This window comes from Onychomys torridus, chromosome 2 (assembly GCF_903995425.1).
Source record: "Onychomys torridus chromosome 2, mOncTor1.1, whole genome shotgun sequence".
In the NCBI taxonomy this organism is placed as follows: domain Eukaryota; kingdom Metazoa; phylum Chordata; class Mammalia; order Rodentia; family Cricetidae; genus Onychomys; species Onychomys torridus.
Genome location: NC_050444.1, coordinates 75,242,236 through 75,530,593, shown reverse-complemented (window position 1 = coordinate 75,530,593; position 288,358 = coordinate 75,242,236). Strand labels below are relative to the sequence as shown.

The following is a 288,358-nucleotide window of genomic DNA, read 5'->3' as shown; positions in this document are numbered from 1 at the left end:
ACTGCAGCAAGGTGTCAGGTTGCTGGAGGGAAGGGGACACTGCTGGTCCAGCCCGGGGAGTAGCTGCCGGGTCAACTAGGATACATAATCTGTGTAGACCTTGCTGCGGCAAGGGCGAGGCTGAGCATGAAGAAAGTTCTAGCATTGTTGATTTTGAGAAGAATCAACTGCCAACTCAGCAGGGTCACTGTGAGCATGCTTGCTTACTTGGGAACGTCAATGGCTGTGAGCTGGGATTCTCTTAGGAAAACATGTCTGTGTTCCATAGTTAATTATTTAGTTATTTAGAGATGTTCCGTAGTTAATTATTTATTTATTTAGAGGTGCCAGGGTCGCATGATGCCGGTTTTGCTGACCTGGAATTAACGATATAGACCAGGCTGGCCTTGACTAATAAGCAGTAATCCTCCTGCCTCTGCTCCTTGAATGCTGGAATTACGAACTTCGGTCATCACACCTGGCTAGTGACCAGTTTTGTTTGTCAACTTACATGATAGCATGTTCAGAGAAGGAGATATTGGTCTGAAAGATTAGAGACTTGGTTCAATATCTGCTACTGATCCGAGACAAAGAGCTTGACTTCTGTGGTTCCCGATTTTTCTCCCCACTTCAAAACAACTAGATGATCGCTCGTATTGCTGCTAGCTCCCAGATTTTGCACCCTATGGATGCTCAAGAAAGTGAAGACACTTCCATCAAGTTCTCACCTTATGTAGGACGATGTGGGGTGCTATGTTCCCTTAGGGACGGCTGGTAGTCTCTGATAATCGTGTCTTTATTTGGTAAGATAAAAGGGGAAAAGAAAATAATAATAAAAGTACCCAGCCCCCCTCCCTCACTACTCAACTAGTGGCCTTTTCAAGACAGGGTCTCCTGAAGCTCAAGCTAGCCTTGAACTCACTGTGTAGTTCAAGATAACTCCAATTTTTGATCCTCCAGCCTCCACCTCCCAAGTGCTGGGATTACAGATGTGTGTCATCACCCGGTGTTATGTGGTGGAAACCAGTGTCTTGTGTACAAGCACTTTGTTAACTGAGCTACATTCCAGGTCCCAGCATGTGCCTTTTCACTGAGCCCCAGTGTCTGGTACATTAGCCACCTTCCTTAATCCTACTGGTCCTGTTGAGGGATTCTGTTTTTTGTTTGTTTGTTTGTTTTTTAATGCAACTTTCAGCTGGTGCTTTCAGTCCCGAAGGGCTTCACTGAAGCCTACCCAGCATGGAACACTTCAAAAACATGGAGGGCATTGAACGTTCACAACCCGCTCGTGGGGCACAGCATCTGTCTTTGCACTCTGCTCTGCGATTCTGCAGTGAGGAGCAGTAGACAGATCGGGGACTTCGGGGCAGGCAGTGCTGTGGGACCCTGGGCAAGGGGCCCATCTCCAGTGCTTCCGGCTTCCTATTTGTAAAGAGAAAGTGGCAGCGCAACTGGAGATTGGAGAACATCTAACAGTACAGAAGCACATGGTCAGCAGTGTGGGTCCCTCCCTTTCCCCAGCTCCTCTACTCCAGCTGATGTCAATCATAGGAACCTCTTCCTTCTGCTGTGCTTGGTGGTGAGATGACCTAACTCTGCCTAAGGAGACATGAGAGGGAGTCTGGAGGTTTTGAAAAATGTTTCCTCCTTCTTAGTAAAAGACTATATATATATGGAGAGAGAGAGAGAGAGCCCAGTTGCTCCTCTGGATACTGCATTTTCTGGGATAGCCTCTGTAGTTCTTTTTGCTACTGGCCTGGGAAATAAAAGAACCAGAGCTCTCCCAGCCCTCTTCTTCTGGGTCTTACCTATGGACTTCTTGTCATGTAGGTGGGTGGCCACATACAATCTAACATTATTTACACTGATTTTCTTCAGAGTTTTCTGATGCCTGCAGCTGATCCTCTTAGGCTTCTCAGTACAGACATTTGTTCTTTATCACCCATCTTTCCTGTTCTCATGGTCCATCCCAACTTCTTTCAGGACTTAGAGCCTCAGACTCAGCCATCCCACTCGTAAAACACTCGTGCTAATCCTTAAGCAGCTGACATTTGGCCATTTCTACCTCCACAAGAAACCATTGTTCCTTCACCCCCAGTTCCCAAGGGTGCAGAGTATTACAGGAGGAGTATAAAATGATACCCAGTGGCCACATTCTAAGTCCCTCTTTCCTCCCCTTACTGGGGTCTTAGCAGCTGCTGCAGTCAGTCTGGATGACACAGTGGTTCCTCCCCAGGCAGTTGTTTGTACTCTTGCTGCCAGGGTGGATGCCCTCTAACTCTCTCCCACCTGGTGCAATCTTTCCAAGCCAATTCCAAGCATCGTCCCCTATGGCGAGGGGTAAATGCCACCTCCTTTGAGTTTCTGCAGTGTCTCTTTTCAAGCCTGACCTCCTGATAGACGAGGTTCTTTTATGTGTTTTGGTAGAGCCTGATTTACATAGATATGCTTTTGTAGATACAAGAGCCACATAAACATATACTAGGAAAGAAACAAAGGAGAGAGGCAGGATGTGAGACTGAAATTAGTCAGACTTCAGTTTGAAGATGGGCTCCATTCAGTAGCTCAGGGAAACAGGAAAAAGCATTCAACTTTGTGCACATTTTTTTTTTTTTTATGAAGATGGAACTAGTCATTGCTACTTAAGATAGTCTGGAGGATTAGACATATGATTATGTAAAGTCATATAGCCTAATGGGCACATAATAAGTCTAAATTTTACTTTCTTTACATCATATATCTTCTGCTGTCCAAATCTACCACACTGTGTGTGTGTGTGTGTGTGTGTGTGTGTGTGTGTGTGTGTGTGTGTGTGTCTTAGTTATGGTTTCTACTGCTGTGAAGAGACACCATGACCGGTAACTCTTATAAAGGAAAACATTTAATTGTGATGGCTCACTTACAGTTCACAGGTTTAGTCCATCATTGTCATGGTAGGAAGCAAGGGAGACATGGTGCTAGAGATGGAGCTGAGAGTTCTTACATCTGACTCCAGGTAACAGGAAGTGGTCTTTCTCACTGGATGTGGCTTGAGTATATATGAGACCTTAAAGTCCACCTCCATGGTGACATAATTCTGTTGTTGGTTGTTTTTGCTCTTTTTGGGGGTACCACTAACTAACTACCCAGCTCCCAAATAAAACACACACAGAGGCTTATTCCTAATTATAAATGTCCAGCCTTAGCTTGGCTTGTTGCTAGCCAGCTTTTCTTAACTTATCCTGTCTCCCTTTTTCCTCTGGGCTTTTACCTTCCTCTATTCCTGTATACCTTTTCTTTACTTCTTAATCTGTGTCTGGCTGTGTAGCTGGGTGGCTGGCCCCTAGTGCCCTCCTCTCCTTGTCCTCTTGCTCTTTCTTCTTTTCCTCCCAGATTTCTCCTTCTATTTATTTTCTCTGCCTGCCAGCCCCACCTATCCTTTCTCCTGCCTAGCTATTGGCTGTTCAGCTCCTTATTAGACCATCAGGTGTTTTAGACAGGCAAAGTAACACAGCTTCACAGAGATAAACAAATGCAACATAAAAGAATGCAACACATCTTTACATCATTAAACAAATGTTCCACAGTATAAACAATGTAACACATCTTAAAATAATACTATACAACATACTTCCTCCAACAGGACCATGCCTCCTAATAGTGCCACTCCCTTTGGGGGCCATTTTCTTTTAAACCACCATGGGGGATATGATGTATATATTTATAAGTGTGTGCTCACATATGTGAGGACATAGGTGCACTTGTTGAGCATGTCAAGTATCTTTCCTTTGCTCCCCACCTTTTCTTTTTGATACAAGGTCTTTCACTGAACTTGATGCTTGTGGACTGAGCTAAGCTGGCTGGCCAGTGAGCTTGAGGGATCTGCATGTCCTCACCTCCAGTACTGGGCTTACAGTCAGGTGCTATTACACTCTGATTTTTATGTAGGTTCTGTGGATCTGAAGTCAGATCCTCATGCTTGCACAGCAGGCAGTTTATTGATGGAGCCATTGATCCAGCTCTCCACAAATCTTTTCTCCATGATGTTGTGTAGCTGTTCCCTCCTGTTTGGAACATTCTCTACTCAAGGGAGGACAGAAGCTGGCCAAACATAGACTCAGGAAGCACATGAGCTTACAACATTCTCACAGAGCCCTTCTGAGGTTATAGAAGCAGCCAAAGCTTGCGGGGGTGGGGGTTGGGGTTGGGGTGGAGGAGTTGGGGGGGGGGGGAGTGGACTCTATGGTGCAGCTGCCACAAGCTGTAGAAGGGACTCCAATAATGCAGCTTTTGTGAGTCATAAGCCATGCTGGGGTGGCCTTTTAATAATGCAGCTGCCCTACCTAAATCATTCATAGTTCATCCTTCATCCATGCTCCTGTAAGTCACTACAATAGACCCCTTGCTCCTTCAGGCTGGTCTGGGATGCAATTGTTTCTTTGGCCCATCATTGCCCTCTCTAGCTGGGGTGAATAGGCACTTCTGTTGCATCTTCTCAGTAAAAAAAAATAAATAAATAACATAATACACAGGTATTAGGGAGTCTGTAATATTAGATGACTAAATTCCTTGTGGCAACATTCAAGTGAAAGTCAAGGTCTACCTCCTCTGCCCATCAGATTGAAATATAGATGCAACCTGAGCATTTGGTGCACATTTTTGCTGCACAGCTCTGCACACCAGGAAATGATGAATATACAGCCTGATGAAGGAATGGGCCTTTTCTCTCAAAATCATGGAGTCCTTCACAAATAGCACATGCTTCTATGTGGCAGATTGCTTTACTTGGGTACTTATGTGCTCCTCCCCACAGACAAAACTCCTTCTTGCTCTATCTCTTAAGTGGCCCTCAAACTTCCTTAAGCATAATGACAGATAGGCAAGTCCTAAGCCTCATCCTTAGGGATTCTGCTTGGCTGGCGGTGCTGGGTAGTTTTTGTCAACTTGATACCAACTGGAGTCATCTGGGAAGAGGGAACTTCAACGGAGGAATTGTTTCTATCAGATCGACCCATAGACAAGTCTGTGTGGCATTGTCTTGATTAATTATTGATATGGGAGGGCCCAGCCCACTCTGGATGCTACCACACCTGGCAGGTGATCCTGGATTGTCTAAGAAGGTAAACTGAGTAAGCCATGGAGAGCAAGCCAGTAAGCAATGCTTCTCCATGGTCTGTCCCTGCCTTTAGTCCCTGCCCAGAACTCTCTCAACAATGAACTTGTAATGTGGAAGTGTATGCTAAAATAATCCCTTTCTTCCCTGAGTTGCTTTTGGTCAGTGTTTTTAATCACATCAACAAAGAAGCTAACTAGAACCCTGGATACGGCATAGGGCTCTGCACGTCTGATAAGAATCCGCTGGGGTTGTGTCACTGAGAACTGGGTTATACATGGTGGCTAGGAAAGCAGGCTGTTGCAAGGTAAGCATGCTGTGATGGAGAAGGCAGACACGGTTAAAGCCAAGGGCACACTGTGTAGCCATTACCTATGAGTCAAGGCTACCTCCTCGCAGAAGGAAGGCTCTTAAGACTTGAGATGCTGACAGACGTCACCAAGTCCAGGAAGCTCAGAGAGTTACAGGGATCACAAGGCCCCTCGCCAAGGTTATAAACGCAGCAGACAGTCCTGGAAAGGGGGGCTCTGTGGTGGAAGTGACTTCAAACTGTGCAGCCAGCTCCAGGGACTCAGTTTCCATGAGGCATCACTCCTGTGGGCCTGTTGTTTTCAGTGACGCAGCTGCCTTTGAGTCACCCATGTGCTTGTGACTTCTAACCAATGTTCCTGTAAGTAAGCCCCATAAACTCACTAATTCACATCTAGACTTGAGTGGAATCATTTCTTCTGTTACCAGTGCCCCAGCTGTGGTGAACAAAAACTAATACATGGCTACAACACATTGGCTCTCAATAGATGTCTAAAACTGTGACAGGGATAGGGATCCTATGCCAAGGGGCATATTGACAGGGCATGGATAATTCTGAGAGGAAACAGGCTGAACTGTAATGAGGAAGAACTTTGACACTGGTCTACAAGATGGATACACATACTCTCTAGATCTCTTCTGGAGACCTGGATGACTGGTCACTGTCTAAAAGTGAACCAGGAACCAGGGAATGGAGTTCAGTTGATAGAGCGCTTGCCTAGCATGTATAAGCCACCCTCAGCACCACATATCCTGGGTGTGGTGGTGCATTCCTGTCATCTTAGCGCTTGAGATGTGGAGGCCAGGGAATATGAAGTTCAAGGGTGTCCTTGGTTACATAGGGAAGTCAAGCTAGTATGGGCCCCATAATAAAGAAATATATAAGGAAATAAGGATGGGCAGGTGCATTTGGTAAAGAAGATGGTGATACAAAGGCATAGACCCATCAGGAACCCCAGCTATGGAAACAACAGAGTTTCCTTGTCAAAGGATTTTGTCATCGGCTGCTCATTGTTCTATGGGTTTGTTGTCATTGTCACTCTGCTTCTTGGTTCGTCCTCAGTTTTTCAAGACAGTGTCTCACTGTGTAGCCCCCACTGACATTGCTGGCCTCGAACACGAGGTAGTCTTCTTGTTTCTTCTATCCCCCAGGAGTTCTCTATTCGTTTATATAATTTCTGATGAAAATGGAAATAACCCAGAACTACTTCTCCAGATATTCGGAGAAAATAGCCCCGGGTAAGACAGGTTACTTGAGGGGAGCAGGGATTGCATAATGAGCATCAGTCATTTTATTAAAACGTTATTGGGCCAGGCACTTCATGCAAAGGATCTCTAATTTCCCAAGCCTACCCACGAGGGAGGTGTTGACTGTTTTCAGAGGAGAAGCCTAAGCTTCAGAAAGGATGAGAAGTTTGCTTAGGATCACACAGCAAAGATGAAACAATTGTAGGTTAGATCTTATCAGCAGCTCTCTCAGCATCTGCTTGTGCATACATGTGGAGGCTTTCTCTATCAGTGTCAGGAAAAGACCTTCCAGGACCCACCAATCCAGCCTTGCCAGACATCTAGCAGAGAAAGAGGTTTCTGAAACAGGAGGAAACCCAGGAAGATTGCTCAGTTCCGGGGCATGCTGCCTCCCAGCTGGGGATGAGAGTTAATCTTGAAAATCAATTCAGTGCTTGCTCTTGCCACAGACACTCCCCAGGGCAGGCCATGGTTCTTCTCTTGCTGCTAAATGGCACAATAAGTGGGGAATTGAGCAAGACAAGGCATGGTGTGTGGAGGTCGGGGGGCCGTCATGTGCTGAGCCTGGAGCCGCCAATAGAGCACTCGCTGAGGGGCTCGTCTGTGGCACATGCAGCCTCAGGGGCAGACAGGGCACGGATGGACAAGAGTAATTGTGGCCCTTCAGCCTGAGAGCAAGCACAATCAGTTCCCTCCGGCAGCCTAGCTCTCTCCCTGACAGCTTAGGCATCTGCTGCTTAGCTTGGTGGTAGCATTGTCCTCTGTGGTCCTGTCTTCTGAGATCTCTTCCAGAGAAGACAAGGCCTACATTGAGTGATGAGTCAGTGGGGAGCCCAGGCCTCTAATGTGTAGCTCTGAGTCTCCAGACACCTCAGATTCATGTTTCTTAAAGCTGCAATTTGACCATACTACTACTCTAAGACTAGTGGACTATGTTAGATGGTGCTAGAATCTTCTCCCAGATTCTGGAAAACAGGCAGGCAGTGCTGCTTCCTGAGAAAACCAGCTCTTCTTCAGAAAAGGGTTAAGCAGAAACCAGTGACATTCACCAGTGTGACAAGTTACCTGCCAACTTCCAGGAAGATGACCTTCACCTTCTAACAGGTCGCTGGTAAGGCTAGAACTTGGGAAGACAGGCAGAGAAGGGTTGACCTCTGCTGCTTCATGAAAGAGGTAAGCAGTGGACAGAGATCTCAACAGGGAGTGGAATATTAGTTGGCGAATTGAAAGAGGATTGTTATCCGTTAATACACGACAGTGCATCTCTGAGCCTAGTTACCTTACAGTTGTTGGCTACCATCTGCCTAATTACCTTCGTGGGAGTAATTATGGTAACAGGGCTGTGGCTCTCTGAGGTCCGTCAGATGTCATAAAGATAATGGACGAGCAGGCATACTGGACACAACAGCTTGGGGTAGGGCATCAATATTTTTCAAATCCCTGCCACTGCAAACGTTTTCTCATCTCCAGATGGAAGGCTGGGACTGGCTCTCCTTCTGCCTGCCGCCTCTTCAACTTTATCACCTGACAGATGACACAGAGGAGCTGGGTAGTAGGGCTTACTGTGGCCATTTTACAGACAAGTAAGCTGAGGCAGCGGGGAGTGGTCTGCTCTTCCTGCTGGGCCCACATAGCCTTAGGGCTATAGTTCATTGTCTGGGGCCCTCTCATGCTCCATTTGGCCTTCTTTGTGCATGACCTCAAGCTCTCAGAACACGTGCTGTAGAGAATCCTGTGTACATGTCAAGTCACAGTCATGACGCATCTGCACACATCACCATCTTCTCAGCAGTTCCTCTAAAGCAGAGAACAGTTTTCTTCCCAGCTAAGCCCCAGGAAAAGGGCTATGTGAGCACTACTCCTGAGGAGCACAGTTGGAGCTGCCTGAGTGTCTTCTCACTTGGGTTGGGTGGCAGGTGTGGCCCTTAGGACCTTGGTGTCATAAGTCCTCAAGTTAATGGGAACAGGGTTGCTTTCTCAAATCCCATTTTATCTGGGGGACCTGACCCATCATGGAAGGAAGCTACCCAGACCTCCCCTTTTAAGAATCATGAATACAAGCCAGGTGTGGTGGCACATGCCTATAATCCCAGCATTTACGAGCAGAGGCAGGAAGATCTCTGAGTGCAAGTCCAGCCTGGTCTACAGAGCAAGTTCCAAGACAGCCAGGGCTACACAGAGAAACTTTGTCTTGAAAAACAAACAAACAACAAACAAACAGAATCGTGACTGCTAGAGAGGCCTGGGCACTGAGTGCTGCAGAGATAAGAAATAGGGACTTTAGGGATGAACAGAATTTCTGGAGACAAGCTGCGTGTGAGGGAATCCCAGTTCTGCAATTTCTAAAATGTATGGGCTCAGAGAACTCTAAGCTTCAGTTGTCGTATCTGAAAAATGAATGTTCATCATTAACTCAAGCAGTGTGTAATACTCAGGGTATAGAAAACATGGGGGGTAAATGTGGCAGATGAGGTCTTGGGGACTGAGTAACTCAGGGTGGGGGCAATATGCTAGTGAGGCAAGCAGTTAGTGTCTACGAGGGAGAATGTGGTGATTGGAATAGGAATGTCCCCCATAGACTCATGTGTTTGAATACTTGGTCCACAGGGAGTGGCACTATTAGGAGGTGTGGCCATGTTGGAGTAGGTATGGCTTTGTTGGAGAAAGTATGTCACTAGAGAATGGGCTTTGAGGTCTCAGAAGCTTAAGCCAGTTCTCTGCCTGCTGCCTGTGGATCCAGATGTAGAACTCTCAGCTACCTCTCCAGCTCCCCGCCATGATGGTAATGGACTAAACCTCGGAACTGTAAGCTACCCCAATTACATGTTTTCCTTGTAAGAATTGTCATGGTCATGGTGTCTCTTCACAGCAATATAAACCTAACTAAGAGAGAAGATATGAAGAGTGTTAAAAACTATAAAGAAAGGAGGCCGAAGGGGGCTGCCTAAGGGCTGGATTGGGGTGGCCTCTCTGAAAAAGAGGCAGCTGAACAAGATCAGAACGCCAAGCCTGAGGCAGCTGTGTCAGGATCTGTAGCTGAGTTATGAACAAGTGGGGAGAGTGTTCCAGACAATGACCAGTGTGCCTGTGGCACCAAAGAGCAATACTTTCCTGATGCTGGAACTTTCGAAGCCAGAACAAGCATTCAGGGACAGCTCAGGCAAAGCTTCAAGAGCAGGAACAAGTAGGATGATCTCAGGGAATAAGGACGAAGGTAGCCAGCATGCAAAGACAATACAGGAAGTGGGGAAAGTGGAGAATGAGGCCCAGGCCAGGGCTGGTGGGTCTCAAGATCATGGTTTATCACAGAGTGATGGAAAGACTGGAAGGCTGTAGACATAAGAATGACAATCTGACCTAGTTTTTGTTGTTTTCTTTTTGTTATGTTTTTTGAGGGTTGTTTATTTGTTTACTTGTTTTTGTTTTTGAGATAGGGTTGGAGCAAGGGCTGACCTAAAAACTCACCACATAGCTAGCCCCAGGCTGTCCCTAAATTTACAACAACCTTCTTGCTTCAGTTCCTAAGTGATGGGTTTACAGGCGTAAACCACTACCCAGGGCTCTGATTTATACGTTTAAAACATCTTTGGGGCTGAGGAGATGTCTTGGTAAGGCACCTGCTTTACCTGAGTTCAAATCCCAAGACCCCACACAAAAGCCAGGTTGTGACAGTATGTGTCTAATCCCAGAGCAGAGACAGATCTTCTCTAGAAGCTAGTCTGGCTCCTGCAGTGAGAAACAGAGGAGAGATGCTGCCTAAATGAGGTAGAAGGGTGAGGACAGACACCCAAGGTTGTTCTGTGACCTCCAAAGGCATGCCACTGTGTGTTAGTACACACAGACACACACATATACGTGTATAGGCATGGTACACATGTGCAAACAATACACAAACATAAAATTTTAAAATAAATAATAAATAAATAATCTCTCTGTCCATTGGTAGGGAGAAATTTTGAGGGGCTGTTGTATATAGTTTGCATAGGGACTGTCTCTCATGTTCTTTGAACGTTTGGCCTTCGGGTGGTGGCACTGTTTGGGGGAGACTGTGGATCCTCCACAGTGTGGTGAGGCCCAGCAAGAAGTGGGTTGCTGGGTACAGACCTTGAAGCTTATAGCCTAAGCCTGCTTCTAGTCTGCTGAGATATCAGCCAGCTGGCACATGTTCTTGCTGCCACAGCCCTGAGCTACCCACGTCACCAGAAAGTCACTACCACTGTGACTCTCCCACCATGATGGGCCCTCTGCCCTCAGACCCTCAGCCCGAATCAGTCTTTCTTCCTCTGAGTTGCTTTTGTTGGGTATGAGAAAGGCAGCTAATGCAAAGGCCAAGGTTGGAAGGCTTTAGGTCACCAGGAGGCTGCTTGCAATTACCTGGGCAATCAATTACAGTGGTGTAGGGAAGAGGTCAGAGATGGCATGTACTTTGTGGGTGGAGGTAACAGACTGTGGAGAGGGTGTGGAAAAGCAAGAACTCCAAGATGGCTCGTGGCTTTGGAAATGACCTCAGAGTCATCTGATAAGGAGTGACCCAGATAACGGATGAAGAGCACTTATCTCGGTACCAGAAACTTCAGGAAAGATCAGTGCATTCTTGTTGTTTTATTTCTGGAGTTGGCTCTCTGCAAGGCGCTCATTTGAACTTTAGGTGAAAGTTTTCTGGTCCTCAGTTTTCTCATGCATGCAATGTGGCAAGCCAGAGAATCTTTCAAGCATTTGGTAAATATTAGATTAGACACTTACAGTGAGCCAGGCTCTATTCTGAGAACCAGAGACATGGGGTTAAAGAGTGGCTACCCTCAGAGAACTTACAGTAGAGTGAAGGTGCTGGTTGACCAGAAAGTCCTGGGGAGGGTCAGGAGAGAGCCAATGGCAAGAGAACCTTGTGGGAGTGTGTGTCCAGGAAAAGAAGACTTCCTACATGAGAAGTTTTTAAGTGAAAATCACCAGATGAGAGAGAACTTGGAAGATGAAGGATGAGGGTGCCTGTGGCAGAGTGGATGCGGGGTAGGGGTTGGGGGGGCTGGAGTCCATGGAGATAAGAGATCAGACAGAGGGAATGGAATGATAGAGTTGCCTGAGGTATGAAAGAGTGTAAGTTCCCCAGCACCAGCATTCTCAAGGGCAGACCAGTCCAAACACCTTATCTCATGCTTGGGAGACCTTGAAAAGAGAGGGTGCCAGGACCCATCAAATGCAGGTGGGTGTGTTCTGAAGAACTGAGAGCTTTATTTGTATTCTTTAAAAGGTTAGCGGCCAAGAACAAATGTTTTGTGGTCCTTGGAGGGGGATCTGGTCTCTAGCTATGTGCTAACTCGTTTGATAAAATGGCAATGCATATAAGGGTGGTGGTGGAGTATTTTATTTTACTGTTCTGGGGATCAAAGCCAGTGAGCCACATTCTCAGCCTTTGGAGCTTTGTGTTTGTTTTGCCTTTGTATTTTTTTAGATAATGTCTCAATAGCCAGATGAGGCTGGATTTAAACTCCCTATATTGCTAAAGATGGCAGGTGATTTTCCTGCCTCCCCTTCCCAAATGCTTGGATGATAGGCTAAACTGTGACACCTAGTCAGCCTTCCCAATCCCTTGTCTTAACTTTTGAGACTGGCTTCTTGGTATGCAGCCCAGGCAGCCCTTGATTTGAAATCCTCCTGTCTCACCCTTTTGAGTGCTGACACTGCAGGTCCACACCATCATCCTGGGCTCCCCTGGCTCTCCAAGCATCAGACTGTGCACATTGGTGCCAGGAGCAAAGAGAACATGCACTTCAGGACCCTCTCTAGTTTACAAGTCTCTTTCTTCTTGCTCCTGGCAGGCAGTCAGAATCAGATGCCAGTAAAGGTGGTAATGTGCCATTGTGATTCAGTAGCCTGCTCTGAGCTCTCTGCTGGATCACTAAAAAGCAAGGAGACTCCATCACTCTGTCTCCCTAATGGCAAAAGATTCTGAATTATGCTTGAAGATCTTATGCTGGGTCCTTGTGGAGAACAGCACAGGGAAAATCATCTTGACTATTCTACGCATGCTCTTTACCACTGAGCTCTGCCCCTAGCCCCAAGAAATAGTCCTAAAACCATTGCTATGTTTGCTGCGGAATTACTTGAGAAGCTAGTGCAGTGCTCATCCTCAATTTGCTCTAGAATTTGTGCAGGGATGGGTATGTTCTGCCAGTGAGAAGTAAGTAATTCAACACACTTGCCTTATTTCCTTGGCTGCCAGGACATTCAGAGTCAGATGTGAAATCCACTAGCAGCGTACCACATTGCACACACACAGTAGAGCCCTCCGTCTCCCTTAACCTTGTATTTCTGCCCTAATGTGTTTATCAAATGTATATGGAGAACCCATGATGAAGGACCGTAGCCATCCTGCTGTTACTGTGCTGGCGGCAAACACCCAGACACCAAACCACTAGCGCTTCACATATGACTTAGCCAAAGGAAAGCGTGTCATTTTTCAGGTCCTTGCTCTGGAAGGACAGTGGCTATTCCTAACCTGAGTCAGTGTGTCTCACAGAAGCTCCCTCAACAGTGTGGTCATCCTTCGGATGTAAGCCATTCACTCTCCTCTGATTGTCTCCACAGATGACCTAAGAAGTCCTTCTCCAGAGAGGGAAATGGAAGCCTGGAAGGTGTCAGCAAATGGCCAAGTGCTGCAGACCCGGGTAGTGGAGGCCTGTGTGCCTGTCTTTTGGTGACAAGCCCCACATTCTTTCTGGATGTTTCTGTCCCACATAAGTAAGTCTGAGTGGGTGGTGCCAGCCTGTGCTATCACCTTGTAAAAAGTAGTTTCCTCCCTGCCCTTGAGGATTTCACCAGATCCCCTTCTGCTGGACCCCTCTGTTTGTCCTCAGCCAGTCAGTCCTACAAACTGTGTTTGGATGGTCTGTAACTACCATCAAATTTAGGCCCCAGGATTGTACCTGCTGTGATTTTCCTGGCCTTCTTCCTCTCTGTGCCTCCCTTTCACCAACTTCTTATTCTAACCCGATTCTAAGCTTCACACCAAATCCCCCAAGAGGAGCCTGCTTTCGGAAACCCTGGGAACTTTCTCACTGGGGAAGCTGGATGAGTTGCTTGCTGTCCTTTGTGGGGCCCAGGATCATTCTGGAAGCTCTCACCTGCTGGGCTCTCAATTTGAAAAGTCCCCCCCTTTTTCTTAGGATTAGCTTTTGAGATTTTCCTTTGCATTCTCCCATGTTCCAAGAGCAGCTTAAGGAGGCTCATGCTTAGAGACATTTCCATGAAGCATGAAGTGGTATTTTGCCCTTAGAAGAAAATATTTTTGGCATCAATTCAAGGAAGCAGAGACCCACTTTAGTGGGGGGATAAATTCCCAGACGTGCCCCAACCCACTTCTAGAGAGATCCTTCTGCCTGGGTGCACCGCCCTTTCTGTTCCAATTATGCCATCCATGTCTCCATTTTTAAAATTATGCTCCCATTATGGTCTATTTATATAGGATATACTAAAAGAGTCCATAATGCTCGCCCATAAGGCAAGTACCCTCTAGTTTCCGACTGCTCTCCAGTCTCCAAAGCTACCACCTGTTTCTTAGATGTGAGCCAGTTTGCCAGCCACTGTTAATAAATGATGCTTCCTCTGTGCTTTTAGACTCTTAGGCACTTCCTCAGAGGGTGCCGATCTAACTTCAGGAAGGTAACAGTTTCTCATCTGCTCTGACATACCAAGATACCACGAGAGAAGCGATTCTCTCTGTCCCCATCTGTGGGTATGGTTGATCATGTGTGTGCAGGGTATATGGGCACACTGCGGAAGTCAGAGGACAACCTCAGGTGCCATGTACCTTGTTTCGTTTTTGTTTTTCTCTGAGACAGGGTCTCTCACTAGGACCCAGGGCTAGCTACTTAGGCTAGGCTGGCTGGCTAGCAAGCCCCAGTGATCTCTGCCTCCCCAGTCCTGAGGTTACAAGTGCATACTACCAAGTCTGACTTTCTACCTGGATACCTAAGACCAAACTCAGGTCCTTAGGCTCATGGTGAGCTGTTACTGATTGAGCTATCTACACACACACACACACACACACACACACACACACACTCACACACACACACACACTTTCCTTCCTCTCCTCACTCCTAGCAGCCACCCACCTGTCCTCCATTTCTGTGTGTCATTTCAAAACTTACATAAATAGGATCAAACAGCAGGTTACTTTTCAAGTGGGCTTTTTTTTTTTTTTCACTCAGTATAATTCTCTGCAGATTCATCAGGCTGCAGCAAGTACCAGTAGATCCTTTCTTTCATGTCTCAGTCGTATTCCAAAATTTGAATGTGCCACAGCTTTTTAACCACCCACCCATTCAAGGACTTCAAAATTGTTCTAATCTTTGGTTATTGTGACTGTACTGTCTTTGTTAGGATTTCTGTTGCTGTGATAAAACACTATGACCAAAAGCATCTTGGGTAGGGAAAGATTCACGTCAGCGTATTTGTTTCTATAACAGGCCATCATAAAGGGAAGTCAAGGCAGAAACTCAAGGCAGGAACTGATGCAGAGACCACGGAAAAGTTCTGGTTATTGGCTTGCTCAGTTTGCTTTCTCACATAACCGAGTACCAGCCCAGAGGTGGCAGCACCCCTGTGAGCTGGACCCTCCCCACTCCATCATTAATCAAGAAAATGCCCCGCAGGCTTGCCCATAGGCCAATCTGGTGGGGATATTTTCTCAATTGAGGTTTCCTCTTCTCTCAAATGACTCTAGCTTTGTGTCAAGTTGACAAAAAAACAAACAAACAAAAAAAAAAACCAAAAAAAACCCAAAAAACCAAAAACAAAACTAACCAGGACATGTACAGATAGATCTCTGAATCAGTGCAGTTCTTCATTTCTCAGGGCTTTGTGCCTAGGAGTACGGTTTCTGGGTCATATGGTATTTTATGTTTCCATGTTTTCTTAAGTGCCAAAGTCACCGAGAGTGGCTTGCCAGCTTACATTTCCACCAGCAATGTGTACTTCTCGCCTCCTTGCTAGCGTTTGGTCTGCTCTGCTTTTCACCGTCGCTGTCCCGATAGGTGTGTGGTGGTTCCTCAATGCAGCTTTAATTTGTATTTCCCTAACAGCTAATGATGTTGAGCACCCGTCATGTGCACATTTCCCATCTGTGAACCCACTGCGCTGAAATGTCTTTCCGTGTTTCTTGCCAATTTTATAATTGGATCGCTTGTTTTTTTGTCTTCACTGTCGAGTTTTGAATATTCTAGGTAGTCATTCTTTGTCAGGCATGTGATTTCACACAACTTCCTTTCTTTTGCAGGGTCTTAGATTTCTGTCCTTAGGATCTTTTACAGAGGGAGAGTTCTCAGGTCCTTATCTAAAGTTCAGCTCATCCACCATTCCTTCCGTAGAGTGTACTTTGAGTTCCGCACCCCCCAAACATGCTGCGTAAACCTGGATGCCAAAGACTTTCTTCCTCCCTGAAGATTTTGTGATTTTAAAATTTACATTTAAACTTGTGATTGATTTTTTCTAATTGTAGTGTAGTGTATGAATCATAAGTTTTATTTTATTTTTGCTCCATGGCTATCCCACAACCTTAGCGACATTTATTGAAGAACCTAGCTGGACATGGTGGTACACTTAACACTTTAATCCTAGCACTTGGGAGACAGAGGCAGGTGGATCTCCATCTGAGGCCAGCCTATACAGCAAGTTACAGGTAAGTCAGGGCTCCATAGTGAGGCCTGGTCTCAAAAGAAAAAAAAAAAAAAGAAAAAAGAAAAGAAAAGAAAAAGAAAGAAAGTTTGCCTTATTTTTTTATTTATTTATTTACTTACTTACTTATTTATTTATTTATTTATTTTTACCAAAAATCAGTTGAACATACATATTTTTGTATGACTCTACCTATAAGTCATTTGTTCTGGCTCACTTGTCCTGGTGTCTGTCCTTGTACTTACCTCCCACAGTTGTGACTGCCACAGCAGCTAAGTATGATGAGCTATTGATAGATTCCTTCCAATGCCTCTTATTTTAGGGACACTTTGGCTCTTCTGGTTCCTTTGATTTTTTTTTTTTTAATACACACATCAGAGAGTTTTCTATCTCCACAAAAAAGGGTTGTGTTAAGATGGGTACTGGTTTGGTGAGGTAACTTCTTAACTATGCTGAGCCCTCCAAAGCATGAGCCCGGAGTGTCTCCTCATTTATTTCTATCCTTTGTGATATTTGTCATCAATGTGCATCTTCAGTCACAAGTCCTGCACATGTTCTGTTAGTTTTACAACTGAATCTTTGTAGCAACTTTAAAGTTACTTTCAAGATACTGCTTCTTTAAGTCTAATGTCTACGTGTACATAATTAATGTCAGAAATGCAAGTGAAAGGCTCATAGCATGGCTTAGTTGGTAAAGGTGCTTGCCCCCAAGCCTTATCACCTGAGTTCGATCCCCAGGTCCAGTTGGTAGAAGGAGAGAACCAACTCTGGCCTTCACACATGCAAACAAGTTAACATAATAAAAAAAATAAGCAAATAAAGCCATAATCTGAATGCCCCCTCCACTTTTTAAGATAAACAAGGTAGAGTTCATTTCCAATCCTAGCACTCAAGAAGCAGAAGCAGTTGGGCTTCTGAGTTCAAAGCCTGCCTAGTCTACATAACTGAATGCAAGGCCATCCAGGCTAGTGAGATTCTCTCTTAAATAAACACACACACACACACACACACACACACACACACACACACACACACGTGCTTTTTAAAAGAGGGCTGCAGAAATGATTCACTGCTTTTGCAGAGGACCTGGGCTCAGTTCCCAGCAACCACATGGTGGCTCACAATTACCTGTAACTCAAATTCTAAAGGATTTAACACCATCCTCTGGCCCCCTCAGATACCAGACATGCCTGTGATGCACATAAGTGCACACAGGAAAACACTCATAAAATAAAGATAAACAAATCTTCAAAATAAATAAATGCTGGCAATTTTTACCTGAGCTAGCCCTGAGATTCAGAAGGGCAGGTTTATTGAGTTTCTCTACATCTACCAATATGGGCAATATTACTTTTCCTTCCAGTTGCTATAAGTTTTGTTTCTTAACTTGTCCCATCCATCCTTATTGTATTGAGTAGGAAATATCCTATATTGAGTAGGAAATCCATGGTTTGTTTCCAGTCATGGTGTGAAATCGTTTATCCTTCAGCATTCAGCTTAATGTTAACCATTCTTTGTAGACTGCCAATTTGGAGAAATCCCATTCATACCTAGTTTGCTGAGAGGATTTCTTTTGTTGTTGTTGTTGTTGTTGTTTTGTTTGTTTTTATTTGTTTTGGATTTGTTAAAACAACACATACTTAGTTTTTCATTGTGCTGGAGACCAGAAATCTGCTATCAGTCTTTTTAAATTAACTTTCATTATGCATATAAAAAAGTGGGCTTTGTTCTGACATTTTACACATATATGTCATATGCTTCCATTATTCCTTCCCCTCTCCAAAGCAGGCTCCCTTATACTTCCATATCGCTTATGCTTTTAAAAATGTCATGTCCAGATTGTATATATGAATGTCAACAATACGATTGTTATGGAATATGATTTTAACTATGTAAAGATGTGTTCCATTTGTTTATGCTATGGAATATTACTTTAACTATGTGAAGGTGTGTTCCAGTTGTTTGTGCTGCGTTTGTTTAATGATGCAAAGATGGGTTGCATTTGTTTATGCTGCGTTTGTTTAATGATGTAAAGATGGGTTGCATTTGTTTCACCTTTCATACCTAAGGCACCTGATTGGTCTAATAAAAAGCTGAATGGCCAATAGAGAGAGACAGGTGGGGCTGGCAGGCAGGGAGACTACATAAGAGAAATCTACGCACAGGAAGAGAAGAAAGAGGGAGAAGAATGGGAGAAGAGAATGAGGGAGAAGTAGAGGGACATGCCGGGGTTCAGCCAGGCAGCCTCCAGCCAGCTAGATGGAGTAGGACATGCAGAAGGAAAGAGGGGTAAAAAGCCCCAGGCAGAACATAGATGACAGAAATCACATTGAGTTATAAGAACTAGCAAGAAACGAGCATAAAATAAGCCCAAGTATTCATAACGAGTAAGACAGCTCCGTGTCACGATTTGGGAGCTGGTTGGTGGCTCATAAAGAAAAAGCCTGGTACATGTCATGTGTGTCTCTCTGAATCTGGCTGATGTTGCTTACTATGATGCTCTCCTGTTCCAATTATCAATTTCCTGTGAATTATGTAATTGTATTTTTTCAGCTGATTAATATTCATTATGTGTGTCTATCACATTTTACCTTTTTTTTTCCTAGTTAGAAACATTTAATTTAAATGTGGCAAATAAAAACCCACATTTTCAGACCATAAGATGTTAATATATTCAACAAAAACAGTATTTTACTGCTCTGAATTGTACAGAGTAATAATCCAGATCCATTTTGATTAGATTATATTTTACAGATGTAACACATCCCTGATGATAATGTAAACCAAACAACCTCTCCCTTACAGGGTGAACTTGAAAACAACAGTCCATTCTTTGGGTCTTGCACTTCTGTGCGGGCTTCCTCATGGAGAATGGCTTCTTTTAGGCGACAGAGATCTGAATTTTGCTCAGTTACTTCTTGGTGGTGAGATAGACTTGGATCTTGATCTAGACCTCAAGTGGAGACTCTTTTTCTAGATCCTCTGAGAGAAGCTGATCTTAATCTACAAAGAGACACAGACCTTGAGAGTAGAAGAGAGGGTGATGTTGACCCCTTTCCCCCAGCTCGTACCCTGTGAGAGTGTCATGACCTCTGGATGGGGGATGTGATCTATATTATGCCCTGCTTCTCCTTCTAGGGCTATAGCAATAACAGTCATAAGCATAATGTCCCTTTTCACCACACTCATAGCATCCATCATTAAGATCAAAGGGACATCAGGTAGGTGCCTATCAACATGAGATCTCTGAGGCATGCCTGTTGATAGCTCAGTCCTTACAAAGAACCACAAATCACCTTCCCATCCAACCTTTTGCATCTCTAGGATCTTCAGATTCCACAAAGGCAAATCCCAGAGGATTTCTGGCAATCCATACAGTTCTTAAGGGCCTGTGTTAACTGAAAGCCCTTTCTCACTCTCCCTTCCCAGCACCAATTCCCAGGTTGGCGAAATACACCTTGATTTCCCTTCCATAGGGCCTCCAGAGGCGACTAGCCGGCACCCTCAGCTCCAGCTGCAGCGCCCACAGCTCAAGTAGCAGGAAAGCTGGCTCACACCCTCACTCACCAACCTTCCTGGCAGCACCACTCACATTTCACCTTTTTAGTCATGAATCAGTGTTGGATTTTGTAAAGCGCTTTCCTGTTCTACTATGAATTTTCTTTAACCTTTTCAAGTGATCCACTGTATTGAATGAGCAAATACTGAGCCAGCCTTATATTTCCTGGAGTAAATCTACTGCTCTTTGCACATAATTCTTTTCATATATTGAATTCTATATATTTCTATATAACTCTACATATTCACATATGAATTCTATTTGCCAATATTTTGTTGGGGACTTTGTCGTATGTATCCAGAAGGACTGCTGGTCTCTCTTATGTGCTTTTCTGGTTTGGGTAACAGGGCAGGACATTGTGCCCCGACTGGATGGGAATCCCTTCTTTTTTTTGCGGGGGGAGGGGAGAGATCATGTAAGATTGACACTGGTTTTCTTTATACACCTGTTAGAATTTTCCAGCAAGCTATCTGGACCAGAAAATTTCCTTTTGGGGAGAGTTTAAGGCTATGACTTCAATGTCTTTAATAGTTCTAAGATCATCCAAAGCATTTCATGGTGGGCAATCTGGAGAGGTACGTGACTTTCACACTTTGATGTATTTGCAAAGTCAAATCATGTATATGACATTATTTGTAACATGTCTACACTGTCATTTTTGTTATTGTGATGTTTCGTCCTGGTATTGACAATTTGTCTTTTTATTATTAGTGTTGTCAGAGGTTTGTCAATTTTATTATTTTTTTTCGTGGGAGCATCTTTGGTACATTGCTTCTTCATTACTTTTTGTTATAGTTTTTAATTGCTTGGATCCTATTTTCTCAATTTCCTTTCTTCTGCTTTTCAAAAAGATTTATTTTGTTATTTTAATTATGTGTATGGGGGGTGTTATACATATGAGTCCGAGTGCCCATAGTGACTAAAAGCATTGGATCCCTTGGAGCTGGAGTTGCAGGCAGCTGTGAGTTGTACAACATGGTGCCCGGAGAGGCGCTCAGGTCCAGGAAGAGCAGTGTGCCCTCTTCACTGAACCTCTCCCCAGCTACTGTTCTGGTTTAGTGTTGCTCTTTTATTCTCTGGAGGGGGAAGCTTAGAGGAGTGAACCACCTTGCCTTTCGTCCTCTTTCCTGGCCTGAGCAGGTAATGTTGTCAAGTTCCCTCTCACAGTGGCTGTGGCTGTGTCAAATATTTTGAAATACTGTATTTTTATTTTCATCCACTTCTTTGAACTTAAGCGTTTTCTCCTCAGACCTATTCAGCTTGTGAATAACTTATATATACTTGTTTAGTCCTGTGTATTTGGAGATTTTTACCGTTGTCTTTCAGTTATCAATGTGTAGTTTGATTCCATTGTGGTCACAGTTCACATCATTTCAACCTTTCTAAATTTGACTAGGTTATTTTATAGCCCCGGATGTGGCCTATTTTGAAATATATTGCATGGGCCCTTGGCAACATTATACACTGTTTTTTGGTAGATCCTGTTGGTTACTGGTGTGTATGCACCCATGCTAGTGTGTGTTGATTATGAGGTCTTTTTCTTTTATTGGTTGTTATTCTTTAACCTTATGCTTTTTCTGTCTTATTTTCTATTAATTGTTGGAATAAGGTCTTTGAAGTTTCAAACGTAATTGTGACTTGATGTGTCCATTTTAATTCTTTTGTCTGTTTGCTTGTTTGTTTGTTTCTCTGTGTAGCTCTGGCTGTCCTGGAACTCTGTAGCCCAGGCTGGCCTCGAACTCACAGAGATCTGCCTGCCTCTGCCTCTTGAGTACTGGGATTAAAGGTTTGCACCACCACTGCCTGGCTTTAATTCACATATTTTAGAGTTTGTGTTCCCCTTTAGTCTTTATTTTACTTCTTTTTCTTTTGTTCTTATTTATGAATGTAGGGTTGTGGTCTTCTTGGCAAACTGACTGTTTTATCATAACATAGTGCCCCATTCTATCTCTGCAAGTTTCCTTTGTCCCCAAATCAACTTTAATATTAACGCATCAACTCCTGCTTTTTTGGATTAATATGTCTCTCCTTTGTCTTTCAATTTGCCTGTTATAACTGAGGTGAGTTTCTTTGAAGCAGCATGTAATTGGGTCATGTTATGTAATCAGGCCTAGCCATTTCTGCATTGCAATTGCTGAACTTCCATCATTTACAGTCGGTGTAGCTGTTGATAGGCCTGTGCATTTTATTCTCTGGTTTTAGCTCTCTGAATAGAACTGATACACATGTGAGCTCACAGAGCCTGCGACAGCATGAATAAGACCTGTACAGATTCAAACGAGACAAAATCTCCACACTGAGCAAGGGAAGTGGACACACAATCCCACCAGTAACCAATAAGTTATTTTCAATTGGAACCCGATGGGAAAGGAAAAGGCTGTTTTCTCCAACGGAATGTCGTTGGTATATCAACCACCCCCAGAACAGTCCCATGCCCAGGACAAGTTAGCCAACTGGCCAACACAGAGTGGACTTTATGTTTTTTGTGTACTTTTTTTGTTTGTCTTATTGGTTTTATTTTAAAGTTTATTTTGTTTTGTTTTATATTTTGAGAGCAAGACTGTGAGGGAACATAAAGTTGGGAGGTTACAGAAGTGGAAAGAATATGGGAGGAGTTGGGAGAGGGAAAAGGATATAATATGATCAAAATATATTTTGTGAAAAATTTTAGCTAAAAATAATTTTTAAAAGTTTTTTTTGAGGAGGGGGTTCAAGACAGGGTTTCTCTGTAGCTTTGGAGGCTGTCCTGGAACTTGCTTTGTAGACCAGGCTAGCCTCGAATTCACAGAGATCCACCTGCCTCTGCCTCCTGAGTGCTGGAATTACAGGCATGTGCCACCACCACCTGGCTAAAAAGTTTTTTTTCTGTATTCTTGTTGTTTTTCTTTAACTTTCTTGAAACACTCTTTGATCTCAATTTAAAAACTGTAACACTTAGAGTGGAAGTCTCTGTCTTTGCTGGTGTGCAGGCCTGGAAGTGGTTTGGGGGTCTAGAGGTGGTGTGTGGGCCTGGAGGTGGTGTGGGGGCCTGGAGGTGGTGTGGGGGCCTGGAGGTGGTGTGGGGGCCTGGAGGTGCACAGCTTTTCTCAGTGGGGTTGGAGGTGCATAGCCTTTCTCAGTAGGTTTAGAGGTGCATAGCCTTTCTCTGTGGGGTTGGAAGTACATAGCCTTTCTCTATGGGGTTGGAAATGCATAGCCTTTCTGGGGGGTGCCTGGAGCACAGTGATTATTGTCTGCAAGTTCTCATAGGCCTCCCCTTTCCAGGTTCTTCATCTAAGATGCCTGACTTCCATTGCTTCTTCATTGTGTGTCTGGGATACATGAAGCAAAAGAAAACCCCAGGAACATACCACATGTCATTCCTTGAAGTTCAGAAGGTCTTAACTATACTGTTTTCATCTCTTTTGGAATGTTCCTATATTTGTTTTGCATATAAATGTAAAGCTTTTCAGTTGCTACCGGTAGGCAGCATTTGGGACCCTCAGTCAGTCCACTCTACCTTTCTAAATGCACATGTCCCCAGTAAGATTTTGTTTTAAAGTAATGTTAGTTTTTTGTTTGTTTGGTTTTTTGTTTTGTTTTGTTTGGTTTTTTGTTTTTTGTTTTTTTGTTTTTCGAGACAGGGTTTCTCTATGTAGCTTTGCGCCTTTCCTGAAACTTGTTTTGTAGACCAGGCTGTCCTCAAACTCACAGAGATCCACCTGCCTCTGCCTCCCGAGTGCTGGGATTAAAGGCATGCACCACCACTGCCTGGCGTGTTTAGTATTTTTTGTTGTAGTTGTTGGATATCTTGTATTAGAAATCTAGAACTTAATAAGCATATATATATATATATATATATATATATATATATATATATATATATAGGATTGCCCTAGTGGCAAGTCTCCCCTCTTTTTGCCCATCCCTTAATTCCAGGGGCTCCCACAGACCTTTCAAAATGCCCCAGCCTTCTCAGTGCACAAATTGAGACGCATGCCTTTGAATCTCTCTGTACACCCCCACAGGAGAGAGGCAAGCAGGAACAAAGGTGCTCTGGCTGGCCTAGATTCTCCTCTCTCCACTAGATGCCAAGCTCTCCAAAGATGAGGGCTTGTTCTCCCATACCTCAGTGCCTGATTCTGTCCCCAACATCGCAGGAGTCATTGTGTGGGCTGAATGGATACATGAACTTGAAGGCATTTTCAGGCTCTATGAGATTCTGTTTGTGTCTAAAATAAATCCACGTGTGTTGTCTTGGCAAAGGTTAATAAAATCTACATGGTTGAGCCATTCTATTTAATGAACTACTATTGGAACCATTCTACCAAGTGTGTTGATTACTAATTCTCTGGCAACAAGTAAATATTCAGGCAACTCTATGGAGTGTGAGTTTGGGAATTACCCTACTATGGTTTTGATCTTCAAAGGGTCCTCAGTTCGCATTATGGTGATGGATCACCCAGAGAGGTGCTGTTAAGGAGACCATTTAGAGAAAGTGTTAAGAACTTAGCTCACTGAGGTGTGCCTTTGAAGGGAGTTTGGGGCTCCTACGCCCTCTCTTTCTTTTGTTGGTCATCTATCAGGAAAACTGTTTGGCTTTACCACACCCCCTAGCCATCACCATCTGGCATTCTCACCAGAGGCCCCAGAGGAACAGGACCAGTTAATCATGAACTGGAACCTCCAAACCTGTGAGCCAAAATACATCTTCTCTCTTTATACACTGATTACTCCTGGCACTTCACTAGGGATGGAAAGCTGGCTAGCAGATCCTCTCCAACATTTTATCTGTGCTTGCCGAAGACACAGGGAGGCTCTGCTCATTTGCAAGGGGCTCAGACCTGGAGTTGAGTTAGAAATTGGGTACTAGGTGGTTCTTGGCAGTAAGTGTTTTCTTAAAAAACAACAACAACAATGAAAACAAACCTTTCTCAGGTCACAGGTATTAAGATTTTGGCCAAGAAAATGAGACCTTAGGTCTAGCTCCTGGCTAAAGAGAAAATCTCTGATGGAAAATTTTGGATTTAGGGCTTAGTAGTTGAGCACTGGCTGCTCTTCCAGCGGTCATGAGTTCATTCCCAGCACCTACACTCATGACCGTTTATAGCTGTAGTTCCATGGGATCCAAATGCCCTTTTCTGGTGTATAGACAAAACACCCATACACATAAAATGAATGAACCATTAAAATAGATATATCTTTTTTTTAAAAGAAAAATTTGGATTAAAAATATCATGAAAAACTGTATCATTATACAAATTAAGAAAAAAACTTTCTTAAAAAAAATTCTCTCCCTTAGGTTAAAAGAAGCCTGTACTGGCAAGACAGGAACATATATGAGAATTTCCATTTACCTCAGATTTAGTAAGAGCCGGTTAATGGTTTAGTTCTTGACAAATCGTTGTTGTAAGGCTTTACTATTGTATTTAAAATGAGAGTGACAGCACATCAGAAGATAGGTGTGGTGTAGAGAAGGTACACAGAACACACACATGGATGAGTATAACTCAGGTGAGGGTGAGAGAGGGCTAGAGAGTAGGAATGTGTGGAGCTCTTTACATAATGCTCTCGTTTCTTCTTCAAAGTGAGCATGTGTAAAGATCCTGCTTCCAAAGCTGGCTGCATAGATACCTCCCCCTGTCCCTCCATGCCCTACCTGGCACTTCTTAGACTGGGCGTCTGCAGTCCTTCCTCTTGAGTAGGCTGGGCTGGCAAACATAGTAGATGATAGCTTGGTGATTTTCAAGAGTGTGTCACAGAAGGCAATGTGACTTTCTTCAGATGTACGTGCTGAGATCTCAGCCACCATGCTGTGGGACTTTCAGGAAGTCAAATGGAGAATTTCTACATAGGGATCCTAACCAAGGTGACAGCTGGCACCTATCAGACTTACCTGAAAAAAAAAACTTTCAAGTATTCCAGCTCTTGGTGATGGAGTCACCCGTAATTTTGGTCATCTAGTTAAGGGTGTAGACATTATAGGTGCACAATTCAATGTCAGTGTGCTCTTTCCAAATCCACAGACTCCATGAACAGAAACCAAAGGCTTTGGTTTTATGCTATGGGGGGGGTGAATGGTTTCTTAGAAGTAATACTGAAACACCCTCTGATGTAGATTTGATTTTCTCTATATAATCACCAATGAGGACAGGTTTTCCCCCATCATGTCCGGTCACGTGACTGACCAGAAGTGATCAGAACAATAGCATTCATTTTTCTCACATAGCAAGTGGTCTGCAGGTAGGAGGTTCCAGGGTGGACACAGCTGCTCAGCAATGGTACACTTTTCACCTGTCTACTTTAGGTCCTCTTCTCAAGGTGGCTTTACCATTCTGAGTCTCAAGTGTTCTCAGGAAGCATCCAGAAGCCCAAAATGAGACAGAGCGTTATATGTTATTAGTAGTGCTGGTACTTTGAGACAGTGTCCCATGGCCCAGGCTTGCCTTGAACTGCATTAGAAACTGGTCTTGACTCTCTGGTCTCCCACCCCCGCCACCTCCCCAGTACCTGCATTGTAGGTGTCCACTTCCTGGACAGTTTTATAAACCAGACCGGTGCTGCACAGAACCTGTTTGCCAGCACACACCACTTTCTTTGAACAGGGTTGTCCCCACCCTTGGTGTCCAGCTTTCTTTGACATTTAGAGGCATGTCAAGTCCAAGTCTGGGCTGATGGCAGGAAGGGCCTCATGTATGCGCGGGGATTTATACTTGCACACACCTCCCTTGTGATCTTTCGTGGTAAATCCTGTAAGCCTCTCAGATCGTAGAGGCCCCAGAGTGCTCCACTTTACTTTAGCTGCAGAGCTTACTTAACATTTTTAACATCTTCTCTATTTAGTCTCTACCACAGGAGGATGGCTTTGTTGGTAAAGAAAAGAGGGAAAGGAAATGGCTATTGGGTAGACAACCTCCTTTTTCTAATGAAAAAAGGTCCTTGAGACCCACTGGCCCCCACAAAGCTGATTCACTCCTTCTTTGACTCATCGCTAGCACAGGTGTTGAGGCTGATGAAATCGGGAAGTCTTGGCACTGTTACTCCACAGTCTTCATAAGGACAGGGTATGACCAGAGAAATAAACACTCCTCAGCCACAAAAGCCGTGAACTCCTTGAGGACAGCTGCATCTGACAGAGACACATCTGTGTTTGACGGCTGATGTTTGCTAGAAATGTATCAGCCCTGCCTGTTATCACTGGAAAGGACAATAACAGGGTCCCAGTGTTGGCATTCAAACCACAGAAGAGCCTCTGCGCAGTAATTGTTAATAAAGAAGTTGCTGGAGTCAGAACTCCATTTTTCTAGCAAATCCCTGTTATCTTCTCGGCGACACCTGTGCTGACAGAATAGAATCACACTCCCAGGCCTGGCATGTGAGGCCCTTGATGATCTTGTTATAGATTATAGATGGTGCATGGTCAGAAGTCCATAGCTAACCCACAAGCTAAATTCCTACTCCCAATTATGAATTCAACAAGAAAAAGAGAACAAAACAACCCCCCCCCCCCATTCACACACACATTCCCTAAAAAGCCCAATGTAAGGAATATGCAGACAACTCATTCAGCCTTTCATACAGCCCTCAATTAGTACATTTTTTTTCTTGCATTGCTGGGGTTTGAACCCAGGACTTTGTGCATGTAAGGCGAGTGCTCTACCACAGAGCTACTGCCCCCTCCCACCCTAGCCAATTGTTTTTGAAATCTTCTGTAAGCTCCTGGGATTGCAAAGCACTTACAACTTCCCTTGAGCTTTTTCCAGAAACAGGAGTCTGATGATGTGAAATACTTGGCAGGACCGGAAGCTCAGAAAACCAAGGGTTGTCGCCATGGTTAAAACCATGTGCAAAGTCATGGAGAATGGAGCATAACCTCAGCGAGACTGCTTTCCCTTACAGATCTGTACCTGTGGGTCTTCCTGACCCTGCCTGTTCAACACTGAGTATTTGTTCTTCTCACACCTTTACCTCATTTGACACTCATAGTACTTCTGTTCTTTGGAGTCTTGGCCTTGACTTTGGGTTGGATGAATCTGCCTGTGTTTCTCAGCTTTCATTTTTGAGACTCTCATAGCAAAGTCCAGCCCCATTTTAGTGGCCATCTTGGCAGCTAGATCAGCACCTAAATTATTACCATTAACCGGCTGCTGATGGACCATGTGCTAGGAAAGAGGGGATCATGCAGGGGCCATTGGAAAAGCAGGGGTCTTCTGAGGGGCTCAGGCAACTGACTGTTCCTATGACTTATACCTGTGGCATACTTAGAACATGGAAAGTCCTAAGGTAGATTAAGATAGCCCCAATAGTCAGGGACAGAGTTTAGTGGACACAGATTAAGGGGAAGAGTCATTTCATGTGACTAATACAAATTAGCTATTTTAAATCAAGAGATGTAAAGGGACTCAGCATAAAATTATTAAAAATGAATATAGATGAACCGTTTATTAGGATATAGAGTATTAAGATATAGAGTAAATATAGGATAAATATCAATTGAGTTAAAAATTCAAGTTATGGAAAGTGGAGATAATTTGAAGGGATGGAGATGGTTATAAAAATGGCATGCAGTGTATCAAGGACAAAGATGTCTTCGCCAAAGAAGAGGCAGAAAGCGTATGAGAGCAAGAGGATGGGGAAGAGTGCCATGAAATGCTGTCCTCTGGTATGAACTCATGGCAGCTGTGGATGCCTTCACAAGACCTGTACAAGACCAAGCCAACTGAAATCCCGTCCTGGGTAGGGTAGATGATCACCAAGTCCCACCCTTCCTGAGGATCTACTGGAGGTTGATGGTTGCTGGGGGAGGGGAATCATTCTTTTGGGGGTCTGTGGTCACCTGGATTTCCATGCTCCACTGAGTGATCCACACCTGTGCACAAAGGAGCAGCACTAACTGGACTTAGTGGTTCATTGAGAGAGAGAAAAGACATGAGATTAGGGGACACCTGTTGGGGATAGGATGTTAGACTGAGGAATTGGGAGGTAGGTAAGTTACAACTATGAACACAAGAAATTCTTATTTTTACTAGAGTATAGTCAAGCTAGGCCCTGGCCAATAGTCACTGACAAGTATCTGCCAAACGTCTACATTTAAATCAAATAACCTCCATCTTAAGTACTATGGGTCATAGAGCATTTGTACTATTTACTCAACTGCACTGTCATAACACCAAAAAAGCCACAGACAACCCATAAGTGAACAAGCACAGTTTGGCTCTGGTAAAACTTTACTATTTATGGACATTGAAATCTGAATTTTATATAATTCACATGTGTCATAATTCTTCTGAGGGTTTTTGGTATTTTTTGTTGTTATTTTGATTTGTTTTTTCAAGATAGGGTAGAGCCCTGGCTATCCTGAAACTCACTCTGTAGACTAGACTGGTCACCAACTCAGAGATCTGCTTGCCTCTGCCCCTGAGTCCTGGGATTAAAGGTGTGTGCTACCATCCAGCTTCTTCTGAGGTTTTTAATCCTTTAAAAATGTATAAGTAGGGACTGGAGAGATGGCTCAGTGTTAAGAGCATTGACAGCTCTACCAGAGGACCCAGGTTCAATTCCTTGTACTCCATGGCAACTCAACTGTCTGTAATTCCACTTCCAGGATACCCGGTACCTTCACACAGACATAAATGCAAGCAAAACACCAATGCACAGAAAAATAAATAAACATTTTTAAAGATGTGGACGTGGGGGCTAGAGAGATGGCTTGGCTGTTTAGAGCACTTGATGTTCTTCCTGAGGACCCAGGTTTGATTCCTAGCACCCACATGGCGGCTCACAAACTGAATATAATGCCAAGTCTTGGGGATCTGATGCACTCTTCTTGCCTCTGCAGGTGCCAAACATGCATGTACAATATACACTACATACAGACAAAACACTCCACACATAAAAATAAACACATTTTAAAAACATACAAGTGACTGGGTGTGTTTGTCACACACCTTTAATCCCAGCACATGAGAGGCAGAGATAGGTGCATCTCTGAGTCTGTGGAAAGCCTGATACATAGCAAGTTTGGGCTAGTCAAGGCTACTTAGTTAGCAAGAGCCTGTCCCCCAAAATTGAAAAAAAATACAAAACAGAAGTAAAAGCAGAATCTGGAGAGATGGTTTTGAGTTAAGAGCACATACTGCTCTTTTAGACATCCTGAATTTGTTTCCCAGCACCCAGGTTGGATGGCTCACAACTGCCTTTAACTCCAGCTCCAGAGGATCTAGCGCCCTCTTCTGGTCTCCATGGGTCCCTACACTCACTCATGCATACACTCACTTTATATATATATAAATATACTATATATATATATATATATATATATATATATATAAATATACTATATATATATATATATACTTAATTTAAAATGAAATGAAATAAAATAAAAATGCAAAAGCCTTTCTGACTCCCAGACCATGGGGCTGGATTTGGTCAGCCCTTGGTCATCGGCATTAAAGAAGAGAAAGAGGAAATTCAGTTAAGTGGGCCCTTTGGAAGAACTGTTGACAGTGGTAAAATTTCTCTCAGTCCCCTCTCACTGAAATTAGAATAGAGCTCCAAAGCTAGGCTTCATCTCTGTCCTTTGCTTTCTAGTTTCTTCCAGAATCAGTTTCTTCTGGATCATGTAGGTTTGTGCAATATGAGTAAGCCAAAGTGACCAATAAGAAGGGTGGGTAAAATGGTCATTTGTTCACTCATATGAGTGAGAACAACTTCCTGTCTCCAAAGATCCTACAAGTTTATTGTATGAACATCCCTGGGAAGTGAACATAACATGCTTGCTATTAAAATATAAGGAGGCATGACTCAGAAGAAGCATGTGTATAAGGAGTGTGTGTGTGTATGTGTGTGTGTGTGTGTGTATGTGTTTCACTCTAAGTGTTCTTTTACATTATAAATTCAATTCTTTGAATAACAAGGACTAAATGTCACAGTGTTCCTAAGTATAACTGAGTGTCACTAAGTGTCCCCAAATTGTATGCCTTGAGGTGAAAACATAGACTAGATAGTGAGTCAGTTCCTGGGCTTTCTCATTTGGGTCTATGTGGCCAAAAGAAGCAACTGCAGTTGGGAGGAGGGGAAGGTGCCTGTGTCTAGCACAGCAGCCTCAAGAGAGAGGCAGGAGTTGAAAGTCTTCATAGCCAAAGCAGGAGTCTGCAAGCCTGCTTGAGCTGTAGCCAGAAGCCTTCGTTGCTCAAAGCTGGTAGTTTTTAATAACCATGCCTAGCAAGAGTGTGCTGGATGTCTTTTGGTAGTTTCTTTTTGCCCGTGTCTGGGGGTTTACCACCACAACAGAAGGCCTCTGAACAAGGAACTGGCCAGTGCCATAGCCTTGCTGAACAATGCGCTGTTATTCTTGAGACATAGTCTTGATAAGTCATCCAGGTTAGCCTAGAACTCCCATCCCTCCTTACTAACTCCAAAATACTGGGATAATTACTATATGATCTTGAGTCAGTGCCCCCATCTCTGGATTTCAATTCACTTTTAAGGAAAAGGAGAGCATGGGGCAGTCTCAGGTGCAATGGTAAATACACATCATCAGCAGATACAATGTGGTGTTGGGATTGGCGCCTGACAAGTCATGAAGACTGGTTATTCAATGTCCAGTAATTTGAGAGCCAGCTTGAAACTTTTTGGTTGCTTTAAATCAGCCCTGGTGAAAGTGCTTAACAAATTTGAATGCCGTGGATCACGTTCCCACTTCCCTCCAGTGCGACCAATCCTGAGAACTAGTAATTACACCATTGGCATGGCAGTACTTTGTGTTTGACACAAAGTGTGGGTCTACACTCCTGACAGGCACTGCTAATCATTCCCAGGAGTCTTGTCCAGTACAGCCGAATACAAGTTAACATCTTTCTTCTCTCCTTCCCTTTGTTCCTTCATCCTTCATTCCTTCTCTCCCGTCTTTCCATCTTTACATGCAGCAAATAGTCCTTGGTGCTCGCCTGGGCCAAGCAGCAGGGATTGTGGAAGAAACAAAATACACACTATACTGGCTAACTTTATGTGAAGTTGACAGAAGCTAGGGTCATTAGGAGGGAACTGAAAAAATAAATGTCCCTATAAGATTTGGCTGTAGGCAAGCCTGTAGGATGGTTTCTTAATTAGTGATTGATAGGGGAGGGCCCAGCCCATTGTGGGTATGGCCAACCCTGGGCTGGTGGTCCTGGGTTCTATAAGAAAGTGGGCTGAGCAAGCCATAGGAGCAAGCCAGTAAGCAGCACTCCTCCACTTCCTCTCCATCCGCTGCTGCCTCCAGGTTTCTGCCCTGTTTGAGTTCCTATCCTGACTTTCCTCAGAAATGAACAGTGACGTGAAAGCATAAGTCAAAGTATGGTCCTGTGTTTAGTCACAGCAATAGCAACCCACACTAAGTTATATACACTCCCTATTCTCATGGAATTGTGTTTTCACTGAAGAAACACATACTATTCCTCGGGGAAAGTTTACTCACATCTCGGCCTGGAGGTAGCATTCCTGTGGTGTGCAGCACAGCAGATACGATGCTCACTACGGTTTTGCGTCTCTAGCACCAGTTTACTCTGTGTGTGAAGCAAACTCCAGGTGCCTGTGGCAGCAACTCTGCTCTCCTCATCTTCCTCTTTGGTCAGCTCCTTACTATCAAAGTGGTACAAACCCCTCTCCCCACTAATCTATTCCCCTAACTGTGTGCTCATTTGCCCAACACCGTAGACTCCCTAATATGAGTATCTTTTTGGGGGGAATCTGTACCAAATTCTTAGGCACTAGTCTTCCATGAAATTCTTTCACACAACATAAAGGTCATGGCCATTACAGACTATGCTGCAAATCTTTACATATGTTCTTCTACAGCCCCGAATGTCTCGTGATCGAGCTGGGGGAAAACACTGAGAATCCTTCCCTAGCCGATTTCTGTTGCTCCTTTGCCGTGTCTCACTGACACGGAGAGAAAAGAAAAACAAATGGGTGTCAGTGGAGACAGGAAGAGGGAGGGTGGAGGAGTAGAGGGAGAAGAAAGACTCGGAAGAAGAAGGGCACGAGATGCGGAGAACTAGGAGTGGAAGAAAGCTAACTTCTGGGCATGCTCGAAGACCATGCTGGTACAGCACCACAGTGGAAATGTCTAGTTAGGAATTGGATGAGTGATCTTAAGGTTGAAAGACAAAGTTTGTGTTGGGAATCCAAAATGTGGAAAGAGAGGGCTGCAGAGATGGCTCACTAGGCAGGCGTGCTTGTTGTCAGACCTAATGGCCTGAGTCCGATCCTACATTGGTCAAGGAGTGAACCAACTCCGTAAATTGTCCTCCGACCTCCACGCACACCCGTACACAAACCCGTACAAACTCATGCCCGCACTCACACACACGAACAATTAGGTTAAGTATTTATTTGTTAAAGTGAAATTTGGAATAAGTGTTGAGGCTCAGTAAGTAGAGTACTTTGTCAAGAACATACAAAGCCTTGGGTCCAATCCTAAGCACTACATAAACTAGGTGCAGCGGCAAATGCTTGAAATCTCAGCACCTAGAAGCAGAGGCAGGAGGATTGTAAGTTCAAGGTTCTTCAGCTACATAATGAGTTCTAAGCCAGCTCAGGCTAATTAGACCCAGTCTTAAAACAACAGAAGATGTGCTCTCAGAGACACATTCTAGTATTAAATATCTCCATCTACAATAGACTTGAGGGCTGGAGAGATGGCTCAGCTGTTAAAGGCTAGGCTCACAACCAAAAATACAATAGACTTGAGAGCTCAAGGTAAGAAACATCTCAGTGTGCTGAGCAGTGTCTGCCATAGGAAAGGGCTGCAAACAGGATTTGTAGCATTCCACTCATTTAAATGTACTTTCAAATGGGGCTAGTAATGCTTCCCATGAGGGTTTGTCACAAACATCCCCAAGGGACTCCAGTCCAGTCACTTTTGCTTAGGCAATACTTGCATCAGTCAAATGAGGGAATTGAGTCGCATTCTGGGACAAGCAATGTAAAAGTCTTCTTAATTGCACCAGATCAGCTTATGACACCAGTCTATTATGAAGACTCTATCACCAGGACCAGTCAATGTTTTGAGTTCTGTTTTGCAAAAGAAAGGGTGGAATGGAGGTGTTTTGTAGCAGTTGTGGAACTGTGTGAGTGTGTTTAATGTCCGTGAGCCTGAACCTGGAAGTGGCCAAGCTGCTACGTTTTATATTAAATATATTTTACTACAATTGCACATAGTGATTTTTTCATGATAAGTTAGTTTCCTAAGGAACTATGAGTTCTTTTTCAAGGGCTTTGAAGTTCCTGTGGTCTCTCTGTTAGAGCGTGGAGAGGAGCTGTCTGCTGAGGCGCTCATCCGCTGGACAAGAGGGCTGCAGAGCTGTTGTGGCCTGGGAAGATGTACTGAAACACCCTGCTTTAGCACTGGGAAATGTGACCTTATTTAAAAGCAGTGTGTTTGCAGTCATGACCAGATAAAATGAGGCCATACTGGATGAGGGTAGCCTTACAATGTAAGTGGTGTCCCTACAGAAGAGATGCAGAGACAAGTGGAAATGACACCAGGTTTTCCTTTCCTTTCCAGTTGCTGTGATAAAATACCTGGCAAAAGGAATCTTAGGGGGAAAGGGGTTTATTTCAGTTCATAGTTCTGGATTACAGACCATCATAGTGTAGAAATCACAGCATCAAGGGTTTGAGAGAGCTGGTCACCTTATATGAATAATTAGAAACAAAGGACAATGAATGAATGCATGATTGTACTCACTTGTCTTATCTACCCTTATACAGTTTAAGATGTCCTATCTAGGGAATGTTGCCACCCAGGGCGGGTGGGTTTCCCCACCTCAGTTAATGTGATCAAGTTAATCCCCTAATCAAGATTATCCCTCAGTGAGACTCTTCTCAGGTAATTCTAGATTGTGTCAACTTGACAATTAAGACTAACCTTCACATACACAAGTCAACAAACTTGAGAGGCTTCAGGAAACCACCAGAAACAACAAAAAGGTAAGGCATGTGGCCAAGGATAACTATGAGGGCAGCCCAATACAAAATCATAGGCTCACTTAAAACAATATGAGATTTAGTTTTGTAACTCAAGATTCTTAAGCATAAACTTTGTAGACAACAATGATAGCATCATGCCATAATGCAAAAATTTCGGACTGCCTGCTTTTGAGGGAGCATATTACCATCTGAACTGAGCTCCTGAAATGTGAGAGGATAAATTTCTGTTGTTTCAGATCACCTAGTTTGTGGTAGTCTGTCATACTAGCCCAAGAAGTTAACATTGGTGCCTGTGAGGAGGGAGATTTCCTTCTGTTGCTTCCTAGGATGTAGCTAGAGTTTTCCTGCCTGGCCCAGTCAGGACAAATCTCTCTTACCCGCCAGTCCCACAGTCGCTCAGACCCAACCAAGAAAGCACATAGAAACTTACATTGTTTATAAACTGTATGGCCGTGGCAGGCTGCTTGTTATCTACCTTTTCTATCTTAAATTAACCCATTTCTGTTAGTCTATACTTTGCCACATGGCGTGTGGCTTACCAGTGTCTTTACATGTTGCTTCTCACGGCGGCGGCTGGCGGTTTCTCTTCCCAGCCTTCTACATCCCAGAATTCTCTTCTCTCTTGTCCCGCCTATACTTCCTGCCTGACCACTGGCCAATCAGAACTTTATTTACACAGAGCGATATCCACAGCACTAGGATGCAAATGTATTTGTTTAGCTAAGGGGATAGGCATTCCTACTTCACAGAGTTCCCATGAAGATGTATGTACGCATGTGTATGCATTTGTGTGCACACAGAGGGATATTGCCTTTGTGGCCCACAGTTATCCTAGGTTGAGTGACAGGAGGTAGAATTAAAGACTACCTATATGTCAACAAGCAATGGAGCACCTGTCTCAGCTTCAAGTGGACATCCTACATTGGAGTGGTTTGACTGTTCCTTTAATAGAAAGGAACCATTTGCAACAGCGGGCTTGAACGTAGACAGATGAGACTTGGTTCCATGTTTTAGGGAGCTTATAGTTTTGGAAAGGTAATGAGATACCAATAATTAAATCAATTAACAGACAGAACAAGTCTGTGTCATCAAAGAGGTAGAAAATACCCCAAGAGTATGTGTGATTATAACTCTCCGACAGGCTCTCCAGGAAAGAAGAGCTCTTCAGTGAATCTCTAAGAACACAGAGGGGCAGAAACGGTCATTCGGTCATGAGGGGGAGTGAATCAAGTGCATGTGGCGATGTGTATCAAGGCTCAGAAGAGTCAATGAACTCATTCTGAGGGCAGGAGGCATTGAGGGCCTGCTAAAGCCTCAGGTTTATGACCGGACTCAGGAAGAAGGCAGCCATCTGCAAGCTAAGGACAGAGGCCTGAGAAGCAACATCACTGGCAAAGACTGCAATCTTGGGCTTCCAGCCTAGAACCAGAAGGACATAGTTTCTGTTGTGTAATTCCTCTCCTCTGTGGCATTTTGTTTTGGTAACTCTAGCACATTAATATGCTTGAGATATGATTGTAATATAATTAACATGATATGATTCAAGGGGAAAAATCTCAGGTTTTAGGTAGGCCTTAAAGGTATTGAAGCAGGAAGAGCATCAGAGCTGGGCATTGGGTAAAGATCACAGTGGCTAGGCTTAGTATGAATTGTGGGTGCTGAGAGCAAAAGGCAGGGTACTAGGAAAGCAGCTCTCTTTTCTAGGGTAGCAGCTCTTTATGTGCTGTTTTGTTCTCGGGAGATTTACCTTTTCACATGGAATTTAGAGTGCACACAAAAGCTCCTAGAGCAATCATAGCCCTTAGAAATGGAATTGTTGTTGGCTGTGGCAGTGCCTCCTATAATCCCAGTGCTTTGGAGATAGAAGCAGAACGCTTGGGGTATGTGCTCACCCTCAGCCCCACAGCAAGTTTGAGGTCAGCCTGGGCTCCTTCAACCCCATCTCCATAACAACAACAAAAATGGAAAACAAAAAGGAAACCCTTGCTAGCTCCTTTCTTTTGCTTTTATTTTCTTCAGGAGTTATCAGGAACTGGCAGGGGAGTGGCTTGTCGTTGTTAACAAAATGTCACATTGGTTCCAAGGCATTTTGTCATCAGTTCTTGATTTCTAGCTACTGTACAGAACTGCCATAAGTTAATTAAGATACACTGGGTACACACCACTTACAAAATCCACTGAAGACCTCAGTCTCAAGGTTCCAAAGAACTTAAGCTCCTCAGTAACAATAAATTTCTGTTTTGCCCTAGACTCCATTGACCAAAAATGACTTGTAAAATTTCCATCAGTCAAAATGAAAAGAAAAGTAACCCAATTGATTGCCATGGGGAAATATATATAATCTAATGACTATTGCCTGTGACAATAAATCTGAGTGTTAATTTAAAAATTGTTTTCTATGCATATTATAGAAACTTCAGCAAAGAAGCAGTGTTCTGACTTAATATTTAAATTAGGTCAAAGATGTTATGAACGATCACAAATGACCACACAAGGAAGACTCTGTGTGTGCGCTTTTCTGGCCTTGGACTGCTTGTGGCTGGTCTGGATAAAGCCTTTTATCACTCACCTGGGAACATGACGTGCAGAGGGGTGAATGTCTCACCTGCAGTCAATGTTGAATGCTAACACCACACATCCATTGGGAACCCGAGTAGCCAGTGCTTTCCCACAGTTCGGTTTGTTTGTGTTTTCTACGTGTACTCTATAACAGATCTTAGTCCTGAGGTACACAGGAAGGAATGGGGGTTCAGTTTAAGTGGGTTCACCTGAAACTACTGTGCCACTCACAACATTTCAAGCCCATAGACCGGAATCACTGTGATGGCTGGCTTAGTTATATGAAAATTTAACCAGCGTATCAGTCCTTCCTTGCCCTCTTCCCTGAGTACCTCTCAGCTCCAGAGAATAAACTGATTACGACAGCATTTGTGAACAATGTGGTCTTCACAGAACACAGCGTAAGAAACACAGAGCAAAAGGATCACCCCGTTGTTCATTCTCAGCTTGAGTGGCAAGTTCTGACTTCGTTCTGAGCCTCTGTCCCATTACCCAACCACAAGGCATCCTTTTGTATCCTCTGCACCAATAGGAAGGTCACTCTTCCCCCTTTCTCACAGTTCAGTCTTTTCTAGCTGCTACTTCCAGAATACCTGCTTCAGCTTAGTAAGCAAGAAGCTGGACCGGCACCTTAGAAAGTCCACGAGGATCTCCTTTTGCACTTGAACATGTCTTTTGAACTCATTCACAGCGTTTCTCTATAAATTATAGAAATGTTCGATGGCAAATAATTCCCATTCCCTGATCATTGTAGGGGTGATTTACGAGCAAAACAGATGCTGCCCAAGATACACTGTAGACAAAAGCGTGTGAATGTGCTCAAGCGGGAAGGAGAGTCAGCAAAGTCTTTGGCTGGGCTTCTGTGTGCGCCTCCATGTCACGGTTGGCTGTTTAATTAAGACCATCTGGCTCATTCAGCAGTAGCTAACACAAGAAAATGCTTTTAAAAGACTGGGTTTCTGATATTAAATATGACTTTTGAAACCCAAATAGTTTCTTATTATTAAGCCTCAGATCAAAGGACAGTGTAATTAGTATTTGGAACAGAACTGTAAATAGAAAAGCATTCATCATTGAGTATGTTATCCCTCCTTTAGATCAGCTTACACATCATGGATATGTACATGATGATGGAAAAATAGAATGTATTTGTGTAGGGAGGGCAGAAATAATGGCACAACATTTTCTGGGGCTTTGCTTGATGTGAATGTAATATACAGTATACATTTATGTGTATGAGTGGACTTTTTCATAACAGTATGTTAAATTTTTCTATCTTTCTTACTATTAATTATTTTGAATACTGTGGCTTCAATCATTTTTCCTAAAAATGTTCTCACCAATAGACATTCAGGGAAAAAAAAAAAAAGGCCTCATGGATCTCTTGGTAAATTAATACCACTATATGACAACTTAAATCCTCTAATAATTCTTTGGATAATTCCTAAATTACTCGAGGAACTGTATCCTTGGCAATAAATCTTAAGAACAAAATGAACATGGTTTTGTGGGAAGGCCTAGCTGAAGAAAATAGGCATCTAAAATGAGGCAGAAAAATGTCAAGAGCTTTTAGACAACCATTAGCTGTCCTCATGGAGAAATAGATTAAAACGTCTAAAAGAAATAGAAATGTTAAATGCTCTAATTTTGCATCAAGGATGTAATTTCTTTTTTTGTTGTTGTTGTTTTGTTTTATTTTACATTCAACCAGTTGGAACCTGCAAAATAATACAGCACAGATTTCTTTTTATTGGTCCTATAATACTTCCCCGGGAACAATTATGTGTATGATTCAGGGGACTGTCACAGCCAAACTGATGTCTTCCCTTGGGATCAGGAGGAACAATTGCCCTTCCCCATGGGGTAGCTCTAAAAGCTGAGACTAAAAGCATAGCCCATTGATGGATAGCAGGAGCTCTATGGAGTGTGCCTCCCTTTGTGACTGGGCCAGAGAAACTGCAGATATGGGCCAAAATACTTCCTTGCAAATGGCCAGCACATACATGGGGCCTGCTGCAAAGCTCTCTAACCAAAGACGAGACATGATGTCACAGCTTTTTAGCCATTTGTGTAAAATTGCCCAAGGGTTTTATTTTTAATGTGTTAATGGTCCCCTGTTTGTTTCAGTTCGACACGTTTTCATGTCATTAAATGAACAAAGCAAACCAAGAAACACAGGTGTAACTTCAGACCAATAATGTGTGGAAAAGAAGTCTTTCACTGATTGAACTGTTCCCTAAATATGTACTTGCCCTCTCCTCTGAATTATTCTTTCACCTCCTGATTTTCTCATGCTCATAGGCCTGAAAAGTTGTGGGAAATTAATTTATTTTGTAAGCAACAAGGGTCAAGTTTGAGTCCCTGGGGGAAGTACCTGAAATGTCCTCGTGGGCTACTAAGTCTGTGATTGACATGTTCTCTGTAAAATGGGATGAGCTCTTTGGGCACTTATGATGACTGAATGACAGAAGATGACATTCAGTCCTGGGAATGACATAAAGGTTAGGAATCTGAGGATCAGGAACCAGCAGCCTGGGATCAACCGCACACTTGGGTACCATCTGCCACAAAGTCCTGCATACCTTATTTTTTGTACAAAGTAAAGGGGTGGGAGAGACAGGCTGGACGTGAACTTTTCTTTGTAGCCAAGGATAATGTTGAGCTCCCAATGTTTCTGCCTCTACTTTCTGAGTGCTGGGAATATGGATGTTTGCTACTATGTCTGGTTTATGCAGTACTAGGAAGCTTAGGGCTTTATGTACTCCAGGCAAGTGCTCTAGCCATGAGGCCACACTTCTAGCCCTCTGTGCCTCACTCCTCTCATATTCAGACTAAGTGAAACCAGCATGTAGTTTAGGCTCATTGTTGGGAGGCTCAAATGACTTCATACGTGTAAGGTGCTTGGATATTGCCTGTGCAGAGCCAACCATTGTCCAATACTTGTCAGTGTTAAACAGAACTCCTGAGTCTCTCCCTATTATGTCAGTAGAGTATCTCTCCTTCTACCCCTCTACAGGGAATGTGTCCAGTACAATAATAATTTTCTTTCCCAGGCAGAGAGGTCATGCTATGTTCCGTCATAAGTTGATGTGTTTGGGGAGAGGGCTAGCTGGAAGGTTCACCCAGGTAATGGCTAGCTAGATTTCTGTCTCACAAGGTCTCAAAGCACAAGGTTGATGTGGCTGACACTCACCCAGGGGAAGGCAGCGTTGCAAAGCTAAGTGAAACCTCTCTCAAAATGGGCCACCGGTTTGTCCTGGCCAGCCTGTCCCGGCCAGCCTGTAGGTCTGCTATCATGGCCTTCTCCAGGAGAGCTTGCAGTTATAAGGCTCACCCATGCTGTGATCCCAGGTTGTGACCTAAGGGACACCTTGAGGGGAAGTGGTGCTGTGCCGAGTGTGGGGGCCACACAGTGAACACCATTCACAGGAAAGACACTTGGACCCTTGTATAGGAAGGAAGCAAGTGGCCCTGGAAGTCACAGTGATGAAATGAAATAGTTGATTATCATGCAATCCGACTAGAGGAACTGCCCCAGGAGAACAGCCTACCACAGATGCATCTGCCCAGCAGAAGCTGAGGGCGATCCTGCAAAAGGATCGAACACACAGGACAGCCGTCTCATCCAGGGAACCTAAGGGCCCGTGCAGAAGCTCCACTTGTGGTGTTTTGTGGGACTTTGACATTCCCATTTGTTTATGGCCTTCTCAGTGAGCTCCTTTCAGAATTCGATGTCAACTGGGGGAGTGCCACTGGGAAATCGACATGCTAAAAACACTCTTCTCCTGTCATCTGGGTGATGCTGAGTGGAACGCTGGGTACAGTGATTAGTTACGACCTGTGTAGTCAGTAGACGCTCGCCCTGCTTCAGCAAGTAGTTCCTGTGCTCTTGCAAGTAACCCTCAGAACACAGAACAACAAAGATGTGGAAGGGGAATGGAGCCTGTGGGGGGAAAGAAGGGGTTCAGAAGGAGTGGAGATGATGAGAGGGAGTAATGAGAGAAAAATTACCAAAACACAGTGTGCGTACGCGTGCGTGCGTGCGTGCGTGCGTGCGTGTGCGTGCGTGCGTGCGTGCGTGTGTGTGTGCGTGTGCGTGTGTGTGTGTGTGTGTGTGTGTGTGTGCGCGTGCGTGCGTGCGTGCGTGTGTGTGTGTGTGTGCGCGTGCGTGCGTGCGTGTGTGTGTGTGTGTGTGTGTGTGTGTGTGTGTGTGTGTGTGTGTGTGTGTGTGTGTGTAAATACAGTTGAAAATGCATTGACTCCATCCACTCTCCCAAACAACACCATAGCATAACAATACAGAACACTGTAGAGGAAGGGTTGTTTGGGTTCACTGCCTGATCATGTGTCTGACGGAAGTGAGGTTCAACTACCCGGCTCAGCATAAAGAGAGGATTGTGTCATATAACCTTATCTCAGGAAACCATCAAAATCCAAAGTGTGGCTTCTACTGACAATATCATTTTTGCACAACTGCAAAATTGCAAGACTTGGGCTGGTGTAGTTGGAATTTTCCTGCCTGGCCCAGTCAGGACAAATCTCTCTTACCCGCCAGTCCCACAGTTGCTCAGACCCAACCAAGAAAGCATACAGAAACTTACATTGTTTACAAACTGTATGGCCGTGGCAGGCTGCTTGTTATTTACTTTTTCTATCTTAAATTAACCCATTTCTGCTTATCTATACTTTGCCACATGGCTTGTGGCTTACCAGTGTCTTTACTTGTTGCTTCTCATGGCGGTGGCTGGCAGTGTCTCCCTCCAGTCTTCTACTTCCCAGAATTCTCTTTTCTCTTGTCCCGCCTATACTTCCTGCCTGGCCACTGGCCAATCAGAACTTTATTTACACAGAGAAACAGCTCAGTGACTAAGAACACTCGCTGCTTTTCCAGAGGACCTGGGTCCAGTTCCCAGCACCCACATGGGGACACAAGGCCATCTGTAACTCTAGTTCCAAGGCATCTGATGCCCCCTTCTGACTTCCACAAGCACTAGGCACTCATGTGGTGCATATACACGCATGCAGGCAAACACCCATTCACATAAACTAAAACTAAATATGTCTGTTTCTTTTCAATTGCAAAATTGCAAGTGAAGCCAAGACTGTAGAATGAAAGAGACAGGGACTTACTGTGATCTTGGCCAGGCTTAACTCTCCCAGCTCACAGGCCTGCTTTACTAGATCTCCAAAGCTGAGGCAGTGGTAACAGAGAGCCTGGGGTAACTGGTAGTCCTTGCAGCCACCTCTTAAACTGTACCTCATCTTAACGAGAGGACCTCAAAATAGGTCACTACGTGCTTAATCCAGAAATTCTCCTTTACAGATGTGATGTAATATATCTGCCTACCCCAGAACCCTTTATTTCTGAACACTAAACATGACAGTTAGCCATTATGTTCTCTTAGCAGTTGAAAAGAAGGCTTCTTTCTCCAGTAGAGAATAACCAGTTCTCTGCAGGTCAGTAGAGTGGCAGGCATGGATGATAATGTGCTGTATTTACAGCATTATGTACAGTCCACTCTATTTATATTCTCAACCACAATTCTCCACTCAGGAAACCCATCACAAATTCGAGGGTCTGGTCTAGAAGACCCTTACAGACCTACTTACCTGTTGGAATATCTCATCTGACACAGTTGGCTGATGACAGGAATGGGGTCGATTATTCTGGGACAACTGTAGATAGTTCTGTTATGAGAGTAAAGAGCCAAAGCCCTTGCTCTGAGAGTCTGGACACACTTGGCTTTGGTCACGAGTCTCAGTGCACCAATTAAAGAGATGATCAAGGGTTGCCAGCTGCAGCTCAATAATAGAGCATTTGGGTGACATGCATGAGGTCTCCGGTTCAATACCTAGTACCACAAACCAAAGAAAAGAAAACAAAGAGATGGTTATTGGGAAAAGAAGATTTAAGTGGCATGGCCACCTTGAGAAGAGATTCAGTGACTCCAAGTCCTTCTCTCCAGCACTGACCTGAACTTAAAGCTTTGATAAAAGAATTGGGCTGGGTAAAGAGGCATGCATAATTAAACAGTCTTATCAAGGTGTGGTCGGGTTCATCATTATCTCAGATCTGGTTCTGCAAGGGTGGACCAAAGAGTTCTTAATTGCTAGAGGGGACAATACAGTTCCCATCAAATTAACTGGGCTCTGACGTTCAGCCTCATCATTGTAGGTAATTTCCCTCATTTACTTGTTTGTGTGTGTGTGTGGGGGGGGGTATCATTGTGGCTTGTGGATGGTTTGAGCAGTCATATAATTAGTCTTCCTGTTCCTGGAACTCAAGGTGATTGGCTGAAGATTTCAGACTACGACTGGACACTGAGCTTTTGAGGAAGGCAGAACTCTCATAGTGAGCACTAGACGTTTAAGGGACTAATTCGGTCTCCTTGTTGCAGGTGGAAATGGACTGGATCTTCCCCCATCTCTAGAAACCATTTCCTCCTTTAGAAATTGTTTAAGAATGTAGAGCCAGCATGAGAGTGGTGAATTATGACATCCACCATCTGAGCCATCAGTCAGGTTCACAGTTGTTTTCTCTCAAAGCAGAGGAAAGTTCAGTGGGCAGAAAGGTGGGCGTGGCCACACAGAGGTTGGAGCAAGTCATTCCTGAGAGGTCCCCATTGAGTCAAAACAAGCCTTGAAAGCAGGTCCCCATTTAACTCATGCAGACATTTGGAAAACCTTGTCCTTGTTTCTATGCTTCAGCTACTCATATGCCTCCATTCATTCCAGAAAGCCTCCTTCTGACTCAGTTGTCTATTTGATTCCCAGACATTACCATCTTAGTCTGGGCTGACCTCTTAGGGAGGAGTATCCTGCTTTCATTGTTCAGGGTGATTCCATCAGCCTTTGCTCTCTTTGTTTTGCTATCTGTAGAGTGCTGGAACGCTGACCTGCTTGAGCTTCCTTCCTCTTTCGGCCAGGCTTGGATTAGCTCCAGAGTGATGTGAGACCTGCTTTGGAAGAAAGTATGGGAGATAGGCTGATGTGGAAGTAAAGGTCAGGTAGATAACACTGCCACCTGGAGACCCAGGTAGAACAGGATCTGCAGATCCACAGCAGGTGTTCTTCAGGGGATCTGCACCACTGTTTCCAAGTGACCCTTGCATTGTCTTCCGATGTGATAAGGAAATCTGTCTCCTAGGAGTGTCCTGCTAAATCCAAGGGCCCTGATTGCTGCAGAAAGACAAAAGACATTATAGAGTCTTTAGCTATGTCTCTCTCCAGTAATTCTGTGCTTGGGAAAGATAGGTTTGGAATGGGTTTGGGGGTGGTAACTGTCTGGATGTTGTTTTGCTGGCTCAGATGACTCAACTGTCCATTGTGGGTGACAGCTAATTGTGCCTCTATAGGACATGAATAAGATCCTGTTGCTTCTGTTTCACCCTTTGGTGGCTCACCAGGAATCACCAAGCCAGATCTGGAACTTAACTCATCATTTTTGCTGTCCCTTCCCAGTGGGCCACCACTATTCATTTTTTGTGGCAAAGGCTTGCAAACTCCAGGCCACTACCCATATTTGGCCCTCCAAAAGCCACAGCTAAGATGAATGGCTCTGATGTCTGTAGGTAGTTTCATGCTAAGTGATTAAACAAGGTACCAACATGGCTGTCTTAGATTTCACCTCTTGACTTGAAAGCCTAAAATATTTTCTATCTGGTCCTTTCCAAAGAAAGTTTCCTCTCCCCTTTATGATACCACGACATCCTTTGTATCTTAATTTTATCACCCACAGTGGCTTTGCACAAACTATCTCCCCTCCTTAAAGCTGTCTCATGCTCCCCCAGTGTCTCATGTATTCCAGGTTGGTGTTGAACTCCTTGTGTAGCCAAGGAAGATCTTGAATTCTTGGGCCTCCTTAGTACTGAGATTCCAAGTCTGTGCCATTATGCCCAGTTTATTTTTATGTGTATGTGGTTCTGGGGATGGAATCCAGGGCTCTGTGTATGGTAGACAAGCATTCTACCAAATAAGCTACAGCCCCAGGTCTGGATTGCCTCTGTTCTGAAGTCCCCCAGCTTCACTGTGCCAGATGCCTGGGATACAAATGGAGTGAGTCACTCTTTCCCTAAGACTACACAGTTCAGCAGGAAAGACACAAATACAGCTCTGAGTGGAGAAGCATGGTTAGGGATCATTTGGGTTAAACACAGGGTGCCCTGGGGTCATTGCTATCAGAATGAAGTATCAGCAAGGGCTTTCTGGAAACAATGGTGTTGAGCTGAATTTTGAAGAGTAGGAGTTTGCAAGGCCAGAGGGGGACTCCATTAAAGGTATTGCATGAAAAGAGAAATATGTGAAGCTAGGGCTGTCAAGAACTTTGTATCAAGAGAAAGCCATGGAAGGCCTCAGAACGACCTTTTAACAGAGATAGCCCAAGGCTCATTTGATCTACTGAAGGGTGGTATGAATACAATGTAAAGAATGAGGTAAGACTTGGGACTGTGAGACTATATAAGAGGCCTTTACTCACCCAGTTAAAAATCTTGACATGTAAGTGCTAAGATTTGAGAGCATTTAGTGAATCCTTAGTGTGATACAGATAAGGGACAGTTAAGTCTTGTTTTAATAGTTGCCAAGCTCTAGGCATTGATAAATTGATGATGGAGCCACTGGCTATGCAGGGGATGCCTCAGAAAACCAGGTGGTGTTGTATGGGAAGACTGTTTTGGGACCTGCCTGTCATTCCAATGAGAACGTCTTTAGAGTCACTGCTGAGATAAGGCTATGTCCTGCCCTAAATTACTCCATCTTATGCCCAGGTGCAATTGTTTAGAGTGTGCCTTGCCTTGAGGGACCAACAGGTAGAGAATTCCAGACTGTCCCAGGGGCTCCAGGGTGGCTCAATTCCCATTGTGGTTGACTCTGCCTCCTCGAATTGCTTCCCACTCATCGACCCACTTATTCATCTGCAACTGCCACCCCTCAGTCCATCTTCTATTCACGTGGACCTGGCCTTGTCCATCTCCTCTCCAACCTTCTCTGCACCTCACTTCTGCAGCTCAACTCAGACACTGCAGCTCGGCTCTGAGGTGGCAGCTGTGTGTCCAGTAGCCCTCCTGCCTCGTTTGTGACTTCACTCTCACAGACGCTGCATCCTCGTCAGCTTCATCTCAGGCCCCCTTGCAACCAACCACTCTGTAACTTCCCTTTATATAAATATAGAGATCGAGATATGGAAATAGATAGAGATATAGATACAGATATAGCAGGCCAATGAGAGAGGAAGATTTATAATGTGATGGCAATGTATGACCTGAGAGTTAATGTTAGTAATTAAGATAAGACTAAAAGAACCTGTGTTTCCCTTGACCAGCACTATCAAGGGAAGGAAAGGCTCTGCTGCACACATTTCTGCCAGTGAAACCATTGTACCTTGTGAGTTAATTGTCACTCAGTGAAGTCTGACACTGTGGAGAACTAGAATGTGTTTGCCTCTGCTATGTTTCTGACATAGCACAGTGACAGTCACTTTCTGCAAGAGGCCCTCAGCCCGAGCTGAGATCCTTCTCAGCTGGCTCAATGATTTGTCTGATCGGAACACTGGCCAAGTAGCATTTAAATAATCTCTTATTTTCTGTTTCTCCTTCAGTTAGATGAGGTGAACCCATTCAAAGTTGATGTAGTGTCTACCAAACAGACACACTACCAGAGTCCAGCAGTGTCCAGTACTAATGCAGGCATGGCTGAGCTGATCTGAAATGGGGGTGTGCTGAGGTTGGCTGAGCAACAGCCGCGTTCCCCCAAAAAGAGCTATGTTAGAATCCTGCTGCTAACTAGTTGAGTAAGCTTTGTCCATTCACTTCTTAGGAAGAAAATCTACCTTTCTTCTGTATTTTCCGGATCACTCTAGGAAGAAATGGAGACAGCTGATATGAATAAGGGGACAAACTGGTTCACTGGAAGTCAGAAGGCCTGGATCCTTCCAGGCTGTGTCACTGATGCCGAAACTTTGGAAGGACTATTCCTATCATTGTGATGTTGACATCTCTTCTTGTAAAGGGGAGGGTTTGAATTAGATCATGGTCTTCCTTGTCTAGCATTCTGTTATGATTTATGAGACCAGACAATAGATGTGGCATGTCGTGCAAATGATAGATTCAGAAACAAATGTTATGGGGATTCATGTTTCAGCATCCAAAAGAAGCTTCAGCTGTAAATGATATATGCATAAACTATACCCTGGTTGGAGTGTGACATGTCTCCTGGCTCCCCTTCAGAACTGAGGTACTTCTCCCCTCCCAAGCTGGGGGGAGTACTGTCTGCTTACTACTTACTACAGAAATATACTGGGCTGAAGAGAATGGCTCTCTCCAGTAGCCTGTCCCTGGGGACAGCCCTTGTCCAGTCACTAGATGCTGTGAGAATATGAGAGCCAAGACCCCTCATTTCCTTTCTGAAAATCTGTAAAGAACTGCCATAGCCCAGAGCTCCCCTGGAATCCACTGGAACTGCACTGACTTCTACCTCCCCTTCACCTCTACTTAGCCCCGCCCTCTTCATTTCTCACTTTAAAAAAAAAAAAAAATTAAAGTGCATAGGTGTTTTGTCTACATGTATATCTGCATACCATGTGTATAATGCCCACAGAGACCAGAAGAGGGAGTTAAATCTCCTGGAAAAAGTTACAGATGGCTGTGAGCTGGGAGTCAGTCCTGGGTCCTCTGGAAGAGCATGCAGTGACCTCAACCACTAAGCCACCTCTCCAGCCTCTCTTTCCACTACTTTACGTGTTTCCAAGCCTGCCTCCACCCAAATTAGAGTGTTCCCAGGGAATTGGACCTCTGTCCACTGCCTTTTTGGATAAGGAACTCTGTCAGTAGGGCAAGGTAGAAGTCAGTCAAGCCTTCCATGGCTCCTTAATAATGACTGAAATGCAGGTTAAGATCATCTATGCTGGAGTGCTAAAGATGGCATCTTCATGTCTTCTCTCAGACACAAAATCTGTCTGTCTACATACACACACACACCACACATATGAAAGTAGAAGGGGATTTTCTAGGGAAAAGGTGCCAGTGAGGTATGGTGACAGAGATAACAGAGGATAACAAGGATGGGAAAAGTGAGAACAAGATAAACTAATACATCTGTATGAAAATATCATAATGAAGCCCATTACTTCATATACTAACTAAAAAGATTAATAAGAGATACTGTAGACCAAACCACAAAGACTGATTGATGCTAAAAAACATAACAAAGATGGCTTTATCTATGCATCCCATTGCACTTCAAAATGGCAAACATGATTTCTTCTATTTTACTATCCTGAGCCACAGGAGGTAGGAAACTGGGACTGAGTTGGCCAGCCCCTTCCACATGACACTAGAAAAACTCTCTCAGGAGTCCTGGGGAGATAACTCAGTGGGTAAGAGCACTTATTCACAAACCTGTGGACTTGAATTCAAATTCCCAGCCTCCATGTAAAAAGCTAGCATGGATGCATTCACACCAGTACCCCCAGTGCTGCTGGGGCAGACAGAAGATCACTGGGGCTTACTGGCTGCCAGCCTACCTCTGGGTTCTGCAGGTGACCCTGTCTCAAAGGATTAAGGCAGAGAAGATAGATCAGGGCACCTGACATCCTCCTCTGGACTCTGTGAGCACACCCACACTTACATATGCACATACCCCCTCCAAATGACACCATGAAAAGCCTCTCCAAATGGCTCTATTCAACCCCTCCAAATGATACTATAAAACAACAACAAAAACCCGAGAAAACTCCATCTCAATAAATCATAACTCTACATTCTGCTCCCAGAAACCAGGGACCTCAGCCTCATTGCCCACAACTGGTTGCCCAGGCTTCACCGTTTGAAGACACCATTGTCAGCCACAGGTTTTATATCTAACATCTATGCAGGATGAAGAAGTTGTTACAGCCCTGTTCCAGGATGAAGAAGTTACAGCCCTGTTCCAGGATGAAGAAGTTACAGCCCTGTTCTGTCGCCCAAGTTCAGTGCACCACAAAGAGGCAGGGAGAGATAGCGGAAAGGAGAGAGACAAATGATTAGTTATCATCCTGTGAATAGCTAGATAAATATTGACTAAGAGTGCCCAGGAAAAGAAGCATTCGGAGCTGCCTGCAAAAATTAGCTTCCCTCCTCCTTCCCTCCCCCTCTGGTTCAGCAGCTTTGCAGTGAGAATGTGGCTTCTTTATCTCTCTCAGTGGGAGCTGCCATTTTAATGAGTCAGCGCAGCACTACTTCAGCGGGCGGTCCTGCCTCAGGTGGCAGATCAGGCCTGGGAGAATTGAGGTCTCATTTAAACTAAGTCAGAAATTTCCCAACTTGTTTTAAAATGAAATAGATTTGTAAAAATAACAATAATAATTATTTGACAGTCCCATTATGGCTCCCAGATCGAAATTTAACCTTTAAAGTAGAATCCATCCTTTTATTTTCCCAGGGAAGTGCGCTTTCTTGGCGCCTGGGTCAGGCATTTCCCACCTGAGCTAAAAAGTTTCCTAGGTCAAATAAGTCTCCTGAAGTAAACAGTCCCAGAGGAGCTCAGTTCTTCATGAGGTGAGCCTGGTTGCAATGTTTCTTATTGTTCACAATTAGCTATTTTCAGTTTTACATGTAATTTTCTTCATACTTTTAGCCTTTAAAGATGTGTATAGACCTAAAATTGTGTGTGTATATATAACATCAAAGTAGAGGTGTCTATGGGACAAAGGGGACTCAGGCAAGGGCGAGAGGGAACATACGCATGCATGGAAACAAATGGAAAAATAAAATTTAAGAATGTATATCGAACTCAACCTCTCATCTTGGGGAAATGGTTATTTCTCCAGGCAACATGCCATTTTTCAAATAGCCTTAATAGGATTTTACTCCCATTTTTAAATAGTGGTATGTAGCTTACAGGCAACAGAATGCACCAATCATCACCCAGTTTACCAGCTTTCACAGTCCAAGGTACCTGGTTCTCTATCTGTCACATGCAGATCCGCTGTGGCCCAGGTGCAAGATGACAAGCCTCTGCTGCGGTGTTGGGGTTAAGTGAGAGGCTGCTTATGCTCAAAGGTCTTCTGATTTGCCCCCTCCACCAGCATCCTGACCAAAGACCCTGGGGCCTCTGGTCCCACTGCATCTTCCAACTCTAGTGTTTGGTACCCAGTTCCCTCCGTGTGGTGAAACTGTACGATCCTAGCTGGCATCGAGGCCAGGGTGAAGAAGTGTTAGGTCCTGAGGGTGGAGCCCTTAGGAATGGGATTTGTACCCTTAGAGGAAGAGGCCAGAGAGCTGTGCTCTACAACTCAAAAGACAGTTCCCACAGACTCGCCAACACTGGCATTCTGGTCTTGGATTTCTCAGCCACAGTGCCTGTAAGACATGAGTTTCGGTGGCTTGTTCTGTTGTCTGAAACTTAGGCTGCACTGCTCCAGTACCCTGTGGGGCTGTGATGTGCTCAGTCTCTTACACATTCTACCGCAGGACCACATGGTGGGGCTGGGACCCTCCTACCCCATCCAGCCATCTGCTCAGAGTCCCCTCCAACTGGGTCTCCCTCCCTCCCCTACTCTTTTTCAAACTGGAACATATCTCTAACCAACCTTATGGCTCTTCCCTTCCATCTTGGAGGCATTTGTGTGTGTGTGTGTGTGTGTGTGTGTGTGTGTGTGTGTGTGTATGTGCCTTGTTCACAGACTTTGCCTCCCACGTGTCTGTCAACTTCCTCAAATTCTTGGTATCTGCAAGGATGAGCTCACCAAGCCATTCCCTTATTTATTCTTAAGCTTGTCCCACCAGCTGGTCTCTTTGATTGCCATGTCTACCCAGGACCCTAAGCATGTGGCATTTTCGGGTTGGCCTCTCAGCCCTCAGGCCTGTTCCTATGTGCCAACTTGTGAGGTTCCTTCAAGTGGCCTCTCTGGAGGTCAGCTGACATTTGGCCATCCTCACCTTGCCTTCCATGATTGTCCACGAACGTGAAAGAGATGTCAAGTGCTGTTGCCACCTTTCTGATTCGCCACCATGTGCTGTGATAGCTAGATTCTCACTCAGTGTGTCTTGACGGTGACCTTCACAGCCACGTTGTGGTGACCAGACTAAATATTCATCAAGCCCACTGGTACCTGTTCTGTCTTCCCCAGTAGTGTGGTATTTCCTACAGTAAGTGCAATCATATGAGTGGGCGTACTCGTGTTCTTCTATTGCCGTGATAAGACAGTATGACCATGACAACTTATAAAAGAATGTGTTCAATTGGGCTTTGGGTTCCAGAGGGCTAGAGTCCAGGATGGCAGAGAAAGGGCATGGCTGCAGAAACAGCTGGGAGCTTATATCTTGATCCAGATATTGGAAGGAGAGAGAGCTAATTCAAAATGGTGCGAGTCTTCTGAAACCTTAAAACCTGCTGCCAATGACATCTAAAACAGCTGCCAACTGGGGACCATTTTCATTCAAACCACCAGAGTGGGGGTGAAGCTTGTCCTACCTCCAACCCCTCCTGCTCTGCTCCTCTTGCTTCAGATGGAGATGGCACAGCCTGCCACCTGTAATCATTGGCTGGAACAGGAGTCCCTGTCTCCCTCTCCCCTTATCTACTCCCAATTTGTGAAGAACACCCACACTGGGTATGAATGAAAAAATGACCTTTTAAAGTGCTCAGTCTGAAATCTCTGAGCTTCTTTAAAAAATACGTCTTAAAATGGTTGGTTGTTTTTTTTTTCACTCTGGAGAAGTTCATACAAGTATCAAAAAAATATGATCTTATCTATCCATTTTCCATTTCCCTCCTCCAGCTCTCCCTGTATCTGCCCATTAGGTTCCACTCCCAGTTTCATGTCTTTTTTCTTTAAATAACCCAATAAGTTTAATTGGTGCTGCTCACAAGTTCATGGGTGTGAGACCACCTACGGGAACATGGGAAGCCCACCAGCGGGAGCACCCTCAAAAAACAAGGATTCCCCTCCCCGGCAATAACAATAGGGGTGGGTCCTAGAGAGCCCCCCATCTATGCCGGAATTTTGACTGGTTTGACTTTGTATGGGTAACCACAGGTGCTGTGAGCCCAAGAGTGTGACAGCCGTGTCACATCCAGAGGACAGCGTTTTGCAACACTCCCTCCCATCCTCTGGCTCTCCCATTCTGTCTGCCCTCTCTTCTGTAGTCTTCCCTGAGCCTTGGCAGGGAGGAGAAGATGCCTACTTAGGAATAATCACTGCGGCTCTTGTTTTCAACATTTTGACCAGCTCTGCATCTCTTCGTACTGCTGCCCACTGTGAAAAGAAGTTTCTCAGAGCCTCTCTGTCACAGCAGTTATTTTCACCCCAACAAAATTGAAATGCATGAGGAGAGAGAATCTTACAGTGGATTTGTCCTGGTTAGGGTTTTTATCACTGTGAAAAGACATGATGGCCCTGGCAACTCTTATAAAGAAAAAACACTTAACTGGGGTGGCTTACATGATCAGTTTAGTCCATTATCGTTATAGTACAACATGGTGGTGTATAGGCAGACGTGGTCCTGGAGAAGGAGCTGAGGGTCCTACATCTTGACCTGCAGGCAACAGGAAGTGGTCTAGAACACTGAGTATAACTTGAGCATAGGAGATCTCAAAATCTACCCCCACAGTGACACACTCCCTCCAACAAGGCCACACTTCATAATAGTACCACTCCCTATGAGCATATTCTAACTACCTCAAATCATAACCAGAATCCCCAGGGACCAAAAAGGGAGTGTACACATAGTGAAGTGGGGCATAATCTTTAGAAAGGGACAAAGATTAAAGAACTACTGTTTTGTGTATGAATTAATTTTCTTTGTTTCTTTCTTTTCTTTTCTTTTTCTTTTTCTTTCTTTCTTCCTTTCTTTCTTTCTTTCTTTCTTTTTTTTTTTTTTTGAGGGAAGGTATTGTCATATACCCTGGTTGGCCATGAACTTGTGGCAACCCTCTTGCCTCAGCCCCCTGTGTGCTGAGATTACAGGCATTTACCCCATGCTCAGCTCTGTGTGAATAATATTTGATGGTTCTGCTCATGGACCTGGGAACTTGCCTTTTTGTATGCCAGGTAGAAAGGAAGCAGTGATTCAGAGGAAAGGAGAACCAAACAGGGTCCAGAAAATCCAGCCCACCCCTACCCTATCAGGAGACAGTGCACATGCCATGGAATCCTTCTGTACACTGTGAGTATGTATTACTCTCATTGGTTAATAAAAAGCTGACAGGCTGGTAGCCAGGCAGGAAGTACAGGTTGGGACAGCCAGACACAGAGGACTCTGGGAAGAAGGTCAGTGTCAGAAGAGTTGCAGGAGATGCAGAGGGCACAAGACATGCTGGAGGACAGGTAAAGCCAGAAGCCTGCGGCAGGACATAGATGAATAGAAATGGGCTAATTTCAGTTGTAAGAGTTAGTTAGTAATACCTCTGAGCTATCAACCAAGCATTTGTAATTAATATAAGCTTCAGTGTGTAATGCACGGATCCTAATTGGTCTTAATAAAAACCCAGAGCCAGATATCAGGGTGAAAGTTGAAAGATCAGAGAAGCAGAGCAAGCTGCCTCTTAACTTGCCAACTCCTTAGCCTGAAGAGCCTAATGAGCTCCTGTCTCCTCCTGCCTTATATTCCTCTCCCTGCCCAGGCATATCACTTCCTGCCTCAACCTTCCTAGTGCTGGGACTAAAGGTACGGTCCCAAGTACTGGAGTTAAAGGTGTGTGCCACCACTAGTGTATTATTTGGGAGCTCCTGGTAGGACAGAAACTTCTGCTTACAAAGTTGTTTTTATGAGTGTATTCGCAGGGAACCACTAGCATCAGCAAGCAGCAGGCTGGGAATTTGAAGGTAGAGACCTTTCCCCCTCTATAACGGCTAGCAATCTACATCAGGTTGGGAGGTGGGACATAGGATGAGTTCAAGAGAACACCAGAAGTGAGGCTCCAGAGTCCTGGCCTTCTGTTTGAGGAGAGAGGCTCAGCACATGACTCAGATGGGCAGGAGAGCATCAGATGGTGGGGTGTGGGATGTGGGGATGGGAAGTAGGAGTAGGCACTGGAGGGTACCTACTGAAAGGGGTCCCATAGGCCTGAGGGTCTGACATGCCTACTGTCAAATGGGGATGTCTGTATGCTGGTTGTGATCGATTATCCTAGCTGTGACACTGATGTGGCAGATTCCTGAAGAAGCCAGTCCTTTCCCTGCCACCCATCTGCATTCCTCCCAGAATTCCAGCAGTCTGCTACCTCTGAGTAGAAACAGCATGTCCCCAGACCCTGCAGAGTCACTGAGAAGGAGCAATTGCACATCACCACAGAGAGATCAACACACTCACTCTGTGGATTTTATTGTATTAAATCTCTAGCTCACAACCCTGCTCTTTTCAGACCAAACTCTGGCTAACAGTACTATGAGCATTTGGAAGGAACTATAAGTGGGCCTTCATCCATTTAAAAAGCACCATCTTAGTGTGCACAGGAGGAACATGGTGATTTGGTACTCACCTGGGAGGCCAGTGACAGATGGCCATCAGGCAGAGATTTCCAGGTCCTCCCTTTTCCCACAGTGAACAAAGTTCCAGAATCTTCTATCTTCCCATGAATGTTGTCATGTCACACCTTTCTACTCCTACCATGATCCCACCAGTATACCAGGCAGCTGGATGTATTTACTGCTCCAAACCTCACAGCTTGTCTTAGGCTTTCAAAGCTTTGAGTACACTGCTCGTTCAGGCAGAAGTTCCTCCTCCTCCCCACCACCCTCTCCACCTGGACTCCCCTGATGATCTTTAAGAAGAAGTGCAAATCTCATGCCTTCTATCAAACCTGTGATGTCTACAGGCTGGATTCATTGCTCTTTCTTCTTATCCTTCACAGCCTCAAACAGAAGAGTGACTCTTCCTACCAGGCTCTAACTACATGAGGTTCAGCTGTTACTTAATCCACATAAAACCTCTATGAAGTTAGTGATCTCATTATGACTAATTTTACTGCTAATGAAGAATTAGAGCTTGAAGAGGCTAACTCTCCCAGTGTTTTATTGGTAATTAAGAGACAAAGCCATATTCCAAACTCAGATCATATACCAAAGCCTGTAATTTTTTAAAAAAAAATCATTTATTGAACTGGATGTGGTGGCACATGCCTTTAATCCCAGTACTCAGAGGCAAAGGCAGGCAGATCTCTATGAGTTCAAGGCTAGCTTGGTCTATACAGTGAGTTCTTCCAGGATGACCAGAGCTATATAGTGAGACCCTGTCTCAAAGAAGAATCAAATTAAATAAACAAATAGTTACTTATTTGTGTCTTTACGAGGCTTGAGTTTCTTAAAGAAATTATGGCCTTCCATGTCTTTCTCCGAGTTCCTAGCACTGTATCTGCTATGTGATAGGCACTCGTTAAATGTTTGTAGAATGAATAGTTCAGGGGGAAAAAATGAGTATACCATGTTGAAGCTTCCAAGATTTTTCTGTTGTTATTTTTTAAGTTGGAAAGTTGTTAGAGTTCTCTTCTGGTAATGATGTTGGGAAGATGGGTCCCTATAAGAGAAAGAATTATTTTTCCCAACAGGAAAATCCAGAAGTTATTGAAATTAGAGTATACACCTGAACTCATGGCAGCCTGAAGAGCTCGTCTTCAAATGGGCTTATTCCCAGAGAAGTCAGAATATACACATAATCTCTGAATTCTATTTGTCTATTCAGCAAAAATCAATGGAGCATACCCAGTACCTCAGGCTCTACTCTGGAGACACAGGAGCCAACATAGTCATGGGCCACAAAGTGATACTGTCTATCCATGGCGTACCACTTCTGCTGGTGGAAATACTCATTTTTTTTCCCTCAGGAAAAAAATACTCTTCATACTTACACTGTGTGTTAGATGGGAAGGATTTCCACTTCTTGACTTTAAATTTGGGCACATGGCCAGATGGGACCACCCACTGTATTGTACCTCTTCTGTCCATGGTAACTGCTGGAGGGTTGATCATATGGCTGAAGGTGGACAGATGAATGTTAGTCATAGGAATTTTCCTGGAAATAGTGTGTGTGGTGGTGGTGGAGGGGGTGGGGGGATTGAAGCTTTATTGCTGAGGGAGCTTCCCATTAGAGAATGAAACCAACACAGAGGAAGGAAGAGCCAAACTTTGGAGAGAGGAAGAGGATGTGGATGGCAAATTTTAGGTCTAGAAACAGCCACAAGTGAAGACAGCAGAAAGCCTGGATTTCCCATTTAGGCAAACCAATGCATTCCCTTCTCTCTGCAGCGTTTTCAAAGTAGACTTCTTTCATTTTCAATTAAGTCCTAAATAATAATGACTTTATCTTATTGGAATAGGGTTTTGTCCATAACATCTGCAAATGTAGAGCTGGGTGAAACACAGAGGCTACACAGAACAAAGACTTCCACTTCTTCCCAGCCTGGCTGGGAAGTCAGAAAACTCTCATGTCTATGAAGACAGATGTTGTATACAGTATGTTCAGTTCAAGCCATGTCCTGAAGAAGGAAGACAGTAATGTTAGAGAAGACTGTTCATTTCTTGTGGCCATTGGTGATGTGCTGTGGGACTAAAGTGAGCTGCATGGGAATAAAAGAAATTTTCCCAGAAAAGCCCATCCTGTATTAGCCAACAGACCAGGTCACCAAGAAGAGCCACATGACCTGGAAAAGCCCAATTCTCCACACCAAGTTACACTTACCATAAATGATGTTTAAAGAAAGCTAGAAACACAAGAGAAAAGCTTGGAACCTAGAAGCAGATTCCCCATCACCTTCCAAACCCTCTCTCTTCTATAGCATCAAAAGCTATTCTCATGGTGCAAGGGGAAATAGGAGGTTTTTATCTTACCTCTTCGTCCTACTATATGGTGAACATGCAAAACATAATACAGAAGACCTGTTGCCAAGGGAAAGAAGACTTGAGACAACCATGCAGATCCAAGGTCCTGCTGTTCTGACTTTGGGTTTGATTCAACATCTATCAACCAAGATCTCATTAATATTCAAGAAAACCATGATTGTGTCTTGGTTAGTTTTTACTCTAAACTTGACACATTCTAGAACCACCTGGAAAGAAGGGACCCCGATTGAATTGTATTGATCAAGTTAGCCTGTGGTCAAGTGTAGGAGAAATTGTCTTGATTACTGACTGACTGGGGGATGGGCACTAGCCCATTGTGGGCAGCACCATCCCTAGGAAGGTGTGCCTGAGCTAGATAAGAAGATAACCAAGAGCCAGTAAGAAATGTTGCTCCATGGTTTCTGCCCCAGGTTCCCTGCCCTGATTTTTCTCAGTGATAGACTATGATCTGGAAGTGAAAACTGAAATAAACTGTTTTGTCCCCAAATTGTTTTGGCCAAAATGTTTTATCATAGCAACAAAAAGCAAACTAGAACAATCTATTGTGGTTAGCCACTGGGACAGTCCTAGGCTGGTGAACTCAAAGGGAAACTGAGAAACTCTGAGAAGAGAAAGTTTCTCCTTGTGTCTCTTAGTCTTGACCACAGCATCCAGAAATGAGAGTTCCTGCTGAAGAGCAGACCCAGAGGAAGCCAGGCTGGCCACAGAGGACCTCAGAGCTGAGGTGTTCTTGTTGTCCCCATCATCTGTGCTGTGTCCTGGTGGTGTGTGCTCTACACTAGTCATTGAAATGCTTGTCTCCATCATCTGTTCTGTGTTCCTGGTGATGTGTGTTCTACACTAGTCATTGAAATGCTTGTCTCCATCATCTGTGCTGTGTCCTGGTGATGTGTGCTCTACACTAGTCATTGAAATGCTTGTCTCCATCATCTGTGCTGTGTTCCTGGTGGTGTGTGCTCTACACTAGTCATTGAAATGCTTGTCTCCATCATCTGTGCTGTGTTCCTGGTGGTGTGTGCTCTACACTAGTCATTGAAATGATTGTCTCCATCATCTGTGCTGTGTTCCTGGTGATGTGTGCTCTACACTAGTCATTGAAATGCTTGTCTCCATCATCTGTGCTGTGTTCCTGGTGATGTGTGCTCTACACTAGTCATTGAAATGCTTGTCTCCATCATCTGTGCTGTGTTCCTGGTGGTGTGTGCTCTACACTAGTCATTGAAATGCTTGTCTCCATCATCTGTTCTGTGTTCCTGGTGATGTGTGCTCTACACTAGTCATTGAAATGCTTTGCTTTCCTGTCTTCCTTTTCCAAGAGGGAACTTTTATTGCATTTATTTATTTTTGTTCTCTACAGTTGTGTAGATAAGTGTAAGGGAAGAAGTGAGAGAAGGTTATTTAACCATGAATTTCTAGATGCAAGAACTGGAACTATCTATATCAAACCTGAAATTTAATAACAGAAAACCTGTCCTTGGAGACAACAGGAGTAGAAGAAACTGAGGTGACACAGGAATTAAGAGCTGTGGCTCTGAAAGTCACATTGCAGATTTTACTGCCTACTTAGCAGTTGAGTGAGTTTGGGCAGTTTATACCTCTTCTCTGTTCCTCAGTTTCTATATACATACATACACACATATATGTATATATTAGGAGTGGGGATAAAAATAGCAATACCTAACTCATCATATAGGATTATGCAATCTTATAGAATTGCATAAATTGATACAAGTAAAACAATTATCGTGACTAGCATAAATTAAGTGTCTAACAAAGGTCATTCATCATTTCATGATTCTCCCCTCTGGAATACATATGTATGTGTGCTTAGTGTTAGATGTATTTACTACATTTGGTGGGAGTCTTGGGGGAAATTCTATGTATTTATGCTGGACCATGTAAAAGATTGAACTGTGTTCTTCTTCTGGTAACAGAATACTTCTTTTCTTTACAGAATCCTCACTTCTCTTCTTTTTGAGGACCGAACCCAAGGCCTTGTGCTTGCTAGGCAAGCACTCTACCACTGAGCTAAATCCCCAACCCCACCAAATCATCATTTCTCATGTATATGGCTAGAATATGGATGATGCTACAAATCACCTTTGGGGTCCTTCAGCATGGGGTTGGTGACATATTGCACGGACTTGTAATATTAAGTGTGATAGTGTAATAAGGTACTAACAATGCTGAACACATAATAATGGATCAAAGTCTCAGGACTCCCCATTGTTGCTGCTTCTGTAACTGAACCTGGAATTCCACAATGGTAAGAGAACCAAGAGTCAGGGATGTATTGTCCCACATCGTATACTCCTTGACCCCTGCCTGACCTTTTATTTCCCAGGACAGCGTGCTCCGGTAAATGTTCTAAAGTAGACTTTAAATTCTGATGTGGGGAGCGGGTAAAGACTGAGAGTTAAGTGGGTCGCTCTGAAGCTAATGTAGTCTAATTGCCCACATTCCAGTCTTTTCATTATTTCTGCCATGTTCTCCATCTTTCCTCTGGGCCTTTGTTCAGTCTGTGCCTCCGCCCACAAGCTCATCCCTACTCTCCTTCCCCTATTCAGAGCTTAATTAATTTGAAGCTGCAAAACCAGCTCTTCCTTCTCTCCTCTTCGACCTTCTTCACCCCACTTTATCATTTCAAATGTACAAATTGTTCTTCCCTCAAATCTCTATAATCAGAATTAGCCAACTATAACCCATTTGGGAAAATCCCGCCTTTCCAACGTGCTTTTGTAAACAAATAAAGTTTTATTGGAATGCAGCCATGCCTGCATTGAGAGTGGCTGTGTTCAGGCATTAGGAGTAGACTTGAATAATCACAGCAGAGATTTCATGATCTGCATTGCCTAAATGTTTACTGCCTGGTCCTGCACGGAGGATGTTTGCCAGCTCCTGTAGTATGAATCTTAAATGTTCTTATTAATAAAACCAAACCTGAGGCCAGTTATTGGGGTGAATGGTGGAAGATCAGAGAAGCAGAACATGCCACAGCTACCTTGCCTCTCCAGTTCCTCAGCTGATGCTGTTTCCTCAGACTGGAAGCCTCTGAGCCCTTATCAAAATGAATCTCAGCTGAACTGCTTCTTGAAAGCCTGAATGCTTAACCAACCTAGTTCGTGGTTTTCAAGCCTTATATACCTTCTGCTTTCTGCCCTCACTTCCTGGGATTAAAGGCTCACTTTCTGGAATTAAAGGCGTGAGTTACCATGCCTAGCTGTTTCCAGTGTGGCCTTGAACTCACAGAGATCCAGACGGATTTCTGCCTCTGGAATGCTAGGATTAAAGGCGTGAGTGCCACCATTTTCTAGCCTCTGTATCTAGTGGCTGTTCTGTTCTCCAACCCCAGATAAGTTTATTAGGGTGCACAATATTTTGGGGAACACAATACTACCACAAGCTCCTACTGAAGAATGTTGGCACTGCTTAGAATGTTGCTCAAAATACAGAGCCTTAGGTCACCTCAGGCCCTGGAATCAGGCTCGGTGGTTTAACAGTCTCAGGTGGCTTTCTGTGCTTCTCTGATTTTTTGCTTGGGTCAAGCAAGGAACCCTGAGTCAGTGCCCAGTGTGGGGTGTGAGTGAGGAACTTCTGTGACAGGAGCTGACTGAAAATGAAGAGGAAAGCCATTGCCTCCAGAGTGTGGTCCTCAGACCCTACTGCATCCACACCTCAAAGGCCCACCATATTGTTACCTTTGCAAAGCTGTTACCAAATACCTAACCCAAACTCCTTAGGGAAAGAATCATTGATCTTGGGCCACAGCTTCATAGGGTCCAGTCCGTAGTTACTTAATCCCATATTCTGGAACAGGACTCCATGGAAGCAGGAGCCTGTGGCAGAGGGCAACTGTCCATATTACAAAACCAGGAAGCAGGAGCAAGCTCAGAAGTAGAAGAAAATACATCCTTTAGGACCTGCTTCCTCTAGGGAGGCCCCATTTCCAAGTTATCACAATGGCTAGGGACCAAGTGTCCAAACTAGGAGTCTGTGGGGCACATTTCAGATTCAAACCATCAAAACCAGCTTCTAGAAACATCGGTACATGCTCAGCCATTGGCGCTTTAATGAGCTCTTCAGGTAACTCACACACAGGGGGCAATATGGGCGTCCCACACTCAAAGGCTCCTTACTTTGTTTTAGGATAAGGGCCTCATTATCAGCACAGAGACATTTTTAACCCTCCATTTCTAGCCAGGATCTGTTTTCGACCCTCTAAATTCAATGAGTGCTCACTGAGCACTGAGCTGGGTCTACTGCTACAGCTAACTCCCTTTATATTTACACAAATAAGACAAGGTCTCTGCTTCTGAAATGACCACCAGCTAATAGAGTAGCATCGATGAATTCCATGCAGGCTAATATCTGCAGTGATGGTTGTAGCCTGGAGCCCAAAGGAAGGTGGTAGATTCATTGAGGGGACTAGGAAGAGTGCCAGAAGGAAGAACTAGTTGAGCTAAGTCTTTGCTTTTGTGTGTATGTGTCTTTTTGTGTGTGCACAAATGTGAGCAGGTGTGTGTATGTACATGCTTGCAGAGACCAGAGGCTGGTGCCAGGTGTTTTCTTCAATCACTCTTTACATTGTTTTAACTTTTGCACATTTAAAGATTTGTTTTGTGTTATGTAAATGAGTGTTTTGCCTACATGTGTGTCTGTTTACCACATGAATGCCTAGTGCTTGCCAAGGTCAGAGGACAGCATTAGAGGACTGGTTCCTCTGGAACTGGAGTTATGGACAGTTGTGAGCACCATGTGGGTGCTGGGATTCATTCTCGGGACAAAACAAGTGCTCTTAACCACTGAGCCATCTCTCCAGCTCCCACACTGTTTGTTTGAGACAGACTCTCTCATTGGCTTGGAACTCACAGATTTGGCTAGACTGGTTGGTCATCTAGACCAGGGGTCCTCTTTTCGGTGCCTCCCTAGCACTGGGCTACACTCATGACACTACACCCAGCTGCTACATGGGTGCTGGTGACTGAACTTGGGTCCTTATGCTTATACAAGCAAACTCTTTACCAAGAGCCATCTCCCTGGTATTTTTTTTTTTTTTTTTTTAATAGATAAAACCTTCAGTTGTATCCCTAGATGTCCTGGAACTCACTATGTAGACCAGGCTGTATTTGAGGTTATTGCAATGTTCCTGACTCCCAAGGGCTGGGATTACAGGTGTGTGCCACCCCTACCCAGTGAGCTGAGTCTTGAAGATAAAGAAAACGTTCTGAGGAGGGGGGCATTTCAGGCAGAGAAATTAGCATGCACAAAGGTACTGGGTCAAAGGGCAGACCCAAATGAAACTGCTTCATTGGGAAATTCCAAGGTGCTTCATGGAGATGAAATACCAGAAATGAAGTGACAAGTGTGGAATCTAAAACTGGGCAGGTAGCCCCAGGAGATGCCTAGCTCATGGGAAAGGCCTCAAAATGTGTACCTGGTGTTTAGTGCACAGTATCTAGACTTGTCTTCAAAACTCGTGGCCAGATGCAAACACCACTCTGGCCAAAGGAAGAGAAGAACTACTTGGCAGAAATTCACGGAAGCATGGAGCTTCCAAGGTCTGTGAAGGGAAGACAGACTCCATCCATAGAAACTCCACACCCACAGTACACGGACAACTCGATGTCCCCCATCCCCCTCAAAGTAAGCAGCACTACCGGTCCCACCGTGTCGAGAGGCTTCTGCCTCAGTGCTCCGCACAGCCAGAAGACGCTGGCAGAGCTGCGCTGTCTTGCAGCCGGGAGCCGGCACACAGCTGCTGAGTTTCTTCCCCCCTCACGTTAAGCTGGAACATTCTGCACTTTTTTTCTCCAACTCTTTCAAAGCAAGTCATTTTCCTCCTTTGGAAGGACGCCCATTGTTCCTGTGACATTAAAGATAGGTCTTCAGTATTTTCTTTTAAGGCAGCAATTGGTGGAGTTAAGCTGTATTATGGGGACTAGTCAGGAGGATACAACATGATACAAAGAAATGATGTGAAACAAAAATTACTCTCTTCAGCCTTCCCAACCTCTCCCCGCATGCAGATTTCAAGCCAGTGTTCTGCCGAGGTGGGACTGGGCTTGGGGAGGAATTGGAAGGGAGGGGTGGGATGTGTGGGCCTCTTCGAAGCACCCTTCCAGCTGGGGAAGCTGTGTGGTTCTGGAATTGGTGATGGACAGTGTGAGAAGGGAGGGAAGCCTGGGTGGCAGGAGACTAGAGAGGGATGACTTTCTTGCTTTGTTTTTCTTAGGAATTTCTTAGGAAGAGTTACTTCACCCTGGGAATTGTGGGATGATGCCTGGCTAAAGAACTCAAGGCCTCTCCTTTCCCACAAAGATCCACAAATTCATTTCCTAGTGACTTTTCCTGACAATGACATGGTTCAATGTTACTACTGAAATGGGGCCCTATCTAAATTCTGAGCAGAGGCTCTAGACATTGTTTATGAAAGACATCATTTCTTTTCTCATTCATTAGTTCAAGTTGGCTATGGCCTCTGGTCCCCACTCTCTCTAAGTGAGTGAGCTTGGGAAAATCATTTAAATTACTTCATGCCTCCATTTCCTCTTCTGCAAAATGGGAATACGTGTTGGATGCAGGAATGTGTGACCTTTTGATGTTTGAAATGATGTTGTCATCTACATTGTCCATGTTTGAGAGTCACACAAATGAGTTATAAAATAAATTACAAAATATCTCGTAATGGCTCAATGGGTAAAGAGCTTGCCTCATGAGTTTAATCCCTGGGACCTGTATGAACGTAGAAGGAGGGAACTGACTCCACAAAGTTGTTTTTTGGTCTCTACATGGAAATTGTGGCATGTGCATGCCCCCTCACATCATGCACACATGTTTTCAATATCTTGGCACAGGCTCGTTCCTCTGGCAAAAAGTCCCCTGGCTGACTTGGGGCCTCAACACCATCTTCTTGCAGGGCTCATCCACCTGCATCATCACCATCATACACACACAATGATAGTAAATAAAATGTTTAAATCTCACAATTACTAAATATTCATGTGTGTTTGTGTGTGTGTGTGTTGGTACATACACATTACTGCGTTATCAGCAGAGGTCAAAAGAGGGAGTCTTATTCCCTAGAACTGGAGTTACAGGGTCCTACAGAAAACCACCAAGCAATCTTAACCGTTGTGCCATCTCCCCAGCCCTGAATCTCATAATATTTTAAATAAATTTACAGATTTGTTTTGGGCTACATTCATAGCTCACAGGTATCATATCACCGCTTTGTACACGTTAAAGTAGAGTTTCCTTATACAGCTGTTGTGTGTGTCAAATACTACAATGCCTATAATCACTGTGGTTCCCGGCAGCTTATACTCTCTAAACGTTTGGTGTATGCTGCTGCTTTCACTGTTGGTAGTCTATGGACATTCACTAAACACCGCTGCTACTTTCCTGGCCTATGAAGAGAGGACGAGGAACGGAACAGGAAGCTCCCAGCGATCTGTGGAGGAGCAGAGCGGGCTGTGACAGATTGCTGTTGGGGATGAAAGCTAGGAAGGGGTGAGCATTGGCTACCAAGCAGATGAAGGAGGAACAGCCAGGCAAAGCCAGTGAGCAGAGACGAAGTGGCTCCTCTTCTGACTTGGCGGATGAGCCCTGCAAGAAGATGGTGTTGAGGCCCCAAGTCAGCCGGGGAACTTTTTGCCAGAGGAATGAGCCTGTGCCAGGATATTGAAAACATGAGGCCAGGGGCAGTGGGTATGGGGAGGGCTCTTCAGTGGGAAGACATAGAGGGTGGGGCTGGAAAGTTCAGGCTAGCCCTTGGGGTGTGTAGCAGAGGTAGATGAATGGCTGAGCAAACGTTAAATCACTTCTGTAGAGTTAGCTTCCAAAAGGAAGTGTTGATTTGATGGTTTGCTTGTTTTGAAATGATGTTATGTAGTCCAGGCTGGCCTCTAATCCACTATTGTAACCACTGCTGAGCTGGAAGTTCTGATGCTCTTCTCTCCCCCTCTTGAGGGCTGCAATGATTGGCATGCACTCCTCCCAACATGCCAAGTTTGTTTATGTTGGGCTGAGGGCTGAACCCAGGGTTTTGTGCAAGCTGGGTAAGTATGCTACAAACTCAGTTGCATATCCAGCCCTTGTTTTTGGTTGTTTGAAACCTCGTCTTGGGCTGTGTTTCAGTCTTCCAGGCTGGCTTTGAATTTGGAGTGATCCTCCTGCCTCAGCTTCTTGGGTATCCAGTGCACAGGGTGACACTGTAGACTCTTTGTCCCTTCTAAGTCCTTTAACTATGGCCTTTGTGGGTCTAAGTCGGCTAACTCCTCTGTCCCCCTCGTTTTCATGAGACCTTGATCTGTACCTGCAGAACTTTGCAGATGAAGGCCCTCAGCCCTGTTTGACAAATGAACGACTAACAGATTTATTCATCTCTCTGTGGCTTTCTTCACTCATTACCCAGAAGGAGTTGTGAGTTGCTTTCTCATCTCCCAGGTATCATTTCTGCCTTGGGAGACCAGCTTCGGTTTCTGCAGTTTACAATGATAGAAGACACGAAGGAGGGAGGAAGAAGAAAAGGAGGAAGCTGTCTTCTCCTCCCCATGCTCACCTGGTCAGATTCTTGGCTGCCCAGAGCACAGGCTGGATTCTACTCTGCCCAGCCAAGATGACCTTCTCAGGCATGGGTTCCACCAAACAGGAGGAAAGCTGGGTCCATGCCTAGGCCTCAAGGTCTCTTCCTTTGGTTTCATTCAGTTCTTTTGACCTCTTGGCTTTTAATATGCAGATTCAAAAGAAGAGCCTCAGTAACAAAAGTCTCCAGGACTGTGTAGATTATTCTGGAATTAGGCCACTGCTGTCAATTTTATTTGGTGATTCCAGGTGGGTCTCCAAACTATACCTGTAATTTGGTGCACTCCGTGTATCTCAGGCTGTCAGAGAAATCCTGTAATTATTTTTCTAGGTGACAAAAAATTTTAAGGAATAGCTAAATAAATGGAGCTAAATTTAGAGCTCTGCCTCTGTACAATGGAATGTGGCAAAAGGCAGGGAGGAGATCTGTGGCTGGAAGAGAGAGAGTCTCACTTCTATCCAAAAGGTGGCAGCAGAAATTACCTCAATTAACTGAACAAGAAGCCAGGCCTCCTCTGCCAGCTCGCCAGGAGCCCTGGCACACACCTTTTCTCTTTTCTGCCAGAATTCCAGGCCACTCTCCCCAAGCTGTCCCCAACTCCATCTGCTGCTCCCGTCTGAGACTGATCCCCAGGCCCTCATCACCTCTTGCCTCCTCCTCCAGCTCAACATTCCAGAAGGAGCAGGGTCAGGAGTTCACACAGCAAAGAAAGCTCAGCCCAGAGCCACCTACCAGGGAGCTCAGAGAGAAGAGGCCAGGGCCTGGGTCAGGCCCTCACCGACTCCACGGACAATGGGGAAGGCTTTCTGCAAACTCACCAGTTGGATCTCTGGTGAAACATAAGACCCAATGCTTATCAAGTTCTTCATCCAAGTGTTTTTACATTTCACTTCATTTATTATTATAAAAGGCCTCACTACGTACCCCAAGCTATCCTGAACTCACCAAGTAGTCCAGGGTGGCCCCATATTTACAATCCTCCTGCCTCAGCCTTCTATGTGCTGAGACTATGGGTACATGCCACCACACTTGGCTCTTTTTCCTAGCCTTTTAAAAAATGTATTTAGTTAGTTTTGATTTTCCTTGGCTTTTTGTTTAATTTTTTTTTCTGTTTGTTTGCTTTGAGACAGTGTCTCACTGTGTAGCCCTGTCTAACATGGTCTCTCTGTGTAGTCCTGTCTGATCAAGCCCCTGGCAATCTTCCTGAGTGCTGGGATCATGTACATGCACCGCAGTGCCCAGCTTCATCCTAGCTTTTGAATGCTGAGAGTGCTCTGTGCTGGGTGTCTGTAAGTGACATGGGTAACTTAGTGCTCATTGGGGGCTATAACTTGCTAGGGTTTTGTTTTACAGCCGTGAGCAGAAGACAATCCCTGGCTGAATTCTGCTAGCCTCCTCATGGAGGTTAACATGATAAACGGCAGACAAATACGCCTGGTTAGCCAGGGAGACATGGAGGAAGATCGGGCACGGTAAAGTACCGGAGTGACAGGAGAGGCTGTCCCCGCTTCCAGGAGGGCAGCCAGGGCCAGTCTGGCTGAGGAGCACATAGGAGTGAGCACCTGAAGGAGCCAAGCCGACAGCCCTGGCCTGCGGAGGAGGATTGGACTGAGGCAGGGAGTAAGTGAAAACCTCTGCAATGGGAAGTGCTAAGTGGGCTCTCATAGACACAGGGTGAACTTGTGCGAGTGTCACAAGAAGGGAGACATGTTTTAAAAAACAATTACTGTTTTAATTTCACTGTGGTTGTTTAGACTGTGGATAAGCAGGCTCTATGTGTTTATAGTATAGTCATGAGCTAGGCATAGGTTGTATGTTTTTAAGTGCTTAGGGGAAAAAAATCAAAAGAAGTCTATTTTGTGGCATGTGAAAAACTAAATGAAATTCAAATTTCCGAAGTGCTAAATAAAGTTTTATTGGAACAAAGCCATGTTCATTCATTTATATCGTTTCTGTGGCTCCTTTTGTGCTATCATGGAGGAGCTGAATAGTCAGGATAGAGACCATATGGCTATGAGGACTAAACTATTTACATTTTGGCATTTGACAGAAAATACTTATTAATTCCTGGTTTGCGCACTATAAGGAGGGTGGCTACGCATTAGTTTTGAGGTCAGGAACCCCTTTGGGTGAGTGCGATGTCCCTCATTTCTAAGGGAGAGGCAGAAATACCAACCCCCTTTAGAGATTTAGGAAATTTAATGAAATAAAGACTTGGAGACACATAGTGAGTGTTTGGTATTTGCAGCTCCCATGACGATTATTCCTAGGAAAGTATGAAGGTATGTGGAAGAATGCAACAGACTGGGGGATGCTTGTGTCCCCTGGGAATTCACATGCTGCGGTGGTATTTGAGCCTTTAGGACCCAATTAGATGTAGATAAGAGCATGAGGTTGGAGGTCTTAGAGCATGTGACCTTAAAAAAGACACTGAAGTGAGCTCCCCTCCCCCAATCAAATGAGGATGGAAAGAGCTGACAGCCAGGCAGTCATCTTCAAACTAGGAAGTTAGTCCTCACCAGAACCCCACGGGCATCTTCATCTTGGACATTCATCTTCCGGTACTGTGAGAATTGGGTGTCTGCTGTTTAAACCCCTACCTAATCTATGCCAATTTGTTGCTGTGCTCTGAGCTGACTAATACAAGAAAAGAACAAGTGTCTTTTCCCGGGAAGTCAGAGAAGTGGTCAATTTTAGAGGAGAAATCAACATTTCCCAGGTGAAAAGAGAGGAAAAGACAAAACACAATGCTCCCGCCAAGCACGGGTGGTGTGAGCGGGCACGTGGTGATTCAGAATGGAAGGGGCTTCTTGTCAGAGGAGCGATGGAGGCTAGCGAGGAAGGAAGCGTTTGGTACCACGGAGACTGGAAATGCATGTAGTGAAAGGCCAGGTACCCCATTCTCAAAGTGACCTCATGCGTCGAGTCTTGCCCATTTGATCTTTGAAGTGTTCCATTTTCTATCCCCAAAAGCCATTTCAGAACAGAGGGTGAAAAGCCAGCAAATGAGGACACCTACTATTGTTTCATGATCACAGGCTAGCTAGCTAGTTCCCAAACCCCTTCTCCACGGCCGGTAACCTGCTGATCATGGAGACAGTGGAGAGAGGAAAGATGTGGCTGGTGATATCAGGCTGTGAATAGTGCTATGCAAAAGAAGGAAATGTCTTTTCAAAGAAGAACACAAGGCCCAAGAAGACAGTACACTCTGATCTAATAAAGGCTTAGTGGCTTTATGCTGCAGACGTTGGAAAGGTTTTGAAGGGTTCTAAATATGACAGCAATGTTCTCAGACTTGCTTTTTTTATTATTTATTTATTATGTATACAGTGTTCTGTCTGCCTATATACCTGCAGGTCAGAAGAGGGCACCAGATCTCATTACAGATGGTTGTGAGCCACCATGTGGTTGCTGGGAATTGAACTCAGGACCTCTGGAAGAACAGCCAGTGCTCTTAACCTCTGAGCCGTCTCTGCAGCCCCCAGACTTGCTTTTAAAAGGATACCCCTGACTCCTGCGGTTTGGAGGGAGCTGGACTAGAAGAGGCCGCCACGGTGGTTCATGGAGGATGCAGTAGTAGCTTAGACCAAAGAGGTGAGTGTGGAAATGAAGAATTGGACTGAGTGAGAAACAGAGTGGAAAGATGAAGGTATGGGAGTCAGGAGCCAGATCCAGGTATAGAGTCTGAAGATGGTAGAGGTGACAGGCGGGTTAATCTGTGATGTTGTGTGGATCGTAAGGCTGTTTACTGCCATGGGCAAGAAGAGAGGGCACAGGTCAGGGAGAGGACCAGTGGGTACACAGAACAGGATGAGGGATGCTGAGCTAGGGATAGTTTTGAAGGATCCAACTAACTAGCCTAAACTTCCAACTGGAGCTAGGGGTCAAGGAGGCGTTAGTAAGTGAGCGGCAACATCAAGACAGATCATTTTGCCCACATGCTGGCCATGTTCATGGGATGACAGTATGTGTCCTAATCAGGGTTTCTACTGCTGTGATAGAACACCATGACCAAAAAGCAAGTTGGGGAGGAAAGGGTTTATTGGACTTATACTTCTGCATTGTAACCTGTCACTGAAGGAAGTCAGGACAGGAACTCAAATAGTGCAGGAATCAGAGGCAGGAGCTGATGGAGGCCATGGAGAGTGCTGCTTACTGGCTTGCTCCTCATGGCTTGCTCAGACTGTCTTCTCATAGAACCAGGACCACTAGCCCAGGGAAGGCACCATCCACATTAATTAAGGAAATACCTTATAGCCAGGTCTTTTGCTGGGGAGTGTTTTGAGACAGAGTTTTTCTGTGTAACAGCCTTAGCTGTGCTGGAACTCACTTTGTAGTCCAGGCTGGCTCAAACTCATAGAGATCTGCCTGCCTCTGCTTCCTGAGTGCTGGTATTAAAGGCATGTACCACAACACCCAGCTTTATGATCTTATGGAAGTATTTTCTCAGTTCAGGTTTCCTCCTTTCAAATAAATCTAGTCTGTGTGTCAAGTTGACATAAGACTAGCCAGCACAGTGTGCATAATATTCTCCCTTTAAAGCACACAGACACACACAGAGACACACACACACACACACACAGACACACACACACACACACACACACACACACACACACACACACACACACAAGCACACGAGTGCTTCAACCCCCTATGACTGGCATGTGTCCTCCCCTGATTGTGCAGTTTTATAGGAAGTTGCCAACACAACGAACCATCTGAAGCCTCTAATGAAGCAATCATAGAGTGTGGAAGAAACGATCAATCAACTGTAAACTCTTCAGTGAGACTGCGCAGAGATAGAGGTCGGATAACAACCGGCTTTCTGCAGTTAAGTCAACGTAACTTGATTCCTTATTGGAAGCTGTGCACCCTTCCACCAGCACTCACAAAGAAAAAAATGCCTCTTGCAGACTACCACTGCTCACTTCACCAATCAGCTCTGGTCTCAGAAGCATCATTCTTCAATCATGGGGGAAATGTCCACGTTGGGGAAGTTATTCATGAAGACCTTTTGACCGTGGTGGGGTCTGCCCAGGTAATAGAATTCAGTACTCCTTCCATTTGGTTCTTGAGACTGAACAGCTCTGCTCAAGAGATGTTCACTCTCTGTCAGTGATGAGTGCATGAAGATGTCCGTTGCGCTGTGGCAGCCCTATGCATGCTGTGCCTGTAACTCTCACAACAAGCTAGCCCAAGTGGGCATTGTTTAGGCTGGAGATATAATAAGGAAAGGGAGACACAATCTAAGTCATCTGGTGGGTATCAGAACGCTGATGTGGCACCGCTGCTTCAAGCCAGGTCTGGCTGACATCACAGTGTATCCAGTGTGCCACCGTAGTCTGAACTCCTTGAGTTCCTCTAGATACCTTGATCTTTATCTATTCTTTCTTTATAGTCTCTTCATCTTTGGGCTATCAGAAGATCCTCACTGACGCCACCATTCGCTGTCCCGGGCTCACACTCTGTAGTAACATTTTTTTTCTTTTCTTTTTTTAAAAATTTTATTTAAATGACATTTTTTTGGTTTTTCGAGACAGGGTTTCTCTGCATAGCTTTTCGCCTTTCCTGGATCTCACTCTGTAGCCCAGGCTGGCCTCAAACTCACAAAAATCCTCCTGCCTCTGCCTCTCGAGTGCTGGGATTAAAGGCTGGTTTAAATAACTTTTTTTTTCATTTATTTTACATATGGACTGCAGTTTCCCCTCCTTCCTCTCCTTCCCCCACCCCACTTCCCATCTACCCTCTCCCCACCCACTCCTCCTCCATCTCTGGAGTAACTTATATGAGTGAGACCTTGAAGAGAGTGACTACTGTTTTCTGTACTCTGTGGCACTTCTTCCTGTTTCTCTAGCCTATGCCAGTGTGACGCCCTGACAGCCACCTCTCTTCCCTCGAAGCATTTTCACTTCTTTAAAAGCTCCTGAGGGCTCCAGTTTCCTGGCCATACTCAGAGCGGGGTTGTTTTGAAAGCACTTGGATCGGGTCGCCAGACACCAGCAAGGTGCTACACAGAGAAGTCACTAGCAGATACCTAATGTTATTTTATTGTTATTAATGAAGGTAGAAACTGCTCCTCACTGATCCGATTCCCTTCAGTGCAGTGTGAGGCATGAGGGTCTTACAGCCATTAGCACCCCAATGTTCATGCCTATGTACAATGCTTCCCTGTTCTCCATCTGAAACCTTGTGTACAGGTTCCTCATAGAGCCTTCACTTGTCTTGTTGGGAAAAGTGCTTTCCCAATTACTTAAAAACAGGAACTCTCACATTTAAGAAAAAATAATCAGATATATTACTTAGCCTCCTCTTTAAGACACAGTCACAGGAAGTCGCAAGTACAGGGGCAATTTATTTGTAAAGAGTACAGTGATTTTTATTCACTGACAAACTAAAGTCCTTCTCCGGGTTTCTTTCTCAAGCACACTCCATTTTATTAAAAAGTGAAGGCTGACTAGCCCTTAAGACTCTGACCCATCTTTATATTGACTCATCTGGAAATAACAAAGTTCCTGAGTCTCCTTGTCTGATGCAACCATACAAAGCCAATCACAGAGATTCTTCTTCTTAAGGGATTTCTTGGTAGGATATTTCACATGCCCTTTAGAGAACTGTTTCTCAGAAATGACTGATTGCATTCTTCAAGTGTTCAATATGAACAGCATTCCTGCCTTCCAGGAACGTAGCTTTCTCCAGGAAAAATGACAAACTTTCCCAAATCAAAACCCCCGCTCCTGTCAGGTGAGTAGAGTCCAAATTAAGCCTCTAGGTTGATCTCTTAGGCTGACTTTCTGCATCAGCACCTTGACCCAGTGCCTGTGGGAAGAGCTAAGGATAAGGTAAGAAGAAAAATGTTTTGTGCCCATTTCCTACTCTCCATGCTGGTGCCTTCTCTAGTCCGAACTTACAAAGGTCTCATGCATGCTGCCGTCTCTGTGAGTTCTGGGCATGCACATCAACCCCATTGTGTCTGGAGAACACTGTTTCCCTAGAGTTGTCCACCACATCCTTCCAGCTCTTACACTCCTTCTGTCCCCTCTTCCGCATAGATCACAGTTCTGGGAGGAGTTGGGGAAGGGACAGATTTTTTACCAAAATACATTGTATGATTTTTTTGTTGTTGTTGTTTGCTTGTTTTGAGACAGTGTTTCTCTGTGTAGCTGTACTGGGATTAAAGGTGTGTATCACCACTGCCTGGCATATAATTTTTTTTAAAGAAAATTTATATTCCAGAAATGGGCACAAAAGTAGGCTGGGTCCCAGGTGTGAAGAGCTTTGGAATATCTGCTTTGATAAAAGGAAGAAGTTGGTAGTGCTTTGAAATACAAGAAGCTGCTGCTGGGTGGTGGTGCACGCCTTTAGTCCCAGTCAGCACTCGGGAGGCAGAGCCAGGAGGATCTTTGTGAGTTCAAGGCCAGCCTGGGCTACAGAGCAAGATCCAGGAGAGGTGCAAAGCTACACAGAGAAACCCTGTCTCAAAAAACCAATATATACATATACATACACACACACACACACACACACACACACACACACACACACACATATATATATATATCTATATATATGAAGTTGGATATCCTTTGTTTGCTCGTTCATTTCTGACAGCATTTCTGGTAGCCCAGCCTGGTCTCAAACAAAGCTGGTCTTGAACTCTTGACCTTCCTGTTTCCATCTCCCAGGTTCTAGGGTTCCAGGCTTATGCCATCACACCTAGCTGTAAGTGACTAATCCTTAGAGCAGAGGTTCTCAAACCTGTACATGTGTGTGAATGGCACAAGCTATGTGATAAAAAGATGCAACCGTGTCAAAGGGATAAACAGCCACAAAGAATGCCTTGTTCTTTGGTGGGATGGTGAAGAACACCAGTTCACATCCTGCTTTATCTGAACCACCGTGTTTGGCTTCCATGTCACCCAGGATTCTTTGAATAGTGTATGTTTGAAATCAAAATCAAATGAGCCTAGACCAATAGGGATATGAAAGAAATCTGATTGACTTCCATCATCTAGCTATATGCCTGATAGGGGATTATACCTAGACTATAGAAAGAACTCCAAAAATTAAACGCCAAAATCCCCTCATCCAAACCAACAAATGGGCAAATGCATTGAGCAGATAGTTCTCAAAAGAAGACACACAGATAACCACAACATATGTGAAGACATGCTCTACATTATTAGTACAGTGAGGTTCCACCTCACCCCAGCCAGAAGAGCTATCATCTGGAAAATGAGTGACAGCAAGTATTGGTGAGGATGTGGGGAGAGCAACCGTTACCCACAGAGACAACTGCACTCCCATGCTTATTGTTGCACTCTTCACATCAGCTAAGAATGCAACCAGTGGCTAGAGAGATGGCTCAGTGGTCAAGAGCTCTGGCTGCTCTTCAAGAGAATCTGGGTTCGATTCCCAGCACCCTCTTGGCAGCTCACAACCATCTGTAACTCCAATTCCAGGGGATCTGATACTTTTTTCTAGCCTCCTTAGGCATTGCACATATGTTATGTACAGACATATACATGCAGGCAAAAGACACATGTACATAAAATAAAAATAATAAATCTTCAGGGGGAAAAGAAATAGAAACAACCTAGATAACCACAAATAGATGAATGGATAAAAAAATGGATGAATGGATAAAAAAGTCATAGCATAGCACAAAACCATAAAGTTTTATTCATCCATAGAAAAGAATGAACTTACATTTGCAGGAGAATGAATGGACTGCAGATCACCATGTTAAGCAAAATAAGCCGGATTCAGACCAATATCACATCTGATATCATATGTGGACTCTAGATGTGTGTGTGTGTGTGTGTGTGTGTGTGTGTGTGTGTGTGTAACAGAACAGCAGAAGTGAGACTGTGAGGGAGAAGGAATGGAGAGGGTGGACAAGAAAGATTAATTGGAAGAGAGAAACTTACATGTGCAGAATCTAGCTTATAAAACACCCGTGTGTGTGTGTGTGTGTGTGTGTGTGTGTGTGTGTCTGTGTGTGTGTGTATGTGTGTGTGTGTGTTTAAAATATGAAAGCAGAGGAGAGACAATCTGGGTGGCCAAAAGGGGACCTGTGAACAGTGGGTAGAGAAGAGGAGCAGGATAGAATACTGGGTCTAGTGACTATGAGCAATGTATAATAATACCTATGCACAAAACTGTCAGACTGAAACCTATTATTTTGTGCTAAAATTAATTTTTAAAAAGAAAATATTTTAGAAGATTTTATAATTCCCAAAGCACTAAAAGTTCTAGAAATCATGTAGCTTATAATTCCATATGGGAATTCTCTCTCTCTCCTCTCCCTTCCTCCTCCCATTAGCGTGAATATATACACACAGTATGCTTGTGCATTTCTATATGTACACACATTTCTTGTGTACTGAGTTTGCTGTCCCCTCCTACTTCCATTATTCACCCCTCTGGGACACAGGAAATGTCTGCCTCTCAAATCCTTTATGACGGGCCTCTAGAGTCAAGATTGGGTCCATTTCATGGCTTCAGTGGGGACACCAATACCCTTTCTCTTAGCACCCTCACACAGGCTTTCATGGAAGGTCCCCCTTTGATCATTTTTTGGCCATGTCCTGTCTTTTGCATCTGTCACTGAGGACAGTAAGATGGTGTGAGTCAGCTGGTTGCTGTGGATATTGCTCTGTATAAATAAAGTGCTGTTTGGCCAGTGGCCAGGCAGGAAGTATAGGCGGAACAAGAGAGAAGAGAATTCTGGGAAGTGGAAGGCATGGGGTGGAGAGATGCTGCCAGACACCACCATGACAAGAAAGAGATACATGACAAGAAGTAGCCGGTTTGAGCTACTATGGAGGGTTCCTGGCGTGTGTGTCTGACCTGCAGTGTGGCGGGAATGGGGAGTCTACAAGCAGCACTTTACTCTGCTGCATGGTAGATTTAGCCTTTGCTAGTTTAAAAAAAAAAAAGTTTCTGGGCTATGCGCTGCCTTGATAGAACTGCTTCTGATAGTTGATGGTACACATGGCTCCAGACCCAGAGCTGGTGGTAAACTGTACCACTGCCATGTTGGGAAGCTGAGGTGGGTGGAGCCAGCAGCCACAGTGGTGTTTCAGTCTTACAAAGATGGATATCACACAGAGAATCTGGTTTGTGTTGTCTTTGGGATTTTTAACTGCAGAAAAAGATTTGATCATAAAAGCTGTTGAGGTAAACAAATATGTAAATTTTAAAGGTACCTTGATTTCAAAATTTGGATATAAGGATATGTTGCCTTGGAAAAGAGTCTCTGCTTTTGTTTCCACAGAAAGCCAGAGGCTGTGGATTTGTTCCAGATTAAGATACATCAAGTTTGATCAGCCAAGACCACCTGAAAGGTCTCCGGTGACACCATGGCCCAGATGATCTAACATCCAAAATGGTTTCAAAGAAACTGGCTCAGAGGTTTACCATCACGGACTACTCCATAATCCTAAAGTTTTCTCTGTGCCCCCATAAGATACAGTGCCCTCCTCCAGCAGGAAGTAGTAAGAGAAACTATGCCCAATTTCCCAAAATTATCAAGCTGGCTTTGGAGATGGAATTGGCTCACTCCTTCTCTAAACACAGACATATTGATAAAAGAAAAGGTTAAGAGATTTTTGTGTCCCAAATCAGAAGAGCCCTCTGGTGTGGGACAGAAAAAAAACCAATATTTTTATTTAAAACAGGTTGATTATAAATGCGATCTCTTTCTAAAGAAGAAAAAGGGATATGATATAGATACAATAGGATGGAAGGGTAGATTAATGAACTTACTTTTAAAGAGCAACAACTTGTTTAAAATGTCTTACATTGGTATAGATTTTAGTCTATTGATACAAACTTGAAGTTAATTTTGTTATACTGTATATATATTTCTACTCTTGTTTGAGGTATTATATTTATGCAACTCATTTAAATTGTAATGGATAATTAAGAAACACAGATCAATTAGCCTTCTATGATAGTCAAATTTATAGTCATGTTAAGTTTTCTAGGTATACATAGATATATTTCAGATAGACAGGTAATCTTCAAACACTTCAAAGGTCTACAGAATATAGCATTTAAAATATTTTTAAAATTTAGACTTTCTGGACAGTGAGACATGTCTGCTCCTAACAGCACCAATTTACTTCAGAGAGAAGGATGGGCATTGAAGACACTTCATATCTTATCTTCACCTTGGCAAAAATAGCCATTTGGACAAGAAACTGTTCTTGCCTGGACTGCTTGATCGACTGGACATGCAGAACCCATAGAAAGGTGACCACTAAACTTTGCTTGACAAAACGGTCCTTCAAGTTCCTGCTTCACAGAGGAAACTGCCAGACATTCTACAGGACACTGAGAGAAGTGACTGAGAGACTCTAGCCCTGTGGGCTGAAGACAAATGCCCCAACTTTACAAAGGAACATTAAGTGACTGTCCAGGCTGCCAGCTGTCTCTGTCTACTCTTGCAAGACTCCTGAAAAATATTTACATCCTTCTCCTGGTTCTCAGGTAATATTATATCCTTCTGAGGTCTTTGATGTGGTTGAAGACTAGATAGTTATAATTTCCTCAGTTATGATAAAAGATAAGTTAAATATAAAACCTTAGACTCACAAATATAAGATAGAAAGGATATCTTCTTTAATATTGTAACTGTAATTCTTGCTTGATAATTGTTTTGTTATATATAATTTTTCTATGTAAAAGTTAAAACCTTCTTTAAAAAAAAAAAAAAGAAAAGAGGAAGTGCTGTGGATATCACTCTGTATAAATAAAATGCTGTTTGGCCAGTGGCCAGGCAGGAAGTATAGGCGGGACAAGAGAGAAGAGAATTCTGGGAGGTGGAAGGCTGGGGGAGGAGAGACGCTGCCAGATGCTGCCATGACAAATTGTAAGGTAATGGTAAGCCACAAGCCACGTGGCAAAGTATAGATTAATAGAAATGGGCTAAATATAAGAGTAAGAGCTAGACAATGGTAGGCCTAAGCTAATGGCCAAGCATTTTAAATAATATAAATGTCTGTGTTTATTTTATAAGTGGGTTGTTGGACTAATAGGGCTTGGTGGGGGCTGGAGAGAAGCTCTCCATCTACAGCTGTTAAGTCCTGACCATGAGACTTCCTTGGAGAACACTATGATGGAGCTGGGGATCCACCCCGACAATAGGGCAAAGCACAGATTTAGTCACCCTTTAATATCCCTGAGGGTTTTTATTTCTCCCTCTCCTGCAGGCCCAGAAACTTTTAAACCTTTTTGCTGTTTGCCACACTTTATTGTATTTTGTTTCACAGGCCTCAATTATTGTTACTTCTCCACCCAAGACAGAGAATTTCCAGATTTCAGAAATAATGTCACATCTCCCTTTGGGTCCCTTGTGCCTGGCATAAAGACCTAGTCATTGTGGATGGAATAAACAAATGAAAGGGAATATATGAAGGAACCCAGAATGGAGTATTCATTTCTTCAAACATCAAATAGTAGAGTGCACTCACTTAAAACCTTCCAGGATAAGCTCCAAGATGTTTAATTCTCATCCTTTCCAGAATTCTCTCTAATGAATGTAACCAACCACATGAGAATGAGAGATGTGCCACAGCACCAGCCACTTAATTTCAAACTAGAAGCCCTAGGCAGGTTCTCTGGAATGCAATTAGTCAGGTGACGTGTAGACAAGTTAATTCTAACAGCTCATCTTGATGCCTGCACTGTCCCTAGATTCAGACAAAGGTGTTCTTCCCTTTAATCCTCTGTGGCAGGACAGATGGTACTTACAACCCAACTCAGCATCTGGGAGATGTTTTCCATGCCAAAAATTAAGATGCATGTCCTCCTCTGTGCCCCTCACTTGCATCTGTAGGACTTAGGCAGTCTTACCAGGAGCTTGTTCATCAGATGGTCCTCTTGTCCATCAAGGCTGTTATTGCAGATGTAGAAAACATGCAAAAGCAGGAAGTAGAGTTGCAACTGAGCTGGAAACTTCCTGGTATGATGATGGGATTCCCTCCTGCCTATGAAGGTTTGGGGTTCTTATTTTGAGACACAGCTATGTATACTAGGCTGTCCTCAACTTGAAATGTAGCTGAGGTTGGCCTTGAACTCATGATTCCACTTCTATTGACTCTTCAATGCTGAGATTATAGGCATGCAGCACCATGCCTATTCTTTTTATTTTTCTATCTAGTTGGCAATGACTGTGAACCTACTATGTGCCAATAGATGCTGGAGGAAAAATAGATGATCAGCCTCTGCCCTTGAGAAACTCAGTCTGAAAGTAAGCAAGCAATTCAAATTCACTATGGAAGCACCCTAAGGAGGGGGGGTACTCTGAGACTCTAATGAGTGCAGAGAGGAGATGGCTCACTCACTAGGTTAGAGGGAGGTCAAAGTGAAACCTTAGTTTTAGAGAGGCCATGGTGTGACCTTCTAGATTAGTATAAAATAGTAACTTTTTTTAAATAATGCATGATTTTAATACTTCCGTGTATTTGTTTCATTTTATTCCTTCTAACTTTGGTGTAGAAATTGTTCTTCCATTTAAAGCTCAAGAAGTTATAAGGCTCAGATAGGCCGAAAGATTTGCTCAAGCATGACAGGGGAGAGCAGGGCTCATAACTATGATGTCAGATCTCAGGGCTTATTTTGAATGGATTGTGTTTGGGTGGGGCTTTTAGCTACAAGCAGAAGTTAATAACAACAACAAAATGGAACAAAAAGCCTTGGAACACTAGGTTTAGGGCGACTATAGCCAAAAACTCAACTGCTATTGTGGGTCCAGCCATTATCCCAGAAGGGTAAAATGTAGCCCTCCATTGACACTGATCATAAGCCTTGTGCTGCTGGTTGGAATACAGTCCCGAATACTTCTGGAAACCCAGCAGAAGTCTGCAGATGCAGCTTAGTTGGTAAGTGCTTGCCTACTGTGTACAATACCCTGGGCTGCTTGATCCACAGCACCACATCAAACTTAGTGTAGGGGCAGAAGGACTAGAAGTTGAAGGTCAACACTCAACTAAGTAATGGGTTCAAGGCAAGTTTGAGCTACATAAGACTCTCTTTCTCCAGATCAACAGGAAATTATTTTAGAAGAAAAAACAAGTCAAATGGAGTTTCCCAGATCATCAGAAGGAAGATTCTTAGATTCTCACTCATTCTTGCCTCTTGTCTTAACATCTGTTAGAATCTAGAGTTTGTGCAATTATGAACCAAGTCTCCATCCCATCCTTAAATGCTGGAAGAGCAAGTGCCTAGCATCCTCACTTGTGTTTCTGGTCCTTGGGTCCAACTTCACAAGTGCGGTGTCTCAGGAGTAAGAAGATGGAGAAGCCAGAGAACATTTACCTCCTCTTTTATTATGACTCAGGAGAGATGATTTCCCTAACAATGCCGCTATTCACTCTCCCTGGCTCAGTTTCTCTTTGTTGGCACTCTTCTGAGCCCAGCACAAACACTCAAAACCACTTACTTCCTACCTCTGCATTGTGCAGCCTGATTTCAGCTTTATTCTTACCACCAGTTGAGAAACAGCTTACTTAATTATTGACCAAACTCACTCATTGAGGTTTGTGGTTCAACCTTCTGCCTCAGATAACAGGCCAGCCCAGCTCTAGGTATTGGTCACACTGATCCAGAGATTCTCACTCCTGACCACTACTTGGGAAAGGAGAGAGAGCTCTTATCCATCTGTGTGGTGAAAAATGGCTTCCTCTGCTGATGTGGGGTAGATGCTGGCTATACTCTGAAAAGGGGCTGTGTAAAAGGCAACTTCCTGTATTAGGCCTGTAGTTCTTTTTGGTCAGTGATTTTCATGGTGAGGTCCCCAACCAGTACCTGAGGGCTCCACCCTGAAGATACTGAATTAGATATCCTGGGAGGAGAGCACACCCAACTGTTTTAACAAGTCTTCTGTGGGATTTTGAGGCTGGTAAAAAGCTTACAAGTAAGGTCGGCCAGACTACTTTTAGGGAATATTATTTTAAGGTGTATTAGTTATGTTGCATTTGTTTAACTCTGTGAAGCTGTGTTACTTTGCTTGTCTAAAACACCTGATGGTCTAAAAAGAGCTGAACAGCTAATAGCAAGGCAGGAGACAAGATAAGTGGGGCTGGCAGGCAGAGAAAATTAATAGAAGGAGAAACCTGGGAGGAGAAAAAAGAAAGAGCAAGAGATAAAGGAGAGGGGAAAGAAGGGGCCAGCCACCCAGCTACATAACCAGCAACATGGAACAAGAAAGTAAGGGATACAAAAATAGAGAAAGGTAAAAGCCCAGAGGCAAATGACAGACAGGTTAATTTAAAGTTAAGTAAAGTTGGCAAGAAACAAGCCAAGTAAAGGCTGGGCATTTATAATTAAGAAATAAGCCCCTGTGTGTGATTTTTTTTGGATGCTGGGTAGGGGGCCCCCCAAAGAAACAAAGAGTAAGGAAACAACCAACAACAGCTATGTTCGGTGTCACACCCCATAAGCCATACTCCTTAAGAATCAGCTACCCCATTTTACTGTCGATCTTCTCTGTCAATATTGCTAGAACATCTGAGTTCACTGCCCACTCAGATGGAATACAAGGGGCAGAAGATAACTGAACAGATGTTTCGGGACATTATTCTTTTTTGACAATAATTGTGTTTATATAACGGGATATGGCTAACAGTTTGGGTGGACAGTCTACAAAGTTATGGCCGGCTTTGCTTTCTCGTATTTGCTGACACTTTCTCTGTGGCCTATGTATCAACACCCCCTGAAGTAGTCACCTGTTCAAGACTCAGGCACAGAAGGCAAGAAATCAGGGGACAGAAAAATGAAGAAACATGCTAAAAATAATTGATTGGCGCTTTCACAATTCAGCACTTGCTTTTGTTTCCTGTAAGATGAGCTGGATTGCTTTCATAACCAAAACATGAGCTTGAACCATGGATGTACTTATAATGCAGCTGTGTAGAGATCTAGCTGTCTTTGTTCCATTTTTATCTTGTCATATTTTAACTTATAACTGTTTTATACCATCTCTTCATAATCTTGTTATGGAGAACAGGAGTATAAAGTATACAATGCTTCTTTCTGGTATACATGATGAATAAATACCTCATAATTGCTAGTCTTTTTTTTTCTTTCTAATATAGTTTTACAATAGGTTCTCACAGTGTATTCTAGGTTGTCTCCAAGCTCAAAATTCTCCTTCTTCAGCCTCCCAAACTGCTGGGACAGGCATAAGTTACCACACCTGGCCTGATAGCCCAATTTGTAACGATCAAATTTTCACAATCCATTATGAGTCATTGAACTGTTTTAATTGTGGGTTTTGGTGGTGGTGGTGGTTTTTTGTTTGTCTGTCTATTTGTTTGTTTTTTTGAGATAAGGTCTATCTACATAGCCCTGGCTGTCCTGGAACTTGTTGTGTTTCACCTGCCTTCGACTCTGGAGTACTGGTATTAAAGGCATGTCCCACCATACCTAGCCCAAATGGTTTTAATTAAAACTCATGATTTAAAAAAAAAAAAAGCTTAGGAGCTAGAAAAAGAGTTATTTCTGACATAGAACTAAGTTTTTCATCCCATGGATTCAACCATCTTCTAATGTTCTTCACTGATCATGGATAGGAGCTGGGGGAACTTTATTTAAAACAATGGCCTACCTAAGTCATTTTTAACCAACTCTTTTTAAAAAACGTGTCCCAAAGAAAGCTATGCTGGTTGGACACACCAACAACCTCTATACCAATTCACATCCATTATCACACTCTACCCATACTGCAGCCTTGAAAGGAAAGTCATTGCCACAATAAAACAGACTCTGGAGAGTTAATTTATCTGCCCAGGCCCACATAACTAGGAGCTCCTGACTAAGCTCCAGCAGGGCAATGGCACAAGTGGGCAGAATCTAAGAAGTAATCTCCTATGACCCATCCATAATCATTATTTCTCAAAGATTATTATTTCTCATAGAATATCTGCTTCAGCTAATCATATCTCTTTGATAAGGATGTGTCTTTTTGACTTGGTGAAATTCTTAAGGATTATTCTTTCTTGATTAGTCTTTTTATTAATAAATATAACTTCCTATAAACCTTCTATTATCCTTGATGGCTTTTTAATGAATATGACCCAAAATGGGTGTGCAAGCTTGTAGCCCATCCTAGGTGCAGAAGGTAAAAAGTTTGTATCAAGAAGCTGCCAGACCGCCCTTGTCAAGTTCAAACACAAATGAAGCCATTGACCTTCACCAGTTTTTATGAAACAAGTGGCTATTTTTCAGCTGTTGCTAAGCCTTCTCTTTACATTTGTCATATTGTTGCTGATCCCACATACATTTTTGTTCCTATTAAATCACTCCCTATTTTTTTTTCTACCTTCCTAACTTAGCTTGATAGCATGGCTATTTTGTTCATGGCTATTTTGTCCCTCAATCCCTAAGACCCACATACATGTAGACTCTACTCTTGCCCCGGGTAAATCCATCATTCTCTTTCCTTCTCTTCTACTGCTGAATCACATTACCCCAAATCAAAGTGCACAGCAGTGCTATGGACTAACTTTATCTCAAATCCATGCCTTCACCAGTGCAGGAAGATGTTCACACCATACTGATTCTTTCCATTGCTCCTCTCTGTGCTCCAAAACTTCACACACACACACACACACACACACACACACACACACACCACCACCACCACCACCACCACCACCACCACCACCACCACCACCACTCTCAGATCCTATTTATCACACGTAGCTTGTGTTTCCATATCACATTGAAAAGAATGACCTCTAGTCATTTCCCCAGCCCTGCCACTGTTGTCCTGAGTGCTTGTCTTTCTTCCTTCCACAGAGCAAGAAGGGTCTTTTCTTTATGCCATGGATAGTCTTTCTAGATCAGCTTAAGACTTTCCTTAAGTATGTTCAAGGTTTTGTCTCCTCCTCAAGGTTTTGTGTCCTCCTCAAGGTTTTGTCTTCTTAATTCTTGCTCAAACTCCTTCCTGTTTTATCATCAGCCTCTGTGTCCTTATGATTTCCTTTGTTGTGCTGGTGTCTTGAGACTCCCGAGCAAGACCACCACAATGTTGGTACAAGCCTTTGTGTCTTATGATTGGGTGAGGGTGTGTAACCTTTGAATTTACTGTTTGGGGTTTACAGTATCATTTTTGGGCAGGCTTAGACAAGTCCCAGGCTTTGTCCTTGAGCTGCCATGGAGGCTGGCTAGCCTAGCACGTACTGACTGTGGGGGCTGACTCAGTGGCCCAGGCTCTGTGCTTGAGCTGCCATGGAGGCTGGCTGGCCTCACTTGTTTACATTGACCCATGTATGTAGCTCTAAGTTAGTGAGAGATTCCAGACAGTGAACTAGCTGAACCTTGAGTGGTCAGAGTACATGCAAAAACAGATCTACTGCAAGGACTACCAGGTCATAGCCCTCCTAGAAACTGCTTGCTCAAGTCTCAGGAAACTGAAATTGAGGCCTGATTTCTGAGAGAAGACTGAGCATCCTGTTATGATGTCTGCTTGGTCCTTTCACCTTAACCCCAAAGAAGAAATCAAGTTCCTCATGTATAAACCTTTCTTGTTGGGTAGGGACCACAGTGGTTGAGTACCTGCCTAGCATGCACAGGGCCCTGGGTTCGCTCCCCAGCAACACAAAAATAACAAGAAAAACAAAGTCCCTTCCTCTTCCATTGTCTGCTACACCTCTAAGGATTCATTGGAGGCCACAGATTCCACTTCTTCTTTTCACTTCAACACAGCTTTCTGGTTCTTTCTTCTATCACTCCTCTGTAACCATTGACTTTCTACAGGCAAAGCCATTGGCTTATCCAGAACCTTTCTAATTTACTTCTTTGCCACATCGGATCTTTTGGAATCTCTTCTTTTCAACTCTCTCCTTTGATAGTCCTCATGCTGGTCATTCTCTGTCTCACTCAATTCTTATATCTGCCTTTCAAAGCTGGTATCTTCCATGACACCCTTTTCTATGTGCTGTTCGTAAACTCACTTTTTCTGACAGAACTTCACCACACCCAGATGTTGATATGGAGGGGAGGCTTTGCTACCAGAGAGTACAACAGAAGGTCCACTCAACAGAGAAGCCCTGAGATAGTCTTCATTAGCTTAAAAAGAGCTGCTACTTTCTCATGTCTATTTCTCAACTCTATATTCAAAAATATGATTTTCTGTCAACACAAAAAAGCAAATTTATCTCTTTTAATGTGAACTTGCATGAACTGAGTTAAAATGATTTTTAAATAATAAATCAATTTATTGCTTGTAATATGTAGATACTAAAAAGTTATATGTTTTAACCTGGTTAAATCATTGAGAGTGGATGTCTGGGTCATTGATTAAGTTTGTGTTTAGCTTTATAAAAAAACTGTTAAATGTTTTCCAAGTGTTGGATTTACATTTTTACCATCAGGATATGAGAATTCTGGTTCCATATCTTTCTTATTTAGGGTCACTAATGCTATGATGGAACACCATGACCAAAAGCAAGATGGGAAGGAAAGGGTTTATTTTGCTTACACTTCCACAGCAATGTTCATCATCATAGGAAGTCAGGACAGAAACTCAAGCATGGCAGGAACCTGGAGGCAGGAACCTGGAAGCAGGAGCTGATGGTGCAGCCATAGAGGAATGCCGCTTACTAGCTTGTTCCCCATGGCTTGCCCAGCTTGCTTTCTTATAGAACTCAGAATCACCATTTCAGGGATAGCATCACACACAATGGGCTGGCCTCCCTATCGATCACTAATTAAGAAAATACCCTACAGGCAGATCTTAGGCAGCATTTTCTCAGTTGAAGTTTGAAACCTTTCAGATAACTAGCTTGTATCCAGTTGGCATAAAACTAACCAGGACAATTGACCCCTTATCAACTTGACACACAAACACATCACTATTAAGCCATAGCTTTCCTTTTTTTGTTTTTTGTTTTTGTTATTCAAGACAGGGTTTCCCTGTGTAGCTTTGCACCTTTCCTGGAACTCACTTTGAAGACCAGGCTGGCCTTGAACTCACAGAGATCTGCCTGCCTCTGCCTCCCGAGTGCTGGGATTAAAGGTGTGAGCCATCACCGCCCAGCAAGCCATAGCTTTTCTTTATTGTTCATCTCCAAGAACACATTCACATCAATATCACAATATAAAACATTCTATAAACTTAAAAGTACCAAAGTCTTTACAAATTCAAACGCTAAAATCCAGTCTCTATTAAAGTCTAAAATCTCTTTTAAAAATTCAGTCTCTTAATCTCCCTCCTATAACCAGGCAAGACTTCCAGTGGACGGACTGGGACACCAACCCAGCCACATAACCTTCAACCTACAGTTTGTCCTGTCTGCAAGATTTGTTGGGGTAAAGGTTGTGCAGAGATTTCTAGAGTGGCCAACCAATGAATGGTCCAGTTTGAGATCCATACCATGAGAGGAAGCTCATTCCTGACACTGCCTGGAGAACCAGGACCCAGAGCTGAGATAGCCCAGAGACCTAGGATAGAACAATGAAATGACTCCTAATGATATTCTGCTATACCCATAGATTAGTGCCTAGCCCACTGGTCATCAGAGAGGCTTCACCCAGCAGCTGATGGAAACAGATGCAGAGAGCCATAGCCAAACATAAGGCAGAGATCAGGAAATCCTGCAAAAGAGGAGGAGGAAGGATTGTAGGATCCAGAGAGGTCAAGGATATCATAAGAAAACTCATAGTATCAACTAACCTGGGCTCACAGAGACTGAACTGACAACCGGGGAGCCTGCTTGGGACTGACCTAAGCCCTCTGCATGTATGTTACAGTTGTGTAGATTGATCTTCTTGTGGGACTCCTAACAGTGGTAGCAGGGGCTGTCTCTGACTCATGCCTGTTTTTGTGACCCTTTCCTCCTACTGGGTTGCCTTATCCAGCCTTAATAGGAGAGGAGGTGACTAGTTTCACTGTAACTTGATAGAACATGGCTGGTTGATAACCATGGGAGGCCTGCATTTTTCTGAGGAGAAATAGAGGAGGAGAGGATGGAGGGAGGAGAGGTGGGGGGGTGGAGCTGGGAGGAGAAGAGGAAGGGGAAACTTTGGTCTGGATGTAAAAATAAACAAACAAATAAAAATTCAGTCTCTTAACTGTGGGCTCTGAAAAAAATAAACAAATAGGTAAAATACACCCTTACTTCAAGAGGGAAGAACCAGAGCACAGTCACAATCAAATCAAAGCAAAATCAAACTCCAAAAATGTAAATAACTCAATATCAGAGGTCTGGGAATCACTCAACATCTTCTAGGCTCCTCCCATTGCCTTGGATCAACTCTTCAGCTCCATCCTCTGCAATACACACAGCATGTCTTCTAGGATCCAGCTGGCTCCATTCCATTGCTGCTTCTGTTCTGTTCTCAGTGGTCGACTCCTGGTACTGGCATCTCCAAAATGCTGGGGTCTTCTGTTGCAACTGGGCTCCACTTTCACCAATAACCTCTGCTAGGCTCTCTTCATGGTGCCAATCTTCACCTTCTCTGTATGAGTTCTCCAATCCTGGGCCTTCAATTGCCATTGAGGCTGTACCTTTGCCAATGGCCTTTCCTGGCTTTTTACAGTGCCAAGCCTCAGCTATTGGTGAAATTATTAAGGGCACTCCACATAATTAAAAGGGAGGTTTATTTTGTGGGGTAGCTTACAAATGAAGGGATAGGTTGCAGCGTCTGGGAAAGGTATGGCACAGTCCAGCCGTGTTCTCTGGAGAACTCTGCTCAGTCTACCTCCAGTGTCCAGGGTCCTGGAACCAAGAGAAGCCTCTCCTCTTGATCCTGGGTCTTCAGCGTCCTCCCTCAGCCCCGCCTTGTGGGTGTGACCATTACCAAAGCCTCAATGGGGGTTGGAACTTCCAGGCCAAGGCTGGAATGGCTACCCACTACACTCAGCTGTTCTCCATGACCTCATACCTTTAAAACCAGTACCACCTGGGTGATGCATTGCCAAGTCCATCTGCCAGTGTAAGGTACAACCTTGGCCACCTGGGAAACACAACTTCTGTTTGCTGACTCTCAGGAAACACTTCCAGAAGATTTCACCTCAATGATGCTGGTCTCTTCTTAATCACTGCTAATTTCTTAGATACAACTGACCAGCGTCAAGTATTCCAACAAAGCAAATGTTTGACTTTAGCAGTTCTGGTATCTTGTTAATCACAGTTGATTCTTCAGGACCAACTAACCAGAACTATCAATTATTCACACAAAAATCCCAATAGAGTCTTTGCTTCCTTCTGAAACTTCACAAGCCAGGACTCCATTGTCTGCATTGCTCTCAACATTCTTACCTTCCAATCTCCTACAGAAGAGCTTACTGAGCTCTCAATACTCAATGAATCTTCTAGCCCGAAGTTTCAAAGTCCTTCCACAATCCTTTCCAGAACATGGTCAGGTCTGTCACAGCAATACCTTATTCCTGGTACCAACTTGTCTTAGTTAGGGTTATTATTGCTGTGATGAAACACCATGACCAAAAGCAACATGGGCTTTCTTATGTCAAGTTGACATGAAACTTGTTGGGTCTTATCAGTTGTGTGAATTTTAATTATTTTAGCGAATGTGGAATAGTATGTTATTAGGAATTTAATTTAAATTTCTGTGATGATTAGAATTATTGAATATACCATTTTTGTATTTGTTAGTTATGTGTGTCTGTCTTCTTACTAGCCCTAAACTTAAAATAACTGGGGAAAAAAATCCATTGGCCAAGGATTGGTGTGTCCATTCTATGAACAACAGTCAGCAATGGGAAACAACGATGACCAGGTTATAGAGCAGCCAATAACTTCCACAGACACAGGGTGAGCGAATGAAGCCAGACGTAAATGAACGTAGACCATGTATATTCATTTATATGGAGTTCAAGGATAGTTAAAAGTAACTCATGGAGTAAGAAATCCAGCAAACGTTGCTCTGAGGGTGATTGAATTGTTAAGGAAGGAGCACAAAAGCACCTTCTCTGGGCCTAGTGTGACAGTTCAGTTGGTAAAGCAGTTGCCTTGCAAGTGTGAGAACTTGAGTTTGATCCTCCAGAACCTGTGTTTAAAACAACCAAAAGGCTGGGGGTTGCATTGCAAAATTGTAATTCCAGTTGTAGAGCAATAGAGACAGGCAGAGTCCTAAGGTTCGCTGGCTACCCAGCTTAGCCTGCTTAGTGAGTTCCAGGCTAAGATGAGACATTATCTAAAAAAAAAAAAAAAAAAAGCAAGGAAAAACAATTTAAAAAAAAAAGCCCAAAGTGTTTCTCATTTGAGCAACAATAGCTGAGGTTTGTCCTCTGGCTTTAACACACACCGATACCTCTATAAACCTACTTGTACATGAACACACACACACACATACATTCATACATACACACACACACACACACACACACACACACACAAATCTTCTGGTTTAGGAAGATCTTTGATACTTTTATTATAGCTGTGGGTTGCAAAGGCACACTCCTTTTATCAGAATCCATGTAAATATAAGATCTAAGAATTTTTTATCAGTTGTACCTTTTAACATACAACAACAATAAAATTATTTTAGAGTTTTTCTTTTTTCTTCTGACTAGTACCTCTGCCTCTGCAGTCAGCATTACATGGCAAGGCAGGAACTGGGGGCTCATGGAAAGGTTGGAAGCGTGTTAAGTGAGCCTGCAATTAGCACAGAGGGCGTAAGGTGACATGCATGTTTAATGGAGTATACTGAGCTATCTGTGGTGAATTCATCTCTTAATTGGGAGGGCCTGCCCTGAAGGCTTGAAGTCTGTAAGCTACAGCCTCTTTTTGTCATCTAAAGCATCATAGACCATTTTTTAAAAAATCTACTAGCTTAGAAGGGAAAATGTTGCTTTGTTTCTCACAAGTCTACAAAATTGGTGGTCTTGGCTGAACAATTCCATCACTGGTCTTGCTAATGGCAACCCTGGAGGCTCTGTAGAGTTAGCTTGTCAGTGAGGGCTGAGGGCCATGTGAATGCTGGGATGGCCAGGTCCCTTCCTTTCCCTACCAGGGCTTCTCTTTGCACACCCCTTTCCACAAAGACTCTCCAGAAGTGCGCCCAGATTCCTAACATGGAGGCCCAGGGTTCCTCAGAGCACAGAATTAGAAGCCACTAAGTCTAAGTTTTATGCCTAGAATGACTTGCTGTCACTTCTTATACAGTCTCATACTGAAAGAATAGCTCAGCACCAGTCTAGACTAAAGGGAAATGTCCTGGGTTCATTTCTGTTGCTGTGATAAAATACCCTGACAGAAAACAATGGGGTTATTTCAGCTTTCATTTTAGGGTTACAGTTCACCATTAGGGGAAGTGGAAGCAGAAAATTCAAACAACTGGTCACATCACATCCACAGTCAGTAGCAGAGAGAAATGAAAGCATACACGCTGCTTGCTCGCTGGTGGGTGCTCAGTTCAGCCCCTCTACCTTTGTATAGCCAGGATTGCAGGCCTAGGGAATGGTACTGCCCATAATGGGCTGGTCTTCCCACACCAGTTAACTTAATTAAGATAATCCCCCCACAAAGATGCCACAAGCCAACCTAACACAGACAATCTCTCCCTGCATTTCTCTTCCCAGGTGACTGGAGGTTGTGTCTTGTTGGCAATTAAAGCTAACCATCGCAGGAAGGGACTAACAAAGTTTGGTTAATTAAAAGCCAGCACTACAACAGAGTAATAGGTATTTTGTACACATTGATGTTTACAACAGGGAAGAAGTTTCTTTCCATCTGTTTCTCAGCTTCTTTTCTTGATATTGCTGGATATTTTATTTCTATCTCCACTATCTAGCTCAATAATGTATTCACTGATATATAACAAAACCCTATCTCCTCCCCACCCCCACCCCAGTACTTGTGATTTAACTGAAACCATCACATATGCTAAGCAAGTGGTCAACTCCTGAATTATATCCCATTCCTCTTTCCAACTTTTTGTATACATTTTCAGTGTGTGTGTGTGTGTGTGTGTGTGTGTGTGTGTGTGTGTGTGTGTGTAGAGGCGGGGTTGGGGGCTCACTAAGTTTCTGGTGTCTACCTTACACTATAGCCTAGGCAGACCTTGACCTCGAAATCCTCCTGCCTCAGCTTTTAGACTGGTGAGATTTACAGGCTGATTTACTTTTCAGAGTGTTAATCTCTCTCTCATTCAGATGAATTTGCATATCTCTCCCAGGAGAATATTCATTTCCAAGTTCTTGATATAACATCTTTTAGCTTTCAGGTGCTGGCAATTAAGAGTTTAGAGTTTCCCCCTTGCTATATGTTTGCCTTTCATGTACGGGTTTCAAAACCAGGACAAATGTAAATTCCAGTTGTTCTCATTGGTGCTTTGACAATTACAGATATCTGCAAGAAAGCTATGGTAAGGCTGACTTATAGAGCTGGGAGTGGAGTTCAGAGGTAGAACATTTGCCTGGTACCAGCAGAGCCCAGTGCAACTCAGGGCCATATAAATACAGTGCGGTAGCAAGGGCTTCCAATCCCTGCACTAGTAGGGTGGAGTCAGAAGGGTAAGAAGTTCAAGATCACTCTTTGCTGTAGCAAGTTTGAGGCCAGCTGGGGCTACATAAGATCTTGTTTTTAAAGAAAAAAAGACTTTGAGATAATACAGGCGTTTTTTTCGGTCCTCTCACACCGACCTCCACCTTCATGCACCATAAGAACCCTCCACTTATCTCAGGCAGCCCTCGGTGTTCCAAGCTCATTGTCTCATGAAGGAAGGCCACAGACAAACACAGGAGAACAAAGGCATTCATTCTCAACCTTGAGTCTCAAAGGCACCTTTTCAAAGACCAGCGAAGGAATACAGGTTGGTATAAAAGTTTCTTTGGAAAGTTTTGCTTTTTTGTTTGTGTCCAAAGATTAGGAGACAGTGAGTGATGCTGTAGGAAAGCCAATGTTTACTCTGGTTTCAAGGACTGGGCTGAGGGAGGGACGAAGGGAAAGCAACAGTTGAAGTATTTCTGAGTAGGGGCCCAGATTTTCACGTTCATTTTCTGAACACAGTTCAGATTTTCATGTGTTGCAGGCTGGGGTCTCTACGAGTCCATTCTGAAATGATGTTGGGGTGAAAATGCTGACTAGCAGTTAATGCTCCAGAAAGGAAGCAGAAGTAAGCGGACCTGGGCAGGGGGAGAGGCCAAACTGTGATTGGAGCCTGACTAAGTGTTGGGAGAAGGGACACCAGAGTAAGCATGACTCACCAGAATTGTTCTGTCGTGGACAGAATGACTGCAGCCCCATAACCCCACTTCACTCATCCTTGGACATAAGATGCCCTATGGAGGACATCAATAGGTTTTCCATAACACAATAATAGGTTCTTCTGCCAACACAGTAAGCCAGAACAAGTCAAACTGAAAAAGTAAAAGAACAGGCTTATTTGAGCAAAGCAACTCCTGGGTGAGTCCTCCAGCCCCAGAGATTGGGGCCAGAGAAGTCACATGGATGAACGAAAGTAGAGAGCCTGTATACCCCATAGACAAGGGGTGATGGTGTTTGTGCCCGAGTATGGTCAAAAGCTGATCGCCTTAAGCAGGGTCTCCAGCTATTGGCAACTTCAGGGGAGAAGCTGCTGCAGCTCCCAAGAATACGGAACTGGGCTTTTTAGCACCTTTGCTCTGTTGGAGATTCTCTGAGAGGGTGGGGTTTGGAGAGAGAGGAGGGGGGCTTTCCGGGTCAAGCAGGAGTGAGCTGGAGGTTCCAGAGGAACAGGCATGGCCTTGGGAACTGTCATTTTCTGCATCTGGAAAGACTGACAGCTGGGGACCATCCGCTGTTTGTCCTCTTCTCTGCAGCTGGACAACATCTGCGTGCATAAGAACGACGCTGGACAGCATGCCTCCAGCTCTGCCTTCCTTCTCCCCCCTCACTGTGCCAGGCGAGGTAGCACTCCTCAGTCTGGACGACAACAGAACAGTTAACTAGATATAGGAAGCCTGAAGCAAGGGCCCGTGCTGAATTTCTTAAGGGTAGTGAGGGGGAGGCACCCAGTGCTGAAGTAGAGAGGAAGAGGGGCAAGGTACATAAAAGGCGTGAACTAGGAGACCACCATAAGAGAGTCTGGAAGTTTCCTGTGATGCCAAGAGGGACCAGGAATAGCCAGAGAACAGAACAAGGGCTATGTCTTAGGGTCTTATTGCCATGAAGAGACAACATGGCCATGGCAACTCTTATGAAGGACAATGTTTAATTGGGTGGCTCTCTTACAGTTTCAGAGGTTCAGTCCATTATCATCATGGTGGGACATGGCAGCGTGCAGGCAGACATGGTGCTGGAGAAGTAGCTGACAGTCCTATCTATATCTTGCAAGTAACAGGAAGTTGACTGAGACACTGGGCAATATTCTGAGTATAGGAAAACTCAAATCCCACCCCTACAGTGACACACTTCCTCTACCAAGGTCGTACCCACTCCAACAAAGCCACACCTCCACAGGCTATTTGGAGTAACTGGTCCTTGGTTTTGATGGTAGGGCAGAGGCCATGTTAGCTTATAAAAGTGGGACTAATGGAAGACTCCTGGAGCCAAGTTCTTAGATTCTAGCTAGAAGAGATGATGGTGTAAAAACACGTCTCATCTACTTTTTCTGTTCAAGGCTAAGTTCATCAGATTATGCTGAGGCTCACTGTCTCTATCAATCTAAAACAACTTTTCCTGAGCAAAGGAAAGGGGCTAGAAAACCCAAACTGACTGAGTTTAAACTTAAAATGACAGAGAAAACTCCAAGTAACTGATTTATCAAGAATTTCATAGATTTGGGCAAGTGAGATTGGCTCAGCAGGGAAACATGCTAGCTGAGCCAACCTAATGGGCTGGGTTTGGTCTCTAGATCCCACAATGAAAGGAAAAATCAACCCCTAAACGACGTCAAACTTTTACATGTGTACTGCAACACACACACACACACACACACACACACACACACACACACACACACCATTAAAAGTAAAAAAGAATGCTTAAATCATGAATATTTGAATTTTCAATCATTAAGATCTGCATGAATACTAAGTTAAGTTATGAGAAAAGTATTTTGAAAGTGATGTTTTTATTCATTTGCACCATAGATTGAAAATTCATGCTAGAATATGAACATGAAATGATCAAAGGCATAATTGTGACTTCAGTTGGTAAGAGAAAAAACTGTGAACCAACCAAAGTACTGAAGCTTGTTCTATGCCATGCATGCAGCTTTGGAGAATGCTCTCTTAAACGTCCCACTCCAGACAGGACTGGTGCAGCAAATGGACACAGGTACCTGCATGCCCAGAAACTCAGGGTTGTTTATTTACCCTCTTTTTACAATTGTATTTTCATGTGTCGGGCCTAAAAACACTAACAAGCTACTACCCTGGCTGCAAAGAGTAGAGAAAGTGAAAAGCCAGGGACAGAAGTGGTCTTAAAAAATCTTGGACAAGAAATACTGGCCTCTTGCACTTCAGGAGACGACAGTGGAGATGGACACTGTCCATGTGAACCTTACAACCTGTACACATTCACAGTTGTCCAGATCCACCTGGAATGATATAGGGAAGGCTAGCAAAGACTTGGTGCTGGATAAAATGTGCATGAGAGATAAGGGTATGGCCTCTATTTTGGGTTTTAAGCAGCAGGATGGATGATGGTGGCATTTATTCATATGGGAAAGCTTGCTGAGGACTAGCAGACGGTTTTGTGAGGAGAGAAAGCAAGTAGTGTGTGTGTGTGTGTGTGTGTGTGTGTGTGTGTGTGTGTGTGTACATATTGAATTTTTGTTAGTATTATATATCTACGTGCTCTGGCTTTGTCTCTTTGACATCCAGGTTGGAGTCTGCTGGTGAGGACATGGAAGGAGATATTCATTTGAGAATCATGAGCATGAACTTAGCATTCAGAGCCAAGGACTAGGTAAGATCAGTTGTGGAGTTACTGTATGTAGCTGTAAGAGAGTCCAGTGGAGGACGGATTAGGTCTCCAAGGTTATTGCAGGTGGTTGTTCCTTTCTTTACTGCCTATATTTTCCAAGGTGTTCACAGTGTATGTGAGTATATTACTTTTATAATCAGAAAACAAATAAAACCTTATTAAATCTGCTGGTACTCAGAAACGCATCTCGGCAACTTCCCTGCTCCTTTTCTCAGGAAAAAAAAAGCCATTTCACCTAGAATGAGCCTTACAAATATTAATGCCCTTCTTTAATTGAGCATCTTTGAGGCCCTACTTCCATGCAAATCAGCAAAGCCATCTCTTCTGCAGCGCAAATGAGCCACTCACGGCCTAACTCGAGTCTTGCTGCTGATTGAACCTGTGCCTAATTAGGTGCTGCTGCTTGAGCTCTGGAGTGTGTAATAATGCTGTTTATTTGTCAGGATTGACAGGGATGACTAAGTTCTTCCTCCCCTCCCCCCTCAAGTGAAGAAGGAGAGGAAATGACTCTGCCTGCCATGCCACTAGCCCGGGGTGGCATGACACAATTGTCCCTATGTAGTAAAAAATATGACAGGAGCCCACACATCTCAGGGATATTTTCTCAGAAATCCTAGAGAAAGAGTTCCCACAACTTACCTGGGATGACTTTCAGGCAGTGCTAAAGAGATTCCTGGCCTGGACATGTCTTCATTCAACTAAAATTCACTCGGTCTCTTTGATGTTCCTGAGCCTACACTGGGCAGAGACACGGGTTAATACGACCTTGTATGTATTCTCAAGGAATGCACATTCTAGCAAATCATTTTGGATTCAGTTTGTTAAAGAGTGGGATAAGAAAAGTGGAAGGGGTATGATACAAACACAGAACCACAGAGGGGAGTGTGGTTCAAGATCAAGGCTCCCTGGAAAAGACAACAATGGCTATGGAACTGCTAGGCACAGATCTTCATGTGGATAAACTTATTTCTTCCAGCAGCCCATGGAGTAGATAGTATTATGCTTGGTTTATGGGAGGAAAACCCAGGTTCAGAACTGTTACATGTGAGATATTTAAAAGCAAAGAAGGGCTCAGGCTGTAGTCCAGCTGGTAGAACGCTTTCTTAGCAAGTATTCCCAGCACCTCATAAACTATGAATGGTGTTAAACATCCATAATCTCAGCTCTTCGGAAATGGAGACAGGAGGATCAGAGGTTCAAGGCCACCCTTAACTACACAGGGAGTTTGAAGCCAGCCTGAGTCAGAGACCTTGTCTCAAAAAGAAAAAGAATAAAAATAAAAGCAAAAGGGAATTAGCTAGGATTGGGGTGGAGGAAGTGTTCCAAGCAGTTAGAACAAGATGTGGAAGGCAGAGAAAATGGATAGAGGTGAAGAGTAGCTGGGGGAACACAGGCCATGGGTGTCAGCATTGAGTGGCAATTCGATTAAGTGGGAATCTGGGGAGAGGACCTAGGGAGTGATGTTGACAAGGGTCGTGAGATGTTGTGAGTCAGAGAATGGTGCCATTTAGGCTGCTGTGTGTGGTCTGGTTAGACTGGAGGAGACAGAGAAGCAGTGATCAGGGCAGCTTTGATACATGGAGTGAGTGTGGACACAGGCTGAAGGATGTGAGGAGGATCTTGTGAACAGGTGGACCTATTAGAGGTGAGAGGCTAGTGTGAGGGAGGAATCAGTCAAGGCTGAAATCTCTCCTTGGTAACTGGATTAGTGGTGGTGTTTCCCTGGGGCTTCTAGTCCCATGGGAGGAGTCAGCCTGGTACCGGCAGATGGTACATGGGGTTTGTTTTTTTCAGTGTCTTGAGACTAAGTCTCTAGGGAACAAGGGCAAACAATGGCCAAGCAAACCGACAGAAAGAGAAGAATATCCCGAACAGAGGAACCAACCAAGCAGTCAACCAAACAGCGAACACCTCTTATTCTGCCTCTCCCCCACCAACAGTCCGGAGCTTCAGCATGTTTTATTGAAAAGCGTAAGGGAGCAGGGACCTTGAAGATGTTCTTATGAAAACAGGATGGACCCGCCATGTAGTAAATGAATGACATTTTGTGTCTCTCTTTATCTTGGGGAATAAAACCAAGTGGAGAGATGGCTCAGTGGTCAGGAATGCTTGCTGTTCTTGCCAAGGACCAGGGTTTGATTCCTAGCATCTGTATCAAGCAGCTCACAAACACCTATAACTCCAGCCCCAGAGGATCTAACCCCTTTTCTGGCCTCTGCAGCTACCTACCCACTCACACACTTATGTACCTTTGCCCATGTGCACGCACGCGCGCACACACACACACACACACACACACACACACACACACGTAAAATAAATCTATAAAAAATAAACAGAAAACCCTAATGCATGCATTCCAGAGATCTACACATTTATTGCTGATGTAGCCTCATCCACCCCTTCGCTCTACGGAAGGGTTTGTGCTAGTTACAGTTCTCATGGGTGTGGCCAAGTAGCTAGTGAAAGCAACTTAGGAAGAGAAGGATTTGATTGGTTCAGAGTGTGAAGCTGTGACCCATCACAGTGTAGAAGGCACAGCGGCAGTAAGAGGCAGACGGCCACGTCACACCTGGTCCAGAAGCAGAGAAATGGGTTCTGGCGCTCAGGTTGCCCTCTTCTATTTATTCAGTCTGAGATCTCAGCCCATGCAGCGATGCCGCCTACGTTTAGGGTGGATCTTCCTGCCTCCATTCATCTAATCTCAAAACTCTTTGCAGTCATGCAAGGTTTGTCTCCTAGTGAGATTCTAGAACCTTTCAAGTTGACAATTACTACTAACCATTGCAGACCGAAATTCTTCACACCCATGTTCTCCTTTTCTAAGGACCAGGGGAAGATTTCTGAAGCCCATTCTTTGAGGAAGGATAGGTAGTGCTTTACCTATGACTACCCTATTATACAGAACGGAAAAGAATGAGTCACGGCATCGGATGTCTTCCCGGCCACATTTCAAGTCAATAGTGGAGCAGGTATCCAAAGAGACTCAGGAAAACCCCAAGGGCCCCTACTTTCACACCTGGTCTCATCACAACTCCGAGAATCAGGGTAGATACAGGTTAGGGGCCACTGCAAGGGCATGAAACACAAACCCTGGGCCCTTAACATGATAGTCCTTAAAGATGCGTTCTACTGTCCTATCCTTATGTGTTTCAATGACTTTATCAAAATAAAATAAAAACAGGTTAGATCATAAGACAAGTATGTTTGCACGTGACAGTATGACCTTGTTACTAAACCAAGCTAAGGCTAGTGGAGCTGGGGATGGCCACACCAATGAGCTCTCACGGCAGAGTGCTCACCCAGTATGCAGGAAGCACAGCATAAAACCTCCTGTGGTGGGAAACTCCTATGAGGAGAACAGAGCAAGAAGAAGTTCAGGGTCATCCTCAGCTGCATAGCAAGTTCAAGGTCAGCCAGAGCTGCACCAGACTCTGTCTCAACAATCAGCAACAACCAGAACTAAGTCCAAATCTTCTTCCATAAGATGTCGGTGGTAAGGCTCCGGGATCAGCTCAGATATCAGACAGGCCATAACTCTTCATCTTTGCTGATTTAAAAGCCTGAAACTTTTGGAATCACACAGCTGGACAATAGATTAGTAGTTTCCCATGGGCTAGGCTAAAGATGAGACCTCTGCTGTGCGGGTTTTGATAACGGTTGCCTAGTTGCTTAGCAGAAACTTGAAAGCTGCTTCTGCTGAGAACATGGGCTCTTCTTCGGGACCTGTGGGTGAGCGATGGCTGTCTGGAGTGAGAGGAAAGGGCTTGTTGTCTCTGTCTTCACATTCTATCTGTCTCCTTTTGCTGCCTTAATCTTGGCGTCAGAACCCACATGATTCTTCATGAAGGCATACTGATTACTTTTTAAAAAATGTTTTGTCCAGGCTACAGAGATGGCTCTGTGGGTAAAGATGTTTGCTACCATGCCTGATGGCCTGTTTGATACCTGGAACCCACATGGAAGAAAGAGATATGATTCCTACATGTTGTCCTTTGGAGGAAGTGGCTTTATCTATCTATCTATCTATCTATCTATCTATCTATCTATCTATCTATCTATCTATCTATCCATCCATCCATCCATCCATCCATGTATCTATCTATCTATCTATCTATCTATCTATCTATCTATCTATCTATCTATCTATGTATTTAGACAAGGTCTCACTATGCAGACCAGGCTGGCCTGCTTCTGCCTCCTGAATGCTGGATTAAAGGCATGTGCCATCACTGCCTAGCTTTCACATTGTCATCTGACCTCTCTGCTAATACCATAGCACACATGCATACACAAACATACATAAATAAATACAAGACAAATTTTTCCCAAGACTATGTCAGAGGATGAGCTTAGCCTGTGACCTGTAGGTGCTGATACCTTTTCTTACTGACCTTTGTGCTTTTCCAGCAGCTGTATCACCAGAGGCCTCTCAGCTTTATCATAGTGTGCAAAGCAAGTCAGAGGGCAGAGGCAGCCATGTAAGATGTGGAGACATCTGCTTAAGATGTGGAGACATCTGCGTAAGATGTGGAAGCATCTGTGTAGAATACAGAGGCATCTGTGTAAAATACAGAGACACCTGTGTAAGGTGCAGAGACATCTGTGTAAGATGCTGAAACATCTGTGTAAGATGACGGCATCAGGAGCAGGAGGAACTCAACAGTGTGTAGACTGCTCAGTGGATCTATGACTTATTCAAGAAAGAAAACCTTCTTCCTAATCCATGGCCAACAGAAATGTACCAAACTTCAGTCTGCCCTGAAAGTAACAAGTGTGTCCACTCTCTTTGGAGAGTAGCTTATGGTCCTTCTCTAGATTCACTTGGGGTGAAGCCCTCCCCCACAAGCCTATTCCTGTACGTCCTTTACATTTGATTTAGTCTCATTTCTGTTATCTCCATGCCACACAACTCCATGTGAAATATTAAGGTTAGATAGACATTGGAAAAGACATGAGGTTCCTTCACTTTTTTCTTCTACACAGTCACTTCTGGTTCTTAAGAAGAATGAAGTGTTAGGGCTTGGTTTAGTTCATAAGACAAGAGCAGCAGACCTATTAAGCAACATCCTGTACAGCCAGGAAATGTTCTAGAAGAGATCCAGTGTTGCAGACAAAAGCTCTAGAAATGTTTTGCTGGCCAGGACAGGTTTGGCTCTGAGCAATGGGGACTGAGAGAGGGTGAAAATGGGAAATGGCCTTATCCTGCTGAAATGGAGAACAGGTGTGGTGATATAAAAGAAAATGGCCCCTATAGGGAGTGGCACTATAAGGAGGTGTGGCCTTGTTGGAGTAGGTGTGGCCTTGTTGGAGGAACTGTGTCACTAGGGGGCAGGCTTTGAGGTTTACTTTGCCCAAGCTTCACTCAGTGTGACATACAGTTTACCTCTGTTGCCTGAAAGCTGTAGGACACTCAGCTACTTCTCCAACACCATGTCTTCCTGCATACCACCATGTCCCACCATAATAACAATGGACTAAACCTCTAAACTGTAAGTGAGTCACTGTTTTCCTTTATAAGAGTTGCCATGGTCCTGGTGTTTCTTCACAGCAGTAAAAACCCAAACTAAGACAACAAGCTACTGAAGTGGAGGACATCCTAATACATGGGAAGGCATTCTACATCCCTCACTTATCAGGTACTTCCAATATCACAAGAATGCCCAGGCACATCAAGCAGTGCTCTCAGTTTATAATATTCCTTCACCAAATGATGATTAAGCACCTATGTAAGGCTAACTCTAATTGCCTAATTAGCAGCTAGTATTGCCTTTTTAAAAAATTTTATTACTTTATTATTTATTTTGTGTGTACAAGTATGTTTATGTGCATGATTTTGAGTGTGCCACTGACAGAGGACAACCTGGAGCAATTGGTTCTATCTTTCTACCAGGTGAGCCCAAGGGATTAAACTCAGATGATTGGGTTTGGTGACAAGTGCTTTTCCTCTCTGAGCCATCTATCTCACTGGCCAGCTCCTTCTTAATTGAACCTAGCTTTTGCCTCCCTATCCCATTCCTATTCCAGATAGGAATCCCAGACTCACAGGAGACAAGCAGATGATGGTCAGGCGTGCTAGGCACTAGACCTATAGACTGATCTAAATTGACAGAAGCAGGTTTCAGGGAAGGTACAATAGAGTCTTCTTGGCAGATAGGCATTTTCTCTCTTTTAATGTGATCAACAAAGTAACTAGGGATTCTGCCAGGACATCAAGGGAAATCAGCTTTAGGATACAGATGACATTACTAGTGACCAGAGAAAAAGATCAGCAGGATCCAAGCCGTTGATGGCCTCATGAATCATTGACCTTTTTATACAGTGTATATAGACTTCTGTTACTCAAAAAATTACATTTAGATTGTAGCACCAGAAACTGGACAGCAGCCTCCTCCCCTGCTCCCTTGCCAACCATCCCCTGAGGCACCAGTGACCACCAGAGCATATGTCCCCCCAGCACTGGAAGAAGAGGGACCCAGAGATCCATCTGTACAAATTAAAGGAAGAAATGGATAAATGGCCGTGTAAGAACACATTCAACAACATAAAAAGCTATATGGTACCACCAGAACCTAATGATCCTACAACAGCAAGACCTGAACATCTCAATGCAAATGATCCAGAAGAAAATGATCTTAAAAACAACTTAATGAAGATGATAGAGGTCCTAAAAGAGGAAATGAAAAATTCCCTTCAAGAAATGGAGAAAGAGGGAAGGAAGAAATGGAGGAAAAGACAAAGAAAAAATGGAGGAAATCAATAAATCCCTTAAAGGAAGCCAAGAACTCCAAGAAAAAACAATTAAATGGGTGAAGGAAACAATTCAAGACTTGAAAATTGAAACAGAGGCAATAAAGAAAACACAAACTGACGGAATTCAGGAAAAGAAAAATTTGAGTAAATGGGCATGAACTACAGAGGCAAACATAACTAACAGAATACAAGATATGGAAGAAAGAATCTCAGGAAGAAAGAATTGAGGATACGATAGAGGAAATAGATTTATCAGTCAAAGAAAATGTTAAATCCAGCCAATTTTTTTTTTTAAAGCAAAACATCCAAGAAATCTGGGACACCATGAAAAGACCAAACCTAAGAATGATAGGCATAGGAGAAAAATTTCAGCTCAAAGGCACAGAAAATACATTCAACAAGATCATAGAAGAAAACTTTCAAACCTAAAGAAAGGCATACCTATGGAGATACAAGAAGCATACAGAACACCAAATAGACTAGACCACAAAAAAAGTTTCTTTGCCACATAATAGTAAAAACAGTAAGCACACAGACTAAAGAAAGATTATTAAGAACAGCAAAGAAAAGAGCTCAAGTAACATATAAAGGCAGACCTATCAGAATCACACCAACTTCTCAATGGCAACTCTGAAAGCCAGAAGGTTAGACAGACGTTCTACAGTTACTGAGACCATGGATGCCAGCCCAGACTACTACACCCCAGCAAAGCATTCAGTCACCATGGATGGATAAAACAAGATATTCCGTGACAAAACCAGATTTAAACATTACATATCCACAAATCCAGCCCTATAGAAAGTACTGGAAAGAAAACTCCAACTCAAGGGAGTTAGCTGCAACCACCAAAACACAGGCAATAAATAACCTCACACCAGCAAATCCCAAAGGGAAACACACACACACACACACACACACACACACACACACACACACACACCACATGCTACCAACAACAGCAAAACCAAAAATTAACAATCACTGGTCATTAATAGCTCTTAATATCAATGGACTCAATTCACCTATAAAAAAGACACAGACTAGATGGGCAGTGGTGGCACACACCTTCCAGCACTTGGGAGACAGAGACAGGAGGCTCTCTGTGAGTTTGAGGCTGGCCTAGTCTATAGGACAGGCTTTAAAGCTACAGAGAAACCCTGTCTCAAAAAAAAAAAAAAAAAAAAAAAAAAGACACAGACAGACTAACTGTGGTGATATTTCAATTGTGCTGAAATGTGATTTTATTTGTATGCTAATAAATAAAGTTTGCCTGAGATCAGAGGTCAGCAAACCATAAACAGAAGTCAGGCGGTGGTAGCCTATGCCCTTAATCTGATCATATGACAGGCAGAGTCTCTGTGTGACCAGGGACACAGCCAAGCATGGTGACATAAGCCTTTAATCCTAGTACCAACCATAGAGACCTGGAGGTCTGTATAGACAGGCAGTGATGAGGAAGTCATGTGGCTGGGCTTAGAGCCAATGAGAAGACAGAACAGGAAGGCAATAAAAACACAGGTTAGACAGGAAGAAGCTCTCTCCGTGGAAGCTACTGCGTGGTGGTAAGCTAAGGCTAGTTGTGGCTCTTCTCTGATCTCTTTGGCTATTACCTCTGTATTTGGCTCTGTGCTTCTTATTTAATAAGACTGTTTAGAAATTGGTCTACAACTAACAGAACGTGTAGGAAAACAGGATCCATCTTTCTGCTGCATAGAAGAAACACACACAAAGACAAACATTACCTCAGAGTAAAGTGTTGGGAAAAGATTTTTCAATCAAATGGACCTAAGAAACAAACTGGTATAGCTCTCCTAATATCTAACAAAATAGACTTCAAACTAAAATTAATCAAAAGAAATGGAAAAGAACATTTCATATACATCACAGGAAAAATCCATGAAGATGAAGTCTCAACATTCTGAACATCTATGCCCCAAATACAAAGGCACCTACTTTCGTAAAAGAAACATGGCTAAAGCTTAAGTCACATATCAAACTCCATACACTAATAGTGGAAGACTTCAACACCCCTCTCTCAACACTGGACAGGTCTGCCAAATAGAAAAATAAGGGAATTAACAGATGCTATGACTCAAATGGACCTAACAGACATCTATAGAAACACAAAAGAGAGCAGGAGAGATGGCTCAGCCGTTAAAGGCTAGGCTCACAACCAAAAATACAAGAAACACAAAAGAATATACATTCTTCTCAGCACCTCATGGATCTGTCTCCAAAATTGACCACATACTCAGTAACAAAACAAATCTCAACAGATTAAAAAAAAAAAAAAAAAGTAATACCTCCCTGTATCTTATTGGACCACCATGACTTAAAGCTAGATTTCAACAACAACACAAATTGCAGAAAGCCTACAAACTCATGGAAACTCAACAATGCTCAACTTATCACCACTGGGTCAGGGAAGAAATAAAGAAAGAAATAAAGATTTTCCTAGAATTCAATGAAAATGAATGCACAACATACCCAGACTTATAGGACACTATAAAAGCAGTGCTAAGAGGAAAGTTCCTAGCACTAAGTGCCTACATAAAGAAGTTGAAGAAATCTCACACTAGTGACTTAACAGCATATCTGAAAGCTCTAGAAAGAAAGAAACAAACTCTCCTAGGAAGGATAGGTGCCAGGAAATAGTCAAATTGAGGGCTGAAATCAATAAAATAGAAATAAAGAGAACAATACAAAGAATCAATGAAACAAAGAATTGGTTCTTTAAGAATATCAACAAGATAGACAAACCCTTATCCAAACTAACCAAAAAAAACCAAAAAAACAAAAAAAACAAAAAACAGAGAGATAATATCCAAATTGACAAAATCAGAAATTAAAAGGGTGACATAATAACAGACTTCATAAAATCATACTTCAAAAACCTGTACTCCACAAAATTGGAAAATCTAAAAGAAGTGGACAATTTCCTGGATAGGTACCACACACCAAAATTTAATCAAGATCAGACAAACAATTTAAATAGACCTATAACCTCTAAGGAAATAAAAGCAGTCATTAAAAGTCTCCCAACCAAAACCAAAACCAAAACCAAAACCAAAACCAAAACCAAACAAAACAAAAAGCAAAAACCCCAAAATCCCAGGGTCAGATGGTTTCAGCACAGAATTCTACCAGAATTTCAAAGAAGAGCTTATACCAATACTCCTGAAATTGTTCCGAACTATAGAAACAGAAGAAACATTGCCAAATTCTTTTTATGAGGCTACAGTTACCCTGATACCCAAACCACACAAAGATGTAACGGAGAAGGAGAATTACAGACCAATCTTCCTCATGAACATTGATGCAAAAACTGCTAGCAAACCGAATCCAAGTACACATTAAAAAAAAAAAATCATCCACCATGATCAAGTAGGCTTCATCCAAGAGATGCAGGGATGGTTCAACATATGAAAATCAGTCAATGTAATCCACCATATTAACAAACTGACAGAAAAAAAAACCCACATGATCATCTCATTCGATGCTGAAAAAGCCTTTGACAAAATTTAGCACTCATTCATGATAAAGGTCTTGGAGAGGTCAGGGATACAAGGAACATATATAAACATAATAAAGGCAATATACAGTAAGCCAACAGACAACATCAAACTAAATGGCAAGAAACTCAAAGCAATACCACTAAAATCTGGAACAAGACAAGGATGTCTACTCTCTCCATCTCCATATCTATTCAATATAGTACTCAAAGGTCTAGCCAGAGCAATAAGTCAACAAAAGGAGATCAAAGGGATACAAATTGGAAAGGAAAAAGTCAAACTTTTGCTATTTACAGATGACATGATAGTATACATAAGTGACCCAAAAATTCTGCCAGGGAATTTCTACAGTTGATAAATACCGTCATTAACTCAATCTTGATAAATACAAGATTACTCAAAAATATTCAGTAGTCCTCCTATATACAAATGATAAATGGGCTGAGAAAGCAATTAGAGAAACATCACACTTTACAATACCCACAAATAACATAAAATATCTTGGGGTAACTCTAACCAAACAAGTAAAGGACCTGTATGACAAGAACTTTAAGTCTTTGAAGAAAGAAATTGAAGAAGATTATCAGAAAATATGGAAAGATCTCCCATGCTCTTGGATAGGTAGGATCAACATGATAAAAATGGCAATCTTACCAAAAGTGATCTACAGATGCAGTGCAATCCCCATCAGTATCCCAATGCAATTCTACACAGACCTTGAAATACTCAACTTTATATGGAAAAACAAAAAACCCAGGACATCCAAAACAATCCTAGACAATAAAGGAACTTCTGGAGGCATCACCATCCCTGACTTCAAGCTCTACTATAGAGCTATAGTAATAAAAACATCTAGGTATTGCTGTAAAATCCAACATGTAGACCAATGGAATGGAATTGAAGACCCTGACATTAATCCACACACTTACAACACCTGATTTTTCACAAAGAAGCCAAAATTATATAATGGAAAAATGAAAGCATTTTCAACAAACGGTGCTGGCATAACTGGATGGCAACATGTAGAAGATTGCAAATACATCCATATCTGTCATCATGCACAAAACTCAAATCCAAATGGATCAAAGACCTGTACATAAATCCAGTTACACTGAACCTCATGGAAAAGAAAGTGGGAAGTAGCCTTGAATGCACTGGCACAGGAGACCACTTTCTAAATGTAACATTGGTAGCACAGACGCTGAGAGCAACAATCAATAAATGGGACCTCATGAAACTGAGAAGATTCTGTAAGGTGAAAGACACTATTAATAAGACAAAGTGACAGCCTACAGAATGGGAAAAGATCTTTACCAACCCCACATCTGACAGAGGGCTGATCTCCAAAATATATAAAGAACTCAAGAAACTAGACATCAAAATACCAAATAATCCAATTAAAAAATGCAGTGCAGATCTAAACAGAGAATTCTCCACAGAAAAATCTCAAATGGCCGAAAGTCATTTAAGGAAGTGTTCAGCATCTGTAGCCATCAGGGAAATGCAAATCAAAATTACTCTGAGATACCATCTACACCTGCCAGAATAGCTAACATCAAAAACACCAATGACAGCTTATATTGGAGAGGATGTAGAGAAGGGGGAACATTCCTTCCCTGCTGGTGGGAATGCAATCTTGTACAGCCACTCTGGAAATCAGTATCACAGTATCTCAAAAACTTGGGAGTCGACCTACCTTAAGAGCCAGCAATACCACTCTTGGGTTTATACCCAAAAATGCTCAAACACACCACAAGGACATATCCTCAACTATGTTCCTACTAGCATTATTTGTAATAGCCAGAACCTGGAAATAACTATATACCCCTCAACTGAAGAATGGATTTTTTAAAATGTGGTACATGTACACAATGAAGTATTACACAGTGGTAAAAAAAAAAAAATGTCATCATGAAACTTGTAGGCAAATGGATGGAACTAGAAAATATCATCCTGAGTGAGGTAATCCAGACCCAGAAAGACAAACACAGTATGTACTCACTCATAAGTGAGTATTAGATGCAAAGCAAAGGATAATCAGGCTATAATCCACAACCCCAGAGAAGCTAGGTAAAGAGAAAGAGCTTAAGAGGGACACACATGGATCACCCTGGGAAGGGTAAAGGGTTAAGATCTCCTGGGTAAACTGGGAGGGGGGAGTAGAGGGAAGAGAATAGGACATGGGAAGATGAGGTTTCAAGATGGCCGAGTTGGAAAAGGGATGGAGAAAGAGAGCAATGAAAGAGATATCTTAACATAAAGTATCATTAAGGGGATGGAGAGAAATCTGCAGCTAGGGAAAGCCCCAGGAACTCACAAGGGTGTCCCCAGCTAAGACTCATAGCATTGGTGGAGAGGGTACTTGGACTAGCCTTCCCCTGCACTCAGAGTAGTGTCTACCCTAATTGTCATTATAGAACCTACATCCAGTGACTGATGGAAGCAGATGCAGAGACCCCCAGCCAAGCACTTGGCCAGGCTCCTGGAGTTCAGTTGAAGAGAGGGAGGAGAGATTATAGGAGCAAGTGGGGTCAGAATCATGGTGGCAAAAACCATAGAGATAGGTGATCCAAGGTATTGGGAGCTCATGGACTCAAGACTCACAGCTGGGGAGCCTGCATGGGGCCACACTAGGCCCTCTGAATGTGGGTGACAGTTGTGTGTCTCGATGTGTTTGTGGGTCCCCTGGCAATGGGACCAGGACTTATCCCAAGTACATGAACTGGCTTTTTAGAACCTATTCCCTATGGTGCAATGACTTACTCAGCCGTGATGCAGGGGGCAAGGGGTTTGGTCCTGCCCCAACTTGGTATGCTAGCCCGTGTTGACTACCCAAGGTAAGCCTTACCCATTATGAGGAAGGGATAGGGATGGCATGGGGGAGAGGTGTAGGGGAGTGGGAGACGGGGAGAGAGGGGGAACAGGGATTGGTATGTAAAATGAAAAAATTAAAATAAAAAGGAGCTACAAAAATTACATGTATGGATTTATTATCATTGGGGGGCACACAGCATGTTGTGTTCATGAAAGTCAAAGGACAACTTGGGGAAGTCTGTTCTCTTTCTGCTATGTGTATCCAGGGACATCAGGCTTCACAAGTCCCCATTCCTTTAAATTATGCATTGACTCATTCTTTAAGCCACACTGAATTGGGATTCTCTATACTGCAGGGAATAGCATCTTTTACACATTGGTGAGTCCCTTTGCCAGTCACAGTGACAGGCTTGGGACATGTCAGTGAGACACAGTTTTTGCTTCTGGTGGGGTAGGGGAGGCACACTGGTTAGCTGAACATATAGTTCCAAGAAATCAGGCCAAGTATTTCAGTAAGCCCTGAAGGTTACAGGAGCACCAGGGAGGGAGGCCTCATCCTATCACAGGGTGGAGGGATACTTCCTGGAGGAGACGGTACATAAGCTTAACCCTGAATGATCAATGGTGATTTGCTGGAGAAGAATTTGCTTGAGCCTGAGAAAGACAGGCTCATATTTAAATTTCAGAATGTTTCCTCTTGTAGACTATGATGTAGAGAATGTCTTACTCTCAAATGCTCATACATATTGGTACCCCGAGGACTTAGGGTCAGATACCTATAATCAATCCCAGCATGTGAGAGGCTCAGCCAGCAGGGATGTATGTTCAAGGTTAGCCTAATCCATAGTGAGTGTCTAGACAATCTGAGATATATAGATAGATAGATTCTGTCTCAAAAACGGTAGCAATGGGGGTGGGCAGAGAGAGACAGATAGAGACAGAGAGACAAAGTTCTCCACGGATAGAGAAACAAGTGCTCCAAGTCATCAAGGAACTAACACAAAGGCAATGGGTGGAAGATCAGTTGAATCAACTGAGCATACTTTGGGAAAGGTGTTATGGCAAAGGCACTGCAGGAATGGCACTATGCTAAATGCCTCACATTTAATTTAAGGTATATAACATGTACACTTGTCCCTCAGTATCTGTTAGGGATTGGTTCTAAGACATCCCATGGATGCTCCAGTGTCCCATACAAACTGACAGTGTTGATTTGCCACCCACACATACATCTCTGTCCAGTTTAAATCCTCTGTCAGTTGCTTGTAATCCCCAATGCTAAGTGACTAGCTTGACTGTGTTATTAAGGACCTAGTGACAAGTACAAAGTGTCTGTGCATGTTCAGCACAGATGCACATTTCTGTTAAGTGAATGTTTTTCCTCGCTGTGGCTGGTTGAATGTATAGCTGCAGAAGAAAGCTGACTGTATATGATTATGCACTGCTATGCCAATAATACAGATGGAGCAATTGGGATAAGAAGATCAAGTTAATTGCCCAAAGGCATAGAGTAAGTGGAATAGTAAGGATTTGAGTATTATCCACAGTTCACAGTCCCGATACAGTTTCAGAATTCAGCCACCTTGAGTTCCTGGTTTCATGCCTTTTCTCCTATCCTGTGATGCCCAAACACCTGGATTATCATCCAAAGGCCCATCAGAGCTGGAGATTGAGAGCATGTACTGCTCTGAAAGAGGACCCAAGTTAATTTCCCAGCCCTGACTTCTGGTGGCTCACAACTGCCTCCAGCTCCAGGGCATCTGTCACCCTCTTCTGGCCTCCCCTGGAATTGCACCCATGTGCGCAAACCTCACACAGACACAAACACGTTAAAAAGAAAAAACCTCTAAAAGGCTCCTCAGAGTAGAACCCCTTCCCTGGGCCAGTGATTGCAGCCCGGAACCCACTCACCACCCTAGGGAAAGTTTTTGTTTTTTTCTGATACTTGCGCCTTGATTGCCTCTATACTAATTATTTTTCTCATTGCTGTGGCAAAAATACCTGGCTGTGTTTTCAACAGTCCAGGAGCTCAGCCCATAGAACAGTGCTGCCCACATTTCAAGGTGAGTTTCCTCACCTCAATTAACCGAATCAGGAAAACCCCTCACAGACACACCCAGAGGCTTGTTCTTTGTGATTCTAGATCAAGTTGACAATCTGTATTAATTATCACAACCCCTGTTCTTTGTCGGTCCCAAGCAGTACTCCCCTTTCTAAAACATTCAGCAGCCTCTAGGCTGATGCTTGACCTGAAAAGGACAGAGAAGAGGCAGGGCCACCAACAGCCCAAGGAATGGTGGCCACGAATGAGCCTGGGCCTGTAACTGTAGTCTGTTCACACAGCCTCCTGGAGCGGGCCCTTTCAGCTCCGGGGAAAGGTCGGAACTCCAATCTGATGTTTTCACACATATTAAATGGATTTCAGAAGTACTGTTGCTGCCTGGCTCCTGCCTTTAAACAATGTGGTTAAGCTGCTGTGGCTGTGAGAGGCTGCATTCCTTCTGCATTGTGATGTGGTTTTTGGAAGTCATGCGTGCAGTCAGCTAAACCAAACTTAGCTGTTTTGTTAATGAGAACAAGCTCAAGAGAGAAATGATGAATAGAGAGTTTGCTTTCCAAGTCTAATTCAAAAAACCAAATAATTAATTAAGTTGGAGGGGAAAGGAAGTGTCCCTTCAGACGCCTGGGATGACTCTGTCCTTTCTTCATTCAGTGGGTGGTGGGGGGGGGGGTGGTGTGTAGAAGGATGGGGTTCAAGGGAAGTTCCCCCATCTCCTCCCACTAACAAAAATACCTTCTAAGTGCTGTTCATGTTCACATTAAGCATGCTGACACAGTCCATTCGTGGGTCTCCACCCCTGTGGCAGCTAATTCTGTCTTCTGCCACTCTTCACTTTCAGTCAGTCATCACTCAAGGCGTTACTCTGTCCAGGCTCTGTCCACCTCTGAGGAGAAAAGGATTGGTCAAGGAGCCTGTAAACAGGAGTTCAGTGTTCTGGTGTTTTCTTAGGGAGAGCCTGGGAATTGCAGACAAAGACATTTTTCATCCACCGAGCTGCATATTTTTACTTAGATATTTAAAAAAGCAGTATCAAGCTCGGAGAGTAAATGTAACATTGATGCCAAATCAGATGAGAACTAACACTTGGTATCAACAGGAATATATTTGAATTTAAAAAGGCTAGCTGCATCTGACAGCAATGTGTCTCTGCTTCTGAAAGTCTGGGTTGAGTTGGGGGGAGGGGAGAGCAGAGCTTTCCGTCGTCAGTCCATCTATCCTTTCCTCCCTGAGACGTTATTGAGTTCTGATACGGGGCCAGGTTCTGTGGATGGCAGCTGAGAGACAGACACAAATGAGACAAGAGATGTGGTGGAACCGTAGTGGGAGAAGTACTTGGGCTGCGTGGAAGCCCTGTGTGAGCTGTGATTCGTCAGCAGCTACCGAACCCTTCACTGAGGACTCTAATCTATGGAAACACACCAATAATAGCAGTCACCTCAGATGGTAAGCTCAGGGTGGGCTGGATAGTGATCTGCCCATCCTAAAGATACATTCATCTGGGATCCACAAGATTCATTTGGAAAGGGAGTGCTTTCGGGGTGTTGTGAGAGATCTTGAAATGACATCATTCCCGATTGGGATGGGTTCTGAATCCAATAACTTATGTTTTCAGAAGAGAAAAAGAAGCTCTGGCAATGTAACACTTGCCTTAGCATGCCCACTGTCCTGGGTTCCCATCCCTAAGATCATAATAGCAGGGAAGAGAGAGAGAGAGAGAGAGAGAGAGAGAGAGAGAGAGAGAGAACATAGAGGGAGTGATGTGAAGAAAGAAGTGGAGGCTAGAGTCATACATCCATCAATTACAAAACACATCTCTGCCACCAGAAGCTAAGAGGGCACTGAGCAGAGTCTCCCCAAAAGTCTACAAGAGAACACCCAGACTTTCAATTTCTGGCCTTCCGAACAATAAGAATATTTATATATGTGTCAACATTGCTATTGTTTTCTTTCACCCACCAAGCTTGTGGTCATCTGTGACAGTGCTGCTGAGCAAAATGTATACAAGGGCTTTGAATGACAGAATTCTTGAAGCGTGGAGATCTGCTCCTGGAACATGATCAGTCTTCGTGGAGTGTTTCTTAAAACGGGAGAGGTGAACGTGAGGGCGAGGCTCTATGCCCTGTGATGTGTAGATAGGGAAGGCTTCCCATCTGAAATGACATTTAGGCTAAGTGGTAAAGAGCAGGTGATTCTAGGTGAAGAAAGGAGTTGGCAGCAAAGCCACACACAGCGTGAGCTGCCTGACATTTTCAGAGAATGATGACTACAATCCTTAGAGGTATCATATGAACTCTGATTGAAGGTGCTCTCTACATACTCTGGGCATATGAAACTATGGAGACCTTTGACATATATATCTAGTTCCTGTCTTTTCTGCACCTGAGGTTAGTAGACAAGGGGTGGGGTGGCAAAGAGGTGCTGGGTGTTTTCCTGCAAGTAGGCCCTGTCATATCCCTCGGTGAGCTCTGGCCTTTGGTCAGAGTGACCACTAGGGTTGAAGTCTCTGTTCCAAAGGGCTGCAAGAAACCACCAACTCAGCCTCAATCAACACAGAGAATAGGGTCTTCAATTTTAACTAAGCTTTGGCATCTTTTTACTCATAGGGCTCAGTTAACGAAATGGAAGTGAACTTGCCTTGACTTCAGCTAGATATCACTTTGCAGCAGTTAGAACTGCTTCTGTCTAGAAATACCAAACCATACTAAATGTCAATACTTAAATACACATCCTTTGACTCCCCATCACCACCCCCAGGACACCCACAATACATTTGTGGACCAGCCTCCTTCCATTTACTGACCCACTGAGCACCATAGAGTGGAAACAAATCACTCATGCTCATGTGGTCTCATGACTGCTGCTGCCATCTTTTCCAGGAGAAATTCCAGAAAGAAGGAAAAAGTAAACAAGTAAAAAGGAGTAGGTGTAAATAAAATAATCTGGAGAAAGAGGTGGAACCATTAGCCAGAGAGGAAAATATTCTTAGAAAATTTCATGAGTCCCTTCTCTTACATTTTACTGGTCAGAATTGTGATTGCTGTGGGTTGTCCTTCTGTACACTAAATGTATGTTGCTCTCATTGGTTGATAATAAAAGCTGCTTTGGCTTATAAGGTAGAATAAGGCTGGGTGGAAAAGCCAAATGAAGATACAGGGAGGAGGGCAGAGTCAGGACAGACGCCCCAAGACATCCAAGAAACAGGATGCTGGAGGACCACTAAGCCACAGACCATGTGCCAATAAATAGATTGATAGGAATGGATTAATTTAAATGTAAGAGCTAGTTAATAATAAGGCTGAGCCATTGGCCAAACATTTATAATTAATATAAGCCTCTGTGTAGTAATTTGGGAAGTGGCTGCTGGGTGTTGGGAGTTGCTGGTGGGAGAGAAACCTCTGCTTACATGTGATGCCTGTTACATATACCTGCAAAAGAAGCTGAGGAAGCCAGGAGTGGTGGTGCACACCTTTAATTCCAGCACTTCAGATGCAGAGACAGTGAGAGCTTCGTGAATTCAAGGTCAACCTGGTCTACAAAGCAAGTTTCAGGAAAGCTAGGACTGCTGTACAGAGAAACCCTGCCTCAAAACCCCAACTCAAACAGAGAAAATAATAATAAAAATAAAAAATGTAGCAAGGTACATGGGTTTAAGTAACCTGCCCAAGAGATAACATAATAAATGGATTAACTGGGGCTTGAGTGCGGGTGACCTGAGTTTAAATCCAGTCCTGACCAGTATCCTCTGTTTTGTATATCCATGGCCTCTACTTCAGTACCTTCCCTGACTTCTTCCATGAAGGACTGTAATGTGGAAGTGTAAGTAAAACTAACCCTTTCTTGCCCAAGTTATTTATGGTCATGCTCTTTTGTCGCAGTCACGGAAACTCTAACCAAGACCCTTTCAACTTGGGCAGGTGAGGAAGCTGCTGACAAAATGGTAAGTGCATCATTATGTGAAATGTGAAAACCATTGAGCTTGAATGTGCATGCAATAACTCCTAGGAACTACAGATCGTACTTACCCATTTCTGTCATCCAATATGCTATGCAGTCCAAAAAGTTTCAAATTTTGATGACTGCACAGATACACGAAAATTATTTACACCATGAGGTGAAAAGAATTTTATAAAACTATTCATCTTATTTGTTTATTTATTGATTTATTTGGTTTTTTGAGACTGGGCTTCTCTGTGTAGCCTTAGGTGTCTTGGAACTCATGCTGTAGACCAAGCTAGCCTTGAACTCAGAGATCTGCCTGCCTCTGCCTCCCCAGTGGTGGGATTAAAGGTATGAACTGCTACCACCAGCTATTCATCATATTTGAACCATGGAAGGAGAGACCAACCATGAAAGGGCTAGAAAACATTCCAGGATATGAGTGTAGGAGGGTCTGAAGTGGCTTTAGTATCCCCTCCCAGCTGACATTTCTTTAAGAACTATAAAATTCATTTACTTATCTATTTATTTATTTATTTTGAAACAACATATCATTATATATCCCTGACCAGGCTAGAACTCAACAGATCTACCTGTCTGTGCCCCCTAAGTGCTGGGGATTAAACACCCACATCACCACACCTAGCTAAAAAGAAATTCTTAAGGTTTTACTAATGCTTAAATCCCCATTTTTCTCCCCAGCTCATTCATACAAGGCAGGAAGTTCTTAATTTTGTTGACTTTATTCCAAAGAGTGATGACCTGACAGTGGGCAAAATGAGAAAATGGGGGGTGGGGGCAAGACATATCGTACAGCACCTTTGCTTAAGCACAGGACTGAAGGCTTACTCAATAGATTATGCCATTTGCCTTCCTAAACCCAAGGCACTCCCTTAGGTGGAGAGAAAAAAACATATTCACTCTCAGGATCAGTATGTAAAGGGCTAGCTGCATCAACACAGAGGCCCAAAGCTTCCTAAGATGAAATGCAGGCTCTGGCAGAACCCAGCACCTTTGATGGAAGCTCCCTTTCCAAATCTCACATTTCCACCCACCTCATTTGTAAGCTGTAGAAAGACCTGAGCCATGTCAGTCTGTCTGTTATCCAGCACCAAACTACCTGCTAAGAAATGTTGTATCAGCACTTGACTGATGGGACCAGCATCTTGTGTTTGTGAAGAAGACACGGTGTCCGTGTTTTCTGTTGTTTTGTTTGTCATTGTGGTAGAGGCTCATAGCTCACATTCTTTCTGGATTCAGTGCTTTCCAGCCCCTACGTAGATAGTTGGAGCTGTGACCAGGTCTAGCCCATGAAGTGTGTGTGCTATTACCTGGGCTCAATGCTGCTAAGCTCTCACAGTGACCCTTGTTTTACGTGCTATGATGAAGGTATCATCATATCATCATATGAAAAAGCTAGGGTTACCAGAGTAAAGACCACTCCACAGACCTGAATCAGACCCCTACTAAGCCAGAGGGGTCAGACTGCCTTGTGGTCCCTACCATGGCCAAAGCATCTACAAATTCCATTCCCTCTATGTAAAATAGAGCAGAAGCACAGGTTAGACATAAACTCAGTTAAAGACACTGTTCATAATTACTGATGGAAGTTACCGGAGAACAGCAGCTTTGCGTCGAGGAAGGCAATTGAACAAGAAACTTAATGCAAAGTCCTATAAAAGATATTCTTATTGATTGATCCTTGTTTTGTATTGACTACCAAGCAAACTCAGACCCAGGCACCTGGTGGAGTCCTATAGTTTCACAAAATGTATTTTTGTCAACTCACAGCTACCATCCCTTGGCATCCTTACCTGGTTTCATTTCCATCACACATACAGCCTTGTGACATCTGATCATCTCATTTCCTAACTCTCCTTGGGCAAAGGGCACGCAAAGGATAAAGGAAGGGTGGGGCAAACAGGGTGTTAGTGTGACTCATTCCTCCTTTGGCTTATAACAGGGTAGCTCAGAAAAAACTAAGGGAATGGTGATAATGTGTGCCTGATACATAGTAAGGTAACTTGTGGCACAGGGTTTGAGGAGGTAAGGGTGACAATCAGGATGTTCCAGGGGCTGTGACTATCACAGGCTCAGAGTTCCTGGATGATGTTTCAGGATTGGCATTTGCTCCTGAAGCTTCACTTTGATCCACAATTTTGGGGGGTGGGGGTGCACAGGGGTGGGGGTGGGGTTATTATAGTAATCCTCTGCATCAGTCTCCCAAATGCTGAGATTTCAGGTGTGAGCTACCACAACCAATTGATTCTCATTTTGAGTGGAAAATATTCCCCTCATAAAATTTCCATTGGTGTTGTGCATCCTGATGCTGGGATGCTGATATTTGAAAACCCCAGCTCACAGCTCACCCTGCTCACCTCTGTCTTCCACATCTGTGCAGATTCAATATGTAGACTGAGAAGTGGTTTTGTCATTCACTGCCAGCCTTCCTATCTGTAATCACACCCATAAATGACTTACAACAGATGCAAATAGACACATGTGAAAAAAATTCTTTATTAATTTCTCACATTTCATTACAAAATGTATGTTGCAAACAACTTGAATAACCTACTTGTGGTTTTTATTTTTATTTTTTATTATTATTTTTTTTTGTGTTTAAACCCTTGGCTTCAAGGAGTCAGGATCCCTCTGTCTTTCATCAAGTTTCAGGAAACACTGATTATTGGAGTCAATAGGTTATCATTTTGCTATTTATTTTCTTCTCTCAAGCTCTGAAAAAAAATGTCCTCTGTATAAATTAAACAACAAAAAAATGTTGTAAATTCTATGTCATTACAGTCAACAGAAACAGAATGCATCCAAAATGTGCGGCCACAAAATATCAGGTATATGTTTGAAAAAGAAAAAAAATGACATTCTAGCCTTGTGAAAAGGATAATGGTCCCATATTTTTATTAACAGGTTAGCAAAACAAAATCCAAGGGATGACAATATTTACATGTTATCTGAAAAATAAAGTAGTGATAAAAGCATGTCACAATTATTTCCTCTTTTTGTCTTCTTTTTTTCCCTTTTTCTTTTGTTGTTTTGTTTGTTTGTTTTTTGGTAACCATCACAAACATCCAATCCAGGTATGAACATTTGAAATGAGGCCAATCAAAAACAAATAAGGACACAAAAGAATCTTTGTCTAGATATTTCACACTTTCCCCCTTTTCTGCTTCCATATGATGGCCCCCCATTCCTAAAAACATTAAATTAACATCCTACAAATAAAAATTCTTAATAGCAAAAAAATAAAAAAAAAAAACAAAAACAAAAACAAAACAAAACCAAGAACATGCTTTTCAAGTAAGTACTTCACAAATTCAACATCTTTCCATGGATTTTATTTGAAGCTGTGTGGGACACTGTCATCTCAGTAATCCCTCTTCCCTTCTGGCCCGCCCTCCCAACCCATCAACCCTTCCAAGTTAAAAACCAACAAAACAAAACAAAACAAATCAAAACAAAAAAAGAGACATGATAACCAAAAGACTTACATTTGCCCACACACATTCATCGCACATGTGTACATATGCGCATGTACACACACACACACACACACTTCTAAAACCTAAGCTTCAGGAAATCTCTTCTCTACTTTTTGGAACGAAATCTCTTGTTCACAATCAGAACAAACTACAAATGTAGACTTATGTTTAGTCTAAGCTGCTCTTGCAAAAAGAAAAGAAAAGGAAAAGGAAAGGAAAAGGAAAAGGAAAGGAAAGGAAAGGAAAGGAAAGGAAAGGAAAGGAAAGGAAAGGAAAGGAAAGGAAAGGAAAGGAAAGGAAAGGAAAAGGAAAGAAAGCTAATGTGGGGAAACAGAACAGCTAGATGGAAAGAAAAAACCACTTCTCCAGGCTCCCTGTCGGATATGCTACCTCTTGCCCATGCTCATGAAAGGGATGGCTCCCAAGAGATGAGAAAGCCTCATCACACACAAGGCAAACAACACACAGAGTTCACATCACACATGAAAGCCAGCCCAATCGGACAGAAACTGTTGGTGTGAGACGGATGATGTGTTCGTTTGAGAAGAAACGGAAGGGTGATAGGACCTCTTTGTCTGGCCCACATGCTGCATAGCTGTGCCGGGAGTTTGGTTCTTTAGTTAAATTAAAAACAACAACAAAAAGGGCAGTTAACCTCTTTGTTATTCCATGTCTAAAATTATAAAAATTCCTACACACACACACACACACACACACACACACAAATCCTCTAACTCTCCCTTGACCTCAAATGAAAACAACAAACACACAAAGAAGAACGTATATGGAAAAGGACCAACTGAATTTTGTGCTGTGTTTGGAACACTCCAATTGAGAGAAAATAAACACGTGGCCAACAAAACCCCACAATCACCTTAAAATTAGTTCACATGAACCTACCAAATTCTAAATTATAGCTGAACACTAATAAACAGCTTACCTGGAGTACAGGGTGACAATTCACACACAGTTATCTAGTAATTAAAGTCTGTTTCTTTTTTTTTTGTTTTGTTTTTTACTAAAATAATTAAAAAAATCACAGTATTTTAAGAAATAAAACCCACATGGGGATTTTAAGCACAATTTGTGTTCCTTCTTTAAAACTCTTTTTTTCCTCCATTCACCATCCTGTCCAGCAGCTCTCTCTACATTTAACCACAAGGGCGACAGGTAGTACAGACAAATGCAGAGATATCCCTTGGTTAAGTCTGAGGTACTAGGAAACAGGTGACTGTTTTATGCAAAGCAGTTTTTTTTTTCCTGTTCTGTTATTATTATTATTATTTTTCTCCCAAAGCGGCTGCAGTTAGGTCTTGAAAAAGCTTAAGGTATTAAAACTAGAAAAACGCACTGAAAGTCGTGCGCCCAAAAAGTTGTTCCCCTAGGAGAAGTCTTCTACTGTCCCCGAGCTTCGGTTTCCACACACTGTCCGAGAGGGTCACGGAGAGCGCCATGCCCGTGGAAGGTACTTCCCAAACCGCAGCAGATGACAACTTCCGTGGTGAAGATCCGGAAGGATGTAGCGACGGGAAAGGAGCCACATATCCCAACCATTTAAATAACTTTAATTTACATACTCACTCACACAGGTACCAGTGCTTTGAAAATAGATTGTTCAGTCCTAAAAGCAGCTTTGTTCTGTCTTCTTTTCTCTGTCCCCTCCCTTCTCAGCCCATGCTGGCCCTCCCACATTTTCATCACGGTTCAAGTAAGGTTTCATAAGAATTTCACCAAACTCTTATTCGTTTTTGGCCTCTGCATTCTCCAGGAGAGATTTGTCGGCAGCTACTACACAGATGGCTACTGTTTCACTCTTTAGGGAAAAGTCTATCCCGATTGGCTCATCGTCGTCTTCCTTTGCCTCTATGGAGGGCAGCTGCAAGCTATCCTCTACCATCTCTTTTGTATGGACTTCGTCTCTGCTCACTTGGTTGGTATCATGCAATGCCCTAGAAAAGCAAAACAAACAACAAGAACATTCATAAGCCAGATGTGGTGGCATGTGTCTCTAATTCCAGCACTGAAGTAGGGGAGCCGTGTGCAGCATGGGCTTCTGGAGGCCAGGCGCAAGTTCAAGGATCATTCCCCAGGCATCATCATCTTTTTGTTTTTGTTTAGAGACAGGGCATTCTCACTGGCTAGGCCAAATATAGTAGTCTGGCCAGCTAGTAAGCACAAGGGATCCTTCTGTCTCTGCCTCCCCAGAGTTGGCACTATAAACACACACCACCGTGCCCATTTGCCTAGGTTTTTGGAGACAGGATTCCTCTGTGTAACAGCTCTGGCTATCCTGGAACTCGTTCTGTAGATCAGGCTGGCCTCGACCTCGGAGAGCCTCCTGCCTCTGCCTCCTACTAGCAGTGCTGGGATTAAAGGCGTGCTCCACTATGCCCAGCCATGTCCAGCTTTTAACCTGGATTCTGGGCATAGAGCTGAAATCTTCAAGCATTTTCTGAGCAATTGCTTCAGCTGAGCAATCTCCCTGCCCCTCCATGCCTTTTCTAACTAAATTAATAGAACTCACTAGCCTTACTTCTCTGATCCTAAAAAAGCATTGGAATTCTATGTGTATATAACTAAATTACCAGTCATTTTCTATTTGTCTTGTAGACCTTTCTTCCTAACAATTTGGAGACTTAAAAATATTCAATGTTGGGGTTGGGGATTTAGCTCAGTGGTAGAGCACTTGTCTAGCAAGTACAAAGCCCTGGGTTCGGTCCTCAGCTCTGAAAAAAAAAAATTCAGTGTTGTACTGTGCTTTGATTATGCCATGTTTTGTTTCCAAATTAATATAATATTTTGATATCATCTCCTTCCCTCAGCTATAGTGGGAAAATAGCAAGAACAGCCTCACACTCAAATTCGTTAGCCGAACTCAGAAGCTTAGGTACTGGCCAATAACAATGAAGACAAAAACCTAAAACCTTTACGGGCCACTCACACAAACCGCAACTTCTCTCTGTCTGGCGAACTAAGGGTTCCTTGCAGAGAGAACAATTTTATGTTCGAAGAGGTTCTTGGTCAGAACCTGACAGGAATGTTCTTGTTTGCCTGGGTGGCAGGTGGAATGGAGCTGCATCTTTGAGGTAAGTCAGGGGCATGATCAAGGCCAATCATGGAACGAGCAACATGGAAGCCAGAAACTCAGACCCAGGCTCACATTCTCTCAGAGAATACCATGTAAATGCAAACTGCAGGGACACACTACCCTTGAGTCTGGGGGATTTCCTTCACCTGATTGATGTTGGAGTGGCCATTTTAAAAAGTAAGAGGAGGAGTCTGGCTCCTCTGTCATCACTACCTGTCCTCTGTGCCTGTAAGGTGGTGTGGGGTGGTGGTCTATGTAGTATCAGCCTCCCTCCCACTCTCTCCTTGGGTCAAAGGTCTTCTTAGGGCCCCACTTACATGCCATGTCTCAACACGTGTCTTTCCCACTCAGAGCCCTGTGAGAACGACCGTCCACAGAATTCACATGGAAATCGCTTCTCAGTGTTCACACCAGTCCCTCGGTCAGAAAATCTCATCAGCTCTGCAAACAGGAGAGGGCTAGCGTTACCTGTGTGCTTCCAGAATCACCATTCACTGGGAAATGGCTCCTGACTTACCTGGCAAGCCACACGGCAAGCCATCACCAGACTTCTCACTCTCTCAGGGTTTCCATTAAGCACAGTTCCTGAAAAGCTTTCAGGAACGGTCCTGAGTTCCAGTCACCAAGACTCCGCATTTCTCACTTACGCAATAGCTCCCATCATCAACAACTATCCTGCCAGAAAAGGCTCCTTAGCCTACTCTAAGGTCCCCTAGCCTTTATTTTCTAATTAACCCATCCCTTCTGCATGCTCTGGGGGAGGGCTTGACAGCAACTCGGTGTCTCGGAAACAGGGTTATCTTTTCACTAAGAAGAAAACAGACCATAGAAAGCACCTGACCTGGTGGTACAGTATAGACCACAGAACTTTTTACCATCCCAAGTGAGGCGGATGCTTCACAACATGAGCAACACTTTTGCAGGATGCTTAGGAGCCCTGCAAAGAACCTCCCACGAACAGGGCTCTAGACAACTGTGAGGTGGGGGTGGGAGCCTGTATAAAAGCGTATCTGGGACACTGAGATGGCTCAATGGATTAGTGTTGCTTGCCACCAGGCTTGATGATCTGAGTTTGCTCCCTAGAGCTCACATAATGTGAGAAGGAAACCAGCAACTCCTCCAAGTTGTTCTGTGACCTCCACATGTGCCACACTCTCTCCCACATGCAATAAATAAATACACTAATAATAATAATAATAATAATAATAATAATAATAATAATAATAAAAAGGAAACAAAAAACATGTCCCCAGCCAATGACAGATCCTGGTTAGCTGCCCACTATTTATTCCTTAACCAGTGGTATTCACAAATGCAGGGATACACAGACACTTCTGAATGGGTCTGGTGTACACATCAAATATTGACCTAGCTGTTTTATGTACTCCTGTGATGCTGGCACATGTTAGGGGTCTGATAACTGTGGATTGTTTAGCTAATTGTTTTTAAGCCACACCTCCTGGCAAGCTCAAAGATGAGGGCTTCCCGGCCTTTGTGCTGTCCTGAGTGCTAAGCCCATATGTCTTTCATTAGCCCACGGAGAGCCAAGTCCTCACATTGGTAAACCATTCAGCAAAAAGGGTGGAGATTGGGGAAATTGTATCATCTTCATCTCTGACCACTGTGGATCCCACAGACTAGATATCACAGGAAGACATCTCCTAGTTGAAATGTCCCCTATTTCATGAAATCTTCAGGATGTTAACTGGGGCTCTGTGACACCTTCATCCTCTTCACAAAAAGCTATGTGAACAAGGCCAGTTTTCACAAAAGACGAGACATTTTCTCACAAATTAAGAAGATCACCACACAAGCCATTAAAAATAATTGCACAGACTATCTTCCTTGATTCTTTTCACTGGAAATGAGACAGCACCATCTGCTCTGCACATTAATTCCTTAGCAGGGATTATCTTGGGCAAGAAATCAACAGAATGCCTTCCTGACTCCTCCCAGTTGTATAATGAGAGGGGGCAGGGTGGGCAGTGTTCCGCTTGGGTTCCTTTCAATTTCTTCATGCGTGGCTTCTCTCTGAAATTCCCTCTGAGCTTCCCAGGCTGATCTTGCCGAGTGTCTGTGTGGAGTACACTCCCCAGTTCTCTTGTTTGGAAAGGAACTGGGTAGCAGGAAGGCTGTGGATCCCCCCCCCCCCCCCCCCAGTGGAAGGCATCTATATGAAAGCCCAAATTATTCACAAGGAGAATCTTGCTCCTTTGGCCTCAGGAAACATGAAGCCAGTCATCTATTGTCTCCAAGGGCACATGCTAAGTGTCATCCTCAAAGAAGAGGACACTCTACCTGTCACATCTCAAATCATTCTCCCTCAGCTTGAGAGCTGAGCTAATACCCCCTCCTGCCCTCCGCCAGAAACCAGGATGTCTGGCAAAAACACCCCAGGCTATTGTTGGCTCTGTCTTCTTGGCAAGAATCCACTGAGATGGTGGAAGATTGATTCTAGATTGTTTCAAAGGAGATGGGACAAAGGAAGCCATTCTTGCAAGGATGATGGCAGGGAAGGCACAGTTTCAGCTTGCAATTCCCAAGGCACCCAGGTCAGTCTCCCCTACCAACTTATCTACCTGAGGAGGACTTTTGCTTCATGTGGTTAGGTCTTGTGGATGCAGACACAACAATTTCTAATAAGAAGCAGAAGCCTCCCCAATTCTCTCTAGTTACTAGAGGTCCCATGCTGACAGCCCATAAGTAAAGGGGGGCTGAGCTGGACGAGCATGGAGATGTGCTTGCAGCCCTACACATCTCACTGGCTGTGTTTCCTCATGGCCTAGGCTTGTTTTATCTATTTTGGGGGATATCACTGGGGGAACGGAGGACTCTGGCATGCTGATAGTCTCAGAAATAGCTCGTGCTCAGCCTTAGGCATGAAGTCATAATACCCAATAAGGAATCTTTTATCTCCTAAAGAGGGACAGCAAGGCAGCAAGGCCACAAAGTACCAGGAAGAAGAAGGAGCCTTTGTGCCCTACAGTAAGATGCACCTCTCCCTGAGGACATTCAAACAGTGCAGAGATGGATGTTAAGGATTTGTTGTGAAGAACCTATTTGTGAAAATTGCTTTAAAAAAGAAGAGAAAAAAGCCACACTTTTGGCATCACAAGTGTTTCCTTTAGAAGACATGGCATGACCCACAGGTGAAGCAGTTCTGTTTGTGTAGTCTTTAGGCTGGCCACAGGCAAGCAGCTTTTGACTAGTTAGCACACCTTGGCAGTCAGACTCGGCTATCTTCATTGGTTGGAGATTCAAAGGCCAGAGTAGATCCCTCAGTTATCACGGTAGAAGGGTATGGGTGAGAAACACACCACAGAAGAAAGTGGCCTACAGAAGACACCTGCTCAGGCCAGCCAGATGTTCTGCCATGGGCCCTTAGAGTCCAGCCCCAGGGTTAACTCACCTCCAGATTTCATGACTAGGTTCTCTTTTGGAAATGTGTACAGTGTAAGAGATCTGCCCTGGAGCCAGAAGACTGAGATTCAACACCCACTGGGTTTATAATTTAGCTACCTATTTTACTTTAGATAGGTCATAAGTTTGTCAGACTTAACATTTATAGGTCCAGGGTTGGGGATTTAGCTCAGTGGTAGCAGTTGCAAGGCCCTAAGTTCGATCCTTAGCTCAAAAAAAATATTTATAGGTCCATGACTTGGTGGTCATGTCATTTAATTAATGTTTTTTGTCAGTGCTGGGGTGGTAATCCAAGGCTTCTCACACTATAGCCAAGTACTCTGTCAACAAATTACATCTCTAGTCCTCACTCACCTTTATACTATCAAGGTAAGCACAAAGACCCTGAAAAGCCACAACAGTCTACAGTGAAGAGGACAAAAAGTTCAAAGCCAGGCGGTGGTGGCTCACACCTCTAATCCCAGCACTCAGGAGGCAGAGGCAGGTGGATCTCTGTGAGTTCAAGGCCAGCCTGGTCTACAGAGTGAGTTCCAGGACAACCAGAGCCACACAGAGAAGCCCTGTCTCGAATAACAACAACAACACTACATTCTGTGACTTTAAGATATACTTCAAAACTAAGGTAATCAAAACAGCATGACACCAACCTAAAATCACATGAATGGACCAATGGAACAGAACAGAAGTAAATCACACAGTCACTGTCAATTCATTTTGGAGGAAATTGCCAATATCACATAACAGAGGAAAAGACAGTCCTGTAAATAATTACTGGGACAATTGGGCATCCCAGGCAGAAGAACGGAACTAGATCTGATCTCCCAGCAAGTGAAAAAAAAAACAACTCAGAATAAGTAAGAGATTGAAATGTAAGCCCTAAAGCTGTAAACCCTGCTGGAGGGAAACACAGGGAGATCTTCATGACACTGGTCTGAAGATGATTTTTGTAATGTTTTTTTTTACATCACCTCCAAAGCACAAGCAAAAAAAAAAAAAGAAAGGAAGGAAGGAAGGAAGGAAGGAAGGAAGGAAGGAAGGAAGGAAGAAAGAAAATAATAGACAAATGGGAGCTAAATCAAGCTGAAAAGTTTCTGAACCTCTAAGGAGACATCAGAATGAAAGGCAACCCACAGAAGGGACAGCGACATCTGCAGACTACACGTCTGTCACAGGGTCAACATCCCCGATATATGCAGAATCCAAACAACCCAGTCAATACTTGAGAGAACAGTTGCCCCAATTAAGAAATAGACGAAGGTTCTGTGTAAGCATTTCTCAGAAGATATGCAAAGAGACATCAGCTATATACAGGCACTCCGAGTCACGAACAGGAGGGAAGTGCGGATTCAAACCTTAGGTACTGCTCCATAGCAGTTAGAGTGTCTATTACCAAAAGAGGGAAAGCTAACACGTGTTGGTGAGGCTAAGAAAAGAACAACACTGTAGACTAGTAGTAAAGTAGGAATATAAATTAGGGTAGCCATTATGGGATACTGCAAATTCCTCAGTACTCTTAGTACTGAGTGGACACACAGAGAAAAGGAAGCGAGTGTACCAAAGAGATGTCTGCCCTCCGGCACTACTCACAACAGCAAAGACACAGAGTCCACCTCAGTGGCCATTTGTGTAGGAAGAGATACAGAAAATGTGACGCACACACCCGTTGGTATACCGTTTATACCATTTCACTCAAAGACAGGAAATCCTGGCATTTGAGATGACATGGATGAGGATTACACATTAAAGAAAATAAACCAGGCACAAACGCAAATACTAAATAGTTCCCCTCCATGTGAAACCTCAGTCAAATTCAGTGATGCAGAGAGTGGAATGAATATTTCCAAAGCCCAGGGGTGGGGAGCTGGGGACACATTGGTCAAGATACCAAATTTCAGGTAGACAGGAAGAATGAGTTTAGGATCAATTGTATCAATTGTATAGCATGATGACTATAATTAATAACACTACTGCAGTTTGAAATTGCTAAGTTGATTAAGTTCTTACTTCCCAAGATAAGTATGTGAGGGAAACTATGTTAACTAACTCCATTTAGCCATTCCACAATGTCTACCTGTTTGAAAACACCATACATACATTTTTTTTTTTTTTTACTTATCAACTAAAACCAAAGAAAATAACAAAGTTCAAAATTTGAAGTTTTTAAGTAAAAAAAAAAATCTATATATTGACCACCTTAGGAGACAAACACTATTATCATCACTGTCACATCACTATTATTTGACAGCTGGTGTTCTCACAAAGACATAAAGCAAAGTCCTGTAGACTGGGGGCCAAGATCTGATGGGGGGAAGTGAATCACCCTTCATGCTACATGAGACTAACAAAGCTCAGTATTGGACACTAACAGGATTTCCCTGTTACTGCAATGTGTAGCTACAATGCTTTGTCCTCATATTTATAATATCCATGCATGAATTTTTGCTCCGTCTGTAGTAACTCAAGTGACACAACCCAACCTACGTTCTTTCTTATTAATTTTGAGTACGTGTGTAGGTATGTGCACATGAGTGTAGGTACTCAAAGAGGCCAGGAGTCTGATCCCATGAAGCTGGAGTTACAGGTGGCTGTGAGCTGCTAGAAATGAGTACTAGGAACTTAGGTTCCTTCAAGAGTAGCAGCATTCTTAGCTGCTGAGCCCTCCTCTTCCCAGCCCTCCATCCCCCATCCCAACACACACACACACACACACACACACACACACACACACACACACAGTATTCCATGTTTAACCAGTAGACAAGGACAACTCTCCAGAACTCCTCCTAAACATGTTATCTGTACCTAAACGCATTTGAGTCTTTTATCTTAGAACAGTGGCAGATTGGCAAGAGTTGGGAAAATAAACACCACAAAACCTTTGCTGGTGTTTTCTGCATATACAGGGAAGGGTGAGTGACACTGTCTCTCCCTCTTGAAAGAGTGGAAATAGAGAAAGGTCCTATAGGGGACACTTAGAGAGTTCAAGTCCATTGCAGCCTCTCACTATGACCCTAGCAGCAATCATTCTAAAGGAGTGTGCAATTCCAAGTTCACTCTTGTTCCTCGATAGCCCTGCAGTGTCATTCAGCTTGCTCTTTGACCATCTTCATTTTGAAGGTTCCTCAGAACAGTTTTCCTTGCTAAGAACCATATTTTCTCCCTCTAGCAAACATATATCTATAATTAGGAAGAAAATGTCTGTTTTCCTTGGAGTTTCTATAGCTGGTAATAGTTTGTAAAGACAGGGCCCCTGACGGCGCCTAAGCCAGTCTGTTCTGCTACTTAACCAAGAGGGATCATTCCTTCTGTTCTTCCCACAGCAGCCTCCTGCCCTCCCGTCTGTCTCTTCGTGGATGCTCTGGGTGCCATCTGGGACTCAGAGGGCAGGGTGAGACTAACCTCTGTCTTCAGCCTTGCTGCTCACATCGTCATCCTTGTCCTCGTCATCGCTGCTGGAACTCTCCATCTTCTCCTTCATCTGTTCCAGCTGATCCAAGTTAACCCGTCCAACCAGCTCAAAGTTACGGCTGACCTGAAAAAGGACCAAGCAGATGATGGAATAATGAACCACAGACTGCTCAAGCTCGCTCTGGAGGAGATGGTTCCAGCATAATTTCCCCCTCTGTCTGTGTGTTTGCATCCAAGACCAAGCAAGCTAAGAGCCTGAGAGGTCCTTTTCTTCACCCTGGCTCTCAGCAACAGATGTGTCCTGGACTCCCCACTCCACAGGGAAGAATACTGGAGCTCCTTACCAAACTTGTGAGACACAGGTACAGAAAACAAAGCCCAAAGCACCACAAAACCTACAGCACAGAGTCGACAGACACTGTGTTAACAGATAGGACTATCTTTAACTAGCCAGGCTTCCAATAGTTCCGCATGCAAAGAGGCTCTTACAGGTCTCCTGACCACCTGCAGTGAGAATCAGAATTTTCTTCCATGATCCTGTCAACCCATGGTTCCAGCCAGGGCCACAAGACCTTGGACTCTTAGCTCTAGTTTAACCAGAAGACTATACTATTGCTACTAGTTTAGCTGCGTGTTTGAAACTGACCACAGCCTATTTATGAGACTAGGGTTACCTACAAAAAAAAACCCACAGCTAACTAACCTTAAGAACTCACTAAATGTGTTAGCTATGGGGCTGGCGAGATGGTTCAGTGGGAAACAGCCTTACTGCTCAAATATGAGGACCCGAGCACCCACGTAAAAGCCTGGATGAGGAGGTCCAGGTTCAGGAGACCCATCTCAAAGTGGAGAGCATGTACACACACAGTGGGTGGTTTTTATTTACTTAAAATGTCGTTAGAATAAAGCAGGACCTGAGCTCAAAGTATCACTTAAAGGAAGCAATAATCCAGACTATAAAGTCTAACGAGCTCTGGTTGCCAGGTCAACAGTAGCACAAAATTCGCCTTCTCTGTTCATCTCATCTAACCTTTGGCAGCTGCACACAGGGAGCTGTAAGGGATGACAGGGAAGGCCACTAGAACAAGCCAGAGATTATGGCTCTGTATGAGGTGGGTGCTCCGATCCCCTTGTTGAAGGCCAAGGGAGGGGTGCCAAGACAAACATGACTCTGTTCCTGCCTCCAGAGGCTCACAGTAGAGTTGACGGATGAAGGCAGACGTCATTAATTAGGTAGGCTGATTCCACAGCTGCCATGGTAGACAGTGTGACGAGGGAACAAGAGAGGAAAGAGGGCTTACAAGACAATTCCAAATAGTCTCTGGGGCCAGGCTGGGACAAAGATTTGCTGAGCGCCACCAATTCCATATGCCTGGCAGATGGGATCGTCATCATTTGCTGTGACAAATGTGAGGGAACTCGACTCAGTACCAGGGCCAACTCAGGGCTGTGATAAGATTTAATACTGCCCTGGCAACTTGGTGTGGAAGACAGGTACATCTGAGGGGAGGCAGATAACACTTTCATGATAATACACTGGTCTACCTAGGAAAAACGGAACCTGTGAAATCAGTTGATTCTGCTCTCTCCTTGCCAGGCCTGGGGTTCCTCCTCGAAGCCCCTAGTTCTCACCAAGCTCATGGCAACAGGAGGAGATCTGTCATTAAACCAAATGCTCTTTTGTCCCTCTCCTGTTTTCATGGATTTCTGATGAACTAGGCTTGTGTATTTTCCCTCCCTAGAAAACCATTCACGTTTTGGATTATGCACAGTTTTAAAACAGTATGTGGCATTTCCATGGTAGACGTTCATCCCAGGACAACCCGGGATTTATCTGTCCTGAAGATGGCTATAATCTTCACAAGGCAATTAAGACTTAAAACTATTTTTTTTTTTTTGTGATGTAATGAGAAGATTTCTAAAATTAAAAAATCTTTATAGTGCAGGGTTATTCTAACATTTAAAATCCCCAAACTAACCATCTAAATGCTAATCTGAACACAGAAGGAAGATGCCTTTCTCCTGTCCTGCTTAGCCCACCATCATTTCTGTCTGGATCACTATAAGCCCCATTCCAAAACTGGTTCCGCAGCATCCACTCTCCCTTCTTCCTGTATCTATTCCCTGGTGTGGTCACAGTCATCTTTAAGGAAATGGTAGGAAGCTGGGGAGAGAGTTAAGTTGGTAAAAAGCTTCCTGTACAAGAGTGAGGAGCAAAGTTTGGGTCCCCAGGACCCATACAAAAAGTTGGGAATGGTGGTGCACTCTTCAGTGCTAGCTCTGAGGGCCTGGAGACAGGAAGGTTTGCTAAGACTGACTGGCCAGCCAAGGAAGCTGAAAATGGGTGAGCTCGAGAACTGGTGAGGCTTCCCTGTGGAGAGCGACTGAGTAAGACACTCAGTGGCTACCTCTGGGCTCCATACATGTGCATACCTAAGCCCCATCTACACACACACACACACACACACACACACGTCACAGACACACACATATGTCACAGACACACACACACACACACACACACACACACACACACACACACACACACACACACACACAGAAAATATCAATATTCGCCCTGAGGACAAAGTTCAATTCTTTTTTTCTTTTGCTGTGGTTTATACACCTTCCCCAAGCTGCCCTTGTTTCCCATCACCTTACTTCCTGAGCTTTCCAGCACACCCCTTTCCTAAACCTGTACTCCCGAGCCTATTGTATCCCTCATACACAGTATCTCAGTCCCCCAGCCCAGCCCCATCCCTTCACCAAGGAAGTCTTCTTGCCATTGCTTCTGCATTAACTCTGCTGGTTCTCCCTGTCACAGCACCCATACTGGCTCACCTCCTAGGCAGACACCCTATTCCCTAAACAATCCCCCTGCCACGTCCCCACCCAGCTGCAAACCCTGAGGGTAGATTTTACTGTCCTCTTACGGCTCCATCTCCCTGAGTTAGCAGGGTCTCTCCATCAGACTGGGACCTACTCATCTCACCTGGCTACTGGCTAGCTTCATTTTAACAAGTCTCCAATGTCTTCTGCCCTGCATGACATAGTGTTCTGTGGGTGAATATCATCTGTAATCACCTTATCATATTTCATCAAGGGGAGATGATCTTCCAATTCCCCTGTTTATTTCTCTGGGGTTATGTTATTCCCGGCTCTCTCTCTATTGTAGCAATAAACCTTATTGTATATGAGCCTTTCTTTCATGTGAAGTTTTCATTTCAGAACTGAAATTTCCAGATGTGAAGTTAAAGGGTCCAAGTCAGAGGGGGTTGATGAAGGTTCCAGTGTGTTTCTCAGTTAGCTTCTGAGAGGATCAAAGGTCCCCCCTGGACCTGGTGATTGGTGGGTAGCTCACTAATGTCTCAATGCCGAGGGTGAATTGAGGGCAATTCTCCTCCCCATGCCCCAGGTCCACAAGCAACCTATGACCATCCATCCATTTCCGTAAAAGGCGAGAGCTAGGGGACAAAGGGCAGGCCTAGGAGCTTTGCATTTAGAACTCAGGCCCTTCCCGGCTCTTTGCAGGTAAAAGTCACATGTGTTCCTTAAACATGGGTTGTTCAGATTATAAAACACAGGTCCTGTGAAAGCCACAGGTGAGTGTCCCTAAACCAAAGTCCCAGACGAAAGTCACCAACCTAGTGCCTTAGTGCCTAGAGAATGCCACTGTGCACAGGAAATACGAGACCTGAGGTCCATGAACTGATTGGCAAACGTTGACTCTTGAGCTCTGCAAAGATGACCCCATGAAACCCCTTCCCCAGCCAATGGCAACTTTCACAGCCTTTATCTTTCCCTTTTTTGTTGTTCATTTGTTTTGTTTTTTGAGACAGGGTTTCTATATATAACAGCACTGACTGTCCCAGAATTCACTCTGTAGACCAGGCTGGCCTCGAACTCACAGAGATCTATCTACCTGCCTCTACCTCCTGAGTGCTGGAATTAAAGTTGTGCACCATCACACCCAGCTATAGTCTTTCTTATGTTTTAAACCATTCAGGAGTTAGGGAAGAGGAGGAGAAAGAGATTTAGATCTCTTCTTCGCATGTATTCCCCCCTACCAGACTGATTTAATTATGCAACTTATTAAAATTACCGAGTTGAACACGCATTTTCATACTGAGCCCAGATGGGAGCCTAGCCTTACAGAAAAGACTGATGCAGACATGCTTACTACTGGAGACGGAATGGAACTTGCCGCCCTCATCTTCAGGGGACATCACAGACATCAAGGAGGAAGACTGTCTTATAAAGTAAGTCCAGCTTACATTTCCAGAGCTTCAGGGGCAGAGCTCAGCCTCCTGTCTGCTGCATGTGTTTATCCTCACCCAAGACACCCAACCAGGATGCTTGTATCACCTACAGTTTACTATCATCATCAGAACAGCCAGAGGGAACTTCCCATTTTAGAAAAAGTAACAGTAGAGGACAAGGAACCATGGCCTGTCGCTTAAGTCAATAATGCCTGGTGGTTGCTAGCCAACACTGTGGTGCTGAGAATGACATACACATGGGCTGAGAAATTTGTTATGCAAAGGGCTGCATAAGTGACTCTTGTAAGCTTTCCAGACCACAGAGCCTCTGCTACAGTGACTAAAGTGCTCAAAAGCCACTAGGGACACGAGGTGCAGATGCCTGCAGCTGTATGCAAATAAACACCTAACAACAGAAAACAAAATAGGAAATCTTTACTGTTTCGTTGGTCAGAAAATATGCTTTTGAGTTTTTCAACTATTTAAAAATTTCTAACACTTTCTTGGGTGATGGGCCATGCAAACTCAAGTGGTGTGCTGGAGTTAGCCCATAGGCCACCCTTTGCTAATCCCTGACTTAGGCACAGTTGCAAGCAGATCTTTGAAAATCAGATGGGGATACAGGAAGGGTAAAAAGCAAAATATTATCTGTATGATTGCCCACAGGATGATAGTCAGGGATGTAGATTAAAAATGCTGTTGAAGAATCTGAAGGAATGGTTCGGCGGTTAAGAGCACTGGCTGCTTTTCCATAGACCCAGGTTCAATTCCCGGCACCCACAAGTTGGCTCACAGCACCTGTAACTCTAATCTCAGGGGATGAGATTACAATGTCTGAAGAATTCGTAACATTCACATCCCATAAATTTGCTTGCTGGTGTGAGAATAAAACTGGACACTTTCTAAGAGATTAAAAAACTACTAGTAGATATCTGTTGTACACTATAAATGCATGTGGTAGTTTTGACATGCATCCCTTGATCCTTAGATTGCTGTGTACGGTAATGGTACAGTCGTCTTCAGAAAACAAGCGCTGGAGTCATGCTGTGAGCTCTCTTTCTTCAGGAGTCGTAGCTCAGGCCTTTTCTACTTTCACCTGTGAAAGTGCAAAAGCACTCACGGGATACAGAAAAAAATGCTCACAAATCCAGGCCCCCCCCAAAAAAAATGTATTGATAACAATGTTGTTGCAACCTCTGAGGGGCAAGTGGCATGCCTTGAGACGTTTTCTTTAAAACACAAGTTGTTAAGAACAGTATAAACAACAGAGGATCCTGAAATAGTTAGAGCAGTGTGGGGCACAGAAGACAAGCACCAGGTCCATTTTTTTGAAACACCTTGTGGTTTTGACAGACTTAACTTGACCAAAGTCCAGATGAAGTCTACTTCTTGGAAACCCTGGTATCTAACTCCAGACATGAGTTCTGAAGAAAGCCAGGAGAAGAACAGCATCAACAGGCTCTGATCTGGCCAGCTGAGCTGTTGCCAATCTTCTGGACCCAAAACACAAAGGCAAAAGATGGTGGCAAGGCCACCAAGTTTTGATAAGTTGAACAGACAGGCTTCTTCAAATTTCATCTTTGAAAAGTGATTTCACAGATTCATTTAGTTGAGTATCTATAGCAGGAGAGGCACTGTTAGATTGTGGAAGGAAATACAGGAATGTGTCTGAAGAGAAGCAAGTTGAAGTAAGAACATTAGGTTTTTGACTGGGGAAGACAGTGGATACTTTCAAAGGTTATGGGTAAATAATGTCTTCGTCTAATGTTGACTCAATAAATATTGTCCAAGGCTCTTGGAGGCACACACCTCTGGAAAGCAGTCACATTTCGTACTTGTCTGATTCTGGTTTCTCTGTCATGAAAGAGACAGATGTCCAGCTGACACACCAACAAGGCCAGCAGGAGGGAGAGCAGTGTTGAGATCAAGCAAGCCTCCAGAGAGGCCTAGAGCCTGTGGATGTCTTCAGAAGCCACAGGACTGTTCACTGGTAGTTAGCTTAGAAATTAAATGCAATAAAAAAAATGTGGCTAATGGTATGTCTGATGGCTTGGAATGAGGGAAGTTCTATGGAACTGAGATTCCTTTTATCATTTTATTAAAGAATAAAGCTCGGGGATAAATATTATGAAGTAAATCTGAGAGATCCACAGAGTGACAGAGACACGACCCGGCCCTGCTTAATTTCCTGGATTGAAAAGGCCACACAACCCCTCAGCCCTTCCTCTTCCTCCTCAATGTGTCCTTCTATCTTCTTCTCGGTTGGCCAGGAAACTCTCTGGTCTACTTGGGCCAGCTTAATGTGAACTCAGCTCTCTGAACCGGTCGGACTCTGTTGGTGGTCTTGGAGCAGTCAACACAAACAGATCTCCCCCAACACTCTAGTTTAAACTTAAACTCATTTTCTGAAACTCGTACTACTCTGTATTTCATGAATTCAGAAAACTGAATTAAGAGCCCAGAGCTTGTTGCTACTTGCTTCTGTTTCTTAGAAACTGGCACACACACACACACACACACACACACACACACACAGAGAGAGAGAGAGAGAGAGAGAGAGAGAGAGAGAGAGAGTAAAAAACATACATTTGTTATAGTTCAGTTGCTTAAGGCTCCATTTGTATAAAAAATTAAAACCACTTCAAAGTAAATTCAATTAGTAAATGTATAATGCCTCAATAGACTATCCTAAATGTAATATACTGAGCATGATAATTTTATGAGAAAACCAAGTTAGAAATAATATATTTTATGTTCCTTTAAGTAGAAAAAAAAGACTTCAGAATCATAAAGAACATTAACAAGGTACTGCATATATTTAAAAATTTCTTTTGAAAAGTGTGCTTTTTCTTTTTTTAAATGTGAGAAGTGTAAGTTTTTTCTTTTTCTTTTTTCTTTTTTTTTTTTTTAGCAAGACTTAAAGGTTTCTAGACGTGTTAAGTGTGTTTCATGGGAACTGTGAGAAGTAGCATCACTGACTAATACTTTGTTGTGTATGTGGGGGGTGGGGAGAAAATGACAGAGAATAAACTGTGGCCTTCCAGAGGACCTAGGGAGATGAGAAAAAGACAGGGAATGAACGGCTGATAAAAACGAAAGAGCTGCACTATTTACTGTAGGTCCCAGGAGATTACACATGATTCCTTGCTTGCTGACAGAGAAAGGTCTAGAAGAACAGGATTCTGCTAGTCACCTCTAAAATGAGGGTCTTGATTGTCACCTTCTCTCCTCTGCACTCTGGCTTCTGAGGATAAACATGGCAGCCTACATCAAGTGCACTTGACATTTTGGTTCTTTAATGCAATGATGTATTTGACTTCAAGGACCCTTCCTGCTATTAGCAGCTTTCTGTCCATCCGACATATGGTACCAGTATCTTTAAAGATCCTCAGGTTTACAGCCTTGGCAGTGAGAACTCAGATGTCCAAGGGTGGAATGCTCAGCTTTGTTTAATAAAATCCTCTGAAGGAAAAGCACATCCTATAGTGCCTTATAGTTTCTTTTAGGTTTTCTCCTCCATAAAACATCGCCCAAAGTGATTTGTGACAGAATATAAAAACAACACACTCAACAGTGTCTTATTGAAAACATGGCAGCAATCCCCAACTCAGATTTTATTGTTGACAGCTTATACATTAATCTGCTTCTGTTGGTCCAACAATCAATTTGGTAGGAAATAGTACAGAAGTAGTTTAGCAACTACTGAGGACTTACTCTGTGCTTGAGTTTGGGGATTGGAGTATAACTCACTGACCATCTAATTTATCTATTTTAACTAACAATTCAAATTTTTTAAAAAGTAGATTTAATGTTTGTACAACCCTCACCCAAGTCAGCTTAGGAATATCTTCACCTCTGAGACGATTCCTCATATCCTTTATAATCAAACCTTACTTTAGATTTAGCCCCAGGCAACTTCTGAGCTACTTCCTGGTGCTACAGTTATGCATTTTCGAGAAACTCACATAAAACAGAAGTCTGGCTTCTGTCCATTTAACATGATCTGAGATCCATCCATTACTCATGAGTAGTTTTCTACTGGACAGACAGTCTGTATTTCATTTATCCATCTTCTTGAAGCCAGTGTGGTGGTTTGAATAAGAATGGCCGCCACAGGCTCATAGACATGAAGGCTTGGTCATTAGGAATGGTGCTACTGACAGAGATTAGGAGGTGTCCCCTTGTTGGAGTAGGTGTGGCCTTCTTAGAGGAAGTATGTCACTGTGGGTGGGCTTTGAGGTTTTAAGGTCCCAAGCCAGGCCCAGAGTCTCTCTTCCTGCTGCCTGCAGATTCAGATGTAGACCTCTCAGCTACATCTCCAGCACCATGTCTGCCTGTGGACTCTCATGTTTCCAAACATGACAAGAATGGACTCTGATTGTAAGCAAGCTCCAATTAAATGCTTTCTTTATAAGAGTAGTTAAGGTGTCTCCTCATAGTAATAGAAAATTGGGTAAGAGAGCCAGAGTTGGATTGCTGGGTCTGATGGTAATACGATACTTAACATTTCAACAGCCTGCCAAACCGCTCCAAAGTGGCCATATACTTTTACGCTCCTACCAGCACCCCATGATATTTGTCACTTTCTCCACATCCTCAACAGCATTTTAGTATTGACAGCTTAGTACTCACAGCCTGATATCAACCACCTCGGTAGACAGTGAAAACTTAATGTTTCTTTAATCTCTAATTTGCTAGTGGTAGACTGTGTCAAGCATCTTTGAATAGACTCATTTACCCATGTGTTTTATCATTTTTTAGAAAAGTATCTACTCAAATCATTAAGTTGAATTGAAATAGTTCTTTGCATGTGCTGGTTCCATGGCCTGGTACATAAATACTTCCGCAAATATCTACTTCAGGTATGTTTCTTGGCCTCTTTCCTTAATGCCATCTTTTAAAGAGTGAACATCTCATTTTGATGACATTCAACTTATATATATTTTTTCTCTTTATGTCCACAGCTTTGGTGCCTTATCTAAGTATTATTCTGCCACCCAATGTCTCAGAATTTTCTATTTCACTAATGCTTACAGGTTAGCCCTGATATTATGATCAATTTTAACTGATTTTTGTGTAGAGTTATGTAAGGACCAAGGGTTGAAATTTATATGTGCAAATCCAATTGTTCCAGAAATACCTTTGAAAGAACACCATCTCTCTATTGTATTGGCATGCTTGGTGGAAATCAATTGACCATATTCACATGAGAGTCTATTGTTAGACGTTTTCTTCTGCTTCTTTAATCTGTATCTGTTCCTATGCCAATGCCACACTCTCTTCATTACTGTAGATTCACTTTAAGTTTTGGAAGCAAAAAGAGTTGAGTCCCCCAACTTCACTGTTTCTCTTCACCATTTAGACTAATTCAGTAGTTCCCAACCTCTTAATCCTATGACCCTTTAATACAGTTCCTCATGTTGTGGTGATCCCAAACATAAAATTATTTTGTAACTTTGTTAATGTTATGAACCATAACATAAATATCTGATAAACAGGATATCTAATATGTGATCCCTGTGAAAAGGTCATTCACTCCCCAAAGGGGTCACAAGCCACAGATTGAGAACTACTGGCCTAATCCTCAGTCATTTGCATCACCACATAAATTTTAGGTTCAGATGATCAATTTCTATAAAAAAAAAAATACTTCCCGAAAGTTTGGAGAGAGATTATATTACATCCATAGATCAGTTTGGGATGAAATGATCAATGCTGAACTAGTTGCCTATTTCATGAACATGGTATGTATTACAATAAAGTAGGTCTTCCAGTTTTCTCAGTGGGACTTGTAGCTCTCAGTAATTAGGGCTTACAGTTCTTAGGTTAATTTCATCTCAAATTAGATTTTATTCCTTTTGATGTTAATACATGTAATTAATCTTTTACAATTTTTGTTTTTAGCATTTAGGAATTTATTTTTGAGTGCCTGTCTTATACCTTGCTACCTCAATAATCTCCTGAGTATTCTAGTAGGTTTTTTGTAATTTCATCAGGATTTTGTAGCTACTAAGGTTTGTGAATACAAGTTATATTTCTAATTCTCTCAGGCCTTTAATTCCTTGTTTTTGTCTTACAGTCACTAACTTTTACATCTGAATCATCAGCGAGTCTCTTAGAGCCCCATACCTTTTCCATGAATTCTGATACTTGTATACCGTTTACCCTGATGAACAACCATGCTTTCCTAGTGCCCATCACCTAAAAATCATCATTTAGGAGGGGAAAATGAATAGAAAATGGGAAGAAGAAAGCACTGCTATCTAACATGAATCTCATAAATTTAGAGACAAAGATGAACACCATTGGGCGTGCTCAAAGTGGCAACTCCTCAGCCTTAGGCAGGTACTCATTAGACTTAACACACTTGTCAACCATAAGAAAGGGCAAAATTTAACAACATACCATAATATGGCAAAAATATAACAAGAATTATCTAAAACACAAGATTTCATTACTGATTTTGTACTTCAGGCCTTTGAGAGCAGGGTTGCTTGATACTCTGTACAATTCTTGCTATACTGGAGCATAATTCAGTTCACAAAGAGTCTATGGAACATAGACTGAGTGTCAATATTCAGGGAGTACAAGGACTTCATCTCCTTTTACCAGGCTTCTGAGCATGTATAATAATCTCCATGGTTAAACCAGAAAACAACCTTAATATCGAAGCAGCGTCCTAATGCATACACAACAAGTAATGGAGCAAAAGTAATTACTCAGGTTTCTTTGTTCTAAAAGTTCTAAAATTGGTCCCTCTTTCTAGAGAACCCCACTTCCCAGCCCACATTCCCTAGCTCCAGCCTTCAACACACTGCTCAGGAAGCCTCCGGCTCCATTATTTGGTTCAGTTTCTAACATCCCCTGGATATCCTAGTAGCTTAGAAGCCACTGCAACAACTAGAGAAGAATTTCTCTTCCTGACTTGCACTGTTCCCAGATACCAGCCTGAAGGCTTGAACGCTATAATAAAAAGACTGTGCATAAATGATGCACACATGAGTAAATACAAGAAGCTTGATCTGAAATACAATTGCCCCTGAGTTAGGATGAGAAATGTCCAGGAAGACAGAAGAAGTTCTAAAGGATATGAAAATTTCCAGGAAGGTAACCTTGGCTTTCATTCTCAGCTTTTACTTCAGGGGCAGTCATGGGCAACCGGAAGCTGTCATCAATCATGAAATTGTGGACCTGAGACAAAGCTCAGAACCCAGCAGAAAAATTCTAGCCCTTACCAAGAAATGATTCAGACTAAAAAAAAAAAATCTATCACTTGGGTTTGGAAAGCTAAGAAAGAGTGGCTGAGTTTCTGCTGAAGAGGACACAGAAGGAGAAGAATGGGAACAGCATCAACAGTGCTTTTCATTATGTCTTGAGGAAATGCTTAATGGATCAGCTAATTAGAAAGGATTTCAATAGGCTACTTCCAAAAACAAATACTAATCGTAACTCCTCCTGTGCTTGGGGCCATATGCAACACCTGGGTAATCACCTAGAGCCACAGTAAGCCACACAAACCCTACACTGAGTAAGATTAGTCATCATGTATGGCTCTAATTCTCAGCAAACCCACAGAAGAGAATTTATCTCACAAATCACCATCACATTTCCTAATCCATTAAAAAATCAATTTCTTACATTGTTCAGATACACATAGTGATACCTTTGAAAGTCTGTGTAATTAGTAAAACCCTGGGAAGAACTTACATGACTGAGAGTCAATGGGTTGGCAACTAAGAGCCCACAGCCTGACACCTTTTGTTGGATAAAGTTTTATTCAAGCACTACTGTGTTCATTCACTGATGCTATGGTTGCTTTCTTGTTATAGTAATTGTGAGTTTGAGCAAATTGCCACTGAAATCATAATGGCCCACAAAACCCAACAGAGCTACTGACTGCCCTTTACAGGAAGTCTGCCAACACTGTGATAACATGTTTAAAATAAGATAGAAAATTTTCGGTCAGGATAAAAAACAAAACAAAACAAAACAAAAAACAGGATAAGATATATTATATATAGTACAAGCAAAATTAGGTAAAGCAAATGAAAGCAAGTATAGAAAAGATGCCCCAAAGTTATGGATGGTGGAGGTATGAGTGACTTCTTCACCCTACCTAATTTTTTTTAACAAGTTCTACAGTGATCTTGTATTTCTTTTATTCTAAGAAAAATGAAGGTTTACTGTAATTATTAATTGAATTCATCTCCGTATCTTGCACACAGTAGGTCTGACTACAGTGACCTATCTTCCCCACACCCTGACCTGTCTCCCCACTAGGGCCCTCCCCACAGGAGTGCTGAGGTGGGTGGGGGGAGGCAAGAAGTCCTGGGCAAGTACCTTATGCTCATCCCGAAGGTGAGTATCCAGTTCCTCCGTGTGCTTGGTCTCATAGTAGCAGAGTTGGCATTTGTAGGGTTTCAGTTCACTGTGCTTTTCTATGTGTTGCTGGAGGCTCTCGTCACTGGAGCAGGTGAAGGTGCACTTATCACAGCGGAAAACTACTCCCTGCAAGTATTTTGACAGTTTGGAACGGCACACTTCAATGGGGACAACTCGCTCTTCTGTGGAAACAAATGGAATGGAGAGATGGGCGTTTTTACTGATGGAAAGCAGATGTTCCTTCTCTGGGATATAAGAAATGGACTCGTTCAATTCTGATACTTCTGGTGGTTCTTGATCTGCGAACAACACACACATGCACATTGTCCCTCCCTGACTTTCCCAACAGGGCACATAATCCTCTGGCACAACTGGGTACTTGGAAGACCAAATGCTTCTGTGTACTCAATAGCAGGAGAGATGGATAAGCAGATGTGGGGCAGGTGTAAAGGTGTTAGATAACTTCTGAATGGAGGAGATGAAGGCAGGTTGGGTACGGAAGAGGCTGCCATTTTTACCAACATTAATAACCACTGACAAAAGCCATTATAATGTCCTTGAAAAAGTGCAATAATAGCTGGACGCCAGGTGTCTCTGAGGGAAGGAAATGGATATTAAATGGGCACCTAAGTACCACCACCATGTTTCTTCTTCTAATGACATCATGGCTAGAGTTACTCCCATTTTCAGAATAAACAAAATTACGAAACAGCACCCTACTTACATACTTGGGATCAAAGCCAGGGTATCATACATGCTCTATCACTGAGGTGCATCTCCAGTGAGGAACAATCTTTAAATGTGTCCTAAAGTTCACAGTCACTGCAACCAACAGAGCTGAGATGTGAACCCAGGTTGGCCTCACTGCTACTTTTATTCCTGTGTCTCCTTGAAGATGCTCTTAAAAATGCCCTTCTCCGGTCCTGAAGGCAAGGGGATCTCAAATAGAACAGCAAATCTAGAAACCAACCCACCAGTACACTTAGCTTACAAGTGAAATGGCTGTGGGTAGCACTGAGGGGGAGGTGATAAGCCCTTGGGAACCACAGAAGATTTGTGCCACTCTAGAAAAATCTGTAATCCAATTGCCACAAGAGGAAGAAAACTTAGAGCAGGGAAGAGAGGATTTGAGTGTCTTTCCCACTCACATACCAAATGCTGTAGGGCTGGAAATGCATGCACTTGCGTATTTTGCTCTCTCTCACCCTTGTGTTTAACTGCTCAAATTAAATTTCACACCAGTCTGCCCAGAGTATTGGCACACGTGCCAGATATCCATAACCGCGATAAAATTAAAATCTGTGCTATATATGCAAGAATCAAATATAGCATGTGTTTTCATGCTGAGTCTGGATTTCAGAAGGCTCTGAAAGTTTACAAATGGACGCACACAACATATACTTATATTATTTAGAAACAGCAATGTATTATTAAATCAGAAAAGCATGATTTTCTTCCCAGAGACTCGGCGTAGCTAGTCTTTTGCACGCCGAGGCGACTGCCTCGCCAGCTTCCCCTTCGTTACTGGCTGCATTCGGACCCGAGGGAATTTCCCCCACCCAACATCATGTCTTCATCTCAACCACAACATTCTAACTGTGGGGCACTCACTGCCTTGGAGCCCTTGAATGTAGCACCTCATCGGCCAGCAAAATGCTGGGCAGAGAAAGCGTGGAGGGTGGTGTCTACAACATACTCCCCAGAGATCTAATGCATATGTTATTTTCCCTATACAAAGAATCAGTTGCTTATTTAGAAATGTAAATATTTTTAAACTAAAGTACAGCAGACAGCTAAGAAACACATGATTATAAAGTAATCCACACATTTTCTTAGTATAGCAAATGTGTAACAGTCTTCTAAAGCCATTCAGTTCCATGGTTTGGTGTAAACGGAGGAGGGAAATGTCTTGGCATAAACGAGTTGGCCTGAAGAAGTCCATGCTAGTATCTGCTACTCCCCTGTTCTGGGGTTCCTTAAGAGAAGCCTAGCTGACTTCTGAGGGCTAGACAACTCTCTGTTGTGGGGCACTGTCCCATGGACTGTAGTACTTAGCAGCTTCTGTAGTCTTCATCCACCAGATTCTTCTATTCCTGTGACACCCCAAAACGTCTGCAGGGTAGTGCACCCTTGGGAGGCTGGAAGGACTGGTTGAGGGCCACTGCTTTCAACAATACCAAGCAGGAACTACTGTGGCTCCATGTAATGTGGAACCTGACTAAGACCCTAAACTGTGGTGTAGGGCCAGAGGGGCAGCGCCGCACAGAGACTAACAGGCACAATGAGGGCGAACTCACGCAAAGGGCTGCCGTGACCATTTTTTGGCACTTCCTTGAGGCTACAGCCCTCCTGTTCCCTCTCCACTTGTTCCTGATTTATCTTGTCATCTTTATGGCTTCCTCTTTTATTCTTTGGCTCCGGCCTGGCCCATCTGCCCTGGATCTGTCAACCTCAGCGGAGATGAAGAACAGCTGGGCACACTCTTCCATGTAACAATGCCTCCCATGCCACGGCGACAGGTATTCGGCCACTCAACAATCTGTTTCCACCATCAGTTATTGGTTCTTCCAAACCCCCTTCTGATGGATCCCCCTTTCAATTCCTCTGCCGCCTGGTTAGCGTTCCTTGCAGTTTCTAATTTCCCAATGCATCATTAAGAATTTTATCCAAAGGTCTCAGCATTCAAAGGCATGCCCTGGAGTTCAAATGCTAATAACAATAATAACTAATACATGACTTCACAATTGATTAAAAGCCTGCTATGAGGCAAGCTCTATTAGGCGTTCGTGTTATATATGGATATCATATCCATAATATCAGTTATTGTTAATGTTATCATTTGAAGATGTCTGCACAATCCCCCCAACAATAAACAAATAAGTAAATGTAATTTTAAAAATTACAAAACTTCCCTTTTCCAAACTAAGATATAAGTTAAAATGGACCAAATCCCTTACTTATATAAATGTATATTTTCATTACCTGCCAAGCTAGACTAGAATGTTCCAGGTATTGACTGGATCCTGCTTTGGCTATTGGAGCTGATATTTCTATGAGAACTCATGGTTCTTTCCTGACTTCACACCCCTCAAGATTACCCTGGGTAAGAAATGGCCTGAATTGTACCCATTGTGACTCAGCTCCCAGTGATGGCTGCAAAAAACATGATGATGTCACCAGTTCACCACAAGATGGATGGTTAATTTCATCTCCTCCTACCCAACTGGCACTTACTGCTACAATGAGACCTGAAACTGGACAGTCTGGCCTCCAGAGGGATGACACAGTGAAACACCCATGTCCTGAGTTGTAGCAGGAGCAGAGCTGAGCATGCTGCAACATTGCCAAGGAGGCCAGTAGAAAAGCTGCAGAAATGCCACCCACGAGGGCCATTTCTTAGAAAGCAGCCACAAGACTGTGGGGCCCAGTGTCACCAGGAGAAAACCATTAAGAAAACATTAGGCCAATGTCAGCACACTTGGGAGATGGAGGTGGGAGAGTTTGGAGCTAGCCTGGGCAAGGTACTAAGTTTCAGGTCAGGTTGAGCTCTCTAAGACCCTATTTCAAAGGGTCGTGAGGGGGCTGATGAGGAAGAGGAGAAGGAGGAATGTGAGAAGTTGGAGGGATAGGAAAAGAAGAAGGAAAAGAAAAAGACATCATTATTTTTTTTAAAAACACTCTAAAATAAAGCCACAAATAGATATACAAGCACAAGCAACCAGCTCCTGGTAAGAGCTATTAGGTTTTGACAATAGCATGTTTCTAGAGAGAGCTGGGAACAGTTAATACCTCTATCACGTAAGGATACTGATCAGAGGGAACATATAATTTCACTAAATCAAAATAATATTGTCAGTCTGATTGATTTTCTCTCCTAAAACCAGTGACCTAACCAGTTAGGGGAGATGACTTCCATCAGGATGGCCACCTTCAAGGCTTAGCTTCAGTCAGCATTCATTTATAAAGCAGGAAACAGAACCTTGAAGTTAACATGCCAACTTAAGAGCAACCACTGTGATCACATAGCTACGTAATCACAATGTAAATATTTGTCAAAACAATTTCAGCCCTACAATTCAATCTGTGCCCAAATTTTCAGGCCTACTATAAAGATACAAGGGAAGTTGGGCAAGCTTTGTACAGGCACCATATTTCCAATGGTTGTACACTCACAGCCATACAATCATGAAGCTTCACTCACTGTTTACTATGTCTCTTCCCACTAAAGCTCAACTTCCCTCAGGGAACAAATATTGCCTGACTCTTCATGGCTGAATCACCCTATTTCTTAAAACACCAGTAAGTATGCTATAAATCCATTGCTCAAATGAAAACTCAGCCAAAGTCCTACCAAATGAGTGCATGAAACAAACTTTCAAGTTAAACTTATCAAACCTCACCAGATGTTGACTGATCTAAATCCATAGCTCTTAAAGAAAGGGATAGGTCTAATGAGCCCTTGCTTCAACCTTGGCTAAATTCTTACTTAACAAGCATCTAACTGGCAATCTGATTTAAAAAGACCTCTCCTTGCTTCCTATTTGTCTACTAAACAAAGGTCAAACTTCTGTGTTTGCCTCTAAAGCCTCCAGAACACACTTTCTTCCAAGGCCTTTTATTCTCTTCAAGTACCTGGAATAGCCTGATGCCATGCTACAAATAGGTCTTGCCTCCAGTGTCTTCAGGGTTTATTAATAAATTACCCCCACCCCCAAGCAGTGGTTGATAGTGTCCCAAAGTTTATGTCCACTTGGAACCACAGAATATGACTATTGGGATAGAGTTTTGGTATGTAATTAAGACGAGCAAGGTCATATTAGATTAGGGCTGGCCTAAAATCCAGTGCCTGATGTCTTATATGAGAAGTCACAGAAAGAAACACACTGGGAATGAGGCCCTGAGAAGAAGGAAGCATAAGCTGGATAGATGCCACCATAAGCTAAGGATACCAAAGAGCTAGGGCATGACAAGGAATCAAAGCCAGAGTCTCACCCAGGATAGGTCTATTACTGACTTGTAGCCTCCTTATCCCATCAAGAATGGTTTTCTTCAAGTTTTACATGAGGCCCACAGCCATGCTGATAATTCTAGCCTGTATAACTAGGAGAGAATACCTCTTTAAAGCCACTGAATTGGTATATATATCAGTGTAGCCCATCTAAGTCTTCCCTGTGAAATGCTACTACCCTGGCTTAGTTCGAAAGCCATCTTTGTCCATGACCTATCTCTTTCCAGGGCATAAATAGGACTCCTAGACAACCATTGTTCACTGCTTGGATATGCTCTGAATGTGTTCATCTGGAGGAGGCCAAGTATGGCTTTTCCATACTCCACCATCCACCAACAGCAACACACAGTGCAGCAAGTAACCAGCAAACAGTAAGTGTTTGCTGAACTCATGAATCAGTAGGATGCTCCCTTTGCCATGGCCAGTCCACATCCTTGATTAGTTCTCATCCAGACTTCCATGGGATGGATTCCTCTTCCCTCCTCTCTTCTTACTTAAATGCATCATTCTGTCCCAACAAAAAGTGACAGCGACTATCCTTGTTGGTAGCAAGTCTGTCTCAGGGCCAGTTCAAAAGTTGTTTTTCTCGCCTTTCATCCCAAGGTTTTTAATTAACTGAGGCCTCAGAAACATCTCATGCTGTGGACCCTAGAGACCAAAGATGTTTATTCATCCAGAGAAGGCAGTGCACAGGTGCAGAAGCCTCATCTTATTACTCTGGGATCAGCCCCAGTGTTGATCTGCAAGGCAGACATCTGACCGCATCACTGAGATGCCAAGACCAGGTTCTCTCTGATCTGCCTTCAAGTAGAGACGGACACCAGAGCCAGAAGTCAGCAGGTACAGCTGGATTGGGGTCCTCACCTTTGACCTCCCACCCTACTAAGAGATCTATCCTTAGACCAGCTTTCCCAGCCTCTAGAACACAGAACAGGTGACATGAGCTTCCCAAGGGTAAGAGTGATGCCTGGGAGTTAAAGCAAGTGCTGTGGGTCAAACACACCTGGGTTCCAATCCCAACTTGTTACCCAAGAGTCTTTGGGCCGTAGGGAAGTTATCCAGCTTTTCTGAACCTGTTTTTGTTGTTTGTCATCAGGGAAACAGTCCTATCGACCATCCTGGGGTTGGTGAGTTTACTGTAGAGCACTCAGCAGGGTGCCCATGGCTGAGTAAACACTCACTAACAGCAGCCATGGCTCTTGTCATCACTACTGATCATTAGCTGCACATATCAGGACCACATTCCCACCTTGGTGAGGACAATATTCACCTATCCAGAAACTCTCTCCCTAGACAAACAGAAGGGACAGTGCCACCAATGGGGGATGGTGTGAGACATTGGAAGAACAGAAGATTGGGGCTGATTCCCTGCCTGCTGGATGAGTGACTCTGGCTCAGTTACTTTAGCTCTCTACGACCCTATGGGATAGGTTGATATGGGATAGATTGATACACCCGAAATCTAAAACTTTGCCAGCACCAATGGGACTGGATAAAAGATATTCAACTGACATCCTATGTAAATATTCCAAAATCTGAATACTTCAGAACTCAGAAACACTTCTGGTCTCTAGCATTTCATATTATGGAGCATTCAATGTGCAGTGTATGTCTGTGCCCAATACACACTGTTGTACCCCCGTCTGTTCACTGCAGAGATTTCTTCCAGACTTTGGTGTCTAGATTGTGGGAAATTGTTTAATAAACACCCCAAAGCCAACTTTGTTTCCTTCCCTTTCTTGGTAGGCAAAGATCCCAAGGCCAAATCTGCAGGCGTGGCCAATGAGAGAGGGGGCTCCTGCACACTCAGGCATCTCCAGACTGCAGCTGGGGTCATCCCTACTGTCAGCTGCACTTTGCATTGGCCTCACTGTCTTTCACAATTGCCTTCATTTCTTCACTTGTTTTTAATGCAACAGCTCAGCGGGAATGACTCTGGACTACTCTAAATCCTTTGTGAAATGAAGCACAGCTCCAATAAATACACCGAATTAAGAAAGCAGAAAGGGTAGAGACCAGCACGAATCCCCACAGACTTGCTCAGCTTTGAGCTTCGTATCTACAACACAGGAGGCCATGTGATGCCGCTGCTGCCTACAGGGCTGCTGATGAGGCAACGGGGTGCCGGGAGCTCTTTGTCAAGTGTTCGGGGCCTCCTCACAGAAGTGCTCTGCCTCTGTCTTCCTTAATTCTATGCTCAGACAAGGAAAGTCGTTGAGCATGTCAGCCACCAAAGCTCTGATCCCACCGTGCAGCAATATGGGAAATGATTGCAGCCAGTGAGGAATCACCACAGCCAGCAAGGACTCACTGTTGATGTTCTCTGGGCACTGGTTCCACTGATGGCCTCCACCCAAGCCAGGATAGGGCACACAGCTACCAAAACACATGGGCTTGGGGGACCGGAAGCCAGGTGACTGAGGCAAAACACCAGGCAGGACGCTGAGGGCCAAGAATCCCTGCCTAAACACTGCTGCGCTGCTTTTGCCTGGCTCACAGGTGGTTGGCCCAGCCAGCTACCATCTCTCATCTCATTAAAATGCAATGGGAGGAAGAAACACACAGCGCACCATAGGTGTTGTGTCTTCTACGAGATGCCGGCAGATGTAGGCACATCACAGGCATGCAGCCTAAAGGTAGTGGTTCTGGAGAAATGGAAACTACTTTATAAATGTCTCCACCCTGGCATCTGAGGGACACCGAGGCTGGAAAGTGGGTGACACATGCTGCTTTGGGCATGTGTGGCAGATACTGGAAAACTTTCCAAGGTTAGAGGCAAAAGAAAGATGATGAGGAAGAAGAGAAAGAAAGGAAGGGTTAGAGGCAAGGGATGGGAAGGGATGCAAAAATGAGCAGACTGCAGGACAGACAAGATTGGCAATGGGGACTCCTTTTTCCACCCTCTTGCAGGTAGACTCTTTTGGCCGAAATGTGTTATCAACATGTTTCCTTCCAATACAAAGGACTCCCATTGGCTAATGGTGTTTTAATTGGCCAAGAGTAAACTTAAAAAACAAAAAAACAAAAAAAAACCCAAGCGGGCCAGTCTATGTCTGTTTATAATCCCAGCAACTCCAGAAAGTTACTGAGGCAGGTGAATTTCAAGTTTAAAGCCAACTCTTGGCCTACACCAAGAGATCCTGTTTCAGAAGTGCAAAACAAAGAGTGAAGTAGCCCAGCCCCAGGCTCTCAGAAGGGATCCCTGCTGTTCAGTGGGACTGCACACTCAAGGACCCCCCACTGTGCAACCACAAGGGAACCCCACCAGCTACTGTCTCACTGAATGATCATGGCTCGCAGAGGAGCTGTACCGAGTGGGATCCAAACCCGGACGATCTAACGCTCAGCCCACGCACGGGTTTGCTGCCCAGCAGCCCACTTTTGTGCTCTGGAACTCTTTCTCCCTGTTCATTTCTGAGCAAATTTCACTTTGTGCTTGAGGAAGCATCATTTCTGTCTTCACTTCTCAAGCCTTCCTTCCCCAGGCTCGCTTCATACATAGCTAGAATCCCTTGGTAGCAAGGGATTCAGAATGGGAAATTCTTGACCCCCAGAATCCTGATGGAAAGATTCCTGAGACACCGCCCACACACTGCCTTCTCCCTCTGCCCCCCCCCTCCCTCCAGGAATGAATTCTACTGACAAGAATGTGTCTTATCCATGGACATCAGTGGTTGTCCCAGTGACTCTTGCTGGGAGGAGTAAAGCTCAGGGAAGAGGGCAATACTGCTGTGGTACCCAGGGAACATCCTCTACATGCTGCGGTTCTGCCTCCCACCAGGATCTGAGAGAACTGAGCCCGTCTGAAGGTTACCTCGGTGCAACACTATGTGGTCGATCATGTTGCGTTTGTATTTGGTGTGATAGAGGCAGAGAGGACAGCGGAGGTCTTTGGGGCCTTCCTCCGGGACCGCCGAGTGCCCAGCTTCCACGTGCATAGTGAAAGCAGATCTAAGAGAGAAGGGACAGAGACCATGACAAACAGTCACTGATGTGTCTCCTGCGGGCACACCTCTCACAGATGTCCACATTAGGCTCTCCTGCTTGAGAAACCTCAACTGAAGCTGTTATGTTTGCTGACCACAATCCCCTGGGCCAGTCAACCCATCAATGAGCATAGAGATACAGAGGCAGGTACTCAAGAACCTTTGCTACTTGGCTGGGATCAAAGTTTCCTGTAAAAAGAAATAAATACCCTAAATACCTCATGCTTGAAAATTAGAAATTGCCTGTTATGCCAAGTCTGGTGGAGCATGTCTATAAACGGCAGCTGCTCAAAGGGCTGAGGTTGAAGGATCACAAGTTTGAGGCTAATGCAGGCTAAATAATGAGTTCAATGCCAGCCTGGATAACTTATTGAGAACCTGGATAGATTGCCCAGTACCACACAGACAAACAGAAATGACCTATTAACTAATACAAAAACAAAATCCCTCAGAGGACCAACTCTGTCTCACATTGGGTGTTGGGAGGACTGTTTGAAATCTTGGCTGACTCATAAGCTGCCTTCCTGAGTCTTCACACCTTCTTCACCCGTAAAGCGTGAGAACAAGTTGTTCAGGTGTCAGTCATGGTGACTGCGACTAGGTTCCCTCAACTCATGGGCAGCAGCTCAAAAGTAGAGAGACCCTGCTGTCTCTTCCTCCGCCCATCTGACATCTTTAAACTTGACAAAACCTCGAATGTCTCATAACAAACACATGATAGGCAGACAGGATTGCTCAGTGGTCAAGCCTGCTGCCAGGTCTGATGATCTGAGTTCAACCCCCAAGACCCACATGATGTTAGGAGAGAACTGACCCCCACAAGTGTGGGACCTCCCGTGTCCTCCCGCAGCCCCACATGTGCATGGTGACATGGGTGTGTATACAGATAAACGGATCAATGAATCCTAAGAGTTCCTTTTAAGGAGTGGAGTGGGTGCTCCCCTTTGGCAATCTTCCTCTAATGAGTTCTTTCTCGTATTTCCTTAATAACATCTACATTTGCTTAAAAAAACAAAAACAAAAATGAGACCTAGAGTTTAACACACACACACACACACACACACACACACACACACACACACACACACATCCCCAAAGAGGGTGTCCTTTGAAAGAAAAAAACATGTTCCATTCCATGCACTGGACCAGGGCAGTCCTTTGATCCAATCCCACATTGTTTAGAAGCCCATCACTTGTTCTCAGATGACTCTTGTCCCCCTTCCACAGGTCCCAAGCAGTCTTTCTGAAACTAGCTCCCTTCTGTGAAGACTGGACCCAACTTTCATTTCCCACACTGGCAGAACCTTCCTGGAGCTGTAGGCGGGGAGGTGTAAGGGAAGAGTGTGGTGAGGCTGGAGCAGGGGCAGTGCTTAGGTCTGCACAAAGGTCCTTCCCACCACTTACTTAAAGCCCGTGTAAAAGGAGCAGTCTTTGCACTTGAAAAGCTTCTTCCCTCCGTGCTTGTCCCGGTAATGGCGCCTGATGCTCTGGATGTAGCCAGAGGAGAATTCACAGAATTCACAGTGAAGAACAGCTTCCGCCTTCTGGTCCGTGCCGGGGGCAGTCCCGGAAGGGGGCACAGGGGCTCACACGGCTGTTGTTTCTCGCCAGGGCAGCTGACTGGTAGTGATTCAACTGCTGCTGTACATCGGGGGGCTCCGAGTAAGAGGAGTCTGTGGAGAGACAAGGGACAGTGACCTGGGCTACAGAGGACACCGTGTGGGACGGCGCTTGCTTAGAAGCCCTTCACCTCAGGGCCTCCCCCTGCTCCCCGCCCCCACCTCTGTTAAGACATAATTAACAAAATAGAGCACACCTATTGGGGTTGGCATGGTTGGGATGAATGTCATACCAGCACCTTCACACAGCATAGCAGACCTGTCATCCCAGAACTGGGGAAGTGAGGCAGGAGGGTACCCGGGAGCTACTGGCCAGCTAGTCTAGCTACACCCAACCTCAAGAAATCAAGGTAGACAGCAACTGAGGAAGACAAGAGATGTTGGCCACTATCCTACACGTGGGTGCACACACTTAAACATGCTGCTCACACCACTGCAATTAAGTTCATCAACTCACCATCTTCCTCCTGTGGCTAGCACCTCTGGTGTGTGGTGGGCACACTTTAGATTACAAGGGGGCATCTTCCAGCATTAACTATGGCACCTGCTGCACATAGACAGCCTCCTACCCCCAGCTGTCTACCTTTCACCTGGTGGTCTCCTCTGGCCAGCATCATCTGGTCAGTCCTGAGTAGTTCTTTAGGGGGGTAACAACTCTCATCTTCATTACCCTATTCACCCCAGAGCTGGGGAGCACATGTAGAAAGACAGATACTTCTTTTGAGTCTGACTTTGAGGGATCGCGGCATTTAAAAATAAAACCCTGAGGTTAAAAGTTTCAAAGAGAAGGAAGAAAGTTGATTTACTTTATTTTTTAAGGAAACTGGAATGTGACAACGGGCTACCATAGAACACCCAGCCTCATTGGTGGGATAAAATGAACCAGCACAGGCACACAGGCTTCAACACGGGAAAGGACTAGACCATGGAACAGGCCCCCCCCCCCCCCACCCCGCCTCCCGCAGCCCAGATTTCTTCACATCAGCCACATTATTTTTTTTTTTTTAAAATCAGCCTTTAGCAGGAATGCTCAGGCACATGGCACTCCCACAAATACAAAAGTGTTTTATGACTTTGGAGTCAAGAGATTTAAAATTTAAAATATAAAAATCCGATAGTGTTCTCCTGGAAGAGCCGTTTAAAGCTTAGTCAGCATTAAGATGGAGATTTATTCACAAATCCCATTAAAATGAAATTCCAAACAAGTTTCTCTGAAAGGTATTTTTAAGTTTGCAGCTCTGAGGGGAAATGATGGCAGGAACCTTAGTTCCAGGAGCTTTAATGGCAAGTCCTGGTGAAATGGGACGGCAGGGTAGGAGGGACCCCTTTCTCCAGTACAGTCCTTGGGATTCGGTGGTCCCAATTCAATGACACTGTCTCACACAACCGTGTGGCTGTGAAGACTTGGAGGAAGCATATGAGGGCCACCCTGAAGAATGGCATGAAAACAAAGGACTCTCTCTCTTTGTAAGCAAAGAGGGGACAGACAGTATACAAGCCTTCTCTCCGTCTGATGGACACCTTGTCCTACAAAATCCCCCCTTCCCCCAGGTGGGAAATGGACTAGTCTTGTAAAATCTACTATTTGATCAAACCAAGATCAACTATGGTCCCATTGGCCTCTTGGCCAACCGTGAGGGAGCCGCCTCCCTGACTCCAGGGCAGTGCCCCCCCCATCAAAAAAATGCTAAGATGCTTTTCACTTCTTATTGCCTTGTCTGTCCTCCAGTATACACTCCTTAAGATAGAAACCCTTTTGTAAACAAACCCGCCAGGCACAAAACCTAAAACAAAAGGGGAGCAGAGCAATCTTCAAGCCTCCCTGGGCTCACCAGCCGGGAGACAAGGAAGACAAAGGAAGCGCGGAAGGACATAACCCGTGCATTGTCTCAGTTCCTTCATTTCCACTCCTTTATCTTTCTACCTGCTGCTGCTGAACCCACCCAGGACCACAGTCATGGACGGGCAACTCCCATTCTTTCCTTCAGTAGTAGGGTTGTTTACCATTTCTCAAACTGTGTCTCTGTTTAAGCCCCAAGACCCAGTTCCACCACAACTCAGTGAAGCTCCTGTGTTCCAGCATGGGCTGAGCACAAGCAGCCAGTGTCCCCAGAAGTCCTAACCCTCTTGATAGAGACAACCCTCCTCTGTACTCTCAGCTCTGCAGCATAGCTTTCTGAAAGCAACAGGCCACAACCCATTCTTGCTGAAGTAGATCTGTTCCCCAATGACAAATCCACCCAGAGAACAATGAAACGTCCTAAGGAAAGGTCCGTTTCTTACGAAGTGGTTGAAGCTTCCTCAAGAAAGGGCACACGGCTAGGGAATCGCACAGGTTAGTATTCGTGCGGAGCACATCTCAGACACCAGGTACCTGACAGCTTAAATCCCTTCCCAGCAAAGCTATAAAGAAATAAATGGGATGGCTCCTAGTCAGGCATTAAGGCAGCCTAACCCCTTTCCTCACCTGCCTCTCACTCAAGCAGACTCATGTAGCTATCGCTTAGGTAATCCCTAGAAGGGAGGCAGTCTCCTTTTAGTAAACACACTTCGTTGTGGTTGTTTCTCGACTCTATTGCACATGGTGCCATCTATCATAAAACAAAAGCAAAACAACAGCAACAAAAGCCACTCAGATTCTAAAATGCAAATTCATATATTATATGAAACTCAAAGAAAAAGATGCAAGAACTCTCGACGGAACATTTCAAGAATCGAGACTCAACAAGGCACAAGAAACAGCTGCCACTATCCATGCACTGAGTGCCTTTCCCCCCTCCTGCTCAAAACCAGGACTGGTAAACTCACACATGCAAAAACAAATCCCAGTAGCTAGGACACATCTGTAACAGTTCCCAGGGCAGCAACCCACTTTTTGGGACCTTTCAGAGCTTGGCTTTCTCCCAGGTGCTGGCACCCACCCCTTTGTTTGTAAATAACGTAACACTCTGAGCACTGATGTCAAATGCCTGAATTTGTATGACTCTACTGATCTTGAAAAGGCCAGCTTGTTATGCAATAGAAGGGTCCAGTTTGCTCATGAATTGCAGCCCTGAGGCCCAGAGGAGGCTTGTATGTGGAAGCAGGGACAGGCAGACCTCAGAGTTCAAAACTAGCCTGGTCCACATAATGAGTTCCAGGCTAGCCAAGGCTAGATAGTGAGATTCTGTCTTATAACAATAATGAGATGCTAGAAAGACAGTTCTCACACAACACTCTAAAATCCGTCATGCTGAGAGGAGGCTGGAAAGGTACACATTTGCAAATGGAGGGTTAGCACTTGGGAGGAGGCAGGATTCTAGGACAGCTGGAAACTTCAAAGCAGAAAAAGACTGCATTCCAGAGGTACCTCCCCAGCCCTCTCTGGTTTACTGTGTTCCTTAGAGGGCTACTTGGAAATTTCTTGCTAATTCTAGAAGCCATGGAATGGCTAGTCAGAGCTAGGTGTTAATCCTCTTGCTGTTAGTTTTTCTCCATCCTCTGAACATTAGCTATTGCAGAAACAACCACAAGAAATTTGCCTTTACAAGAGCAAAGGCAGAAAGGTGAACTTCGAAAGAACAGTGTGCCTAGAAGAAGGAGCCTTTTGGTGGATCCACAGTGCTGAATACACATTTGTTAGCACTTTCTTGGGGCCAGGGTATGTTGCTGGCTCTGGAGACTCAAGGCCAAAGAAGTCATGAATGGTATCTTCTAGCAACTCAGATCTGTTACTAAGTAGTTGCAGTACCCTAAAGAAATGACTCAGGGAAGGGAGCTGGTGGTCGACTGTTAGGAAAATTCAGACCTTCTTCACATCTCCAAAACTCATTTTACTCACTGAAGCAATAAAGGAGGCCAAGAAAACAAATGGGCAGTCTCAGAGAGCTTGTCCGCTGAGAGATGGAGGCCAGAAGAACAGGAATCAGTGGTGCAGGGGGAGGACGGTCCTCTTGCGTGCTGAGTGATACAGAATGGTCAAGTTTCAATTTTCTGCAGCTCCAAAAAGAAGCTGGGAGAGAGAGACAAGGGTATCCAGCAGCCACACTCAAATGGATGTGAACTAAGCTTTTAAGGCAGACTTGAGAGACAGGCTCGATGGTTAGTAGGAATCAAATACCAGGAAAAATAAAGACAAAAGAACCTTAGTTAGGTAAGTCCATCTCTGAGGTGAACAGAAGGCAAAGGATTATTCATTGGCAAATATTTGCTGACCATCGAGTAAACAGGAGACCTGTTCCGGGACAGTAAGACTTGATCCCTGTCTTCAAGCAACTCATTGTCTCAGAATGACACAGAAGTGATTGATTACAATATGATGCAAACAACCGGACATTTTACAGAGACATCTGCACAAAGGGGGAGAGGAAAAGGGACAATCAGCATTATTTAGCGACTGATCGTGGGAGTGAGGGAGATGAAGCAGGGCTGTCAAGAGAATCTTGAGTATCCATTAATAAATATGTCTGGTATTAATTACTGTGCTAATTAATGAGATCAATGTAAGACCTGCAGATACTGAATGTTTCATGAACCCCAGCTCTAGTTTACATCATACATTTAGAGATGAGTAAAAAGAAATTTAAACAACTTCATTCTTACAATGGAAAAAAAAAAGATGATGGGCATGAGAGATGGCTCAGTGGCAAGGAGCATATCTTTGCTATAATCTGCTATAGCAGAGGACCCAAACTGGTTCTCAGTACCCACATCTGGTAGCTCAAAAACTCCTCTACCTCTAGCTCCAGGAAATCCAACACCCTCTTTTGGCCTCCTCAGGTACTTGTACTCAATTGCATATATCCCTCCACCCCCACAAACACACATACACAGAGGAGGATGTAATTAAAAATAAAAACAAGGGCTTGAGAGATGGCTCAGCAGTCAAGAGCCCTTGCTGTTCTTGCAGAGGATCTGGGTTCATGTCTCAGGACCTACACTGGTAGACAGGTAGCTCACAACCTCCTATAACTCAAGCTCCAGGGGATCTGCCCCTCTCTTTTGACTTCTGTGGGCACTCAAGCACATATATACATTTAGATACATGAAGACACAGACATACACAAATAAAATTAAATATTAAAAATAAGTCTTTTTAAAAATGAAGATGGGAACAAGGAGAGTGAATCTAAACAGAAAAGCACAAACAATAGAAAGGAGATAGTATAGACTGTGGCAACAAACCTTTCCAATGTCAAAGTTTAACAACAGTACAAAAACATCAAAACAGATAAGCATGCTGATGTGCCCTTGTAATCCCACCATCGCTCTGGAGGCAGAGTCATGAGGGTCACTACAAGTTCAAGACCAACCTTGTCTACTTGCTAAGTTCCAGGCCAGCTAGGATCATATAGCAAGACCTCATTCTAAAAAACCAAAAGGAAGTTTTAATAATACTACGTGGATTATAATTTTCTTCAGAAAGGCAGCTAAAGGTTGGTCAACTTAAACATGTGGAGATATCCAAAACAGAATGGGGATAAAAGAGTAAAACTGAGATAAACAGGAACATGGTCTATTACCTCTAGCCAAGGAATGATGGAAATGGAGAAAGACTCACTGATTGTGGAAGGAGAAGAGCTAGAGGTGTACTGTAGTTGATAGCAGGGAGCTTCTGGCATGGTATACAGCTTGTATGATACAATTACTTAGAAACTTTGACGAAAGACCAAAGCAATCTGAGTATTCATGTGCATGTCAACAATACCCTAGGAATCTGGAGGGAAAAGAATTCTGTTACACTGGGAAACATAATGTCCCATTGGGATGATAACACCAGTCCTTCATCTACAGCTCAGAAAGGGGCTCAGGGGATGCCTCAAAACCATTCAATATGCTAGAAACCAGCTATCTGAGTTCTTCCTCTTGCATTTGGAACGTTAGTGCATGGCTCCTGTATTCACTCCCATTAGAGGTGTAAGATCTCATGACCCTCTATCATTGCTGCTCTTCCTCTCCACCTCATACCTTTATACCCATTGATTTCTTGGGTCCCCACATTCCACAATTACAACTTAGCATCCTACCTGCTCCTACTTCCTCCAAGATCTAGACTGAGCAGCATACACTACTGAATGATTATGATACAAGGATTTATCTGATGTGCACACTGCTCTTGAGTCTGGCCCATCCCATGACTGCAGCCTCACTTCCAGTTAGTTTCTGATTCCTTGAACATGCCAAGTATGTCATTGATCCGGTCCTTGGTCAGGCTAAGTTACTAACTGTTCTACTGCAAATTGCCACCCGGCCTTCAAAACTCTGTTGGAAAGTTACCTCCTTTGTGAAGAATTTCCCACCAAACCAATGAACTTTTTGTTCAAGTCAACACATACACATCTGCGATTCTCTCCATTACCTCATTATACCTCGCGCTACGTCAAGTCCTCTTAAGCACTGCTAACATACTAGGCCAGACCAAGGCTGCAGACCGCAAAAAATCTGCTACAGCCCCATCTTATGGAGGCATTTTCTCAATTGAGGTTTCCACCTTTCAGATAAACAAGTTTGTATTAAGTTGACCAAAAACTAACCAGCCTATTCATGCAATACATAAAGGCCTAGAGATTTACTGCATGGCAACATGTAATGTAGCCAATACAATGCTTAATATTTTAAATTTGGTAAGAAGGTATAAGTTTTGTGTCGTGTTGTTCCTTTTTTTCCAAGACAGGGTTTCTCTGTGTAGCCCTGGCTGCCCTGGAACTCACTCTATAGACCAGGCTGGACTCAAACTCACAGAGATCTGCTTGTCTCTGCCTCTGGAGTGCTGGGATTAAAGGCGTATACCACCACCACCACCACCACCACCACCGCCTGGCTTATGCTGGTTTTTTTTTTTTTGTTTGTTTGTTTGTTTGTTTGTTTTTTACAATAACGTTTCAGTGTGTTTGGACAAGATCATCTGTTAGTTTACTTAATTATGGTACTTAAGAAAATATTTGTTGGGTTGATTTTTGTGGACAACTGTGGCTATGAAGGCAGATAGGTATTGCTTATGCTTATCTACAATGTGATAGAAGCTCCACAGGGACAAGGTTTCTTGGTTGGCCCTGGCTTCCCAGGAAGAATTTCAAGAAATGCCTGGAAAAGTACATAAGAACATGTTCGATAGGCTGAATTTGTGAAGAAAATATGTATAAGTGTATATGTATATATACACATGTGTTACCGAATGTGGAAGTTTGAATAAGAATGGCCCCCATAGGCTCATACATTTGAATGCTGGGTCATTAGGGAGTGTGCTTCTTGATAGGGATTAGGAGGTGTGGCCTTGTTAGAGGAAGTGTGTCACTGGGGGTAAGTTTTGGGGTTTCAAATGCTCAAGCCAGGCTCAGTGGCTCTCTTTTTATTTCTGCTTATGGATCTGGATGTAAAAACATCAGCTCCTTCTCTAGCACCATGTCTGCCTGTGTACCACCATGCTTCCTATCACAGCAATAGAACACTGGCTAAGATACTGAGTATGTAGCACAGAGCTGTCAAGAGGATTCATGGACTTCAATAAATCTAATTATTTAAGAAGATTTCTTGCACTCTATGTGAGTTCCTTTGTATCTCAATTCCACTCTCTTTCTCAGGATCCTTCCTGCTCAAGAAAACTGGCATGCAAAATTATAATAAAAACTACAGGTGGTCAATATAACCTTCTAGTTACTTACTTCTCCTGAAGCTGTTCTGTTTCTATGGGCCATTGCAAAAGAAAGGTGTGTATGAAATGAAGCTTTCAAACACATGCCATCTTAATTCTGGACAGTGTCGGTGGAGGACCTTGAATCTCTAGAGACAGTTACATTATTTTATTTCCTCCTTTTGATTACGTCTTGAGACTCTCCAGGCTAGGGACACTGGCACCTCCCTGTCTTCTCTCATCAGTGGAGTTCTCTGGCCTGGGTGCAAAAGATTATGATACAATGGCCAGGGGAACAATGGATGCTGGATGACTATATATAGGAATGCTAGGCTTGGTTGTCATGGAAACGAACAGAAAAACAAACACCTAATCCTCAAAATAAAGTCTGATGCTAAACTTGAAGGAAACAGACTTTGAAAACTTCCTGTCATTCTGATGAATAAAAACAAAACCTTGAAATATGATCAGGGAGTAGATGATGGGGGGAAATCACAAACAATTTAAAATCTCCTAGTCCTCAAAACTACAGAAGAAGCCAAAACATGGGTATTCTCTTTTTTTGAGATTTATTTGTCATTACATTTCAGGTCTCTGAAAGGGTCTCTCAGAGGCCTAGCTCTGCAGGAACTTCAGGCTGTCACTTTTGGAACTGGACCCATCTGAGCTAAGTCACCTGATTATATTAAAAAGTCCACTTATCTTTCTGTATCTTCCCACCCAAAGGCATCAGCAACCACCAAGTCAATGAGATCAGATAAACCCGATTAATTCATTTTCCTCTTTTTGTCCGGCATAAGCCAACCATCTAGATGGAAAGCTCTTTGTGGTCTACTCATGGTCATCCACTGTTGCTGTTCATCCATGTTCAGGCCATCATGGCTGTTCACTTCCAGCATTCCTCACAGACCTATATTTCCACTGCTTTCCCCCTTGGAGTCCTTTCTATTATAAGACACAAGTACAATCATGACATCCACCCCTTACAAGAAAAAGAAAACATCCTCACCCCAGATCTACATGGTTCTCATACTGTATGCAACACCAAACACAAAAGCTTCTCGGGTATTTCAACATGAAATACTCTAATCAATCAAATAGAATGCAATCAAATTTGCTATCACTAAGAAGATTCTCCTAGATACATGCTCACTTGAGTCTCCTATGGGTTTCTTCTACTAGTATTCATGATGCCATATTGAGATTAACTTATTTAGCCCACGCATTCTTTCTTTCTTCCTTTCTTTTTTTTTGTTTTTTGTTTTTTGTTTATTTGTTTGAGACAGGGTTTCTCTGTGTAGCCCTGGCTGTCCTAAAACTCTCTTGTAGACCAGGCTGGTCTTCATCTCAGAGATCTGACTGTCTCTGCTTGCCAAGTGCTGGGATCAAAGGCATTCACCATCACCATTGGACTCTAGTTCACATTTTCAAAGTGTCCTATGTATCAGGGCACTAATCTCTCTACTACTTCCTAATTTTTTGTAAGTTGACTTCCCTTGGAACTTTGCTAAGGGACTATATTAAAACAAGAGCCCAGCAAACCTGCTGCAAATACCCAGAGTCCAAACTGAAAACATGGCTCGGCAAAACTGAGATTTAAAAGCAAAATCCAATTGGCCAAATGCCACTCTCATTTTGGATGCCAGTTTAATAGAGCCTTCCTACTGAAACACTGACCTACTTTCACTGAAACAAGCTTAGATCTTAATTACAAGGACAATGGTTTCTATACACTGGTATTTGAATGGAAAAGAATTCAGAATCCACAGCCATTCTAAGAAGCCAAAGGCACTCATTTCTGGCTGTACCTCTGAATCAGCTGTAAGACACCACTGTGAAATAGAGGGTGCAGGAACATCTGGAAGCCATGTGCAGCATTCTCATCTTCCTTTTACACAGCCATTGGTAGACACAGATGTCTGTGCGATGCTAAGCTGTATATGAGTAATGCACACCCATTGAATGCACCATGACTTTAACACAGTCAACATCAAGGCCGCTCGTATAACAACAGAGCATTTTTCAACCAGTGACAAAGTATCCCGGATTGCCTTCAGGCATTTTCATCTACAGAACATTTTCCACCATCAGGAATGTGCTTTCACTCTAGATAGGTAATATTCACATTGTTCAACTTACATAAGGGCTTAAGGTGGCTCAAAAAAGCTGAGATGGTTCATGTTAGGCAGACAGTCCATGGAGAAACAGCAGCCTAACCTGGGGCGCCTGCGTGGCCCAGTTTTTAAAGTGTCTTCCCCCCTCCTCCCTGCTCCTGCCACAGTCATTAAGATACATTCTTCACTGGATGTTTTTCATAACTCAAAGACTATTCTTTAAAATCCTCCTTGAAATAGGCTGGGAATTGCAGGGAAGCCAGTGAATGCAAGGGGAAGGGGCCTTTTCCTAAGATTTTTTTTTCTTTTTTTAAGGAAACTCTGGGTGGCATCTGCCATTGTTAATTGAGAGGTTCTTACAATGCCAAATGCATAATTCACCTGTGACTCTTTTGAATTGTGTGATGAGGAAGTAATGTTTCCTGCTGCTCCTTTAGATCCTATAGATGTCTTTATCACACCGGACTAGCCAACACAAAGCCCAGAGTACAAAGCCTCCTTTCTAGAAATGACTTGTCCTCCTCCACAGAGAGCTCCCGGAGTAACCTCAGAAGGTATTTAGAGCTCACAGGCCATGGGTGAAACCATGGTGCTTCCTCAAGACCTGCCTTGAGGGGAGATGCCCACAGACTTCAAGGAGCTGGTCACAGTGTATGGAGGGCTGGCTACAGGCCGAGCTGTGTGAGCCAGACAGGAAACCAATGTGGAGATGGCTTAAAAGATTAATCAGGAAGAAAGCGCATCTGGCCTACGCACATATATTTAGAGACATGTAGTGTTCTGAGGGATGGTATGGAAATCAGGTGAGAAGGGTGATGCCTGATCAAGAACAGGAATGAGCAGCCACACTTCAAAGCACACAGCTATTCTAAAACGGGCCCCAAACTGGAGTCTCTGAAGCAACAAACTCCGTGGGCTTCTTGCCCTTTATTCCTTTATTTCCACATGTTCTCAGTCAGTGGAAGAAAACCCTCACTCTAGGTTAAGCTATATTTTTAATCACCGTTAAAGCAGTAGGTTCCTCCGCTAGGGTAGCTCCTCCACCCACTTCAGACTCACCCAAAGGAGCACTGCTCAGAGAAGCTGCCTGGGGTGAGTAATGTAAGTCTCCATGACGCTGGAGGGCTCAGGTATCAAGACAGAGATTCACTCAGTACTGGCTTTATGTTTAGTGGCTCTGTTCTGGTATATGTGATAGTCTTTTACGGATCTTCACCATGACCTTATAGAATTATTGCTTCCCATTTTATAGATGAGATAATTGAGGGGAGAATAAGAACCAGGACATTCCCTCTTTAGAACGTGCTTTTCAGTCTCTCATAGCCCTGGAGAAACTCTCAACCAAGCAGACTTCTGGTTGCCCATTTATCATAGGGAGATAGATGCTAATGCCCAACTTGATGTGGCAGCCGTGTGTGAGGGACAGTGCCTATTACACAGGTAATGCTTCAAAGACTTCTCAGGTCCATATCAATTAAAGTCCCCCACATCACACACACTTTGCATTGAAGTAGTGTATCCTGCCATTGTTTTCATGAGTGAGAGAATCCCATCACCTTAAGTGGACTACAGAGTTGAATGGAGTGGTAGCCTCTTACATTGTCATGATGACGGGACAGGACAGTCACTCCATGTCCATATCCAAGGTCAATGCTCACAGTTCCCTTTGGCTGGTTGTCTCTGAGCAAAGCTAAATTCATGGCTGCTTTGATATGTTGGAAGTAGATATGGTTAAAGTGGGAAGGGGGTCCACTGTGGGACCTGGGTCTAGATCAGATGCAGGGCTCAACCTAAGGAATACAGATCTCATTTTGTTAGGTAACAATGCACCCAGAATGGACACCTATCAGCTTGCTAAAAAGGGCTTGTTGGAGCAAATTTAATTCCCAAATTGCAGTGATTGTCCTGGCAAATAGTCTGGGATTCATGTCCTTCTGCTGTTTTCAGACTGGTTTGCAGTTTGAGCAAGGTTCTTGATGTCCTGTTTATAGGTGTGGCCTGTCATCCCATGGGTGGATTCCCAGCCACTTTCGCTTGCTTTCTTCTGACAGCATCTCCTGCTCCACCATTCTGCATGCCAGGTTCTCCCTGATGTCTGTGAGGGACAGTGTCACAGAATTCTAGGACTACATGACTTTGGACTTTGGGTTTTACTGTGTGACTGAGGAGGACATCTTGGATTCCCTGGGAACGTGGCTTAGCCTGCCCTGCTTCCCAGGACTGTCAGTCTGTCTAATCTTCTTTCAACTGTAATTCTGTAATACAAGTGGAAGGGCAAGCAAGTCCATTAGGCCATACAGAAAGAACAACATGGTCACGGGCTAGAGTGTGAGACCTGAATCAAATAGACAAGTCATAGGCAGTCTGTAGCTCAGTGTGTAAGAGTGAAGATAGGATGGAGAGTGGCCCAGGGGGGAAGTGGGGGACAGAGAAGAACTTTCCATACTGACGTGGAACTTATTTTGAAAACAAAGATTACAATCACTGAAGGGCTTGAAACAGGGCAGCCTTATTATATTTTAACCATTTCCAAGTCTAGAGGTTTTACCAATAGTGCTGCCCAAACCAATGAGGAAGGCGGTAGTGGATAGCCATCCCAGCCTTGGCCTGGAAGTTCCAACCCTCAATGAGGCTTTGGTAATGGTCACACCCACAAGGCAGGGCGGAGGGAGGGAGCTGAAGACCCAGGATCGAGAGGAGAGGTCTCTCTTGGTTCTGGGACCCTGGACGCTGGAGGTAGACTGAGCAGAATTCTCCAGAGAACACCATCGGACTGCGCCATACCTTTGCCAGACCCTACAACCTACCCCTTCATTTGTAAGTTACCCCACAAAATAAACTTCCCTTTTAACTACGTGGAGTGGCCTTAATAATTTCACCAATAGAAGGTAGCTCGCTTTAAATGGACTCCCTTTCCTTACTGATGATATAGCCCTACTACAACCTGACTCCATGCTCTGTTAATTAGAAAACAGTACTGTTTCTCATCTGGATTTTACTAGTATATTGGAACTGTTCATCTGAAACTCAGTCCCTACTGTTTCTGCCATGCACATCTGGAATCGATTACAGGTCTACCTAGGGAGAGGAAAGAAGGCAACTCAGGGGTCTGCCTTTCCTGCTCCCCACATACCCTTCATGTACAAACAATAAGTACAGGCAACTCTGTGGTATATTGGCACCCTACAAACAGAGTGTGCTCGGCAGCATCCTAGTGGGCAGTTAATAGCCTGGAATCTTTGGAACATTTCTAGATCACTGAGTTCCAGTAACATCCAAAAGGACCCAAAACTGCATTTTACTCGTTAGTTTTAACATCCATGTGTCAACTCAAGGACACTTAATACCTGGTTTCATTTTAATTTCACCAAGTGTTCAAAATGTTATTTTGTCAGCTAATACCATATTCTTCTGGATTTATTAGATCTTTAGAAATGGTTTGCTGATTTATAACAAATAAAAAATTACTCTATATTAGTAATTTTTAAAGGATGAATTTTCTTTAATTATGTGTAGGAGTGTGTATCTATGTGTAAGTGTATGCATGTGAGTGCAGCTGTCCAAGGAGACCAGAAGAGGATGTTGGAATCCCCTGGAGGACTGTTGTGAGCTGTCTGAAATGGGTGCTGGGAACAGAACTCAGGTCCTTTGCAAGAGCTGTTCACACCCTTAACAGATGAGACATCTTTTCAGTCCCTACATTAACAATTGGTAGAGAAAAAACTAACCAGACTTCATATTTCAAGAACTCCTGCGTTAGCAGGGGGATCACTATACCACATAAGCAATGAGAATGAAATGAACAAGCCTGAGGTTGTTACCTGCTTAGCTGGAAAAGTGTGGAGCTCTGGAGACACACACATACATACACACACACACACACACACACACACACACACACACACACACACACACACATGAGATTTTAGATAGTGATTCAATCCTTTAAACTTTTGCAATGTGGGACACAAATAGCTTTTATTTTGCATTTACAGGGTATCTCCTTCAGAAAGAGGTGGCCCTATGCCCGGTGTTTAGAACCTTTGCACCAATGAGTTCCCTGCAGGTAATGTAATGGGATAGCAGAACAGGCTACAAGGAAAGGGATTAGGGAGGAAGAGAATGGACCCCTATCTGAAGCAATCACAGAAATGCAGGGATGTCAATGTAGCTTTGACGGATAAGTGGGGTCTGGAGATAGAGAGAAGGATGAAAGGGGGAAGCACAGACAGCTGCCAAAGGGTAGCAGGAACGATGCTCCTTCCAGTTTGAGGGAAGCAGGAGAATGAATGGCCACCAGAACAAAGAAGGCTGGAGATAGAGCAGGTTTGGAGAGTCCTGAGTCCAACAGCTTTTAAACAGGCCAAAGAGAGCCATGAAAGGTTTCTGGAGAGAGAATGATAGCAGTCTGTCTTGCTGAGAATATACTGAATGGAGGTGGGATGGCAATAGCTTGGGTGAGAGATGAAATAGGAAGCGACAGGACAAGGTAGACAACCAATTGTCTGATATAAAATGGGACCTATATGTCCAGAAGACAAAGAGGATTCTTGATGAGTCCCAGAAGTTCATGACCAGTTTGGGAAGTGATTGATGTGTTGCACGGTGGAATTTTTGAGGTGAAAGCTGAGTGAGTCCTGCAGATGGAGAAAGAGAGGAACAAACAGCAGAGACTGGGGCTCACTCTGATTGGTCAGAGATGTACAGGCAGTGCTGGCAGGGTGAGAGTTGAGTGCATGAGCTTGTGAAGGGCAAGAGTAGAGGAGAACACAGATGCCAGGCCAAGGTGTAGGTGTTGGGAGCAGAAGTAGTTGTAAAAACAAGGTCAAGGGAAGCCATTATCCGAGAGGCCAGAGGAGGCCGAAAATGGACAACAGGACCAAAAGCAGGAAGGAGGATTTGCCTGGAAGAAAGACCAGCAGTTTTAAATACCATAGACAAAAAAAAAAAAAAAAAAGGATGAGGTAAGAGCAGAGGCCATAGACTTGTTTGTTGGGATGAGTGTGCAAGCCACTGAAGCACTGAAGGAGAGAAAGAGCAGCAGATGTTTAACTCAAGAAGTCAGGGTTATTTCCAGAGAGAACAGTGCTGGAGGTGGGCAATAGGAGAGCAGTTCAGAAGAGAGGTTCAATAAAATGCTCAAAGGAGAACACAGAGTCTAGCAGTTTTAGGCAAGAAAGACTGAATGTCAGGAAGCAAGGGAGGCAGTAGGGTCCTTTTGAGAGATATGGGCGTGGCAGACACTGCAGTTAGAAGAAAAGACTTCCAGAAGGTTGTATTAAGAAAATGGCTTTGTCTCTCAGACACCAAGTGCTTTTCTGGGGCTCATAGCAGTAGCTTTCCTAGATTCTTTAGGGAAAACCGGCACATCAGCAAATGAGGTTCAAGGGAGATACATGGGCGGGGCATGGTGGTAGCTGCTTTAATCCCAGCACTCGGGAGGCAGAGGCAGGGAGATCTCTGTGAGCTGGAGGCCAGCATGGTCTACATAATGAGTTCTAGGTCAGCTGCAGCTACATAGTGAGACCTTATTTGTTTGTTTGTTTGGTTGGTTGGTTTGATCTGGTTTGGTTTTTTGTTTATATCATTTGGGTCCTGGCATGAGGACCACTTTCCAAATACTGAGTTATTCTAGATTAGAAGGAAGTAAAGTAAAGGAACTTCATTTCAGATCCCAAGGCAAGACATGGGTTCCAGGGAATTCCCCCCTTTTTAATAGTCATTATTCTTTGACCGGTAGTAAATGATCATGAAGTGCTGACATATCTACCTCTACTGCATGTCCTTAATAATATCTAATAATGATTTTGGATATTAGCGCACATCCGTTTGATCCCTGAAATGACCTTAGGAAGTGGGCATCCTTATTTTACATATTTTAGGAAAGAAAGACTCAGAGAGGACTTAAGGATAATAATGTGTGATTTCATTACATTGTGAATGGTATTTCCTGGACCCCAGCCCGCAGAAGCCCTCTGCATTCCTCCAACTCAGTTATGTGAAGACCAAGTCAATGTGAACTACAGGGAGAACTCACCTCAAAATGATCATTTGTCTAAATTTTAGTAGCTCTAGTGGAGTGAAAATGATCCTTGCTGGCACCGGCTCACATCCAGTGACACTCAGCAAGTGGCACATCCCACCCAGTACTGCTGCATCCTTCCAGAGTTCCCCTGAAAAGTAACTGTTACAAGATGGGGCAGAGGACCCATGGAACATTTGGGCGCTTTCCCCGAGAATGCCTGATTGGCATCAAAGAAACCAAGAATAAATGTCTGGAGGGGAACCTGGACAGGCTGACGGAATAATCAGATGTCACAGATCTGTTGCTGTCGATAACCTTCACCTCCCTTCTAAATCCAGGAAGCTCAGGGGTACAATGCAAGCTGCTCCCCCACAGTCTGCAAGTTGGCTCTGGGGCATAGCTGGTCCGAACAGTTGCTTTATGAGATGTGACAAGCCCCAGCAGTCATCTCCCAAGACTAAGATGACGGAGTGAAAAAGTAACGACCAAAGCTTCTTTCCTGTGTTCTTGTCTCTGATTACACAAAATGATAAATAAAGAAACAAAGAATCACTCTGACCTGGCACAGGCTCACTACCTTTCTGGCCAACAGTTCCCAGTCTTCTTTCCTAACAGGTGATACATGTGTCCTCAGCACACTCCCTAGGTGTAGCGGGGCTCAGAGTAGACTCCCAGAAATCAAAGAATACAGGAGTAGAGCCGTGGAAAAATGAAGCTCTTCAAAAACAATAACAAACAAGACTATTTTAAAAGAGAAAAGCAATCTTTTATTTTGACCATTGAACTTGATCTTTTAAATAATTAATGTTTTCTAGCTGGGTGTGATGACTCACATCTGTAATCCTAGCACTTGTGAAGTTGAGACAAGATTGTCATGAGATTGAGACCAGCACAAATGAGATGAGATATGTGTGTGTGTGTGTGTGTTGTGTGTGTGTGTGTGTGTGTGTGTTGTGTATGTGTGTGTGTATGTATATATAATTTATTTAAACAGGTCAAGGATGATCTTGGCTATAGAATGAAAATCTATCTCAAAAATTAAAAAAAAAATCATTAAGACTAACAACAACGACAAAAAGCTATTCTTTTCAGGGATACATTATGGAGGTTATAAACCAAAACGCAAAAAAGAATCCTGCAGATGAATTAGGAAAAACTATCTTATTTTGTTGCCATAACAACATATAGAATTCACTAATTTTAATATGTCTGTAGGGAATTTCATTTACAATTCAACTGTCTGCCTGTGGTTTAGTTATAGTCAACATGCTTCTTCTTGTAGACGTGTTGGTGGCATTAGTCTAGCTTGCACACAAGGTAGACGAGAATTCCTTCATCTTTCTTTCTCTGAATTCCTAATTAAAAATTTACCCATGGGCAAAATTTTAAAACACTATAAAATCATAATAATAATAAAATCACAACTTACAAGTACAATAATTTGTGATTACCATAGCTATTAACTATATAGCGGCTCACTCCATTTTCTCTGGGACAAGAAACATAGGCCGCAGCTACTTACAGCTTCATTCACTCTCCTTTCCAGAAATTACTGTGGCATACTCATGTATATACTGACATTATATAGAGATGAATCTTAAGAGTCTCACATTTATTTTTAAAAGTAAATCGGATTTGTGATTAACAAAGATAAACTGGAAAAACAGATTTGAAAAGATTGAGGTTAGAGCCAGAAAGATGAGCTAACATCAGAGGATGATGTCAGCAATGGAAGGGGTCATTCAGGGTTGAGATTTAGCAACTGTACTCACTAGTTTTATGTCAACTTGACACAAGCTAAAGTCATCAGAGAGAAGGGAGCCTCAGCTGAGAAAATGCCTCTGTAAGATCTGTAAGATCGGGCTGTGGACAAGCCTGTAGAGCATTTTCTTAATTAATGATTGATGGACAGGGCCCAGCCCACTGTTGTTGGTGCCATTTTTGAGCTAGCAGTCCTGGGTTGTATAGGCAAGCAGGCTGAGTAAGCCATGACGAGCAGGTCAGTAAGCAGCACCCTCCATGGCCTCTGCATCAGCTCCTGCCTCCAGGTTCCAGCCATGCTTGAGTTTCTGTCCTGCCTTCCTTTCCTTGACAAGTTTCTTTGGATACGGTGTTTCATCACAGCAATAGTGACCCTGACTAAGGCAGCAAGTTTGAAGCTGGAGGAAGACAAGGGAGCCAGAGAAACCAGTATGCTGGAAAAGGTTTCTCTGAGTGGCTAACCTTAGGGTCTGCACCAGGTTTGGGCTGTGTGGTAAAGGAAAGCTCCAAGCAGTAGCTTAAAGAGAATTGGAGTTTATGATGCTGGATGTAGAAGGGGTGTTATGGTCAATCCAGCTACAGATGGGCAATTGGACACAGGCAGGGGAAGGTAACTCTCCCTACCTGGGGAGGCCAGTTCTTGGTTAAGATACTCCATGAATATGATCTATTGAAATTCTAGAGTTTGATGGACACAGCTGTATGAGAAAGGAAGGCTGTGAGCCTAGCACCAAGTTCACAGAGGAAGATAAAAGAACACTCTGGAACATAAGAAAAAATACAATTAAAAAGGGAATAGCAAACAAAGAAGCACAAATATTCTTGAGAAAACAAAACAAAACAAAAAAAAGAGGCATTAAGTCACCAGAGTTACAGAAAGAGTAGATATAGAGAGAGATGGCTCAGAAGATAGAAGCACTTGCCATGTAAGCCTAAGTTCAATCCCTGGGATCCACATAATGGAAGAAAAAACTCACTCCTCCAAGTTTTCCTCTAACGTGCACTGTCACACACGTGCGCACGCATGAAATGAAACATGTATGGTGGTGCCAGTGGGCAGAAGTTGTAGAAGTTCGTTACCATAGAGGAAGGTGATTGGAGAGGTGTGCAGCACTGGAAACCAGCACATCCTGGGATACACACAGCCAGATCTGACCAGAGCTTCCAATTCCTACACTGTTCATGGTAGGTAGCTTCTGAACACTCTGGTGAACTTGTGAAACTCCCCAGGCCTTTTCAGAAGAGAGCTGTGCCTTCATTGACTTTCTTTGTCTGTGGTTCTTTTTGTAGCTCTAATTCAAGCCAATTTAAGAAATATTTATTGAATGGACTGCCAAGTGCTAGGCCTCTGGAAAAAATAGGAAGCAGTCCTTGACCTCGGATAGCACGCTGTTTGTAGTCAGAGACAGATATGGTAGCTGATAATTACACAGATATTTGGCAAGTCAAGAAATGGAAGTGACTACAGGTCAAAAGCTATCAAACATACTTTGTATTTATCTCCCTAGCAAAATTTCCCTTTCAGCCCATTACTCTCAACAGTCTAGACAGTCTGTAATCTTGATTTTGTCACTTAACTTATAGACCAATTTGCTAGGTTTTAGAATGCATCAAGTTTCAAGAAAATATCAGAGATATTGGCCCTATTGAAGTATTGGGGGAGGGAGAATGAGCAACCCCAAAAACGAAATTAACTTTTGACTAGCAAACTTCAAAGGTCTTATATGATTCTGAGACTTCTGTTTTAAATATATATACACCACACATATAAAAACAGCATTTCTTATTGGGAAAGAATGCTTTTGACTTGCTTCTCTTTAGAAGTAGATTCTCAGCCTGGCGGTGGTGGCACACATCTTTAATCCCAGCACTTGGGAGGCAGAGGCAGGGGGATCTCTGTGAGTTCAAGGCCAGCCTGGTCTACAGAGTGAGATCCAGGAAAGGCACAAAGCTACACAAAGAAACCCTGTCTCAAAAGAACAAAACAAACAAACAAAAAAGTAGATTCTCCTATTTCAAATATATATGTATATGGCTCATCAAATGATGGAACACATCAAGTGAAAACAAAATTTCAAAGAGGGAAATTCATTTGCTATGTATGGTTCTAGGTCTTTAAAAAGTGATTAAAAAAATAAGTTGTTTTTTGTTTTGTTCTTTTGCCTATTCACAGAACAAATGTGGAGATGGCTCCATGGTGAGCTTATACACTGGGTAGGGAGGGGCCAGTTCATAGGTGACCCCAACATTTCATGCCATATGTGGCCATGAAACTAGTCTTTAATCATGAGTAGGTGAAAATGTTGCAAACAGAAGGGGGAAATTTTATGTAGCCAACTCAAAAGGATGATGATGACCCATCACTATTTCTCTTAAGATGAAAATTTTTTAAATTGTATCTGTGGGCATCTGTGTGCACATATGAGCCCATATATGCTGTGCCCATAGAGGCCAGAAAAGGGTATGGGATTCCTTGGGGCTGATGTTACATGTGGTTGTGAACTGTCTGATATGGGTATTGGAATCTGAACTCTGGTCCTCTAGAGGAGGAAGAGAGTGATCTTAACCTCTGAGCCATCTCTCCAGCTCCTTCCTGACTATTTTTAATGCATTCTTATTCCTGAAGAGCCAGAGACAGTCTTAGCACAAACTCCATCTCTTCCATCATGTCCTCTGTGGGCCAGTTCCTTCTCCCTCCCATAGCTACGAGCCATTAAAATCTTGAACTACAACGTCTCACGTCCTGTTCTTAATACTACCTGCATGTCTAGTCACTTATGCTCTAAATATCAATGAGTAATGATACCACACCTCTGGTTTCCTTCAGAAGATTCCAGAACCCCAAACACGCAAGAAGAGGTGTGCTATACTAGTTAATCCTTATCACTGCCTAGACGTGTAGTTTTGCTGTGTTATACTAGATAGGCCTTGACGAGGCAAAAAGGTAAAGACAACCACATCTAGGTTTTGTGATTTTTTTTTTAACTCATCATCTCAGCCCTCAGGACTTCAGTTTCCTTCTTATAAAATCAAATTAATCATCTGTACCTCACATTCGTGAGACATATTAAGGCAGATGATCAATTTAAGGCAATCAGCAGAGTCAAGTCAATAAAAATGATTATTTTTAATCACTTAGAAAGCAAACTAGGAGACATGCAGGGTCCATATAGAAACCACAATGGATGACTTTCCTTTTGGCTTGAAGGGAGAAAATCACCAGCAATGCGCAAAGCTAAGAACTAGATTAAGGGTTTGGAAGGGCTGACGTCTTAGTGGCGTTTGCTGCCATTGTGGTGGAGAATTTGCAGTGCTCAAAAATAAAAGATGATGTAAGGGGCCTGGCTTGTGAGAGTCATCTAAGAATATAGTGTGTCTCCGAGGAAGCTGGAGAACCTTGCAGTGGAGCAGACTCCCCGGGAGCAGTGTGCTGGGACAGGAAACCTAAGCTGGGCCCTGCCTTCTGCCAAACACCTCCCTGGGCGGAGCCTGCAACAGGATTAGAGCCCTGAGGCCAGAACTGCTTCCTCCCTGGGCCTCAGCAGCAGGGGACAGAGCCCCGCAGAAAATAAATACATCTTCTACCTGAAACCTCACTTCTCAGGCCACCTTTCCTTTTTCTTATCTCTATCTTTGTTGAAGCACCACCACCATCATCATCACTGGGATTTTTCTTCAGGGTATGATAAAGGGTTCTGAATGACTTAAGAAAATGTACACATTACTGCAACATGCTTTCCTAGTCACACCATTAAAACTTAGATAACTGAAAAGAAAAATAGTAGTGGTTTCCAAAACTATTTTTGGTATCTTGTCAATTGTGTAAAAAAATTCTTTTTACAAGCTAGTCTTTCTCAGGACATAGCCTTCACCCCAGCAATGCTGGCCCATATCTTTCCCCCTGAATCAGAGTTTATTCCTACTATTCTTCCCAGATTCCATACCCTTGGGTGAAATTCTCTCATAAACATTTGAAAAAGGGGTGGGGAGGGACTTCTGGGTCATGTAAGTCTCAGGACAACATGAAGGGCTTTTGATTAAATAAAATCAAAGTAAGACATCAAGTTTTAGTTCCATGACAGAAAACTGAAGGTAGGCAATAATATGAAAAGGGATTTTTTTCCTCCCAAAAAAGAATAAATATTATTCCAGATGATTGGAGTAACAACTGAATGTATTTTCTACCTAATTTTAAAAAAAGGTTTCTTTTAGACCATTGGTTCTCAACCTGTGGGTCATGACCCTTTCAGGGGGTAGGGGGTGTCCAATGACTTTTCACAGTGGTCTCCCAATACCATCAGAAAACATAGATGTTTACATTATGACTCATAACAGTAGCAAAATTACAGTTATGAAGTAGCCATGAAGATAATTCTATGGTTGGGTGGTCACTACAACATGAGGAACTGTATTGAAGGGTCACAGAGTTAGGAAGGTTGAGGACCACTGCACACAGCCATTTCCCCTGGGACTCTCCAGAGAGACTTCCAAGTCTCTATCAGAAGATAGTCTACCAAAGACAGATGTGGAATTAGGTAGCAAACTCCAGCAAACTTCAGTGTGGCTAAGAACTAGTCATGAGTATGTTTGGTAGCAAGTGATCTATATTTCTGATGACCAGATGTCTCCGTTGGCTTGCGGAGAGGGGGATGGGCTAGTTGACTAGGTACCCAGGACATGGAAAGTCTACATCTGAAGTGTGATCTAATTCTTCACACGCACAAATGTGGCTGGCTCAAATGTATGTCAATGTATGAAACTGTCAAACAGTTAAAGAACATTTAAAATACCAAACCCCAGGCAGGTGGGTTTCCTTGGAAGGGTCTATCACATGATCAAGTTCAAGATGAGCATCAAGATGGAGGGCTTGTGTGTGCCACTCATGCCAATGCTTATCCTCTGGGGACCATGGAGTGCAAACTGGAGTCTTTGATGCCACTTTGTTTCCCGGGAGCCAATGACTTTGAAGATGGTACAGTAGAAATGTCATTCTTTATAATAAGCATAAAATAAACTCCAGACTGCAGTTTATGAAGAAATTCTAATGTCAAAGAGGGAAGGTTAGTAATGTCTGATCAGATAATTCTGAGACCAGCTGAACCTATTAAAAATTATAGTCAAGCCATTAAAATTACATCTTATATTCCATGTGCTGTAAACGATGTAAATCTTTGTATCTTACAGTCATTCACTCAAGAGCCTCCATTTCATAACTGTCATTTTTTTAGAGAAACCACCACTTTTTTTTTTTCCACCCCCAAGAGAAATCTGATTGCAATTGGAACCTGTGTGGAAGGTCTGACGCCCTAGCAACTAATTGGATCCTCTCAAAGGTTGAATTTTATGTCTGACCTATTTAGAGATCTGAAAAGCTTCTCCTCAGAAAGCAGGCATCCCAGATCTGAGTTTTTAGGTGTCAAGTATCACTGCGGTCAAGGTTAAATGAGTTGATAGTTTGGAGATAGCCTCAACATCATTCTCCTTTTGTGCTTATTCACATGTAACTCACACACTAGTGTTTAAGGCTTTCCCCAGTGTCTTGCATTTGACATCTTGGAATATTCCATACATTAACCAAGTTGACACAAATGAATATTTTATAGCCATTACATTGATTCATATTAGCAGCCTGGTGGGACAATTCTTTGAGGAAAATTAAAAGTTCTAATCACCAACCAGTTTTGTTAGACTCCTTCATTTCATGCAGGATCTTTGAGTGTGGATTTCATTTTCCCCAAAACACTGTATGGTCAGACACAGAAAATAAACCATCCACTGGAGGGACAACTGACTCCAAGAGGCAGCTCCATTACCTGACAGCCTCCTTCTAGCAACACCCACCTCTCTCCAGCTCTAGCACACTTCTACTTTCTTGACACACCCCATCTCAACATTCAGTTTCCCTCCAACACACATGGTCTCATGTAGTGAACAATGACAATATTTCAAATGCTACATAAAGACAAATCTGCTCACTAGAGCAGGATAGTTGCATCAGAAACTCTCTGTGAGAACAGTCCCCAAAGCTTTATCTTCAAATTGTCGCCTTTTGAACATCTCTCTTAAACGGATATAAACTTAACAGTGCGTCACTTAGCTCTGTGGAGTTAGTTAAGTCCAGGGTCTCAGTACAGTGGACTGAACTGAAAATTAGGAAGCTTCCAAGAAACCAGTAACAGGAATACTGTATTTCCCAAATAGCTATCTGACTGTCCCATGTAGAATAGGGACAGAACCAGGGTATATCTACAAGTGCAAATACAGCCCTCAGTAAGGTCAGAGCGATAAAAATCAGGGCAGGGCCCAGAGAGCTTAAAAACATGCTTCATAGGAAGGAAAAGTCATAAACTCATAGAAAGAGGCAATCAAGGGAAAAATCCTCCAGCACGCCCTGTGAAGCTCATTCAACAGGTGCAGGCAAGGAAGAAGACACGAGCAACTACCGAGAGGGAGGAGACATCAAGACTGGTTAATGAAGGCATTCTACAGTGGGGAAAGAATGACTGAGTCAGCCTTGAATGAGCGCATAGCACTGTGATTTTCAGATACGAGGTGCCCATGGTTCCTCAGGAAGACATGCCTGGTTTAAAAAAAAGTGTTTGTCAAATGCTCTATAATCTTGAGTTTTAAAAAGGCAACTAAAAAAAGTTATGAAAACAACAACAAAGTCACAGAACAGCCAGGAACAGTTGCAGATGCCCACGATTCCAGCACTCAGAAGCTGAGGCAGTCAGATATCTGTAAGTTTGGGCACAGCCTGAGCTTCATAGTGGGTTCAAGACTAGTCTGTCTTAAAAAACAAACAAGACAAAACAAACAAATCACATTGGTCCTTACATTTTCCTATTACCTTAAAAATGGCCAAAATCTAAAAAAAATTGCCTAGCTCAGTGTATTTTTTACTAGTAATTCACAAAATCAAAGACTTCTCCCTTGGAGGGCTATTATGACGAAGAGTTTTTTATGTTTTTTCTCAGGGCTGCTACCTAGGTGTCTGTTGAAGAGCTCGCCTCTCTCTCTCTCTCTCTCTCTCTCTCTCTCTCTCTCTCTCTCTCTTTCTCTAGTTCATTTTACACTTAAGTCTTAGTGACTACTTTTGGATTTAACAGTCTCATGGTAGCTAGTCTCTAAAGCAAGCAACGTCATATAGCAGAGCTGGATAGGCAAAAGCAATCATTTGTTTGCTTGGTTGGTTAGTGTTGGCCAGGGGAAACAGGAGGAAAAAGGTGGGACATGGCTGAATTTCCAATCACATATCCACTGTTCATGTCTTGTGTGGCTTCTCAGGCCTAAACAAAGCTTATGGCTAACCTCCACTGGCCTACTTTCTTTGTTATTGTATAGCAGTGCCTGTACACATTTCTCCGGCCTGAAAGCAGAGACTTGGAAACAGCCTGATAAAAGCCAGTCCTGTATTTTATATGGCAGAAGGAACACAGTAAACACATCCCTGCGGAACACTTCCCTTTGTTGACAACCTTACTGTCTCCCCTTAATGCATTGTTTTGAATAGCGAGTGAGTGCCATTTCCCATCATCTAACAGGCAAAACCAACACCACACAGCCGTCACTTTCCTTCCCAACAACTGATCATGCAAAGTATTTAGAGGATTCATGAAACAAGTCAAGACTGACAGCTCAGAGCCCAAGAGCCCTGTGGAAGCTCAGAACAGGTGTGTGGCCAGGCAGCTGGGGTTAAGAGAGGCCCTCTACCTCCCAACTTCACCGTCTCAGCTCCCCCGCCCCCCGTCCATCACCGCATCCCTCTGGGTTAGGACTGAGAAGAGCCTAGACAGAGCCTCCCCTCTGGACTGTTGCCCTGTGCCAGAAAGAACTGGCTTGTTCTCAAGATAGCAAGCGCTTGCCCACTGCAAAACAGCAGTGAGCATGTCAACTCATTTTACTGTTGTCGCTCACGAGGGATTTAGATAGCCAAGGACATACTGGCCATTTCCCCGGGTTTATGGGTCTCCACTCCCCTAGGCCTGCAACACATTTTTGGTTCATGTGTTCACAGTGTCCTGGCATCTGCAAGTGTGGGAAATCCTAAATGAGAGCCAATAGCCCCACAGCTTCTCCCTATTAAAATGTGCAATTGGATTTCACATGTGTGTTTCAAACACCATTCAAAGCATGATTTACAGGCTACTGTCTAGCCCCACAGCTGTTTTTCCATCCTCCAGACTGAGCTGTTTCTAGGAATCCACCACAAGCTGCCTGGCAAATAGTCCTCCTAGCATGGGCCTCCTAAGTCATTCCTGGCCGTGCTGAACAATGTGAGGTCTAACGCGGGGCTTTAGGAAAACACTTATTGAATGCATAAACTATTAATTACTCTTTCCACGCAATTATTCCTTCACAGGAGCAGCCTATTTGATGCCTCCTTTCTGTTCACCCCATGTCCTAATCAACTTTTTTTTTTTTTTTGTCATCACATTAAACTAATCGTGGCTGGCCCTTGGATATGGGTTATTTATATACGTTAAAAACAGTACAGGTCCAAGGAGTTTTGTGTGGGTCTCAGCAAATGGTTACCACCTAGAGCTTTTCACAGCAAATGTGTCCTTTCTCCAGACAGAAAACAAAAAGCACCACTGCATATAGAAAATTATCTTCCTGCAGCTATGTGCTACAGTCACTCAATGTCAGACTGCCCTGTTGCTGAGACACCCGCCCCTCTCCACAGTCCAGCTTCTAAGACTCTGACACCCCCTCTCCCCCCACAAAAAATAAAAAAAAAAAAAAGGTTAGGCTTCTGGCTTAGGGCTGCAGTAAGCTCAGATGTATATGCTGTTGTGTTCTAAGCATTTCATTTTCTGGTGCCTGAGGGCCAGAACAGCCTTGTGTTTATTTAGGGCTGTCTGTGCCTAGACTAGCTTGTAGCTAGTATAGGTTCAGAGAGTTGGCAAAACCCAGCTCTTTTTAGCCTAGGTAGAAAAGAGTGAGTAAGTAGTCTACGGGATCCCCTTATCCTGGGACTGAGACCCAGCTTGCGAGGGAGACAATGAAAGGTTTGATATTGCATGAAATGTCCCAGGAAAAAGCTTTCCTGGGAGTAGTATGTAAGTGGATCAGTTTCACCCAAATGGCTGCAGGAATATAGCTTCCATTTCAGATTAAAAAGAAAAACAATTAATTAAAATTCACATTAGTAAACACCTTAAAACTTAGGTCAAATTTGATTTTGGCCCCTGGTCACAATATACTGCAACCCCCACTCAGCCAGGGAACAGAACCTGAGGGTGAGAAGGGGAACTTCTCCACTCCTTCATGTGTACTCTCCCGCTACCGTAGTTTGGAGACTCTTACTGCAGACACACACAGCACCGACTTCCTTCTGCAATGGAAACTACAGTTGTGTGGCTTGTGTGCTCAGTTCCTCAGAGGCAGAAGAAGCCTCCTTGTTAGTCAGAAGTCCTGAGTCCTCAGTGCTGCTACACTCAAGGGCTTTTTAGTTTATTTGAATTTTGGTCTCAGGGCTTACCTCTCTGTGCTCTCCTATTCACAGACTTCATGAATAAAGATCATTAATTACTGTTTTGATAACCTGAGAATTAGTCTATGTTGACAAGTTGGACTATCAGAGTCTCGGGTCACCCTGACCTCTCCATTTAAGCCCTCATGTGAATGAGCCCAAATCCACACTTGTCGTAAATGGTCCCAAAGACCACAACTGTGATCAGAAGGTGAAAATCCCAAAAATAAAATGGCCGTTCACCAACACTTCCTGTGTGTCAGACATTATAGCAGCCATTTTACATGTGCACCTTGTCTCATTAATCTCTCTGGACAAACAGCTGAGGCTTGCATATGTCATTATTCAACCTCACATACAGGAATAGAAAATAGGACTGTCTAGGGAAACATGACTGCCAGAGGGAGCCGGTTGAAATGCAGGCCTTTGTTCCACTTTCTGTATGCTCAGCTCCTCCCCAGGATGGAATGGTAGATCCTGGGAGAAAGGCCTCCCAAAGCTGGGAGAAGCGTAGACCACAGCGGATACTGGCTCAGACGCACTACAGAAGGTATCACGCATCAGAGGAGGAGGGAGAAGCTTCAAGATCTCCCCCACTCTCATTTCTCCACTAGCATCCTACAGGCATTCTGGGAAAGCTGATTGGTCGATCCAGGTTTCATCAAAACAAGAAGTTGCCCCTTCACTCCCAATGCCATGCCAACTGACTGGCCCCACATCAAGCCTGCCGCTTTGGTCACTGCGCTAGTGAGTGAGCACATCTCTCTACATCTTCCTGCCTGACTTTTGAAGCTAGGACACAAAAGAAGGCAGTTCTAACCCATTTGCCAGTTAATGCTTCCTCGACAAACTTCAGTTATAAGAAAACACTGTCACCCCTAATATATCAGGGGACCCACTCCCACATGAGAGCCCCATTTATTCACTCTTCCCTTCTGTTCTGAGCTTTGGTTAGCTTACATGATTGACACTCCACACACCTCACAGAACACGTTCCTACAACACAGTCACAAAAACAACGTATAGTCTGCCTTGAATTCCATTCCTGTCTCACTAGAATCCACCCTGGGAGAACCCAACACTGGTGTATCCTACCCAGCATGATGCTTTATTGGTATCCATGGACATTATTACCAGGGCACCAGGCACACACGGAGTTTGTGCCCCTTCTTACTCCAGTATCTAGAGTTTTCGTATCTTTTCCTTCATTTGAACCATCATATTTTCATGCAAGAATTTCCTCTAGAAAAAAACAAAAAAATTATCCAGCTCACCCCATCCGACATGGTTGATTCCATCTTAAAAGCCCATCCTTACCATTCGAGTCCTCCACTTCTTCGGCTGGGGTAGCCTTTTGAGAGGAGTGGTGGGCGTGGGAGGAGAGGAGACTGACAATCCGTGGCCGGGGAAGGGTCAGGGCTTTTCCGTGGACCTTGAGGGAGTGATCCTTCAACTGGCTGATTGTCATGGTGGAAAATGAGCACCAAGAACACTTGTAGGCATGTTCACCTAGAAGGAGATGGTGGTGAGGTAGAGAGGAAAGGTGGGAGTCAGGAGAAAGAGGGCTAGAAAGCAAAACCACACCGTTAATTGGCTCCCTCTAGAGATGCTAAGGGTGCTTGGTCTAGAAACCCTCCGAGGTCAACTCCCTGCCCATTCTCACAATCACAGGTCCTACGGAAGAGGCCCTGACAAGCTCCATGGTAAAGCCTCCTGTCCCCGTGTGTCTGTTCCACCTATAACAGTGCAGCTTTGGGATGGTTCCCACCCACTGTGCCACCTAGTTCAGAAAGGGTTAAGTAAACCTCTTCCTCCTTCTCCACACTGCAAAGTGATCACCACTACAGAAAGTAACAAGTTCAATTCTTTATCTCAGTGGCTTTCCCATGCATTCTGTCCCTCCATGGGCGCACTAATGTGTTATTTCTCAATGCTCAATTCTGCTGAACCACATACCTCCTCATCTGACACATTTGTAGCCATTTTCTCCCCACATATATTTGGGGCTGAGGGTAAGATCATCATGAAACCCCATTTCCTATCTAACCAACAGTACAGAAATGGAAAATTGCTTTAGGAGGGAGAATTATATGTGTGAAGCATAAGTGAGAAGGGACCTGTGGATACTGTTTTCAGCATTCAATAAATAATACATTTAAACTGAAATACAGCACAGAAAGCCATGATCAAATTAAGACAAGAGTATGGCTTACCTTTGCTGTAAACCAACTTTCAAGTTCATTACATTTAAAGAATGAAGGTTGTCAGTGAGTTCGTCTGATATCAGACAGATATACACTAGTCTGATCAATCCAGAAATCAATCTCATTTAGAGTAACAACAAAGCAGTTTGGTCCCCAATCTAATAACCCTACCCATGAGAGTCTCTATTAAGAAAATAGCTTATAAGCCATAACCCTAGCATTTGAGCTAAAGCAGGAAGGCTGTGAGTTTGAATACAGCCTGGCTGCAATAGCAAGATACTGTCACAAAAACCCCAATGAGCAAGGAAGGGAGACAAGGAGAAAGGGAGGGAGGAAAGGAGAAAGGGAGGGAGGGAGGGAGGGAGGGAGGGAGGGATACACCCTTAATACAGAGAAAACTTGATTTGGAGATTAGTATTATTAACAAACTGGCAAGGTGGATCCATGGGTAAGGCAGGTGAGGGCAGGGCTCATGACCCAAGTTTCAATCCCGGAACCCACATGGTTGAAAGAACTGACTCCTACAAGAAGTCTTCTGACTTACACTTACACACACACACACACACACACACACACACACACACACACTCACACACACAATGGCATACATACAGAGAAAATATAAATAAACAAACTGAAAAAAAATTACTATTTATGCTGGAAAGATATGAAATGACCTAGATTTTGAAACAAAAGAAAACAATTAGACAAATGTAGGTATATCATCTTGATGAACCACCATTAAAATAAATTCTTGAGAACTTGTAATAAAACAGAAAATTAGGGATGAATTGAAACATAAAACATATGTTACACACATTATAATCACAACTGTGGAAAATGATTATAGAGAAAACAGTTGACAGTATCAAATATTAATAGTAGCCTTTATAGTATAGCATTATGGATGACTGAAGAGAATCATTTTGTTTTCAAATTTCCTCCAATAAATATGTACTTTTAAAATGTATTTTCTTAAAGGTGGTATGTTGCTATGTTCCTGAAGCTTGACTTCCTTGACTTGGGGGTCCCCTGCTTCAGTTGCCCAAATACAAGAACTTTAAATGTGTCCCACTGTTCCTGGCTACTTCAAAGTTTATTTTTAAGATTAAATCTAAAAACCAGGAGACATTACTGTCCTCATTAATTTTTTAAAGGTTTATTTATTTATTCTTACTTATGTGTCTATGTGTATGCATAGACATGCATTTATGTGCACCACATGTATGTAAGTACCCACAGAGGCCAGAGGGTGTTAGATTCCCTAGAATTGGAATTACGAGTGTTTGTGAGCCTTGCTGTGGTTACTGAGAACCCAGTTTAGGTCCTCTTGAAGAGCAATAAGTGTTCTTAACCACAAAGCCATCTTGGTAGTCCCTCATAGTAATGTGAGTTTGGTTACATGACTCTTGCTGGGTAGCTATGAGTCCATCTCACAACCTAAGAGTCAAATCCAGATTATACGCCTGGTCCATTGTACCACTTAGCTCTAAAGCACAACAGAGTGCCAGGCATGAAAACACATGCTTGTAATCCCAGGACTGGTGACTGAGGAAATAGGGCTATTGCAAGTTTGAGACCAGCCTGGGCTACACAGTGAGTTTAAGGCCAGCATGAGCTATATAGCAAGACCCTATATATAGACACGAATAAAAATAAAACAATCAATGGAGAACAGACAAATTGAGAGACGTATAGCAAGCATACTGTTTTCTCCAAGCCAAGGTTCTCTCTCTCAGTGGCTCAGAGCCACATCAGTGACCAAGCTCCCACAGTGCACTGATAGCAGAATTATATTGCTTTTATTTTCTTCTGGATATTTCTTCTGGCAAATTATTGAGCACAAGGAGGCTAGCCAGCTTAATCAGCTCTAAGACCATGCACTCAGCTTAGTGCTTTGAAGTTGCAGCATCTGGATTGTTCAGAGACCTTTACCTGGGCCAAAGCCTTCACCTAGCCCCTAACTGGTAAAAATGCTTTTTGACAAGGCAGAAGTCAATGAGAAAAGCTCTCCAGGATTCTGTCCCTGCTCAATAATTTACAATCTGCACTGAGTATTAAAAAGTAAGATGAACTCTGAAGTTACTTATTCCTTGGACTTTAGAAGTTTCCCCAAGACGTAAAAATACTATCAGAAACCAACCTCCATGGCTAATCTCCTTGCTCTAGCTCTGATCCCCAGTGGGGGCTTAGGGCAGTTGTGTGGCTTAAGCAGTTTCATGGCACTGAAACAGCTCAACAGGTCCAGTGCTCACGAAGCAGAGGAAAGACACTGGGTGTGAGTGGGTGGTAAAAGTGAAGAAGCGGGAGCTGGGCAGCTTCTGTAAGACTGTGCAGAGTAAAGTGCTAGGAAAGGCAGAGAGGGAATCACACACACCTACCCTTCTGGAATGCTGTAGGAATGACTACAAGGATGGCTGTCACAGCTTCGTGCACAGCCTGGGACAAATACCACGCAGTGATGGAAACAGTACCGCTCCTGGACACTTGTGAGTCAAGTGAAAATCATGGCTTCCCTAAGGGCATCTCCTGGGAAACCTCATGCTTCCTGAGTTTTCTGTTAGCTTACATTCTATCTCAGTTGTTAGTAAGAGGAGATATATATATATATATTTCTGTGATCAAGCCAAGATAATTCAGAAATTTCTTTTAAAAACAGGAACAGCCTACTCCAAGCTAGTGGGGGCATCAACCGAACAAAACATTGGTGATTACTTTGGTTTTATGAATAAAATTTAATTTTGCATTCTTTTTAAAAGTGAACATGCACCCATCCCAAGAATAAACCATGCTCGTTCGAGGAGACTTTAAGTTTCACTCAAGGCCATGAGATAGCCAACTCAAGAGAAGCAGACCACAAACCCCAACTCACCAGCATGGGCTTTAAGGATGTGTGTCTTCAGCCGGCTGTTGTAGGAGGACTTGAAAGAGCACAGTTTGCAGCGGAACGGTTTGTGGTGTCCATGATGGGTCTGCATGTGGCGATCCAAGCTGGAGATGAAAGAAAAGAAAACCAGGATTAACAACCGCAAACCTTTCCCACTGCCCCTCTAAGCATCAGACTTGTAAGCTGTTCCAAGTCCCCCTGTTGCTTTCTAATGACAATGTGCACCATTACCAGAAAATAAATAAATAGGCCAAGTTCTGAATCATAACAGGAGGGAAATCTGGGGGAAGCGGTTAAAGGATCTTTTTAGAAGTCCGATGTGGTTGCACGTAATTATAACCCTAGTACTTGGAAGGTAGAAGCAGGAACATCAGGAGTTCAAAAGCAGCCTTGGCTATATCACAAGTTCTAGGATAGCTGCATGCATGAAACTAGAGGGGGGTGGGAGACAGAGAGAGAGGGAGGGAGAGACAGAGACAGAGACAGGTCATTTTGGATTGAGAGATTAGGTTCATAATAACAGGCATAACAGATCATGTTTTTTCTCTTCTCGTAGCATGGATCGCTGGAAGGTGGTAATCTGAACACAGAAGGTTTTTCTGCCCAGCTAGTAAGAGTTGTCTATCTAACTCAGAGAGAGATGGGTGAGGGTGAGGGGAGGTGGGATAGTGGGAGGTTGGAGGTTAGAGAAATCTAGCAAGGGTTTTTCCTCCTCACATCATTCATTCTGCTTTCATCAGGAGCAGGAGGGACAGACGAGTTCCAAGTACCTGACCTGCTCACGCGAGCTGCCTCATGCCCAGGATCTGTACCAGTACAAAGCACAAAAGTGCACATGTTACGAGGAACCAGGAGTTCAAGGAAGGGGTGGGCCACAAAGCCTTTCTCATAAGTACAACCACAGCCGCTGCACGTCACTCTTCCAGAAGCAGTTTATGAGGACATGACTTCATTAGAATGAACCCCTAGTACTTAATAATTATTAGTCTGAAAAATAATAAATCTAACCAACAAGGTGTAGGATGTTCTCCTTTATACAGTACCCTAGAGATCTACGTTCCATTCTCAATGACTCCCATGGAACTGTTACTGCTTACCACTGAAACATGTAATGTTCTGAGCTCCACAGCTGCACTACCAATTGCCTCCGGTCAGCTCCTCCTGGATGTCCCTTAGCTAGCCTGCACTCAAGCTGCGCCGCAAAATATACAACCCCAGCACACATTCCCACAAAACCGATTCTCCTCATTTCTGCAAGTGGCTCTGCCATACTCTCAGCCAACCAGACTCCAGTCTGGATGCTACTTCTGCTTTGGTGTTTGGCCTTCACTGATTCATTCCTGAAACCAGTCCCCTAACTTCTTAAACGAGCTCCTATTATTTCTCTTAAATTGATCTCCCTGGCTGAGAGTCAGACTGCTGAGACAGAATCCTAGCTATTTACTTATGAGCTTGTGGCCCCAGGAAAACTATTTAGTCTCTTTAGGCCTCACTTTTCCCATCTATAATATGGAGATAATAATGGGGCCATAGCTCATAAGGCTGTTTTGTAAATATAAAGAGGTAATAATTGAAGAGACTTAAGATACAGCCTGCTATATCAGCAGGTACAATAATTGTTAGTAATTATGAATATGTTACTCCTTCCAGACTCTTCCTTTTGCCAGTACTGTCATTATAATGCGCGACTTCCTGGCATCTGATGACATCTCAATAGGATGTCTATTTAGGTAGCCAGGAGATAACTTCCATTATTCCTTTCACATAAGTTAAGGCTTATTTAAACCAGCAGCTAGGCCTCGGTAAGGTTGACAACGTCTGCACCTTGGGCCCTCTATTTCTCTCTACCCTGACTCCTCAAACTACACCGGTTCCACCTTCCCATGGTAAGACTTGACTCAATGTTCGTAACCTATAAAACCTTCCTAACTCTCCCAAGCAGAGGGTGCATTGCCCTTTGTTAAATCTCACTAAAATCTCTTTTTAGACAGTGTAACTTATTTTGCCCAGTCACTTTTTTTGTTATTCCTTTTTATAAGCCAGTCATACCCTGCTCATCTTCATAGTTTCCCAAGACATAATGCCAGGCGTAAGTTATTTTTTTATTCAAAATAACTTACTGGGGCCTCTATGTATTATGCAGTGTGGTTTAATACTTGAGGAATTGAAGAGAACAGCAGTTTTAATGCTGCAGTATAGATTAGATGTTAGGCTCTGGATCAGAACAAAGAGTATATGTCTTCTATTCTACTCTCCAGAGAAACATGGTCTCCTCCTGCCTGTGGTAGCTCTGTACTGTCTCCTTGAAGCAAGCAAACCTCACTCATTTTCAGTTACAACAGAAATAAACAGTAAGCTAGCTACCTTCAATATTCTGCCAGTCTTAAGAGGAAGAATATTTATGTGATAAAAAGCTGACTCTTCTCAGAACTACCCAGCCCCTGCTTCTCATCACTCCAAGTTCCCACTTTCAAAGCTGTGGTGAGCGATGGGACATAAGACATGGCTGCTTCTTAGCCTCCCCAGATTTTTAGCAATTTGTAAGGAGGGGGAGGGAGAGATATAGATAGATAGATAGATAGATAGATAGATAGATAGATAGATAGATAGATAGATAGAGAGAGAGAGAGAGAAAGAGAGAGAGAGAGAGAGAGAGAGAGAGAGTTTAGTCGTGCCTTTGCCAAGGCATGCATAAGGAAGTCGGGACACCATGTGCACAAGACAGTTCTCCGAACTTCTCCATGTGAGTCACAGGAACTGAACTCAGGTTGCCAGGCTTGGCAAGAGGTGCTTTTCCCCACCCCTCCACCTTGCTGGTCCCCAAGCACCTCCTCTGGATCCATTGCCTCATTACCTTCCAATGACTCTTTAGTCGTGCAGGTTAACAGGACTCATTTGCCCACTTTAATGCCTCGGCTTTCCAAACAGAACTTGACTTCTTCAAATGATACTTAATTTTTGGCTAAATATTTGGTGGATCTAGCAGTAAAAACATCTTCCTTGGGGTAAACCATAACAATTCCACAATTTCTCAATGTTTAAATGCCAACGTTGGCCAAATCTAATGTCATCTCAGCAGCACTACCGCTCTTAGTCCCATCTTATAGGTGACAAGAGTGAGGGTCAATGTCTCCCTATATTTGGAGACACCTTAGCACAGGTGGGAGGCGTGAGCTGAGCTTTCAGAATCATCTGAGTGTCTGGTTCCTGCTGCGGTTTACCCGTCTCCCCGGAAAGTATCTCCTCCCAATACCGAGGTCGAACGACCCAGTGACACTTACTTGTGTCTGAAAGCAGAAACAAAGGAGCAGTACTGGCAGCTGTACTTGTCCTCGCGGGTGAACATGGCCAGGGCCAGGTGGCTCCTCTCATGAGAACGCAGCCCCTGCATGGACATCAGGACTCGGTCACATTGACTGCAATGGTATCCCCCCGGCCGGGTTTCATCCTCCAACATTCCATCAAGCAAGCAGTGTCCACCATCCACCCGGCCCACCAGGGTGCCACTGTCGTCTCTGGCTGCTTCCATTCCATCCAGGAACAAGTGGGAAGGGTCTTCAGCCTCCTGCTAAGAGAACCACACACACACACATGCCCCACCAACAAAATAAATATCCATGGTAACTACCCCAGCTTTCTTCTTTTCCCTTCATACTCCCAAGCTCGTCAGTATTTCCTGTCAGTGTTCTCTTCCCTGCCTCTCTGGCCACGGTAGAGGAAGGGCAAGCTTGGGTGTCATTTCCTTCACAGTAGTGTTGGTTTGAGGGGTGACAAAATTTAGAAATAGAGAGCCTAAGACATGTGGCATGGGCTTTCGCAGTCTGAAGACAGTTCATTCATTACCAGTCTTAGAAAGAAAATTGAAATTGTGATCTCATCTATTCCAAAATAAAGTTGGATTAGGATTGTAGCTCTGATAGAAGGAAGGAGGGAAACTGGAGGAGACAGGTGGGGAGGGGAAGGGAAAGGAGGGGAAAGGAAGGTCTAGCTGTGGTGGTTTGAATGAGAAGGGCCTCCATAGGTTCATATATTTGCATTCTTAGACCTAATTGATGAACTGTTTTGAGAAGGATCAGGAGGTGTGTCCTTGTTAGAGGAGGTGAATTGCTAGGGACGGGCTTTGATGTTTCAAAAGCTCATGTCAGGACCAGTCTCTCTCTCTCTCTCTCTCTCTCTCTCTCTCTCTCTCTCTCTCTCTCTGTCTCTCTCTCTCTCTCTCTCTCTCTCTCTCTGCCTGCCGCCTATGGATCAGGATATAAATCTCTGAGTTACTTACTTCTCCAGCACCATGCCTGACGGGACTCCATCACACTCCCCATACCCACCATGATGATGGACTAACCCTATGAAACTATGAGCAAGTCCCCAGTTAAATGTTTTCATGTATAAAAGTTGCTTTGGTGACGGTGTCTCCTCACAGCAGCAGAACTGTAACTATGACACTAGCTGTCTAAGAACCTTGGGCCATTTGCAACTGAAGCTGAGCAGAGGTCTTTGCTCCCTGCCTCTATCTTGCAGATAAAAATGCTACCTCCAAATGAAGGTTAATGTGCGATTAATTCCAAAAGTTAAAGAGCAGTCTGAGTCTTACATTATCAGCTTTTAAAGTAGCTCTTTGGCTAGGAAGCAAGCCTGGGACACTGCAGTCAAGTACAAGCTATGTCCCTTGTCTCTGGGCTGCCAGTGTTCTCATCAAAGATGACAGTCCAGTGTCCAAGAAAAGATGAGCTTTACCTTCAGAGTAAACAGGACACAAAGGTCAAGAAAGAGCAAATAATAAAAATATGTTCCAATATCCAGATAGAAAGGGCAGAAACCTGAATGCATTTCTGTGTTCAGAAGGGGGAGGTACCTAACTGAATTCTAGAAGGAATGGTGGAGAATTAGCTATTGAGAGTAGCTGCCATTTGGATTATGATATTCAAAACAGATAGTCCAGTAAAGGTGGGGTGGAGGAAGACACTGGCTGGTAGCATATGGGAAGAAGTGTACAGGAGACAAACCAGGTCTTAAACACTTTTAGTTCTATATTTGATCAGTGTCCCTTGCACACCTTGAAGAACCTAGAAAGAAGAAAAAAGCTGATTTTCCTGGACTGCATGCTCAGTCAATGACAGTAGGAATGAGTCGGTGGGAGGCCCAGACGACGGGAGCAGAGGCCACTCAGTTCCTCCCATGAGCTCTGACAATTCAGAATGACGATGTAGTGACAATCAGCATGAAGAACGTGACCCCAGGCCTCCTGCATGAGAATGGAGGACCATCTTTGTCCACTAAACTGTCCCCCAGAATCAGAAACCAGATCAAAACCAAACCTTTCCCTGAACAGAATGATGCGGAAGGTCCAACCTGCAAAGGGATCAAAACAAGCCAAAGCCAGCCAAGCATAACTCAAGAATGCCCGCATCCCAAGTCACACTCTGCCTGGCGCTTCAAGTAATGGGTTAATAAATAACTCAGATATGTGTGTGCGCACGTGTGCGCACATGCATGCGTGCGCGCACATACACACATACACACACACACAGAGCGGTACCTGGACCTTCCCCTTCTCACCTTCACGGCCGACACAGATGGGACGTTGCCATACTGGACATGCTTCCGGAGGTGGTTGCAGATGGCTCGAAGCGTTGGGTGCACTTCCACGCAGAATTTACACTTGTAGCCCACCACTTTCCTCTCCTTGATCTTTGGCACCTCTTCTAAGTTACCAAAAGGCTGGTAAAATACAGTAATAGCCATCAGTACAGCACACCCTCCCTCAAAGGCAGGCATTTTACTCTTATAGTTTACTGGATGTTGTATTTTAAAGAGGATTAGCCAGTTAAAAAACAAAGAAGACAGAGGCAAATATTTATATATATCCACTTCATCAGTCACGACACATTGCCTACTAGACGCAGTCTGTGGAACCCAGTTAGTCTCCGGCTGGTGAGGAGAGATTTCTGTGAAGCCCATAGTCACTGCTACTAAGTTATCTGGCTTTCAGACCAGTTTTGACTACACAAGTGAAATGTTACACAGCTATTCCTTTAATGAACTTCTTGATTAAAAAAAAAAAAAACAAAAAACTATTCCTTGAGATGTTAAGGTTCCTGAAGCAAACACTGGAGACCAAGCCATAGCTGAGAAGGGCTAAGGATACCAAGAAACAGCCCACAAATGCCCTAGGAAAATCAAGCATTGTTGTCTAACTAGGCTTCAGTATACACTACTTGGCAAGAAGACATACACAGAAACCACCCCAAACCTCCCCTGGGGAGCCATGGGAAGAGTCAGAGGGAGAAGGGGAGGGGAACAGGACCATGGAGTAGGGTGAGTATAGAATGGGAGATAATCAAGCTCGAAATGTTTAATTGACTTATTGAGCTCTCTGGCAAGCTAAGTCACTAGGAAGCCTGCAGCAGTTTGGCTGGCAACGAAGGAGTGCGTGTGGGCACCAGTGATGAGAGAGAGGCCTCCTGGGGGAAGGGAAATCAAAACATGTCCTTACCCTCTCTTGTTTGAAATCTGCAAAAGCACCATCTGCATATTTCTGCTTGCTCAAAAGCTGTTTCCTCCTCTCCTGACGTTTGGCACGCTTCTGGAATTCCTCATTGTGAATGTTCAAGTGTGAGGTCAGCTCGGCTGTGCTTTGCAATTTACTATCACAGTGCTTACACTGGAAGGTGGAGTTCTGGAAGCGGGGGCCACTGCCGAGAATGATGAAGTCCCTCTTGAGGTCCCGGCTGTGGTGGTCTGTGTAATGCATGCACAGCAACTCTGCCGTGCTGAAGGACAGCTTGAAGCATTTGATGCAGCGGAATGGGAGCCACTCGATGTCCTGAGCTTCGCCCTCCACCTCGGCTCTCTCAAAGTTGCTTCTCTCTTCTTCTTCCATCAATGGGGGTTTCTCATGTTCGTCTGCATAGACAGCGGTGAAGTAGCCCCCCAACTTGCTTGCATGCTGCTTCTTTGGGAACACCCCTGGGTGGCGCTTCATATAATGGGACACGATGCCTTTCTTGCTGAAAGATTGGAAAGAACATAAGGAGCACTTTTTCTTTTCCACAGCCCGCCGTAGTTCCTCACTTAGCTGAGGGGAGTCATCTTTGGGTGGCGATGGGATGATCACCTTGTTGGGTTTGTCACTGATGGTCCTGGAGGCTGCAAGGCAGTGGGTGTAATACGCGTCAATGTCGTGGCGCTTCTGGTAGTGGGCTGCCAGTCCCTTGCGGATGGGGTTGGTGTAGGCACACAGGGCACACTTGAAGAGATTGTTCTTGCCCTCAGGCTGGGCACGGACATTATTGTGCTTGATCCGGTAGTGTCTGGCAATGCCCTTCCTCGTGGAACAGAAGTACTTGCAGAGCTGGCACCGGAACACAGTGTGGGAGACCAGATGCGAGGTAGAGAAGTGAGAAGTAGACATGGGATCCTCTCCCACCTCCTCCTCAGTCACTGAGACCTGGGAGGGGCTCACTTCAGTGGTTATCTCAGGTTCGAGGGTGACTGGCAGCTTTGGGGGAGATGGGGAAAAGACATCAAACTCGGGCTGGTTGTGGTACTTCTCATAGTGGATTTTGAGTTTCTCTAGAGTGCCATGTGTATACGGACACAGCTTGCACCGGTAGGCACCATACCCTTGTTTGAAAATCCTGCTTGTCTCCTCCACATCATTCTGGGATAGGTCAGCAGACTGCTCCACATCATGCACAAAGTCCTCAGCGGTCACCTTGATGGCCGGGTGTCGCTTCTGGTAGTGTGTCAGGACGCCATGGATGCGAGTGTTGATGTATGGACAGTGCCTGCATTTGTAGACGGCGCCTGGGTTGATGTCAATATCCTGTGCAAAATCAGCAGCCTTCACTTTCATGCCAGGATGCTTCTTCCCATAATGGGTGAGGAGGCCATGCAAGTTGTTGTACTCAGACTGGCACACTGTGCATTGGTAGGGGGTGGAAGATATGGCAGGGTTAGCTGAAGCCAGATGAATGCTTTTCTCTGGGGAAAGTCTTACATCCTCTGGGCACTCAGCTTCCTGCTCAGGGAGGGGGGTGGGCATACTGTTTTCACAATTTACAGGGCCTATCAACTCTTCAGGTGCAAGGATGGCCTTGTCCACACCATCTTTCTCCTTGATGATATCCAGCAACACAGATTCATCACCATTCATGGCCCAGGGGTGGAATGCTTGGTAATGATTGGTGATGTCCCAGATGGAGACAGCTTCAAAAACACAGTCCCTGCATCGGTATGTTTTGGCTTCAGCTGACATGGTGAGAGTGGGAGAGGATGGGTCTGGCCCAGCCCAGAGTTTGGTAGCCATGTAGGTGTAATCTACATAATGCTCAGGGTGCCTCCTTTGATAATGCAGGAGCAAACCACTTGGCTCCATGTGGGAGTAGATGCACCACTCACAGTGGTAGCCAGCTTCTATTAAGCCATCCAGAAACGCCCATCGCATGATGGACGTGACTGTGGCCTTCAGGGCAGGGTGGTCTTTCTTGATATGCTTCCTCAGTGCATAGAAATAAGGAGAGGTGTACGAGCACTGCCTGCATTTCAGCGCTCGAAGTTTCGTTTTGTCCCGTTCCATACCAGAAGCGGGGAGGAGCACACAGCCGGTGGGCTTCTGGTTTCGGTCACAGAGGCTTCTGATGGTGGCTGTGTGCTGCCTGATAACATCTGCATTGGCCTTGAAGTCCCGGTGCTTCTTCTGGTAATGAATGAGGACCCCTTTGACCGTCCGGTTCCCGTAATCACAGTGCTGGCAGAAGAACATCTCGGTCTCCACAGGAGGGCAATCTGTCTCTGAACTGCTCCGGTTCAGCGGCATGGGGGCAGGAGGCCGAGGGGAATCTTGGAGCCCTTCGGTCCCTCTCATCATGGCAGCTGTGGGAGGAGCCTGTCTGATATATTTGGCAGTGACCTTTATTTCTGGGTGTCTTTTCTGGTAGTGAACAAGCACCCCCACAACTGACCGATTGCTGTAGGAGCAGTGTTTGCAGTAGTAAAGCTCAATACTGAGGTCTGGTGGTGGGGGCTGTGGGGGGGGGGGGGAACCCATGTTGGACATTTTGGGAGACAATGGAGCACCCACCTCAAATGATAATTGGGAAAGGGCAGAGCCTCTGTCCACAGACACCATGCGCATGGTTTTCTGGATCCTAAAGTACGAGGCCTTTTCTTCAGGGTGTTTCTTCTGATAGTGAACCAAGACAGAGTGCATGTTGGGGCTTGCAAACGAGCAAACATCACAATCATAAACGACAACGGTGTTGACTGAAGGGTCCTTCTGGTTTTCACATTCTGGAGTAAAGGTCTTGGGAGAAGTAGTTTTGTTAAATGTAGCTGGCATACCACCACCACGAGCCACGGGAGTGGATGTCGCCATGCTCTTGGGAGCCGAATTCAGAATCTCCCGCAGGGTCTGAGACTCAGCATTCAGCCCTTCCTGCTGCTCCACAACATAGCTTGAAAATATCATGGCATTGTTGATTTTCACCGTGGGATGCATTCTTTGGTAATGTGGCATCAGGCTTCTGACATTTGGGCTTGTGTAGGAACAAAACCGACATCGGTAGATCAGGTCTGAATGGTCAAAGTTGAGAACATTCATGGCCTCTGGGTGATGTTCACCATAATGCTGCTGGAGGTCTTCAAAGTTGGTGTAGTCGATGTAGCATTCCAGGCACCTGTACACTGCACTGTGGTCATTGGGGTCCAAGATATACCTAAAGCTGAACTTAATGTATGGGTGCATTCGCTGATAGTGTGTGCTAACACTCCGGGCAGACTTATTATTAAAGTCACAGTGTTTACAATAGTAAAGCCTTCCAGAGTCACCAAAATCCGTATTTTCGTTATTATGTTCCGTCCCATAGATAGGGGGTTGGGTGTTTAGCAGAGCCGCATTGGACACTTGATGATCTTTCATGCTTGTTGAAGAGCCATAATAATCCTCTTCATCTTCAGAAAGCGTGAGTTCAATCTCGGCCCCATTGGTGGCATTGTAATCATGGGTGATACTTCTGTAGTTGGGCTCTTTTTGGGACTCACTGGTGTCTCTGGCCCAAATCTGTTGGGCTGCAAAGGAAGTGGGAACCTCCATGATGGGTTCTGTTGGCTCTTCTTCCCTGTCCAGCTCAACCTCTATCTCTACTTCATTGTCATCCTCTTCCTCCTCATCATCCTCAACATTGATGATCGCATCTTCCTGCAGTTTGGTTTGGTTGATTTTGCTCTGCAAATTGCTCGCTATCTCGTCAATCCTTGTTCGCTTCTTCACAGGCGATAAATCAAGAGGAAAGTCATTAGCAAGCTTCCTAGAGGCCTTAGCTACAAAGTTATTCTTGGAGGACAACCCAAGAATTGAGGTCTGACTTTTCTTCACAGTGTTGCTGGAAGAGGGGTGGCTCTCTGTCTCGTTTTCCAGGGGTAGGCTTGAGGGCTGACCCTCGAATTTTGGCAAGTTGTCGCAGAATGAATGCTTGTGCTGCTGATGGACTCTTAGCCCTTTGAGAGTCATGGTGGAGTAACTACACATGGTGCACTTGTAAGGGTGCAAGGGTGGGACCTGTGTGGGTGGCTGTGGCTGCTGCGTTGGTGGTGGTGGCTGCGGCTGAGGTGGCACCTGGTGTGGTGACTGCAGCTGCGGCGGTGGCTGCTGCAGTGGCTGTGATGGTGGCGGTGGCGGCGGTGGTGGCGGAGGTGGCTGTGGTGGCTGCTGCTGCTGCAAGGAATCCAACATGACTCCCGACTTCCTACCATTGATGCTGGAGCTCTCGTAAGATACCATACCTTCATTCAAAGAGGCAGAGAGGCTTTCGCTCTGAGAATTCACAGCATCCCAATCTGACGTACCCGTGTGACACTGTTTATGAGCCCCAAGTTTTAATGAGCTCTTACAAGTAAATGGACACTCATCACATTTGTAGACAGCTGTCTTTCCAGATAAGTGGATGTTTTCTATGTGGCGGGAAATGCTGCGCCGATGCATGGTGAGGAAAGGACAAAAGGGACACTGGAACCTATTCATGAACCTTCTAAATGGAATCCCCTTGGTCTCTAACAGTTTGTTGCCATCAGAGCCCATCAGCTGCTCTGCAGACAGGCCTGATGCCTGGTGATCCATAACACTTAAACCGTTCTCACTGTCTATCTCATTTAACTCCTCATCAGAACTAGAGTCATTCAGCATGCTGTTAGTGTCCAGGTCAGCAGACGAATTAGTCATGTCAGACATTCCATAACGGGACCTTTCTGTCAAGTTCACAAGGCCAGAATTATGAGGTGACTTCGGCTTCATCTGAGGGTAAGACATAGAAGAAAACTTGGAAGCTGAAGAAGAATTGGGTCTCATGATGGAGTTGCTGACGGAGCCCCTGAAATTGGAGACATTAGTGTTGGGCATCTCCCGGCTTGCAGCATTCATGGACATGTAGGGGGAGGTGGACGTGGGGCTGGGTTCGTTATTGTTCTGCACTTCCGGTACATTAGTCCCTTCTTGCTGCTGCCTGATACTAGAAAGGATCTTGACCATGCTTCGGTGTTTCTTCATCATGTGATCACACCAGCGTTCTCGGCGGGGGGTTTGGTAGCTGCACCACTCACAACAGAAGTTGCCTCGAGACTTGGTCAAAGGCTTGACCATGGATTCTAAGATGCTGCGCTCCACAACCTCTGCTGGTAGTTCCTTGCAGGGGTCCTGCAAGGACACAGGTGGAACCACAGGGTCTGGCAGTGGGGCAGGAGCAGGTGGTGGCGCGGTGGTCTCCTTCAAACTGTTTTTGTGGTACATCTTCTGATGTTTAATTATCCTTGCCCTCCGAGGTGACTTGTATGTGCAAAACTGGCAAGAAAAGACCTTTCCAAATCCTTCGTGCATCATGATATTATAATTTAAGGATCCTGGGACAGGAGGTCCTATTGAACTCCCTTCAGCTTGAGCTCCATGGACCTTCCTAGAATGTTCTATGAGGAGATTTTTTGACCTGAAGTAGCGTACGCAGAACTTGCACTGAAAAAATTTGTTGGTTGGTTTGGGATTAGGGGCAATATGCTGACCGTAATATCCTGGACTGTGGCCATAGTAACTTCCGCTCCCCAATGCAGCTGCACTTTGACCTAAAGAGAATATTTAAGAAGAGTAAAATGAGAAAAGTAGAGCAAAAGAGAATATAATATGCATCCACACAAACTGGCACAACTGCAGTTATTCTTCACTAATAAGCATCACAGTCAACAGGCATGATGACTCAGGATGCAGCCCGGAAGACTATCCACAGAGCACTAATTATGAAGATGTCATAGATAGCTTTAGGTACAGAATCAAGACAACTTTCATCAACTGTAGGATTTATTCTAGAACTTTCCAATGTAAGATACTTTGTTTTCAAAATTAAAAGTATGAAACACAGGGATGCTAAAAGGATTATCACCTAAGATAACTAAGAGAAAAATGATATCTAACAGTGAAAATAACTTGCAGGGAATAAGAAAAGTACAGAAGCCACACATAAGAACTATGGTCAAAGTAATAATAACAACGAAAGAGCAATTAAGCTTTATCCAACATGTAAGTTTAGTGTAGAATTACCTGATAAATCTTCTGCAATCACAAACTCATCCTTTATAGAAGAAAACTCCACCTCTGTCTGATTACTTGCATTCATGGACCTGGATGGTGGCTCCTCATCATTGTCTTCTGCAACATCAGTGGGCTGCAAGAATGCTGTGTGGACATCCTGGATGTGCGCCTTGAGATCTTCATAAGATGGGGCCCGGAAGTCACAGCCATCACACTGTAGCACCTCCATGATCAGGGGCTACTGCCCTCTCACATCAGGAACCTGAGGCAGAAGTCAGAAGGAAGCATCAGGAGGAATGCACTCACCACAAACCTTGAGTGGCTACAGCTGCTAATGGAATAAACCCCAACATCAGTCCATTTCTCCTGCTCCTCTCTGCCAACTGGAACACTGGCCAAAGAAAGGCAATCAGACATAATAGAGAGAAAGTCCTTGGCTTCCCAACTTCAAAGGAAAGAAAATCCAGATAAATGTTTTCTGGTTTGATAGATCTTCAAATGCCACTTGTCAAGGAAACATTAATACTTCAAAAGTTTGTACAGCTTTTTGAGTTTCTCCACCACATTCAGAATTCTAGGTAACTTAATATTGATTCTGATTTCTCCTTGGACCTTTTCTTTTTGAACTAGAATCATCTCGGAAAGAAAGAGAACATACCCAGAGAAGGGCAAGGAAATTTCCATTTCTTTTATCCACTTCCATATTACTGCATTAGTGTTTTAACACCAAATGGTAATAGGATTGATTCTTAGAAACCGCTGTGGCTTTTAGTATTGCTTTTATTATCTTAATAACTTTATTGATACTGGGGTTCACATCTTTCTTCCTTTCACCAAATAGTGTGGCTCTCCCCCATGAGGTAAGTGGTTATTTGCTCTTTTACTACCTACCAATTAAAACCTAACAGCTTCACCAGTCTAATTAGGTCATAAACTATTTCTCATGAGATTTCCAAGCAACCAACTTTAGATGACAGTCGAGTCTGGTTTAAGACTGTACTTTGGTACTTTGGTACTTTGGTTTGCATTAAGACCACAGAAGCTAGTAGTTCTGAAGAGGCTTCTGGGGTCAGGGCTTTCCTTTCCACTCCTTTCCCCATTTACAAACAGGAAGTGTATACTTGGATACAAAACAACAACAAAATCAACCTGTGAGCCTGGTGAGGAGTAAGGCAAAGCATGGTCCCTTTGCCTTATTCTGTAATTCACCATGTGACTGAAATCTATGGAAAGCTTCATGCTAGCTCCATGGAGAGTCCCACTCTGAAGAAGTCAGCATATTGGGAAGGTGTGGTTAGTTCTTCCTATGTTACTATTTACTCCTGCGTGGAGGTACCCAGGTAATGTCCAAATGAATCAGTTAGTTCATGAAGTGCATCACAAACCCAACTAAGCTATTGTACTCTAGAACCAAGTGTCTTAAGAATTCCAGTTGCAGCCAAATCTTTTTATGATACAATGTTCTATACCTCTTATAAAAGTCACGTGGTTTCTGTTGGAGGAACAAAGTCCAGTAATAATATGTCAGTGGAGTGCAAGGAGCCATGGCATGAGATTATCTATGACAGAATGCTTCGGCCGGTAGCCTGCTAAAATAAGTTCTGGCGAAGTCCAGCTCTGGACAGAGCTTTGCAGAGTGAGACAGAGATATTTTCCCTCCTCTTCTTTCACCCAGCAATTTATCCTGTTTCAATAAACATTGAACTGGGCACCAGAGTCCTTTCGGCTAACTAAGTCTCAATATTCCAGATACACAAGCTTTTATGTCTGAGCACCAGCCTAAATTGTGTGGAAGAGGTTGCTATCAGCTCTGGATCAAATTACAGCAGTCACTGAGGCCCCACCCCACTTCTCCTTTCGCACAGTCCATTAGACCTGAAAACAAATTTTTCCATGGTGCAGACGACTCCTGCATTTAGAACACTTCACAGAAAAAAAGCAGATCATCCAGTGCGCACTCCCCATCCCCCAAGCTTAGTCCTTTCATCTCAGCCAAGCAAGCCACAGCTCTGCTGAATGTGTTTATCACACTTGCAGGAGATAGGAGCCCCTGCGTCACGAAGCTCTAAGACTCACTAAGCTGCCCTAGTCCTCTGAGCTGGAGGAGCAGCCATTTTAGCTCAGAGCCTCTCCTCCGTGCACAACATGGCTTCTCTTGGATTCTGCTAGGCTGACAATCACAAGAGAAATGCTACAAGGGCGGGCCGGGCTCCTCCTAAACTCTACTCTTCCCAACAAAGATTAACTGTTTCCATTTCTTCCCGAAAAGCAGCACCTTTCTCCTCCTCAAATGTCATTCACCAACATCTCCAAAGGTTCTTTTATTCCATGATTGATAGGCTGGTCCGTTAGTCCCAGCAGAATATTGGTTAGATCAGGACGTCCCTGGACCAGATTTAGGGGTGTCCTGGAGAGGGGACCTCCAGAATACCTTGGTTTCTTGGGAGTCGTCTTTCCACACACAGAAGACATACCATCCGAGGCTGCTAGCCAGATTCCAAAGTCGAATGACCTTTGTTAATCACCAGCCAGTCTGTCTGCATCAGCAGACCCTGCCAAAAGACACACCCTTCAACACAAAGGCTGTAGCTATTCCTTTTCAAAGAGGTTCTGTGAAGGCTCCATTGTGCAGCTCAGAGGAAAACAAAATCCCTTCCCTTCCAAACTTCAAGCCTTTAGAAATAATGCAACAAAGGGCTTTCTGCTGTGTCTCTTTTGGAGACTTTGAGCCTGGTTTGCGGAAAAACATCCACAAAAATGGCCCACAAAAAAATGCTTGCACCAGGAGAGCAGAGCACCTTCAGCATTGAGGCAGTCCAACCTAGAGATGAAGTTCGTCTCTCCACACACTCCTCTAATATCTTGGTGTCTTCTGAAGCTGTTATCTATCAAGGATGCTAACCTCATTGGATGCAAACACTAACAGTCTCCTTGTTCTGCCTCAAAGGAGATTAAAGGGTTATGAGATCAGAAGGAAAAAAAAAAAGAGCCACTGATTTGGAAAAAGAAGAGATGATGAAAGTGATTTTCTAATGGGTTCTAGCTTTAATGTTGTTGCAGTCTTGACCTCAAAAATAGCTCAGAGCCTTAGAAGAGGTTAATCTCCAGGCAGCTCCTACAACCACCAGCAGGTAGAGCTGAGTGGCCTTCAATCTGCTGTCTGTATCAGTACTGAAAAGAGGATGCAGCCTACTTGGAAAGCCATTTTGTCTTTGTGTACACGGCTCTCCTGAAGATGCTGACAGAAGAAGGAAACAGAAACCGCTGGCGTGGCCCAAACAATCCAAGTAATTTAATGTATTCGTGAGACTGGAGAAGTACACATGGGCAAAAAAGCATGAACGGGAGAAGTAGGAGAGGCTAGCCACCAAGCAAGCTGGACCTGGGGAGGACCCATCCATCCATCCATCAAGATGTATGTTTCTGGAGCAGAGCGTAACCCTCTAAGAAGCCAACAACATGGAACAAAAAGAGATGATGCCTTAAAGCCTGTCTATCCGGCTGTTTCATCAACTCAGAGGAGCAACAGCTGGAAGACATCAACCTAGGTGTCTGCTATAAAATGGTGATTTAAAGTGAAAAGCCTCACTCTCGTATTTACCTCATTTAATAACACCCGGGATTAGAGATTAACAATCTTTTTCTCACTTACCAAATCAGCACAATCAAGAGAGGTGGAAGTTTCTGAACTAACTGAAAAGAAATGCTATTTTTAAAGGTCAGGAGGTCAATATATGAACCAAACAGACATCCCTACCTCCCACTACTTGCCCCTTCCAGAGCCATATCTCAGGTCCCTCAAGGCCAAATACACTTCCTTTAGATAACCCCATTTTTCTTTCTTTCTTTCTTTCTTTCTTTCTTTCTTTCTTTCTTTCTTTCTTTCTTTCTTTTTCTTCCTTCCTTCCTTCCTTCCTTCTTTCCTTTCCTCCCTCCCACCCTCCCTTCTTTCCTTCCTTCCTTTTCTTGGTTTTTCTAGACAGGGTTTCTCTGCATATCTTTGGCTATCCTGGAACTCACGCTGTAGACCAGGCTGGCCTTGAACTCACAGAGCCTGTCTCTGCTTCCCTAGTGCTGGGATGAAAGCTATGCACCACCAAGCCGGGCTTGATAGCTCTTCTAATGCCATGGGTGATAACACCTGTGAAGTGAGTCGACTTCATTCTAACATAGCCTCCCCCTTCAGTGACCACTTCTCCATACAGGAACCCTTAGACCATCCTAACTCCTCTTCCTCAAACTAGTTTTAACGATTGGCTTCTTCACTCCATACTAAAAGTCTGAGTTCAAAGTGTAATGTTTGGATGAGAAACTCCCAGGTCCACTGTCTATGTTTAGCAATGGCTTGAAGACATACCTGAGAGTGTTCACAGCATGCTAGAGATCTGGAAAAGACACATTGGAATGAGGAAAAGGGTGGTGGGGACACACTCTGCACTTTCTCTATCTCGACACTAATCTGCATTGATCTCATTGCCCACCCACTGGTGCTGAGAACTTGAGGGTCCGCTGTGCCCCAGGTTTCCTCCTGGGGACGAGAAAGCAGTCAAACCTGCGTATCCTTCCAAGCTCACGTGTCACTGGAGATGGGAGGTGTCTTTGCCGCTTCATAGCCTTCTCAAGAGCCTGACACTTGTCCAGGTCAGCTTGGTAAACACTACTCTACTATCTAGCTTGATAGTCAAGAGTATAAGGTGGTCCTCAAGTCAAGGTCCAACTGTCTCCAGGAAGTGACCAAATGAATACACCCAGGCCCTTCCTATCTAATCCTCTTTCTGACCACAGGACTGCAGATCAGAATAAAGCTGTGAAGCCCCACAGCCATGTAATTAAGTAGTAACTAATTATAACCTTCAAAGCCTTGGAGAACCAGATCCAGATATACCAGAAGGCACTTTTCCTCTGTCCACTCCAGAAACCTACTTTTCATTTATAAGACACCGAACTCCCCAGATCTCCTCAGCGACAGTTCTAATGATGGGCTTGAGTTAATACTTGCTATTTGTCCTTGCTTTTCTTACTTTCCTCTGAGTGGAAATGTGAATTATCCAAGGAGAAGATGGGTAATAGAATGAATGCATAAATGTTACAACAGTTGCACCAGAAATACAGAAAAATCAGCGACCTACACACCACCCTGAAAAACTGTCTACTTCCAGGTCAGAGGCTACTCATACAACGAGGTCAACAGGTTAGGAGATGTATTAGGTTGATATTTCTAGTAACAAGACCAGAACCAAAGAATAAAACAGAGAAGTCAAACACTAACTGACAAACTTGTAAATTCAGAGTTGTTATGCTTGGCAATGAGAGCTGTTTTGTATCGTTATTCATCATGTGCTCCTGCTGTGGCCAAAGTGAAAGTTCTACTTCTTTAAAAACCATTTAGAGACTCTTTCTCAACAGTACTTAAATGGAATATGAGGTGGTATCTCCTTTAGAACAGTAGTGAGAGAATGCAGCTAGAAATATAAATATAGACTATCTCATTATACAAGCACATATTTTATATGTACATTATATATATGAGTATGCATTTGTGAACTAGCTCATTTTGTTGGTTTAACTTGATTTCTGTTAGCAAGACCTAGGACAGTCCTGAATCAGTACAACTGGTGTGTGTGCCATTCCCGTGTTAGTTAAGAAAATGACAACAAAGGATTCCAACACCAGCACCTTTCATTGATCCCACAGCATTTGGTAGTAGTATAGATCGGGGCTCAGCATGTGGTGTCTTCAAATGTCCTATCAAATGTTTATACGGTTTGCTACATGATCTAAGCAGTTCTGTGTGCTCTTGGTGATTCACCACATTAACGAAAAGTTTAACTTATCAGGGAGGATAAATAATTAAGGAATTCAGAAAGGAGACACAGCTGTTCTTCAAAAACAAATTTTCAGAAGAGAAAAGACTAATTCGCAGTCACATATATAACCCCAAATATTAAACTAAATATAAACAGTAGCAGGAAATACCATGAGGCCAAATCCTGCCAATGCATGCAGCCTCTGTGGTACATGACCAATCTTGTCCATCTGCAGGACCTTGTACACAAACACAACCTCTAAAGCAAGCAATCTGCAGATTAATAATCCAGTCATCTTCTGGACAAGGATGCCAGTCTCCAAGTTATCTCTTATTTTAGGATTGCTTTGCTGAATAAAGTTTTCAACATTATAGAGTATGCCAGAGGAATATTTCACGGTAAATACCTGTAGAGGCCATCATTAGAATGAGATGAGCAAATCAGGAGATGTAATTTAAGTAGCTAAAAAATGTCAGCTATGTAAGCAAGAAGTGATTCTGGCTGAGCAACCTATTATAAAAGCAGGTAGTGAGTGTCTTGTCCAGAGAGCTACTACAGACCTTGTGGAGAATTCATACATTCCTTTGCAATGATAGAAGGCTAACTGAGGCCAACTAGCCAATAGGCAGTCTGCCAACACTCCTGATCTTAGAAAAGGAAGCCTGTGATTTGGACAAGATGATAAAAAGAGAGAAAAGACAAGAAAAGAAAGGGAGGACACTGGGTGGTATCTCAGCAGCTTTAGACTTTATTGTCTATTGGAGGCAAACTGTAGTTCATCAGGTAACTCTTAATTCTGAGAAATGTCCGGGCCATTTTCTTGAGATGTGGCTTAGAAACAAAAAGAAGATGCCTCTCCCACACTAAAATTCTCAAAATGCAACCAGGTTAAAAAAAAAAAAAAAAAAAAAAAAAAAAACCCAAAAAAACCAAAAGAGCCTGGCTCATCCTGTTCTTTCAAATAATGGGAAAATGTTCTTAGTATCAAATAAACAAATTAGAAGTGGCAAGGCCAGAAGGATTCCCTGAAATGCCATGGGCTCACAGGGAAGATCTTTGAAAACTCTGAGGCCGTTCTCACCCTCGAATTTCAAACCAGAGAGAACGGATTTCTCTTTTCCAGAGCCAAATCTCACCCAAATGGCAGAGACAGGAAGTCACAGTGTCCTTTATAGACACTTCAGAATGCTGGCTGGGTTTTCTACAGGCACTTTCCACACGACAAGGACTCTCATTATAGAAATTGTAAAATTAAAGGGAAGTTGCAGACACACTGCTGGGTCTCTGTTACAGTGTTGATTAAGACACAAAGTAAGCAGAACCTACAGTGAAAGCCATCTTCTACATTAGGAAAGACCCAAAATGAGAATTTCCTCTTTCCTCATGGGCTCGCCAGTCCAACTGGCATTGAACATTGGATGTGTCTTCACAGCCAAACTACTCCTGGCTCCTAAGACCAAGCCACACACAGTGACATTAACTCTCCATTCGGGTCTCAGTGAATGAACCAGAAACCATTCTACTGTGTATTGATCATAACTCAAAGACAACTATGGGGAATTGTTGCTTAGTTGCAGAGTATTTAAAAAAGATTTGTCTGAGGAACACCTTTTTCCTGGAGAAGGCCCACACTCCCAACCTAATCTCTTGGGAGACTTGTTCTCTTGCTGTTTTTTACACACACACCATTTGTACTGATTCAGGACTGTCCTAAATCTTGCTAAACTATTAGAAATCAAGTTAAACCAACAAAACGAGCTAGTTCACAAATGCTTACGCACAAAACTTTTTGACAAGCTCATATGTGACGTGGATGGAACAGCAAACTACAAATGACAAAGGTCACACTTTCTCTTATATGTGGGAACTAAAGTTCATCACAAAGAGACAGAGCCTGAGAAGCGTATTGGGGTATGGAGGTGGAAAGAGGATGGTGAACGTGTTGAATAGAGCTGCAAAGATAAAACTTATTTTTTCTAGTGCTAAGGATCAAACATAGGCTCTCATATATGCTCAACACCACTGAACAAATTCCAGGCCCTGCGTGGAATGAATTCTAATCTTCTATATAGCACCGTGGGATAACTTTAGCTGACAATCGTTAATCAAAGATTCTCCAATAACTAATAGGGAGGATTCCAAATGTTCCCACACAAAGAAATGGCACAGATGAAGCAACAGATATGCCATTGACCCCAACTAGATCATCATGAATGTACTGAAGAATCACACTGCACACCCAATAATATGTACAATCACTATGTGTCAATTAAAAACATTACTTTCTTAATTACAAGAAAAATTATCAAATTAGTTCCTCTCTTCACATGAGAACTGACCTGAATCTACCTGAAAAGGTTAGGCCACGACACACTGACTCTTTCAGACAGGTTTCTTTTCCCAGACAACACTAAGCATGACAAACCATGTCTGCTTGGACACGTAAGGATGAAAGTGCTAAGCAGCATGCTTTCTGGAAAGGTAAGCCATGGATGTATCTACCAGGCCCTCAAACAAGGTTCAGCCCTTATTTATAAGGCATTCTAAGGTGGGAATGTCCACTTGGTTTATATATTGATCTTCTCTTGGCTTCTACTGTATCAGAGCCCTTCAGTAGATTGTGTTTCTTCCTTATCAAATTAACAGCACTCCTCCAAACCCCACATACAACATACTGTATATTTATATAAGAGATTGATGGGTACCTAAAAATTGGGATTTGAGAATTTTTGTCCTGTGGGTTTTTTTGTTTTGTTTTGTTTTTGAGGAGTCTCAGGCTGGTCTTGAACTCTCTGTAGACCTGAGGATGTGTTTGAACTTTTGGCCCTCCTGTCTCTACCTCTCCAGTGCTAGGATTATACTTGTGTACCACCATGTTTGGTTTATGGAACCCAGGACTCTGTGCATGGCAAACAAGCACTCTAACAACTCAGCCATTAGGAGATTGTTTTTGACAGCTAAGGAATATTTATTCTCTTACAATTCTCGATATATTTTCACCAAGTCAATGTGTCCTAAAAAAAACTGCTGCCCACTAAAAACTACAGAGAAACTTGACATTTGCTTGCCAATGCAACTGTATGGACTTTATGGTCCCGTAGAAACACTACTGTGCTTAGTTACTTGGCCAAGCCCCACATTCCAAAAATCTTTAATGATAAACCCCACTTCTGTCCAAAGAACTTAGATATGCTTGCTGTCTTAGTCACTATTGAGCCATTAAAAAGAAAGAGGAAAGGAAGAAAGCAGGTGAGTGAGTGAGCCTGCAGAAATGCCTGTCCCGCCAATTAAAGAATCTGTTCTCAGGTCGCTAAAACCAAAAAGTGACAGGAGTGTGATGTCTCTGCTGCCATCTTTACCTTGAGCAAGTCTTTTGAGGATCTTACTTTGATCATGTTGCTAAATGAAGAGATTAGATCATGATATTCAACCTTTTTGTACAAGAGACCATTTACAAGATTTCTTTCTCATATTTGAAAAGGCACTTTGTTGATCGAGTTCATTTGGTTACTTTTTATCATCTTCCTGTGGCTGTCTTTCCATCATTCAGTTCTGCACTAAAGATTCTGTCTTCCAAGTGTCGTTTCCTGACAACCCCATCTAACATTAGGAACTACCTTCCCCTGTGAGATGCCCTTCACACATGCTCAGTTTCTCTCATGCTTCCTTATTTCCTTCATTTCTGTCTTGATCCCCATCTTTCTGCCCCACTAGAACACATACTTGGAATAGAGTATTTCAGATGGCTTTCTCCTTAATCAATGAACCAACTGAGAACAGGTCTAAGTCAGTTTTGTACATCTGTCTTGTTCACATAGTTATCATCAGTCCTGGGACAAAGTTTCTCAGTACAACCAACAGATACACAGCAAATATAAGATGAACTGAAATAATGGAATGAAGAAATGAATCAAGCTTCCAAAAGACAGGAGTCTAACATACCAGTAAAAGACTGGCCATTAGAGTTAGAGTCTGCAAACTCACGTCACCAGCAGTGACCCCAACCAGAGGTGACTCTGCCCCCATCATTTCCAACTTAAGGTATCTGACAGTGTCTGCACATAGTTTTAATTACCACAACCCATGGGGGTGCTGCTACTGGCATCTGGTGGGCAAAGTTAAAGAATGGTGTTAACACACCACAATTTACAAGAAAGCACCCAAAAGAAAGAATGGTCTGATTCTCAATGTCAGTGTTGAGAGTGGAAACCATTCCACAGGTTATTTCCAGGTTATTTTAGTATCCCTGTTCAAGCCCTTTCTGGGGTCATGGCTGGTTAGTCTCAGGCCCAAGAAGCTAACAATTTCTGTCCCTGTTTTAAGAATTATGTCCCTGTGATTCTAACTGATCTTAACAGTCCTTATGCTAAATGTTGTCAAATTTAGTTTCTTTTTCTGATTTTGGTAATGTCACTGAAAATCTTCCAAGAAAAATCCAAGGTAGAGATACATGACTATTCCACCCTTCACTAGTGCTAAGATACATGAACTGTTGATGATTTGGTTTTGGTAAGGGCAAAAACTGGGCAAGTTATACACTAAGTAACTTTATGGTCTTCAACCAAGATTCTATGGAAAACACAATACAGATTTTCTTCTGTTTGGTGTGTAAACCACCCTTCCCAGGTGATAGGGCACCAGGCTACTCAAAAATCCCTCTTCAAAGGACAAATAATTTGTTCCTTTTTGTTCTTCTATCCCCAGGGCCCCAGGACAGGTCTGGCCTCTGGTTAGTGTGAAGGAGAAACTGTATATACACCTACTCTCCAGGAGAAAAGTAATGAGTAGTACAAACTCAAACTAAGGCCACTATGAATGAATGAATGAGTGAATGAATGAATGAATAAAGCTAAAGAGAGCCAAAAGACACTCCCCACCCCAGCTAAGAAAGCTAATGAAGCCACATGACAGCCATGTAACACATGACTACTGACATACTAAGAATTCTGAGGCTTCTTCATGGAGAGGAAATCTCCAGGAGCATTGTTCCATCCATGCAAATATCACACTGCTAAGCTCTCTGAACTGATAGACACCTGTAGCCATTCTGGAGACCATGCGATCACCTTTCCTCCAGAAAACTACTTTATGCTTATCCACAAAGCAGTCTCCGGAAGCCCGAGTAGCCTGCCTCCCACTTATAAATGGAAACCGTGTTTTCAGCAGAGGAAAGTAGAGCACATTTATGTAGGGACAGTGTCTCCTCCTTAGCTAAAGCAATGTATGATTTGAGCCTTCCTGAAGAATCAACTCTAAAAGCTGATTATCTGTAGACTTGCCACATTTACTAGACGAGAACTCTTAAAGGACTAGCTAGTCCAATCTGAGCCAACATCTTCCTCTTTCAGACAATAAACTAGTTTTAAGAAAAGTAACCTGTCCAAGACTTCTTGGGACTTTTGAAAATTCATAATCTGAGAAAGGAAGTCAGCAGCAAAGACATACATGTTATTCAGTTTAGTAACAGCTATCTATTCCCACTTCACGTCCATGTTTGTGCCTTTACAGGTATTCTCAGTAGTACGGTGAGTTTCTTCACTGTTACTCCAGTGTCTCCTCTGCTCTGAATTCAGACTCAGGGGAAGAACGGAAAAGGTGCAAAAGCTGTTGAGTATTCAAAGGACGTCTTAGGCATTCGAAAGGCGTGTTCATACTTCTGGAAAGCACACTAGGGAGGCTGAAAGTTGCTGACAAAGGTACAAAGCAAGGAAGGAGAGCTATGGCACTGAATTATCTTTCTTCAGACTCCAAGTTCATGGAATCGGAGCAAGATTATGGAAGAGCTTGATGCCTGCCAAATCCACCCTGTGAGAAACATCGTTTTGTTTCTTACGGGAAAATGTGCTCTGTCAACAAAGTCACTGGTGAACTTGGCTAAAAGAGCCTTAGGGACAACTGGAAATATTAGGGTCAGATCCGTGGAAGGTAGAAACAGGAGAGCAGTCAGAAACACCTGGCAAGGAAGGCAGCCTCCCAGGGGTTTAGCCACTGAGAAATTGAGACCAATAACACCAGAGCATTGTTACCAACTCTCGCAAACTCAAAGTACTTATTTTCATCTCAAACTCACCGCAACATGGAATTCTTTTTCCTTCCTTCCTTCCTTCCTTCCTTCCTTCCTTCCTTCCTTCCTTCCTTCCTTCCTCCTTCCTTCCTTCCTTCCTTCCTTCCTTCCTTCCTTCCTTCCTTCCTTCTTTCTTTTTTTCTTTCTTTTTTTTTTGAGACAAAGTTTCTCTATGTAGTCCTATATGTCCTGGACTAGCTCTGTAGCCCAGGCTGGCCTCAAACTCAGAGATCTGCTTGCCTCTGCCTCCTGAGTGCTGGAATTAAAGGTGTGCATCACTACTGCTAGGCAGAATTATTTTTCTGTATTGATGAACATATTAACTTATTTTTATCCTTCTTTTTCGTTTAAGTTTTTGTTGTTACAAAACTGGCTATCTGGAGCTCTGATTGTCCTGGTACTCACTATATAACCCACAGCGACCTTAAATAATAATCCCAGGTGCTGGGATTGCAAGTGTATCACCAACCCCACTTACCATTATCCTTTATTCCTTGATCTGTCTATATTAATTATTAGGGGATAATATTTTTCAGATTTTTAAAAAAGTTAAATACCTCCAGAAATCTAGGAATGATCTTAAACTACAAAAATAGTTTTTCACTGGGTGGTTGTGACTCAGGCCTTTAATCCTAGCACTCAGGAGGCCATGGCAGGCAGTGGGTCTCTGTTCAAGGCCAGCCTAGTCTACCAAATGAGTTCCAGGACAGCCAGGGCTACACAAAGAAACCCTGTCTGGAAAAACAACAGCAACAACAAAAATTCCACAACAGTCTTTTACAAAAAGGTCCAGTATCAATGATCCTGAGAAGCCGCACCTGCTCATGTTTTGCCTCTACACAGAATATTTTCACGGGCATTTTGAGGTCCTAAGTAATACCCAACCTTCAAGGCAATGGTTCTCAAAGGCTGGTCTCAGGAGTGCCAGCAGGGACTGAACTAGTTTGGAATTCAAATTCTCAGGTTGCACCCCTAGGCTTGAACCAGAAACTCTGTAGGTGAGGATCAACTTCTTACATCTTCAGAGACACTATAAAGCCCAGTTTTAAGAACAAGTTCCATTTTTCTCTGCAGTGCGAGGTCCTGAGACTTACCAGCTAGACCCCAGAGCACTCCCCTTTTCTGTGGTACAGCAATACTGCTTTAGATGCAATTATAACATTCCTAGACCCTCCAGGCATAACATGGCCATCAAGGAGTGGAGACTTAGGGGCGGGCTGACCTGCAGGAACACCTTGGGCCAGGGAAATCCCTACCCCCAGGCTACTTATGTTCCCCATCACAATAAATTTAGCAAGACAAATATAGCAACAGCTGGGTCTATAGAAATGGAAAAGGTTAACATTCCCACCTGGGAAGAGGATTAGATCAGACTCTTCCCAGAAACCCTACCTGCCGCTTCCCTGTGACCTCAAGCCTCATTGGGTTTTAGGAGGTGCTACAAAGGAGGGACAAGGCTGGCTGAGGGTGCCAGTGATTCAGGAGACTGAGTTGCTCAAGTTTTTGTAAATATCCTTCAGTAAACACATTGGTTCACCCAGCTGGACTTCTCACTTTGGTTGGTCAATGTCCTTCTCATCTGGAGCAAACAGACATTTCTTTACATTATCCCAAGAAAAGTCACAAGCCAAATGCAATTAACTAAATGAATATTAATTGTAAGGTTTTAAAGATCAGGTAAGAGGATGAATGCTGGCGAATATTTCACTTTTTGGCAGATCCAGCATCATAAGGGTCAATGAAGAATCTTTTAAGGACAATTCTTATCCTTAAAAAGAATGAGTGATACAATGGGTGCAGTTCATGGTCTTTACAAACTTCAGAATGGTTCATGACATGATATCCTTGGCATTTCTAAAGTAGAACATGACTCTGGGGGAGGGATCAGAGTATTTCTAAGAGTTTACTAAAGCCTCAGGACACTAGATTCTTCCATAAGGGAAGCTTTTGTGATTGAATAGGACATCTCCACAAGACCACTGGGTTGATTGTTTTACTAACACTGCAATGCAATGCTAAACGGTCAATAAGAAACTCCACAAAACACCAAGGTGTTCCGAAATTCTTCATAAGAAGGGTCTATGCTTTAATCCAGCCAAGAACTTCCGGGGGAGGGAGGTGTTGCTGCCAACAAAAGCTTGGCTAGGGGCTGAAACTTTAAATCTGAGTTCAGAGACAAATCATTAGCCATGCTCTGCCTGAGAACACAACCGGGATCCCTTAGACTGCTGAAGGACTCCATCCAGCCCCAAACTCACAGTTACCTGAGAACCGAGCTGGGCTAAAGGAGATTTTACAACTCAGAAAATTTAAGGGTGGGTGAGGGACTCAAAAAAAAGTTCTAATGGTTATATCTCAGTCAACAAGTTAGGGGAAAATACACTAAGAGAGGGTACAAGGAAGAATTGGCATGGAAAAGACCAATGAACAGGATGCAGAAGAAAATTATATACAGCAATTAACAGAGAGTCCTGGAGGATGAGATCAAAGATGAAGTGATAAGACATCGGGATGAGATGAAAGGGAGCTGGCACCTGAAGAAAGAAGCTGATGACACCAATAATACCACTGTAGAACTAATAAATATATTATAGTTAGAAGAGGAACAGTCCGCAAACCAAAAACAAAGTTGATGATATGGAAAACAGTCTTCAAAACACTGCAGAAAAGGGACAAGCAGATGAAAGCAGGTGGGGAAGATGACAGATAAGGGCTGAACACAGAGATCCAACATACAGATGAAAGTATTCAAGAAGTCGACAGCATAGCAAAACAAAACATGCTCAGATCTGGGATAGAAAATAGTTAAAATGACAGAGTGGCTGATGTTCCTGGAAAAAGTAATACAGACTCATCACAACTGAGACACATTGTGATCAGGATTTCAAAGTGTAAACAAGGAACTCTAATAACTTTGGGACATACAGGGGAAGTGCTCAGTGGCCTTTGTGTTTTTCACTGAGGCATTTAGCAATGGCCAACAGTGAGTCAGTGTCTACATAGGCTTGAGAAAAAAAAATTAGGATCTGTGTAGTCAGTCCCCAACTCAAGTTCCCACCATGTACAAAAGCATCAAAAATTAAAACAGAAAACAAGAGCGTACTCATTAATAACTCTTTTTCAAAGGACTGGAGGGATGGCTCAGAGGTGAAGGAGAGTGTACCTCTTGCTCTTGCAAGGGCCAGACCTGGATTCCCAGCACCCATACTGGGCTGCACACAACCACATGCAACTTGGGGACCTGATAACTCTGACCTCCTCAGACATCTGCACTCATGTGCACGTACCCACACACAGATATACAATTAGAAATGAAAAATTTAGAAAGTACTCAATGATAAAAGGTACACCTGACCAAAAGAAAGTTCAAAACTCAAGATCTCAAGAGGGAATTCTCAAATGAATAGAGGGTATGTGCAATGAGTCCACTTGCACTTTCAACTACAGTTCAATGATTTATAATACTTGCAAACAAAATATGACCTTTTAACTGAATGATTATAATAATAAATGACTCCATTATAGTCCCCAAAGTGTATACAAGGTTAAAAAAATAATAAACCCTCAAATATTTTAACAAAATTGCAAAGAGGAGTGAAGAGGGTAACTACATTTAGGTGAATATTCATAACCCTTGCAGAGTATTATGTGAGTAGCTTATAGTGACGTTAATAAAACTCCCAAAGGGGGCAGGGCTGTGGCTCGGTTGGTAGAGTACTTGCCTAGCACACATGAAATCTTAGGTTTGGTTCCCCACACTGCATAAAATTATGTAGTGGCAAATTCCTATAACCTCAGAGCTCAAGAACTGGAAACAAGAGAATCAGAAGTTCAAGTTCATTATCCACTATGTAGCAAGTCTGAGGTCAGCCTAGGATAATGAGGTCCTGGCATTAAAATAAAAAAGGAAAACAAATAAATACATAATTACATGAAACTTCAAATAAAAGTATAAGTGCACTAATTAAAGTTAATGTTTAATTAATAATAAAATAAAAGCAATTACATAACTTTCAATTACTTGAGGGAGGAAATCAAAGACAACATAGATGGTGTTGTAAATGCGGAAGACAAATAAGATCCAGTGGAAATATAAACACGAATGTAGATGATTAATCAAGTTCAAGTGTATGTATTCTATCAAAATGTGTGAATTGGATCGCCTCTCTTCTGGAAAATATCCAAGAGCAGATAAAAAACTAAAATTCTAATTGTGTTTTGCTTATAGAAGATATAGCCAAGTGACACAAAGTTTGAGAGTGATGATATGTATCAAGAAGATACCAAGCAAAATAAAATAAATAGAGCTCCTCATCAGTATTATTCATGGCTAAATTCAAGACAGAAGCTTTCTGGGTGAGAAAGACAAACTCTCCATAATGTAACAGCACAATCCACAATAGAGATTTATAATGAATATTTGTGTCCACCTAACAGCACCAAGTAGACACCAAAATAATGGCAACAGATACAAGAAATAGGCATAAGCATTTAATAGACTAAATGGAGAAAGACAACTAAGGATATAATTAATATCATTAACAAAATTGAGTTAAAAGATACATTTCAAATTTTAGATCCTAGAAATAGAAAACATATTTTTGTGTTTTTCAAGGATCTGTGGGATATTTGCAGAGGTTTTCAAGTACCCATGGAGGTTTCTGAAAGTCCTTAATGCCCAAATTGAGAGATAATAAATTACAAATCGAGAAGAGAGTCTATCATTTCTATTTGCAATGCAATAAAGCTAGAGGGGAAAGGAGGCAGATTTCCAAGCACTTGGGAATTTTTTTTTAATATTCTACTGAATAATTTCTCAGATAGTCACAAAATCTGAACAGCAGACTATAACTTTTAGAAGGGCACATATCTAAATGTGGAATTTTGCAAAAAAAAAAAAAAAAAAAAAAGAAGTTACCTAGAGGACTTTTTGTAGTTATATCAAAATTATAAATTGATAAATAACAGGGTTGGGGGTGTGGCTCAGTTGATAGAGTACATTCCTAGGATGCGTGAAGCCCTGGATTCAACTCTTGGTACCACATAAATGGATTTGGTGGCCTCCACCTGTGCTCCCAGCACCTAGAAAGTAGAGGTAGAAGGATTGGGAGTTCAAGATCATCCTTGGCTACATTAAGACCCTGTCTCAAAACGTGTCATGAATAAATAAGGAAAACAACCGAAAAAAATCTTAAAGCAAAACCTCTTCAATGATCCATACACTTAGCATGTAAAGGAAGGTGGGAAAATCAGGAGTCGAAATACGAACCAGGTATGGTGGCGCACACCTTTAATCCCTGTACTTGGCCGCAGAGGCAGGCGGATCTCTGCAAGTTGGAGGCCAGCCAGGGCTACAGAGTGAGACCCTATCTGAAAAGCAAAACAAAACAACAAAAAAAAACAAACACTAACAAGACACAGTAAGTACATTACTTAAACACACATATACACATACAAAGCTATATAAAATTTAATTAAACCAAAGAATAGCCTAATTAACAATCAAAGGGGGTAGAGCAAAACACAAATAAAATTAAGTACAGGTGGAAAGGAAGCACACTGTTGCTTTTAAGTTGTAGTGTTTAACTTATGGCAATTTGTTAACGAATATAATAAATAATAATCTAGAAATTCAGAGATAATCTAAATTAACTGACAAAGGGACACCCCTGCCCACCTTCCCCACCACCCAATAGAAGACTAGTTGAAAACCTCGTCCAACAGGTTTAAGAAGTTTACAGGAAGCAGTAAAGCAAATTCTTTTCAAACTGTCTTGCCTACTGCACAGGATCCTTTCCAAAGTTACTCATGAAACCGGGGCAACAGAGCCCTCAAAACTCAGCTTCAAGTGACAAAAACAGCTTGATTAGGACTAGGTGAGGCAGCCCCAGGCCAGTAATCGTAGCTCTCAGGAGCCAGAGGTAGGCAGATCTTAGGGAGCTTGAGGCTAGACTCATCCACATAGTAAATTTCAGGCAGCCAGGGCTATATTGTCTCCAAAAAAAAAAAAAGACTGTCACTGTCTCTTCCAAATATTGAGGCAACCATTCAAAATAACATCTGGGTACCCATTAAAGGACTGCCAGTCCATGATGGAGTGTGGTGCTGTCATAAAGAGGCTAGCATTCCAACGCAATGGGTCTATCAGTGCCATTTGAAATCAAAAGTCAAAAAGCAATTTGTTCAACACAGAAAAGGTTGAGGATACTTGATACATTTTAGGGTAAACTTTGCATTGTAATTAATAATGAAAACAGAAAAAAACTCCGAGTTTAAGAATAAAACTTGAGAAATCCAGGCCAAACCATGTGGCCTGTGGCTGTAATCCCAGAACTAAGGAAGCAGAAGCGGGAGGAGAGGGGGTTCCAGGTCAGGCTCTTGCTAAACACTGATTTTTGAGGTTATTCAGGGCTCCCGGAGATCCATTCTCCAGCAAACAAAAGTAGATGAGAAAACCCAGGTAAGAATGCACACGGTGTGTTGTGGAGATACTGAGTAATACGTTTATACTAGATAACAGACAGAAAGCTGAGTAGTGGGGGGAAAGATTTACTAGGTTCAGTCCCAGGAAATGAGACTTTCAGTCTATGAAAGGAGCTGAGGGATTTACTCTTTACAATAAGTAAAATACATTTACAGTCCAGGGTCACTTGGTGGGAAGACTGGCCATCTGGGAATTTCAACTCCTTATTTCAAGTCTCTCCTCCAGACACCTCACATTCCTTGGCTTCCTGGGCCTCCCAGTCACTAATGACTTCATTATCTCAGATAATCTGTACTGAGATTTTACAACCCTAGCCCTAAGGTCACAGAGATGATTTTCATTTGATACCTGTTCAACCTGAGTCTCAATCAACAAGTTGCTACAGTCCATTTAAAGGCCTTCAATTCCCTTGAAAAGAACAGCTGCATTCTAGCTCCATCTTAAAAGGAGTTAAGAAGGTGGAAGGAAAACCGGCCAAAGTTCACAACCTGTTTGTTTGTCCTCTTGCCTAGAACAATGTAAATGAGAATTCTTCTTCCAATTCTCTTTCTATAGCCTCAGATTGGTGTCTCTGAAAATCCACCAAGCAATCCAGATGTTTGTAGAGCTAAGTCTGTCTTCCACACCACACTGCCTGGTTTTGAAAGAGCTGTCTATTTTCCACCAGTCTATGTCTGGACCTCTCCCTTGTCCACTTCCTGCCATAATGGAAGGTACACTCCCATTTCCCATCTGAGAGTGACTAGCGGGCTTGGGCTCCTGTTCCATTTCTGCTTTATCTGGAGTTCCCTGATAGTAGATAGAGTTAGAAAGTTTGGCTTCGATTTCAACTCCATAACTTATAAACTGTTCCAAACTTGAAGTTCTCCAAACCTCTGCTTCTTCTTTACTTGTGTAAAGTGACCCGTGTGTCACGGGGCTGTTGTTTGAAATGATCTGAACAACTAACATAAAGCTTTTAGCATCATTCTCTGGCATAAGCAAAGGCTTAATTATAATTGCCATAATTACTATTAATTTTTTTCTCTTTAAAACAAACTGGTTTGTGCTCCTAGGATTCCAATTCTCTACAGCTGGCTTTTCTAACTGCCAAGGTCAGGAACAACCTTCTCAGGAAGAATGATAGGAGAGTTGAACTTCAAGCCCTTGCTAAACCACTGTTTATGCAGTATGTGTCATGGAAGCCCACAGTTCGCTTTAAAGACTTCCCTTCCCTGGGCACCTGTAACTCTCCACTCTTCCTACTTAGCAGTCCCCCATCACCATCAGTTTGCATGTGACTCAATTTAGAGCCTAGCTTCTCAGCCCCAGCACTCCCTTGACAGCAGAAGCCAGATCACTGCTTCTTTGGAGGGTTCCCAGGGCACTGAGGACATTTAGCTTCATTCCAGAGCCTATCTAACCATTCGATGCCAGGAGCATCTATATCTGAATCAGGAATAATAAGCATCATTACTTCTACTGGTCTCCCCAAAGACAACCACAAAATGCTCCCTAAAAGGGCAAAATAGTTTCCAGTAGAATACCATTTTTTTTCCTACAAAGCCTTTCCTGATACCCCAAAGCTAGGTTAAGACTGCTCCTAGGTGACCCTGAACTCACAAGCATTTTCCACACAGTATCATCTGCCTGTCTTCCCCACATGAGCGTTGTGAATTCCCTGAGAGCAGGAACTAGAGCTGCTCAACCACAGCTCTAGCTGCAGCCTAGAGCCTGCATCACGTGGAAATAAATGGAAGCTATAGTTTGACCACAGGTTTAAGAACAAACTTCACATAAACTTTGGTTTCAAGGAAACTTTTTCCAAAGATGCATAAATGTTGGGCAATGCTCCCTGTGTTTTTGCGTGTGTGGAGGTGCAGAGTGGGACATGGTGAAGAAGCACAGCTAAGGTTCCATCTGGCCATGAATCAGAGGCCTGGTGGCTGCAGGCTATTCCAGGGCAGATCAGCAAAGCCCTTCTGAAGCTTTGTTCCCAGTCCTCAAGGACATCTCATCTCCCTTTCTCATCTCAATGCAACCTTTGTCTTAAGACTTGAGACACATTTGGCAGTGTGTGACTTAATGATATGTTTCTACCTCTGTCCTCCTTTTCTCTAGCCTTGTGCTCATTACTCTGTTCCTCATACTGCTCCTGCCTCTAGCAACGACATTTCAGACAAAGGGTGTCCTCACAAAATCTAACTTTCACTCATAAAACATGACTGTGTTCCAGGAGACTGGTGTATTTGGAGAATGAGAATCATTAGGGCTAGAAAGAACTAATCCCAGTTTATTTCTGTGGAATCACTCAAAACACGAAGTCCTTAAAAGATTCACATGTTAAGAATGAGGTCACTGATAGACAAGGCTCAATGCAGAGTAGGCAAGGCTTTAGTCACCAGAGCAGAGGACCCCAAATATCTAGCTCCTACATTCCAAAATCTTTACTTCTCCTTAAGGAATCTGTAAGTTGGAAAATATATCACATAGTCTTTTACTATTTAAAATACAATAATATATGCTAGCATATAAATAATTAGAAGACACGGGCCCCAAGCCCTGAACAGTGAGGTCTTTAGAATGGATTTGCAGAGCACTTTCACTTTGTCTGAATTCCAGCCTCTTTAATGATTGTAGTTTTTTTTTTTTTTTTTTTTTTTTTTTTATTAGTGTGTGGGTTTTACAAGCTGGAAAATGATTTTTAAAGTTTAAGTGTTTTCACTAAGAACTAAGAAAACAAGCTAACTCATCTCTCTTAAAAAAAAAAAAACCAACTCCAGGTCCACAAATGGCTAGCCAGCAAGGCAGCCCACATTTCAGAGAATGTGGGGGCATGTGATCACTTTGGTGCTTAAATATTTTATGAGTTCACACAATAACAAGGTCACGTGACCAAAATGGCACAGCCAAGACTGACCACAGAACACTAACTGCCTATTAGCAGATGGACCAACCTCAATGCTCTGCTAGCAGGCTTCATAAACTTCAACCCACATCAGATGGACCTCAGAATAGAGACAGGAGGCTGTAGAAGGAGCCCACATTTGAACTTCCAATTTTAATCAATCAGTGGACTCCAATGATCAACCTTCTATCGTACATTCTGCTTCGCTCCATCATGCATATGGGAGGGTACAGACTCCTTTCTTCTGGAACCATATTCTTGACCATCTACCTCAAAACTCATAGAAATACCTTAAATGCCTCTCCAGGAAATCTGAGAAGCAATATTACCCTCTAAAGATATGTGGGGCAGCAACTATGCTCACCTCATTCCACAAATGAGATCCTGAGATCAAGATGGGAAGTCTAACTTTGAAGCATCTTGTCATTGCCAAGGTCTACCCCATCTCACATTTAGAAATGGTAAAGAGGGAATCGTTGACCTAGAGGCTCTCTGCCTTCATTTAAAAAAAAAATCATTTCCAATTGAGCCCATACCAATGATTTATTGATCAGCTACTATGTGCCAACACCATTCCCTTATGGAATATTTGTGTGCCTGCCAGAACGATTCTAGGCATAGGAAAAAATTTTTTAAAACAGAAGTATGACGAAGGAGACAAAGACTGGTTTAAGGGGTGCCTTTTTCTGATACAGAAATTTAAATATAGCAGAGTCAAGACCAACATCTGAAAATTAGCAAATGGAGAACTCTAAGCACTCTAAAATGAAGTATAGGTTATTATAGGTACAGCTTCCTAATACAAAGGCAGAGACAAGGGTGCTGATTGATCTGGGCAACTGGGAAAAGAAACATTATGACTTATGGTAGGGAGTGTGGGTTTGATACCGAATATTCTTGAGACGGTACAATAGTATATAACTATAATACCAGCAACTGAAAGATTGGAGGTAAGAGAATCAAGGCCAACCTGAGAGTTGAAGCCAGACTCTAAAAAGAACAATAAAAACAAAAAAACCAAACAACATCACCAGCAGAATGTTCTTAAAAGACAAAGATCCTGTGGGGCAGTGGTGGCACATGCCTTTAATCCCAGCACTGGGGAGGCAGAGGCAGCCAGAGCTCTGTGAGTTCGAGACCAGTCTGGTCTACAGAGAGTTCCAGGACAGCCAGGGCTACACAGAGAAACCCCGTCTTGAAAAACAAAACAAACAAACAACAAGAAAGACAGAAGATCCTAGCTGGAAGATGAATAGGACCTCATCCTAACTCTACCTATTGTCTTCACCTCAGGCAAGACACAGCACTGCTTCTTCACCCATAGAACAGGACTGCAGAAGATACCATCCACACAGCCTCAAAAGTCAGTCTCCTCTCCTATCCTGTATTTGGAGATCAACAGGGCACACTCATCAGACCTACCAGGAGGAAAGTACTCAATGGAATCTATGTGCTGGAGATGAAAGGGCAGCCTTCCAGAGGACTTCTGGAGGAAGGGGAAGTGTGCAGACACAAGCAGCCAAGGCACTTGCTGAGATGGGTGTCCAGGGATGAGATAATGTAAGTCTGGGCTGGGAAGACACACTGGGGGTGAAGAAGAAAGGTCAAGCCTACAGGATATTTAGAAAGGAGAATGGACAGACACTAACACTCTATGAACTCCATCTAATAACCAGGTCACCACTCTCTGACCTGTCCAGAGTAACTAATGAGATGTGGCCGAGCTTGGTTTTTGTTTTTTGTTTGTTTGTTTGTTTTTTAAACATATGTCAAGCACAGTATGTTCTTTGTGATAGAAGAAAAATTATGCTTTTAACTGCATTTTAAAAGATAGTTTGAAATAGTTCAGGCAGATAGTCAAAAGTGCAGCAGCCTGTGAAAACTACAATTTTATGTATTTCCTATGTAAGTAGAGAGCAGAAGAATTAACTAAGCCAGCATTGTAAGGAGTGCACACGCGCGCGCGCGCGCGCGCGCACACACACCCACACACACTTTTACAATTTCTAGGAGCCAGAAACAGGTGTAACTATCCAAATATATTATTTTATCACTCAATATAAAAACATATAAAATATATTTTCCTTTCTTAGTAAGTTTCAAAATTCAGTGTTTTTCAGGCTAACAACCACATCCACTCAGACCTGGCACATTTCAAGTGTCCAGCAGACACGTGTGGCTCAGGACCACCATAATGGCCATCACTGACTGACAGCCTTGAAGGATCCCATTGAACAAGGTACTTATTCTAGAGTTTCCATGGGTACTCACCTTGCAGTAGTCACCTCAGGCAGCTAAACATCTGGAGAGATTTAAAATGCTAATCTAATCACATCAGGTGATAGACTGTCAGCTCTGGAAAACCTTTCCATTCTCCTTAAGACGATGAGCAATGAGCTACAAGATACTTCTATTAAAAAGTGGTATTTTATTTTAGGGACATTGAACTATTACTTTTATGCATCCTCTTTGTAATCCAAAAGTCTTTTCCAAAGTGCAGTGTGTACTATCATTCCATTGCCTAGCTGGACATTTTGAGAACGTGCCCACCCATGCCCCCATGTCAGTTCAGGTGAAAACAGTCTGTAGCTAACAAAAGCTACTTGTGGAATTTAGCACCTGGTTTGATTAGCAGCATTCAATGCGGGAGTCACAAGCAACAGGCTGAGTCCACCTGCCTGAGTTCGGACCCAGTCTTTCCACATAACGGTTGCTTAGACGTGTTATTGCTGTTATTTGGATGCAGAGGTGGGGAAGGATGAGACAATCTCTCACTGTATCAGCCTAGTCTTTCTCTGCCTCCTAAGCGCTGAGACTACAGCCATGAATACCCTGCAAATGTCTTGCCTTGATAAGACAGACAACTGCTCTGTGCTTCCATTTCCTCCCCTCTAAAAAGTGGTAAACAGAGTAGTGCTTCACAGGATTGTCATAAGGATTAAATGGAGTAATACCTGGAAATTCTTTGGACACACAGTCCCATCAATAATTCTTCACCTTTAATTTCATGGACTTATTAAATCCTCCAGAAACACCAGTGTCACGTGTCTCAATCTCAAGCATGCTTCCAGGCAGCTCTGCACAAAGTGCACAAGAGGCCTGGCTTCACATTCCTGTTCTGACCCTTAGCACATCTCCAACCATGTGCAAGCTACTCAACCTGTCTGAGCTGCTGCTTTTTCTCAGGCTACACAGGAGTAACATTTCTCATATGCTAACTGAGAATAACACTACAGCTAGATTATTTGCAAAATATAGGAAGGACTACATTAGGCAAGCAGGACGACAGGCAATCTAACCAGTAGAAATAGTTTTTGAGCTAGGTATGTTAGACACCCCATGTCAGTTATCCCAGCATTCAGGTGACAGAGGCAAGAGAATGGCTGCAGGCTTGAATTAGCCTGCTGGGCTACAGAGTGAGACCATGTGTCCAAAGGACTGAAGGGAAGGAGGGAAGGAGGGAAAGAGGGAGGGAGGGAGGGAGGGAGGGAGGGAGGGAGGGAGGGAGGGAAGGAAGGAGGAAAGAAAAACAGTTCCTATCCTCTCCTAGGTATCAGTACAGAGTAGTAGTTAATCTTTTGTTTCTCCATCTAGACCCATTTGTTCCTTTAAACACATCAGTTTGGGGGTGACCTGAAGGACACCTTCAGAGTGGAATAAAGGGACAGGGAAACAGTTATGACACTCCTGGCTGTCTCAGTGAGTAATTGTTACCTTACCAAACTATTACCAAGTTCTTAATCACCACTGCAATCCATGTAAGCTACAGTAAGCCATGTCAGCTCCCAGCTCCAAGGACTAAGCTGAAGAGCATGGAGATTTCCTCCCATGATGATACATCCTCACAAGGTTAGAGGATGTCCCCTGAATATCCCCAACTTCCTTTAAAAGGTTAGGAAGCATCTGTCATTTGTGGGTGAGTCATCTGTGGTGTCCTGGAAAGGACTGGTCAGAAGACAGAGGTTGGGTCTCCATGCTGGCATTCAACCAGCTATGCAACTTTGGGGAAGTTGTTTGACCCCTGTGGGTCACAGAGAAGACTTGTTTCATAGGGTTGCTGCCGAGTGTGTATTTATATAATGTGTCTTGAGAGGCCCTGTTCTCATTTACAATGAGACTTGCAAATCAATGTTAGGTGTGGATTCATCTAAACCTCACTTCCCTCCTCTTAAGCTTTGGTAGTATATTTTTAGGATTTGGAAGATATAAAGGAATTCTTGCTCCCTATCACCTGTGTCATCCCCTCTCTTCTCGCCCAGCTCCCAAGTCAGAAACTGGAGATCCAGACCTCTGACTCCGAGCAGGAAGAGGATGAGGCCAAGGCAAGAAGCCTGAGGCCAAGATGACTCATGGCTGTGGAATCCATTGGCAGTGGAATGCTCTCTGCCTTTCTCTTCCATGCTAAGTTTCTGAGTTAGCAAGGTGCAGATGACTGATAAAGGAAACAAGAACGTTTCTCTACAGATTCAAATTAATTTGTCTGTACACACACACACACACACACACACACACACACACACACACACACACATATGTCTGTGCCTCCAGATCCACAGAACACATTCGTCTATTAAGCTGTATGAAAAACCAGAGTTGGCTTGTTTGGAAAGAGGTTATGTTTGATAAAGTACAGTATATCTTCCTGTTGTTTTCTCCACTGGAGTTAGGTAAATCAAAGCCTACAAATCTTCAAATAGGAGTACAATCTTAAGGAAGGGGAGTCAGGGAAAAGAGGGGACCCTTAAATGAGCTTCTGAAATTCTGCAAGATGGTCAAGATATTGGGTTGTAGTGCTAATGGAAGAACACTGGGGCCATGCAGATTGCCTGAAGAGGTTAATGACGCTGGAATGTTTTGTTTAAAAAAAAAAAATGGTCAAAAGCCTAAAGCTAATAAGGTTGCATTACATGCTCATATAGAAAATCACTTAATCTTCTGTCTGAGTTGCTCTTTAGTTAAATGGATGCCAGGATTACAGAACAAGAGTAAAGGACCTCAAAGGGGACATTCCAAATACCTTGTGCCTGGATTTTCTCACACTGCGGTACCTATTAAAATTCTATTAAACCAGCTGCTAATAATTTTCAAATGGCTCATTAGTTCTACCCATGACCTTGGGCCACTACCAATTTCAAACCTTGTCTTCAAGACTTAATCAACAGTCTTGGATGGAGCCCTCTTCTCGAAACAGCCAGTGTATTGAGGGAAGACTATGGGCTACACAGAGATCCTTTGTCAGGTGGGGATTTTTCTAATATGGAACTCAACCTAAAAACTCCAATATTCCCGAAATGAAATCCGGGAGTTCCTTCACTAGAGAAACGTAAAAAACAAAACAAAACAAAAAACAAAAACAAAAACGAAAAACAACTAAACTAAATGTTTCTTTCTCTTCCTAAAGGAAAAAAATCCTTTTTTCTTTGTTTAACACTGGAGTGTCTAGATGGGTCTTTTTAGGACTTTGGAAAATTCTCTTGAATGTGCTTGATCAACAATGGGAATTCATCCAAAGGGAAAAGGCAAAAACTTTCCAGGAAAATATACCCTAAACTCCTTCAGAGGAATCTGAGAAAACGTCCCCTTTCCTATAATGAAGGGCGTGGAAGGCTGAAGAGCTCACAAAAGTGATTTCATTTTCAGACGTGATTTATTAAAGCAACCGAAGACGACTCCGGGAGAAATCAATACCATGAGCCAGAGCACGCCAAGACCAAAAGGAATGTCCTTTACTTGGGCTTGGAAGAGAAAATATTTTTCTCTCTCGTGACCGCCTTAACTTTAAAAGCAGAAGCAAGAAATGTCAATCCACTCAGAGCTTCTCTGGCTCTATGTTTCCATTTTTTTTCCACAGAAGGGAAAAGGTGGGCCATTGTGTGTCCCCACAACAGAAAAAGAAAAAAAAATCCCTGTTCCTTAACTTTCAGAGGGCACAGATAACTCAGAGGAAACAAAAAAAGAGATGGTCAGAGATTATTTTGAAATTAAACATTAGAATTTTTTTTAGATGTCAAGAAAATGGGAGAATTCCAGAAATGTTCAGATTTCCAGTGGCAAAAGCAAAGACCTCATGGTTTGTGTCTATGGAAAATGCGTCTCTGCCTTGACTCCTCTTGTATCTTTTCAGTATTTTCATTCCAGGAAGAGAGCTCTTCTTCAACATGGTGAAAATATCAGTCTTCCCTTTCCTAGAAACCCATCTCCTCACTTCTTCAGCCAAATATATTTCCAGTTCCACCACTGACTTAAACTCTCACCAAATTAGCTAAAACTCTTGAGTTCTTGTACTAGCTGTATTCTTTATTAAAAAGAGAAAAATTTTTCTTCTCTCAGCTTCAAGGATATACATTCTAAGGATGCCACTCAGTCTTCAAGAATAAAAGTGAGAAAGCTGCTTGGATCATCTCTTTGTTCACTGTGCTGGCACGTTTCCAGGCAGGAGAAGGCGGTAATCTCAAGATAATTGAACAACATAGTCCCTTACTCGCTCCCTACCATGCAGTGTTGTTCAGCGTGACAGCATGACGCAAGTGACATGAGCTTTGGTGCAGAGGACAAAGGCAGGGAGTGACCTCTAGAATCCCTTACCAGAGCATGTGCCCTCTGACCCAGTCACATTTGGCTACCCTAACACATTCACCAGAGCTCTGAAGATAAGCCTGAGTGCATCATTGTGAGTAGAGATCAATTTATTTTTTTCTCATCTTCAATGGACTTTAGCTCAACTGCAGAATGTAAACATAAAAACCTGGAGTCAAGGCATGGTTATTCATGCCTGTAATCTTAGTGCTAAGATGGAGGCAGAGGGATTCTCATGAATTTGGAGCCAACCTGGGCTACAGAGTGAGTTCTAAGCCAGCAAGGGCTTCAAAGGGAAACTGGGGCTGAGAAAGAATGGCAGAGAGATGAAAAGATGCTACACCTTATGAGTCATTTCATGTGGTAACCTGGTGTATACCCCAAAATAATTCTGGAAGAGATTTTGGAAAACTGCAAGCCAAGAGGCTAGGTCACCAGTATTCTTGGAAAGAGTATTACAGATATTATTGCGTTTATGTTTGGGTATTTTTTTTTCCTGTCCACATACACAGCAAAATTGAAGAGGGTACACAGACTTGTCAAAGCCAATGATGCTATTTTTATATCTTTCACTACCAAAAGAGTAACTTCTATCATCATAGATTATAAACTTTGGGGCAAATCTTCATCCAAGAATGCTTGAGTTAATCAATGAGAAAGTCTAAACTGAGAATATTGAGAGTAAATCAGAGAGGTGATGGGAAAATGAGACCAACATGGGAACTCCTTGCAGCCCCAGATATGAATTCTCAAAAAATATTGTCATACCCAAATGGTCCAGAGATGCCATAGTGATCCTACATTTTAGTCACCTGAGTCAAACAAGTCTGAAAGGATAGCCAGGATGTCCAAGCAACTTTATTTTGGGGGAGTTGATCACCAGCAATTAAAGATGAGCTAGAAGCCAAAGAAAATCTACCACAACATACCACTTCTGTGTGGGCAGTAGGTTACACATGTGGGTGACGGCAGACATAGAGACTAGATTATGGGGGCCTGGAAAACAGACTGTAGGTTTTTCATTTCTGTAGAGCCAACATTTACCACTAACCTGGAAAGTAGAAAATGCTCAAGCACCTTTTGGTGGTTGGGGGGCAGGGCATAGCTAAGTGGCAGAGCCATCTGCCTGGCGTACATCAGGCCCTAGTTTCCAAGTGTGTCACAGACGGAAAAAAAATAAAAATAAATGAACAAAAGAAAGGAAGGAAGGGAAGAAGAAGGAGAGTGAAGAACAAGTCAGCCTGATGTCTAGCTTTCAGTAACAAGGAAACAGGGTTGCTTTCTTAAACTAACCAAGCAGAAGACAGAAATCTCAACAGCAGACACAAATCAAAGAGCAAGTCAGGGGACACACAGCCCAGCAAAGAGAGTTCTCCAGACTAGCTCCTTTTTAACCAGTCTTCCCTGTACATACATGCTATACCATGTCCCATCGCTAGTGCGACTTTCCAATCCAAAAGACCGCATCATCGACAGCCTGAGCTCGCTAATGATCCCTACCCTCTGAACTCCCAGGCACAGGGGAGCAAGAGATGCCAGAGTTTGAAAAGGTAAATGGGGGAGGCAACAATTTCAGAGGCCCCCCATTTAAAAGGGGTGGGAAGGAAGGGTGTGTACATGGGGTGGATGTACTGACTTCCACCTTGGTGCCCCATTAGGCCAATTTTTTGCAAAACCAGGTGTGTACAATTTGCTTATTAAAGTTCTGACCCTGGGGCGACTGACAAGGCTCATCAGTCCTGGAAGACAAGTGCTAGGACCCCAAGGCAAGTTAAAGCATATCCAGAATATTTTAAGCTAGAAAGAGATTCTTTTTGTTAAAGTGAACAGGAACGATTCCACTGAAAACAACTGACTGAGAGGAAAAAGAATTAAGAGTGGTTTGTTCCAGTTTAGTGTAAAAAGTATACCTTTATTTTCCAAAACAGGTTGAGGAGTAGAGAGGTTCCTGAAAGAATGAGAGGAAAAAAAAAAAATCTGGATTCATGAACCTTCAAGAAATATTTTATCAGAAGGCAAAAGCCCTCCAAGGTCTTAGAACATGTTGTTGCTATTTTGGTTTTCTGAGATAAGTTCTGATTCTATAGTCTAGCCTGAACTGGAACTCACTATGTAGCTCAGGGTAACCCTGAACTCATTCATGGTGGTCTTCCCATCTGGGCCCCAGAGTTCTGGGATTGTTGGTGTGAGCCACCACACTTAGCTTGAGCCAAAATGCTCAAACACCAAAGTTCTCAGAAATCTGGATTAACACTCTCCTCCTTGGCTGCATGGAGAATGAGAGACATGAAGCAGCCAGTGGAAACAGACCACCATGCCACTGCCCAGGACAGTGGTTCTCAACCTTCCTAATGCTGTGATCCTTTAATACAGTTCCTTGTGCTGTGGCGACCCCCAACCATAAATTATTTTCATTGCTACTTCATAACTGTAATTTTGCTACTGTTGTGAATCATAATGTCTTTACCTATTTCCTAATATCCTTAGGTGACCCCTGTGAAAGGGTTGTTTGACTCCCAAAGGGGTCGCAACCCACATGTTGAGAAATGCTAGGGAAATTGCCTGATGTTGAAGACACCACACAAAAAAACAAAGCCCCAGTTTGGTTGCCGGTCCACCAAATGGGACAAATGGATTCACCTCAGTGGGAAACAACAGTAGCTTTTTCTGCTTTTATCAGCAGCATTCATCTCAAATTCGACATTAACGGACTGCTCTACCTGTGAAATACAGCTCCCTCCCTGCTAAACACTAACCCTATTCAGGCCAAAGTATTACCAGTTAGGATTTAAGAGGATAAGAGTGACAGTTCGGTGGTAGGTGTCCTGGGGGATAAAGTCTACATCTACAGAACAATTATCACACACCTCACACTGGTTGAGAGAACCACAAATCCACAGCGCCCCAGATCGCCAGGCACATCGATCCTCTACGTCTATTCTCACAGCAGTTCTCTTGAGAAGTTGGAAAGGATTCCAAATTTATACTTAATGTCTGAGGGTCTAGTTTCAAGAAAATCTCTGACCAAAGACTTCCTCATCTAAACTGATCGAATATGGCACCCTAAGGATAGCCCCCAAAGGCCTTCTCAATCCTGGTTGCATTATTCTAACTACATACAATTTATAGATTCTAGTATGCTTCCAGGCAATCCTCCCTGTGACTGTCTCGATCAACACTTGACTTGTCTCATTAAAATAAATTAGAAGAAGAGAGAAAGGAAAGAGTGCACAATGTAGGCTTGACTTAGCTCAACATCCCGAGAACCGGGTTTATGCAATTCAACAACTTAGTCACCTTGGGCAAATCTCTTCAATGTTTTTGGATCAAATTCTCTGGCTATAAAAGGAGATAAAATAACCTTCAAGGCTCCTTCTGGTTTCAACACCCTGATAACTGGTAGGGAACCTGAAGAAACACCTTGATGTCTTAGGCAGTGTCCTACTGCTGTGAAGAGACTCCATGACCCCCGCAACTCTTATAAAGGAAACACGTTTCAAGGGGGTGACTTACATTTTCCGAGGTTCAGTCCATTATCATCATGGTGGGGAGATGGTAGCATGCAGGCAGACATGGTGCTAACTACAACTTGATATGCAAGCAACAGGAAGTGGACTGTGACACTAGGAGTAACTTGAGCACAGGAGACCTCAAAGCCCACCCCCACAGTGACACCATGCCACACCTACTCTAAGGAAGCCACACCTCCTAATAGTGCCGCTCCCTTTGGAGGCCATTTTCCTTCAAACCACCACACTTGGTGTAGTGAGGTAATGATGAGGCACCAAGGTCTAAGCTCAGTTATATGTTCCTCTAGAACAGAGGTTCTCAACCTTCCTAAGGCAGGGACCCTTTAATACAGTTCCTCAGGCTGTGGTGACCCCCAACCATAAAATTATTTAGTTGCTATTTTATAACTGTAATTTTGCTACTGTTATGAGTTATAATGCAAATATCTTTTATGGATGATATCTGATATGCGACCCCCCTCCACGGGGGTCATGACCCCCTAGGTTGAGGAACACTGCTCTAGATGATTCTGATGTTTTGAGCTGTTTCTTCCTTTCACCTGCAGGAGAGAATTCAGTATCTGGCCTATGAGATCACTTGGTACAGAGTGACTGACCAACTGGACAGCACGTAAGAATGCTCTCTAAGAAGATGGAGAGGCAACAGGGAGCTGGGGAATCCTTCAGCAGCAATGTATAAAGAGCTCTTCCTGTTAGCCGATAAAGCCCAGGTGCAGGCTATTACTGGTTCAAACTCCTACTTACCACCCATTACCCTGGATAAGTCACAGGGATAAGCTATTCCCAATACCTTGTCTCTGCTTCCCTGTGAAACATTCGCTTTTTTTCATCTTACAACATTGGGAAACCAGATGTCTCCAAGAACATCAAATAAGAAGGTGTTTGGCTAGGGAGTAAATCTGATTTTAAAAGGGACAGCAACTGCGGGGAAGTGCCACCTCCTGTCATTTACCTTCTCCCGCCCACTGCCACATTCTCTGCTTAATCTCCAATCTTTTCCAACAAGCCCAGACAAGGCACAGAATCCTCAAAATGAAGCTCCGGGCAGTCTCCACCGATCAATCAAAACTGGCATGGGAACTAGAAGCTGTCTGCCAACACAGTTGAGTAGACTGACTGTGCAGGGGTCACCAAGGCAGGAAGCTGCAGTTCCATTTCAGGTTTCCCCAGCTGACTCCCCTGTACCGTGGACTTTGCACCAATCACTTAAGCCTCTCCAGAGCTCTGTGCAAACTGAAGGAGCTGGGTAAGACGACTTCACTGGTCCACATTCTGAGTTCGCATTCACTACAGATGAGAGCAACTCCTTCCCTTTCCACCCTCTCTTCTCCTTTTGCTTTTCAAAGCTGACACTGCTGTATATTTGGGGATCGAGGTTTAGAGTGTGCTCACAGTCTATGTCTGAATCCTCAAGGCTGCATCCTGGCATTTTATTTTTAAAACCGGGATCCAGTATCATTGCCAACATGCAGTGGCTTGAAGCTTGAGAGCTGGATACCCTTGAGTCATTATCAGCTTTCGAAATGGGCAGCGGATTCACACAGCTGAACAGAAACACTTCAAGCTTTAAATTTGGGGTTTTACAAAAACAGTGAAATCAGGAAAGATAAAGTCTAAAGAGAAGAAGCAACTCCAACCACCTTACCTCCCAACTCTCATCTCTTTTTATAAAATCACCAATATTGAAGAGTTCTTACACAGCCTGCCAACCTAAGACCAACAAACCCACTTCTTGGCTAGGTATTGGCTATTACTTAATAAAACAAATAATTCAAGTTTGTTATTTTATTCAAAATATGCATCACACAGTTTTTAGGCTACTTTGTGCATACTTTACCTTTTTCTGGGGAACACAAAGCCTCCGTCTATTTAGATGAGGAAACTTCCAAAGAGCAAATCATTATGGGAACATGCCTCTGTCTGGCACCCTCTCCTTCTCACCAAGTGGTTTACATGAGGACAGGGAGTTGGAGTCCAGGTGGGAACTGGAAGCTCTCAGGCATCGAGTGGACTTCAAAACAACCAAGCAATCAACATCAGTCTTATGTGAAGACTGGCCATTTCAAGCTGTCCTGTTCTCAAGTCCCGAGAGTCTCATGGGCTCTGCACCATATGCCTAAGGCATGACCTCATGCAGATTTCGGCTGGGGAATCTGGAATGGACCAGGATCATTTGCCACAGTGATCTGAGTCACAGCTCAGGAACATGTCAGGGTTAACAAGATCACATGTTCAGCTGCCACTTAAAGCCTTGGAGGCACTTCAACCTCTTAACTTGGGTAAGCATTAGGAGCCTAGTAGGTAGTGTCCAACTCCTCAAAATAACTTTAAACTATACTCCCTTCTTGGAACTTCTAAGCATGCCAAGGACATGAGCATGAGTTCTTGGGCTATGATTACTACCTTTCTGTTACTAAAAATGACTGGTAATCAGATAAATTTCCTCAAATTTCTTCTATAAAGCTCTTCTCAATTGTTTCTCCTCCTTCTAAAACAACATTCTTCTCATCCCCTATGAAACTTTCAGCATTAGAAAAGTAAGTAAAGAAGAGCCATTCTTTTGATAATACATAGTGCATGGCCAACTCACTGTAATGTGAGCTTGGTATTTTATCATAGAAGCAGTGATCATTTTAGGGGTAGATAACATGTAAACAATAATAATGCCCCTTATGTTCTCAGGAAGCCACTGTCCAGTCTTGTACCTGAGTGGTTTCTCTTTGTGTTGAGATGAATGCACAGTACATTCTAGGGAACTATGTTGGCTCCACCCACTGCTTTGGAGCAGAATCTTCATCCTCCACAGTGACCTCTTACCCTTTGGGGTGAGGTTTATTGAGCTGGTCCAGTCAAGCCACTCTTTACACTGACCAGCAGGACTGCACATCAGACAGATTATTGGTCCTACATCAGGCTGATCTTGCAGCCAGGGTCACTTTGATTCATAAATAAGTCAGTTAACAGTGGCTTAATGTTAGAGGCAAGAGCTTCAAAGCAGGCCAGGTCTGAAGCTATATGGAGCAAGTCAACAAGTGCATCTCTTTATTAATAAAAAAGTTTTTACTTGGGTAAATCAGTAGCCATTTCTTTGTATTTAGATATTAACATAATGACTTTTATTTGTTTCTGCCAAATGAATTAAAATGAAAAACATGCATCTACTTTAACTGATGAAGGCAGATTTTGCTGACTTTGCCTTCATGGTTGGAGGGATGAAATAGGGCAAAGGAAGAAGATGGAAAAGATGGAGCTTGACAATGAATAGCCTGCCACTACATTTCCCAAATGTAAATCATTCATATTCACTACCCTTAAGGTGCCCTAAAGGTACTAAATTCCTGGGGAAGAAAATATATAAGCCTATTATTCCATGGCACCAATGTCTATCAGCTACAGTGCTTTGCCTGCTTTCTGCATGCAAGCCACTCAAACACTGGCTGCATCTCTCTTCCTCCCTGCACAGTGGCAATTGTAGTCAAGCCAGGGGGACTCCGGCTCCTACACACTCTCTGCTCTCCAGTGGGACTCCGGCTCCTACACACTCTCTGCTCTCCAGTGGGACTCTGGCTCCTACACACTCTCTGCTCTCCAGTGGGGCTCCGGCTCCTACACACTCTGCTCTCCAGTGGGACTCTGGCTCCTACACACTCTCTGCTCTCCAGTGGGACTCTGGGACTCTGGCTCCTACACACTCTCTGCTCTCCGTCTATACCCAACAAACCTAAAAACCCAATTTCTAGTTCTAAATTCTCAGAATAATTCTGAAGATCAACCAAGCTTAAGGATCACAGTTTCATAGTGACTTTTAAAGGGAGATGTTCTCTTTCCTTGCGCACGTGCACACACACACACACACACACACACACACACACACACACACACACTTGTCCACTACTGCTCAGATATCCCCAGTTGGCAGCCTAGGCCCACAGATTCCTCACATTCTGAAGTTCTTAAAACAAACAACTGTGTGTCTGGTGTAAAGTTTGCTCACCAGCCCCCACAACCACTGAGAGCTCCTCTACCCATCTCAAAGAAACTAGGGCTGCTGATTCCAGGTACAGTGATGAATAAAAGTCAAAGGAGCCTCAGACTGAGCTCTGGACTCCAGCCAAACTTCAGACAAAAAGATTTACTAATCCCTTATATACAATATAAAAATAATAACCCCAAAACAAAATCACCTGCCATTAGCCAAATCTAATCTAATCCTTCCTTGCAGTTACAATTCTACTCAGAACACTTCAACACTAAACTTGGCCTTGCTTGCACAATAAATGAACTAATGATGCAGGCCTATGTCCAAGGTGCTCTGGGAAAATGCACCTCCTTGCAGGGAACTGGGATGAAAAGTGAGGATTAAAATGAGAACTAGCAAACAAGACCACGAGGAGGAAAATCTTTTCATTTCTATCCATGCACCATTCTGCCTTCCCCAGCCTGCCATCAATGTGGTCCCCTGCTTCAGAAAGGCTTTGACTTTCTGTGACTACCCTAGTCTCACTTTAACACATACTTTGTATTAGAATGCGTTCCAGGAAGCATATGGCAAGAGAAGTAGGTCAACCATTAACCAAATAACAGGAAACTGCTCTGCAGCGCATACCCTTCAAAAGCTTGCTTAATGAGCTGGCTCTTCAGAATATGTCCTTCAGTCAGGTTGGAACTAACAGGATCCATGGGTTTCTTTAATGCGGCAAGGTCACCTAAGTCCTAGACAGCTTCTGCACATACTAGACTTTCAACCATCTAAACCATTCCATTGAAATGTTCAGGAACTAAAGTCAAAGGTTCAAAGAAGAATGTTTTCTGAATCCGCTTGACTGCCCGCAAAGAACGTCCACTATTATCCCTGCTTCTGTGAGCCATTCTTCTAATTCTGTCAAATTGATAGGAGATGCTGCATACTCATCTCTTCTTTCTAGAACATTTCTCTCTGTTGCTTCAGCCATCCATACCAACATTCACATATGCCACCATCCATTTAGACTTAACAGGTCAAACAAAGTCTTAGTTTCATGACAAACTACAAATGAGTTTCCTCTAGAATCAACTATGGCCTTGAACAATTTCATATTCTTGAGTATTAACTCTTCTGCTCCAGTATTTGTGAATAAGTGCTAGAAATATCTAATTTACTAATGAGCTGAAGGGATCAAGCTTAGTAAACTATCATCCTTAAATCAGTATCCTTCTTCAGCTACCAACAACCAATCTCTCCTTGGCCTCTTTAACCTAGACTACTAACCACATGTTCTGACTTCTGAAATGTTAGGGAACACAGATTTGTAGAGTTAGGTGGTTTCCTCTGATGGAGAACTTACATGTCAAGATAAATCTTCATTAACATTTAAAGCTATCTGTCTATGGGATTTATGTCAGCAATCATAACTAAGAAGAAACAAAGAGATACTATTTTGTTACAGAAATCTAGTTGTCTTCTGAAATGCTTGGTATGGTTTACTGACCCAACATACATATTTTGAATACATCTTTTCTAGACACCGAGGAAAGCATCAGGGATACACCAGAGGTGGCCCTGGGAGACCTCCAACCTACTTTCTAGTAACTTCTAGTCTAGACCTTTCAGCAACTGATATGAAACACAACTTAACTGTTGGCCATCAAAGTTTATTTTGTCAAATGTTAACTAACTAATGTAGTTTTCTTTAAAAAGAGTCATTGAGCCTTCAAGGAACATGATCCTAAGGAACAGTATACCGGGTTAGAGGCCAAAGAAAGGGAGATTCTAAGAGACAATAAGATTGTTAAGACTTTCGGATCCTGGATGACCACATCTCCCACTTCTATGCTAATCTTGGCCAGTTTCAAATTTTATTTAAAGGTATAAGTAGCATATGTAGCAATAGTTAAAAATACAGAATCCAATCTAAGGAATTTAATCAATAACCTATAACAGAATGTTTAAGATAATGGAAGCAGAGGTTAAGTTACCGTTCTTTCTCTTTCCAGATTTCTCAGGAGTGCACTGGCTATGAAGTCACTCCAGAATAAAAGGCATTACTCAGCCCTGAAGCCAAGAAGTTAAATGTTTATCAATCCCACCACTGCAGGCTTCAAGGAGCCCCCTGAAGGGGACTTCATGGGCAACTCAAGCTCCAAAGCAGACAGGCACTGTTTAACTTGCTCTGCCTACCATTTTGTGAAAATTTAAGGAGAGGAAAGGCAATTGCTGTTTTTTATATGCTCACTATATGTCAAGCTCTGTAGTACAGATTTATATTCATGATCTCATTTCTTTCCCCCATAAGAACCTTACAAAGTAGATTTTCTTTTTCCAGATAAAGAAATTGGGGAACAGACACTGAATCATTCACTCAAGGTCAGTCTGCCTCCGAGGCATAAGATCTCTGTACTGCCCTGCTGCCAAGGTCTTCACAGGGCTCCAGATGCTGAGAGCAAAGGATTCCCTTCTATGTGGCCTTCCTCTTGAGAGGTAGTCAAAAGTGTTTCTCAGAGTACCAAACTCGGCTGATGCTGGATACTGATGACACAAGGTCTGAACTGTTCCTGAGATATGAAACAAGACGAACCCAGTGGGTCCTCTTGCCAGTGGCCGCCTTCACTCATCAGCTGGAACATGCCAAGACCTGCCTAGAATGACGCAGGAAAGGTCACCATGGGTGATTCCATACCCCTCCAGATTGCCACAAAATAACAGCTCAGTGCTGAGACAGGCTGATCCTGGGAAAGCTGCCAACCTTGTTTCATAGGAATCAAAATTCTTCAACTACTTGCATCCATCAACCTTAGTCAAGCTCAAGAGGTGCAGAAAGAAGCTGAGGGTCTAAAGGTTAAAGGACCAAGAATCCATGGACCCAGTCTATCTGGAAGATCTCATCTTCACTTTGGCCTCTGGGCATTCCACTGCAACTGCGATGGAAACAGAATGCTTTCTTTCCCTCATTAGCCTGAAGTTCTGACTGATGAGGCTCACAGTTATAAAAGATCTAACTTATGCCATTAATAAAAACAGACCATGACAGCCACACAGCTCCATGGACAGATACCAGAAAGGCAGGTCTGCCGAAACGTAGAACTACCGAACAAACAAACGTTGAGTCCATACTTGGGTTGGGAGATGTGGCTAATTTTAGAGACTGATGTTTGATATCAGAAGGGACAGAGCCAGAACTCTTCATTGGCTTAATGCAGCCTTCACACCTACATCCAGCCAGCCCCACCTCAATGTCTCCTCACCTATGTCAGAGAGTGACTAAGTAGCTGAGAGGAAGAATTGGTTCCAATGTTGAGGTTCCTCCCAAACTATCCAGTCCGCTCCAGTCTCTGAGACTCACCATTAGTCAATGGACAAAGATGTTCTCATGTAGGGGTCTAGGACAATAGCTTTTGCAATACTTCTACAATGAGTATCTGAGGCAGGTATTTATTCCAAAGGTTGTGAAAATCCTTCTGGGCAGGCAACAGAAATTTAGAGTGCTCCTGATTACAGACAAGTCTCTCAGCCCCATTCCTAGGGAAGCTCTAGAATATTTCATGCCTCGAATGCACACAAAATACATTGTTGGACATTATAGGGGTTGTGGATCATATAGCATGGTGAATCCACTATTCCAAGAGTCAGTAAGTTACTCTCTCCCCAACTCAGACAACTGTGCAATCAATCCACTCACTGTCCGGCAGTGTGTACTCATTCAATGTCGAGGTTTCAGGCTAGATGGCCTGATGTACTTGCTTATCAGCTTTTAAGTTTGGCGGGGGGAAACAATCTACCCTTCAAATTGTAGTAGCTTTCTTTCCAGAAGAACTAGACAGTCCTGATGGCACTCTCCAGCTACATAGCAATTATGTAATTGCTATGCTTCTGCAGAATCACAGGAACCATTCCGCAGCCTTCTTACGGACTACAGCTGCAGCACAATGTTCAAAGATGATTGCAGCCTTTGAATGGATGGCCAGTCTCAAAGCGGAGCACAAAGGGACCTACAATGGAATCCCATCTCAAGCACAAAGATGTTCCTGTCTAATGAAGCCCTCTCTCCTCCTCCCAGTCTGTGCAGCAAACTCTTCCCTCGGCCCGCCCTACATGAGTGTGGACTGTGGCTGACTGTTGATTGCTGACAGGTTCCAAAGGAGGCAGAGACACCAGCTGAGGTTTTGCCACGGACCATCCACAAGATAATCATTGAACTCGGAATTTGAAGGCTCCAGAAGAGGACGAGAAGCACAGGGGGCGGGAAGCAGCTCTCTAGGCCTCCTGCGCTGGCATGAAACGACTGCTTCCTTTCCTTCTGCCAGCTCCAATCCTTCATGTTGACATTACACATCCTGTACTGGAGATCCACCCCCATGCTGCCGCTTGCCCGGCTGAATTATCTCCTGCGTCACAGCGGTGGTAACAACTGCTGGCTCGGCAGACCTGAGAGCACCATTTCAGTGCTTAATGCATTCAGCAACTGGACACATTACCAGTGCAGTCCGGGCGGCTGGTCTGTGGTCCTCTCAGCAGCCATGCAGTACTTGACCTAACCTTCTGCTAACCAGATGGTCTGTTTGCCTCTTGGGACCAAACCATTAAACTTTACTTTATTAAATTCCATCCAAATGTGGGGACAGTTTACAGCAGCGTGTCTGGTTCATCTCCAACAGGGTTGCTAAGATGAAAATGACCTAAAAATAACTGGAAACTCTACTTCACACCAACAGAGAACAAGATCGTTTGGAGTAAATATTTAAATGATCTGCCAGATTAGGAACCACAGCAGCGTTGACTACATAGTAAATTGTGTTGTACACACGTACACACACACACACACACACACACACACACAGAGAGACAGAGAGAGACAGAGAGAGACAGAGAAATAAATGAATCAATCCATGGCAGAAGAATCCACTACCCACAACTTAAGTCACCCTGCACCATGCCCCAGGCTCCAGGCTGTTTTAATGTGTCTGACTGAAGACACCATGTCCATCATCATCTCTCAATCACTAAAAAGAGCTAAACACGACTCTGCTAGAGAGAACCCATATTCCCTGAGCTTGACCATCTAGGCACACTACAGGTGGGCCTGGTACTCAAAAGAGGCTCAAAGTGGGGGGGTATGAATGAGTATATGCATAGGCATAAATTTCTTTAATATAACAACTTCCAACGTAACACATCTCATTGCAACGAAGACATTACATTTCTTTCCAACTTCATCATCACCCCACATTGAGGCATGTAAACCAGGCCTCAGATGAATGGCAAGGAGTAAGTCATCTGCACCAGAGTCATTGGGTGGCCACTAATTCATCATTGCAAATGACCTGCACAAGTGGCCACTTACTGGGCACCTGGCAGGGTGCTGGGCGCTTTACATAAGTTATACCTTTTAGCTTTCACCAGAGAGAATGGAATTCTCCAAAGATAAGAAACAAACAAGGAGACTGGGAGCCATTAAGATCCTGACCTAGGTTTACAAAGCTAGAAAGTAAGTGGTAGATAAGGATGTGAATTTAATTCTTTGTTCAAAGCCAACTACTTTTCTCTATAGTCACAGGTAAGCAGGAATCCTGTAACAGGTAATTAACTGAATATACGGGAAGGAAATGGCCCTATCCTAAAGACCAAGGCAAGTAGGAGGCCTTTCCATGATTAGCCTCTTAGGTGTGAGAAGTGTTTTGAGTTTGAGCACCTACCTTTCCCTCCCATATTTCTCAGGGACTTGAGGGCAACTACATTAACTACTACTACACCCATGACTGTATCTCCACTCTTAGGTTTCAGTCTACCCTCCATGACTAACAATCTTTCATCTGGCGCTGGCAAGACGGCTCAATGAGCATAGGTACTTGCTGCAAAGCCTAATGACCAAGTTTGATCTCCAGACCCACACGATGGAAGAAGAGAACTAAGGGTACATACATACATGCACAACAATGATACATATAAAATGAACAAATCTAAACAAAGTTTTAAAGAAAAAGACAATTCCCCCAAGATCTATCTTCACACACACACACACACACACACACACACACACACACACACACACAAAATGAATGAATGAAAGGAAAATATTTTAGTCTCACATTTACAAGAATCTTGGAGATGTCAAATATCAATAACTAAGAGCATGACCATTTTCTCAAGTTGCTCTGGATACAATGTTTAATGGCAACTATAAAGTTTTTAAATATATTTTTATAACTAAAAAAAAAAAATTCCACTGACATTTGTCTTTCTGGAAAATTCCAAAATGTGTAAAAGAAAGAAAAGAAAAAAAAAACTTTAGAAGTAATTTCCCTTTTGCTTTAAAAAAAAAAAAAAATACCTGGGTCTCACATAGCCTAGATTGGCCTTGAACTCCTGATTCCCCTGTCATGATTTCCTATACCCTGAGATTATGGGCATGCACTACAACACCTATGTTGGGAGATTTGCTTTTAAGTGTAAAAAATCAGTATGCAGTTTTACCAAAGAACCATTTAGACATTAGTCATTCTTTCTCTTTGTCACCAACGTTTCCCACCACCATCACCTTGCCACCAATGAATGTTGTATGACCAAAGCAAAGCAGTTAAGGGAATCTCTGCAGGGCCCAACAAACACCTACCAATGTTTCCCACATTTTGAAACGTCACCTACCAGTAAGATTCTCTAAAATTAGCTCCTTGTGGTTGACATCTCAAAGCATCAGATGTTACAGTACAGGGAAACCAAGTAGACCTAGGCTGCTAGAATAAACATTTGCACACAGAAAACCCAAGGCATCTCCAACCAAGGTTATAGGGCAGCGCTCAAACTGGCTTGCATGGGCAAGACAATGAAGAGGCAACCAACGATTACATCAAACATCATGACTAGTATTCCCCTTGCAGTAAGTACCATCTTTATTGATGGCAAGACATATTTGTCAGGATCTATCAAATAGGAAGGGTAGTAACATCTCAGAAGCTCAAAGAACTTCACATTTACAAGCACTGTGCCCTTACACCTCTCCAGGAAATAACTCTACAAGGTGTGAGAGGCAGCCTCTCTACCCTGCAGATTCACTCTTGCCAAGAGGAAATGGCATCATTGTTGGTCAGTTTACACCTTCCTACTGAGGCAGGGTTTGTTTGGTAGCTAATGTCTATTAATTTCAGCACTTAGGAGGCTGAGGCAGGGAAGACTGCCCTGAGTTCTAGGCCAGCTTAGGCTACTCAGTGAGAGACCCCATCCAAAATAGCAACAACGACAACAACAACAACAACACCATACCAACTGGACACTTTCATAAGACCTAGAACTGCTGCTGGGTTTCAGAGCAGCAGACCACACCGTAGCTGAGTCTCCCTCTGAACAGACGCCAGCACTGTTCAGCAGGGAAGACCCAGCAAGAAACAGGCAAGTTCAGAAATGGATGCGGAGGCCAAAGACTATACATGGAGAATAGAGGAACGTGGCAGATCCTGGTAGGTCACTACCTCAGTTTCTCTATCAGTGAGAAGTAATTGCCATAATCCAGCATTCAGGGATGGGAGAGAAGAGTCTGTTAAGAACACTGGATGCTCTTGCAGAGGACCTGAGTTCCATTTTCCAGCACCCACACAAGGAGGCTCATGACTACCTCAAATTCCAGTTCCAGAGGATCCAGTCTTGTCTCTGGGCCTCCACAGGCACCAAGCATACATTCAGGCACTCGCACATACACATAAAAATAAATAAACAAATACATAACTAAATCTCTAAAGAGGGAGAGAGCTTGGAGAAGAGTTCTGCCCTTCTCAAAAAGAAAATTAAAATTGAATAAGTAAACCAAGACTCATACATATATTTTTAAGCCCTCGTGTCAGCTTTGCCATTAACAGTAGCATTTGTGGAGGGGTAGTGACTTAGGCAAGAAGCTACAAGGAAGGGACAAATGCCAACCAGTACTTATAGTCCAATATGATTGACACACTACACACCACTTGCTTCATGGAGACCCCTGCACAGACAAGGGGATTTGTGCTAGAGAACTTTGTTCTCTGATGCTGATGTTGTAGAAATAAATAGTGACAGATATTCTCTCTCTCTCTCTCTCTCTCTCTCTCTCTCTCTCTCTCTCTCTCTCACACACACACACACACACACACACACACACACACCAGCCCAGTTGCCCATGGTTGTTCTTCAGACAGATGAACTAAGGTCTGGCCATGGTGTACAAATTTCAAGTGTACTGCTTTCTCACATAACTGCACATCCAGAGAGAAAGGCTGCCAAAATGACAATCTGGCCCAATGACTCAGTTTCACAGACATACCCACTTCTGATAAGGTTGTTGTTGGTATTCCTAGAAATTGTTGCCTCTGTTTAGGGGATTAAACAGCAAATAAACCTGGGCATGGGGGCACACGTGTGTAATCTCAACACTCAGGAGGTGGAGGCAGGAGGGACAGAAGTTCAAAGTAATCCTTGACTATAGAGTTCAAGGCCAACCAGGGTTACAGGAGACCATGTCTAATAAACCAAAACAAAACACGGCATACAGCAAACAATAGCCATAGCAATGAAGCTATAAGTTCTTGCTCTCTCCATCTCTGTCCTTCTATATAAGAGACATACATGTACACATATATATGCACGTCTCTTATGTAGCTCAGGCTGACCTCAAACTCTCTATGTAGCTGAGGATGACCATGATACGTGATCTTCCTGCTTCTCCTTCCTCAGCACAGGGATTTCCAACAAGGGCTACCACATCCAGTTTATACAGTGTAATGGGATCAAAACCCCAGCATTGTGTGTAACGGGAAAGCACTGTCCCAACTGAGTCCCACCCCTAGCCTGATGTTCTCCTTATACTACAAATACATTGACAGTAAGGTTCACAAATTTGGGGGAAAGGGAGGAGTACCTAAAAGGTTCTAAAAAGTAACTAAAAAGTTCCTGTCTAGTGTTCCTCAGACCTTAATGTTGACATGGCATTATTTACAAACAAATGATGCTCTCACTTTAAGATACTGCCTTATCAGGCCTACCATCCCATCAGATGAAGCACATTAAAGCTACTGACAGACTAATAGGCTAAGGAAAACATCATCTAGCCAATTTAAAAATTTTTTACATTTCAAGAATCTCACCTGCTGGTATATTAAAGGCTTTCTGTCTCATTTGATGCTTAAAATCTTAAGAATATACTTTTCTGTAGAAGCTCACACAAGTTAAACAGTGTGTGCAGTTGCAGGCAAAATAATGCTGTCACAGGCCTTTCTACAAAGGAAGGGAAGCTATCATAGGAGGGTCACCGTGGGGAGACATGAGGGATTCACCACCCAGTGCTGCTCCAGGTAAGATCGCAAAGCACTTACCTGTGCTGGGGTCAGTTCTGATAATTGTAGTTGACGTCTAGAAATGGGGTTATGAATATAATTATCGTGAAGCAGCAATTGGGCAATCACAACCTAATTAAGCCCACTGACTAGATTATCTTGTTTTCTCCCTAATAATCACATAACATTTAACACTAGCTAATTTCTGGACCTATGGGTGATGTTCATTCATGACTAACAGGCTCAGCCACTGGTCAGAAAAGGAACACACCAGTACACAGGGCACCAAGTCAAGCACAGAGCAGAGATGGATTTCGTGTCAGCCCACATCTGCTCTTGAACACCTCTTTACTCCCTAACCCCATCAAATCACTAACTGGAGGCATGGGGCTAAGGGACTGACTGAACTGCTGTGGGATGTTCTGTATGTCAAATGTGTTGCTCTCATTGGTTAATAAATAAAACACTGATTAGCCAGTAGCCAGGCAGGAAGTATAGGTGGGACAAGCAGAGAAGAGAATTCTCAGAAGCGGGAGGCTGAGGCAGAGACACTGCAAGCCGCCGCCATGACAAGCAAGATGTAAGGTACCAGTAAGCCATAAGCCACATGGCAAAGTATAGATTAATAGAAATGGGTTAATTTAAGATATAAGAACTAGATAACAAGAAGCCTGAACCATTAGGCCAAACAGTTTAAATAATATAAGCTGAGTGATTATTTTCTAAGTGAGCTGTTGGACTGCCAGGGCTTGGTAGGACCTGGAGAGAAAAGTCTAGCTACACTGAACTCTCCAGAGGCTGGAAGGATAGAACTCTTGCTTTCTTGGAAGCACACTGGCTCATGTAATCTACACGGTGTGCTTTTTATTTTTTAATGATACAGTTGATTCTGTCTTTGAAAACGTAATTTTCTTTTCTTTTCTTTGCAAATTAGTGGCTGATTCCTCAGCCAGGCCTGCATACATAAACTTTATCCATTTACCCCTCTCACACATGTCTCAAGGCCTCCTCTCTCTTGCAGTACCTCTCATATTGAACATGCTCACAAATTGAACATCTTATGCCCAGTTGCCACTGTACCCAGAGATTCACTGACCCAATTCACCTTGCTGTCGTCAAAAGCAGTTCCTGAAGGCAGCCTGGGTGGGCACCTCTCCAAGGAATTAAGAAGATAAAAGAAATAGGTTCATTGAAGACTGGTCTTTGAGGTAGGCTGATGTGGGGAACATGGTTTATACTGTGGCTAAGTGAGTTCCAATCCCTGTGAATTAGTAATTCTGCTCAAAGAATCGCATGTTTTGGGGCTGGAGAGATGGCTCAGCGGTTAAGAGCACTGGCTGTTCTTCCAAAGGACCTGGGTTCAGTTCCCAGCACCCACATGGCAGCTTACAACTGTCTGTAACTAAAGTTCCAGGGAATCTGATACCTTCACACCAATGCACATAAAATAAAGTTAAGTAAATTAGAGAAAAAAAAAATCACACACTTTGCTGTAGCAGGAATCTTAGAGGTCTTATTAATAAAATCAAACCTGGAACCAGGTATTGGTGTGAACACTGGAAGATCAGAGAAGCAGAACAAGCAACAGCCACCTCACCTTGCCAGTTCCTCAGTTGATCCTGTTTCCTCAGACTGGAAACCTCTGAGTCCTCATCCAAATGCATCTCAGCTGAACTGCTGCTCAAAAGCCTAAAAGCTTAACCAACTCTAGTTCCTGTTCTTCATGCCTTATATACTTTTCTGCTTTCTGCCATTACTTCCTGGGATTAAAGGCTCTTGTTACCATGCCTTGGCTGTTTCCAGTGTGGCCTTGAACTCACAGAGATGCAGGCGGATCTCTGCCTCTGGAATGCTAGGATTAAAGATGTTAGTGCCACCATTTTCTAGCCACTGTATCTAGTGGCTGTTCTGTTCTCTGACCCCAGATGAGTTTATTAGGGTGCACAATATTTTGGGGAACACAATATCACCACACTTTGCTCTAGTTTACCCTCTTCCATGAATACCTCTTACATTTCTTTTTTTCTTTTTTGAGACATGGCCCTGGCTGTCCCGGAACTTACTATGTAGACCAGCCTGACCTTAAACTCATAGAGATCCACTTGCCTCTGGATCTCAAAGTTCTTTATCCAAGCAAACAGTAATTTTTAGGGTTGGGAATGTAGCTCTGTGGTAAAGTTCCCTACCATCTGTAAGACTCAACATAGCTACAAAAAAAAAAAAAAAAAGAAAAAAGAAAAAGAAAAAGAACAAAGAAAAGGAAAGGGAAACAATGGTTTGGGTGAGTCTGATAGGTCATTATCCTAATGAGGTGAAAAATGGCCTTTTCTTGTGCACTTTAGAAGCAGGGTGTACATTTCCCCTTCTACAAAAGTTTTGACTATGTATCTGTCTAGGTACCAGAGTTCAGAGGAACAGGGCTGCAGTGACAGTGGGGGTGGATGAGACTGCTCAGTCATCAGCATCCAATGGCTCATCTCACAGAGCAGCCATGGTCCTGTATACCTTAGGAGTGTACAAACCTCCTCTATCTCCATGAGGATCTGCGGTCACGTATAAACAACGCTTGTTTATTGTACAGGTACAGTCCACAAAGAGGTGACCAAGACCAGAACATTCCTTGTGTCTCTATGGTCGAAGCAGAAGGCATAGTGACCACTGAGTGGTGCTGGGAGTCATAGGGTCCACTTTTAAGAGAATTAGCCCCACTTTTCACAACGAGCTTTCACTAACTTTTAAATGTCTGTCTATGTAGCTTCTGAAAACATTCTTCAGCCTCCGGTCACTAACGCCAATACAGAGCATCAAGATTTCCAAAAGAGAGGAACACAGCAAGCATGTCTGTCTCCCAGCTCAGATCAGTGCTCCTTTTAAAACTCCATCTGCAAGCCAGGCAGTGGTAGTGTGCACCTTTAATCCCAGCACTCGGGAGGCAGAGGCAGTTGGCTCTGTATGAGTTGGAGGCCAGCCTGGGCTACAAAGTAAGTTCCAGAATGGCCAAGGCTACATAGAGAAACCCTGTTTCAGAAACTAAAAGAAACTCTAAGGAGTTTGATACAATTTAAAAATATGTACTCTTCCAAGTGACTCCTCCAAGGTCTCCTTTGTAACTCAGAAGACAAAGAGGGTGCTCTTGGTATAAAACATTCTCAAGTTATTGCAATGGACTGTCTCTTTCCTCTTAACCAATACATTACAATCAATCAATTTTCCATTATGTGCAGATTCCCTTCCACAGAACAAAGACTCCTGGCTACTGGAGGAGACAGACCATCATGAACATAAGCTATTAGCATATAGGTCAGGTCCTATCAGCAGAGAGCCAGGGCTCTGGAGGAAGGCACCTCTCATGTGAACTCCAGCTCCCTACTTCTTAGCTCATGACCCTGGGCAAATTATCTCCCTAACCCCTGGTTTCTTCCACCACACGAACAGTCCCTGGTTCATACTAAATGTTAAACAAATGTTACCTGGTATTAATATCAGCTATGAGCCCATCCAGGAGGGAACTAGCATTTTGAAGCTTTCTGTAGTACTCTTATGCTAAAGTGGAGTTAGCAGAATTTTTTGATGAAGCAGTCATATTTACTCTCTATTGTTTTCACTCAATATTAGGACAGGAAACATCCAACTGACAGCAGAAAGGGGGGAGCTTTCTGAACTCTGACATTCAAATGAAAACCCTCTCTTCATACTCTCCCCCTCCACGTTACTACTATTAAATACTAATTAACAGTCTTCAGAGACTATTCAAGATGGAAACACAGAAGAGCTTCTGGTGGATAAGTGATTATGTGGAAATCTTTACATGATCTCTAGCTGCTGTCTGCCTCAGGGAAGCTTTAGTCTATAGCCCAGGGTTCATTTTGCCCCAACTGAAGAAGCTCTAGAAGAGGCCCACAGTCACCTGAGTTGAATGTCTGTTGTTCAGTTGCTGATTAATTGTTCAAAGGGATGATGTAACCAGGGATGAGAATGGCTAAATATCTTGCACCCCAACAGCCTGGTTCTGGATTTTAAAATGCTAGGAGCAGACTGGTCCACCAGCTTGTGCTGACCTTTGGTTCAGAAAAATGGTTTAACCCTAAACTGGACACCATGCAGTGATGTGGTGTCCACTTGCTTCCTCTCTGAAATGAGCAGGTCTTTGTTTTTCATTCCTTCTAACACCCAGAGCGTAGGTTGAGAAGCGCTATGGATAACCTTAGAGAGGACTATCACGTTTTCTGTCCATCAATAATGCAGCTATTTGCTACAGTGCTCTATTCTCTGCATCATCCATTTTCTCTGCATCAAGCCTACTAACTAGCTCCCTCAAGTTTCCATCTGTCCTTTATCAAAAAGGCTGCAATTGTAACCCAGAAGTTACACGAATCATCTTCCAAGTCCAAGTCTGGTTTTTCCCAGTAGGAGCTTACTAAAGAAAGTGTGTCTTAGCCGTTCCTCTTCATATTTCACATGCAATGGGGTAGCAAGTTACAAGGTCTTTCTCTGTTCGCTCTATTGTTTTCTTAAGAGCAATGCCTTCCTTCCCAGTGGACAGACCTCTTCTATTTTGACTTGTCAATTATTCCTCTACCTCACTTCTTTTCCCTTTCCCATCCAAGCGAGCTCTCTCTTTCCCAGCAAATTTTCACCATATAATTACAGTAATGCTTTAGCCTACTTTTCTGTTAGCTTAACAACCCTGTCTATTTTCTACTTGTGCTGATGCTACTGTTTGCTTTTCTGACGGGCTAATCCATGTATCCTTTCAAGGCCTAACCTCCCCTACCATGATAGCAGCTGGAGCTCTAATTCACAGGTGCCTTCCAAAGCTTTTCATTAGCAATAGAAATGAGATGGTTTAGAAACCCATTTCTTAATCTGCAGGTGAGTATTGGAACCTTTGTGCAGCAAACATCTTTCAAGTGTCCCACATTGTGCCACTACACAATTATTTTCCGAGTAATAAGGTACAATGTGATAGGCACACTTGCAGTGTTAACAGGGAGAATGTGTCCTCTGAGGTAACCAGCTACCACCCCCTTGCCTCTGGCATTTCCAAGCTCAAGAGAGAAGCACTCAGCAGACATGAGAAAACCTGAAGAATGGCTTTGCCTTCTTGCACCTGCATACGGAGGAGAAGGTAAAATCCCAGAGCCTTAGCTTGTGTTCTGGTCCAACTGGCCAGACGAGGGCTTAAGGAGTGAGTTTGGCCTTCCCCAGCTGGGCTCTGTGGCAGATAAGCCTCTCCACAAATCCTGGGCTTAATTGCTTCTGACACAGTTGTCCTGCCTGGGCCTCCAGCTCCCTTTATGCTCTAACCAACATGAATCCAAGGTAAGACCCTGCCTTCCGAACCTTGGGCAATGCTCACTTCCCTTCTAAGTGATCCTAAAACATTTAACCAGGACCCAGTGGGTCCTGGTAACAGTTTCTCTATTTTCCTTTCATGGATCCTGTTTAAAATCTCCTCAACAGCCTAGCCAATAACTTTCTGAATTAAACAGTCTTACTTGTCTTCAAACTTTTTCCCCCACCCAAGACAGGGTTTCTCTGTAGCTTTGGAGCCTGTCCTAGAACTTGCTCTGTAGACCAGGCTGGCCTCGAACTCACAAATATCCTCCTATTGCTGCTTTTTGGGTGCTGAGGTTAAAGGCATGTGCCGCCACCCCCCAGCCTCAAGTATCTTTTTTTAAAAACAAGTAAGAAACCTACCAATCCCTTCCCTCCTTGAGCAGGTTCTATCCTTTAAGTGAAGCTGGGGGTGAGCATGGATGGGTCGAGCATTTAGCATCTTACTAATAATCCAGAAGAAAGAGCAGTGATCTGAGTCAGCAAACACACAAAAGCAAGGAAATCAATACCGAAACATCCATGGGCTGCCATGAAAAGGAAGCTCCCCTCCAACCTTCCAAGAACAACTCAAGAAAAAAAAAAAAAAACAAAAAAACAAGTGTGTTCAGCTAGGAATCCCGAAAGAATGCTTTGAAGACCTGAAGCAAGCTGCCCCCCAGGAGGGAGGTGACAACAGCAGCACCTCCTCCTGCCACGTCACTCTACCCACCCAAAGACCCCAATAATTAACTTGCCATCGGAGTCACACATCCTCGGCAAGAAGATCAGTTTTATGATGGCATGTCCAAGCAGTATCTGTAAATCCAAGTCACCTCTGTTGGACTTCTCCTTTACCAACTGTAAGGTTCAGGGGACAGAAAATTCAGAAGAGTTTCCTAGTAAGCTGCAGATTCCATCTAGATTCATAAAAACCCACTTCCCTGAATTTGGAAAGTTCTCCTAGGTCTTATAAATCCAGGAGATAGATCAACTCTGGTTATCTTCCTTCCAATGCCCCCGCCCCCCCCCCCCAATCTAATCTTTTTCTTCTTCCTTCAGCCCTGGCATGCAAACCATGCCGTTTTAACTTCTTTCCTGTTCTCCCAGTTCTTCTGGAACATTTTATTTTCGACAGTCAACTCATTTGGAGGAGTGCCACACTGAGGTTCAACTGTTTACAACATTAACTGTGTTTCTGCCAGTAGTCCTGTATCCAGCACTACCTTCTCCAGCTGCCTCGTAGATTAAGAATTTATGCATTTGTTTGGAAGAAGCTTAGAAAATGTGGAAACTTCCAAACATCACTCTTCTTTCTTACAAAATTGCTCGTGCTTGTCCAAGAGGAGACAGACATGGAAACTCATCTCACCCTTTCCAAAGTACTCTCCCCAAGTCATTTGAATGGCGACTGCCTGTTTACTGGGAGGTGGAAACAGCCGTTGATCTTCAAGAGAGAATGAGGATTCAGAAAGATACATGGAAGGCACATGGTTTTTTTGTGGGTTCTTTTGTTTTGTTTTGTTTTGTTTTTGAATGAGTAGCAAATACTAGAAAACCACCAATTAAGACTAGATTTCACCTCCTGACCATTCATCAATATTACAAAATGGCATGTCTGAAAGCAGCCAATTTGAATTTGCACCATGTTGCAAAACAGATCCTCAGAGTCCAATTGTGGACTCCTTTGCAAGTTGCAATAGACCCAGACAAATTTCCAAAGAAGGGCATTTGAAAAGCACTTCTAAGCCCTTGGATGGTAGAACAAGAGAGGAAAACAGAAAACTTAAAAGAAAAATACAGCTACCACCCAGTAGCTAAAGGTTCACTAACAAAATGGGTCTCTGCTTCCATGAAGGAAGTACATGTAATACCTCAGCCCTGAGTCCCCACATGTTAAACCCACCTACAAACAACAACAAAATCCCTGTTCCTGTCCTACAAGAGAAGGACTACAGAGTTTCTCAGAGAGTTTAGGCCCTGACGAGGACAGCTGATGAACAGCTACAACTATCAAACACTGTTGAGGTAGTGGAAAGGGCATCAGGCTGCAGTCATCCAACCCGACCTGTGTTCTAGGCCTGGCTTTGTTACAGCTGAACTTTCTGACCTTATGCAAGTCACTTCATGTCTGTGTGCCAGTTTCCTCTTGGGTAAAATGAGGGTAATTAAGGATATTTGAAATACATTATCTCTTTAGGGTATTAAAAAAATCTAGCTTCTAAACTGAAAGTTTTGTCTAGTGAATATGAACTCCTTATTATTCTTCACTTATAATGTAAACATTTGTCAATTTAGTGACTTGGATGTTAGTTTCTACTTGGGAAATAATAGTTTTGTCTATCACCCCCTAAACTCTGTTTACTCTCCCTACAGTTCTTTCCTATTCCATAAAATGCCTCTTTTCCTTTCTTTCTTATTATTTTAAGCAACCTTCCCCAAACTAAGACTTGTGCTATTAAAAGAGCTTAGAACTTCCCATTTCCTTGCTAGGGCTAAAATTAAACTGTCCATTCCTTAGGGCCCCACATAACATCTGCCAGATGTCTTGGCATATTACACGAGGAGAGGAATTTTCTTTTAGCATTATCTATTCTCTTCCCTGTTTTCTCATAATCAATTAATAGGTCACCAACACTCAGATAATGTTTCTCTCAAAGTCATCAACTTCAGAAGCACAGGACTCTCACAAGCTGCTTACACACACACACACACACACACACACACACACACATCACCTGGCAAATGTCTTGCTTGCTGAATTTCATCCATACCCCTTCTCCTCTTTTCTTTTTCTCTCCCAACCACAAAAGTTCTAGGGATTGAATTTAGGACTCACTCACTCTACCACTGAGCTACAGCCCCACCTTCTTTTGCGTTTCTGGAGTTTCCATATAGTTACAGACATGCAGTCATATTCATGTACAATCTTCTGCGGTTGGGATTAGCTGTTTATATGCTTCTTAATCTGTGACTGTGGAATAAGGAAATAGCACTTCGATTCTCCAGCACCTTGGCTCTCAACTTAAAATACTGAACCCAGACTCATTAATTCTCTATTGGGTAACCATGGTGAACTATAAATCTGAAAGACGCACATACCACAAAGAAGATAAAGGTTACCTTAACTAAAACTCTCAACATCAGGAATAATTAAAGGAAGACTAGGCCCTATTAAACTCCATCACACTTAAAACAAGACTCATTTTCAAAGCAACTTCATCCTTCATTCTTTCAAGAAAACTGACCACAAGTACTCTAAAACCCATTAGGAATGCTGGAATTCCCACCTTCTACTGTCTTCCGGCAGACACATTAGGAAAAATGGACATAGATTTTTCTTTTCACCTAAAAGTTGTCTCCAACACAGGGTAGAGGTAAGGGTGAGATAAGAAGGGTCTTCAGGGGGTGAAGTCAATCAATGGATTTTTATATATAAAAATCAGTGAGAGAAATATTAGTGAATATGAAGAACCAACAACTATCTCTTGCATGACAGGAATAAGCATGGACTTGATGTCTCAAACCAAAAGAGATCTCTGAGCAAAAAAGAATGTTCAAGCCAACTTTATTATTTTTTTTTATTCCTTTCATGGTGTTTAATCCAAAGTATTTGTGTCAATTCAAGTGTGTAGGTCTAATGCCTTTAAAAATGTTATTGGACTTCCCATATTGATAAAGTACAAATCACATGGAAGTGTCTTTTAAATTATCAGTTAGAATATATTCTCAAACTCACAAATGTCTATTAGGTACCTCATTCCCGCCCCCTCCCCCATACCTTCAACTCTAACACTATCTGAGAAGACACCAAATCATTTAATTTCCAAGCAAAAGCTGTAGTGAGTCAAGCTGTTAGAGTGATTGGCAGGTTTTTATCACCCCCCCAAGTCCCCAACCAACACACTAAAACAAATTAATTACTTGCCCCAATATTAACAACCATAAAAAAGATAGCATGAAAGTTTGTTTCAAGATCAACATATTTATGTTTACATAAACACACAGTTAATTAGATGCAAAATTATCTGATAATTACTTGCCCAAATAGCTATCTACTGCATTTAAACTTCCAAGCTTAACATGTAGCATCATCCATATATGCATTACCAAACTTAACTATAACATGACAACTTAAAAACCAAAGGGATTCAGTCAAAAGATACATTGTAAAATGGAAAAAAAAAAAATAACAACAACAAAAAAACCCCCGAAAGGTCTTATTCCAGGCAAGAATTTTTTTCTAAGTGCTCTTGGAGACTTCTAGGTCTTTATTAAAGGGGCAAAGATCTGAACATTGTATTTTAAATGAGCATACACATCCACTGGAAACCATACATCTTCATCTGTACAAACAGGGTTTTACTTCATTGACCATGGACAATTATCAGCTAAAGAGCCATGTATTTCCCTGTCTCCTTTCACACCCCTCAGAAGAACAATAACCCTCAATTAATGACACAACAGTTTGGTTTGAAAAATGTGGCATTGTCATATACAGCAGTGTGCATTTACTGAGTGACATTGCTACCAGCTACTCAACAGAATATAATTACATCTGGAATCGAAAACCACTTCAATATGCACAAAAACACTGTAGACAGAAAGAACTTTGCCTACAAAAATCTGACACATAATGAGAAGGCAAGGAAAAGGCTGGTATAAGTGGCTCACCAATGTGTTCCTTATTTCTGCTGAAGCTGGTACCTTTCTGCATTTCTCCTTGGTTGAGAGCAAGGCCCAATTAGCCCCCTTAGAATCTGTTAATTGGTTCTGAATCTCCTCCAAGTTTTCATCCCACTGTGAAGCCTTCCTCACCTATCTCAATAGTCCATCTAAAATTCTTCCAACCTCTTCCCTCATCCTCAAGATGGCTACCTGACCTAATGGAAAAGCCACATCTTCATGGTTGGCTTTTGTAAATTTCTAAAGCATCTCAGAATTCAGTTCTTTCCTTGGGTCAGTTACACACAATCTCTAGAACTAATCTGTGAAGGGCTCCACAGCAATGTGTGTGTGCTGAGGTAGACTGGTTCCTGCTTTCAAACCATCCTCACAAAATGTCTTCCTACGAGATTAATAAATTCCTCCAATTAAAAAGGTTAAGATACCTGGACATAAGGTTTTCTCAACTGACATCATTTGTTTCCATAGTGACATTGTTAAGAAGACATAGTGATAGGATTTCTGAAGACTTACAGTGCTGGAGAACAGAGGGGGAAAACAGCAGAAGGCAAGGCAAGGGGGGAGACAAAGAAACTAGGAAGGCCTAACACACAAATGGAGCAGCCTGAAGAGACGTGGAGAACCCGGAGAAACAGCCAGTCTGAAAGGGTTCCTCTGAGATCTGGAAGGAACATATTCTATTCTTTCTGGCAGAAATCACCCAAAACCAGACAATAAACTCTTGCAGTGCATCAAACTGATGATAACCAAGCCTTCAGAACTCAAAAGAGAAAAGAAAAGAAAGAAAGAAAACAAATCTCAGCCTGGGGCCACCAACCACCCTCACAATGAGGGAATAACATTTCCTGGAGACATTCAGGGGACCTGGAGCAGCTGAAAGTTGTGAGAAGGTCTCAGTGGAAATGTTTTAGGTTTTGCCTTGCCTTTCCTGAAGGAGATCACAAACCCTTCAGGTCCACTCCAAAGGAGAAAAAAATTCCAAAAGTTTACTTTAAAATGGAAACAAACATCTCAGTAACTTGTGAAAGCGCTCCTTGGGTAGGAGAAAAATCTGAGGAACCTTTAAAAGCCCTTATTCCCTTGCTTAATGAATAGAGTGAGGAGCCACCACAAGGCCTCCCTCTGGAGAGGGAGAAGGAGTAGGCAGGCATGCCTCTTCCTCCAGCCATCACCAACAGAGCTTCAAAATGGAGACATCCATAATTTTATAAACACTTCTCATCCAGCTTTGTCTCCTGGAAGCCCGCTCTCCTCCATTTTCTGGTGGAGTTACAGCATGACAAGGCTTAAGGCTTACCTGACTCAGTTCCCAGCTCTCAACCCAACTAGGCACTTCCTCCTCAAACCTGCAAGCAACCTCCAAAAACAAAACCAAACCAAGCCAAACAACCAACCCAGACAGGGAGACACAAACCCCGGGAGCCCCTGGAGAAAGCCCCAACTGGTTGGTCTTTTCCCATCTCAGGCGCATGCTTAAAAATGAAACTTTTTTTCTTTTCTTTCCTCTCTTCTTCTTCTTCTTCTTTTTTTTTTTTTTCTTTTAAGGTTGGGGAGGAATATAAAAGGAACTCCAGGCAACCTCTTCCCCTCCCTCTCTGTAGGTTAGGAGCCACAATGAAAAGAAAACCAGGGTTCCTTCAGGAATGGTGAACAGCCTGGAGAATGAACGTGAGAAGGAGCTTTGTGTTTTGGAGTCTGGACTGGAACCAAAGCAGACAGCTTGCAAATGGAGGACAGGGAGATAAAGAAAGGGAAAGAGAGGGGCTGCTCCAATGGGGGGCGGCTGCGGCTTCCCCCCGTGCCTGGAGGGAGGGCAGACCCCTGGGAACCGCACCAGGAGTAAGACGCCCCCCCTCCAGGCCCCTGCCTTCCTTTCTCCCAGCCTCAGAGGAGAGCCAAGCGTGTGTAATGGCTTCTCCTCTCCAGAAACCGTTGTCCTCCTCCAACCAGATGCTTCTGAACCTTCAGCCTGGAGACAGCTCCTCAGCTGTCCCTCAACCTGCGCCCCCACCCGGCCCGCTGCCCCCCGCTCGTCGCCTCTCTCCTCCCCAGCAGCGGCGGCGGCAGCCACCCCCTCGACACATCCCGACCCCGCATCCCAACTTCGGAGAGAGAGAGGAGAGAGAGAGAGGAGAGCCAAATACCTGAGGAAGAGGGGGGGTGCCAATCCGCACGGCTTTGCCATCGGGCGGGGGACAGGCAGACAGAGGAGGGGAAAGGAAGCAGGGGACAGAGAAAGAAAGAGGTCAACCGGCTCAGGTCGGGGCCGCTCGCTCCGAGCGCTCCCTCCTCTGACCCCTCGCTCGCTCCCTCTGGCTGGGGCTCAGGTCTCTCCTGGCCTTCAGCCCTCCGCCCCCCTCCTCTGTCCCTACTCTTGTCCCCCACACTCGGAGCATCCGTCCTAAGCCTCCAGGTCTCTCCTCTCACTCATCTCATTTTTTCCCTCTCTCTCTTCTCTTCACAGAACTACACGAAATTAATTAAGCCACAGGGCTCACCCCCCCACCCCCAGCAGAAGGCAGAAGGAGCAGCCAGCAGGAAAAGCACAACCACCTCCACAGCTACCACCACCACCTTCTCCTCTTCCTCCTCCTCTTCCTCCCTAGCTTCTTCTCCTCCTCTTCCTCCTCCCCCTGCTGCTCTCCCTCCTCCTCCTCCTCCTCCTCCTCCTCCTCCTCCTCCTCCTCCTCCTCCTCCTCCTCCTCCTCCTCCTCCTCCTTCTCCTCCTCCTCCTCCTTGGTCTCTCCTCTCTTTAGCTTCTTCTCCTCTCGCCTCATAGCCAGCCCATGCAGGGGACTTCCTCTCCTCCCCGCGCCGCCAGCTCTCCTTGGCCGAATGAATGAGCGCGTTTGTGCCTCCACCGCCCCGCGCTCTCCTCCCCGGAGCACTCAGACCACCCCGGAGGTGCTGGTTAATTGCAGTAACTTACAGAAGAAGCGTCCCGGCGCCGGGAGGTGCTTCGGGTTCTCCAGCCCCACCGCCTCCTTATCCTCTTTCTCTTTCTCCTCTTCCTGCTCGGGTTATTGTTGTGGAAGTTGTTTGGGAGTCTCATGTGCTTCTGCCGGGTCTCAGCAATGGAGGATCGCCATCTTCCCTGCCTTCCTCGGCTCCTCAGACTCGCTGCAGCTGCAGATGACCTGAGATATCCGTCTCTCTCCCCTCTCCCTCCCTCCCTCTCCTCTCTCTCTCTCTCTCCCCTCTCTCTCTCTCTCTCTCTCTGCTCTTCTCTCTCCTCTCCTCCCTCTCCCTCGCGCGCGCTCTCTCTCTCCCTCCCTCTGTGTCTCTCTCTGAATAATGAGCAACCAGAGGGAGAGAGAAAGCAAGACAGAAAGAGAGAAGACAATCTTCTCCTGCCACACAAAACGCCGGAGCACCAGGGGGTGCGCGAAGCCTTTCTAATAACAACAACGTGCAGGAGAGAGGAAGAAAAAGAAAGAAAGAAATGAGAAAGGGGCTGGGGGGAAATAGGAAGAATTATCCAAGAGCTGGAGAAGCGCAGAAGCTGGAGGAGATGCTGAAGCTGCTGCCCGCCCCCCTCCCGCGCTGAACCCCAGAAGGAGGCAAGGTGGTTGCAAAGTTAAGGCTGGGACATTGTCTTTGTCACTCGGAACAACACAGAGACAGGCCAGTGAGATGCAAGAGGAGGAGGTGGCGGTGGAGGAGGAGGAGGAAGAGGAGGAGAAGGAGGCAAAGGAGGAGGAGAAGGGAAAGAGAGAGACGAGATGAATAAAGACCTGCGGAAAAGGCGGCGCGAGGAGCGCGACCGCCGGGCCCCAAGCGTGCGCGCTCGCGTCCCGGAGGCGCCCGACCTCCCTGGCCAGAGGAACAAGCCCCCAGTGAGGACCCTGCTCCGCTCGCACCATCAGCCCTGCCCCAGGCGCCCAGCCTGGGTTCCAGAGGATCCCTCAAATGTATCCATCTGGAGGCCAATCTTTGCAAAGAACAGAGATGAAGAACTGAAGGTTGCAAGTCTAAACCCAGATCAACCACGTGGGGCTTTTTAATTCCTTTCCAGCTCGCAGTGTATCTCCAGTGCAGGGCTCAAGTTGTCCATTGCTGGCACTTATTTTTAAGTCGTCGCCCTCTAAATAAAGGCTCATTGTGCGTTTTATGTCTCTTCTGATATGGAAAGGAGGAGAAGGAACCCATCATTCTGATCTAGAAGCCACCACTTTCTTTTCCGAACTTGTGAAATGTTTTGACGGCGCACCAAAAAGGGGGGGGGGGGTCGTACTTAAATAACTTTCCACCCTCGCGCCCCACGTTGTTTGCGCTTCCCAGCTGATCATCTAAAGGCTTGGAAAGTAACAATCATCGCTCCTAATGATAAGGTGTCATGGTGTTGAAGACAAGAAAGCCGAGCTGCAGCATCACACCTTGAATTTTTATTTAGTGTAATCCCCCCCCCCCCAATCGCTCTGAACTATCTCTTTTTCAAAAAAATGGGTTTCCACCCCCTCTCTCACCAGGTCAAAGATCTCCTAAGGCTTTAATTTGATTTAGGACGGGTGATGGGGAGGAGGGTACAGTACAAAAAAAAAAAAAAAAAAAAAATCAATGCAGCAAGTCAGTAGCAATTGAAGTTCAAGGGCATGGGCTGGTGGTACCATTTCTATTTCTCAGATCCTCTAGTTGGACATCAACAGCCCCAGGAGAGAAAAGCACGCAGCGCCGCGCGCGGGGCAGAGACCTTAATTAAAGTTTCTTTTGTCCGCCTCTGAATTAGGGGTTGTTGCTGGATTCCTTCGCATTGAGGAGCGCGCATCCGGTGAAGGCGCGATGCTGAGGATCCTGAGCAAGACTGTCCTCTTTAATACTCGCCTCCTCCCCCCTCCCCCACAGTTGGAGCAGCTAGACCGGTAAACCCATACAATAAAAGCAGAGGAGACGCGCACGGAGTTGGTTCCCATCGGATAGCGGCGTTTCCTAAGCACATCTAAAATCCCCATTTCCCAAGATTTTCCCGATTGTGTATTCCAGGGCAGAATGTCTCACCCTGACGCACGATCTAACCCCCTTCCAGTCAACACTTCCTGCCCTTTTCTCCTCCCACTCACATTGAAAAGCTCGGGAGCCCTAAAAGGGTGTTGATGGCTGGGGGTGATAAATAAATAAATAAATGACACTACGCGTGCGGTGGCGAAGAAAGGAGGGGGAGGAAGGGAGGGGGTCAGGGAGAGGAGAGCGAGGAGAAAGGACTCAGGCGAAAGGGAGCCCAGAGTCAAAGAAAGCAGAGGAAGAAAGGAGAGGAAGACCGGTGAGGCTGCTCCACAGCAAAATCCTCCTGGCTTTGTACAAAGGGGGAGGACTCCCTTCTTTCCAGGTACCAGAGGGACCTGAGCAAGTCTGTCCGTCCCGAGCTCTTCCCCACCGGGACCCTAAGGTCTGAGTGCTGACCGCCGCTCCCCATCAATTCCTCGTGGCCACGAGAGGAAGCGCGCCAGGTCTGCGCCGTCCCGACTGATAATTTACCTCTTTGTCTTTAATAAAAAGCTTACTTTTTTTTTCTTCTGTCAAAAGCTCTGCACCGGGCAAAATAATAATAATAATAGCAATCGTATTTCAGATTGAAAGCTCCTATCAACTGCTGGCTTTCCGAGGCTGCGATAAATATCTTCCTCGACGTGAAGGTACCTTGTGGGCTGGCGTGGTTCCGAAGTGCGGGGATGGGGACCGTTCCCACCCCCACCCCCCGAGGCGAGAGGACCCAGCGGCAGGGAGGGAGGAAAGAGCGGAGGTCAGGGGAAACCTGGGGTTTCCAGAGCTTTCGCGGTCGGGGGAAATGAGCCCTGGGGAGGAGCCTTGCGCCAGCGCCAGCGCGCCCCAACACGCCTTCGACCTCGTAAACCCACTTGGCAAAGGCCGGGGAAGCCGCTGGCGGAGCGGCTGCGGTGAACTCCAGAAATGAACCTGCGGCGCGACGCCACGGGCTGCCACCCTGGCCAACACTCACCTCGAGCGACCGACATTGAGAGAGCTCCCGACGCGGCCGCGGGGGCACCTTGCTCCGCCCTCCCGTCCCAGGAGAAGAGAGGACAAAAAGGGGGGGGGGGGAGATGGACTTGGAGATGGCCCCGCCCTTCAAACGCTCCAATCCTTGGAAACCAAACCTCCTCTCCAAGCTTCCACGTCTAGAAGGGACAAAGACTGCCAGGAGATCCAGGCGCTGATGGGGAAGTGGTGGCTCCTCGCGCTTCTAGGGTGGGTGCTTTTGCAGGGGTGGGTATCACGGCTAAGTTTCCATCCCAAATAGGTCACCGAGGGATGATCTCTAGAAGGACAAACTGAGTCTTCTGGTAAAGAAGCAAGCTGACTTTTCAAAGCTGTGAAGCAAACAATTGCAAAACTCCGGCACAGCCCTGCTGTGTTGAAGGTGGAAAACTAAAATTTCTATTCCTGATGCCACAGTCCTTTTTGGTTTTTCTACTTTTAGAAGTCCCAAGTTCCCTAACTCCCCAACTAAAATAAATGAAAGACATTAAACCTAAGGGGAGTGGGGAGGTTTTCCTGTGGTTTTTTGTTTGTTTGTTTTGTTTTTTGAGGGGGTGCTTTCTCAAAAGATAGAAAAGCAGTTGGGCAATGAAGGTGAGACAGTGAAGGGAAGCGCTGTGGCTGGAGGTTTTGGTGAATACCTTAATAAACTTGGTACAGAAGTAACTGTAATGATGTTTTGCCATTAGCAGACAATTTAGATAAGCAGGAGAAAGTTCACACCTCCTGTTATTTTCCTCCCTACAAATATTCACAAAGACAACGCAAGCCTGGATTATCTTCTCCTTCAGGAGGGTTGATGCTTGATTTCTTTCTTTTAATATCAAGGGGGGAAAGCTTAGGTTTTACACACAAGCAACAATGTAAAGGAAGTCTCTGACGGACACATTGACTCCCTGAAATTTATTGTTTGGTACTACCTTATGTCATTATCCCCTGGAGTCAGATGGGATTTCTAGACTTTATTAATGGCCTAGAGCATAAGAATATGTCAAAGTCTGGACTTTTCTTCTCCTACATCATGAGTGAGTGGCACACACACTCTTCATAAAGAGAAATTATGGCTCATCAAAAGAGTGACTTTATGAACATTAATAGAATAATAAATCTTGCAATTTTAGTTCAAGAAGTGGAACTCCTGTAACCAGAGTGACCCATGCAAGGGTCCTACTTACTTGCCTTACACTAGGAGGGTGGGGATAGTCTATAAATCATTTTGCTCACTAAAGACTTGAAAAAGGAAGACACTGAATTATCTAGAAGAAAAGTGTTTATTGAGGGAAAGGAGGCCCCTAGGAGGGTCTGAAGGAAAAAAAAAACAGTTGGGTCACAGGCTTATTAAAAAGTTTTCAACAGAAATAATTATTTATAGAAATAATTGTCTAATCTCATAGCTTGAATATTGACATTTTATCATATATATCATATATAATGTATATGATATATATATAAATATAATAAAAATCATCCTTGTTTCCAGAATGCTAAAGTAGAAAGAGAACCAAAATTCCAGTTGCTATCTCCACTCTCCAAATTCCAGCTGGAAAATTGTCCAAGATGATTATTTTAGCAAAACAAAGGGCAGATGAATAAAGACCATGGCTTTTCAGAAGTCTGAATTACTCTGTCCTTGAACATTTAACCATTTGCTGCACAGCCTCTTAACTTGCTAGCCCTTCCATCTATGTAAGACTTATAGGTGTGGAGTTAAATTTCCAACAAACTATTTTTAACTCCTAAGATCTCTTGTTGTTTTGAAGACACTCTGAGTCTTCAAAAAGGTTTTCTGAAAACTAATTGGATAATTACAAATCTTCTAAATTTTGAGACAATGGAGTCACTAGCACACCTTTCTGTTATAATAGAAAAGAGTGTTTTCATAGCCCAGATTCCAAACATGTACCTGGTTAACTGGTGTCCATATCTAGGGATTTAAAGAAGATGATCCCTTAGTCTGAACAGCTTTCAGTGGAAGAGGAATTGTAATAACTTATATTAAACTTACTCTCCATGAATATCTGTATATATACCTTTAGATACCCAAGAAGATGTTTCAATAGCAATATTCTCAAATGCATAAGGAAGTCTTTCTCACATAGGTAGAAGTTAAATTTACATTTCCATCAAACTTGTTACTATAATATGAAACACCTGCACTATCATTCAACCATTGAATATTTGTTTAGTGTCTACAATGCGTCATAATGGAAGCTGAGTGCTAGGATATAAAGATAAATGACAGAAGATGAGTCAAAATGTTGATATATGATGTACTTCCTGAACTGACTGCAGAATTACGTTTCTTGATCATAGAAATTTTAATCTTTTTTTTTTTCTTTTTTAACATACACAAAAGCAGTATGTGAATTTGGCCAATGAGGAGGATCTGCTTGGTTTAAATTTTTTTACTCCTGCAATGAAGTTATTTGGGAATAATATTTTTGTTGAAATAATTTTCTTGGAGCTCATTTTAAAGACTGTATAATCAACAACATGAAATTCGTACTTAGATCTTTTTGAAAAGAAAGCAGTCAGGAGGTCTAGCTCTGTGGAAGAACCCTGGCCTAGTACGCATGGGGTTTAATCCCCAGCATTGAAAACAAAACCTGTAAAGGGAAAGAGAACGATTTAATAGCAATTATTGTTAGGTTAACCAAAATTCTGAAGGAAAGACTCAATGGAAGAAAACACCCATTTGTAGAGGCACACCTTCTCACAGAAAGACCATCGTTTGCACAGTTCTACTGTTTGGACTCAAACTCAAGGCTTAAGAGGGGAAGTGACTTGGTTAGAACACAGAACTAACTGCTCAGAGCCAGTCAGACCCAGAGTCTCTGCAACACTGTTCGAAGCAGTTCTCATATGACCTCGAAGATTTATTTATTTTTTGACATATTTCCATGCTACTTATAAAATATTTTAATCAACTTTTTAAACATTTAAATTCATGTGCTAGGGGCTGTGGCTTAGTGCCAGAGTACAATGGGGGTGGAGAGAATTCATTATAAGCAACAATACCCATGAGACTCCAAGTCTCATCTACTGTGTGTGTGCACCACTTTCCATGCAAACTGAAATAAATAGTTACATAGATTGATATGTTGGAAAAATTTTAAGATTTTTGGGTCATTTTATAATTCAAAAATAGCTTAAGAAAAAAGGTTATGTGGACTGATAGTAGCTACTATACAAGCAAATTATATTCTTGGTAGGAATTTTTAAATGTCACATGTTTTTGTTTGTTTGTTTGTTTGTTTTTGACAAGGTCTCACTATAAAGCCCCAGCTAGCATCCAACCTATGGCTAGGCTGGCCTAGAGCTGCCCATCCTCCTTGCCTCTCCTCTCAACTGTGCTGGACTTACAGATGGGGACCACCACACCCAGGCAATTCGTGAGTCAATGTAGACTTAAAGTCTCAAAATGTTCACACCTTTGTTTTGCTAGTTCCTCCTCTTAGATTCTACCCTGAAGAAACAGCCAGAAAATAATTATGTAAGAAATGATAAAGGGGGCCAGGTAGTGGCGGTGCACACCTTTGTTGTTGTTGTTGTTTGTTTTTGTTTTTTCCGAGACAGGGTTTCTCTGTAGCTTTGGAGTCTGTCCTGGATCCGCTCTGTAGACCAGGCTGACCTCAAACTCACAGAGATCCACCTGCCTCTGCCTCCCAAGTGCTGGGATTACAGGCATGTGCCACCACTGCCCGGCTGGTGCACACCTTTAATCCCGACTCTGGAGGCAGAGGCAGGCAGATCTCTGTGAATTCAAGGCCGGCCTGGTCTACAGAGGGAGAGCCAGGACAGCCAAGGCTACACAGAGAAACCTTGTCTTGAAAAACAAACAAATACGAAAGAAAGAAATGATAAAGGTAAATAAAGTAATTAAAAGTAAGTGATTAAGGTGAGTATGGGGGCTGGAGAGATGGCTCAACAGTGAACAACATTGTTGGAGAGCACTGTACTTCCTTCCCAGCATCCATGCCAGTATCTCAAGCAGATGGCTCACAACTGCTTGTAACTACAGCTCCAGGGTATCCACCTTCCTCTTTTGGCTTCTGGCAAAGTGCATCCCTACCCTATACACGTATAACTACATAAGTTTAAAAATAAATAAATAAAAGGAGGTAGATATGCTTAAGATGCATTGCATACATTTAAGAAATTGTAAAAGAGTAAATAAATGGAGTTTTGTTGTTTGGTTGGTTTGGTTTTCAGTTTTGGAGACAGAGTTTCTCTGTAGCTTTGACTGTCCCGGAACTAGCTCTGTGGACCAGACTGGCCTACAACTCGCAGAGATCCTCCTGCCTCTGCAGTGTGGGATTAAAGGGGTGTGCCACTAATGCCTGTCATAAAAAGTATTCTTAAAAAGTTAAAGTAAATGCGTAAGAAACAAAGACTGTTTGAGCAAATAATGCTTCCCCATTATTGTATGTTAGGCAACTTCAAATTGATTATGAGAATCTTATAATTAAAGAGAAAAATAGCCTGTTGTTAGTTAAAAGAACTGGTTACTAAATTGTGATCATATTTGCTTTTCTTTCTACACACCCCAAAAGTCACCTTAAAAGGAAATAAACTAGTGCATTCCTAAATTCACACCATATTTTAAAAACTTTGGGAAAAGTAGAACTTATATACAAGCTATAGAAATTTAATAGTTTTATCATGGTACGTAAGCCCCATATACTATACTATAGTGTCCAGTGACTTATTTGAACTGAATCACATATAATCTTTTTAAATACTTAAAAATGTTTTCATATTCAATGTCAGTACCAACTTGCTCATAATCACAGAGGTGTTTCAAACAGCATGTTAATGTGGATAATAAAACAGCAATTCAGGAGCTGGTTTTCATATTGATATTTTGACTTGATTCTCACAGCGAGAATAGGACAAAGACTCAAGTGAGTGTTTTTAACTTATTTTATATCAGAAAAAAGAAATTTAGGATGAAATAGATTAAATGACTTACAGTAAAATGTGTTCCAATTTTAATGATGGTAAAGACTAAAACTCAAACCCAGTGCTGTGTATCATGGCACACATCTGGAATACTAGTTGTTTGGAGGTGGAGGGAGGAACTGGAGTTTCAGATCATTCTTGCTATGTGGGGAGTTCAAGTCCAGCCTGAGCTATATGAGACCGTGTCTCCCTCTACCCTCCCCCCAAAAAAGAAAAATAATCAGGGATGTAGTTCAAGTGGTAAAGTGGGGGCCTACTATGCATAAAGCCTTGAGTTCATCCCCGGGGCTGCATAGACAGGTCACGATGGTGTATGCCTATAATCCAGTACTTGTGAGGCAGAGCCAGGATCAGGAGTTCAAGATCATCCTGAGCTACATAGTAAGGGTAAGGCCAGCCTGGAATACGTGGGAACTTGACTCGAAAAGAATAGAAAAAAAAAGGAGAAAGGAAGAAAGAAAGAAAGAGAGAGGGGGGAGGGAGGGAGGGAGAGAGAGAGAGAAAGAGAGAGAATATATTCAGGTCTCTTAATTTCTACTCTTATACTTGGGAATTCAAATAAAAATTTTAATTTTTTTTTTAATGCAGATGAGTGTTTTGCTTACGTGTCTGTAGGTGCACCTTGCGAGTGCCTGGTGGCCAAGAATGCCAGAAGAGGATATCGGATCCCCTGGTACTAGAGTTACTGACAGTTATGAGTTATTGTGGGTGCTGGGAACCTAAAGTGGATCCTCTACAAGAGCAGCAAGTTCTCCTAAGCACTGAGCCATCTCTCTAGCCCTTACATTTGAAATTTATTAATCCCAGAAACCCATGTAATGATCTAAGAAAAGAACTAACTCAACCAAGTTATCCTATAACCTCCACACAGCCTAGACACACACACACACACACACACACACACACACACACACACACACACACACACACGATTAACATTTTAAGTGAATAAAAATGATATTAGTAATTCCATTATAATTTCATAAATGTTACCAAATATTAGTAAAAATAATTACTAATGGCCTATATATATTGGATGTCTTTTTGGTTTTCCTGGAACCTTCTCTATAGACCAGGCTGGCCTAGAACTCACAGAGATCTACCTGCTTCTGTCTCCCAAGTGCTGGGATTAAAGGCATGTGCCACCACCACCACCACTACCACCACCACCACCACCATCACCACCACCACCAGGCTAGACCCTACAAATTTCTGCTGGTGGGTTCATGGACAGTTTTGATCTTTCTGAATATATTAAAAGTACTTACCTAAGAATCTGATTTTTAGAAATTAAGGAAATATTTGTGACTTCATCAAAATTTTAAATGCAGGAGATTTCCTATGGTGTCAATGTCAAATACTAAGTACTTGGTTAAGGAAATTGTGTTCATCTCTAACAGAACATTGTATAGCTATCACATTATTTAGAGAGTGTTTATCATGTATTTATTTTACTATTTTTGGTTTCATGAGACTGGGTTTCACATGTCCCAGTCTTGAACTCCTAACCCTCCCTCTACTGCATCCATGATGCTGGGATTAGTAGGGAAACTTAAAAGCCCATTGAAGGATTCACACTTTTTTTTTTTTTTTTTTTTTTCAATTAAAAGAGTTTTACTTCCAAGGCAGCCAAGAATGAAAGTGGAAACCCTTGTCTCAAATCTACCTTCCTGAGAATAGGGTTTAGAGATGTTAATGGGATAAAGGACCTGGGTGGCCAGGCCAGGTGGAGTGGTTCCTGCCTGTCATCCCTTGGATTTGAAAGTAAAAGCAGGAGAATTAGGAGTTCAAGGTCAGCCCCAAGGGCTGGAGATACAATTCAGTAGGAAAATACTTGCCTAGCTTGTGCAGCTGGGTTTGAGCGTTAGTACCACCAAAACAAAAACCCAGTAGTGTGATTCAGTAGTCTGTGCATGAGTAATCAACCCCCATGGCATGGTTCCCCATAAGACTTGTCAGGAACTAAGGGTAGTATTGTCAAGTCTTCTGGCATTAAAAAGTCACTCACGGACACCTGCACAAGACCAATAAATAAAAAGCCAGTGTTTTCAGCATAAATGACCTTCAAGTTTTGTTCCAAGATTTGAGTCCATACCCCTTAGCTCTGCTGATTCCAAACCTGTGATAAAACAGAGTGTCATGGTAGCAGGAACATCGTGGCAGGTACATCATGGTGGAAATAGAGGATGCATGACATGAAAAAAGCAGATATCAAAATAATGTATAAAACACTAAACTGCATTTGTGACTCTGTGTGTGGCATCTATATGTGTGTGTATATGCATATGAGAGGATGTGGTGAGTGTGTATGTGTCTGTGTGAGGTGGGTGTGGTGTGCATGTGAATGTGTGTGTGTGTGTATGTATGTGTGTGTGTGTGTGTGTGTGTGTGTGTGTGTGTGTGTGTGTGTGTGAGAGTTGGTATGATGTGATTTGTGTATGTGAGTGTGTATGGTGTGTGTGTGTGTGTGTGTGTGTGTGTGTGTGTGTGTCCAGACAGTGGAAAATGGTGAAACAGTTAGGGGAGTACATTCAGAATATTAGTAGTAGTTTATAGTTTTTCTGGGTGATGTAATTCTGGGTATGGTACATCAAACATTTAAACATTCCTACAATAAATGAATCTGAAGTTTAAAAAAAAAAACAACTTAGAACTTCTAGATGAATTTTACCAACACAAAAATTCCAAGAATTACACATCTGTAATTTCAGCATATAAGAAGATAAAGCAGGAAGATTGCTTTGAGTTGAAGATCAGCCTGGGCTACACAGTGACTTCCAGACAAGCCTGCACTACAGTATAAGAGCCTGTTTCAAAATAAACAAAACCCAGCAGTTGAAGACACTCATTGGCCTACCTGACAACTTGAGTTCAATTTTTGGAACCCACATGGTAGAGGGAAAGAGCCAATTCCTTAAAGTCATCCTGTGACCTCAATACAGCATAACCAAACTAAATAGATGAAAGCCAAAACTTCTTCCCATATCATAAAGATTGACTATACCAATCAGTTTTCAGATTTATAGAAGAAGATTTAACTTTGATATTTTATTAGTCATTACTTTTAGAAGCACAATGTCTTAGTTGTTTTTCTATCGCTGTGATAAAATACCATGACTAAGGCAACTTACATAGGAAAGCATTTGATTGGGATTACTCTTTCAGAGGTTAGAGTCCACAGTGGCGGAACAAGGCCAGGAGTGACTGAGAGCACAAATCTTGATCCACAAGTAGGAGGGAGAGAGAGAGAGACAGAGAGATAGAGAGACAGGGGGAGGGAGGGAGGCGGGGGGGGGGGAGAGAGAGAGAGAGAGAGAGAGAGAGAGAGAGAGAGAGAGACAGGGGGAGGGAGGGAGGCAGAGAGAGACAGAGAGAGAGACAGAGAGATAGAGAGACAGGGGGAGGGAGGGAGGCAGAGAGAGAGAGAGAGACAGAGAGATAGAGAGACAGGGGAGGGAGGGAGGCAGGGAGAGAGACAGAGAGAGAGAGAGAGAGAGAGAGAGAGAGAGAGAGAGACAGAGAGAGACAGGGGGAGGGAGGGAGGCGGGGAGAGAGAGAGAGTCACTGGGGATGGTATAGGTCTTTTGAAGCCTTGAAGAAGCCCACTCCCAGTTACCACCGCCTCCAACAGGCCACGCCTTCCAGTTCTTCCCCAGCAGTTCCACTCCCTGGTGACAAAGTGCTCAGACATCTGAGCCTCGGGGGTCATTCTCATTCCAGCCGCCATGGAATGCAACATGCGTTTGGTTCACCTTCAAGCATTCCCATGTTTTTCCTCCCATAATGCAACTTGAAAGTTCAAAGCCTTTTCAGAGACTCACAGAGACCCAAGGCAATCTCTTAATTGTAACTCCCTGTAAACTCAAATACTTCCAATGTAGATGGCATAGAATATACATTATTATTCCAAAAGGAAAGAATAGGGATATAGTGAGGAAATACCCAACCAAAGCAAGATTGAAACTTAGCAGGACAAAATTCAACCCATATCTTATGTCAAAGGGCTTAGATGGATTCATTCTTCCAGATTTGCTGCCTGCAAAATACACCCCTCCCTCAAGCTGATTCTACTCCCTGTGTGCACCTCTCCTTGACAGATATATCTCATGGCTCTGGCATCTCTTAACATCTTGGAGTTGCCAAAGCAATCCAGGACTCACTTTCACAGCTTCATGTCATGGCCTCTGAAGGTCTCCATGCAAGGACTCTCTTGTCACATACCTGGCCTCAGTGGCTCTCCTTAAATACAGAGGAAGATTCCATAATTCCTTTACTTATGTATCCTTTGTGACTCTAAACCCAGAACCATGTGGATGACACTGCCAAGTCTGTCATCATCAATTTGGGGTGGGGCCTGGCCCCTTTGAATCACATTTGCAGAACCATTCCTTTGTTGTTACTTTTTAGGAGCAGAAAATCCCTTAAGACTTTTGTTTTCATAAATTGGAAGCTTAGCTCACTGGAGTCTTACCCTGGAGTCTTACCCTAATGCAGATCAGTCATTGCCCTGATCTCTTTATCTCTTTCAGCACAAACCTTGGCTACATTATATTTCCTACTGTTCTTTTTCTTTTCAAATTGTGTATTTTCTATTTCTTTTTGTCCCACTTGCTCTTTTTCATTGTAGACCTGCATAAGAGTGGTTACCAATAACCATGAAACAGAGTCAATGTTAAGCTACCTTGAAATCCCCTTTGCCAAGGAAATTAATGTACTACTTTTCAATTTAGTCTGAGGCAAATTCTTAGGACAGGAGTAGAAAACAAGCACATCCTTTGCCAAAATATCACAAGAATGGCCTATAGATCAGTTGCTACTGTAGTACCCCTCTGAAACCTCTTGAGCTGGGCCTGTACAGTCTCCATAGCTCTCAGCACTACTGTCTCCAGGATCCTACTATGATTACTCATTAAGCTCTGCTCACAGTGTTCAACTACTTTCCTAGTTCAAAGTCCCAAAGTCCCACAAATTCCTAAAAAAGCCAGTGTGGTCAGGTCTGTCACAATTATAACCCATTTCCTGGTACCAACTTATGTATAGTTGCTTTTCAGTTGCTGTGACAAAACACCATGACCAAGGAAACTTATAAAAGAAAGCATTTAACTGGGCTTACAATTTCAGCGGGTTAGAGTCCACGATGACGGCAGAGCAAAGCCCTAGCAGAAGGAATAGCTGAATGGTCACATCTTAAACAGTAGACAGGATAGAGGGAGAAAACACTGGAATGGCAGGAGCTTTTTGAAACCTCAAAACCCACAACCAGTGCCATACCTTCACCAACACAGCCACCTCCTAATCTTTCCCAAACAGTTTCATCAACTGGGGACCACTACTCAAACTGTATGAGCCCATGGGAGGCCATTCTCACTCAAATCACCACACACACACACACACACACACACACACACACACACACACACCTGAGCGTGAAGGTGTTATTTATTTGGTGGAATGTTTACCTAGCATTCAGGAGGCCTTGGAATTGATTCTCAGCACAGTCTACACCAGATGTACTAGTGAGTGCTTCTACTTCTAGGTAGAGACAGGAGGATCAGAAGCTGAAAGTCATCCATCCTTAGCTTCATAGCAAATTTGAGGCCAACTTGGGCTATATGAAGGCAGGTCAAATAAATAAATAAAAACAGAAAGGGGGCAGGGAAGATGGAGGAAGGAAGGAATTGAGGAGAAAGGCAAGTGAATAGGCACATTTATACCTTAAATCCTTGTGCCTCTATTGCTTACATTTCCCAAGCTGCTTTGGCTTAGCATTCAACATATGTAGTAGAGGGTACACTAATACCCAATTGACTTTCCTTTGCAGCCATAAACAAAGAGCTCATAGCTGATGCCTTGTAGATTTCCCATCAGGTGCCCTTTATCCACGTTGTAGAATATACCCAATACCCTCTCCTGTGTGCTAGGTTGCAGTTTGGTTTCTCAGCAAGATGTTAGTAACAGCCAGTGCTTTACAAAAGTCCCTGGTTGGTTTTATGTGTCTACAGTGCACAAGAGGTGATTTCTTTGGCATGTTGACTCTGAACATTGGCTCATTCTAAAAACAGGTTTAAAGTGAGTATTTAGAATAAATAGGAACATTTACAGTAAAGACAAAACTCTAGCAATGAATATCTAGTCAGTTTCCAGTTCTTGATTTTGTTAAAATGGTGGCCTTTGACATAGTCTGAATGTATGCTCTAACACCTCCATGCCTCACTTTCCTCATCTATGAAAGAGGACTGAAGTAAATAACCTACAGAATTGTTATGGGAGAGAGAAGCACAGTAGTGCTTGCCTGTAATCCCAGCACTCAGGAGGCAAAGGCATGAAGATCAGGAGTTCAAAGCCAGCTTCTGCCTCATGGTAACTAAAGCCAGTTTAGGTTCTACAAGAGCCTATCAAAACAACACCAAAAACACCAACATTGCTATTCGAGGTTTTTATAACATAACAGCTTGACAAAGGCGTAAAAGGTTGTTTTTGTTTTGTTTTTGTTTTGTTTATAAATATGCTTGCCTAGCCTTTACTCAATTTCTCCATCTTTCAAAAGCACAGGACTTTTGTAACTGTAAACTAATATGATCTGTGTATTTACATGTTTATTGTGAGGCAGTATAGATGAAGTAAGAACCATAAATTTGGAGTCAAAAGCAAATTCTCTAGTCCAGGAAATCAAACCCCACTTATGTATCCATAATTTAAAAACATTCATCATTATTTAAACAAAAAGATCAACAACCAGGGCTGGAGAGACAGCTCAGTGGTTAAGAGCACTGGTTGTCTTGCAGAGGATCTGGGTTTAGGTCCCAGCACCTATGTGGTGGCTCATAACTATATATAACTCCAGTTCCAGGGGCTCTGATGCCCTCTATTCACCTCCACAGATACCAGGCATGCACTTCATACACATATATAAATGCAAGTGAAATACTCATACATGTAAAATGAATAAATATACAAAATAAACATGAGAACATTTATGCTAGGTGTGGTAGTGCACACCTTAATCCCAGTCCAGGAAACAGAAGCAGGTAGCACTCTGTGAGTTCCAGGCCAGCAAGGACTACATAGTGAGCTCCTGCACGAGGTAGGAGGGAGTAGTGACAGAGACACACAGAGAGGACCAGTTGGAGAGATTGCTCAGCTGTCGAGAGCACTTTCTGCTCTTTCGGTGGACTGGAGTTCAATTCCTAGCATCCAAGTCAGGTTGTCCACAGGTGCCTGTAATTCCAAATCCAGGGGACCTGATGCCCTCTTCTGGCCCTTATAGGCACCTTCACTCATGTGCTTATACCCAAACAGACATATACACAAATAAAATAAAATAAATCTTAAAAAAAAATAAACATGATTAATTTGACCTAAGTTTTTCTGTGACTGTTTATTTGCAACTTATTAGTTTTGTCATTTGCTAGCCCTCAGCTGCTAGACATGTAACAGTAGGGCCCAAGTTTCTTAAAAGAGAAAAATGAAAAAAAAAAAAAAAAGAAAGAAAGAAAAGAAAAGGAAAGGAAAGAAAAGAAAAAGTTGTAGCCAGGCGGTGGTGGCGCACATCTTTAATCCCAGCACTCGGGAGGCAGAGCCAGGCAGATCTCTGTGAGTTTGAGGCCAGCCTGGTCTACAGAGCAAGTTCCAGGACAGACTCCAAAACTACACAGAGACACCCAGTCTTGAAAAAAAACCAAACAAACAAGGAGAGAGAGAGAGAGAGAGAGAGAGAGAGAGAGAGAGAGAGAGAGAGAGAGAGAGAGGGAGAGGGAGAGAGGGAGAGAGGGAGAGAGAGAAATATTACAAAAAAATCAAGAATATTTTCTCAAGAACTTAGAAAAGTTCATAGTATAAAGGAATTGTGAACTTCTTCCTTCTTTTTTTTTTGTGTGCACACAGAAATTGTTATATTTAGTATGACTAAAACACATCAAAGACTAACATTTTATCTCAGCTCAATTCTCTGAATTGCAGACCACCACCATTCATTTATCTAACTTCAGGAGAGCAGAGTTCTGCTGAGGAAGGTTAGAAACCACTGTTCTATTCAAGATAAAATATGTTCTCAATGAAAAGTGATTTTTCCCAGGGTTACATACCAAGTTTTGGAAGAAGCTCAGATCCAGATTCACTCTTTCGCTATTTCTCCTGCAGCCAGCTCACCTACCTGATCGTAGCTAATTTCCCTGAGCGGACATTTGTCTTTTCATTTTCGTCTTGTTATGGTTGGCTTTAGTTATCCACTTGACACATCTGGGAAGAGAGATGCTCAACTGAAAGATTGCTTCTATCAGATCGGGCTCTGGGCATGTCTGGGGACATTTTTTTTTTTTTTTTTAAACAAAACAAAAAAATTGGATGTTTGCTTGAAAGGTCTGTGTACTGCATTCATGCAGTACCCTCAGAGACCAGTAGAGGGAGTCAGATTCCCTGGAACTGAAGTTAACAGATAGTTAACATGGGTGCTGGGAATTGAATGCCAGCCCTCCAGGAAAGCAGCCAGTGCTCTTAACTGCTAAGCCATCTCTCTAGGCTCTTCTTAATTGTTAATTGATACAGAAGGATCCAACTAACTGTTGACGATGTCATCCTTGGCAGATGGACCTGGGCTGTATAAGAAAGACAGCTGAGGAAGGCAGAGGATGCCGAAATCTCCATTCATCTCTGGACTTCCAGTCAGGCTCTCTCTTTCCTGCCTTTTTCTGTAACCTGTGAGCTAAAGAATACCCTTCCCTAAGCTCAAGCTGCTTTATAGACAGAAAGCAAACTAGGTTACCTCTCTTATATCCCATCTCCCTCCTTTGCTTCCTTCGTCTGTCCTGTAATTTCCCAAAGAGGAGATCTTGTCCTGACTTGACCCTTGCTAATTAACAACCTAACCAGCCAACAGGTAAGTTATACATTTTACACTGAATTATGTTAACGACGGGTCAGGAGGTGGCTCAGTGTGTGGAAGTGCTTGCTGCTCAAGTCTGACTCCCTGCCTCTGGTCCCCAGAACCCACAGCTGGAGAAGAAAACAGACTCCTGGAAACTGTCCCCTGACCTCCACATGTATGCCTTCTCCTACACTCTTGTAGTGATCCATTTTAAATTAAATACTTATTTTTGATGATTGTTGGTTCATTTCATGTTCTTTTCTAGCCTCCCAGGACCACTGGAAAAGCTAATTATGTCCTCCATACATCATCTTCAATTCCTTGGGAATGCTTAATATAGCTACCTTCCACATTTTTCCTCATCATATTCTCCAAAGTGATTTCTACAGAAAGGATGGGAGGGAGACAAAGGAGGGCTAAGGCTCTTCAAGGGGAAAATGGTAATTGTGCTTTTATTTCACATAGAGATGTAAATGGAGAAACAGAGCCTGTTCTGCATACCAGGACAACATAAAAGAAAACTTGATTCTCCTGGTTCTTCTGCGTTTCCTCAGTGACGGGGATGCTCACAAAGGAATTACTTCTATTATTGGAAAAGGAGGTCGGTGATGTTCCCCTTTGACTTCCTGTGGAGTACAGCATTTGAAATTAGTCAGGACTCTTTTCATGTCATGAACATGAAATTATAGTATGAGCTTGGTAATTAAATTATGTCTGTGGATACCAGAATTGAATGATAAAGCTTTTGGGAAAAGGCCAGTGATGGTGACAGTTATTACAGTGTCACTTGACTAGAGCCTGTACCCTAGATCTAGTAAGTAATCCTATTCCGGTCACTGACAAAATTCAAGACACCTCCAGCCACTTGTAAGTGGAATGACCCAGGGACATAACCTGTCATCAGACACAGGGACTTGGGGTTTGCAAAGGAAGTCCCTGAGTTGGTCTAGCAGCATTTGCTGCAAAGACTGACAATCTAAGTTCCATCCTCAGGACCACATGCTGGAAGGAGAGAACCAGATGCTGCAAGTGGTCCTCTACTTCTGTGTGCAAGTCATAGAGCACAATGCTCTCCCCACCACACGCACACACACACACTTGTGGGTGCATGTGTGCACATACATGTGTACACACTTGCATGCACACCCAATGAAAAAGTAAATAACAAGTAAATAAATAAAGTATTTTAATGCTCAGAATCTAGCTGGAAGCTAAGAAAAGCCCTAATTCACCAGGCCAGTAATAGGAATGTCTGACTTCTGTCAATCACCCTACAACTTCTGACATGGGATTGAACTCTCTTTTATATTCTGTAAAACTCAAAAACCCAAATGAAAGCAGTTCATTGTCTTGCCTACATATGGTCATTCAACTGGGATTTGAATTCTGAACTTCTTTTCATGTTCTTGAATTTTTAAGAGAGGTTCTTACTATGTAGCCCTGGCTGACATGGAACTCCCAATACAGACCAGGCTGGCCTTGAGTTTGTAGAGATCCTCTTGTCTCTGTCTTCCTACTGTTGGAATGGCAGGCATGTGACAGCATGCCCCGCTGAAGACATCAAACAATACTACCTTTCCTCGCTGCCAAGTATTTAAACACAGTATGATGCATTACTATAGTGATACAGTTTGGGGCTTACACAGGTGGCTTTGTTGCTGTTGGTGCTGGTTCTGTTCTTGAAGACAAGGTCTCACTCTGTTTCCCAGGCTATCCTCACAGCCACTGTGATATACCTACCTCAGCTCCTGAGTGCTGGGGATGCAGTCGTGAGCCACTGTGCCCACACCCATCTGCATGGATTTATACCTTTAAAGGAGTGTAAGTGGTCGCAGTTCAGTAGTCATTTTGTTTTGTTCAGTGCTGAGCAGCAAACCAAGAACATTGGGCATGTTGGCCCCCAATGAACCCCTGAGCTGCATGTATAGCCTTAGCTAAATTTGTTTTTTGTGTTAAACTCATCAGCCATTCCTTATGTTTCTACCATGTGTGTAACATTGGAGAAGACTTTAAAACCCTAATGGAAGGGCTAGAGAAATGGCTCAGCAGTTACAAGCGCTTCTCACTCTTCCAGAGGACTCAGGTTTGGATCACAGCACCCACGTCACATGGCTCCCAACTCCCAACAACTCCAGCTCTAGGAAACCAAATGCCCTCTTCAGGCCTCTACACACAGATAAAGATAAAATATTTTGCCGGATAATGGTAGCACACATCTTTAATCCCTGTCTTATTTTTTCTTCAAGACAGGGATTCTCTGTGTAGCTCTGGCTGTCCTGGAACTCCTGCTGTAGACCAGGCTGGCCTCGAACTCACGGAGATCCACCTGCCTCTGCCTCCTGAGTGCTGGGATTAAAGGTGGATGCTACCACCGCCTGGCAAGAAACCCTGTTGTAAAAATATTTTTCCTGTCTAAAAGCCTTACTGTGTGGTAGCATATTCCTAGCACTCATGAGACAGAGGCAGGTGGATCTCTGTGAGTTCAAGGCCAGCATAGTCTACATAGTGAGGCCAGCCAAGGGTACATAATGAGATCATGTCTCAAAAAAAAATCTTAATAGGATCATTATTCATCAACTTGGTTTGGGATTTTCAGTTTCTTTCATTTTCTCTTTCTTCCTTTCTTCCTTCCTTCCTTCCTTCCTTCTTTCCTTTCTTTCTTTCTCTTTCTTCCTTTCTTCCTTCCTTCCTTCCTTCTTTCCTTCTTTCCTTTCTTTCTTTCTCTTTCTTCCTTCCTCCATTCCTTTCTTTCATTCTTTCTTTCTCCTTCCTTTCTTTTTCTTCCTTTCTTTTGTTTGTTGCTAGAGTTTTCCTGCCTGGCCCACAGTCAGGACAAATCTCTCTTACCCGCCAGTCCCACAGTTACTCAGACCCAATCAAGTAAACACACAGAGACTTATATTACTTAAACTGTTTGGCCATTAGCTCAGGCCTACCACTGTCTAGCTCTTACTCTTATATTTAGCCCATTTCTATTAATCTATAGTTTACCATGTGGCTTGTAGCTTACCAACATCTTTACATGTTGCTTCTCATGGAGGTGGCTGGCAGTCTCTCTACCCAGCCTTCCACTTCCCACAATTCTCCTCCTCCTTGTCCCGCCTACTCTATTCTTCCTGCCTGGCTACTGGCCAATCAGTACTTTATTTATTTTAACCAATCAGAACAACACATTTGACATACAGAATATCCCACAGCATTTGTTCCCTCTCTTTCTCTCTCCTTTCTTTTTCTTTCTCTTTTCGAGATGAGGTCTCATTAACTCTATAGCTCAGGCTGGCGTCTTTTCATTCTCCCGATACTCCTCAATTCTCCCACCTCCTCTTGCCTTAGCGTCCCAAGCAGCAGAATGACAGATATGAGTCACCCCACATCTACCTATAAAGGACTTCTAGAAGTCAGGGTGTAGTGACCCATGCCTTTGATCCCAGCACCTGGGAGGCCAAAGCAGGCAGATCTCTGTGAGTTCCAGACTAACCTGGTCTACACAGTAAGTTCCAGGCCAGCTTAGGCTACACAATGAGACCCTGCCAAAAAAGGGGAAAAATATTTCTAGTTTATCCATTTATCTACCTGAGAAAACTCTATTGTTAGGTTTATTTACTTATTTATAATCAGTTTATTCCATTTATTTATTTGCTTATTTGTTTTTTTGAGACAGAGTTTCTCTGTATGTAACTCCGGCTGTCCTGGAACTCTCTCTGTAGACCAGACTGGCCTTGGATTTAGAGATCTGTCTGCCTCTGCCTCATGCGTGGTGGGATTAAAGGCATGTATCACTACCGCCCAGCCAATTTATTCCTTTTTAAATGGAGAGACATAGTGAGCGTTTCTAGGTCTTATTAACTATTGTCTGTGTTTTCTGGGTGTGAGTGCGGGTTCTCACAAGCTTCACTTTTTCTTCCACTAAGTGGCTCTTGCCGCGCCTGAGATTCAGACACCAGGGGGTGGCAAATCCAGGCAGAGCTTTGCCACAGTCCTTTCCTCCTCCTTCTCTTCCTGCTCTTGCTTTTATCTTCTTGAGACAAGGTCTCACACCTTCACCCTGGTTGACCTTCAATGTACTGTTCAGCCCAGGGTAGACTCAAACTCACAGCAATCTTTCTGCTTCAGACTTACATCAGGTTTTTAATTTTTGAAAACTTTTTACATTTATTTAGGGTTGTGGTGAGGTGATGTGTGGCATGGCACACAAGAGGTGGTTGGAAGACAACATGTGGGAATTGGTTCTCACCTTACTTTATGTTGGTCCTGGGGACCAAACTCAGGGCATCAGGCTGTGTGCCAAGTGTTTTTACCCACCGAGCCGTTTCCCAGGTCCTGATAAATAAGTTTTAAAAATGAATTCTTCAATTTCATGACTCAAGTCAAAGACTCAAGTTACATTTTAGCGAATTCAGGACGGTTAGGGCTTGATTTGCCTTTTTCCTATTCCTTTTGTGATGTTGTGCCCGCTCTGCCCTGCACCTCCCCTTCCTGCTTGGCCTTTTCTTTTTCTGTCTTCTTATATTTTGTTTCTCAGGTTTTAAATCATCCTCTGCAGTGGAAGGTCAATAAAATCTTTTTTTTCTCCCTTCTCTTTTCCTTCTCTTCCTCATTTATTCTTTTTGCCTGCCGTGCCGACAGCTTGGTGAGCATTCCAGCCTCTTCATTGGCCTCACTACTTTCGCTGCTGATATCTAAAATGAAATCCCTTTGGTTTTTTGTTTCTTTGTTATGGAGAAAATCGTGGCATTTAAAAGGCAGATGACTAGAGTAGCCGAGTTGTTTTGCAGCTTGCTCTGACATTGGGTTGTTGCAACCCAGGATTGCCATGGGACTGGTAGGAGGGATGCTCCGGATCCCTTAGCTTTTGAGAATGTGTTTGGTTTCTGTCAGCTGCATAGGTTACTTACACGAGAAATTTCTTCCGACCTGTAATGTGGGTGCAGCATCGAAGAGGCCCTATGAGCGTCTAGGGTACTTCCTTCATCGTTCATATATCTTACCAGAAAATTCTAAGAAAAGCCTTATTCATGAAATGTTAGAAGAATTTCCACTAAGGTCAGAGACTTAGAGGGTGGGAATGCAGTTCAGTGAGAGATCACTTGCCAAGCATGATAGAATGGCTTAGACCCTTGGGGATATATGCATTGCTGTTCCCAGCAAAATCAGGATTCTGTTAGCAAGACTAAGCACCATATACACAAATATATATGTATAAATATATGTATAAGCACACACACACACACACACACACACACACACACACACACAGAGAGAGAGAGAGAGAGAGAGAGAGAGAGAGAGAGAGAGCTCAATAAATAAAAGGGAATTTTTTTGCAGTCTCCTAATAAAAGTAAACATCCCATTGAGTTTCTGGCCTTTGAGATAATTCCTGGAATAACAGATAATAAGGGAATGAAGGGTTAGAAAGACAGAGCTCAGGTTCGTTGTGGTGGCATGAACGGGAACCCTCCCTCATAGGCTTGGGTGTGTGAACACTTGGTTCCCAGTTGGCAGTGTTCAGGGAGCTTTATAGGCATTAGCAGGTTTTGTCTTGCTGGAGGAAGTATGTTACTGGGGCGGGCTTTGAGAGTTTATAACCACACCCCACTTCCAGTGCTTCCTTAGCAGTTGAGGATAAGCGCTCTTAGCTTCCTGTTTCTGCAGCTGGCTGCCTTGCCTCTGCACTGTACAGGGCTGTCATCTCTCTGGAACCACAGCCCAAATGAGATCTCTCTTCTCTAAGCCACCTTTGATCATGGTGTTTTATCGAAGCAACAGAAAAGTCACTCAAGCACCCAGTACCATAATTTGCAAATGCAAAATAAAAATTCTTAAACGGAGCTTAACCGGCTTAGTGGTTAAAAGAACTTGTTCTCATGGAGGACCTAGGTTCAGTTCCCAGCAACCACATGGTAGTTACAACCATCTGTAACTCCAGTTCTAGGGGATCAGAGTCTTTCTTCTGACCTCCAAAGGCACCACCACATAAATGAATAAATCTAAAATTTTTTTTTAATTCTTTAACAGTCCTTTAAGAAATGTTAATAGCATTCATTAGACTTCAAAGATATCAGTGCAAGGTAAGCATGCAAAAATTGACAATGTTTGCTTAGACCTGGAGGTGCAGGCCTGCAATCTTAGCTACTTTGGAGGAAGGAGGATCGCAAGTTTAAGGCCTGCTTAAGTCACATAGTAAAATCAATGTTAGGCTGGGCAACTGAAAAAAAAAAAAGCAAAACTATTTTTGAGACTGTCTCTCAATAATAAAAAGAGAAAATATCCCTAAACCTAAATCTGGATGTGGTGGTACACAGCTCCCAGCACTTAGGAAGCTAAGGCACAAGGACAATGCAAAGCTCTGTGTCAGTGAGATTGTTTTCTCACCCGCTAGTCAAATCTTCCTAAGTTTGGATGCATTCCATAGCAGTTAGAGAAGCTGAAGGAGATTCCACCTTTTTCTCTCAAAGGGCATCTGACAGTTCACTGAGGCCAGTGACTCCCTCATGCCTTCAAGGACCTCAGGGTTGTGTTTTCCTACCCTAGCCTTATAACTTGTTGACATTTTGTCTACAACCAGATATCACAGCTGCTCACGTCCACCAAAAACAGAAGGAAAGAATGGAGCTAGCAGAAAAGGCTTGTCACTGTATCAAAAATTTACCAGAGTTTCTCTTATGTTTCATAAAGCAAGGTGACCAGTGTGTCATGAAGAATTCATGTAGCACAAAGGCCCAGGCATTTGGACTGACAGTATGGCTTAGACCCTTGGGAACAGACACACTGATGCTCCCAGAAATATTAGGATTCTGTTAGCAAGAGACGAGTGACAGAGGGTCACCTGGCCCATGACTCCAAGGATGTGCCACTCTGTGAAGCAAGTGGAGACATGACGTGGACCAGAATATACCATGGGACTAAAAAACATAAACATATGCCAATCAAGAAAATACATAATGTATCTAAAGAGTGAAATGTACAAGGTATGATACTTAAAGATTTTACTGACAGTTTTAAATTTTATTGATTGATTGATTTTGAAACATGATCTTAACTATGTAGCCCTTGGCTTGCCTGGAACCATTATTTATGTAGACTAGGCTGGCTTCAAACATACAAAGATCCACCTGCCTCTGCCTGCAAAGTGTTGGGTAGGACTAAAGATTTGTTCCACCATGTATGACCTGAAAGATTTTAGAAGAAACACACACAAACAAAATTGAGCCAGGAGGTGGTGGCACATACTTTTAATCCCTGCACTTGAGAGGCAGAGGCAGGTAGATCTCTGCAAATTTGAGATCAGTCTGGTCTACATAGTGAGTTCCAGGACAGCCAGGGCTACACAGTGAGACCCTGTCTTAAAAAACAAAGCAAAAAACCAAAAATAGAGATAGGTCATTTTCCTTTGTGAAAAGTTCCAATATGGTAATGCACTGATTTTGTATATTCATAAGCTAAAAATTTGTAACAGTCCTATTCAAATTGCCATCTTGGTTGCCTTGAGAACTGATCCTAGGTTTATGGACAGAAGGAAAGGTATAGCTCATGGGCCCATCTGAGACCCTGGCATTGTAAAGAGATAGTGATAAACACAGTATGGGAAGCGCAGAACAATAGAATCCTGACAGCAGATCAGTGAATGGCGCATACTACAGTACACAAGACCTGGGAGCGGACTTCAGGCCTGTGAGGATGGTATATGACAGAGACAGTACTTTGAACCAATCAGAAACAACTGTAGTTTCATTTTGGTTTTGGAGACACGGTCTCATGCAGTCCATCCTGACCTTAAACTCGTTGTTACACAGAGGATGACCTTAAGCTTCTGATCTCTGTCTCTACCTCTGGAGTGCTGAGATTGCAGGGTTGAAGAAGTGACGGGGACAGACGTAGACTTTGTGCATGCTAAGCAAGCACTCAACTACTTAATTTATCTTTATAGCCCTTTAGATTTTTTGGGGGGGGGCAGAGTCTCACTCTGCAGCCCAGCTTGACCTCAAACTGATAGTGATAGAAACCTTCCTGCTTCATCCTCTCCTCTTAAGTGCTGAAATTATAGGTGTGGTCCACAAAGTCCAACCTACAATTGATTATTTTCTATTTAAATTTGGAAAAAATGTCTTCTCTTAGGAAGAAATGCTTTATTTAGTTACACAAAGTTCAAAAATTAATGCCACACAGATTTACATTATAAATATAGCAAAGCATCAATAGGAAACTATTTTATAGGCTTGAATATGAAAGGATGATCTAAAATGGCATAACAACCCAAGACTGACCATGGAATGTACATAATAACTTCAACAGGGAAAGGAAGTTCAAAGACAACCGATAGATTTGGAAAACTATGTGTAAGATATATAGTAAAGGAAATTCATTCTTTTACTTGCAAAGAATCCCGATGATTCAATGAGGTAAAAGCAATCTGTATTTCTAAAATGAGTAGAAGTGATCCTCAAACAGTGCAGCAGAAGGCACACAAACAACACAACACACACTAAAAAGATACCATCCCTGGGGTCAGACAGATGGCTCTGTGGCTAAGAGCACTTTCTGCTCTTTCAGAGCCCCTGAGGTCACCTGCCAGCATCCCTCTTAGGAGGTTCCCAATGGTCTGTAATTCCCACTCCAGGGCATTGGATGCCCTCTTCTGGCCTTTTTGGATACCAGTACACATGTGGCATTCACACACGGACACACACAGAAATAATTAATGCGTATAAAATCAAAACAGATGGTTTCTGATATTAGAAAGACAAGCTGTTCAATGTCCAGTGTTGTGGAGATATGTTAGAACTTAGAGCATATAGACTCACACTCACTCAAATTTCTGTATTTTCATTAATATTAACTCATTTCTATTGATAGGAAAGATTTTGAGATATGTCATCAAATAGGAAAAAGTTGTCACATGTTTTTTAAATGCTACATTTTATACTATTTTATTGTACATTTATGTTGTCTATTGCTCATATATATATTTAACTTTTAAATTTCACTTAGCTATTCATTTATGTATTTGTGTGTATGTGCTGGGGTGTACATGCCATGGAGTGCTTGTGGCTGTCACAGACACCTTTTAGGACTTGGTTCTCTCCTTCTACAATGTGGGTCCTGGGATTGAACTCAGGGCATCAGGCTTGGCAGCACCTTTACACACTGAAACATTGAAAAGACCCACATTGTTTGTTTGTATATTTTAACCATAAAATAATGTACAGAAAAGGATCCTTTTATATGTAGTTTCTTTCCTTTTTTTCTGAAAATAGTGTGTCACACTCTATGTAGCCCAGGCTGGCTTGGAACTCATGCAGTCTAGGTTGTCCTCCATTCATGGCAGTCCTTATACTTGAATCTCCCAAGTGTTGAGATTATAGGCATATGTCGCCATGGTTACATAATTTATTTTGAAATGGAATCTCACCACATTGCCCAACCTGGTCTCTAGTTTATGGACCCTAGGGATTCTTTCATTTCAGTCTCCTATTTCAAGAACTGAGCCTACAGTCATATACTAACATACTTGCCATATAAAGATGGGAGTACGTTAATGCAGGGGGCTGGGTTTCAAGGAACTCATTATAAAGGGATTTAAATATTTTTCTATGTAGTGTGTGTGTGTGTGTGTGTGTGTGTGTGTGTGTGTGCATGTGTTCACGTGTGTGGAGACCAGAGGTCAATACTGAGTATCTTCCTCAGGTGCCCTCTATCATAGTTTTTGAGAAAGGAGAGAACCAACTTCTCCAAGCTGTCCTCTCTGAAATGAGAACTCATCAGTTCAGTTAGATTGGCTGGCTAGTGAGCTCTAGGAATCTTCCCCTCCGCACCCCTCCAGCCTGCCTGGGTGTTTGAGATGTGCTCTGGAGATCCAAATCCAGGCCCTCATGTATGCACAGCAGTCACTTTATTGAGGTCTCTCCTCATGCATGTACGTTTGAATGTATTTATGTGTGTATAGATGTATATATGCATGTATGTATGCACTTGCTATGGGGCACATGTAAAGATGAAAGGATACCTTTGTGGACCTAGTTCTCTCTTTCCGTCTTTATGTGGGTTTGAAGTATCGAACTCCAATCTCTAGGCTTACATGGCAAGAGCCTTTACTTGCTGAGCCATCCTGCCTGCCATATGGACATACTTCTAAGTGCTCAAAATATTTAAAAATAAGTATGTATCACATTGCTTTTGCAATTAAAGTATTTTGTTTGCTTGCTTATTTATTTATTTTAGAGCTCTTTGATGTAGAGTCCTGTTATGTAGCCATGCTTTCCTGTAATTCCTAAGTACTGTGTCACCATGCTTGGATAAAAATATTTTTGAAAGGATAGCTTGGCATTTGGGCTAATCAGACTATGTTCTATTTCTGTACATGTCATACAACAGTTGTGTGGATTTAGTATCTTTAAGTTGCCACATTTGTGTTGTATAATATCTTGTTTGTGTTCTGACAAATAAAGCTTTCCTGGATATCAGAGAGCAGAACTAGCCATGAGTTAACCTTAGAGACTATGCCGTGGTGGCACACACCTTTTATCTCAGCACTTGGGAGGAGGAAGCAGGAAGATCAGGAGTTCAAGGCCACCTTGGGCTACAGGAGATTGAGCCAGTCTAAAAGAGAGACAGAGCCAGGAGGTGGTAGTTCACACCTTTGGCACCAGCACATTTGGGAGGCTCACACTTTTGATCCCTGCTCATGGGAGGCTCACGCTTTTAATTCCAGCACTAAGGAGGTGGAGACAGGAATTTAAGGACGGTAGAGACAGGATCTCATGCCCATTCAGTCTGAGAATTTGTAGAGACAGGATGTCATATTTGGTCTGAGCATTGGTAGAGCTAAGTCTCTATTGGCTGGTACTCTGCTTCTCTCTGATCTTTCAACTTTCACCCTCGATATCTGATTCTGGGTTTTTATTGCTAAGACTAATTAGGATTGCACTACATGTTTGTTTGTTTGTAGACAGGGTCTCATGCTGCTCAGGCTTATAAAACTTGCTATCTAGCTGATGCTGGCCTTGAATTCCTGACCATTCGCTCTCCACTTCCCAAGTAGTGGGATTACAAGTATATACCACCTTATCTAACTTTCCACATTTTTCTTTAACAATTAAATGAAATATTAACCCACAGATATATTAACAGATTAAGTGAGACTATTATTTGTGAAAGACCCTTGGCTTCTCCTAAATGTTCCACAAATGTGGGTTTCTTAAATGGCTAAATTCAGAGGCAAGAAACTATAGAATCTTTTCTTCTTCTTCTTCTTCTTCTTCTTTTTTTTTTTTTTTTTTTTTTGTAACAAGGTCTCATTGTAGCCCAAGTTGGCCTGAACTCACTAGATAGTCTTAGCTGGCCTTGAACTTGGGACCATTCTCTACCTTCCTACTTTAGTCTCTAGATCTTGGGATTATAGGTGTTACAAATCACCAATAATTATAATGGCTTATAATCTTTTATCATTTACCTTCCTCATAGAAGTTGAAAGAAAGGTTAGATTAAATTGTTTTGATCAAGCTTTTTTTGTTGTTGTTTTTCGAGACAGGGTTTCTTTGTGTAGTTTTGGAGCCTGTCCTGGAACTCACTCTGTAGCCCAGGCTGGCCTCAAACTCATAGAGATCCGCCTGCCTCTGCCTCCCAAGTGCTGGGATTAAAGGCGTGCACCACCACTGCCTGGCTTGATCAAACATTTTTACTTGAAGTTTTCACTGAAAAATGTCAGATATGGTTCTGTGTTTTCAGACAAATTAAACATTTAGTTTGTATATGCAGTGAGTGGAGATAGCGCTATTCACCATATTCCAGCCAGTGTGCAAGGCACATGAGGTGGGAAGAAGAACAAAAGGCGGTTCCATTTACTGAGGATTATTTTGTGAGATAAGTGCAATTCTGGAACTATTTATAAAATTCTAAAGTCATAGAAAAAAAGTAATGATGTAAAGTCACAAAATCAGAGAATTTTTAGTTTTAGTTTTTTTTTTTTTTTTTTTAACGGTTTTTGCTACAGAGCTCTAGTTGGCCCCAAAGCCTCCCAAGTGCTGGGATTATAGGTGCGTGGTACCATACCCAGCTCAAATTCTTAGTACCTTTGAATTAGAATGAACTAAAATATTTTTTTTCAACTTCCCATCCAGTGCAAAAACTTTCTTCCATGCTTCTTGGAAGACAAATTGTTTGGTGAAAATTCCAATTTACTGATGTTGGTGATTGTTCTTGAAACCTCACTAGTGATATTTTTATCAAGTTAAGCAGAACACAAAGTTGAAAGCTGGTTACCACCATGCAGTTAGCAGACAGAAACAGAGAATGACTGTCTGATGTCACATAGCTAGCTCAAAGGATGGTAATTTTAACCTAGATCAGCTTCATCCCAGGGTCCATGTCCTCCATCTGAGCCAATGTGCACGCTTGGTCTTCATTTCTGGAAAGTTTCCAATGATAGAAACTCAGTGCAGCAAAGGCACCTGTCTTTCTTATAACGTTCTCCCTTTCCTTCAGGTTTTGTGGTTCTGCACAGATCAAACACAAATGCTCTCTGTCTATCCATTTTGTTTATGGCATGCTGCCTGGCACTAAAGTTGGTGACTTTGGTGACCCAGATTTAAGTTCTTGGGGGAAACATGAATGATATCACTCCAGTAAGATTTGTTGTCCTTCAGGAGCATTTCCAGCTCTGGCCACTGTGCACCAGAAAAGCTTCCAGAAGCTCCTCAGTAACATGTGCTTCATTTTCTTGTATCTTCAGAAGCAAAGTTAAGACATCAGGATCTGGCCACGGCAGTCAGTACCTCTGGTTTTCATCCAGTTCTGCCTAACTTTGACATATCCATCTTATTAGTGCCTATTCAACTTCTTGGTTCTGTTTTTAAATGTAATTAATTTAATAATTAATGTATTTATTTAATTGTATTTTGAGACAGGCCTTTTGTGTGCTGTCTTCATGAGCCTTATGTGGCTAAATCTTGAACTCCTGGGCCCCTGCTGTCTCCTGCAATCCCAAGTGGTGGGATTACAGGCATGTGCCCAGCGATTTTTTTTTAAGATACAAAATTGAATTAAAAACAAAACAGAAAAAACAAAAACAGACTTGCAGGGGATAAAGACAGCTCAGGGGTAGAATACTTGCTCAATCTATACAAAGCCCTCTAAATGCCCAGAACTGGGAAAAAATGTGATAGGGCCTCGCTCTGGTGCTCAACTTGGCCTCAAAATCCTGGGCTCAGATAATCCTTCTTTTGCTTGGGAGTCACCAAGCCTGGCTGGATTGAAACTTTAAAAAAAAATCAAGATTTTATCATTTGTCTGTTAAATACAATTCAAAATTGCTTTTGGTTTATCACTCCAGACTGTCAAACGTTTTCAGTTTTGATATTGTTTTCCAATTTATTAGATAACTCTTCAAGTTTCATGAAACCTTCAGTCCCCAGAGCCCGATGCTTCTACGCTATCTTTTGAGAGATTGAGGGAAAATGAGGGAGTTTGGAAATGTGATACTAATGACCTCTTTCCAATTTGAAAGAGGTTCATTAATCAATCCTCTTTTGTTATCATTGACCAATCAACTCTCTTTTGTTGTCATCATTCAATAAGGGATGACTTCACCTATTAAGTTAGCATCCCACCTACGGTATTGTAAGAAACAGAAACATGTCCCTCTTTTCTTTTAGAAAAACAACCTATTCATATTTTATGTTTATTTGTGTGTGCATGTGTGCTCACATTCACACCATGTGTGTGTGTGTGTGTGTGTGTGTGTGTATAGTTTAGAGAACAAATTTCATGAGTTAGTTCTTTCTTTGCACCATTTATCCATGTATGTCCCAGGGATCGAACACAGGTCATCAAGTTTGGTAGCAATCACCTTTACTCACTGAGTCATCCTACCAGCCTGAAATCATATTCCTGAAACTTGAATATATTTTCCTGCCCTTGTTAATTTGACCTGGTTTATTCTTGCTGAACCCACACTGGATCTGAGAGTCATCCCATGCCCTCCTAAAAGCTCACAAACTCTTTTTATCTCCCTGCTTGTCCCACTACAGACTGGTCGTCTCCCCTTTTTGTTATTGTCTAAGAATTTAGGTAAAAATATAAAAAGAAATTCAATTACAAATGCAGAATTATTCAAATAAATCTCAACAACACACATCCACACTAATGAGTAGAAAAAATAGCAGCAGCACACATAGAATTGGCATTCAGGAATGTGTAACATGGATTTTACATGTGTGTTTGGAGTGGGCCAAACTATTCAAACATATCACTAATGACATGGTATGGTGCTCAGATCAACTGAAACAGATTTCTGTTGGTATCTCTAAATATTTATGCATTTTTGCATTTATCTATATACATTTATTTTACTTTTGTTTTTGAGACAGGGTCTCCCTATGTAGCGTTGGGTGCCTGGAACTAGCTATGTAGACCAGGCTGGCCTTAAACTCACAGAGATCCACTTGCCTCTGCCTCTGCCTCTGCCTCTCCAGTGCTGGGGTTACAAATGTGCACCATCACACCCAACTTATTTATTTACTTTTTGAGGCAGGATCTCTTGTAGCAGAGGCTGGCCTTAAACTATCGAGATAGCAGATGATGACCTTGAATTGCTGATCGTCTCTCCACGTCCAAAGTGCTGGAATTGCATGCCTGCATTATCACAGCTAGCTGATTTTTTTTTGTTTGTTTGTTTTTATTGAATTCAGTTAATTTTGTTTATCTTAGAGTTTTTTCTTTTTTCTTTTCTTTTCCTTTCTTTTTCTTTTTTAGGCAAGATCTCTTGTAGCCCTGTCTGGCCTCAAATTTAGTTTGTAGCCAAGATTAACCTTGAACCCCTGATCTTCCTGCCTCCACTTCCCAAGTGTTGGGTGATAGGCATGTACTACCATGTCTGGCTGACTTTGTTTTTTTGTTTTTTTTTTTTGTTTTTGTTTTTGTTTTTACTTTGGTTTTTTAAAGGAGAAGGTCAGCACTTCCAGCTGCCCACATATGAGATAGCCAGTCCTGTGGACTCATCTGCCATATAAAAATGAAGATGAAATTATGAAATTTGATGGGAAATAGTTGGATCTGAAAATTATTATAGTAAGAGAGGTGACTCAGACTCAGAAAGATATAAATATCGCCTGTTTTCTCTAACATGTACACCTAACTTTATATACATGAGGGAAAAAGAGCTTTTGAGGAAAGGACAGTGGAACAAGACATGTTCCATATGCCAATGAAAGGAAGTTATGGGATGGGTAGAAGGTTACAGCAAGGGGACAAGGAAAGCAGGGAAAGAAGGGAGGAAGAAAACCAACAGAAACAAATTCTGTTTGAAAGTGTCATAATAAAAACTAACACTTATTATGCTAATTACATTTTTAGAATTAAAAATATATAAATGTAAAAGGTTAAGAAAACTTTACTAAATATATTTATCATCTAATAAAGACCTATTGGTTATCAGGCAGAGACCAAAGCAGGATTACATTGGTTAAAAGTGTGAATAATTTCCTTCTAATGAGGTATCTGCTTGTTCTTAACATGTTTGTTTTTTGGTTTGTTTTTGTTTTTCAAGACAAGGATTTTCTTTATAACAATTCTGGCTGTCCTGGAACTGGCTTTGTAGACCAGGCTGGCCTTGAACTCACAGAGATCTGCCTGCCTCTGCCTCCCAGTGCTGGGATTAAAGATGTGTGCTACCACCACCTGGTTTCATCTTAACATTTTATTTGTTCCTTGGGCATTTCATACAATATATATTGATCATATTCATCCCTCCCCATGTTCCTCCCAGATCCAACCCCCTTTTCCTACCTACCTTTGAGTCTTCTATTTTGTCTTTTTTTTTTTTTTAACTCATCAAGTCCAATTTGGGCTGCCTGTATACTCTTGGGTGTGTGGCCATCCACAGGAGTTTGGTTGACCTACTAGAGTTCACATCCTTAAAAACAACCAACTCTCCTTCTTCCAACAACTATCAGTTGGAAAGAGGACCATAGTAGGGGGTGGTTCAAGAAAGAATAAAGAGAAAGGAAGAATGGCATGCATAGAATTGTCCTTCATTTTTTTCTACATAAAAAACTTGAAGATTTTCCAGAAATTTCTAGGTATATGACTTCAAGCAAGATGTTGTAATTTCTAGTATTTGTTATATTTTGTTACTCTGAAACAATTATAAATATTACCTAAGAAAAACTCTCATGCAGTATATATTTTCTCTAATTTATGAATGCTTTAAAAACATCACCCAATCATTTGCCCAAATGAACTATTAGTTTCTAGTCCAGACAGTTTGCAGTCAGTGGTGAAGAGCCAATGTCACTAAAATCAGGTTTACATTACCCTCTATCATAGATATCTACACTACTGAGCCCATCCCTTGGTTCACCTGGAGCTCTGATGGGAAACTCTGGGGCATGCAGACACCTTCTCATCTCAAGGATCTGTGTCCTGGTTAGTTTTCATTGTCAACTTGACACAACCTAGAAGTTGAGTGGGAAGAAGGAGTCAACTGAAAAATTGTCTTGATTAGGTTGGTCAGTGGCTATGTCCGTCTTGATTGATACTTGATGGAGAAGGACCCAGTCCACTTAGGGGGGCTGTAGCACAAATCTTAAAAGGTCTTACTAATAGCTGGAAGATCAGAGAAGCAGAACAAGCCACAGCCACCTCTCCTCGCCAATTCCTGAGCTGATCTTGTTTCCTCAGACTGGAAGCCTCTGAGTCCTCATCTAAATGGATCTCAGCTGAACTGCTGCTAAAAGCCTAAAAGCTTAACCAGTCCCTAGTTCCTGGTCTTCATGCCTTATATACCTTTCTGCTTTCTGCCATTACTTCCTGGGATTAAAGGTATGTGTCACCATGCCTGGCTGTTTCCAGTGTGGCTTTGAACTCACAGAGATCTGGATGGATTTCTGCCTCTGGAATACTAGGATTAAAGGTGTATGTGCCACCATTTTCTGGCCTCCATATCTAGTGGCTGTTCTGTTCTCTGACCCTGGTTAAATTTATTAGGGCACACAATATTTCGGGGAACACAATATTACTACAGGTGGCAACATCCCTAGACAGGTATAAGACAGCTAGCAAAGCATGAGCAGGACAGTGAGTGGGTCAGAAAGGAGTTCCTCTATGGTTCCTGCCTTGAGTCTCTGTCTTGACTTCCCTTAGTGATAGATTGTGACCTGGAAGTGTAAGCCAAAGAAACTCTTTCTTCTCCAAGTTACTTTTGGACATAGTCTTTATCACAGCAATAGGAAGCTAACTAGAGCTCTGTGCATGTTTGTTTTTCTACCTGGGAACTTGTGTTAGCACCACAGAACATGGCCGTGTAGAAATGTGATGTGTTTAATGTGCTTGGTAGGTAACTGACAACTAAGGAGTCTGTGACTAGATGCCCTACTTTGAACCTTCTTTATATATGTGTGTGGATGCATATGTGTGTGTATGTGTGTGTGTGTGTGTGTGTGTGTGTGTGTGTGTGTGTATGGAGGACAGAGGACACTTTGGGTGTTTTTGAGAGCCTCTGTCTATCTGTCTCACTTTCTCTGACTTGGAGCTCTCTAGGTAAGCTTGGCTTGATTATCTCTCCCCAGCATGGAGATTACCAGCATGCACTACCATGCTCAGCTTCTTTACATATGGGTTCTAGAGATCAAACTTAAGTTCTTATTTGGTAAATGCTTCACTGACTGAACTACCTCAGGAGCCTCCCTCCACCCCTTTGACAGATGTGAAGCATGTTTTCTCCAAAGATCCTCCAGGAAACCTCAGCGGCCCTGGGAGAGTTACATGCTCAGCAATATGTAGTCTTTCTCACAGTCTCATTTCAGAGTCTACTTGGGAAAACCACAGTTGGGTATTCTTTTTTACCAACCCTACTACAATTTCAACGCACTTGCTTAGGAATTGTCTGCTTATAGGAAGGCCTGTCTGTGGCTCTGGCAACAGGTGGTAGAGTAGAGGAAAACTGCTGTTGTGGGAAAGTGTGGGACTGAGTCAAACATCTCAAACTTGAGTTAGGTCTCAATGAACTATTTCAATATGTGCTGCAGTTGACCTGAGATGCTGAGCTCTTATATTGTGATGAGCTATACAGCCAAGGGTCCTCTGTGGGACACTCAGCATTTTCCTAATTTTATTTGTTGGAGAAATCTAAGTTCACTCTTCAGATTCTTTATCTTGGTACCTAATTCATTTCCTACATCATCCTGTCATACACTTTAAGTAACACACCCACAAATACCCCCCCCCCACACACACACATACACACATATATGAGAGGAAGAGAGAGAGAGAGAGAGAGAGAGAGAGAGAGAGAGAGAGAGAGCAAACCATTATAACAGTGGTTCATGACTCTTTAGGGGTCAAACCACCCTTTTACAGGGTCACCTAAGACCATTGGAAAACACAGACATTTACATTATGATTCATAACAATATCAAAATTACAGTTATGAAACAGCAATGAAATAACTTTATGGTTGAGGGTCACCGTGTTAAAGGGTTGCAGCATTAGGAAGGTTGAGAACCACTGATCTGACTCTCCCCTGTGACCTCCATTGCTATTCAGCACCTGTACTTGAATGCCTAATAGGCATCAACTGACCATATCCACACTGGATCCTTGATTTCTTACCCACCCAGCCCCCAACCCCATCTTCTCTGACAGTATGGAATAGTTTCACTTTTTTTTAACCCTCAGCCATCATTAATGCCTCACTGTTTCAATATTCAGTCCATCATTAACTCTTCCCCACCCTGACCCTCACTCCCACCCACACTACACACATATGAAAATATATCTTTCTTCTAGAAAATCTTTACTTTTGTATGGTTAATCTGGGCCTGGGCACCATCATCTCTTGACGAGGAGTCTGTTCTGGTAACCTAATGACTAACATCTCTAC

The 288,358-nt window shown here is 43.3% G+C and overlaps 1 protein-coding gene and 1 pseudogene across 1 annotated transcript; both read right to left on the bottom strand.

Annotated features, from left to right (window-relative positions):
• Window positions 1–19,102: 19,102 nt before the first annotated feature.
• Window positions 19,103–42,638, bottom strand: LOC118577893 (annotated as a pseudogene).
• A 76,144-nt stretch (window positions 42,639–118,782) lies between these two features.
• Window positions 118,783–251,178, bottom strand: Znf462 (zinc finger protein 462). Its single transcript, XM_036177382.1, is given in 14 exon segments — window positions 118,783–119,182; window positions 120,639–120,762; window positions 127,141–127,273; window positions 139,749–139,972; window positions 148,613–148,749; window positions 150,189–150,367; window positions 150,369–150,457; window positions 178,705–178,896; window positions 182,464–182,582; window positions 185,760–185,863; window positions 188,035–188,196; window positions 188,972–194,586; window positions 195,059–195,311; window positions 249,657–251,178. Coding segments are annotated over 13 exon segments (7,509 nt in total). The 5' UTR covers window positions 195,279–195,311; window positions 249,657–251,178; the 3' UTR covers window positions 118,783–118,971.
• Between the last annotated feature and the right edge of the window lie 37,180 nt (window positions 251,179–288,358).